Genomic DNA, 288,358 nt, shown 5'->3' with positions numbered 1-288,358 from the left:
ATACACATACACACACCACTCCCACACACTCAATACAATATAAAATACACACCCACATCACCCACAAACCCCTACAACAAAAATTGAGAAAGAAGCACACAGAGAGACACCGCCATCAACATTACTAGCATCCGCAGGCACACAACACCATCACTCATACAACATCCACGCACCTCAGACAACACACACAAACACATCCCCTCACACATCACAACACACACCACCCCACACATCACCTACACCACAACATGGCACCGCAAAGACACCCCAGGTTCTCTGAGGAGGAGCTCAGGGTCATGGTGGAGGAAATAGTCCGGGTAGAGCCACAGATATCCGGATCACAGATGCAGCACACCTCCATAGCTAGGAAGATGGAGCTATGGCGCAGAATCGTAGACAGGGTCAACGTAGTGGGACAGCATCCAAGAACCAGGGATGACGTCAGGAAGAGGTGGAACAACCTACGAGGGAAGGTGCGTTCCGTGGTCTCAAGACACCAGATTGCAGTTCAGAGGACTGGCGGCGGACCCCCACCTCCTCCCCCGCAACTAACGACATGGGAGGAGCAGGTCTTGGCTCCTGCAGGAGTAGCAGGAGGAATGGACTCAGGTGCCATGGCTTTTGAAGTGTGCCAATCAATAGGGCTGCTAGTGTTCCACGGAGCGAGGGCAAGGACATTCCACCACCTCCAAAAGTAAAAAAGTTGCCCACATCCCGGAGGGAGAAGGTGAAAACACCTGCCACCTAGGGCTCAGGCAAAACAAAAGTGGATAGTGGCAAGACAGCTTCACCACTATCCAAGGTGGGGAAGGGCCAGAAAATCAAGGGCAGGTCAACGTCGACGTCAACCTACACGGCGGACAAGACCGCCACCAGCACCGCCACCTACACCGCCACCAGCACCGCAGTCACTGAGGCTGCCAACAGCACCGCAGTCACTGAGCCTGCCAACAGCACCGCAGTCACTGAGCCCGCCGCTACAAAGAGCGCCACCAGCACCACCACCACAGAGCTCGGCGCCAGCACCGATGCCACAGAGCCCACCGCCAGCACCGATGCCACAGAGCCCGCCGCCAGCACTGATGCAATAGAGTCCACTGCAAGCACCAATGCCACTAACACTGCCGCCAGCACCACCAGCAGACCTGCGACATCCTGAGCCAGTGGCACCAACGCAGACATGGCTGCCATCCCCAGTGGTCAGTCATACGAGGCTTGTGGTCAGTTCCAGGAGCCTGGGCAGCTTGCATGTTGCACCACCGTCAGTGGAGTATCACATCCACTACCTCTGTCCTTGGCAGGATGAAGCACTCTCGGCACAAAGCCCCCTCCAGAACCAGTGGAGAAAGGCATCCACTACCTCAGTCCTTGACATGATGAAGCACTCTGGGCACAAAGCCCCCTCCAGAACCAGTGGAGTATCACATCCACTACCTCAGTCCTTGGCAGGATGAAGCACTCTGGGCACAAAGCCCCCTCCAGAACCAGTGGAGTATCACATCCACTACCTCAGTCCTTGGCAGGATGGAGCACTCTGGGCATAAAGCCCCCTCCAGAACCAGTGGAGAATGTTATCCACTTGAGAGACTATGGCTTTGCACTCCCCAGGATAGAGCAGTGGGCAACCCACCCACTTGAGAGACTTGAGAGACTGTGACTTTGCACTCCCCAGGATAGAGCAGTGAGCAACCCACCCACTTGAGAGACTTAAGAGACTGTGGCTTTGCACTCCCCAGGATAGAGCAGTGGGCAACCCAACCACTTGAGAGACTTGAGAGATTGTGGCTTTGCACTCCCCAGGATACAGCAGTGGGCATGGGGCCCCCTCGTGGAGCTGGCATTGTGCACTCATCCGGCTGAGGTGCCCCCCTTCCCTTCCCCCTGAGGTGCCTGTTTAATTTCGATCTGATGCCCCTGCAGTGTTCTCTCCGTTTGGAGTTTGGTATCGTGTGTGGGCCTCACCCATGCATTTTGGGCCCAGTGGTCCACGGACTATGTATGGTGCACTATCCGGACCTGTGTAGTTGGTGTACATAATTGTTTATACTGTATTTCAAGTTTTGACTAATGGATTTTTATTTATTACAATCGTTCAACTCATTTCCTTTTGTCCTTGCGTTGTTCCAGGGGCAGTGGAGGGGTGTAAATGTAATGCTGCAGCATGTATTTGTGTGTATGGTGTTGTGGGTGAGGGTGGGGGTGGGGGTGTTGTGTGTGTGTGTGTGTCACTCTCTTTTCCCTCCACCCTCCCCTGTGTTGTAGGTGCAGTACTCACCGTGGTCGTCGCCTCCGTCTTTCGTGCTCCTTGTAGAGGAGCAGGAATACCATCGCAGGGAGTATTTGGAGTTCTAGCTCAATGGCGTCCTGGTTCCTCGTGGAATGTGGAGAGGTGAGTGTTTTCCCTTCCAAGTCCTCTTTCTGCCGTGTTTTGTTCGCGTTGGTTCTGTCCCGGAAAATGTGGCGGATTGGCCTCTCACAATAGTGTGGGCGGTACATTGTATTCCGCCTGTCTGTTGGTGGTGACCACTGCAGTGTTTGTTTCTACCGCCGTGGCAGTCGGAGTGTTAAAGTGGTTGTCTATGTTGGCAGTTTCCACCATGGTCGTGATTCAATTTTTGTTACCGCCGGCCTGTTGGCGGTCTTACCGGCGCTTTAACACTGACCGCCAGGGTTGTAATGAGGGCCTTAGTCCTGTAACTAACAGGATGTCATTTGATGAAGAGGGCATAATAATTACAGTTGCCAACCCTGAATATGCTGAACATCAAGGAGCTCAAACAGGGGCACAAATGGCTCGGCACCAGCCAAAAAAAAGGAAGAGTGCTTAGACCACTCTCGGCAGGAGAGTCCCCAAATAGATCACCTGTGAAGCAATTTGTTGCACATTCAGGATGGTCAGATAGAGACTCTCCATAACAGATAGAGATAACAGAACATAAAAGGAAAGTCAAAATGGGAGAACTGGAGGTCTCTATAAGAAGCCCCGATTATGTCCCGTCTAGAGACTGCAAACAACTAATTCTGGAACCACAATATAAATCCAGGGGCTTACATGACATCCTTAATCTTGATTCTAAAACATATAAAATCTACTGACATTGTCTCAATAGAATTTCTATTGGTGGTCAAAAATAATGAAGGAAGATCAAATGAATCAACCCTGGTATCATGGAAGACGTCACAAGTGTTTGGAAGAGTTGTCAAAGAAAAAATGTCCATCTTAAAATGGGGAACTAAATTCAGTATACCCAAACAAACGGGCTATCCTGACCCTCTAGAGATCAAATTAATATGCCGAACCTAATAAACTCAAAAGAGTTAAATAAACCTTCTTCAGTTCTCAGATCCACAATTGGGAAAAATTATGATCACTCCACAGGGCTCCAAGCATCTAATACGCCCCCTAATCGCAGCTAGATTTGGGTTGGATGTCGGAAGTAATTCATTTAGAAAATTATCAGTGACTTCCGAACCGCCGGGCTCCCATGGGGCGGATAATTCAACTTGAGAAACTCCTCCAAATTTGCTCCTGGAACATAAATGGGGTTAGATCAAATATCAAACAAAAAGATCTGACAAGCTTATTTAAAATATTTCAAGGAAACTTGGCCTATAAATCCATTTGCAATTGACGGATTTATAGGTATTTTTCCCCCTGCAATTGGGGAGAAGAGGTTTGGCCATCCAACGGGGGGATTAGCAATTTTTATTTCAGCAGGGTTAAATATATTATGCACACAATTATATGAGGAAAATGAGGATTTCCTGCTAGTTAAGCTAGATGGATGGAATAAAGAACACTCTCTTGCTAATAAATGTTTACATCCATCCAGATGCACAATCTAAGAAACACATATCTTCCAAATTGATAGATACAACATTAACTGCCCATCAGGATTTGGGATCCCTGGAGTTTCTGATAGCTGGGGATTTCAACTTGAAACAACTAAATCCCTTCGAAAGGGATGCCCAAACCGTAACGCAAGATCATCTGTGGGCAGTTCCCCAGCAGTCGGTGGGGTCAATAGAGTGAGGTAAACCCAGTACAACTGAACTTTCCTTAGTAAAAGATCTTGAGACCTTAGGGCTCAGACTCCTAAGCAGCAGATTTCCACAAGATTCTCTGCTGGCAACCACCTGTTATGTCACTGGAACTCAAGCAACAATTGATTACCCTGTGGCCTCCTTATTTTTACTTCCTCTAATTACTAAGTATTACATCGTAAAATCAGATAAGAGTGACCATGGTCAACAAGGCCTAGAGATTGGATGTGGCATTCCCACATTTAATTCTGTACTGACTGCACCAAGGGATGTCACCTCAATGAACTACAAAAAACTTTGATGGACTGAAAAATCAATGGAATCCATTGGAGAATGGTCAATGGCGATAATTGACCACTGCTATAACGACACATCCAGGGAAGCAAAAAAAATCTGGTTGACATTCCTGGATAGATTTACAGCTGGTCTCCTCACAGCTAGATCACAAAGAGTTACCAAAAGCAAGTAAAAGCAAAAACAACCAAGAATATAACATTTTAAGTACACATGATTAAATTAAGAAGACAACGAAACAGACTCCTAAGATTATATAGGACAAATCCAACGGACTTCCTTGTGAAGGCTGACCAAAAAAATGTAAATAATATTTACCAGAAACAAATATGGGATCATAAATGACAGGAAAACCATGGCTTTTGCGCTAAGGCCTTATTTCTAAGCAAAAAATCAAATGTACAGAGATTTTGGAAAATGGTAAATGACTTGAACAAAGCCCCAATGACCCTGACTAGATCCAATATTTCAGAATCCGTATGGTCTGATTATTTAATTCAACACTTTGGCAGAAAAAAGGGAAATATCAAAAACCTAGACGAGACAACAAATGAGTCAAGCCCAAAAGGATTTATATCAAAGCCCCCAACTCTCCAAAAGGAATATGGAAATTTAACATTCACAACGGTGGAAGTTGTAAATTTAATAAAGAACAGTAAAAGTGAAGGTGCTCCAGGTCCGAATGGAATCCCAAACGCATTGTTTAAAATGAACCCAGCCTTTTGGGGAAAAACATTGGTCCTGACTTATAACAATTGCACAGAACTAGGAAGTATTGCAAAATCTTGGAGGGGGGCCATAATCCACCCCAAATTTAAAGGAGGTAGTACATTTTATCCTGAGAACTATCGATTGATTACCTTAATGGATGTAGAGGCCAAATATTATGCTGGGCTTTTACTGGAGGAACTTCGCAGGTAGGCAACCAAGAACAGTATTATTCCCCCCAATCAGACAGGCTTTGCAAAGGGCCCAGGAACGGCCACAAATATTCTAACTCGCTCCATTGTCATTGACAAATGCAAACAAAAGAACCAACCCTTGTATCTGTGCATTGTAGATTTCAAATCAACTTTTGATTTGGAACAGCAATGCCTTCTATAGGAGAAACTAGCCTCCTGGGGAATACTGGGAAATCTGCTAAAAGCTATCCAGCTGTTATACCCAGATACATAGGTTAGAGTCAAGATAGGGGACGGTTCCTTCCTTTCAAGGGAAATTGAGACAAAACAAGGTCTGAATCAAGGCTATGTACTGACACCATTTCTTTTTAATCTTTCTCTGTCAGGTTTGACCGTGAAGCTAAATAAGGTGAATGCCCACGCCCCTAAGGTTGGTGACATGCTTATCTCTAATTTGTTGTACGCCAACGATGTAGTACTTCTGAGTCAAACCAAAGTAGGACTATGTCGGCTCATCCTCCAGTTATCGGAATATGCTGAACGGGATGGAATGGAATCCAGTTATATAAAAACCTGGAAACACTTAGAGCTAACAAAAGAAAATCAGTTTTGCCAAGCACTCTGGAATGAGATCAGTTCCAATCCTAAAGCCAAGTCAAGACAGTATTTAGATCAGGCATTAGAAGGCTTGGAAGTATGGGAACTATGTTACTCAAATCTTTCCTACAACACGTTCATAAAAATCTTAAACTGAACAGTGAAGAAAATATCGGTAATTGTGGAAAAGAGCCTATTAACTCCCAGATCACACTCTTGAATGGTAATAAACGAGTACAAACTCCTGAAATATCAGCCACATTTGAAGGCTGAGTGATCAAAAGCTGACAAGGATCTTTCCATCAGACATTGATTTGGCATTATTCCTGGTGATGCCCATCGACCCCCATGGGAACTCAGTGAAAGAATTCCTCAGTGTAGGATGTGCGGATGTGGACTGGAACATATAACTCACTTGATTTGCATCTGTAACAACCTACGAAATGAATGAAAAATCTTATTAAAGGCAGCATTCAACCAAAGCGGAATACAGTCCTGTTGACAAGCAGTGATTGCTTGCTTCAAACCTTCAGACCTTGTTTTGAAAGCAAAATTTACAACGTTTTTACATTTGATATCTAAAAAATTACAAGTGCATAACTAGTATAAATGTAACATAGGTACCTGCCGACTTATAGTCCTGCATTGATTCTACGAAAAAACTTCTTCATTCCTCGCCTTAGACAAAAATTAATCGGACCTAAAATATACTTTTATAGTTTTTTTTAGATCACATGTATAAAGATGAGGGATACGCGGAAAAAGATGTATTATACAACAAATACTATACGACAATAACATACCAATTTAATAGGGGGTTATTGTCAGCATTAACATTTAACAACATTATTCTTCTATGCAATACACACTAAGTAAGTCACGGTTAGACATGCTGGATTGCACGTTGTAGGAAGCTGGCTGTGTATATACTATTTCAAAGTAAGAAATAGTGTGCACAGAGTCCAAGGGTTCCCCTTAGAGGTAAGATAGTGGCAAAAAGAGATAATTCTAATGCTCTATTTTGTGGTAGTGTGGTCGAGCAGTAGGCTTATCAGAGGGTAGTGTTAAGCATTTGTTGTACACACACAGGCAATACATGAGGAACACACAACCAAAAACTTACTCCAGGCCAATAGGTTTTTATATAGAAAAATATATTTTCTTAGTTTATTTTAAGAACCACAGGTTCAAGATTTACAAGTAATACTTCAAATGAAAGGTATTTCACTCAGGTATTCTAGGAACTTTGAATAATCACAATAGCATGTACAGTTTTGACAAAAATGGCAATAAGCTATTTTAAAAGTGGACACAGTGCAAAAATCAACAGTTCCTGGGGGAGGTAAGTATTTGCTAAGTTCACAGGTAAGTAAAACACTTACAGGGTTCAAAGTTGGGTCCAAGGTAGCCCACCGTTGGGGGTTCAAGGCAACCCCAAAGTTACCACACCAGCAGCTCAGGGCCAGTCAGGTGCAGAGGTCAAAGTGGTGCCCAAAACACACAGTCCCGTATTTATACTTTTTTAGCGCCGCAATTGCGCCACTTTTTGATGCAAAAACGGCACACAGTTACAAAATACAATGGTATTATGTAAGTTTGCGCCGTTTTTGCGTCAAAAAGTGGCGCAATTGCGGCGCTAAAAAAGTATAAATATGGGCCATAGGCTTCAATGGAAATAGGGGTGCCCCAGTTCCAGTCTGCCAGCAGGTAAGTACCCGTGTCCTCGGAGGGCAGACCAGGGGGGTTTTGTAGGGCACTGGGGGGGACACAAGCAGGCACAGAAAGCACACTCTCAGCGGCACAGGGGCGGCCGGGTGCAGAGTGCAAACAGGCGTCAGGTTTTTGATAGGAATCAATGGGGAGACCCGGGGGTCTCTTCAACGAGGCAGGTAGGCACAGGGGGGGCTCCTCGGGGGAGCCACCACCTGGGCTAGGCAGAGGGTTGTCTGGGGGTCACTCCTGCACTGGGGTTCTGTTCCTTCAGGTCCTGGGGGCTGCGGGTGCAGTGCTGGTTCCAGGCGACGGGTTCCCTGTTACAAGCAGTCGGGGTCAGGGGGAGCCTCTGGATTTCGTCAGCAGGCGTTGTTGTGGGGGCTCACGGGGGCCAACTCTGGCTACTCACGGGCTCGCAGTCGCCGGGGAGTCCTCCCTGTAGTGTTGGTTTTCCTCCAGTCGAGCCGGGGTTGTCGGGAGCAGAGTACAAAGTCTCACACTTCTGGCAGGAAACGTGTGGTCTTTAAAAGTTGCTTCTTTGTTGCAGAAAGTTGCAGGTTCTTGAACAGGGCCACTGTTCTTGGGAGCTTCTTGGTCCTTTAGATGCAGGGTAGTCCTCTGAGGCTTTAGAGGTCGCTGGACCCTGTTGGATGCGTTGCTGTTGCAGTTTTCTTCGAAGTAGGGAGACATGCCGCTGGGGCTGGAGCCAAATCAGTTGTCGTCTCCGTCTTCACTGCAGGGCTTCAGGTCATCAGTCCTTCTTCTTCTTTAGTTTGCAGGAATCTATCTTCCTCGGTTCTTGGAGCCCCTAAATACTGAATTTAGGGGTGTGTTTAGGTCTGGGAGGGCAGTAAACAATGGCTACTGTCCTTGAGGGTGGCTATACCCTCTTTGAGCCTCCTCCCTGTGGGGAGGGGCCACATCCCTAATCCTATTGGGGGAATCCTCCTTCTACAAGATGGAGGATTTCTAAAAGTAAGAGTCACCTCAGCTCAGGACACCTTAGGAGCTGTCCTGACTGGGGGTTGATTCCTCCTTGTTTTTCTCATTATCTCCTCCAGCCTTGCTGTCAAAAGTGGGGGCAGTGGCCGGAGGGGCGGGCATCTCCACTCGCTGGGATGCCCTGTGGCACTGTAACAAAGGGGGTGAGCCTTTGAGGCTCACCGCCAGGTGTTACAGTTCCTGCAGGGGGAGGTGAGAAGCACCTACACCCAGTACAGGCTTTGTTGGTGGCCAGCAACATGTCTGGTGTGTGGCAGGCTGGCAGAAACTAGTCAGCCCACACTGGAAGTTGAGTATGTTTTCAGGGGGCATCTCTAAGATGCCCTTCTGGGTGTATTTTACAATAAATGCCAGTGTGCATTTATTGTGCTGAGAAGTTTGATACCAAACTTCCCTGTTTTCAGTGTAGCCATTATGGTGCTGTGGAGTTCGTGTTTGACAGACTCCCAGACAATATACTCTTATGGCTACCCTGCACTTACAATGTCTAAGGTTTTGCTTAGACACTGTAGGAGCACAGTGCTCATGACCATATGCCCTCAACTGTGGTAAAGTGCACCCTGCCTTAGGGCTGTAAGTTCTGCTAGAGGGGTGACTTACCTATGCCACAGGCAGTGTGAGGTTGGCCTGGCACTCTGAGGGGAGTGCCATGTCGACTTAGTCATTTTCTCCCCACCAGCACACACAAGCTGTGAAGCAGTGTGTATGTGCTGAGTGAGGGGTCCCTAGGGTGGCATAAGACATGTTGCAGCCCTTAGAGACCTTCTCTGGCATCAGGGCCCTTGGTACCAGGGGTACCAGTTACAAGGGACTTATCTGAGTGCCATGGTTGTGCCTATTGTGGAGACAAAGGTACAGTTTAGGGAAAGAACACTGGTGCTGAGCCTGGCTAGCAGGGTCCCAGCACACTTTCAAATCATAACTTGGCATCAGCAAAGGCAAAAAGTAAGGGGGTAACCATGCCAAGGAGGCATTTCCTTACACACGTCAACACCATGAAGAAGTTTTAGATTAGAATGGAAAGTGTTGATCCTTTTGAAAGTGTAAGGGAGGGGATGTATATATTTGTATTTTTTTTAAGTGTATGGATGATGCATTGATTTTAATTAACCATGCATTTAAATAAAAACTTGAACATGCAATTTTTACAGGAGCACTTGCACTTTAGCACTGTTTAGCGGGGGTAAAGCGCCCAGAGTACCAAAAATAGGAAAAACAGAGTCCAGCACACAGACAAAACATGGGAAGCAGAGGCAAAAAAGACAGGGGAAACCACGCCAAGGATGCCAGGTCTAACACGTGTCCCCCTAGCTGAAAGTGGGGAGAAACTATCCAACCTCATGGGTGTTCTCATCACTAAGGATAAAGAATCTGGACAGACCATCAGCATTGCAGTGTTCTGTGCCAGGGCGGTGTTCCACGGTAAAGTCCATTCCCTATAGGGAGATGGACCACCTGTAGGAAAGTACCATCTTGCCTGGCACGTTACCCCCATTTTTTACTTGTGTGTCAGTTTGTTTTTGCCTGTCTCACTGGGATCCTGCTAGCTAGGACCCCAGTGCTCATAGATGTGGGCTGAATGTGTTCTCTGTGTGGTGCCTTACTGTGTCACTGAGGCTCTGCTAAGCAGAACCTCAGTGCTTATGCTCTCTCTGCCTTTAAGATTGTCACTGCAGGCTAGTGACCATTTTTACAAATTCTAATTGGCACACTAGAACACCCCTATCATTCCCTAGTATATGGTACCTAGGTACCCAGGGTACTGGGGTTCCAGGAGATCCCTATGGGCTGCAGCATTTCTTTTGCCACCCATAGGGAGCTCAGAAAATTATCTTTGCCCGACACAACCTGTAAACTAGCTGAGGGAGTATTAACTCCTTGAGGTAACAGAGTTGGAGATGGGTTGGTTAAATTTGCCAAGTTATGACTATGAGATTTTCCCAGGCTTAATGGTCCTAGGTTGGGTGATTGGGATATAGTACTGATCACATCATTACAGAAACAGTCAATCTTTTTGGTGATCAACGTAATAAGTTTAGCCTCTAAGGCTGCACAGAAAGATGTAAGTATAGAATCTACTGCGCTAGTAAGATCACCAGGCGGACCCTTATTCAAAGAACATTCGAGATTGGAAACCAAAGCAACTGGATCCTTAGCACTTATTACCGGATGGGTATATGTACTCTTTTTGGAGCCCAAATCCTTTTTTGTGTTCTTTACCCTTTTCCCAGCTCTCCTCTTCTTTAAAGGGGGGGTCAACTTGGGAGCGGGAGCATTCCAAGGATGAATTAACGACTGGGTAGGAGATTTGATTTAGTCTATGGTAGATGTAACTTCTTGACCCAACTGGACAATATTGAAAGACGAGCCCAGTGACAACGGCCCGGTTCTTGCATTATTATTTATATGGACAACAGGCTCAAGTGGGGGCGGCTGAACAGATTTTTGAACAGTCCCAATTCTTTCTTCTACTTGTTCCAATTCAGATTCGATAGCCCCAGAGGATAAATAACTAGTGATGGAGAGTTGGACTGAAGGGCCCTTCCCACAAACCCCCTGTTGCAGAATAGATTTCCTTTTCCCCATAATGAATAAAATTCACAGCGTACCCTTAGATATCAGCAGTAAAACCTTCTATCATCAGCGTGGTAACCACAAGTCTGAGAACTCCTTGGATAGGTTATGATGTACCAGGAGGTAAAATAACCAAGCCCAGCCCCAGCTGACACTAACTTCACCACGAGGCAACGCGGTGCGCTGGAGCGCGCCCTTACAATAATAAGTTACTCACCAGATGAAAAAATCTAAAATTAAAGTAATAAATTAGGTATAAAAACACCCTAAAAATTTACAAATACCTCTAAATACCTCAACCTGAGAAATGCACAAACACAGGACTGTGAAAATAATAAAAAAATCAGTCTATGACGGGCGAAGGACGGGCCCGCCCTTGGCCCAGGCTTCGCCCGGGTGACACCCGTGCGCGTCCCGCAGAGCGGGCGCACAAACTTACATTGAAAGGGGCTTCAGGTTCCCGCCCCTGTTCCAGCCAGCCAGCAGCAAGCAGCAACCAGTCAGGCGCGTCCCGCGGAGCAGGCGTGCAAAGTTAAATTTAAAGGGGCTTCGGGTTCCTGCCCCTGTTCCAGCCAGCCAGCAGCAAGGAGCAACCAGTCATGCGCGTCCCGCAGATCGGGCGCGCAAAGTTAAATTTAAAGGGGCTTTGGGTTCCCGCCCCTGTTCCAGCCAGCCAGCAGCAAGCAGCAACCAGTCAGGAGCGTCCCGCGGAGCGGGCGTGCAAAGTTAAATTTAAAGGGGCTTCTGGTTCTCGCCCCTGTTCCAGCCAGCCAGCAGCAAGCAGCAAACAGTCAGCTTGCTGTCAATTAAGTGCTGGCGCACCTCTGGAAAACAAAGACTAGTCAAATGCTCACAAGCAATCAAATTGTACAGCCCCTCATAAATTGTTACGTTGCAGCCCTTCACCCAATCATCCAGTGACCTGCAAAAAGAGTCAACACACTCCAACCAAGTTTGGGATTCCTTCTTTTTGTAGGACCTAAACGTATACCTGTACTGCTCAGGGGTGAGACCATATCGTGGGAGTAGGGCATCCTTCATGATAGAGTATGTAAGCCCCTGGCAATCCCCTAAAGATATCAGAGTGTCCCTTCCCTCTACCTCAATGTGCTTCAACACCCAATGTGTTTCAGGGACCATGTTTATGTGGAGAGCAGACTCATACCCCTTGAACCACAGGTCTATGTCATCCTCCCTTTTATACACCTTCACTAAGTCCTTTGGAATGTGTACCCTCTTCTAAGACTGCTCTGAGGTACTGCTGCCACCATCTCTGCTAGACTGGCTCCCCTGATCTAGTTCCTCTAAACTAGCTCATGAGCCAGAAACAGCTTCTTCTCTTCTATGGCCAGTCTCAGCTTCTCTAACTCCAACTGGTGAGCCCTCTCTGCCTGTCTGTCCTGCAACTCTTCAGGAGTCAGACCCTTAGATAACACACTGCTACCTGCCCTTGAGACCGTCCCCCCACGCATAAAAGTTCTACCCACTCCACCATTGTGTATACTCTGCACCTCCTCCTCCTCATCCTTATCCTCACTCTCATCCTTTGTGTACCCCTCACCCTCTTTGGCTGTCACCCAGGCCCTCAGTGCCTGTGTGCATGCTCGTCTGTATGTGTGCTTGGGATGGGTTGGGTTGAGGAGACTGTGACTGGGAAATGGTAGTTGGAGGGGGGACAGTAGAAACTGGGACAATGGCTGCCATCAGACAGGAGGCCAGAGCCTGTATCGATCTCTGTTGGGCCGCCAGTCCACTGTGGATGCCCACCAGGAATGCAATGCAATGCTGCATCTGCGATGCCAGCCCCTGGATGGCATTCACAATGGTTGAGTGCCCTACAGAGATGGATCTCAGGAGGTCGATAGCATCCTCACTCAGGGCAGCAGGGCTCACTGGGGCAGGACCTGAGGTGTCTGGGGTGAAGAAGATTGGTGAGCGGGCAAGGGCAACTCCCTGGGGGGCTATTGGGAGGGCAGTACCTGCAGCTGGGGTGGTCACAGAGGTGTCCGCCACCACCAGGGAGCTTCCATCAGAGGAGGTATCAGAGTCTGTGTTGTCACCTCCTGTCTCTGCCTCACCCTCCGTCCCATTGGTTCCCTCAGCATCGTTGGACTCTGCCTCCAGGGTCCTGTGGGATGCAACTCCCTCTGTCGCCGGTGCCCCTGCTCCTCCACAAGATGATGCTAATGCACACATGGACAGGATGGCAGAAGGAAAAAGGGGGGAAGAGAGAAAAAGGAAACACTGGGTCAACTACTGCACCAACACCACAGTTAGCATACACAGCACCGTCACATACAGGGATCAGGCTTGAGCACTATGCATTGCACTGCTAGTTATTTGGCTAGATGCCATGGCAAGTTTAGGGCCACACACTGCCAACTGCGCCCCTCCTGGGACCCACAAAGCCCTGATTGATATTGAATGCTAACAAGCTAGGTTACCTGCATTTGCCATACACCCATTAGCCTAGAGTTGACTCACGCTGCAATGTCTGGCCTGGCCTTAGGGGTACCCACTGCCAAATTTTTAATAATGCCCACTGTACTCACACCCTTGTGGCTGCTGTGATCCCTCAAGCGCCCATCCAGCTCTGGGTAGGCCACCGCCAGTATGCAGGCCATCAGGGGGGTCAGGTTCTGTCAGGCACCCCTTCCTCGTTGGGAGGCCATCCCCAGCTAGGCTTCCGTGGCCTTCCGTGTCCAGCGTCTCAGGTCCTCCCACCGTTTCCGGCAGTGGGCGCTCTTGCTGCCTTAGACCCCAGGGTCCACACGTTCTTAGCGATGGCACGCCATAATCCCTTCTTTTAATGGGCACTGGTCTGTAGAGGTAATACAGACAGGAAAACACCATTAACCAAACAATCTAGCCTGTCACACATATGGGCCACCAATCCCGTTGCTTCACCATTGCCACACAAATCACCTAGTGCACACCATGTACACCACCACAAGACATTTCCCCCACACCCCGATGACACGATGCTTGTGCACACATCTCCATACATCCATCCCACATGCATTGTGTCCAAAGTGTATTCACCTGTTGGTCTGGAGGCCCATACAGCAGTCCGTTCTGGGGTAGGATCCCATGCACCAATCGCTCCAACTCCTCCAAAGTGAAGGCATGGGCCCATTCCCTGGTCACACGAGTCAAGCTATTTGCTTCCTGCGCGTCCACTAAGAAGGAGGTAAGTTTCTCCTTATGCCGGGGGTGAGATTGATTCAAAAGAGGAATCGGGGAAAGAAAAGGGTTTTCCTTTCCCTCAGTGCCTCTTTTATCATTCCTGTTACCCGATCGCGATCAGCCTAGTATGTTTTTAGGCCCACCTTCCCTGGAGACCACTAGCCACCAGGGAATATTTTTAACTGTTTGGAGGCGGGGTGTTTCTTAACTAGCGAAGTGTTTGTATTTGTGATTGTAACAGTTTATTTCTCTTTTTTGTTCTAGTTCAAAGCTTTTGCTTATTTTGTTGTGGCTCGTTTTGTCAGTGGTTGACCTGTGGCTTGCGTAGTTGCATGTTTTAGGTAAGTAAATGTAATCAAAAGGAGTATTGTTGCCATGCATGAATGACATGTTTGTAGGTGGTGTACTAAATGCAGGATTGTGTGTGAAATTGTCCTTAGATTTGTCCACAATATTTGTGTTGTCTCATGTCTAATATGCTTTTCTTTTTTCTTTTTAGTGGGATATTACTGAGATTGCTGAGTCTGTGCAGATTAGTTGCTGGTGAGTCTAGCTTTGTCAGGGAAGTGAGTGGTATAGTTTTTGAATACATAACTCTTTGTAATAAAGACATACTTTGTTTATGACTTATTTTAGACAGTGCTGGTTGTTTTTGGTGCATTTGTCACTTTGCACTTCTTAGAAAGGATCATGGCTAGCCGAAGAGTGACTACTCAGCAGGTTGTTGGCATGCTTTTGAGGTGTCTTCTGACCATGATTATGAGACGGACTCTGCATCTGAGGAAGAGGAGGAAGAGAGAGAATCTGGGAGCGAGTTTTCTGTTCGAAAATAATCTTCTGGATGAAGAATCCACTCTCAGTGCAGATGAGGGCCTGTTTACGAGGAGGACATTGATGTACCATTGCTGCAGCAGCCAGAGGCTGAAAGGCTTCCCATTGGAAGACCTGACACCCGGGTTGCACCAAACATGGAGCAACCACAGTTGCCTACCTTTACTAGGCTCCCAGAAAACAGAAAACCTTTTGCCTGTCAATTTCTTTGAGTTGTCAATGGACGATGTATTTTCGAATAGATTGTTGATCAGACTCATAATCAGTATTTGCTTCTTCTTCGGATGCTGCATTTTGTCGACAATACTTTAGCCCTGCCACGAGATCTTGATCATTTTGTAGATCAGTTTTCAGAGGTCTATGTGCCAGGCAAAGAAATAAGTGTGAACGAGTCTTTGGTCCCGTTCAAGGGATGTTTGGTTTTTAGGCAGTACATTCCCAGCACGGTATAGAACTAAATTGTATATGCTATCAGAAAGTAGTACAGGATATGTTTATAATTTCCAGGTCTACACTGGTAGGGATTCCAATATTGACCCCCCTGGTTGCCCACACACTTTTGGAGTTAGTGAGAAAATTGTGTGGGACTGTTTTACAAAGGTCACCATTTGTATGGAGATAACTTCTACACTGCAGTTTAGTTGTTCAAGGGGTTGTTCAGAGTGGACACTGTTGCTTGTGGCACAACCCGCTCTAACCGGAAAGGCTATCCAAGGGAGCATGTCTGTAAAAATCTTGAGAGGGGACAGTGCAGTGCCTTGCAGAATGATGAGCTGCTAGCTCTGAAATTTGTAGACAGGAGGGATGTGTACATGCTAACTACCATCCATGATGAGAGTACTTCACCAGTGGCTGTTTGGGGTCAAGTTGCTGAAGTGTGCAAATCTGTGTGCATTTTAGATTGCAATAAGCACATGGGTGGTGTTGATAGAGTAGATCAGAGGTAGGAACCCTACACTGCTGTTCGTAAGTCTTACGTGTGGTATAAGAAGTTGGCCGTCCATTTGTTCAATCTGGCAACTTTTAATGCTTTTATAGTGTTTAAGGATTGTTCCCCTGAGTCAAGGATGAAATTTGTTAAATTTCAGGAGTCAGTGATAGAGAGCTTTGCTATGGTGGATCATGCAAGAATTCCTAGAGTAGCAGTTGTGGAGGATGAGGCTAGATTGAAAGATCACCACTTTCCTGATCAGATTCCTCCCACTCCCAAAAAAGACATTCCCGCTAAGAAATGTAGAGTTTGTGCCCGAAGAGGTATCCAGAGGGAAAGCCTGATGAACTGCCAGGACTCTCCTTCAAAGCCTGGGCTGTGTGTGGCAGGCTGTTTCGGGAGTTTGGGAAATACTGTGAGCATAAACCGCCTGTTTTATATTTCCATATGTTCAGTTTCACTGCTAGCGTTACTGTCATGTATTCAGTTAGAGCGTTTGTGTTTGTAGTTTTGTACTTATAATTAGTTAGTGGTTTCTTTGTATTTTCAAACCAAAAAAAAGTGATGGCGGTGTGCACGGAGTGGCACTTGGCTGGCCATGTGCGTGGAGTGGCGCTTGGCTGGGGGTGTGCATGGGGTGGTGCTTGGTAGGCAGTGTGCATGGAGTGGAGCTTGACTGGCGGTGTGCATGGAGTGGTGCTTTGCTGGCAGTGTGCTTGGGGTGGCGCTTGGCTGGTGGTGCCAGCCAAATGCCAGTCCACACACTCCAATCAGCTGGTGTGATTGCTGTATCAAGCATGTGGGCGTATGAAAGTGATGGGCCCTTGAATGGCGCTGTCTGTTGATGCAAGTGTTGTAATGTGCTGGGCCCGCAGCTGGCGGTGTGAATGGTCTTATGCATGTCAAGTACGAAAGGTGTTTAACTGTAAAGTGGTTGGTGACTTGACGCGGCTTTACAGCTCACGAGCTGTGAGTCATTGGTTAAGTTTTTGGGCCTTTCAGTTATTAACAGTGCTTTTCACTTTTGTGAAATCTCTTGTTAATAAAATTTTATCTACTGAACCATTACTCACCCTCGTGCCAAATCCAACCAGTATGTGTGCTAAAAATGACAAAACCTCCTCTGCTGGGACCCCAATGATGAAGCATGCCATCAACTTGGCTGGTGGGTGAGAAGTCTTTTTAACATAATCTAAGTGCATTTCTTTTCACAATTTTAGGGTTTGGAACATCACAGAAGTATGTGGACACATCAAAATGATCTATTGCAAAACTACCTGTGTTTGGGGGGCGCACTTATGTTTTTGTTCCCGGGTGCGGCCTTCATCTAGGGAAACCTACCAAACCCAGACATGTTTTAAAACTAGACACCCCAAGGAGTCCAGGGAGGTGTGGTTTGCCTGGATACCCCTATATTGTCTTACCCGGACACCTCTACAAACTTCAAAATGTTCTTAAAAAAGCATATTTTCCTCACTTTTCTTTGTAGGATCACCGCTCTAGCACAAATTTCCCCACAAGTCTCCCCATCTTGGATTCCCCTAGGTGTCTAGTTTTAAAAAATGTGCAGGTTTGGTAGGCTTCCCTTGGTGCCGGCTGAGCTAGAGGCCAAAATCCACAGCTAGGCACTTTGCAAAATACAGCTCTGTTTTCTTTGGGAGCATGTGATGTGTCCACGTTGTGTTTTGGGGCATTTCCTGTTGCGGGCGCTAGGCCTACTCATACAAGTAAGGTACCATTTTTATCGGGAGACTCATGGGAACACTGGGTGGAAGAAAATTTGTATCTCCTCTCAGATTCCAGAACTTTCTGTCACCGAAATGTGAAGAACGAGTGTTTTGTTTGGCCAAAGTTTGAGGTTTGCAAAGGATTGTTGGTAACAGAACCTGGTGACAGCCCCACAAGACACCCCTTCCTGGATTCCCCTAGGTGTCTAGTTTAAGAAAATGTGCGGGTTTGGTATGTTTGCTTATGTGCCGGCTGAGCTAAAGGCCAAAATCTACAGCTAGGCACTTTGCAAAAAACACGTAAAATGTCAATGTTAAAATGTGATGTGTCCATGTTGCGTTTCCTGTGGCGAGTATTAGGCCTACCCATGCTAGTGAGGTACTATTTCTATCGGGAGACTTAGGGGAACACAGAATAGCAAAACAAGTGTTATTGCCCCTTGTCTTTCTCTACATTTTGTCCTTCCAAATGTAAGAGAGAGTGAAAAAAGATGTCTATTTGAGAAATGCCCTGCAATTCACATGCTAGTATGGGCACACCGGAATTCAGAGATGTGTAAATAATGACTGCTTCTCAACACCTTATCCTCTGCCCATTTTGGAAATACAAAGGTTTTCTTGATACCTATTTTTCACTCTTTATATTTCATCCAATCAGTTGCTGCATACCCGGTGTAGAATGAAAACCCATTGCAAGGTGCTGGCTCTGGGTACCTAGAGTTCTTGATGAACCTACAAGCCCTATATATCTTTGCAACCAGAAGAGTCCAGCAGACGTAACGGTATATTGCTTTAAAAAATCTGACATTGCAGAACAAAGTTACAGAGTAAAACATTGAGAAAAATGGCAGTTTTTTAACTCAATTAGAGTATTTGTTTTATTTCAGCTGTTATTTTCTGTAGGAAACCTGTGTAGGATCTACACAAATTACCCCTTGCTGAATTCAGAATTCTGACTAGTTTTCAGAAATGTTTAGCTTTCTGGGATCCAGAATTGGTTTCACACCCATTTCTACCACTATCTGGAAGGAGGCTGAAAGCACAAAAAAGCATAAAAATGGGGTATGTCCCAGTAAAATGCTAAATTTGTGTTAAAAATTGGGTTTTCTGATTCAAGTCTGCCTGTTTCTGAAAGCTGGGAAGCTGGTGATTTGAGCACTACAAACCCTTTGTTGATGCCATTTTCAGGTGAAAAACCACAAGCCTTCTTCTGCAGCCTTTTTTCCCATTGTTTTGAAAAAATCTACATTTTCACTTTATTTTGACTAATTTCTTGTTCTCCTTCAGGGGAACCCACAATGTCTGGGTACCTCTATAACCCCTAGGATGTTGGAACAAAGGACGCAAATTTGGCAAGGGTAACTTATGTGGACAAAAAGTTATGAGGGCCTAAGAGCAAACTGTTCAAAATAGCCCAAAAAAGGCATGGTACCTGAGGGAAAAGGCCTGACAACGAAGTGGTTAAAATTGTGACAGCCTACTCACTCTTGTGTCCCTTAGATACCTATCGTTGTGAATGAAGAGGAGGTGGAGACATACCCCTGTGTACAGACCCTTTGTTGACTTGGCTACACTGGAGGACAAGCACATTATCCTCACCTATAAACTGGACAGGGCTGAACAACTGAGCTGTGTGCCCAATTGGGGCCAGACCTGTCATCTGCTATCCGTCATCCTACTGGGATCCTCCTTCTTGTGCAAGCGCTATCAGTGCTCTATTTCCTGGCAACTGGTTCTTTCCAAGTGACAGTGGGCTTGGCAGCAGGAATGTGACAGCCAATGTTCTCAATCGTGCTGGCAAGAGTCTTGTCAGCCCTGGTAAAACACATGTGCAGCTTCATTTCTTTTCCCCAGGTGGAAGAATTGGCCACTGTGAAGGCCGGATTCTATGCAATGGGACATATCCCAAATATTATTGGGGCGATTGATGGTGCAGATATTGCATTTGTCCCACCCGCCAGAATGAACAGGTGTTCAGGAATCATAAAAGTTTCCACTTACTGAGGCCCATATTTATACTTTTTGACGCAAAACTGCGCCAGCGCAGGTTTGCATCAAAAAGTTTAACGCCGGCTACCGCCATTCCAACGCATCAGCCGGGCGTCATATTTAAGGAATGATGGTAGCTGGCACTGCAGCTTGATTAGCGTAAAAAAAAATCACTCTAACCGGGCAGTGGAGGCGTAGGAGGACTGGGGGTTTTGCATCAGAGAATGGTGCAAGTCAGGTTAGAGTAAAAGAAAATACTCTAACCAGACTAGCGTCATTTTTTGATGCACAACCCCCATGGAAATGACTCCTGTCTTAGCAAAGACAGGAGTCATGTCCCCCTGCCCAATGGCCATGCCTAGGGGACATCTGTCCCCTGGGCATGACCATTGGGCACAGTGGCATGTAGGGGGGGCCCAAGTTGGGCCCCCCTATGCTACCTAAAAATAAGAAAATACTTAACACTACTTACCGTAGATGGGTTCCCCCATCCATGGATGTATTCCGGGGGTGGGCGAGGGTGGCAGGGGGGGTCCCTGGGGGCAGGGAAGGGCACCTGTGGACTGCTTCCATGGTCAGAGACCATGGAAATGAGCCCACAGGTCCCTTAACGCCTTCCCTTACCTAGGCATTAAAAAACAACGCAAATCCAGCTGGGCTCCATTTTTTAAGGCCCGCCTTCTTGGGTCAAAATGACATGTGAGGATAAATAAGGGACACATGCCTTAGAGTCATTTTTTGCACGGCAATGCCTACCTTGCATGTCATTAGCGCAAGGTAGGTTTTCACATACAAAAAATGACTCAAACTCCGTAACTTTGGCGCTGGACGGGTCTAGTGCCAAAGTATAAATATGGAGTTAAGTTTACTCCAAATTTTCGAGAAAAAAAATGAAGCAAATCCGGCGCAAACAGAGTATAAATATGGGCCTGAATGTGCAAATGGTGTGCCTGGTAGACCAGTACATCTCCCACGTCAATGCTAAGTATCCTGGGTCGGTGCATGATGCCTTTGTTCTGGGGAATAACAGCATACCAGATGTCATGGCCCAACTACAGAGGCAGAGGGTGTTGCTAATAGGTGAGCCTTGGTCCCCACAAACTGTATGTTAGTGTATGCCTTCGGTTGTCATTCCTAAAGCATTGTGTGAGGCTAAATGTTGTCCCTCAATTCTTGCAGGTGACTCTGGTTACCCAAACCTATCCTGGCTGCTGACCCCTGTGAGGAATGCCTGGAAAAGGGGCAGAGGAACATTATAATGATGCACATGGGCGAACCAGAAGTATCATTGAGAGCACCTTCGGCCTGCTGAAGACCAGTTTCAGGTGCCTCCATTTGTCAGGTGGATCGATGTCCTACTCACCCGGGAAGGTCTTCCAGATAGTAGGGGTGTGCTGCATGTTGCACAACCTGGCCCTCAGATGGCAGGGATCGTTTCTGCAGGAGGAAGAGACTGGAAATGTCCCTGTGGCAGCAGTAGACCCTGAGGAAAGTGAGGATGAAGAGGCTGAGGATGAGGACAACAAAACATCAGTCATTCGTCAATACTTCCAATGACACACAGGTGAGACAGTGCAACTGACCATTCCTCTGACTATTGGTGTATTTTGTGTGGCTGTAGCATGGTGGCATTGACTTCCATTGCATCTTAACTTACTGTCACCTATGGCTTATCATTTTACAGATGTTGGTGATATAACAACTGTGTACTGATGTGCTGACTACAGACAGCTACAGGTCCTTATTTCCATGCTCTCATAGTGTTCAGATTATTTGCACAAGATGTGATTATTTCCATGAATACACATTTTCAAAACATAAAATACTAGTAGTGAAGTTATGTTCAAGGGTGTTTATTGTAGTGTTATTAAATTGAGGGAGAAGTGTAATGGAATGGGGTGATGATGGAGGAAGGTCCAGTGTATTGTTCCAGTCTGTTTGTAGCACAGGTCCGGTGTCCAAGGGACCATAGGAAGAGGAGCAAAGGCAGTTCAAGGTGGACAAGGTGACAGGGTGGGACACAAGGGGGAAAATCAGGAGAGTCTCATGTCCTGGAGGTGGTCTTAGCAAGTGTCTCTGGCTTCCGTCTGGTTCGCAGGGAACATTTGCGAGGTGGTTCACCTTCTGTAGGGGGAGGGATGCTGGTGGCCTGTGGGTCCTGTGATGGGGCCTCCTGCCCACTAGCTGCAGCAGAGGTGGAGGGCTGGTCAATGGCCTGGCTAGTGGTAGAGACCCACTGCTGTGCAGTTGCCTCCCTCATAATGTTGGCCATGTCTGCCAGCACCCCTGCTATGGAGATCAGGGTGGTGTTAATGGCCTGCAAGTCCTCCCTGATCCCCTGATGTTGTCCCTCCTGCAGCCGCCTGTTCTCCTGCACGTTGTCAAGGATCTGGCACATTGTATCCTGGGAATGTTGGTAGGCTCCCAGAATCTCAGAGAGTGCCTCCTGGAGAGTCGGTTCCCTGGTCCTGTTCTCCCACTGGCGCACAGCGGTCCTCCCAGTGTCCCTGTTGGCCTGTGCCTCTGTCCCCTGAACGGTGTGTCCACTGCCACAGACCCCAGGTCCCTAATTGTCTTGGGTATGAGGTATGGCCTGGGGTCACTGTACAGGTGGGCACTCTGCTGATTGACGTGTCCTGGAGACAGAGGTGTGGGGATGCTGGATGGGTGCTGTGTTGTTGGATACTGATGGGGGAGGCTCTGTGGTGGACTGTGAGTGGGCTTGGGTGAATGACTGTCCAGTGGTCCCTGATGGGCCAGGTTGTTGGTCCAGATCCTGAAGTCGAGAGTTACTGTCATCACTGGGGGCATCTTATGTTGGGGGACTGGTTTGTTGTGGCACCTCCTCTCTGCTGGCATTGGCTGGGGCACTTGTGGGTATGTAAGTGATGTATTATGCTTCATGTCTGTGACATATTTTACATCCCTAGCTTCCCCTCTATCGTTGCTGTTGCCCTGACACCTTTTGCTTGTGTATGGTGATGTATTGTAAGATTGTTAGTTCCCCTATGCTGTGCATGCTTTGTTGATGGGTGTCCATGCAGGGCTGGGAGGGCTGTCCATGCATTGGTATGGCATGCAGGGTTTGGCATTGTGGTTAGTCATATGTGTAGGTGCAGTGTGTGCGATGGATTGGAGTGATGGGAGTGAGGGTGAGAATGTGAGATGGCATGCAGGTATGGGGGGTGATGAGTAGTAAATGTTGACTTACCAGCTTCCAGTCCTGCGGCTACTCCAAAGAGTCCCTCAGGATGCAGTAATGCCAAGACTTACTCCTCCCATGCTGTGAGCTGTGGGGGAAAATGTGGGGGTCCACTGGCAGTCCTTTGTATGGCGAGCTGGTGCCTTGCTTCTATGGAAGGTACCTTCCCCCATAGGACGTTCCACCTCTCCCTGATCTCGTCCCTTGTTCAGTCAGTGATAAACTGGCGGTACCCAAACCCACACCGTTATGCCAACAGAACTACGCCCACAGTATTATGACCCATAAATCACCACGGCGGACATTCAACCGCAGTAAACCATTGGCGGTACATACCGGGGCGCTCAAAATACACACACACATACAAAACACCACCACATTGGAGAATTCAAACTACACACACATAACACACATACACACACCACACCCACACACCCATACCAATATCAAACACACACCCACATTACCCATAACCCTTTACGACTCCAAAGAATTTACAACTGAGAGAGAGACACCAAGAGCACCCACAAAACCAGAGCCACAGAACACCATCACCCATACTTAATCCACGCACCTCACAGCATGCACCCCAACACATCACCCCACACACCCTCACACAGACCACGTACACTACACCCATGGCACCACAACAACACCCCAGGTTCTATGAGGAGGAGCTAAGGGTCATGGTGGAGGAAATCATCCGGGTAGAGCCACAGCTATTCGGATAACAGGTGCAGCAGACATCCATTGCAAGGAAGATGGAGCTATGGTGGAGGATCGTGGACAGGGTCAACGTTATAAGACAGCACCCCAGAACAAGGGATGTCACCAGGAAGTGGTGGAACGACCTACAGGGAAGGAGCGTTCCGTGGCAGCAAGACACTAACTAGCTGTACAGAGGACTGACGGTGGACCCCACCTCTTCCCCCACAACTAACAACATGGGAGGAGCAAGTCTTGGCAATCATGCATTCTGAGGGCCTGACAGAAGTAGCAGGAGGACTGGACTTTGGTAAGTCAAATCTCTATTACTACAACACCCCCTACCTGCATGCCATCACAAAACCCCACCCCTACCCACACCCCCATCACTCTACCACCTCACATACACCTCACCAACACATCCCACACCTCCCACTACCAAACCCTGCATGCAACACCAATGCATGGACACCCATCACAGACCTGAATGGACACCCATCACAGACCTGCATAGACAACCATCACCACTGCATGCACACTACAGACAATCACCTAGCCCACCAAATAACAACTCAAACTAAGGCTAATCTGCCATGGCATTATCAACCATAGAGGTCAACATACCCATGCACAAGATGTCACACGCAGAAACAATAACACTGTGTTTACATTCCCACAGGTCCCCCACACAACGTCACCGGAGAGGAGGTACCAGCAACATCCAGTACCCCCCAGAAGAGGCCCACAGTGATGACAGCAGCTCTGCACGCCTAAATCAGGATGACCAACCTGGCCCATCAGGGACCTCCGGACAGTCGGTTACCCAGCCACAGTCCCATTCCACCACCTACCCTCCCCCTCAGGAAACACCACCACAGCAACCATCCAGTGCTCCCATACCACTGTCCCCTAGGACACGTCAATCAGCATTGTGTCCACCACTACAGGGACCCCAGGACACCCCACAAACACAGGACGATCAGGGACCTGGGGTCAGTGGCAGTAGGCACACGGTTCAGGGGACAGAGGCACAGAACAACAGGGAAGCTCGGAGGACTGCTGTGCGACAGGGGGAGGACAGGCCCAGGGAACCGACTCTCCACGAGGGACTTGCAGGGATCCTGGGAGCATGCCACCATTCCCAGGAGACGATGGGCCAGATACTGACAAAGTTGTAGGAGACTTAGGGCCTCATTCCGAGGCTGGCGGGATCCGCCATATGGCCACTCCGCGGTCGAAAGACCGCGGAGGCCAATCTGGCTTTCCCGCTGGGCTGGCGGGCGACTGCCAGAAGGCCGCCCGCCAGCCCAGCGGGAAACCCCTTCCCACGAGGAAGCCGGCTCCGAATGGAGCCGGCGGAGTGGGAAGGTGCGACGGGTGCAGTTGCACCCGTCGCGAATTTCAGTGTCTGCTAAGCAGACACTGAAATTCTTTGTGGGGCCCCCAGGGGCCCCACGACACCCCATACCGCCATCCTGTTCCTGGCGCGTGAACCGCCAGGAACAGGATGGCGGTATGGGGTGTCGGAATCCCCATGGCGGCGCAGCAAGCTGCGCCGCCATGGAGGATTCCTGAGGGCAGCGGAAAACCGGCGGGAGACCGCCGGTTTTCCTGTTCTGACCGCGGCCAAACCGCCGTGGTCAGAATGCCCTGCGGAGCACCGCCAGCCTGTTGGCGGTGCTCCCGCCGACCCCGGCCCCGGCGGTCCTTGACCGCCGGGGTCGGAATGACCCCCTTAGTGGCTGCAGGAGGGAAAATACCTGAGGATCAGGGAGGACTTGAAGGACATAAACACCACCATGGTCACCATTGCAGGGGTGCTGGCAGACATGGCCAACACCATGAGGGAGGCAGAGGCACACCACCGGGCCCCTGACACTAGCCACATCGATGAACAGCCCTCCACCTCCACCAACGCTAGTGGACAGAAGGCCCGCCACAGGAACAACAGGCCACCAGCACCCCACCCCCTGCAGAAGGAGAACCACCATGCAAACGGTCCCTGCGATCTAAGCAGAAGCCAGAGAACATTGCCAAGACCCCCACCAGGAAATAAGACTCTCGCGATTGTCACCCTTGTGTCCCACTCTGTTACCCTGTCCACCTTGAACTGCCATTGCTCCCCTTCCTATGCCCCATTAGACAATGCACCTGTGATACCAATGGACTGAACTCTATCCTGGACTTTCCTCCAACATTACCCAAGCCCATTGCACATCCCCATTTACTTCTCAGCACTGAAATAAACACCCTTTGAAAAAATACAAGTATGGAGTATGACAAATGATTTAAGGATATTTTTGTTTAACAATCTGTAGATATTGCAATTAGACTGTACAGTTATATATACATAGGTATGACCTGTAATGTGCTGCAGTCAATACACCAGTAGCCAGAGTAGGGCAAAAATATCTGTGAATAGACATGTCAAGGGGTACAGTAAGTGCCCATTGTAGTGGGAACAGCAACCTGCCAGAGAAAATTCACTACACAAAACAGCAATGGAGGATGAAGTTACAGTGTCTTACCTGTGTGTCACTGGAAGTACTGCTGTCTGATAGTTATTCTGTTGTCCACATCCTCATCCTCTGCCTCTTCTTCATTACCGTCCACAGGCTCCACCGCGGCACACGCCCGTCTCCAGACTCATCCTCCTGCAGAAAAGGCACCTGGCGTCTCAAGGCAAGGTTGTGCAACATGCCACGATGATCTAGCACACCTTCTTTGGTGAGTAGCACAGGGATCCACCTGTCAGATGGAGGCACCTGAACCTGGCCTTCAGGAGGCCAAAGGAACGCTCAATAATTCTCTTTGTTCTCCCCTGTGCCTCATTGTAAGGTTCCTCTGCCCTTGTCCCGGCATTCCTCACTGGGGTCAGTAGCCATGAGAGGTTGGGATAACTAGAGTCACCTGCAAATATCGAGGGATACCTGTTAGCCACACACTCACCCTTAAGGCCAACCCCAAACCCATATACCAACATACACTGGGAGGGGACCATGGGCTCACCTATTAGCCACACCCGGTGCCTCTGGAGTTGAGCCATCACATATATAAGATGCTGCTATTCCTCAGGATATAGGCATCATGCACAGACCCAGGATACTTTGCATTCACATGGGAGATGTACTGGTCCGTCATGCACACTATCGGCACATTCATCGAGTGAAAGCTCTTTCGATTTCTGAACATCTGTTCATTTCTTCGGGGGAGAAAAAAGGCAATATGTGCACCATCAATTGCTCCAATGATGTTGGGGATATGTCCCACTGCATAGAAGTCAGCCTTCACTGTGGTCAAATCCTCCACCTGCGGAAAACGATGTAGCTGTGCATGTGTTTCATCAGGGCAGACAACACTCTGGTCAGCACTATTGAGAACATTGGCTGTGATATCCCTGCTGCCATGGCCACTGTCACTTGGAAGGAGCCAGTTGCCAAGAAATGTAGCACTGATAGGACTTGCACAAGATGGGGGATCCCAGTGGGCTAACGGATAGCTGAGATCAGGTCTGGCTCCAATTGGGCACACAACTCTTGGATTGTGGCCCGATCAAGTCTGTAGGTGAGGATAATGAGCCTATCCTCCATTGTTGCCAGGTCCACCAGGGGTCTGTACACGGGGGTATGTCTCCATCTCCTAATCATCCTCAGCAGTTGTTGTAGGAAAGTAGCCTCTTTCTAGCATGATTACCCCCACTTTTAGCCTGTTTGTGAGTCTGTGTTTTCACTGTGTCACTGGGATCTTGCTAGCTGGGACCCCAGTGCTCATAGATATAAACCTACATGTCAGTATGTTTTTGCCTGTCTCACTGGGACCCTGCTAACCAGGACCCCAGTGCTCATAGTTTGTGGCCTAATGTGTATGCCTGTGCAGTGCCTTACTGTGTCACTGAGGCTCTGCTAATCAGAACCTCAGTGCTTATGCTCTTTCTGCTTTTACATTTGTCACTCCAGCCCAGTGACTTCATTTACCAATTTCAATAGGCATACTGGAACCCCCTTATAAGTCCCTAGTATATGGTACCCAGGTACCCAGGCTATTGTGGTTCCAGGAGATCCATATGGGCTGCAGCATTTATTTTGCTACCCACAGGGAGCTCAGACAAACCCTTATGCAGGACTGTCATTGCAGCCTGCGTGAAATAGTGCACACACTATTTCACAGCCATTTTCACTGCACTTAAGTAACTTATAAGTCACCTAAATGTCTAATCTTCACTTGTTGAAGGTTAGGTGCAAAGTTACTAAGTGTGAGGGCACCCTTCCACTAGCAAAGGTGCCCCCACATAGTTCAGGGCCTTTCCCCGGACTTTGTGAGTGCGGGTTCACCATTCCACGTGTGCACTACATAGGTCAACAGCTATATGTAGCTTCACAAGGGTGACTCTGAATATGGCCATATAACATGTCTAAGATCATGGAATTGTCCCCCCATTCCAAATCTGGTGTTGGGGAGCCAATATACCATGCATCCTGGGGGCTCCACCATTGCCCCCCAGTACTGCCAAACCAGCTCTCTGAGGCTTGCACTGCAGCTACAGCTGCTGCCACCTCATGGCATCTGGGCAGTCCAGTCCAAGGAAGGTAGAACAAAGCATTTCCTCTAAGAGCAGGTGTTACAACCTCTCCCTTTGGAAATAGGTGTTACAGGCTGGGGAGGGGTAGCCCCCTCAGCCTCTGTGAATGCTTTGAAGGGCACAGATGGTACCCTCCTTACATAAACCAGCCTACACCCCTTCTCCCCTGCTCTGGCGGGATACTGAACAAAGGAACAAAGGAAAACAAAGGAACAAAGGAAAAGAGAGTAACCACTCCCCTGTCCATCACCACCCCAGGGGTGGTGCCCAGAGCTCCTCCACTGTGTCCCAGACTTCATCCACCTGAAGGTTTGGGGGTACTCTGGAGGGCTCTGAGTGGCCAGTGCCAGCAGGTGACATCAGAGACCCCTCCTGATAGGTCCATACATGATAAGGTAGCCAATCCCCCTCTCAGGGCTATTTAAGGTCTCTCCTATGGGTTCTCTTCAGATTCTGCTTGCAAGTTTCCTTCAGGAATCCTCTGCAACAACTTCAGCTTCCTCTGACCTCGGATCAAACACAGCCTGCTTCAAGAAACAGTGTAATCGCAACAAAGTATCCACTAGAGATACTTTTCTTCAGCAACCTCAGCTCCAAGTCAGCAACTGCAACAGTTTCCATGGTGTGCATGCTCTGGGGACTCCCTGTCTTCATCATGCACCAGAAGGACCGAAGAATTCTCATGTGGAGTGACAGAGTAACCCCCCTTCTCCAAGCAGGAACCTTCCAAGGCAATGACTTGTACACTGGCACTCCTCTCACGGTGATGAGTGTGCTCATAAGGGCACAGAGTGTGGACATCATCAACATAGACTGTCCTGAGGTCCTGCTGACACAATATGGAGGAGGTAAGACCTTCCCTTCCCTGAGAACGATGGTACCCCTGTGTATTGTGTCTTCTTCACCTCGTGAGGTCTCTGTGCACTCTTTACAAAATTCCTTTGTGCACATCCTGGCCCAGGTCCCCAGCACTCCCCTCTGCGATGCTCAACTCGCTGAGGTGTTCTCCGGCAGCATGGGACCTTCTTTTGTTGTGCTGCATCAACTGTGTTTTGCACCTCTTTTGAACCCGGATCCTGTGGCTTCTGGGGGTACTGCCTGGCATCTTGAGGGCTCTCTAAAGTGCTGGCAGCCCCCTCTTCCTCCTCACACAGAGTTGAGGCCCCCAGATCCCTCCTGTGCCCATCTAGCGGCACTTTGATGAAAAAAGCACTTTTGTCGTACCCAAGGCTTGTTGACGCCTTCCAACACGAAATCTCATCTGCAACAATCTTCATGCCATGGGACATCTTTTGCATTATGCAGGACCCTGCTGGCATCTTGCTAGGGTGCATTTCTGTAGTCTTCGACTAACTGGAAACTCTTCTTTTGCACCCTCTTCTGGGTTGGCAGGGGACCCTGTCCTTCCTGGAACTTCTTTTGACTTCTGGACTTGGTCCCCTTCCTTTGTAGGTCTCCAGGTCCAAATATCCAACAGTTGTTCTTTGCAGACTTGGTTGGCTGCTGCAAAATCCCAAACACGAGTTGTAGTGTGTCCTAAGAAAACGTGCAGTAATTTACTCCTGCTTTTCTGGTCTCTGGGGTAGGGTAATTTAGTAAACTTTACTGTATTCCTACTCTCCCAGTGATTCTGCACACACTACACTTGTCTAAGGGGGAATTGGTGATTCACATTCTACTTGTTTAGTATATGGTTTTTGTTGCCTCTATGCCTATTTTCTCCCATTGCATTCTATAGGATTTCCTACTGTTTGCATTATTCTATGACTATACTTGTCTAAATTTGGTGTCTAGTGTATATGTTGTGTATAATACTTACATCCAGAAGGAGTATTGTCTCTAAGATAATTTTGGTACTGTATCACCGAAATAAATACCTTTATTTTTGGTAACACTGAGTATTGTCTTTACTTGTGTATAAGTACTGTGTAACTATAAGTGGTATTGCATGAGCTTTCCATGTCTCCTAGTTCAGCCTCAGCTGCTCTGCTCTAACTACCTCTATCAGCCCATGTTGCTAGAACACTACTACTTCACTAATAAGGGATAACTGGCCCTCGTATAAGGTGTAAGTACTCAAGGTACCCTCCACAAACCAGGCCAGCCTCCTACAGTTATAATCTAGGGGGCAAAACGGTGAGCAGCTGGTCATATTCAAACATATCCTCAGAGTAAAATGCACTACATGTTGTGACAGAAACAGTATGTTTCCGTATAGTCCCTAAATGTGCTTATGTCTACTGTGACCCTGTTATGTGCCATGGCCTTGCCCCCCCTTGAAATGGCAGATGCCTGTCCTGTGTGGAGGGACAGGTGGAAATGTGGTAATTCCGCTGACGTTGTGCGTCGTTGCGGGAGGAGGTTGAGGACCGCCGTGCAACTCCTCACTGGTTGCCAATGGTGATGTACGCCAGGGGTGACGATACGCACCGCCGCGGATGTGACCGCCATTTTCTATCTGTTCACCCACTTGCTACATGACCTTCAACATGAGAGGACTTACAGTGCAAGTGCTGCTGTGACCTGTGTGGAAGCGACCATGGCTTGAGTCTCTGGAGAAAGGGACTTCACTTCAGAGGAGTTGGAGAGACTGGTGGATGGGGTCCTACCCCAGTACCGATTGCTTTATGGGCCTCCAGACCAACAGGTAAGTACACTGTGAGCACAATGCATGGGGCATGAATGCATGGAGTGCTGTATATGAAGGCCTCATGTAAGGGGGGGTTGAGGGGTCCTGGGCAGAGTGCTGCATGTATGGTGGTCAATTCATGTGCGTAAGGGGATGGGAGGGATATTGTAGGCCATGAGTGTAGCAGGCCGGACGGTATGGCTGTTACCTTTTTCTATGTTGATTTCCCTGCAGGTTTGCGCCCATCAAAAAAAGGGTATATGGCGTGCCATCGCCAAGGATGTGGAGACCCTGGTGTTCCGCATACAGGTGGTGGCCTATCCGGAGTTGGATGGGCGCATGAGGGCATCACAGCAGCCACAAGGGGGTGAGTACAGTTTCCACTTCAGCAACTTGCACGTGGTGGGGTGTTTTCTGGGTGGGAGATGTGGGCTTGTGGTGCGCCTAGGCCAGGCCGAACATTGCAGGGTAAGTTCCATGTTGGGCACGGGCTAATGCAGTCCACTCCCAAACATGCTAGTGGGCATGTACTACTGGGCAGGGTTCTGTGGGTCTCAGATATGCTGCTATTGGCATTAGGCATTATTCTCCATGGCCTGGTGACTAGCATTGTAACTGGTAGTGCATTGCCTAGTGCATAGGGCTGTTCCCTGTGTGTTGTGTACGCCAACGGTGGTGTTGTTGCTTGCATTGACCAAGTGTATCCTGTACTTCTGTGCATTATCATCATCTGGCATAGGAGCAGAGGCATTGGCAATGAAGGGAGCTGCATCCCACATGGCCCATGAGGCCAAATCCACCTACGATGAGGGCACCAGTGGGACGGAGGGTGGGGGGGGGCATCCCAGCAGAGTCTGGAGGGGACAGTTCTGACAGTGAGACCTCCTCCAATGGAAGCCTCCTGGTGGTGGTGGATACCTCTGTGACCACCCCAACTACAGCTACAGCAGCTCCTCAACGTGTTTTCTGTGCCCGCTCACCCAGGAGGGTGGGCATCTCCTTCGCCCCAGGCACCTCAGGCCCTAGAGGGCCTAGAGAAGTCTATTGACCTCCTGCGATCCATCTCTGTTGGGAACCATAGTGAATGTCATCCAGGGGCTTGCAGGGCATTTGCAACAAACAAATGCATTCCTGGAGGGCATTCACTCTGGCGCGGCAGCCCAACAGGGATCATTCCAGGCTCTGGCCTCCTTCCTGATGGCAGCCATTGTTCCTGTCTCTAGCCTTTCCCCTCCAACTTCCTCTTCCCAGTCCCATTCCCCTGAACCCCAGCCTATCCCAAACACACCATCAGACCAGCATGCACCCAAGGCAACACACAGGAGTGGCTCAGGCAAACACAAGCACCACACTTCATCACACAGGCCCTCACACAAACATCATCCAGATGCAGACACACCAACATCCACTGGCTCCACTGCACCCCCCTCCTCCTCGTCAGCCACCTCCCTCCTAGTAGCATCTACACTCACACCTGCATGCACTACATCCACACCAACTGCCTCCATCACCATCACGCCTATTACGACACGCCCCTCACTGGCAGTCACCACCCCCACATCCATGCACACATCCCCTGTGTCCTCTCCCATTGTGTCTGTGCCCCCTCCTACCAAAGTACCCAAACGCAAGCACTCAGACACCCAACAGCCATCCACCTCACAACAGCATCCAGCCCATGCACCTGCACCCAAACAGAGCAGACAGACACCTCCAACCACCACTCCTTCTTCCTCCACTCCCAAACCTTCACCCTCTTCCCGCCCCAGTGTCCCTAAAAAGCTTTTCCTCTTCACTCTTGACCTCTTCCCTGCCCCTCCCCCATCCTTCACTTCGCGCCAGGGTGGGCAGAACCCAGGCCAGCACCACAGCCACCCAGTCCAAGGCCACTGTAGTTTTGGCAGCTAATGCAGGTGTGAGAGGCTCCAAGGAGACAACCGTCAGCGCTGCCAGTGTGCCTGCACCAGCTTTCCAAGGGCAAGAAGGGACCACCAGCTACCAAGGGCAAGGAGGCACCACCAGCTGCCAAGGGCAAGAAGGGACCACCAGCTACCAAGGGCAAAGAGGCGCCACCAGCTATCAAGGGCAAGGATGCACCACCAGATGGCAAGGGCTATAAGGGACCACCAGCTGCCAAGGGCAATGACAAAGGTCCGGCCACTGCGGGCAGGATGGATAGGAGGCCTGGTGCTGGTGCTGAATCTGAGCACTCAACACCGATCATGGCACATCAGCTGTCCGAGGCTGCAGGGGAAGGGCTGGAGCCTCCCCCACCACTGGCAGCACCGCTGCCAGCACCGCCACCTGCACTGCCACCTGCACTGCCACCTACACCACTGCCAACAGCAGCAGCCCCAGTGGGCAGCCGTCCGAGGCTGCAGGGGAAGGTCTGGAGCCTCCCACCACCACTGGCAGCACCGTCACCAGCACCGGAACTACCACCACTGTGCAGCCGCCGACGGATGGACTGTAGTCCTGCCTCCATGGAGTATCATGCATCCTGCCCACTGAAAATCTCGTGGGTCTTACCCCCAGGTGAGGGACTGTGACCGTGCACTCCCCAAGTGCTGCATCACAGGGCACAAAGCCCCCTCCAGAACCAGTGGAAGAAGCCATCCACTCAACCCCTCCTTGCCAGGATGAAGGACACTGGACACAAAGCCCCCTCCAGAACCAGTGGAAGAAGGCATCGACTCACTCCCCCCCCCCTTGTCAGGATTAAGCACACTGGGCACAAAGCCCCCTCCACAACCAGTGGAAGAAGCCATTCACTCACCCCCTCCTTGCCAGGATGAAGCACACTGGGCACAAAGCCCCCTCCAGAACCAGTAGAAGAAGCCATCCACTCACCCCCTCCTTGCCAGGATGAAGCACACAGGACATAAAGCCCCCTCCAGAACCAATGGAAGAAGGCATCCACTAGAGAGACTGTGGCTTTGCACTCCCCAGGACCAGGCAGTGGGCAAACCACCCACTAGAGAGACTGTGGCTTTGCACTCCCCAAGACCAAGCAGTGTGCAAGCCACCCACTAGAGAGACTGTGGCTTTGCACTCCCCAGGACAGAGTAATCGGCATGTTGCCCCCTCCAGGAGCAGTGGCGTTGTACCATCTTCCGGCTGATGTGCCCCCCCTTCCCATTCCCCTTGAGGTGCCTGCTTATTTACGAGCTGATGCCCCAGCAGTGTTCCCTCCATATTGAGGCAGGAGTCAAGTGGGGCCTTGTTCTATGTGATATGGCCCTTTGGCCCACAGACATTATGGACTGGGCAGTGTCCCTCCATTTGTATATATGTAAATACTGTTTTGAAATTTGAGGACGTATTTCTAGATTTTTATCTTATTACACTCACTTCAATCACTTCCTTTTGTCCTTTCATTATTCCTGAGGGCTACGGGGTGGATATGTGATGTTACTACATCTGTTTGTGTGTATGTTGTTGAGGGTTGGGGGTGTTGCATGTTGCATGGGTGTGTCACTCTCTTTTTCCTCACCCCTCCCCTATGTGCTAGGGGCGGTACTCACTGTGGTCGTCTTCACCGCCATTGGTATTCCTAGTGTAGGAGGACGTAGACCAGCATCGGTAACACATGTAGTTCAGGCTCCATGATGTTGTGGTTCTTCCATGAGTCTCCAGAGGTGATTTGTTTCCCTTCTGTGTACTGTTTCCGCTGTGCTTTTGATGGCGTTGTTACCGCCCCAGAAAAGGTGGCAGATTGGTGTCTCATAATACAGTGTGCAGAACCTTGTCTTCCTTCTGGCTGTTGACGGTTACCGCCATAGTGCTTGTTTATACTGTTGTGGTGGTTGGTGTGTTAAAGTGGCTGTCTGTGTTGGCGGTTTCCGCCGTGGTCATAATTAAAAAAATTTTTTTACCGTCGGCCTGTTGGCGGTATTACCGCTGCTTTATCACCGACCGCCAGGGTTGTAATGAGGGACTTAGGCCCTCATTGCAACCCTGGCGTTAAATCCCGCTTTCCGCCATGCTGAAGACCGCCATCATACCGTTGCGCCTGCGGAATTCCCCTACAGGTATTACGACTCACAGCTCGGAATCCGCCACAATACAGACACCCACACAAGACCGCCACACCAAAGGTCAGTGATAAACTGGCGATACCAAAACCCACACCGTCACGCCACCAAGAATACGCCCACACTATCACGACCCACGAATCAACGCGGAGGTCATTCAACCGCGGTAATCCATTGGCGGCACACACCGCTGCGCTCAAAATACACACACATTTACAAAACACAACCACATTGGACAATTCAAAATACACACACCTGATACACATACACACACCACACCACACAGGTGCAGCAGACATCCATTGCTAGGAAGATGGAGCTATGGCGGAGAATCATCGACAGGCTCAATGCAGTGGGACAGCATCCAAGAACCAGGGATGACATCGGAAAGAGGTCGAATGACCTACGGGGGAATGTATGTTCCATGGTATCGAGACACCAGATTGCTGTACAGAGGACTGGCGGTGGACCCCCACCTCCTCCCCCACAACTAACAACATGGGAGGAGCAAGTCTTGGCGATCATGCATCCTGAGGGCCTGGCAGGAGTAGCAGGAGGACTGGACTCTGGTGAGTCATATCTTAACTACTTCATCCCCCCCACCCCACCTGCATGCCATCACATACTCCCACCCTCACCCTTACACCCCACAGATACCCCACTACCACAACCCACACATCCCAAAATCAAGCCCTGCATGTAACACCAGTGCATGGACACCCATCGCCAAAGCATGTACAGTAGAGAGACTCACTCATGCCCCAAAATCACCAATCACACAAGGGCCACTGCAATAATGCAAGCACAGGAGTAGAGGTTAACTCACCCATTGCACAAGATGGCACACACAGATACTAAGATTATGCATTCACACCCCAACAGGACCCCTACCCAACATATCCGGACAGGAGGTGCCAGACATATCCAGTTCCCCCACAGAAGAGGCCCACAGTGACGACAGCAGCTCTGCACGCCTGGATCAAGATGACCAGCCCGGCCAATCAGGGACTTCGGGACAGTCGGTTCCCCTGACGCAGTCATAAACCACCACTGAACCTCCCCCGTCAGGAAACACCGTCACAGCACCCACCCAGCGGGCCCATCCCTCGGTCCTCAGGACACGTCAAACAGCAGTGTGTCCACCACTACAGGGAACCCAGGCAAACCACTAACACAGGACAATCAGGGACCTGGAGGCAGTGGCAGTGGACACACGGTTCAGGGGACAGAGACACAGGGTAACAGGGAAGCTGGGAGGACTGCTGTGCGACAGGGGGAGGGCAGGCCCAGGGAACCCACTCTCCAACATCATGGGAGCTTACCATCATTCCCGTACTGGCCAAGTTTCAGGAGACCCAGCGGCTGCAGGAGGAACACTACCTGGGGATCAGGGAGGACTTGAAGTCCATCAGCACTACCCTGGTCATCATTGCAGGGGTGCTGGCAGAGCTTGTCAACACCAGGAGGGACACAGTGGCACACCAACGGGGCCCTGACACTAGCTTGGACGATAAACAGCCCTCCACCTCCGCTGGCGCTAGTGGACAGGAGGCACTGCCACAGAAACAACAGGCCACCAGCACCCCACCCCCTGCAGAAGGAGAACCACCCAGCAAGAGATCCAGGAAATAAGACCCCACTGAATGTCATCCTTCTGTCCCACTTTGACACCCTGTCCACCTTAAACTGCCATTGCTCCACTTCCTATGCCCCATTGGACAATGCACCTGTGAAACAAATAGACTGGACTCTTCCATGGACATTCCTCCATCATCACCCCAGCCCATTTCACACACCCCTCCACTTATTTGCACAGAAATAAACATACTTGAATCACAAAACAATCTGGAGTCAGTCTGTGCTTTCACAAATGTGTAATTGCAAAACCTCTGGAATATAGCAATGTCAATGTACTTGTTCACATGCCAATGTAACACAGCTGTAGGCCAGAAGTAAACATAGCAGAGGGCACAAAGTGGGGCCCTGATCAGTGAAATGGAAAGGCAAAGTAACAAGTCAGGGTCCATACACTGAGTGAAAATGACAGACTTATGCTAGCTCCAACAATAGTATGAGATGTGGGAAGCAGTTACATCTTCTTACCTGTGTCTCACTGTAAGTATTGTGTGATGATGTTGTTTCGGTTGTCTACATCTTCTTCTTCTGCCTCCTCTTCTTCACTGTCCACAGGCTCCACCGCTTCCACAAGACCACCATCTGGCCCATCCTCCTGCAGAAAAGGCACCTTGCGTCGCAAAGCTAGGTTGTGCAACATACAGCAGGCGACGATTGTCTGGCACACCTTCTTCGGTGAGTAGTATAGGGAGCCACCTGTAAGATGGAGGCACCGGAATCTGGCCTTCAAGAGGCCGAAGGTGCGTTCTATAATCCTAATAGTTCGCCCATGTTCCTCATTGTAGCGTTCCTCTGCCCTTGTCCTGGGATTCCTTACTGTGGTCAGTAGCCATGACAGGTTGCGGTAACCAGAGTCACCTGCAAATGTCGAGGGACAACTGTTAGACACACACTAACCCTTAGGGACAACCCCATACCCAGACACCTGTGTCAACAGTGTTGGGACCTTGGGCTCACCTATTAGCCACACACGGTGCTTCTGGAGATGGCCCATCACATAAGGGATGCTGCTATTCCTCAAAATGTAAGCGTCATGCACTGAGCCAGGATACTTGGCATTCACATGGGAGATGTACTGGTCTGCCAAACACACCATCTGCACATTCAGTGAATGGTAGCTTTTCTGGTCTCTGTACACCTGTTCATTCCTGAGGGGGGGGGGGGGGGACAAATGCCACATGTGTACCACCAATGGCACCAACTATGTTGGGGATATGTCCCAGGGCATAGAAGTCACCTTTCACTGTGGGCAAATCCTCCACCTGAGGGAAAACGATGCAGCTGCGCATGTGTTTCAGCAGGGCAGATAACATTCTGGACAACAGGTTAGAGAACATTGGCTGAGACATCCCTGATGCCATGGCCACTGTTGTTTGAAAAGACCCAGTGGCCAGGAAACGGAGTACAGACAGAACCTGCACTACAGGGGGGATTCCTGTGGGATGGCGGATATATGACATCAGGTCTGGCTCCAACTGGGCACACAGTTCCAGGATTGTTGCACGATCAAGTCTATATGTGATAATGATGTGTCTCACTTCCATTGTCGACAGGTCCACCAGGGGTCTGTACACCGGAGGATGACGCCATCTCATCTCCTGCCCCAGCAGACGTGCCCTATGGAGAAGAACAGCGAGCAGAGGGTCATCCAACACTTAAGTATCACAATGTGTTATTTGTTAAAACGTTGGAAATTCGCAATGTGCCTTTATCTGTCTGTATTCCAGGCCTAAATAGGTGTGACACAGTTTTTTTCCATGCCATGGGGCCCCCTGAAATGGCAGCTGCCTGACCTGTAAGGTGGGACAAGGGGAAATGAGGTAACTGTGCTGGTGTTGTACACCGTTGCGGTGGACGGTCGAAGACCGCTGCGCAATTCAGCATTGGTTAACATTGGGCCCTATGGGTCCCAGGAGCCAATGACGATGTACGCTGGCAGTGACGGTGCACTCCGCGGACGTGGCCGCCATTTTCTTATTGTTCCCTCACTTGATACCTGACCTTCAACAGGAGAGGACCTACACTGCAAGTGCTTCTGAGACCTGTGTCTGGAAGCGACGATGGCCACATTGTCTGGGGAAAGGGCCCCTGCCTTCACTTCGGAGGAGTTGGAGAAACTGGTGGATGGGGTCCTCCCCCAGTACACGCAACTGTATAGTCCTCCAGACAAACAGGTGAGTACACTGTGAGCATGGTGGATGGCACATGATTGTATGGAGTGTCGTGGATGGAAGAGGGTGGGGAGGGGGACAGGCCAGCATGTCAGGATTGTGCGTGTCTGGGCCAGGGTGGGAGGTGTTTGGCAATGCGTGAGATGAAAAGTACGGGATAGAAACATCCATTTTACTTCACTTTTCATCTAGGTCAGCACCCACCGGAAGAAGGGTATTTGGCGTGCCATCGCCAAGGACGTCCGGACCCTGGGGGTCTACCATAGACGGAGCACCCACTGCTGTAAAAGATGGGAGGACCTGCGCCGCTGGAGCAAGAAGACGGCGGAGGCCCAGCTGCGGATGGCCTCCCAACGTGGAAGGGGTGCCCGTCGCACCATGACCCCTGTGATGTACCGGATCCTGGTAGTGGCCTATCCGGAGTTAGATGGGGGCTTGAGGGCATCACAGCAGCCACAAGGGGGTGAGTACACTCCAATTCAGTTGACTCTGCATGTTTTACGAGGTGTCTGGGTGGTCAAAGTGGGCTGTGGGTTCCCCTAGGCCAGGGCGAACTTGGTAGGCTAGGTCCCTTGTTTGGCAGGCTCTGTGGCACCCCAACTCCACTAGTGGTAATAGCCATCTACACCTAGTAGGCTCCTGTGACTTCCAGGTGTGCAGCAATTGGGCTTAGGCCTCGTCCCCCATGGGCATGTGAATTTGCTAAGAACTGTTAGTGCATGGCTTAGTGCATAGGGCTGCTCCCTTTGTGTTGTGTCCACCAACGGTAGTGGTGTTGCATGCACTGAACATGTCTTTCTTCTGTCTTTCCCCCCCACTTTTTGTTTTGTCTCCCTGTTCTTGCGTGCATTAGCATCATCTGGAGGAGGAGCATTGGCACGGGAGCAGGAGGGAGCTGCAACCCACATGGCCCTGAAGGGTGAAGCAATGGAGTCTGAAGCCACCAATGGGACGGAGGGCGAGGGGAGCTCCACGACGCGGACAGGAGCATACACCAGCGACAGCGACTCCTCCTCTGATGGGAACTCCCTTGCGGTGGCAGGCACCTCTGTGCCCACTGCATCAACAGATACAGCCGCCCCGCCACCTACCAGCACCGCCCTCCCAGCAGCCCCTCAGCGTGTGTCCCGTGCCCGCTCACCCAGGGGGGTGGGCATCTCCTTCACCCCAGGCACCTCAGTCCCCACCCCAGTCAGCCCTCCTGCCCTCAGTGAGGAGGCTATTGACCTCCTGAGATCTCTTTTGGGCAATCTACCATTTTGAATGCTATCCAGGGTGTTGATAGGCATTTGCAACAAACAAATGCATACCTGGAGGGCATTCATTCTGGGCAGGCGGCCCAACAGAGAACATTTCAGGCTCTGGCCTCAGCACTGATGGCAGCCATTGTCCCTGTGTCCAGCCTCCCCCCTCCAACTTCCTCCACCCGACCCAATCCCCTGTACATCAGCCTATCCAAAGTACACCATCAGACCAGCTGTCAGGATACTTCAATTCGATTTCCTCAGAAGCAGAAGATAACTCCTCAGTCCCGACCCGAGCTACTCACAACAAATTTTAATCCTTCGTGCTGAGTACCCCGGAGGGGGGAAGGGGAATGGGATTGTAGAGAGACTGCTACAGAGATGATGAACGTCAGTACTCAGTCTGCCTCTTCATGTCTAAGATTGGATGCAGCACCTGCAAGAGTCACAGTCGCAATTACTAGGGACATACAACATCAGTTTTCCACTTTCTATTCTTAACACTTAATTCTCTTTAATTCTATTATTTCTTCACTCACCATGAGTTCTCTGTAGCCTTGCTTCTCTCTATGAATGATAAGCTCTTCTTAAAAATGCTTATTACTGGTTCTGGAAGAACTTCTCAACCTTTGTTAGAGATTGGTTTTATATTGCTATATATACATATGTATATAGTTGGTGATAATGCGTTCTCCAATTCAGCTGATGTTAGTTGGTTTCTACTTTACATTAGAGAGTTCAATTACGTTTATTGCATTGGTAATTCTTGCTTGTGAAAGTTTGTTTCTCCTGTCTTATTTTGACTTCTGTCAATACTTGTATTTGTAAATGCTTGTTTATTAAAGTTCGTTTCTTCTTTCTTACTTCGACATCTGTTGATAACTTGCATTTGTAAATGCTTGTTATTTAAAGTTTGTTTCTCTTTTAAACTCTACTTTGGTTTATTACAGTTGCATTTGTAAATGCTTACTTGTTAACATTCACTTCTCCGTTAAACTCGGCCTTCATTTATAACCTTGGTATATGTAAATACTTGCTTGTTAAAGTTCGTTTTTCTTTTGACTTTGGTATCTTAACCCCTTCGCTGCCAGGCCTTTTCCCCCAACTGTGCCGAGCCTTTTTTTTGGCTATTTGGAGCAGTTCGCGCTTAGGCCCACATAACTTTTTGTTCACATAAGCTACTCACGCCAAAATTGCGTCCTTTTTTTCCAACATCCTAGGGATTCTAGAGGTACCCAGACTTTCTGGGTTCCCCAGAAGGAGGCCAAGAAATAAGCCAAAATACAGTGAAAATTTCGTTTTTTTCAAAAAAATTGGAAAAAGGGGCTGCAGAAGAAGGCTTGTGGTTTTTTCCCTGAAAAGGGCATCAACAAAGGGTTTGCGGAGCTAAAATCACCAGCTTCCCAGCTTTCAGGAACAGGCAGACTTGAATCAGAAAACCCAATTTTTCAACACAATTTTGGCATTAAGCCTAGCGCCCGCGACAGGATATGCCCCAAAACACAACGTGGACACATCAGAGAAAACAGAGCTGTTTTTAGCAAAGTGCCTACCTGTAGCTTTTGGCCTCTAGCTCAGCCGGCACCTATGGAAACCTACCAAACCTCTGCATTTTATAAAACTAGAGACCTAGGGGAATAAAAGAAGGGGTGACTTGTGGGGTTCTGACCAGGTTTGTTACCCAGAATCCTTTGCAAACCTCGAATTTTGGCTAAAAAAACATATTTTCCTCACATTTCGGTGACAGAAAGTTCTGGAATCTGAGAGGAGCCACAAATGTCCTTCCACCCAGCGCTCCCCCAAGTCTCCCGATAAAAAGGGTACCTCACTTGTGTGGATAGGCCTAGCGCCCGTGACAGGATATGCCCCAAAACACAACGTGGACACATCACAGAAAACAGAGCTGTTTTTAGCAAAGTGCCTACCTGTAGATTTTGGCCTCTAGCTCAGCCGGCACCTAGGGAAACCTACCAAACCTGTGCATTTTTGAAAACTAGAGACCTAGGGGAATCAAAGATGGGGTGACTTGTGGGGCTCTGACCAGGTTCTGTTACCCAGAATCCTTTGCAAACCTCAAATTTTGGCAAAAAAAAAACATTTTCCTCACATTTCGGTGACAGAAAGTTCTGGAATCTGAGAGGAGCCACACATTTCCTTCCACCCAGCATTCCCCCAAGTCTCCTGATAAAAATGATACCTCACTTGTGTGGGTAGGCCTAGCGGCCGCGACAGGAACCACCCCAAAACACAACGTGTACACATCCCATTTTTTGAAAGAAAACAGAGCTGTTTTTTGCAAAGTGCCTACCTGTAGATTTTGGCCTCTAGCTCAGCCGGCACCTAGGGAAACCTACCAAACCTGTGCATTTTTGAAAACTAGAGACCTAGGGGAATCCAAGATGGGGTGACTTGTGGAGCTCTGACCAGGTTCTGTTACCCAGAATCCTTTGCAAACCTCAATATTTGGCTAAAAAAACGCATTTTCCTCACATTTCTGTGACAGAAAGTTCTGGAATCAGCGAGGAACCACAAATTTGCTTCCATCCAGCGCCCCCCAAGTCTCCCGATAAAAATGGTACCTCACTTGTGTGGGTAGGCCTAGCGCCTGCGACAGGATATGTCCCAAAACACAACGTGGACACATCACAGAAAACAGAGCTGTTTTTTTGCAAAGTGCCTACCTGTAGATTTTGGCCTCTAGCTCAGCCGGCACCTAGGGAAACCTACCAAACCTGTGCATTTTTGAAAACTAGAGACCTAGGGGAATCCAAGATGGGGTGACTTGTGGGGCTCTGACCAGGTTCTGTTATCCAGAATCCTTTGCAAACCTCAAAATCTGGCTTAAAAACACATTTTCTTCACATTTCGGTGACAGAAAGTTCTGGAATCTGAGAGGAGCCACAAATTTCCTTCCATCCAGCGCTCCCCCAAGTCACCCGATAAAAATGGTACCTCACTTGTGTGGGTAGGCCTAGCGCCCGCGACAGGATATGCCCCAAAACACAACGTGGACACATCACAGAAAACAGAGCTGTTTTTAGCAAAGTGCCTACCTGTAGATTTTGGCCTCTAGCTCAGCCGTCATCTAGGGAAACCTACCAAACCTGTGCATTTTTGAAAACTAGAGACCTAGGGGAATCCAAGATGGGGTGACTTGTGGGGCTCTGACCAGGTTCTGTTACCCAGAATCCTTTGCAAACCTCAAATTTTGGCTAAAAAAAACAATTTTCCTCACATTTCGGTGACAGAAAGGTCTGGAATCTGAGAGGAGCCACAAATATCCTTCCACCCAGCATTCCCCCAAGTCTCCCGATAAAAATGATACCTCACTTGTGTGGGTAGGCCTAGCGGCCGCGACAGGAGCCACCCCAAAACACAACGTGGACACATCCCATTTTTTTAAAGAAAACAGAGCTGTTTTTTGCAAAGTGCCTACCTGTAGATTTTGGCCTCTTGCTCAGCCGGCACCTAGGGAAACCTACCAAACCTGTGCATTTTTGAAAACTAGAGACCTAGGGGAATCCAAGATGGGGTGACTTGTGGAGCTCTGACCAGGTTCTGTTACCCAGAATCCTTTGCAAACCTCAATTTTTGGCAAAAAAAACGCATTTTCATAACATTTCTGTGACAGAAAGTTCTGGAATCTGAGAGGAACCACACATTTGCTTCCATCCAGTGCCCCCCAAGTCTCCCGATAAAAATGGTACCTCACTTGTGTGGGTAGGCCTAGCGCCCGCAACAGGATATGCCCCAAAACACAACGTGGACACATCACAGAAAACAGAGCTGTTTTTTGCAAAGTGCCTACCTGTAGATTTTGGCCTCTAGCTCAACCGGAACCTAGGGAAACCTACCAAACCTGTGCATTTTTGAAAACTAGAGACCTAGGGGAATCCAAAATGGGGTGACTTGTGGGGCTCTGACCAGGTTCTGTTACCCAGAATCCTTTGCAAACCTCAAATTTTGGCTAAAAAAAAACATTTTCCTCACATTTCGGTGACAGAAAGTTCTGGAATCTGAGAGGAGCCACACATTTCCTTCCACCCAGCATTCCCCCAAGTCTCCTGATAAAAATGATACCTCACTTGTGTGGGTAGGCCTAGCGGCCGCGACAGGAACCACCCCAAAACACAACGTGTACACATCCCATTTTTTGAAAGAAAACAGAGCTGTTTTTTGCAAAGTGCCTACCTGTAGATTTTGGCCTCTAGCTCAGCCGGCACCTAGGGAAACCTACCAAACCTGTGCATTTTTGAAAACTAGAGACCTAGGGGAATCCAAGATGGGGTGACTTGTGGAGCTCTGACCAGGTTCTGTTACCCAGAATCCTTTGCAAACCTCAATTTTTGGCTAAAAAAACGCATTTTCCTCACATTTCTGTGACAGAAAGTTCTGGAATCTGCGAGGAACCACAAATTTGCTTCCATCCAGCGCCCCCCAAGTCTCCCGATAAAAATGGTACCTCACTTGTGTGGGTAGGCCTAGCGCCTGCGACAGGATATGCCCCAAAACACAACGTGGACACATCACAGAAAACAGAGCTGTTTTTTTGCAAAGTGCCTACCTGTAGATTTTGGCCTCTAGCTCAGCCGGCACCTAGGGAAACCTACCAAAGCAGTGCATTTTTGAAAACTAGAGACCTAGGGGAATCCAAGATGGGGTGACTTGTGGGGCTCTGACCAGGTTCTGTTATCCAGAATCCTTTGCAAACCTCAAAATCTGGCTAAAAAACACATTTTCTTCACATTTCGGTGACAGAAAGTTCTGGAATCTGAGAGGAGCCACAAATTTCCTTCCATCCAGCGCTCCCCCAAGTCACCCGATAAAAATGGTACCTCACTTGTGTGGGTAGGCCTAGCGCCCGCGACAGGATATGCCCCAAAACACAACGTGGACACATCACAGAAAACAGAGCTGTTTTTAGCAAAGTGCCTACCTGTAGATTTTGGCCTCTAGCTCAGCCGGCATCTAGGGAAACCTACCAAACCTGTGCATTTTTGAAAACTAGAGACCTAGGGGAATCCAAGATGGGGTGACTTGTGGGGCTCTGACCAGGTTCTGTTACCCAGAATCCTTTGCAAACCTCAAATTTTGGCTAAAAAAAACAATTTTCCTCACATTTCGGTGAAAGAAAGGTCTGGAATCTGAGAGGAGCCACAAATATCCTTCCAACCAGCATTCCCCCAAGTCTCCCGATAAAAATGATACCTCACTTGTGTGGGTAGGCCTAGCGGCCGCGACAGGAGCCACCCCAAAACACAACGTGGACACATCCCATTTTCTTAAAGAAAACAGAGCTGTTTTTTGCAAAGTGCCTACCTGTAGATTTTGGCCTCTTGCTCAGCCGGCACCTAGGGAAACCTACCAAACCTGTGCATTTTTGAAAACTAGAGACCAGGGGAATCCAAGATGGGGTGACTTGTGGGGCTCTGACCAGGTTCTGTTACCCAGAATCCTTTGCAAACCTCAATTTTTGGCAAAAAAAACGCATTTTCATAACATTTCTGTGACAGAAAGTTCTGGAATCTGAGAGGAACCACACATTTGCTTCCATCCAGTGCCCCCCAAGTCTCCCGATAAAAATGGTACCTCACTTGTGTGGGTAGGCCTAGCGCCCGCAACAGGATATGCCCCAAAACACAACGTGGACACATCACAGAAAACAGAGCTGTTTTTTGCAAAGTGCCTTCCTGTAGATTTTGGCCTCTAGCTCAACCGGAACCTAGGGAAACCTACCAAACCTGTGCATTTTTGAAAACTAGAGACCTAGGGGAATCCAAAATGGGGTGACTTGTGGGGCTCTGACCAGGTTCTGTTACCCAGAATCCTTTGCAAACCTCAAATTTTGGCTAAAAAAAACCATTTTCCTCACATTTCGGTGACAGACAGTTCTGGAATCTGAGAGGAGCCACAAATTTCCTTCCACCCAGCATTCCCCCAAGTCTCCCGATAAAAATTATACCTCACTTGTGTGGGTAGGCCTAGCGGCCGCGACAGGAGCCACCCCAAAACACAACGTGGACACATCCCATTTTTTGAAAGAAAACAGAGCTGTTTTTTGCAAAGTGCCTACCTGTAGATTTTGGCCTCTAGCTCATCCGGCACCTAGGGAAACCTACCAAACCTGTGCATTTTTGAAAACTAGAGACCTAGGGGAATCCAAGATGGGGTGACTTGTGGAGCTCTGACCAGGTTCTGTTACCCAGAATCCTTTGCAAACCTCAATTTTTGGCTAAAAAAACGCATTTTCCTCACATTTCTGTGACAGAAAGTTCTGGAATCTGAGAGGAACCACAAATTTGCTTCCATCCAGCGCCCCCCAAGTCTCCCGATAAAAATGGTACCTCACTTGTGTGGGTAGGCCTAGCGCCCGCGACAGGATATGCCCCAAAACACAACGTGGACACATCACAGAAAACAGAGCTGTTTTTTTGCAAAGTGCCTACCTGTAGATTTTGGCCTCTAGCTCAGCCGGCACCTAGGGAAACCTACCAAAGCAGTGCATTTTTGAAAACTAGAGACCTAGGGGAATCCAAGATGGGGTGACTTGTGGGGCTCTGACCAGGTTCTGTTACCCAGAATCCTTTGCAAACCTCAAAATCTGGCTAAAAAAACACATTTTCTTCACATTTCGGTGACAGAAAGTTCTGGAATCTGAGAGGAGCCACAAATTTCCTTCCATCCAGCGCTCCCCCAAGTCTCCCGATAAAAATGGTACTTCACTTGTGTGGGTAGGCCTAGCGCCCGCAACAGGATATGCCCCAAAACACAACGTGGACACATCACAGAAAACAGAGCTGTTTTTAGCAAAGTGCCTACCTGTAGATTTTGGCCTCTAGCTCAGCCGGCACCTAGGGAAACCTACCAATGCAGTGCATTTTTGAAAACTAGAGACCTAGGGGAATCCGAGATGGGGTGACTTGTGGGGCTCTGACCAGGTTCTGTTACCCAGAATTCTTTGCAAACCTCAAAATCTGGCTAAAAAAACACATTTTCTTCACATTTTGGTGACAGAAAGCTCTGGAATCTGAGAGGAGCCACAAATTTCCTTCTATCCAGCGCTCCCCCAAGTCTCCCGATAAAAATGGTACCTCACTTGTGTGGGTAGGCCTAGCGCCCGCGACAGGATATGCCCCAAAATACAACGTGGACACATCACAGAAAACAGAGCTGTTTTTTGCAAAGTGCCTACCTGTAGATTTTGGCCTCTAGCTCAACCGGAACCTAGGGAAACCTACCAAACCTGTGCATTTTTGAAAACTAGAGACCTAGGGGAATCCAAGGTGGGGTGACTTGTGGGGCTCTGACCAGGTTCTGTTACCCAGAATCCTTTGCAAACCTCAATTTTGGCTAAAAAAACACATTTTCCTCACATTTCAGTGACAGAAAGTTCTGGAATCTGAGAGGAGCCACAAATTTCCTTCCACCCAGCGCTCCCCCAAGTCTCCCGATAAAAATGGTACCTCACTTGTGTTGGTAGGCCTAGCGCCCGCGACAGGATATGCCCCAAAACACAACGTGGACACATCACAGAAAACAGAGCTGTTTTTAGCAAAGTGCCTACCTGTAGATTTTGGGCTCTAGCTCAGCCGGCACCTAAGGAAACCTACCAAACCTGTGCATTTTTGAAAACTAGAGACCTAGGGGAATCCAAGTTAGGGTGACTTGTGGGGCTCTGACCAGGTTCTGTTACCCAGAATCCTTTGCAAACCTCAAAATCTGGCTAAAAAAACACATTTTCCTCACATTTCGGTGACAGAAAGTTCTGGAATCTGAGAGGAGCCACAAATTTCCTTCCACCCAGCGCTCCCCCAAGTCTCCCGATAAAAATGGTACCTCACTTGTGTGGGTAGGCCTAGCGCCCGCGACAGGATATGCCCCAAAACACAACGTGGACACATCACAGAAAACAGAGCTGTTTTTAGCAAAGTGCCTACCTGTAGATTTTGGGCTCTAGCTCAGCCGGCACCTAGGGAAACCTACCAAAGCAGTGCATTTTTGAAAACTAGAGACCTAGGGGAATCCGAGATGGGGTGACTTGTGGGGCTCTGACCAGGTTCTGTTACCCAGAATCCTTTGCAAACCTCAATTTTTGGCTAAAAAAAAGCATTTTCCTCACATTTCGGTAACAGAAAGTTCTGTAATCTGAGAGGAGCCACAAATTTCCTTCCATCCAGCGCTCCCCCAAGTCTCCCGATAAAAATGACACCTCACTTGTGTGGGTAGGCCTAGCGCCCGCGACAGGATATGCCCCAAAACACGAGGTGGACACATCACAGAAAACAGAGCTGTTTTTTTGCAAAGTGCCTACCTGTAGATTTTGGCCTCTAGCTCAGCCCGCACCTAGGGAAACCTACCAAACCTGTGCATTTTTGAAAACTAGAGACCTAGGGGAATCCAAGATAGGGTGACTTGTGGGGCTCTGACCAGGTTCTGTTACCCAGAATCCTTTGCAAACCTCAAAATCTGGCAAAAAAAACACATTTTCTTCACATTTCGGTGACAGAAAGTTCTGGAATCTGAGAGGAGCCACAAATTTCCTTCCACCCAGCGCTCCCCCAAGTCTCCCGATAAAAATGGTACCTTACTTGTGTGAGTAGGCCTAGCGGCCGCGACAGAGGACACCCCAAAACACAACATGGACACATCCCATTTTTTTAAAGAAAACAGAGCTGTTTTTTTGCAAAGTGCCTACCTGTAGATTTTGGCCTCTAGCTCAGCCGGCACCTAGGGAAACCTACCAAAGCAGTGCATTTTTGAAAACTAGAGACCTAGGGGAATCCGAGATGGGGTGACTTGTGGGGCTCTGACCAGGTTCTGTTACCCAGAATCCTTTCCAAACCTCAATTTTTGGCTAAAAAAAAGCATTTTCCTCACATTTCGGTGACAGAAAGTTCTGGAATCTGAGAGGAGCCACAAATTTCCTTCCATCCAGCGCTCCCCCAAGTCTCCCGATACAAAATGGTACCTCACTTGTGTGGGTAGGCCTAGCGCCCGCGACAGGATATACCCCAAAACACAACGTGGACACATCACAGAAAACAGAGCGGTTTTTTGCAAAGTGCCTACCTGTAGATTTTGGCCTCTAGCTCAGCCGGCACCTAGGGAAACCTACCAAACCTGTGCATTTTTAAAAACTAGAGACCTAGGGGAATCCAAGATGGGGTGACTTGTGGGGCTCTGACCAGGTTCTGTTACCCAGAATCCTTTGCAAACCTCAAAATTTGGCAAAAAAAGCACATGTTCCTCACATTTCTGTGGCAGAAAGTTCTGGAATCTGAGAGGAGCCACAAATTTCCTTCCACCCAGCGTTCCCCCAAGTCTCCCGATAAAAATGATACCTCACTTGTGTGGGTAGGCCTAGCGGCCGCGACAGGATATGCCCCAAAACACAACGTGGACACATCACATTTTTTCATTGAAAACAGTGCCTACCTGTAGATTTTGGCATCTAGCTCAGCCGGCACCTAGGGAAACCTACCAAACCTGTGCATTTTTGAAAACTAGAGACCTAGGGGAATCCAAGATGGGGTGACTTGTGGGGCTCTGACCAGGTTCTGTTACCCAGAATCCTTTGCAAACCTCAAATATTGGCTAAAAAAAACCATTTTCCTCACATTTCGGTGACAGAAAGTGCTGGAATCTGAGAGGAGCCACAAATTTCCTTCCACCCAGCGTTCCCCCAAGTCTCCCGATAAAAATGATACCTCACTTGTGTGGGTAGGCCTAGCGGCCGCGACATAACACGCCCCAAAACACAACGTGGACACATCCCATTTTTTGAAAGAAAACAGAGCTGTTTTTTGCAAAGTGCCTACCTGTAGATTTTGGCCTCTAGCTCAGCCGGCACCCATGGAAACCTACCAAACCTGTGCATTTTTTAAAACTAGAGACCTAGGGGAATCCAAGATGGGGTGACTTGTGGGGCTCTGACCAGGTTCTGTTACCCAGAATCCTTTGCAAACCTCAATTTTTGGCTAAAAAAACTCATTTTCCTCACATTTCGGTGACAGAAAGTTCTGGAATCTGAGAGTAGCCACAAATTTCCTTCCAACCAGCGTTCCCCCAAGTCACCTGATAAAAATGATACCTCACTTGTGTGGGTCGGCCTAGTAGAAGACACCCCAAAACACAACGTGGACACATCCCAGTTTTTGAAAGAGAACAGAGCTGTTTTTTGCAAAGTGCCTACCTGTAGATTTCGGCCTCTAGCTCAGCCGGCACCTAGGGAAACCTACCAAACCTGTGAATTTCTGAAAACTAGAGACCTAGAGGAATCCAAGATGGGGTGATTTGTGGGGCTCTGACCAGGTTCTGTTACCCAGAATCCTTTGCAAACCTCAAATTTTGGCTAAAAGAACGCATTTTCCTCACATTTCGGTGACAGAAAGTTCTGGAATCTGAGAGGAGCCACAAATTTCCTTCCACCCAGCGTTCCCCCAAGTCTCCCGATAAAAATGATACCTCACTTGTGTGGGTGGGCCAGGTGCCTGCAACAGAATAAGGCCCAAAACCTTTAGAGATAGAGGGGCTAGCACAGCGAGTTTATAAGGACATAATCTTTTATACATCTTTAGACTGACTCTGCTTTGGGGACCCACATAAGTGAGGTGTCATTTTACTTGGGAGACTGAGGGGAACACTGGGGAGTAGGAATTTTGTGCTGGAGTGGTGATCCTACGAAGAAAAGTCAGGAAAATATGTTTTTTTAAGCAAATTTTGAGGTTTACAGAGGAGTCTGGGTAAGAAAATGTTGGGGGATTCACGCAAGCCACACCTCCCTGGACTCCTTGGGGTGACTAGTTTTAAAAAATGTCTGGGTTCGGTAGGTTTCCCTAGATGAAGGCAGCACACAGGACCAAAAACATAGGTGCCCTCTCCCCCCCAAACACAGGTAGTTTTGTAATATATCGTTTTGATGTGTCCACATACGTCCGTGATGTGCCAAACACTAAAATTTTGAAATGAAACGCACTTAGGTTATGTGAAAAAGACCCCTCACCCACCAACCAAGTTGGTGGCATGCTTCATCATCGGGGTCCCACCTGAGGCACCTAGCGTGTCACAGGTGTGCTGCGACGCCTGATTACAGCGGAGCAGGTTTTGTCATTTTTACCACACATACTGGTTGGATTTGGCACGAGGGTGAGTGATGGTTCAGTGGATCAAATTTTACTAACAAGAGCCTTCACAAAAATGAAATGCACTGTTAATAACTGAAAGGCAAAAAACTGAACCAATGACTCACAGCTCGTGAGGTGTAAAGCCCCGACAAGGCACCAACCGCTTTACAGTCCATTCACACAACTTTCATACATGACACACACAAGACCATTCACACCGCCAGACACGGGCCCAGCACATTACAACACTCACATCGACAGACAGCGCCACTCAAGGGCCCATCACTTACAAACGCCCACATGCCTGATACAACATTCACACCAGCTGATGGGAGTGTGTGGACTGGTGTTTGGCTGGCAGTGTGTTGCAGTAGCCAACAGCAAGTCAATATGTACACTCTCAGCCAAGCCCCACTCCACACACAATGGCATCATTTTTTATTTTTTTTAGACAGAGGAACCCCTAACTAAGTAGAAAGAATTACAAAACTACAAACACAAAAGCTCTAGTACATGACAGAAATGCTAACCATGAAACTGAACACATGAAAATACAAAACAGACATGAGTTTACACTCATGGTTGTTCCCAGAAATTCTTCTGGGTGTGGTAATTCTTAAAACAACCACCCACACACAGCCCAGGCTTTGAAGGACAATCTGGGCAGTACATTCGAGTCTCCCTCCGGATACCTCTTCGAAAACACACTCTACATTTCTTAGCTGGAAAGTCTTTTTTGGGTGTGGGAGGAATGTGCTCAGCAAAGTGGTGATCTTTCAATCTAGCCACATCCTCCACCACTGCTTCTCTAGGAACTCTGGCCTGTTCCACCACAATAAGGCTCTCTATCACTGACTCCTGAAATTTCACAAATGTCATCTTTGACTCTGGAGACCTATCCCTAAACACAATAAAAGCATTGAAGGTTGCTAAGTGGAAGAGGTGAATTTCTAACTTCTTATACCAAACGTAAGACTTACGAATAGCAGTATAAGGTTCCAACCTCTGGTCACCTCTATCTACACCTCCCATGTACTTATTATAATCTAAAATGCACACAGGTTTGCGCACTTCAGCAACCTGGCCCCAAACAGTCACGGGGGAAGTACTCTCATCATGGATGGTACTTAGCATGTAGACATCCCTCTTGTCTGAAAATGTCAAAGCTAGCAGCTCCTCATTCCGCAAGGCACAGCACTGTCCCCTCTCAAGTTTTTTACAGACAAGCTCCCTTGGATAGCCTTTCCGGTTAGAACGGATTGTGCCACAAGCAACTGTGTCCACTCTAAACTATCCCTTGAACAACTGCACACCAGTGTAGAAGTTATCTACATACAAATGGTGACCTTTGTTGGACAGTCGTCTACCAAGATCCCACACAATTTTCTCAGTAACTCCAAAAGTGGGAGGACAACCAGGGGGGTCAATATTGGAATCCCTACCACTGTACACACGGAAACTATACACATATCCTGTCCTACTTTCAGACAGCATATACAATTTAATTCCATATCGTGCCCTTTTGCTAGGAATGTACTGCCTAAAAACCAAACAACCCTTAAAGAGGACCAAAGACTCGTCCACACTTATCTCTTTGCCTGGAACATAGACCTCCGAAAACCGATCTACAAAATGATCAAGGACAGGCCTAATCTTAGAAAGACGGTCAGAATCTGGGTGATCTCGTGGCAAGGCTAATGCATTGTCAACAAAATGCAGCATCCTAAGAAGAAGCAAATACCGATTACGACTCATGGTTGCAGGAAATATAGCTGTTGCCATCAAGGGACTAGTAGACCAATAAGAAGCCAGTGACGGCTTCCTTATCAACCCCATCAAAAAAGTAAAACCCCAAAACTTTTTTATCTCCTCCAAATTTCTGGGAATCCACTGGGCAGCTCTAGAGTGTGGCCTAAGTCTAGCAGCGTTGTCCCTCAAATGCTGCTCTGCATACAAATTAGTCTGCTCAACAATCTCTTCCAAAAACATATCATCCATGAATAACCCAAAGAAATTGATAGGCAAAAAGTTCTCTGTATTGGCGTTACACCCCGGGAGACCTGTAAAGGCAGGCAACTCTGGCTGCTCCATGTTTGGGGCAACCCAGACATCAGGTCTTATAACGGGAAACCTTTCAGCCCCAGGTTGCTGCACTATTGGCACATCAGTGTCCTCCTCTAAAACAGGCCCTTCATCTGCACTGAGTGTGGCTTCATCATCAGAAGATTCCCCTCCAACAGAAAAATCACTGCCAGAATCTCTCACTTCCTCCTCTGCCTCAGATGCGGAGTCCGTCTCATAATCATGATCAGACTGTGACTCAAAAAGCATACCAACCACCTGCTGAGCGGTCATCCTGCGGCTAGCCATGATCTCTCCTACTAAAATTAACTGGAGAAATTCACCACCACCAACCAGCACTGTGTAAGACAAGTAACAAAGTGTAGCTTTGTTAGTAAGAGTTATAAACTCAAAAACGATACCGCTCACTTGCCTGAAAAAGCTTGATTCACCAGCAACTACTCTGCACAGACACAGCAATCACCAATGATATCCCACTAAAAAGAAAGAAAGAAAGGCAAATTAGAAATAAGACAAAACAAATATCATTGTGCACAAATCTAAGGACAATTTCACACACAATCCTGCATTTAGTACACCCTCTACAAACATGTCATTCATGCATGGCAACAATACTCCTTTGGAGTAAATTGTTTTTACTTACCTAAAACATGCAACTGTGCAAACTGCAGGTCAACCACCACCAAAACCGCAAGGAGCCACAGCAAATAAAGCAAAAGCTTTGAACTAGAACAAAAAGAAGGAAAACATTTTTTATCACAAATGCAAATACTTCATCAGTTGACAAACACCCCACCATCAAACATTTAGAAATTGGTGCCTAAGTGGATTCTGCCATAGGGGCAGATGGGCCTACTAAAAAAATAGGCCTGTCTGCCCCAAGGAGGCCAGAAAATACCTTTAGTAGTGTGTCCCCATGGAGAGCGACCCTTGCCAAAAGGGACAGCCCTCAAACAAAAAAAAACAAAAAAACACACACAACACTATCCCTGGTGCCTAAGTGGCTTCTGCCCCCCTTGGGGGAAGATCAGCCTAAAAATAATAGGCTGATCTGTCTCCAAGGGGTGCAGAAATGGCCTCGGTACATGTGCCCCAAAGTGGGGGGCGACCCTTGCCCAAGGCCCCCCCCATCCACTAACACACACACACACACTATCCCTGGTGTCTAAGTGGCTTCAGGTGGGCCTAAAAAAATAGGCCCAGCTGCCCCCAGGGGGGGCAGAAACGGCCAACAGGTCAATGCTCCCCTTGGGGGGGCACCCCGTGACCAAGGGGACGCCCCCCACAAAAATAAACAAATACAAAAAATCCCTGGCATTCTAATGGTTTCTGCCCCCTTTGGGGGCAGATCAGCCTAAAAATAATAGGCTGATCTGTCTCCAAGGGGTGCAGAAATGGCCTTGGTACATGTGTCCCCAAAGTGGGGGGCGACCCTTGCCCATGCCCCCCATCCACTAACACACACACTATCCCTGGTGTCTAAGTGGCTTCTGCCCCCCCTTGGGGGCAGGTGGGCCTAAAAAAATAGGCCCACCTGCCCCCAGGGGGGGGCATAAATGGCCAACAGGTCAATGCCCCCCTTGGGGGGGTGCCCCGTGACCAAGGGGACGCGCCCCCACAAAAATAAACAAATACAAAAAAAACTGGCGTTCTAGTGGTTTCTGCCCCCCTTGGGGGCAGATCAGCCTAAAAATAATAGGCTGATCTGTCTCCAAGGGGTGCAGAAATGGCCTCGGTACATGTGCCCCCAAAGTGGGGGGCGATCCTTGCCCAAGGCCCCCCCCATCCACTAACACACACACACACACACTATCCCTGGTGTCTAAGTGGCTTCTGCCCCCCTTGGGGGCAGGTGGGCCTAAAAAAATAGGCCCATCTGCCCCCAGGGGGGGCAGAAATGGCCAACAGGTCAATGCCCCCCTTGGGGGGGCGCCCCGTGCCCAAGGGGATGCCCCCCCACAAAAATAAACACATAAAAAAAAATCCCTGGCGTTCTAGTGGTTTCTGCCCCCCTTGGGGCGGATCAGCCTAAAAATAATAGGCTGATCTGCCCCCTAGGGGGGCAGAAATGGCCCTAAAAGACATGCCCCCCAAAGGGGAGCGACCTTTGCCCAAGGGGCCGCCCCCCCATCCACTACACACACAATCCCTGGTGCCTAAGTGGCAAATGTCTTCCTGTGCGGCGAGAACCCCATAATGAAGTCAGCACGCGATTGCGCGCTGACGTCATTATGGGGGGTTGGGGGGCTCCGGGGTGGAAGGGGAAGGGCTTCCCCTTCCATCCCTGACTTTGGGGGGGGTGGGGGGAAGCACACAGAGGGAGCGAGAGCACTCCCTCTGGGCTGTGTGCTGAGGACGTAATGGTTACGTCCTCGGCACAGCAGCACTGTGCCGCAGGACGTAACCATTACGTCTGCGGCACAGAACGGGTTAAACAGGAACCTTGTAAACATAAGGTTTATTCATACATTAAACTCTGTAGCCTTGCCAAACCTCCACTGGAACGGTCTACTATCAAACTCCTCGAATAAACTTTGACAATATTTATCACGTTTTCTTTAAAATAGACTTCAAGGGTAATTTTACCTCACAGGAGTTTCTGCTCTGAAGTGCACTCTCTCTCCACACAGCTGATTCCTGTCAGACCTCAGTTGAAGTGCGAAGCTTCCAGCTGGTGAGCTCGTAACCTAGCAACCAACCGATTGCAAGACTAGAACTGTAACTAACCTTCAGGACTCACAACGGCCATCTTGAATCTTCTCTTCTTGATTCTTCCTTTGAAATAAGCGCAAGATTACTCTGCAAACCTTCTTTCAGTTTGGGCTTTGCTGTCTCCACTGAGGATATCTCTTTGCTTTTCTCAAGCATTTCTTTGATTTGATTTGGCAAGTTTGTGTGGTCATGACAGTACTCCCCCTCAAGGAACAGTTCTCCAATTTAGGTTTGCTTGGGTAGGTTCTATGAAAGTTTCTCACTAATATTGAAGCATGTACATACTCGTGTGGCTCCCAGGATCGTTGCTCTGGATCATAACCTTTCCAATCAAATAAAGCTTGCCATTACGGATTTTGGAATCTAAGATTTGATTGTCCTTATACTCTCCTGCAGAGCTAAGGATAGGACTTGGATGGGAGTTTGACATAAATTTGGAGGACTGTTCTTTAACAAGGAGACATGGAAAACAGGATGTATCTTTAGATGAGCTGGCAACTGCAATTTAACTGCCACTGGATTGATCATCTTGTCAACTTTAAATGGGCCTATAAATTGTGGCTGAAATTTGCAATTTCCTTTGAGACGTAAATGACGAGTGGATAACCAAACTTTGTCTCCTTTTGAATAAATGGGGCTCTCTCTTCTTTTTCTATCAGCCTGAGTCTTATATGAATCTTTTGCTTGAATGATGTTTTTTCTAGCCCTAACTAACGTGGTCTGCAAATCCCTCACCATCTTTTCTATTGCAGGCACTGAATCATCTTCTTTACCCAACATTACATTAGGATGACCATGGTTCAGATAAAAGGGGGTGAACCCAGGGGTGGAATGAACAGCATTATTTTAAGCAAATTCAGCTGCCCACATCAACTCGGGCCATTCCTTCTCTTGATCAAATAAATTGAGTCTTAAATACTGTTCTAACTCTTGATTCAATCTCTCTGTTTGCCCATCGGTTTCAGGATGGTAACTGGTAGAGTAACGAGAATCAATTCCTAATCTTTTACTAAAGGCCTTCCAAAAGCGAGAAACAAATTGGGACCCCCTGTCTGAAACTAGAATTTTTGGGATACCATGGGTGCGTACTATGTGTTGTGTAAACAACTGTGCAATCTGTGGGGCTCGAGGGATTTCTTTCAAAGGAATGAAATGCGCCATTTTAGTGAAAGTGTCTACAAAAACTAGGATAGCGTTAAAACCTTGGCTACTAGGGAGGTCCACTATAAGATCCATAGTAACAGTATGCCAGGCATGGGGTGCAGTGGGCAAAGGTCTTACCAGACCTTGTGAAGCTGTTCTATTTGATTTCCCTCTTTGACATTTGTCACAAGTTGACACATATTGTCTTATCTGAGTTTTCATTTTTGGCCACCAAAATTCTCGTTGTATCACATTTTGAGTTTTTTTTATTCCTTTGTGTCCAGCCAATTGATCATCATGATAAGCCTGAATATTTTTTTCTTGCAACTCCACAGTCGGAACATACAGTGCACCTTTAAAGTATGGCAAACCATTTTTGATTTCTCTTCCTTGGCCTTCTTTGGACCACTTCAGCATTCCTTCGAATGTCAAGTTTTCTTGAATTTCTTTGGTTAAATCTTCATACAATATGGCAGATATGAACTTCTCTTGTGGAATAATCAATTCTTTTTCTGGAGGCTCTTTAACTGCACCGGTATCAATTCGAGATAGAGCATCTGCCTTCCCATTTACTTTTCCTGGTCTGAAAGTGATAACAAAATCAAAGTCTGCAAAATATAGGGACCAACGCAGTTGCCTAGCTGTTAGAGTTCAAGATGATTTTAAAAACTGTACATTTCGGTGGTCCGTATAAACGGTCACTTTATGCTTAGCTCCCAAAATGTAATGCCTCCACTCACGAAAAGTTTCTTTGACTGCCAATAGCTCCTTATCCACAATTGAATAATTTATCTCTGGTGGTGTTAATTTTCGAGAGAAATAGGCCACTGAATGTAATTGGCCTGTATCTTTATGACGCTGGGAAAGGATACCTCCTATGGCAACATCTGAAGCATCTGCCTCCACATAATATGGCTCATCCGGATTGAGGTGGAGCAAGATTGGAGCTGAGACGAAGGAATTCTTCCAAAAATTAAAAGCATTTTCAGCTTCTTTTGTCCACTCAAACTTCACTCCTTTCTTCAACAATCGAGTAATGGGTGTAACTGTTTGAGAAAAATTGGATATGAATCTTCAATAAAAATTAGCGAACCCCAAGAAACTCTGGATCTCTTTGACTTTGCAAGGAGAAGTCCAATGTTGCACTGTCTTTATCTTGGTAGGATCCATACTAACTCCTTCTGGTGACAAAATGAATCCTAAGAACTCAACTCATTCCACATGAAATGCACACTTCTCCAATTTTACATAGAGATGGTTTTCTTGCAACCTTGTGAGGATGGATCGAACATGGGAAATGTGCTCCAGTAGATTGTCGGGAAAGATTAAAAAAATGTCATCTATATAAACCACGGCAATCCGGTCAAGGAATTCTCGTAATATATCATTAACGAAATGCTGGAAGGCAGCGGGAGCATTGCATCACCCATAAGGCATCACTTGATATAGAAATAATCCGTATCAAGTCCGAAAAGCGATTTTCCATTCATCCCCTGAAGCCACTCGTATCAAATGATATGCTCCTCGCAGGTCCAATTTGGTGTAGATTCTAGCATGCTTTACTTGATCTAATAAAACTGACACTAAAGGCAGTAGGTATCGATTCTTGAAGGTAACCTGATTGAGGGCTCGATAATCAATGCAAGGACGAATAAAACCATTAGCAAGATATTGATCCAAATACTCCTTTAAATGTTGGTTCTCTGCTTCGGTCAATGCGTATATTCTGCTACATGGCAATATCGCACCTGGCTCTAGTTCAATTTTGCAGTCGTAGGGTCGATGAGGTGGCAATTTCTCAGCCTCCTTTTCATCAAAAACGGCAACTAAATCCTCATATTCTTTTGGGATTTCTGTTGTTTTTAGTGCACAGATAATTGAAGAGTGTGATGATAAACAGGCCGCTTTGGACTTGGTGGACACTTCCACTCCATCATGAAAGCAATTCTCTTTGCAGTAAGAGGAATTCATCTTGATCGTTCTCTTGTTCCAATTAATTTGTGGATTATGTTCTGTAAGCCAGGGCAGACCCAAAATGAGTTGAAATTGTGGAGCATCTATCAAATAAAAAATTATCTGCTCCTGATGCCCACCAAAACCCTGCATCTGAATTGGTTCGGTCTCATGGGAAATGGGTCCTGAAGAAAGATTGGTTCCATCCACAGCTCTTACTACTTCCAAAGTAGATTTCTTAATAAATCGAATACCCATTTTACGAGCGTATTTGATATCACAGAAGTTGCCCGTAGCTCCAGAGTCTATCATAACTGAGATCCCTTGAATTTCCTTCTCAAGGGTCTTAACTGATACTGTTTCTACTAAATGTGGTGCTGCGGTTTGTAAGGTATTTGCCACTCGTTGATCTAAAGGAGTTGTCTTGGGTTCTGCTTTCATCAGGGCAACTCCCTCTACTGATGAAGCTGGCCTTTTCCCAACTGAAGAGCTTTGGGTTTCTTGGGACAGTTTTTACCAAAATGCCCAGATGCACCACAATATAAACATAGTTGATTCACTCTTGTTTTCTCTTTTTCTTCCTTAGATAAAGGACCTCGGATGGAACCAATTTGCAGTGGTTCTTCTATCGTTATCCCTTCTCCGGCTCTCGTATGATCATTTCTTACACGATCAGTTCTCAGGGGAAATGGTCGATATTCTCTTCTCTTTTCTGCTCTTCGTTCGGTTAACCGGTGGTCAATCTGTAACACAAGATCAATTAACTCTGAAACTTCGGTGGGTCTATTTGGAACTTGTGCTAAGGCATCTTTCAATTCATCTCTCAGTCCACGATAAAATATGCCAGCTCTTTTTTACTCCGGCCAGGCAGTCTCTACAATGAGTTTATTGAAATGAGCCAGATAGGCTACTAGATATTTATTACCTTGCCTGATTTCCAATAGTTCATTGTCAGTAGCTTGAGCTGCAGTTCGCCGATCAAATATTCTTAAGAACTCTCCCTTGAAATTTAGGAAATTATATAAAACAGGATCATTTCTGAAAATTATTGGCGGCCGCATCACCTGTCAGATAGGACAATATAAATGCCACTTTGGATTGGTCTTCGGAAAAAATGACTGGTCTACATTAAAAATGCAATGAGCATTGGGTCAGAAAAATCTGCGCCTTATTTGGATCCCCACCGAAGCGCTCGGGTTGAGCCAAAGGAATAATAGGGGAAACCGCATGAATTACTTGAGTGGATATACCTGCAGACTGTGAAGGGCTAGGGATTTGTGAAAACACAGATTTATTTGATTTAGCGGTGTTCCCTAACTCATTTATTCGCTGTTTTATTTGGACTGTTTCTTCTATGGTGTTATTTAATTGTTTCTGTAACCCTTCCAAAATGGTGGCTAATGCTTTTATATCAATTCCTTCTGCCATTCTGCTCAGGAGGAAATCAGTTTTTTCCCTAAAATTAGGGTGAAGGCACTTCAATCTGTCAGGATACTTCAATTCGATTTCCTCAGAAGCAGAAGATAACTCCTCAGTCCCGACCCGTTCTACTCACAACAAATTTTAATCCTTCGTGCTGAGTACCCCGGAGGGGAAAAAAGAGGAATGGGATTGTAGAGAGACTGCTACAGAGATGATGAAAGTCAGTACTCAGTCTGCCTCTTCACGTCTAAGATTGGATGCAGCACCTGCAAGAGTCACAGTCGCAATTACTAGGGACATACAACATCAGTTTTACACGTTCTACTCTTAACACTTAATTCTCTTTAATTCTATCATTTCTTCACTCACCATTAGTTCTCTGTTGCCTTGCTTCTCTATATGAATGATAAGCTCTTCTTAAAAATGCTTATTACTGATTCTGGAATAACTTCTCAACCTTTGTTAGAGATTGGTTTTATGTTGGAATATATATATATATACATATATATAGTTGGTGATAATGCGGTATTTGTAAATACTTGCTTGTTAAAGTTCGTTTTTCTTTTGACTTTGGTATCTTAAACAGGAACCTTGTAAAACATAAGGTTTATTCATACATTAAACTCTGTAGCCTTGCCAAACCTCCACTGGAACTGTCTACTATCAAACTCCTCGAATAAACCTTAACAATATTTATCACGTTTTCTGTAAAATAGTCTTCAAGGGTAATTTTACCTCACAGGAGTTTCTGCTCTGAAGCGCACTCTCTCTCCACACACCTTATTCCTGTCAGACCTCAGTTGAAGTGCGAAGCTTCCAGCTGGTGAGCTCGTAACCTAGCAACCAACCGATTGCAAGACTAGAACTGTAACTAACCTACAGGACTCATGACGGCCATCTTGAATCTTCTCTTCTTGATTCTTCCTTTGAAATAAGCGCAAGATTACTCTGCAAACCTTCCAGTTTGGGCTTTGCCTTCTCCACTGAGGATATCTTTTTGCTTTTCTCAAGCATTTCTTTGATTTGATTTGGCAAGTTTGTGTGGTCATGACACCAGCATGCATACTCATCAAAACACAAGAGTGGACATGGCAAACATAAGCACCACACATCCCACAAGCACTCACACAAGCACCATTCCCATGCAGACACAGCAACATCCACTGCCTCCACTGTGTCCCCCTCCTCCACGTCCTCCTCCCTGACCTGTCTGGTTTCCACTCACACCCACATGCACTACATCCTCAGCCACTACCTCCATCACCAGCACGCCCATCACCACACACCGCTCATGTGCAATCACCACCCCCACTGCCATTTACACATCCCCAGTGTCCTCTCCCAGTGTGTCTGTTAGCCCTCCTCCCAAAGTACACAAACGCAGGCACACACCCACCCAACAGCCATCCACCTCACTACAGCTTCCGGCCCATGCACCTTCACCCAAATTCAGCAAACGTACACCTCCTACAACCACTACCTCTTCCTCCACTCCCAAACACCCTCCATCTTCCCATCCCAGTGTGTCTAAGAAGCTTTGCCTAGCTAACATTGAGCTCTTCCCTACACCTCCCCCCGTCCTTCCCGTAGGGCCAGGCTTTCCAGGTCCCAGCCCAGCACCTCAGCCACCAAATCCCCAGTGTTGGACTTTTGCTTTTGCAGGGTCATCCCCAGACTTTTTTGCCTCCTGCCTCCTATATTTTTCTGACATGTTGCTGTTGGCTTTTCAACTCTGAGCACTTTACCACTGCTAACCAGTGCTAAAGTGCATATGCTCTCCTGTTTAAATTGTATGTAAGTGGTTTAACCATGATTGGCATATTTGATTTACTAGTAAGTCCCTAGTAAGGTGCACTAGAGGTGCCAGGGCCTGTAAATCAAATGCTACTAGTGGGCCTGCAGCACTGGTTGTGCCACCCACATAAGTAGCTCTGTAATCATGTCTCAGACCTGCCACTGCAGTGTCTGTGTGTGTATTTTTACACTGTAAAGTCGACTTGGCAAGTGTACCCACTTGCCAGGCCTAAACCTTCCCTTTCCTTACATGTAAGGCACCCCTAAGGTATGCCCTAGGTAGCCCCAAGGGCAGGGTGCAGTGTATGGATAAGGTAGGACATATAGTAATGTGGTTTATATGTCCTGACAGTGAAATACTGCCAATTTCGTTTTCACTGTTGCAAGGTCTGTCTCTCTCATAGGATAATATGGGGGCTACCTTTAAATATGATTAAAGTGTAGATTCCCCTAGAGAAGAGATGGACAGGTGGAGTTTGGGATCCCTGAACTCACAATTTAAAAATGCATCTTTTAGTAAAGTTGATTTTGAGATTGTGAGTTTGGAAATGCCACTTTTAGAAAGTGATCATTTTCTTGCTTAAACCATTCTGTGACTCTGCCTTGTTTGTGGATTCCCTGTCTGGGTCAGTTGACAGTTGGGTTGTTTTTCACCTCACACCAGACAGTGACACAAAGGGAGCTGGGGTGTGATCTGCATTCCTGATTAGCCATCTCTGCTAGGAGGGAGGGGTGGAGTGGTCACTCTCATCTGAAAGGACTGTGCCTGCCTCTGACAATGCTGTCTCCAACCCCCTGGTGTGTGTCTGAGGCCTTGCCTGGGCAAGGCAGGATTTCACAAGAAGGTGTGAGTCCCCTTTGAAGGAAGGTGACTTCAAAGACTAAAATGGGTATAAGAAGGGCACCCAAACTTACAAACTTTAGAAACACTTCTGGAATCAAGGGGAACCTCTGCCTGGAGAAGAGCTGATCGCTGAGGAACAAGTGCTGCCCTGCCTGTGACTGTGCTTTGTGGAGCTTTCCTGCAGTGCTGCTTCTGCCAGAGTAAGAGGGCAAAGACTGGACTTTGTGTGCCTTCCATCTTGAAGAAGAAATCTCCAAGGGCTTGATGTAGAGCTTGCCTCCTGTTGTTGAAGTCTCAGGGATAGCAAAGACTTCTTCCTGCCAGCACCTGGAGTCTCTGGAGAGACCCCTACTCTGCTCTGTGGTGCCCTTCCAGTTCCTGGGACCCTGAAAGGAGAGGCTGGCAGCCCAAGGACAAAAATACACGCACGAGCGCCGTGCGGAGAAAAGATCGACGCGAATCCGATCGCGGCTGAGAAAACGACGCGACGCCGGCTCCGCAGCTGAGAAACGACGCCGCAGGAAACGCGACCGGAGAATCGACGCCCGGAGCAGGAGAAACGACGCGCAGCATCGCTGACGAAGGCTGAGAGATCGCAACCTGCGCCGCGGGACTTTCGGACCGTCGCGTGGCTGGCTGTTTCGTCGCGCATCGCCGTGCCGAGTTGTTTTCGACGCATATAACCGTGCAGGGTTATTTTCGACGCGCACAACCCGTGCGGGGTTATTTTTGACGCAAACCAGGTACATTTACACGCTAGCAGCGCTAGTGTGTTGTTACAACTACCTAAAGACTCTTTTTATTTTAAACCTTTAAAAAATCATAACTTGACTTGTGTATGTTGGATTTTTGTCGTTTTGGTCTTGTTTTGTCTAGATAAATATTTCCTATTTTTCTAAACTGGTGTTGTGTCATTTTGTAGTGTTTTCATTAAGTTACTGTGTGTGTTGGTACAAATACTTTACGCCCAGCACTCTGAGGTTAAGCCTACTGCTCTGCCAAGCTACCAAGGGGGTAAGCAGGGGTTAGCTGAGGGTGATTCTCTTTTATCCTAACTAGAGTGAGGGTCCTTGCTTGAACAGGGGGTAACCTGACTGTCAACCAAAGACCCCATTTCTAACATTGGTGACCAGCGGTCGGGATTTGGACTTGTATTTGTACTTGACATACAGTAATTAAGTGTACACTACTGTTTTGATCTCAGACCACTACGTGACCACATACTACTTGTCTTGTGATTCGGCTTTTTGTTCTCTGATGTCCTCCTGGAAGTATTGCTAATATTTTTGGACTTTGGTTTTTGGTTGTGAAGCCTTTGCAGAAATGGAAGTCAATTTCTGGCACCTATCTATGTATAAAAAGTGGCAGCTTAAAGCATTCTGCATGGAAAGGGGACTGGCTGTGAACAAGGAATCCAGAAGGGAGGATCTTGAGTCAGCCCTGTTTCAGGATGAATTGAAACGTTGTCAGGCAACACCACCAAATGAGTCTGAGGAGGATAACTACTCTGAGGAGGAGGACTACTCCAAAGAGGAGGGCAGTGGCCCTGAGGAGGGAACAGAAAGAGATGATAGGCTCCTAGCTCGAATCCGGAGTCTGGAAGAGCTAGAGGCAGAGCTTAAGAGGGCCGAGGAGAAGAGAGCCTTAGTCCTGGCAGAAAGGAGGAGGGACTTAGAGATTAAAAAAAATGATTTATGCTTACGAGCTTAAATTGAAAGAGCTGGAAGTCATGAGGGCTGAGTCCAGCTGGAATGGTGGCAGCAACAATTGTATATCCAGTGATGTTGCAGAAGTACACATGCCCAGAGAGGTGGTGCCCTACTTGAAGGAGGGAGTTAACACACGCCAGGAGGTTCAGGGGTATGAGGTAGCTCCAGTGATGCACAGGGTCTCTGAGGTGGATTGGGGAACTGGCATGGGGAGTCATATTCCTACTGGTGGGAGGGACACTCTACTGACTCTAGTTGAGAGTGACAGGGAGAGGGGTTCCCCCCAGGTAGAAGTCCTGGTTATGGAGTGTGAAGACATCCCAGAAGAGTGTGGGTTGAGTGTCAGGGACAGTCAGGTACTGTCTCACCAGTCTCAGGAGGGTGATGTGGGGTGCTTTTTCAAAGCAGAGTCACTGGATGGTTGGGTGAAGGGTACTTTGGTTAATTCATGTGAGGGGCTGAGTGATGTAATTGCTGGAGAGCATATGTCTAGTCCTTATTTTCCAGAGCTATGCCAACACCAGGTGGAGTGTGAGTTCTCTGACCCCAGGGAGCTTACAATGGAGGCAGACTTCTGGGTGAGTACCAGAGAGTCTGAAGAGGCATTTGGGGGTGCTCCTGAGAGGAGTGGTCTAGGTAGTTCCCAACCAGGTGAGGTAGGGAAGGATTGTAGTGTCCCAGGTAGGTCCCAGTGTAGTGGGATGGGTGAGGGACCCCATGTCCAGTCTCAGAGGAGAGGGAATGGGGATGGGTTGAGGCCCAAGGTGCCCGAGATCCGGTCCCAGGTCCTGGAGGGTTCCCTGCGGGAACACCAGGAGGGGAGCCTAGCCTGTACCATAGGGCCATCTGTTGAGGGAGACCCCACAGTGTCAGGAGAACTTGGGGGGGCGGCTGTAGCCAGCGTCCCACCAGTTCTGGTGTCTGGCAGTACCACTCCTAGTGAGGGGGTGCAGAAGTCCAGACAGAGGGTTGCGAGGGGGTTGCGGACCCCAGTGGAGAACCTGGAGGGTCAGGGGTCAGCTCTGAGAGCAGAGCCCCCCATGAATGACCTTGGTGAGACCATTTCTGGGTTGGGGGGAATCCAGACTCTGTCAGATGGGCAGAGGTCAGGAGACCTGCGCCAGCCAGACTCTTGTGTGGCCCTTCGGGACAGTGTGTCCCTTGAGGGGGGTAAGTGTGCCCCCCTGGAAGTCCTGGTGTGCCAGGCAATGGTTCAACCGCAGGGTGGTGACTCTGGGTTGAATGATCAGGTTCAGGGGGTAAACTCTGACCTGATGGGGGGTAAGTGTGCTCCCAAAGAAGTCCTGGTGTGCCAGGCAGTGGTTCAACCGCAGGGTGGTGACTCTGGGTTGAATAATCAGGTTCAGGGGGTAAACTCTGACCTGATGGGGGGTAAGTGTGCTCCCAAGGAAGTCCTGGTGTGCCAGGCAGTGGTTCAACCGCAGGGTGGTGACCCTGGGTTGGATGACCAGGTCCAGAGGGTAAACTCTGACCTGGTAGGGGGTAGGTATGCCCCCCAAGAAGTCCTGGTTTGCCAGGCAGTGATCCAGTCTGTGGGTACAGGCCCTGGATTGGGAGGCCAGGTTAAGGGTGTCCCCCCTGACCTGGAGGAAGGGGCTACTGCTAACAGTGCCCCTACCATGTTGTCTTCTGGGGGGGCCGCTCCTAGTTGGGTGGTTCAGGACCCCAGAAGAGAGGGCAGGGGGAGGGAAGCCTCACCCCTGGCCCTGGTCCAACCTGAAGGTACAGACCCCAGGTTGGAGGATCAGTTGCAGGTTAACATCCCTGCACTGAGGGAAGAATTGTGCAGGACTGCTTCTACAAGCACCCTGACAGTTTTTGACTCTGGGGGTGCCGCTTCTGCAGGGAGGGTACAGAGCCCCAGAGGGGAGGACCAGGGTCAGGTTGTCATCCCTGACCTGGTGGAAGAGAGAGTGGTCAAAGGGTGCCAGGCACCTGGGGCTACCACCCCCCACTCTCCACATTCACAGTGGTTAGAGAGGCCTGAGGTCGGGCTCTCATCCCTGACAGTTGTCTGGGGCCACTGTGGCTTGCTGTCCTGGTGGACAGAGTTGCCCCTGGGGGGGGAAGGACGAGAGTCACCCCCCAGGGGTGGAGTGGGCAACACCATTGTGTTGGCCCTGGTGGTACTATCTGCCCATTGCAATACATCTGTGAGCAAAGTAAAGTTAGGTGTTGCACAGATGGTGTCTGTAGATGTGGAGAAGGGTTCCCCATGGGTTAGCTTAGTGGGCCCTGAGAGTATGGACAGAGGGATCCAACTGGAGTCAGGAAGGCGTAGAACTGGAGCATGCCCCTGCTGTTGTGGGCCTGGGTCCCTGTTCTATCGCCCCAATCAGGGAAGTACATCAAGGTATTGATTGTTCTCCCCTGGCTTTAGGCTGGTAGGGGGTCGTGTTGGACTTTTGCTTTTGCAGGGTCATCCCCAGACTTTTTTGCCTCCTGCCTCCTATATTTTTCTGACATGTTGCTGTTGGCTTTTCAACTCTGAGCACTTTACCACTGCTAACCAGTGCTAAAGTGCATATGCTCTCCTGTTTAAATTGTATGTAAGTGGTTTATCCATGATTGGCATATTTGATTTACTAGTAAGTCCCTAGTAAGGTGCACTAGAGGTGCCAGGGCCTGTAAATCAAATGCTACTAGTGGGCCTGCAGCACTGGTTGTGCCACCCACATAAGTAGCTCTGTAATCATGTCTCAGACCTGCCACTGCAGTGTCTGTGTGTGTATTTTTACACTGTAAAGTCGACTTGGCAAGTGTACCCACTTGCCAGGCCTAAACCTTCCCTTTCCTTACATGTAAGGCACCCCTAAGGTATGCCCTAGGTAGCCGCAAGGGCAGGGTGCAGTGTATGGATAAGGTAGGACATATAGTAATGTGGTTTATATGTCCTGACAGTGAAATACTGCCAATTTCGTTTTCACTGTTGCAAGGTCTGTCTCTCTCATAGGATAATATGGGGGCTACCTTTAAATATGATTAAAGTGCAGATTCCCCTAGAGAAGAGATGGACAGGTGGAGTTTGGGATCCCTGAACTCACAATTTAAAAATGCATCTTTTAGTAAAGTTGATTTTGAGATTGTGAGTTTGGAAATGCCACTTTTAGAAAGTGAGCATTTTCTTGCTTAAACCATTCTGTGACTCTGCCTTGTTTGTGGATTCCCTGTCTGGGTCAGTTGACAGTTGGGTTGTTTTTCACCTCACACCAGACAGTGACACAAAGGGAGCTGGGGTGTGATCTGCATTCCTGATAAGCCATCTCTGCTAGGAGGGAGGGGTGGAGTGGTCACTCTCATCTGAAAGGACTGTGCCTGCCTCTGACAATGCTGTCTCCAACCCCCTGGTGTGTGTCTGAGGCCTTGCCTGGGCAAGGCAGGATTTCACAAGAAGGTGTGAGTCCCCTTTGAAGGAAGGTGACTTCAAAGACTAAAATGGGTATAAGAAGGGCACCCAAACTTACAAACTTTAGAAACACTTCTGGAATCAAGGGGAACCTCTGCCTGGAGAAGAGCTGATCGCTGAGGAACAAGTGCTGCCCTGCCTGTGACTGTGCTTTGTGGAGCTTTCCTGCAGTGCTGCTTCTGCCAGAGTAAGAGGGCAAAGACTGGACTTTGTGTGCCTTCCATCTTGAAGAAGAAATCTCCAAGGGCTTGATGTAGAGCTTGCCTCCTGTTGTTGAAGTCTCAGGGATAGCAAAGACTTCTTCCTGCCAGCACCTGGAGTCTCTGGAGAGACCCCTACTCTGCTCTGTGGTGCCCTTCCAGTTCCTGGGACCCTGAAAGGAGAGGCTGGCAGCCCAAGGACAAAAATACACGCACCGAGCGCCGTGCGGAGAAAAGATCGACGCGAATCCGATCGCGGCTGAGAAAACGACGCGACGCCGGCTCCGCAGCTGAGAAACGACGCCGCAGGAAACGCGACCGGAGAATCGACGCCCGGAGCAGGAGAAACGACGCGCAGCATCGCTGACGAAGGCTGAGAGATCGCAACCTGCGCCGCGGGACTTTCGGACCGTCGCGTGGCTGGCTGTTTCGACGCGCATCGCCGTGCTGAGTTGTTTTCGACGCATATAACCGTGCAGGGTTATTTTCGACGCGCACAGCCCGTGCGGGGTTATTTTTGACGCAAACCAGGTACATTTACACGCTAGCAGCGCTAGTGTGTTGTTACAACTACCTAAAGACTCTTTTTATTTTAAACCTTTAAAAAATCATAACTTGACTTGTGTATGTTGGATTTTTGTCGTTTTGGTCTTGTTTTGTCTAGATAAATATTTCCTATTTTTCTAAACTGGTGTTGTGTCATTTTGTAGTGTTTTCATTAAGTTACTGTGTGTGTTGGTACAAATACTTTACGCCCAGCACTCTGAGGTTAAGCCTACTGCTCTGCCAAGCTACCAAGGGGGTAAGCAGGGGTTAGCTGAGGGTGATTCTCTTTTATCCTAACTAGAGTGAGGGTCCTTGCTTGAACAGGGGGTAACCTGACTGTCAACCAAAGACCCCATTTCTAACACCCAGGCACAGTGGTGCCAGCAACTGCGGTGTCATCGAGTGCGCCACCCATCAGGGCTGCCAGGGTGCCACCTAGCGAGGCCAAGGACATTCCGCCACCTGCCAAGGTGAAGAAGGTGCCCACATCCCGGAGGGAGAAGCCACACCAGCAGCCACCAAGGGCTCCTCCAAAACAAAAGGGGACAGTGGCAAGACACCTGCGGCACCATCAAAGGTGAGGAAGGGACACAAGCTGAAGAGCAGGTCAGGACAGGGCACGGTGGCTCCGACTGAGGGACTAGAGGCACCCCTTCTGTCAACCACTACACCAACCTGTACGGCGGCGAACACCGTGAACACCGCCACATGCACAGCCACCTGCACCGCCACCAGCACCGCCACCTGCACATCTGCAGCCTTAGCACCAGTCCCCAGCATCTTCTCCAGTGGGCAGCCGTCCGAGGCTGCAGGAGATGTCCTGCTGTGTCCATCAACAGGTGCTGACACATGCACCACCGCCAGCACCTCCGCCACAGACACCGCCGCAAGCACTGCCACCAGCCCTGCGATGTGCTCCGACAGTGGCACAACAGCTGACATGGCTACCATCCATAGGGGGCAGCCGTCCGAGGCTGGAGGAGACTTCCTGGACCCTGCCCAGCTTCTATGAGGCATGACTCTCATTACTGTTTGCAGCTGCAGGTGGAAGGTGAAGCCGCAGCAGGGTGGGGGTATGTCTCTGCCTCCATGGCGTATCATGCTACCTGTTCCTAGGCAATCTCGTGACACACACACCCATGTGAGGTAATGGGACCAGCCACACTGCATGTGGAGCACTCTGGGCACCAAGCCCCCTCCAGAACCAGTGGAGAAAGGCATCCACTACCTCAGTCCTTGGCAGGATGAAGCACTCTGGGAACCAAGCCCCCTCCAGAACCAGTGGAGAATCACATCCACTACCTCTGTCCTTGTCAGGATGAAGCACTCTAGGCACAAAACCCCCTCCAGAACCAGTGGAGAATCACATCCACTACCTCAGTCCTTGGCAGGATGAAGCACTCTGTGCACAATGCCTCCTCCAGAACCAGTGGAGAAAGGCATCCACTACCTCAATCCTTGGCAGGATGAAGCACTCTGGGCACAATGCCCCCCCCCAGAACCAGTGGAGACTGGTATCCACCTGAGAGACTGTGGCTTTGCACTCCCCAGGATAAAGCAGTGGGCAAACCACCCACTGAAAGACTTGAGAGACTGTGGCTTTGCACTCCCCAGGATAAAGCAGTGGGCAAGCCACCCACTGGAGAGACTTGAGAGTCTGTGGCTTTGCACTCCCCAGGATAAAGCAGTGGGCAAACCACCCACTGGAGAGACTTGAGAGACTGTGGCTTTGCACTCCCCCGGATAAAACAGTGGACAAACCACTCACTGGAGAGACTTGAGAGACTGTGGCATTGCACTCCCCAGGATACAGCAATGGGCTTGGAGCCCCCTTGTGCAGCAGTGGCGTTGTGTGTTCACCGGCCGAGGTGCCCCCCTCCCCTTCCCCCTGAGGTGCCTGTTTCATTTCGATCTGATGCCCCTGCAGTGTTCTCTCCGTTTTGAGTCAGGTATCTTGTGTGGGCTTTACCCATGCATTTTGGGACCACTGGTCCACGGACAATGATTGGAACACTATCCGGACTTGTTTAGTTGGTGTACTTTTTTGTATATAATGATTTTTGAACTTTCACTATCTGATTTTTCTTGATTACACTTGTTACAATCATTTCCTTTTGTCCTTGCGTTCTTCCAGGGTGTGAGGGGGTGTATATGTAGTGTTGCTGCATGTATTTGTGTGTATGGTGTTGTGGGTGAGGGTGGGGGTGGGGGTTTTGCGTGTTGCAGGTGTGTGTCACTCTCTTTTCCCTCCCCCTGTGTTGTAGGTACAGTACTCACCGTGGTCGTCGTCGGCGTCTGTCCTGCTCCTGATACAGCAGGAGGAAGACCAGCATGGGCAGGACATGTAACTCGGGCTCCATGGTGTCCTGGTTCCTCGTTGGGTGTCGAGAGGTCAGTGGTTTCCCTTCTGTGTACTGTTTCCACCGTGCTGTTGATAGCGTTGGTTCCGCCCCGGAAAAGGTGACAGATAGGCGTGTTGGAATACAGTGGGCAGTACTTTGTCCTCCGTCTGTCTGATGGCGGTTACTGCCACGGTGTTTGTTTCTACCGCCGTGGCGGTCAGAGTGTTAAAGTGGCTCCCTATGTTGGCGGTTTCCGCCTTGGTCGTGATTCCATTTTTTTTTCCTCCGGCCTGTTGGGGGTATTACCGCTGCTTTAACACTGACCGCCAGGGTTGTAATGAGGGCCTTACTATCTAAAGTCTGTTAATGACAGCACAATGTCATTTCTTGTCATGAGAGATAAAATATGCCTTTTAAATAAAGGTAATTTGATATCAAGTAGTGAAAGTATGAATTAAAAAATTCTCTAGGTCTGTGCAGAGCTCGCAGAGTTTTGCTCTGTGGAATTCAGCAGAGTGGCAAAAACAGTCTGCAAGATTTGTGGAAATCCGCAAGTGGGTTGAGGTGCTCGTCTGCCCGTTCACGCTGCTTTTTTACATTGAGTAGCATGATATGGCTTTCAAAAGTCAAAAATCAGTGTGAACGGCATGACAAGGTTCACAGGAGTGCAGCCATTATGTTTTACCTGCTTTTCCTGTCCTTGCATGGTGCTGATGCTGCCAAGGGGTGCTGCTGGGCCCGATTTTTTCAGAGGTGGAGTTGATTGCACTTCTTTTTCATGTGCAGTGCCATCTCCCCTTCATACTGGCAGCAGGTGGCAGGCCTGGGAGGGTGTACACCCATCTGGGGTGTCAGCTGATGTGGAGGAGGGTACACCAGAACACTGGGCTCTGGTGCACCCAGCAGAACTTGATGCAGTGCTAAGCCAATATCCCCAACAGGGAGCAGATCCTTCTTGACCTGCTGGGTGTCGAGTTTGCAGGGCTCAGTGAGCAATTATTTATTTGTTGTTTTCAGCAATGCTAATATTATTTTTTCAAATAGCATGCTGCTCACACTCAGAGCTAAGTTAAGTTCATGTTACAAAAATTATGGGATCAAGATTAAGCTTGCCAGGTATCAGCACTACCTAATCATACTTGTGCCGCTATTTAACAAGTCATGCAGTCTCCTCTATCCTGTCATTAACATAGTGGGAGTAGTAAAGTGTGTTAGTGCTCTCTGTACCCTTCTTTATGTAGTGCATAGAAAGTCGCAGGCAATCTTCTAGTGATGTTATGTGTAGTATGCATCTATGTGTTGAAAAAAAGGGAGACTGAGTTGGCCCATCAAAAGGGGTTGCGAAGGAGATGAGAACGAAGCAAAGATAATGTGTTGCAATGCATTAGTAGCTCCATATGAAGTTTGGAAACTTGGAGCAGGGCTTAGTTTTAGGAAATTAGGAATAGGAGAACTCAATACTAGTACTAAGGGCAATCTGCATTAGAAAAGTACAATGTTACTGTACTTGCCTTTGCCTGTAACACAAATCTAATTTTGTATCTTCTTTATTGCTTACATCTGCTTACAAGGGCAAGAAGAGGACTTCAGAGGTGGATCAGGGAGCCTGGGGCACCACCACTACTTCCGTATCCACAGCTGACAGATCTCCTGCCACTATTATTATTATTTCTCTAACTTTTACCTCTTCCCCGCTTAGAATTATTTTCCTCTTTTTTTTAACTTCTCTTCATTCTATATATTTGTTAAATTCTTGGTACTCCTGCGTTATCCTAGTCTTTTCTATATTTTATGTTTCTACAGCTGACTTTCTCCTGTATGTGCTAGTCTGTAGCTTTCTTCTGGTTTGTTAGTAAGCTTTCCCTCTCCCCTTACATATCTTGTGGACTGGTATTGTAAGACTAAGAGCCAATTTTAGGACAGGTCTTCTACTGCGAAGATTGCATGGCCAAGTAAGCTATTATTCTACTCATGTTTGTTGAGAAGGATTACTTTCTCTTACTCATGTTCAAACAGTAAAATGAGAGGGTGACCATGGTAATGGTGGACCCCCAATGTTGTACATTTTAATATCATCATTCTTTTATACAGTAGTATACCAGTAGTTTCGATGACAGTGAAGCATGGCTGGAAATTAGTATGAGGACGGTCTCATTGTATTTGCCAATGAAGACCACATGTCCTATTCCACCCCTTCATTGCACTTCAATGCTTAGAGTCATCATAGCTCTGCACCTCCATTATGAAAATATTTTGGTTGGCTTGAATACCTGGCTTTTCTAACATTGTCAACCAACAAAATGCTGAAAGTGATATTTTTGATAGAAGATACTGCTAAAAGAACTGTAGGGATGCTTTGCGGTTGTATTTTCTAAAAAATAATAATAATAATTGGAGGTGTATCTGGCATCTAAAATGTGTATTGTATGTTTAACTTTTTTCTAGCTGCATCGACCACTAACAGCACCAGTGTGCCAGATGCAGACAAAGAGACAGTTGGAAGGGGAGTCCCAGTGAAGGTAGGGATGGCTGGTAAGTCACATTGCTAGCTTATTGACAAATTAATTATACTTACTGAATTTGTTAAGCCAGGTAGGTAAACTACCCATCATCATTTATCACCTCCCTGCATTTCACCACCCGTGACCTAACTACAGCAAGTTTCAAATCACACTGCAGTGTTGGCTGTGCAATATGCATATGCTTCAGTTAATGCATCATTTATGAAGTTTTCAATATACTAACTGGAAATAAGCTGCGTTTCTCAGGGCCCACTGAGTCACCTCATAGTACTGCACTGCCTTACTGTCTTCCTATGTTCTGTCCCAGCCTACCCAAAAAATGAAGAAAAAAAAACATTCTTGTGATGTGTCACATTTTTCTGACCAAGTAACTGCATTTTCATTGCTTTCGCCACAGATTTATGCTTTTTCACATTTTTCACTTATGTCAGTCACCAAATAAAGTAACTGACAAAGTCAAAGCTTAGCATTATGATGGTCAGTGACAACCTTCTATTTCTTAGCAAAACATCTACCTGCCCTAATAACCTTAACACCCTGCAGTAGAATATATTTCTTGACTGTCAAGCGAAGGTATTTACTAAAATAATTTGCGTGTGGAGTGCGACACCAGGGAGTAAAGTGGAACTAAGTGCCTGATTTAGAGTTTGGTGTATGGGCTACTCTGTGAGGAACATGCCAAATAAAACCAATATCCAGTTCCTTTCCTTCTCACTGTTGACTTACCAAAAGTGAACTCTGCAACGGGCACTGGTGCACCCTACACTCTACAGCATTGCCTCTGGCTCAGCCGGCGACAATGGTGTAGTACTGTGTTTCCACCCTCTAACTCAGCTGGAAACTCATAATGAGGCCCACAGGCAAGCAGCCACACTGGCGGCATCCTGCCTGTTGGGACTTGGGTGGACAAAGTCATAATGACCCCCAAAGTGTTTAGTTAGATTTTTTTTTCTTCCACAAAATCCTTTAAAAGAAAAAATCACAGAGCTGTAGTCTGGTGTCATTCTGGCTTAGTTCCTTGCAGCCAGTCAGTGCTTTTTCGCGAGGTATGTATGGGGAAAACTTTGCCCTGACCCCAGGACCATCAAAAATTCCAATGGCTCTAGGGGACCAGGAATGTACTGCTACTATGCCATTATATATAAATAAGCGTTTGCTCTGAGTATTTTTTATAATTTGTAATATTCTTGATGTAGCTACTTTTGCTGGTCCACCATCTCAGCAGTAGATAGCAGGTCATATGTGGTTTGAATGGATGGAGGCTATCCAGACTGAATATCAGCGGCTGGTAGCTCTAGACGAGGAACAGCAGAGGCAGCTTCAACTGACCAGAGCCCCAGTACCTCTAGCCAGCTGCCAGTGCCTCCATCCAGACAGCAAAATCGCCAGTGCCACTGCCAAGTCACCCCTGCTACCACCCCCCACTCAGACCGTTTCCAACTCCTCATGCTTCCACAGCTGGTGCTCCTATGCTGTGCAGTGGTAAATCTTCAAAGGAGGTGAGAAGCCTCCAGTCCTGCACCTAAGCTATTTTTTATGCCCTTTTTTTTTTTTTTTTATTCATTGGTAGGGACTTATTATGGGTGGACAAGTTGGAAATTGGGAACAGAATGTAGTTTTCGTTGGACATTTTGGACATTTGGTCACTGTATTGGGACAGGATTGCTGGGGGAGAGGGGATGGCCAGTTGCGGGTTGAGAGGATGGGTTAACTTTTATTGTTTTGAAAAATTAAAGGAGTATTATTCTTTAACTTTATGCCTGAAATGGTTTACTTTACACTGCTGTCTTTTATCACCGCCAGTTTTTTTAATCCATTAATCAAGTATATACCAGTTAGTTATATTATACCCTTGTCATATTACTTTCTGTAAATATATTGACCACTAGGGGAGTACACTGTTGCCTATGCTGCCTACAACAACCTAGATAAACAATAATGTACATTAGAACAGACGTAAGTTGCAAACTAAACTAGTTCACTTCACTCAATACCATAGTTCTCTTACCTGCATAGATGAAGCGCTATCTGCCACCACTCACAATCTTCAAAAAACTTAGGTGGTCATTACAACCCTGGCGGACAGTGTTAAAGCGGCGGTAAGACCGCCAACAGGCCGGCGGTAAAAAAATTGAAATTATGACCGTGGCGGAAACCGCCAACAAAAACAACCACTTTAACACTCAGACCGCCATGGCGGTACAAACAAACAGCGTGGCGGTCACCGCCAACAGACAGGCGGGAGACAATGTACCGCCCACACTATTATGACAGGCCAATCTGCCACCTTTTCTGGGACGGATTCACCGCGGATAAAAACACGGCGGAAACAGGAATTTCGAAGGGAAAACGCTCACCTCTACACACCCCACGAGGAACGAGGACACCATGGAACCGGAACTCCAAATTCTACCTGCGATAGTCATCCTGCTCCTCTATCAGGAGCACGAACACCAGCGGCGAAGACCACGGTGAGTACTGCACCTTCGACACATGGGAGGGGGTAGGCAAAAAACAGGGACACACACACGCAACACCCCCAACCCCACCCTCACAGTTACACCCCCGAGTCCCCCGAAGAATGCAAAGACAAAAGGAAATGATTGTAACGATTGTAATCTATTAAAATCCAGTACTCCAAAATATATATACACTATAAACAAATATATACACCAATAATACAAGTCCAGGTATTGCACCATTTATAGTCCGTGGACCACTGGGCCCAAAATGCATGGGCGAGGCCCACACTCGATACCCGATCAAAACAGAGAGAACACTGCAGGGGCATCAGATAGAAATACAACAGGCACCTCAGGGGGAAGGGATGGGGGGCACCTCAGCCGGATGAGTGCACGATGCCAGATCCACTAGGGGGCTCAATACCCACTGATGTATCCTGGGGAGTGCAAAGCCACAGTCTCACAAGTCTCTACAGTGGGTGGTTTGCCCACTGTTCAATCCTGGGGAGTGCAAAGCCACAGTCTCTCAAGTCTCTACAGTGGGTGGGTTGCCCACTGTTCAGTCCTGGGGAGTGCAAAGGCACAGTCTTACAAGTCTCTACAGTGGGTGGTTTGCCCACTGTTCAATCCTGGGGAGTGCAAAGCCACAGTCTCACAAGTCTCTACAGTGGGTGGTTTGCCCACTGTTCAATCCTGGGGAGTGCAAAGCCACAGTCTCTCAAGTCGATAACAGTGGGTGGGTTGCCCACTGTTCAATCCTGGGGAGTGCAAAGCCACAGTCTCTCAAGTCTCTACAGTGGGTGGTTTGCCCACTGTTCATTCCTGTGGAGTGCAAAGCCACAGTCTCAGAAGTTTCTACAGTGGGTGGATTGCCCACTGTTCAATCCTGGGGAGTGCACAGCCACAGTCTCTCAAGTGGATAACAGTCTCCACTGGTTTTGGAGGGGGACAGGTGCCCAGAGTGCTTCATCCTGTGAAGGACAGAGGTAGTGGATGGATCTCTCTACTGGTTCTGGAGGGGGACTGGTGCCCAGAGTGTATCACTCACCTCGTGACGGACCCAGTTGCGTCAGTGCCCTGCCACTCATGGCCCAGCGGTGCTTGTGCTGGCGGTGCCCTGTTCAGCGGTGCTTGAGTTGGCGGTGCCCTGTTCAGCGGTGCTTGTGGTGGCGGTCCTTCATGGCCCAGCTGTGCTTGTGCTGGCGGTGCCCTCTTCAGAGGTGCTTGAGTTGGCGGTGCCCTGTTCAGCGGTGCTTGTGCTGGCGGTCCTTCATGGCCCAGCGGTGCTTGTGCTGGCGGTGCCCTGTTCAGCGGTGCTTGAGTTGGCGGTGCCCTGTTCAGCGGTGCTTGAGTTGGCGGTGCCCTGTTCAGCGGTGCTTGTGCTGGCGGTCCTTCATGGCCCAGCGGTGCTTGTGCTGGCGGTCCTTCATGGCTCAGCGGGGTTTGTGCTGGCGGTCCTTCATGGCCCAGCGGAGCTTGTGCTTGTGGTCCTTCACGGATCAGCTGGGCTGGGGCTGGCGGTGCCCTCCTGGGCAGCTGGGCTGGGGCTGGCAGTGGCCTCCTGGGCAGCTGGGCTGGGGCTGGCGGTGCCCTCCTGGGCAGCTGGGCTGGGGCTGGCAGTGGTCTCCTGGGCAGCTGGGCTGGGGCTGGCGGTGCCCTCCTGGGCAGCTGGGCTGGGGCTGGCGGTGGCCTCCTGGGCAGCTGGGCTGGGGCTGGCGGTGGCCTCCTGGGTAGCTGGGCTGGCGGTGGCCTCCTGGGCAGCGGGGATGATGGCAGTCTTCTCCACCATGCAGCTCTTCCCAGATTTGCCGGGTTTCTTCAAATCAAATCAAATCATTAACATTTATAAAGCGCGCTACTCACCCGTGCGGGTCTCAAGGCGCTAGGGGGGAAAGGGGGGGTTATCGCTGCTCGAACAGCCAAGTCTTTAGGAGTCTCCGGAAAGCGGAGTGGTCCTGGGTGGTCCTGAGGCTGGTGGGGAGGGAGTTCCAGGTCTTGGCCGCCAGGAAGGAGAAAGATCTCCCACCCGCCGTGGAGCGGCGGGTGCGAGGGACGGCAGCAAGTGCGAGGCCAGCGGAGCGGAGGGGGCGGGTGGGGACGTAGAAGCTGAGGCGTCTGTTGAGGTATTCCGGTCCCTTGTTGTGGAGGGCTTTGTGTGCGTGGGTGAGAAGACGGAAGGTGATCCTTTTGCTGACTGGGAGCCAATGCAGGTGTCTCAGGTGTGCGGAGATGTGGCTGTTGCGGGGTACGTCGAGGATGAGGCGGGCCGAGGCGTTTTGGATGCGTTGCAGGCGGTTTTGGAGTTTGGCGGTGGTCCCGGCGTAGAGGGTGTTGCCGTAGTCCAGGCGACTCGTGACAAGGGCGTGGGTCACGGTTTTTCTGGTGTCGGCGGGGATCCAGCGGAAGATCTTGCGGAGCATGCGGAGAGTGAGGAAGCAGGCGGAGGACACGGCGTTGACTTGCTTGGTCATGGTGAGAAGAGGGTCCAAGATGAAGCCGAGGTTGCGGGCGTGGTCTGCGGGGGTCGGTGCGGTGCCGAGGGCCGTGGGCCACCAGGAGTCGTCCCAGGCGGACGGGGTGTTGCCGAGGATGAGGACTTCCGTTTTTTCAGAGTTCAGCTTTAGGCGGCTGAGCCTCATCCAAACTGCGACGTCCTTCATACCCTCTTGTAGGTTGGTCTTGGCGCTGGCGGGGTCCTTGGTGAGGGAGAGTACAAGTTGGGTGTCGTCGGCGTAGGAGGTGATGATGATGTCGTGCTTGCGTACGATGTCGGCGAGGGGGCTCATGTAGACATTGAAGAGTGTCGGGCTGAGCGATGAGCCTTGAGGTACGCCGCAGATGATCTTGGTGGGTTCTGAGCGAAACGGAGGGAGGTAAACTCTTTGGGAGCGGTTAGCGAGGAAGGATGCGATCCAGTCCAGGGCCTGGCCTTGGATCCCGGTGGAGCGTAGGCGGGTGATTAGGGTGCGGTGACAGACGGTGTCAAAGGCAGCCGAGAGGTCGAGGAGAATGAGGGCGACTGTTTCACCGTTGTCCATCAGGGTTCTGATGTCGTCTGTGACTGAGATGAGGGCGGTTTCCGTGCTGTGGTTGGTTCGGAATCCGGTTTGTGAAGGGTCGAGCAGGTTGTTGTCTTCCAGGAAGGTGGTCAGCTGTTTGTTGACGGTCTTTTCTATTACCTTGGCTGGGAAAGGTAGAAGAGAGATGGGGCGGAAGTTTTTCAGGTCGCTTGGGTCAGCTGTAGGTTTCTTTAGTAGGGCGTTGACTTCAGCGTGCTTTCAGCATTCGGGGAAGGTAGCAGAAGAAAAAGAAGAGTTGATGACGGTCTGGAGGTGCGGGGCGATGATGTCGTCGGCTTTGTTAAAGATGAAGTGCGGGCAGGGGTCCGAAGGGGCGCCGGAGTGGATAGAGTTCATGATGGATTTGGTTTCTTCCGTGTTGATGTGGGTCCAGTTGTTGAGGGTGATGTCCGGGGAAGCGGGTTCAGTGGTGTATGGTTGGGTCTGGTGTCCGAAGCTGTCGTGGAGGTCGCTGATCTTGCGATGGAAGAAAGTGGCAAGGGATTCGCACAAATCCTGTGAGGGCGTGACGGCGTTGGCGCTGGCGCTGGGGTTGGAGAACTCTTTGACGATGCTGAAGAGTTCTCTGCTGTTGTGGCTGTTTTTGTCTAGTCTGTCAGTGAAAAAGTTCCTTTTGGCAGTGCGGATCAGGTGGTGGTGTTCGCGTGTAGCGTTCTTGAGGGCGGTCATGTTGTCCGCGGTGTGGTCCTTGCGCCAGGCCTTCTCAAGGGCACGACAAGTTTTCTTTGATTCTTTGAGGGTGTCAGAGAACCAGAGAGGTTTTTTGGTGTTGGTCTGTCGATGCGTGCGTTTGAGGGGAGCAAGGTTGTCAGCGCAGTTGGAGATCCAGTTTGTGAGGTTGAGAGCTGCGTCGTTGGGGTCGGTGGTGAGGGTGGGTTGGTTGGCGGCGAGAGCGGAGAAGAGTTGCTCTTCAGGGATCTTGTTCCACTGTCGACGAGGGGTGGGTTGAGTGCGGAGGTGGGAGGTTTCTTGTGGCCCTTCCCCACCTTGAGAGGTGTCACAGCTGACTCCACGCTCCCACCGGGACCCCTGGGAGCGGCTTTGGTGGCTGGAGTCTTCCCCCTCTCCCACCGGGCACTGGCCAACTTCTGATGCTTCACAGGTGGGGGACTGGCTGTGCTGTGGCTCCGTGCCACACTGGCTGTCCTGTTGGCCGGTGCACTCCACATACCAGTGACTACAGGCACCACTGGTCCCGGAGATGTTGTGGCTGAGGTGCTACTTCGGGACCTATGAGATGGACGAGGTGGGGGAGGTGTGGGAAAAAGGTCAAGGCTGGACATGAAATATTTCTTGGACACACTGGGACGGGTAGCTGTAGGGGGTTGGGAGTGGAGGAAGAGGTGGTGGTAGTAGGAGGTGTACGTTTGGTGACTTTGGGTGCAGGTGCATGCACTAGAGGCTGTCGTGAGGTGGATGGCTGTTGGGTGGGTGTGTGGCTGTGTTTGTGTATCTTGGGAGGGGGTGTCAAAGACACACTGGGAGAGGACACAGGGGACGTGTGAATGGTAGTGGGGTGGTGACTGCACGTGAGCGGGGTGTGCTTGTGGGTGTGCTGGTGAGGGACGTAGTGGCTGTAGAGGTAGTGCATGCAGGTGTGAGTGGAGACGAGACTGGGAGGGAGACGACGAGGAGGGGGACACAGTGGAGGCAGTGGATGTTGGTGTGTCTGCATGTGTGTGTTGCTTGCGTGAGTGCCTGTGTGATGTGTGGTGCTTATGTTTGCCTGAGCTTCCCTTGTGTGGTGAGGTGTGTGCAGGCTGGTCTGATGGTGTGCTTGGGATAGGCAGAGGTACAGGGGATTGGGTCTGGGTGGAGGAAGTTGGGGGGGGAGGCTAGAGATGGGGACAATGGCTGCCATCAGTGCTGAGGCCAGAGTTTGAAAAGCTTGGTGAAGGGACCGCCTGACCAGAATGAATGCCCTCCAGGAATGTATTAGTTTGTTGTAAATGCCTTTCTACACCCTGGATGGCATTCAAAATGGTAGACTGCCCAACAGTGAGGGACCTGAGGAGGTCAATGGCCTCCTCACTGAGGGCAGCAGGGGTGACTGGGGCAGGGCCTGAGGTGCCTGGGGCGAAGGTGATGCCCACCCTCCTGGGTGAGCGGGCACGGGCGAAGGCAGAGGGGCTGCTGGGAGGGCGGTGCTGGTAGGGGGGGTGGCGGCTGTACCTGTAGATGCGGGGGGCACAGATGTTGGCGCCACCACAAGGGAGCTCCCATCAGAGGACATGTCCGTGTCGCTGGTGTCAACTCCTGTCCCCGCCGTGAAGCTCCCCTCGCCCTCCGTCCCACTGGTGAATTCCGAGTCCGTAGTCTTGCCCTCCAGGGCCATGTGGGATGCAGCTCCCATGTGCTCCAGTGCCACTGCTCCTCCACCTGATGATGCTAATGCACACAAGAACAGGGAGACCACAAAAAGGGGGGGGAAGACAGAAGAAAGACATGTTGAGTGCACGGATTGCTGCTACCGTTGGCGGACAAGACAGACACAGAAGCCCCCTGCACTACGCCGCGCTCTTGGGCTCCACTGTTCAATTCCTGGGAAATGGCCTACAAGCCTATGGATGACATCTGCACACATAGATGACACAGGGGCATGAATAGCTGTACTTGGCAGTCTACAGAGGTGGGCTGGGGTGCCACATGGCCTGCCTTACGGAGGGGCCTTGCCTACGGAACTCGCCCTGGCCTAGGGAAACCCACAGCCCTCCTCCCCCACCCAGACAACTCCACTGCACGCAAAGTCAGCAGAATGAGAGTGTACTCACCCCCTTGTGTCTGCTGTGATGCCCTCAAGCGCCCATCCAACTCCGGGTAGGCCACCGCCAGGATCCTGAACATCAGGGGGGTCAAGGTGCGACGGGCACCCATCCCACGTTGGAAGGCCATCCCCAGCTGAGCCTCCGCCGTCTTGTTGCTCCAACGGCGAATGTCCTCCCATCTTTTCCGGCAGTGGGTGCTCCGTCTGTGGTAGACCCCCAGGGTCCGGACATCCTTGGCGATGGCACGCCAAATATCTTTCTTCTGGTGGGCGCTGACCTACATGAAATGTACAGGGGAAGAAGAGAAGTCATTACCAACTGCACCTTCAAAGTGATTGGCCCCCATCCCTACCCTTGCCATGTGGCACATGCATTCACTGTCTTTCATGCACGCAGCACTCTGCCCCCTTCCTTCTTACCTCCAGCCCTCTCCACACAGGCATAGCCCATACAACATGCTCCCTGTGTACTTACCTGTTTGTCTGGAGGACCGTAGAGGAGCGTGTACTGGGGGAGGACCCCATCCACGGGCTTCTCTAACTCCTACGATGTGAAGGCAGGGGCCCTTTCCCCAGACGCACAAGCCATTTTCTATTCCAGACCGAGGCCACAGCTGCACTTGCAGTGTAGGTCCTCTCCTGTCGAAGATCAGGTATCGAGTGACTGAACAGATAGAAAATGGCGGTCACATCCGCGGCGGTCACGTCCGTGGCGGTGCGTACCGTCACCGCCGGCCTACATCGTCATTGGCTCCTGGGACCCATAGGGTCCAATGTTAACCAATGCAGCATTGCGCCGCAGTCTCCAACCGCCTACCGCGACGGTGTACAACGCCAGCGCAGTTACCTCACATCCCATTGTCCCACTTTACAGGTCAGGCAGCCGCCATTTCAGGGGCCCACATGGCTTCATTTTCAACTGCGTCACACATACCTAGGCCTAGTCTCAACACGCATACAGGCCACCTTTTGTGTATGATTGGTGTTCTTTGTAAACTGTGGGTACGTACCTCTGAGTTGTTTGACTCTGTGCTTGCTGTTGTCCTTCATAGGCACCGTCCGCTGGGACATGTTAGGAGATGGCGGCATCCTCCGGTGTACCGACCATTGGTGGACCTGTCGACAATGGAGGAACGACATTTGATAATCGGCTTGACCGTGCCACAATCCAGGGACTGTGTACCCAGTTGGAGCCAGACCTGATGTCAGCAATCCACCATCCCACAGGAATCCCCCCTCAAGTGAAGGGGCTGTCAGTGCTCCATTTCCTTGCAAGTGGGTCTTTTCAAACAACTGTGGCCGTGGCATTAGGGATGTCCCAGCCTATGTTTTCCAAACGTATTGTCCAGAGTGTTGTCTACCCTTCTGAAACACATGCGGAGCTACATCGTTTTCCCTCAGATGGAGGATTTGCCTACAGTAAAAGGTGATTTCTATGCCCAGGGACATATCCCCAACATCATAGGTGCCATTGATGGGACCCATGTGGCTTTGGTCCCCCCCCCACAGGAGTAAACAGGTGTACAGAAACCGGAAGAGTTATCATTCTATGAATGTACAGATGGTATATTTGGCAGACCAGTACATCTCCCATGAGAAAGCCATGTTCCCTGGCTCAGTGCATGACGCCCACATCCTGCGGAATAGCAGCATTCCTTATGTGATGGGTCAACTCCAGAGGCACCGTGTGTGGCTATTAGGTGAGCAAATGGAAGCAAGTCAGTGGGAATGGTTGTCTGGGTCTGGGGTTATCCCTCCAGGTTAGCGTGTGTATAAAAGTTGCCCCTCTCCATTTGTAAGTGACTCTGGTTACCCCAACCTGTCATGGCCACTGACCCAAGTGAGGAATCCCAGGACCAGGGCAGAGGAACGCTACAATGAGGCCCATGGGCGAACTAGGAGGGTGATCGAGCGGACCTTCGGCCTCCTGAAGGCCAGGTTCAGGTGCCTCCATATGACAGGTGGATCCCTATTCTACTCACCAAAGAAGGTGTGCCAGATCATCGTGGCCTGCTGTATGCTTCAAAAAGTGGCTTTGCAACGACAGGTGCCTTTTCTGCAGGAGGATGGTCCAGATGGCGGTGTTGTGGCAGCTGTGGAACCTGTGGACAGTGATGAGGAGGAAGCAGAGGAAGAAGACATGCACAACAGGGACTCAGTGATCCAGCAATATTTCCAGTGAAACACAGGTAAGAACACAATCCTGCCTACTATATGTACTTTTACACTACTACCTCTCTCCTGTCTGTCGTTTTCACCCAGTGTATGGTCACTGAGTTGTCACTTTCCCTTACGGTTTCACAGATGTGTGTCCCACTGTGTGACATCTGCTTAAATTCCTCATGGACTAGAGCTGTGTGACATAGGTATGTTGACATTACTATTTCAAAAACATTTTGTCACTGTAATTGCTAATACACTATTTCAAAATCACAGACAGACTCCAGATCATTTTGTGCTTTAGGTGTGTTTAGTTAAAAGCAAAATATTGGAGGGGGTATTTAAATGGTGAGGGGTGATGGCGGAGGAGTGTCCATGGCAGAGTCCAGTCTATTAGTCTCACAGGTGCATTGCCCATATGGGCATAGGAAGTGGAGCTGGGGCAGTTTAATTATGGAGAGGGTGACAAAGTGGGACAGTAGGATGACAATCAGGGTGGTCTCATATCTTGGCAGGGGTCTTGGCATCGTTCTCTGTCTTGTTCCTGGATCTCAGGGACCGTCTGCGGGGTGGTTCTCTATCTGCAGGGGGTGGGGTGCTGGTGTGGTGGTCTTGTGGTGGGGCGTCCTGTCCACTAGCGCCGGCAGAGGTGGTGGGCAGTTCATCATCCATGCTGGTGTCAGGGGAACCTTGTAGTGCCACAGTGTCCCTCCTGGTGTTGAGTACTTCCTTCTGCACCCCTACGATGGTACCCAGGGTGGAGCTGATGGTTCTGAGTTCCTCCCTGAAGCCCATATACTGTTCCTCCTGCATGCGCTGTGTCTCCTGAAACTTGGCCAGTAATGTTGCCATCGTCTCCTGGGAGTTGTGGTATGCTCCCATGATGGAGGAGAGGGCCTCATGGAGAGTGGGTTCCCTTGGCCTGTCCACCCCCTGTCGCACGGCAGCCCTCCCAGTTCCCCTGTGTTCCTGGGCCTCCGTCCCCTGGACTGTGTGCCCACTACCACTGCCCCCAGGTCCCTGTTGTTGTTGGGGTGGTGGGTTATCCTGGGTTCCCTGTAGTGGTGGACACACAGCTGATTGACTTGTCCTGGGGACGGAGTTATGGGCCCGCTGGGTGGGTGCTGTGCTGGTGTTTCCAGAGGGGGGAAGGTCTGTGGTGGCCTGTGCCTGTGTGAGGGGAACTGACTGTCCAGAGGTCCCCGATGGTCTGGGCTGGTCATCTAGATCCAGTTGGACAGAGGTGCTGTCATCACTGTGGGCCTCTTCTGTTGGTGGTGTGGACATGTGTGGACCCTCCTGTCCGGTTACGTTGAGTAGGGGTCCTGCAGGGGTATAAAAGGATCTTTGTTAAATCTGTGTGTGAATGGTGTGCAATGGGTGAGTGACCGTGTACCCCAGTGCTAGCATTCCTGTGTGGGAGCTTGTGGGGTGTATGGGTATGTGCAGTGGGCATGCTTTGGTGATGGGTGTCCATGCTTTGTAGTTGCATGCAGGGCTTGTTGTTGGGATGTGTGGTTTGTGATGTTGGGACATTTGTGAGGAGTTGGGGTGCTGGGGGTGAGGGTGGGGGTTTGTGCTGGCATGCAGGTAGGGTGGGGGATGTAATAGTTAAGATTTGACTTACCAGAGTCCATTCCTCCACCTACTCCTGCGAGGCCCTCAGGATGCAGAATCGCCAAGACCTGCTCCTCCCATGTTGTTATTTGTGTGGGAGGAGGTGGGGGTCCACCGCCAGTCTGCTGAACCGCCAGGTGGTGTCTTGAGACCACGGAACGCACCTTCCCCCGTATGTCGTTCCACCTTTTCCTGATGTCCTCCTGATTTCTTGGGTGTTGTCCCACTGCGTTGACTCTGTCCACTATTCTTCGCCATAGCTTCATCTTCCTTGCAATTGAGGTGTGTTGCACCTGTGCTCCGAATAGGTGTGGCTCTACCCGGACGATTTCCTCCACCATGACCCTGAGCTCCTCCTCCGAGAACCTGGTGTGTCTTTGCCGTGCCATGGGGTGGTGTAGGTGATGTGTGGGGTGGAGTGTGTGGTGATAAGTGTGGTGATATGTAGTGGTGTGTTGTGTGAGGTGTGTGGAAGTTGTGTGGGTGATGGTGTTGTGTGCCTGTGGATGCTGTTGTTCTTGCTGGTGGTGTCTCTCTCTGGCCTTCTTTCTGAATTTTTTGTCATGGGGGTTTGTGGGTGATGTGGATTTGTGTGTCCTGATAGTGTGGGCGTATTTCTGTTGGCGTGACGGTGGAGGATTTGTTTTCGCCAGTTCATCACTGACCTTTGGTGTGGCGGACTTGTGTGGGTGTCTGAATTTTGGCGGATTCAGAGATGTGGGTCATAATAGCTGTGGCGGAATTCCGTGGCGGTGTGTTGGCGGTCTTCTGCACGGCGGTAAGCGGCTTTTACTGCCAATGTTGTAATGACAGCCTTAGTGTAGGGTTTCTAAAGGTACTTTTATAATGGTGATGTTAGTAGAATCAGGTTGGCGCACTAACAGGGAAGGCATCACAAGTGAGGTCCCAGTCCCACCTAGGTGAACTCTAACTGCAGGATTAATCAAAAGGATTATCCACCACAGGCAACTAGACTGAAAGAAAACACAGACTTAGTGGGTTATTTCTTCATATATCACAACTTTATAAAGACTGCCTGAAACCAGACTACCACCTTGACACAAAGACCTGATATTGTCAAAAAAACAAGCTACAATAACTTCTTCTGAACAATGTGGAGCTAGGATCTCAATAAAATTAAACTTAAAAAAACTGGAGTCAGGAAACGTAGACTCATCATGATGAGAAGTGGAGTAGTGGACCAGGTTAAACATTTACGCAGCACAAGGGCTAAACGATGTTGATGAATGATGTATGTTGTATATCTAAATTATGGATACCTTTTATAAACAGGTTGGTAAGTGTGGTTCGAGTGGGCTATTGCTCAAGCAGCATAAGAAGACTCAGAGCAGCATGGACCTTTCGCAGGTGAAGAGAAGGCCTGTTGATTGTAAATAAGAACAGTATTGTAGAGTCAAGCAGAAGGACAGAAGGTTAGCTTCATGAAGAGTGAAGCAAGAAGACTCAGAGGCAGAGCAAGACCATAGATTGCTGCAATAAGTCATTTAATTTTATGACTCATGTCATGTGTGATCGATTAACTGAGAAGTTAGAGCAATTCACAACAAATCACGGATACCCCAGAACTGGGCAGATCAATCGTACAACTGTCATCATCATAACATTTATCCAAGTGCATATATCATGTGATGATGGTGCATCACATGTCTGTCTCAAGTTGCGAGCAATAGGCTCCCCTGACCACAGCCACAACCACAACCACATAAGAGGAGTTACACATTTGAGCCAGCACACACATACAGCAGCATTTTCCAAATAAAAACACCTCCCTGCAGGCCACACAGAAGAGTAGGCCTCAGAGTCATCATTGTCATGGTTTTCCTTCCAAGTCCTTCTTCTGGCTGCTGAGGAAGTTCCACCCTGCATAACAAATCAGTCCAACTCCACCCTGACCTGAGCAAGATAGATCTGTCATGCACTGCTGTTGAAGAATAAGAAGAGAAACAGAATTTTAGTATATTTTGTAGATTTGTGTTTGTTAACTAAACTGACTCATCTGTCTCTGAAGAACCAAACAAAAGGAGTAGACCCTGCATGTAAATGTAAAGTGTGAAAGGGTTAATCACCTTCAGGAAAAAAGATCACCCATCAGGCCCCAAACATTACAAATCATTGAAATCAAGTTGACAAATTAGCTGAACACTGTACCTCACTGTCTGCCACCACATCAATCATCACTCACAATCACTCAATATTATACCATCACTCATTGGTGCAATAGTTACCTCTACCAATCCAAGCATATTAGTAAGTAAACAAATGTATCTCTACTTTGACGCAAGAAAATCATTGGAATTTGTAAATCAAATGATCTTGTGTGGCAGCTCTGATAGGTGATAAAAAAAGAATGATAGGCATGGGAGTGAAAGAGGCATTGTTCCCAATGTCCTGAATGGAATAGGGATACCTCTTGACTGCACACTGGTCAAACTGAAATCTGCCCATACATGCGCCTAAAATGGTGGGGCTGCACAAGTCGCACACAAGTATAATTTTCACTAGCGATCTATACCTTTTTTTTTGGCAAAGCAGTGTGACAATAAATCAATAAAAAGTTCTATGGTGGCCCACTCAGTCAGGGAAGTAGAGTTTGCCCTCAAACGCAGGTGGTTCACCCAGAAGTTGGTCAGCAACCACAACTGAGTCTGACCAATTGCCCTCCTCCTTCATCTCTTCCTGTTGAATTTCAGGAGCAGCGGTAATTGTGTGACATGAAGTGTTGGTTCATTTGGATCATGGTCAATCCCTTCAAATATTGAGGCGAGAGACTGCTCACTGTGATAACTGCAACAGCTGCAATGAACACATGCTCAGCAGACACCATGGCCACCGGACAAGCCATATACTCTATTTCTAGCCTGCTGAGCTTAGGCTGTTGGCACATCTTCTCAGACCAATACGTGATTGAGTTTTGACCCACATAAACCTCTTTTGGGTCATCCAGATCCTTCTGGAACATCCTTTGAATGCTCAACTTCTTTGCTTTCATCTCTGCATTGGATTTAAGACTACTTGAAACTAAACCAATGTAGAGGTTGGGGCCAATTATTGTTTTTCTGTTGTTGCTGATGTTGCTTATGTTCTTGTTGCTGGTTTTGGCCACTCTGAGACAAAAGGTCTACCCTCTCTAGAGGTTGAAGGCAGCACGCCAGAACTTCTGCCCAGCAGTGGGACTAATTTCCAGCTAATCTTCTTCCAGGTCTCTGGCTTGCCCAACAATCCACAGCTTGTATTGTGAAACATCGGCTTCTGAAAGAGGAATAAAAGTGACCAGTATTTTTGCCTAATGTACTCTTTTGACAACAGGATGACTCTTTGCAGCCTTATATTGACAGTCAAGAGAAGGATTAAGCTCTCAACCAAGCATGCGCTTCTGCTTTTTTGTTCACACCTGCAATCCTTTCTGAGACCATTTTTAGCTGGCCCTGTAGCAGATGTATCAAAGGGATAGACTGGCCTTTCTTATTTTGCATTGCCTGCATGTTCTCAAGAGGAGACCTACTAACTGAGAGCTCCAGCATTAGATTTGCAGACCCATTATGATCCCACCTTCCACATGCTGCAATACCTGTCAACAGGGCATGTCTATTAATGATTATGTACCACAAAGGAGAAGGGAAACAACTAACACAGCTATGACAGTGGATGTTCCGAAATAAATTCTACTGCAGTTTGAGATTTTGAAATGGGATTTCATGAATGAGAACAGTAGTCCAGTATCATGAGTCAAGTGATCAGACTGTTGCACGTGCTGCAGGAACATTTGCAAAAGGAGGCACAAACAAGAAGCAGGTGTTTTGGTCAACAGCTTAATCCTTCATCCAAACACAATTTAAACACAGTAAGAGGTGATTATGTGCTCCAAAGAATACATCTGTGCCATGATACTGGATCCACAGTGCAAAAACCTGTTGTCTACTTTCATTTTGTGTGCAAGTTATAGCTACTTGAATTAACTATAGTGGTAATGGTGAACTGCAGTGTTTTCTGTGAGATTAAAATGTTGCAATTTAACTGACATTTTCACCTAACTATAAATCCACTTTTACCTTTTTTTGGGGGGTTAATTTATACAGTTATTTAACGTAAAGTAGCAATATTAAGAGATGTTATTTTAAATAAGGCAGAACTACGGGTTTTGTCAAAAGGTCAGAAGACCAAACTATGAAAGCCTAGCTTATAGGCTTTATCAGGTACTCTGCACTGCAACACATATAAAGCAGACCTATTGGGTTTGTCAGTGAATAACCACAATAAACTATTGATAACTATAATCCAATATATTCTCATGTACACACATGGCAATGCTTAATAATAATTAGGACTCTGGGTTTTATGTTATCTATTTTTTTAACATGTCTGTTTTTACTTATCTATATTTACCTTTTGCCCACCTTCTCTGTATTCATCCACAATTATTTCATTTTTAGGGAATAAATGAAACCATAACAAATAAATGAGCACTCATACTTTGATGCTTGTCTAGCGTTAGCACATTAAGCAGCCACATACAATTAAATAATAAATCCACATGAAAATTTTCAAATCATACTACAAAATATGATATACAGTTATTGAAGGCAATCTCATGCAATTTTCATAACTCCACGTGGTTTCAATCTGCACGACTACTGGGACGGGAATTCAAGAACAACAACTTGTGGAGTCACCAAAAAGACGCTAATTTTTTGTATTATTGCACATTTAAAAATCAATATAGAGAGGAAGGGCATTGATTTCTCTGTGTATTTACCTATAACAATGGAAAACTGGGAGCCCTGATAATAATTATTGTCACAAATTTTTTTCTTTTTTTGTTAAACATTTTTGATCAGAACAACCATAAACATGTCTTTGAGTTTTTTTTTTTTTTTAACATTCTACATGCCATAAAATTGAGCCATAGGACCCATCACAAGGGGTCCCACACTCAAACTGAAAAGCATACAGCTGCGGTTCAGGGTGCTTTAAGAAAGATGGTAACATCTCCCAAGGTCAGGTATTCAATGACGAAGGAGACTTTCTGTGAGCTTTTTAAATGGTGTTGGGGGGATGTTGCTCTCCTGGCAGCCCCAAATATTTGGTAAATGGTTGGTGGTGCTCTTGCACCTTCGTGGTGCACCACTAGGAACAAACAATAGGTATTAATTGCCCTCGTAGGTCACTATGGAGCACTAAGGCAGGAACAGAAAAAATATCAAATTCTGTTTTTTAAAAATGTTTTTGAGTTTATTTTTGGATGCCTAGGTTCCACCTAGGGTACTCAGAAAGTATATGGCAATTTAGGCCTGAGGGGTGAGGACCGAGTGCCCTCAGCTCTGCCTGCTCCTCGCTTGCTTATGCTCTCTTATGCTCACTTCCTGGGCCGCAAGCTGGAGATTACTTTTTTTGTTTGGGTGCTCCAGTCCCAACTGATGCACCCAGAAAGTACATGGCATGTTGAGGGTTGCCAAGGGAGGCCCAAGGCCTCTGCAACCACTCCAGCTACACAGCTGGCATCCTGCACCAGCTCCTCACCCGGGGCACCCACAACTTTTATAAACTTTGGAGACCACTTGGGTAGGCCCTGGGTTCTCACAGCCCCACTGGCTCCTGAGCTAGCCCCTATCATGGATGCTGGAGGGAGCTGGCAACACTTATTTTGCTTCTGCTGCAAAAGCAGCCATTACTTCAGCTCCATTTGCGGGAGTACATTCACTCTTTCCTGCCCATTCTTTTTAAGGCAGGCACATTGATTCTCTTTCTGTCCACCATCAGCCTTTCTGTCCACGTCCAGGCAGAAGCAATGTTTCCTACCCTGTTCCCAAGTGTCAATATTGGGTTCAGGGAGGGTGGCCACACACGGGCCCCCTCCCCTCCCAAATATGTATAAAATTAAAAAATAATCCTGAGGCCCTGGGGAATGGGATCTCTTGGGCCAGTAACTAACTCAAGAAAGAGTGGGTGCTCATGTACATCCCTTCCCATATTTCCCATATTTTTTTTAAATTAAGCAATATGTCAACCACCCTGGGCGCTGGCCTACCCTGGGGGATTCTAATTGGCCCACTTAAAAAAAAAAAATAATAATAATTACTGCAATACCACTAAAACATATAAAATTCAGTTGCTGGCATTGGGGTTCCCCAGGGACACCCCCACAAGGCCTAGGGAGTCAGATTAGCCCTACCCTGCCTCTCATATAGTATTTTTTTCAGGACTGAGTCCCTGAGTCCTAAAATGGCTGCAAAACAGCTTTGTTGAGGTGAGGCTGACAATCAGATTGTGTCTTTTGATCTGTTCATCCTGCATTTTATGTGTTGCCAATATTATTTTACCTTATGTTAAAAAAAAATTAGAAATTCACTGAGCACACCCTGACCCCACGGCCATGTCGTGAGGCGGACAACAAGTTTTGGAAGCCATTAGAGGATTCAGGGACAAAGACTCAGTTGAAATCCATGTATCAAATGCTTTTTTAAGAAGGCGACAAAAAGGATCATATATAAAGGATGATAACAGGTTTTAGTTATAATATAAATGATCTGATGGTGATAACATGCTAATTTTAGGATTTGTGGTGTACTGTAAGGTCATTTTAACATGTGAAAAATGCTGATCATCTGATGGGGTCTGATGAACCTTGTTTGAGAGAAAACGTTTTTCTATCCTGATTTTCTCATAGAGCTGATGGAAGCTGCTCTAGGCTAAAATGAAAACACATTTTCTATGCTGACACAATCTTCCTTAACCATGTAAGACTAAGGTCTGATTTTCTGAAAATATACACCTCAGAGAGCAGAAGCAGTCTATCAGTTGATGGTCCACTGTTCTACTGCAATTTCTGAAAGTGTTCCAATGAATAACACCAGTACTAACATTCTGTATTTGTTGACAAATGTGTGGCACACCTAAAGCCACATGATGGAAACTGTAACACCTAAAGCTTCTTCTTTGAAAATTAACAAAATAAAAAGGTTCCTTTTGTTATAGAAATTATGGTAAGTGTTCTAGAAAGGTAAATAAAGACACATTTCCATGAGTTCTCACATCCTTCTGCATCAATTTTAGCAAAACATTCTGACACATAGGGCCATATTTATACTTTTTGATGCAAAACTGCGCCAACGCAGTTTTGCGTCAAAAATCTTACCGCCGGCTAAAGCCATTTCACTGCACCTCCCGGGAGTCAAATTTATACTTTGACGCACGGCGGCACAAACCACAGCTGTAAGTCATTTATTTTGACTCAAACCAATGCGTCACATCGTAAAGAAAAACGACGTTAACGCAGTGAAAATGACTGTGAGCCGGTTTACAACATCCCAAACCGGAAACGTGCTGTTTTTTGACGCAATTGCGTTAAAAATCGGCACAAAGACAGCAAAATTTGCTAAGGAGAGCCAAAATGAATCCCAGATGCCTGCACAGACCCCAGGAAGATGACATCAGACCAGGAACCAGCCAGGAAGTCCCACACAAGACCCAGGACAGGGAGAAGAAGAAAAGCAAGTGTTGCTTCAGTGCAGAGGAGCAGGACATTTTGGTGAAAGACGTGACAGAACACCAGCACAAACTTTTTGTCACCTCCAAGTTGCCAATTAGTAGGAGAGAGGCAATATGGCAGCAAATTGTTGGCAAGATAAACAGTGTGGCAGAAGTACTGCAAGCGCAGGACCAAGGAGAAGATGGCCTGGAACAGGAAGGCAGCACTGCATACTGGAGGTGGGAGTCCAGCACCACAGGAGCCCCTGGACCACATGGAGGAGATGGTGGCAGCCATCATCCCTGAGGAGATTGTCACAGGGATTCAAGGACAGGAGGACAGGACAGCGCAGACTACCACGAGACAACACAGATGCAGGATAAGTCTCATGGGAAACTAAAATGCCTAATTGTTAACTGCAACCGGGGGGGCATACCTACTACACAATGCATGGAAGTCATTATATTCAGGGAGTAGCATGGGAAAAGGGGCACGGTACGGAGCATGGCCCATTCAGAGGAAACCTGAGGCGCAGTACTACACTACACCAACAACCTTTGCATGGGGGTATGCTTCCATGCCAAGGATGTTGGAAAGGTAAAGCCAGGCCAGGAGGGTAGGGTACAATGTTAAACTGGCATGCTGTCGCACGTCAGCCAGGATTCTCCCCACATGAACTAGGGCCCTATTAACAATCTCAGGCCATATCTGCAAGTGGAATTTAACATTGACAACAGTTGCCACTGCCACCTCTGCTGTGTGTGCAGGTCAAGTAGCTAATGGCAGTAACGTCCCCATGGATCAAACACACCCAAATTAGAGGGTTCAGGATGACAATGTTACCAATCCCCAGAAATCAATACAAATGTGCTAATCCTGTCAAAGGTGATTGTCCATAGTTGCTACAAACATCAGCCATTATCATAAACATTATGAGGTACACAGCACCAATATCATACCCATGCTGCATATGTCAGGGTCCACCCTATGCCAGGGTCACAATAGCTCCAATGACACCATGCAACATCCCAAATGTCATACTGCTCAGACAACAGCATTGATGGTGAGGACTTATGTGACTGGCTACATAAATGCACCGCACAGTCAGAGGAAATGGAACACTGCTAGGATCATCAGTGCAATCCAATGTAGCACACATTTCCCAACATCAGCAGTACACACCAACAATGCTGACACCCGTACCGTACCATGCAAATGCAATATATATACTTGGTCTCAGCAACATATAGGTGGATGTGAAATATCAGAAACTGGGTCAGTTCCAGAATGTTAAGTGTGGTGCAAGTGCCATCAGAACACCCACAGCCAGTGAAAGGTCTCACCATGAGAATGGAAGTAGACGGAGGGTTGAGTAGGACAAGAAGGTGGAACTTCACAAAAAGGCCAGAACCAACACCTAGAGGATGTGATGCTGACAAGTCCCCAAACTGCCCACACTACATGTGACATGCAGGTGGGGCATAGGCCTGGGAGAAAACTATAATGAAAGACTGGAACAATGAACAGGAACCAAGATCGCAATGTGAAACTAATAGGAAGGCAGGCACGTCCCATTACAAATCCCACAACACAGACTCACTAATTGTACCATATCTCACTGCAGAGGACGATGGCTCTCCTGCGGATTTGCCTGTCCAGGACTACCCTGACGACATGGATAACGAGCTGACAAACATCAGCCAGCAGACCTTCCAAGATGTCCTTGGGACGCTCCAGACCCCACCTTCAGTCACAAGTAGGAGCACAGAACTAGCAGCCATCACAGAGGAGCCACCCACCACCCCAATTGTATGACCTGCCAGCTCCAACCCAGCTGAGGACGCTGACGACACTGGCACCAGCTTTGATAGAACTGTAGTTGGAGTACATCGGGAGCTGGCCAAAGAGGTGCGGGTGGGGATGGAAAATATGGCAGCCAGCCTAGAAGGGATGCGTTTGTGCATGATGTCAACTGAAGAACAGGCAGCAGCTATGCAAGGGAGAACATCAATCTTGCAGGACTTGAAAAAAGGTTGAAGGAAATCAGCACACCTGTAAGAGAGTTGACACAACACCTACAACAACAATCCTGTCAACGCGTGGACAAAGGCAATATTGAACCCCATAATGGCGACCTGGCTGCCTACCACAGTGATGTGGCTGCTATACTTAAGAACTAGCTGCTTCTCCTTGCTGCAGTACTGCCCTTCATAGCCCCACAGTTGGCAGCTACCGGGATGTCTGACTCCACATCTTCAAACACTGAGGTGTGTGTTGCCCCTTCACAGCCACCACCACCAAGGGTAGAGGAGACAATACACACATCAGAAGATGAAGACGTGGAACAGATCACCTTCACCCGTAAGAGTACCCGGTAGCACGAGTCTTTGCCACATGGCCACCTATAACCAAGGTCCTGTGCTTTGTAACATGCCAGTCATACAGCAACTGTACTCAAGCACTGTTCTTCAGGCCACTGTTTATCTTGTCACCCTGCCCTGTGATTGTCTCTCACTAACTCATTGGAAAATCCTTTCCCTCTGCACTGTCTGACACTTCACCCCAGTATGTCCAATGACATGTCCTTTTGCACTTGTGTAGGATCACAATGGAAGGTGTCACACTAATAGACTCACAATCAGGGACAATGTACATATTGCACTACAGCACTTTCAAATAAATAGCACTTACACAACAACTTTGTCTCTGTGTAATGTGACACATCAACCGTGAGGGAGATCAGTGATGTTTGCCTCAGGTCAATGAGTATAGAGTGTCAATACACCTGACCTGAAAGAATGTTGGCTGATAACTATGCACAGTGGTCTGGGTCGTTCCATCGTCTGCCCTTCCTGAGCGTAAATTCTGAGGAAAATATAATCCATATACCATAATGCTGTGTTGGACAGAATAACGCTTCCTCAAGGGATGTCTGAGCCACAAATTATTGCCTTGAAATTTTTCTTCAAGCCAAAACTTACGTATATGACATTTGCCCCAAATTTTAACTAACACACACCATACTGCATGAATGAATGTGTATGAGTTTACGTACAAATATGTAACCGAGCTGAACATTGTAACAAATGATAGGTGTGAGTTATGTGTACCACACTACATGAGAGCATACTACCACTCACCTTATAAGGATTCACTTGGACATCCGGCTGCAGGCAGACTTAACACAGTGTCCTCAAATCCAATTATGGCAGCAAAGTATGTGACTTTGAAAACATACATCAAAAATTAACAACACTTTGGGATCCATAGTACCCTTGAGTGGTGGGTGCAATGGATGACAGAATCTTAGCAAAGTAGCTTTGGTGTGCCTGCCAATGTAACAGCTGAGTTGTGATTTGGTTGCAGGATGGGACACAAAAGCTATTACTAAAGAGACACTGTTCACTCATGCCAAGGCCCTGACCCCCAAGCATGTAACACGTACTGTAAACGGTGACCTAAATATTTATTAAACAGTGAAAACAGAAGCTAAAAGCAGGGGAAACACCTTACCTAACCTAACCTATCCTAAATACACATGACCCACAACTGGCCCTAACTAACCTAGGCTAAACTTACTTATCACATTTAACAAAACAATCTAAATATCAACCCGCACCCCCCTTATAAGACGGGACAGTGGAGGACAACATATACTAACCTAAACACATACTATCTTATACTAAACAAATATATATTTTTTGATTTTTTGGGGGCTTTTTTATTTCTTTTTTAAAAACACCAGAAACCCAACATCAACCCCATCCACCCACCCACCCACACACATAGTAAAAACAGATATAAAAATTATCATACCCCCAGCCTCCATCCACTACTACTAACTAAACTAACAGCCTATACTAACCTAACACTAAGCCCCCTAAACCCACTAATTAAAAGAACCAGGAAAGAGGAGGGAGGGGAGGGAATCATGGCTGAGGGTATATTGACTACAAGTTTGCCCTCTGCAGGGTCTTTTTTATGGCATGCACCCTCCGATTTACTTGTGCCACCTCTTGCTGCAGCCTCGTCATTTTCCACAAGATACGGTCCAAGTTCCGTTGCATCTGTTGAAAAGCTGCTGGGTCAATGACTGCAGCAGGGGTGGTCTGGGTGCCAGTTGAAGAAGTATGTCCCCTTGTCAGTGCCATGCCTGTAGGAGGAGGTGCAGGTGGTGCTGTGACAGGTCCTGCAGCAGTGGAGGTTGATGGTCCTGCAAAGGTGCCTGCTAAGGTTGGTGCCACTGGTGGTGGTAGCTGTGGTGGACACAGAAGGGCCCCCTTGGGAAAATGCCCTCCACACTCCGGAGGCTCTGTCATGGCATTAATGTCTTGCTATGTTGCGGAACCCCGACTCTACATCCAGAATGTGACGGTAACGCATCGCCCTGCGCTGAAACTCCCGAATCTGGATGAGATTCATTTTGGCAGCTGTTAAAACAGATAGAAAACCAAACATTAGGTTCTTCATTGTGTGATATGGCTCCAGAAGTAAATCAGAAAATGCATCTAATATACCAGAAACAGGCCATATCATCATAGAGATCACTGATTGTCCCCGAGGAAGTACATGCCAATACAACCTACACATGTCCTATCAAACAGCACAGCAATACTCTAAAAGATGGGTAACAACTTGAATGACTTATGCCTCATTGTTCGGCCATTTGTCAGGTAAAAAAAAATGCTGCAAGTCCTCCACCAATGACAGGCCAACTAATGACTATCTTCTTGATGACAATCAAGGACCACAAGATCTGTGAGTTATAAATGGAATTGCCAGGACAGAATGCAGTTGCTAATCATGAGTGGGTGTCCTAGGTTTGGACAAGTCACTTACAGATTTACATGTCTGTGTACTAAACTTGGATCATCAGTCCTAGGTACACTTTTCACAACCCTACACCTTTGCCTGAGGGAGGGGGGCAGGCAACAAATACTTTCAAACAACAAGGACACCCAGGAAGCTTTGGACAGCTGTACATGGGTTTGGGCAGCTTACCACAGGTAAGGAGGATGTCCAACTAGGATACAGCCAAACCTTGGACGATCCCAACCACACTTATGTTTGGAAATGCAGACAATTGACAACATAATTTCCTACCAGTAACACATGACTTACAAGAAGCAGATAGATGCAAGCACACCTCTGGCCATGAGCTGCATGCACATCTAGGCCATTGTACTCAAGTGCCTTATACTCATAGCACAACATTTGGAGCTACATGCTTCTAGGAAGTCAAACATACAGTCAAACATGTGCATTAGTGAATAGGGAAGCTGAAGTCTGTGGGTAAAACTTTGGTATCCCTATTCTGTGAGACGCAGGGTCTGACTTGCTGATTAAATCAAAAATATGGTCCTCTGCTACATTTTCTGATTTTAAGTTCTATCCACAAAAGTCATCCCTATTCACATGGCTGTGCCTACAGGACTGACCTACAATCCCAAATAATGACAATACGTTAATGATTGGCCAACTCAAAGATGGGAAAAAAATGATACTCCACTCAACGAACATATCCGATCATTGACCAGCGCATCACGCCTTGCTATGTGTCCAAGACACAGGAGTCAATCACACAACAGCAGCAAACACAACACAGAACAGAAATATCAACACTTACTGGAGATGTCTGGGTTCGCAAATCGAGCCACCTCTCCGATAGTGTAGGGGGCAGGCCCACCTGTAAAGCATGGAAGGGAGAAATATGCTCAATGTCTCTGCACTGTACAACACTTCCAAATACAAATACTATGTGTAATATTAAATCAGAAAGTCAAGCCTCTCAGACATGATTATACTGCATCCGACATACTACTGCAAACATGTACACCCGGGGACTCCAGTGAGTGATACACACATATCTGCACACATGCAGCGGCCCTAACTATCATGTGTTGGCAAACATGTTCCATCATTAGTTAGTAGACTCATTCATGGAGTGTATTCCTCTCCTCATGTGTATCCATGAGAGACATGCAAAGCCACTTTCCTGCAGGACTGCAATACTAGTCACCCAGCTATTGTGACTAAGACCAATTTAAAACACAGAGGTAAAATGTACAGAGGGCCATGGACAGTTGTTAGCCCTCATTTTGTATAATTTGCTTCATTTTATGTGCCACAGCTATGGTAAGTTGCACCAACCATAGAGATATGAACTTGTGTGCATAACTTTTGGCTTCCATCCCTAATTTAATTGTGGCACTACAAAGTCTAAATATCAGTCTAAGATGTTACCTGAGGCCAGCTATAACTTGTTACGTATGTGTCAGAATCCAGTTCAGACATGTATCTGAAAAAATTGAGGGACACAATATTTCTTGAAAATATCTGGATTTAAAACATGTCTTTTCTGGTACACTCACAGACCATGCATGAAACATATGTTAGAGCCGCATTTGCATCATCTATTGACGTGAAGGCAGCACTAATTTACAGTCTTCTGTTGTGTTTTGTAAGTTAGTGCAGCTGTTGAGTCAACAAATGAAGGTAATGTGTAGGAATTATTGTATAGCTCACAGGCAACTGTATGCTTAACTTGAATTACACATGTCCAAAAACATTGCCTGTAGCATATGAACAAATATGTTACTGTCACTACAGAGTATTCAAATGCGCACATTAATCTGATTTGTACTCTCCAACAGGGCAACCAATCACAATCCCCAGGTGGTCCAGCAGGTCTTGCTCCCGGGCAACCAGGAAAGCCCAATGGTGTTTCAGTTGGTGGTCGTTGAGCGGTATGTTGTAGATTCGCTTGAGATGGTCAGGGACCTTTGCCCACCGGAGCCTCCTTGCCTCTGTGTGATACCCCTGTATCACACGCCCACCTGCTTCGATCATTAAGGGTAGGAAGTGGCACACCAGCCAAATAAATCCACCCAGCTCCTCCTCTCCCATCCTGCCAAGACAAGGCCTACCCAAAATGTTTGCACAAAAAAAGGGAATAAAGGGGTACAGAGAAGAATGGAGTGAAAGTAGGAGAGGGAAATGAAAAAAAATAACAGAACACAGCCCCTCTATCCCCCAACTAACACTACCCACAACAGACTCCCAACACTACAAAGACAAATGTAGACACCAGAAATGACCAAAAAAACACTTACACAGGATACCACAGACACTTAGGAAACACAAAAAGACAATTTAAAGACCACACAAGAGACAAATTCACAAAATGCACAGAGAGACAAGTCAAAACACAGCCACAGAGTCAGGAAATGTCACAGACTGCAAAGTGAAAGTGAAAGTACACCCACTGTACCAATTCTGTAAACAGAATATCCTATGACATCACCTCCTGCCTCAAATGCGGTGCGTTTTTAATCTTATGCGTCAAAATATTATAACGCTTACAGTCTGTGCATAATTTTTTTTTTTTACGCACATGCTTAGAAATAACCCTGCATCCATATTTTGAAATATGTTTCATACTTAACCAATTTCAGGGGGCACAGTGTGGGATTCACCGCTCAGGGCCAATGGATGTTTCATGGCAATGAGCATCATTTTTCGACGCACATGCATCATTTTGTGATGCATGTTCGTCTTATTTGACGCATATGCGTCAACATTTCTTTCTTTGACTGGGTTTGGGTCATTTCTCATTTGTAAAAGTACATGACAGGTGTGACAATACAGAGATAGGCTGATTGCACCAACATTGTGCATTCCGGTGTATGGGCACATGTGACAGATCATACTACTGCAGACCATGATCCTCTAGTTGTTGTACCGGATTTGCACTCTTCACTGACGCAATAGATGGGCAAACGTGTGGAATACAATTAGGTATTACCCAGTTTGGGCATGTTTTGCATCAAGAGAGGATGGCAAGGCTACGCAACTCAATACAGTAACTCAATGCCTATGTGTCAATGTGTGTGAATTGCCTCTTGCTATTGTAGTTGTCCCACTGTGTGAACATCACAAGACGCATTTTCGCAAATCTGCTTGTATGCATGTGGAGTCAATGTGTCCAACCATCAGATGGTATTCAGTGTGGAAATGAGAGAGGAAATGCGTTTGTGATACACGTAGCAACAAATGCTGTGTGCACTTCCTAGGATGTTTGGAACATAAGCACCCCCAATGACAAAGCATGCACAGGATAGATAGCAGATGGTTGATCATGGCAATGTTCCAAAAATAAGCCATCACATGTCCTGGAATGTTGGATACTACTTCCTAGGCACTTGTTTGTTTACTACTCATGAGTCAGGCATGGGCTAATGCTATGTGGGTACGGTGTTTGTGACACCAAGTCCCAAATGCAATCCACAAATGTCATGTCACGCCACAGTTGGAGTCATATAAATGAGCCATGTCTCTCCTGTGGCAGTGGAGGACCAGCAGACCAAGCAGCACATGTTCATATATTTCCAGTGGTAAAATGTACAAAGGTGTCCGGTTCAAGTGTGTGGGCCAATGTTTAGCCTATATCTTTATTGGGGTCCATGTTGTCACAGTTACGTGCAGTCATGAGTCTGTGGAACATTTCCTGCATCTACAAAGTATCCTTCACAGCTGAATTGAAGGAAAGCCAATGAGGAATTGGGAACACACATGGGGATAGTCCAGCTATGGCACTGCAGACGTGTTATGAGACTGACAACAGGGCAACCTTGGTGTGCTGACAAAGTTAATGGATCAGAAATTTTAAACCGGCAGGTTTCCTCACCACATTTGTACACAGGTTGGCCTCTAAAATTCCCACTGCATCCGGGAACATCAGTGTCTCTGTGCTGATTAATCGCACAGCTATTCACCACGCAAGCACCATCAATATGTTGGGGGCAATGTAAAAGAGTGTGTGTACTGTCAGGGTCCTAACATGTGTTGACATTTCATGGACATTATATGATGTTGTTTGTTGTGCTGGAGGCACCATACCCAATCCATGCATGCAGCCATGGTACACTGTTACTATTTGTCACTCATGCATACATGAAACCCAGACAAGGGATGGACCATGATTAGGCTATTTGAAGACAAGTTCCACCCCATGGTATGATAAGTAAACTGATTATGCTATACAATGTATTTGAGTATTCATTTTAGGCCCATCTGACACAATACCCCAAGAGGAAAGTGAGGGCGTGGAAAGCAACTATGATACAAATGTAGCCACAGGGGACCTTTATGGTAACGCAAAGACAGGAACCAGTCAGGCTAACAGGATGCAGGGTCAATCGGGATCAAAAATTTAACAAGGCAAATACACAGTGAGCTGACTGAGACTGGTCAAAGGTGGACCAACACTGTGGAAAATGAAAACTGTTTCCTGTGTGTTGGAATGTAACACAATAAACCAAGGCCTGTGTTAACCAAGTGATTTATACGACAATGCATAACAGTGTTATACATAAAATGGCAGCTTCTATGCTGTTCCAGGCAGCTGCAAGGGCAGTGCATGTTCAAATGGCTGGTCTGCATGGAGGTGCTCACAGGTGTGTGCAGTGTCAGTCTCTCACAAGTCCTGTAGGTGAGAATCAAGTTCAAAGGACCAACAGTACCTTTCACATGGGAAGCAATGTACAGGTGACTACATGTCGTACAGGCTACAAGGCAGTGCATTATTCAGCCAGAAGTCCATGCAGACAGAAGGACAATGCCTATGGCATACCATACTAAAGAGAGAAGCACACTGGATTCAGAATGTGAGTCTGGGTGTGTATAGAGGATGGATTATCTGGGTACACATATTCCCTTTCCAGGGACCTCTGAAGATGGGTGGGGTGAGACAGGGAACATGGGTGTGGGCTGGCATGTGCAGGGGATGTCTTGTGAGCAATGCTAGTCAAACCTAGGGCACTTGTGCTATCCATTTGCTGCTTATATGGAATTCTTGTCACACATAGTCCTTGCAAAGATAGCTGATGTAACACTTACTGGTGTCAAGGGTCTGGTCATACCTACTTGTCACCAATGCAATGGCACATCCACTGCCTCATGTATGAGGCATTTTGTTACCTTATTGACTGATGATGTCTTAGTTGTGTGCTATCTGCTGCAATGAACCATGTTGCCAACATGTATGTGTGAAATTGCCTTGGTCCTCTGCTATTGACCTTCAAATGTGAAATGTACAGGATATATGTCATTTACAGTGTGTGTGAATTTGGCTGTACATTCATAAGCATCAAATTTGATGTGGATTTTTCTGTATCCTAATCTGTATTTCTGCAATGCTCCATGATGCTACACTCTGATTCTGATAGTTAGGGATAATGTTATGCAAAAATGATTATCGAGACTATGATATATTGATTAGAATAGGTGTTTATTGACATATGGTATGATAGTGGTGAGGGATGAGTAGAGTTAAAAGAAATTTTGGACAATATGTTGTCTTCGACGCAATCCTGTAGCTGTGTTTGGATGGTCCCCCTCATGCTGATGGACAGCATCCTCCTCTTCCTCCTCTTCAGGCATTTGTGGGTCGGGTTCATATAGGGGAATGTTCCTTCTTACACATATGTTGTGCAGGATGCACAGGTAAAAATTATTTTGCACATTATTTCAGGTGAGTATAGGAGGCTGCCTCCGGTGATGTCGAGGCACCTGAATCTTGACTTCAGGATGCCAAAGGTCCTCTCGACTATGGTGCGTGTCCTCCGATGTGTCTCATTATAGACACGCTCTGCTGCAGTGCTTGGGTTTGAAAATGGGGTCATGATCCATAGCTGGATCCCATACCCCTAATCAACTGAAAGAGAAAAGGAGTGAGAACATGTTGATGTAGATTGCACCACGATTATCACTTAGCATGGCAGTTGTTCTCTTGTGTTGTCTGTGACTCATCTGTGTTTGTGTCATTGTGTGGAATCCTAGGCTTCTAGGATGTACCATCAGCATTGGATTGTTTCCTTATCTGAACGGGTGTTTGGCCTGATTGACCGGATGTCAGCAGTTTTTTTGTAGAGTTGCAGTACATTGTGTACTCCCTTGCATTATGTACTGTGAAAGAGGTGTCCATGTGCCTTAACTGGGGGTGACATACACAGAATCAATTCCACAGTGGTGATAACATGGTTACATCTATATACCCTGGACATCCCATCCAATTTCACATATGCAATATAATTATTTAAACATCAGTGAGACTCTTAGATTTGGTAAGGTGACAATGTACAACACATCTCCGTACGTTGTCAGCACTGACGTGTTGACATTTGACTAGGCACAAATTTCACATGTGTGACAAATTCTCTGTACACCTATTTTTCTGCCCTTGCCAAGTCGACTCAGGGTGTAACGTGTACCTATACTACTGAACATGTTCTAGTTCAGCTGGCTAACTTGGTTGTAAGTTTGTCATTTGGAGTGTCAGAAGGTCCGTATGCCTGTACATCTGTTGTGTGTGTGTGAAATGGTCTCAATCCGTATGTGTAGGAATGTGCACTTTCAATATTGCCACATCAATGTGTTCTTCGCACAGTCCACTTGCTTATTGGTAGTGGGCAATGTGAGAGCAGGAGTGATGTGAGATATTGGTACAGCCTCAATGATTCCATGTCACCTTCATTCTGGCCATCATCATGCTATATGTGTTGTGGTGTTTGACCTGCAGCAAAACACACTACACACCCCTTGCACAGTACATATTGGTTGGAAGGGTGTTTGATTGAGTGTTATTGATGTGATATTGAAAGATTAATCTCCCAAGTTGTACTGCCAGTTGAGGTCATGTCATTGTCAATGTGTTGTTTTAAATTGTTCCCTTGTGTCTGTGGAGTGGCATCTGTTGTTATTTGGTTCTGTCATTTGTCCATAGGTGTATATCCAAATTGGGTCAGTTTATCACACATGCCTAGCAGTGTCACAACCTCATTGTGTTCCTGGCCACATGTCGATTTAGTGGTGTATGTGTTGTGTAGAGGGTTGCTGTGCTGTGTGTATATAAGTAGGTTTCTGTACTTACCAACAAGTAGGCCATTTCCATATCGTCTATCCTGGAAGTGTTGATTTACGGTGCAGTGACGGAAGATGAATGAATCATGTGCACTCCCAGGATACTTTGCCACAATGTTGGTGATCAAACCCTGGTGATCGACAATGGCCTGCATTGATGGAGTGTGTGTGCTTCCTTTTGGGGTATAGCTGTTCGGTTGCAGCAGGTGGTACAATGAGTATATGTGTGCAGTCAATGGCAACAAGGATGTGTGGGATGCTGTTGATTTGGTAGAAGCCCTGTTTTGTCTCCTGCTGCTTCAGCTGTGTGTTGGGGAAGCTGATGTAGCAAGTGTGAGGGAGATGATGGCATCCAGTACCTTAGGTAGGAAGGCTGTGAGATCCCGGCAACCAAGGCACCAGTAGTTTGAAAGGAGTCACTTGCCAACATGGGGAGTGCAGCTAGCTGCTTGGTTTCTGGTGGAATGGTGCGGGGTGTCTACAAGCTGGGTGCAAACTGTGGCTCAATGTTGCGCAGCAGCTGCTAAATGGCTTGCCAGTTGAGCCTGTACCCCTGGATGATGTCTCGTTGGCGGAGTCCCAGAAGGTTTGTCCTGGTGCGGAATATCCTCTCCTGCTTTCTGCGTTGGCTTTGGGGCCCCTGTTGGTGTTGTAGAAGCTGCTGTTGTTGGTCCTGTGCTCAGCGTCTGCGTGCATGCTGGATGAAAACCACCTCCATGTCTTCCTTTTGGAGCTCTGCTGTTGCTTCTGTGTGTTTTCCTTAAGTACTGGTGTGTTTGCCCCATTTTAATGCCTGTCCTGACCCAGGCGTTATTTTTTGACACAAATCAGGCTGTGCGTCATTTTCCGACTCCAACTCCGGGCTGTGCGGGATTTTTGTGCGATTGGATAAATAAGGCATACAGGTGTTTAAGTCATTTTTTGGACTGGATCGCCTACCTTGCATGTCATTAACGCAAGACAGTTTCCCGCATCCAGAAAATGATGCACATGGCGGAATTTTGGCGTTCGCGGGCTCGGGCGTCAAAGTTTTAATATGTTGCATGGTTTACGCAGAATGTGCACATTTGGTGCAAACAGAGTATAAATATGCCCCATAGAGTGAAACATATACTTTCAACACATGTAGTATTCTGTCAGTTAACTCCCTAGTAATCAACTGCAGTTACTCTCAGTGTTCTTATGGCTAACTAGAGTGCTAACATTTTGTCTTTATGACAAAAGTGAAACACAGCTAATGCCATCTCGATATAATCAAGCTGTAAAACGTAAAACATTTCCTTTGAAAATGTACAAAATGAGAGGTCCTTTTTGTCATATAAATTATGGTTAGTGCTATAGAATGCTAAAACGAGGTTATATTTTCTATTAGTTCTCAAATATATTACTATCAATTTCAGTAAAATATTTGTCATGCACACTGAAACATGAACATCCCATACCAGCAGCAGTCTGTTAGTTAACTCCATAGAAATCAACTGCAGCTTTATTATAGAGTGCTAATGAGCAACGGCAGAGCTAACATTTTGAATTCAGCAGAAATGGGAAGCACTTCTGAGTGGCACTTCATTGGAATACTAGCTGTGAATTTCTAGACTATCCTGAAGTGCATGCTGAAGTAAAATAGGGGTGGGCATAACTGGTGTAGATTGCTGGAGCGTAAATATGCAAAATGACAGCAACATCACATGTGATTAAACATAATTACATGAGCAGCGTAATCCAGCATTTAGCACTATTTTCTTATTGTGAAATGCACCCTTGCATTGAAAATGGATCAGAGGATGCATTTTGCACTAAGAAAATAGCACTAAAAGTTACAAAACATGAATAACAGCAGCTATCAGCTGCTCACTCTTGCTAATTGTGTTGTTTCTGTGCTTCAGAGTAGGATAATAGTGCCAAAGTACTCCTAATTACATAAACAGGTGTGATTTTTTCATTAATTTGTCCTCAAAAGAGTAACCTGAAAATACTGAAATTACTCTGCTTTCTTCAGTGTAACTAAAATATTGTCCAGGTCTAAAGTAAATTAGCATTAAGATTTAATGCAGGCATGAAACCAAAGCATTAAAAATGTGAGGGGAGGTGTGGGTTTTTAATTATTTGAGGCATAATGTATTTTAGAGGGGCTACTTTATAGTTAAAGAGTGAAATATCACCTCTGGCTTGAGGGTTTAAAATTGCAATCCCCCCAGTATCAAACATGGCTTCCCTATCGTTCCCTATCAAAAGTTAGAATTTATTAAATGTAATAAATTAACCCAGTGTTATCCTATGGAAAGGGGAGAGGAAGGCCTCACAGTGGAAAACAATCAATACGTTTTTTACTACCAAAACATATAAAACGTAAAAGTACATGTTCAGCCTACTAATTGAAAGGCATCTTGCGCTATAGGCTGCCTAGGGTCAATCTTAGGGATGACTTATTTGTAATAAAAAGGGATTTTTAGTCTTGGCATAGGGGTTATAGTATCAGGGTGAATTGGCAGTTTACAACTGCTGGCATGCTGCAAAGGCAGGCTTGAGACATGTTTTAAAGAGTAACAAGTGAGAGGCACACTAAGGGCATCATTAAGATTTCGGCGGATGGAAAAGCCAATCCGCTGAAATCCCAACATGGAGGTGGCTGCCACTGTGGCTGCCTCCCTGCCGGGTCCATTACGAGTTTCCCCCTGGCCTAGTGGGAAACGGCCTACAGCATTGTCTCCCACTCGTAATAGGTACTGCATGGGCAGTGCAGACCCCCCTGGGGCCCCCTGCACCCATTTTCCGCTAGCCTTTTCATGGTGGTGCTACTGCCATGAAATTACTGGTGGAGAATGAAGTCGTAATCCCTAGGGCATTACTGCCCTGGTGGAATAGGACTGATATGACCGTCAGACCCCCCGGATGGCTAATCCTGGCAGTGCTGGGGGCCTCACAGTGGCATGACTGTTGTGGTCGTAATATGAGGCTCAGCCCGCCCAATTGGCAGCGGTCCAACTGCCATCACAAACCTGGCTGTCATGAGACTGCCAGGTTCCATTAGTACCTAAGAGATGCAGGCCCATTAGTAGCATTTAACTTGCAGGCCCTGAATGTAGAGTGAACCACTTTACTTGGGACGTATAAGTAAAATAATTATGTCAATCAGTGTAAGCCAATTTTACCATGTTTTACGGGGTGAGCACAAGCACATTAACTCTGGTTAGAAGTAGTAAAGAGCACAGAGTCCTAAAGACAACACAAACAAATTCAGCAAAATAGTAGAGTTAATACAAACATTTTGGAGAAAGACATCCCTAAGGCTGACAGGTCTAACAGTTCAGCACCATCAAACAGCTCAATGTCCCCAATATTTGGGAGAATAATATGTAAACAATTTAAGGACAGCACACACAGTGTTGTGGGTATAATTCTATACAGTTCTTTAATGTCCATTGTTTTGCAAATAAATAACATAGGATGTGCCGTGTGAACCTAAAGGAACATATGAAATTAAGGCTTGATCAATGCATTGAATTATTACAACTCAACAATTTTAACAAATCAGCTTCAAATAAGGATATTTAATTTCTGGATAACCCCTGTAAGGTCAGTTGATGAATTTGTGTCCTTGTAGTTGCTGTTGCCAAAGCATCTCCTGATACCGCAGTAATAGATAGTACTAAGTTCAATATGTATTGTCGATCTAGAAAATTAATCATGACCAAAAAATGCTGACACATCAAAGATACATACATGAAAAGAGGCACCTGACACCAATGAAAATAATGATAACATTTTTTATAATAAATAGTTAGACAAATACGGTATTGAAAGGACTAACTATGAGATGCAGAAGATAAGATCAGGTGTTACCAGACTTACCTAACCTGTGGATGGTAGAGGCCTCCCCAAGGCATCCAGTGGTTTTCAACAGCTGCTGCAAGAATGTTCCCTGGAGTTATTAGTGCTGATGTTCACAAGATGGATAGCAGGAATGTTATAGGACAGAAACTGACAGGAGAAAGATACATACATAGGGGGCTCAGCCATCCTAAATCATGCAAGGAAATGCTATTTAGATGATTTTTATTTTGAGACCCAGATGTATTTCTCTCCTGAAAGTTAGGTCAAGGTCTAACATACATCTTATAATGCTTATAGTGCTTCTAAAGGCATTTTTAAACACAATATCTAATGTAGTCATCATGACATTGCATATTGACCAGGATGGGCATTTCTCACTAGAGACATACAGATATCCTGGCAGTATTAAATAAGTGATTGAACTATAGTTTCTGTATGATGCCAGTCCAGGGTTTTGTACAGTGCTAGGAACAAAAGTTGATGTTGTGGCAGGTGGTGGATGGTACAACAACACAGGGACTTCTAAGTTAAAAAAGTGAGGGTATATAATAGTGTCACAATATAAAAGACAAGTACAGATTTAAATATGATTATAGGCTATTACAAACATGTTGTGAAATATAGTTTTAGGATATTACAAACCAAGTGCTAGAAATGCTCTTTAGTGTGATAGTGACATTGTTAGCATTAGGACATACCTGCATGTGCAGCTGTGTATTGCTGCAAGAAGTACCTGTATGTTGCCCTGCTGTATTCGCAATGAGTCCCGTCCGAGACTCAAAAGAGTAGCTATTTGAAAGACGTAAAAATAAAATAAATATATGCAAAAAAGTCCATGCATTTTAGGGTATGTGTTAGAGGGTGTATTTAAGGGGTATGAATATGATGTGGGCCTAATCATATAGGTATGAGTGAAGGAAAGATATGGGTGAGTGATAGTAGGTTTCCTTTTAATGAGAATGAGAGAGAGAGAGTGAAAGTGAAAGAGAAAAAGAGAGAGAGAGAGCGAGAGAGAGAGATTGATTTAGAATCTTATCTTTGAGGAGGGGGGGTGAGATAAAGACAGATCCAGGTGACCTTCCAGGAAGTGTTTGTACCAGTTGAATACTGGAACATGTCTCCTTCACTCACTACCGCCCATCTTATCATTGTGTTTGTATCCCCTTCAATAGAAACCTCCTCACCCAAAACATTCACAGAGTCTGACACTTCCTGCCAAAAGGCTGCCTTCTGTATTCCACTAAGGCTGAAAGAATTAGCCCATGTAGTGTTTTGTAATGTTTTACGTGTCTTACCAAATATGTTACTACAAGGACTGCTTCCTCCTCAGTGAAATTTCTTCACCTCTTGAAGTGGGGGCCTATATCCTTCATGCAGCATGTAGAGTCTGCAGGAACTGAAAGATGAAGAGGAAAAGAAAATCCTTTTGTGATGGGCAGTGTTTGCGATGTCCAAAAGGAAAGGGTGTCAGGTATGTATGAATTGTTTCAGGTATATATAATAATCCTATTCTCTTCCTTTCAGACGTTTCCCTCCTATATGACAAGGTCTCTGCCCCAATTGTGGAGGTCTCTGGGAAGTGTGTAGAATGCAAAAATAGCCATGAAGTTACTAGTGGTAACCTGAAGGCTGTACATTACATTCACACAGACTACACCCCCTAAACTGAAGGACTGGAGGGAAGTAAGTCTATACTTTGTAGTAACTTTACAGTTAGAAATGGTGAATAGCTAAAATAGTAAAGTTACTAAAAAGTGTGAGAGTGACTTTACACAAGTAGATATAGCCAAGTATAAATTAAGTTTTGTGAATAGGTCCTTTTGCCTGTATGTAGATACATAAATTATTTTGCAATCTAGCGGAGGGTGGACAAATCTGATTTCTGCAAGCTAGTCCCTTGACAAAAATATAATTTTCAGGGATATTGTCATGAGAGAGAGATCTTAGAAAATGCCATGTCATTTTTTCAATACTGGTAATCAGTAATTTATTCTGGTTGCACTTTTATTTTATTGATGCTTAGCATTCTGCAAAGTGAGTCTCAAATATGGAATATGCAAAACTAGTGACTTGGTGCATGGAAAGATATGACATGGGCTATTATTTAGGTATGTCTGGTCTGGCTTATCACAGCTGGACTGACCTCATGTCAATTCTTCAAATGCATGTAATGGTTTGCTCACCACCTAAACCTCCTTTTGCTTTTTTAGCAGTTCCTCTCTTGGTTTACTCCTTTTCTTCTGCTCAAAGCTTGTTCATGGAAAATCCAATTTTCCTACAACATTTTTGGAAATCATTTGATTTGAGGTCATACTTTTTTATTATCTGATATGCTACTTTTATATATATTATGCTAAATACTTACAAACACACATTGGGGTAATTGCTAGTATAAAAAAAAAAAAAAAAGTTTTTGAATCTTATAGAGTCACTTTTCTTGCCATGTTTTAAAGTTTCAGTCCAGCTAAAGCACAATGGTGCTGTTAGTGACCTTTCTTTTTTATATATGTTTATGGTGTAAATACACACTGTAGCCACATGACATTTAACTTTCACACCACTTGTGCAATTTCTGCACTGTCTTACAGTAGCCTTATTAGAAAGTTAAACAGACCAGTTGGGTGATATTGATTCTACAGTACAATTTTAGGGAAAGAACACTAGTTCTTTTGCTGTGAACACCAGTGTCACTGTGCACAGAGTCCAAATACCAGCAAAAATAACATTCATTAAAAAGTAAACTGTAAGGGTGTGTGGGGAGCTCCACTCCGCTGGGGGAGCTAATGGAATTTTTGGAACTCCACTCTGCTTGGACCAGCTTCAGGACTCTGCATGTCACCGAACGCCACCTCTGCGGAATTCCACAGAGTTTTTTTCAACTCCATAGAATTCCGCAGAGTCGGACTCTGTGAACTCTGCCCAGGAGTTGGGGTTCATCATATGGAAGCAACAGATTTGTTACATACCTGAGAAGCAAATGGAGAATTTTCTACTGTTGTCCATTTCTGGATATGTAGATCTCATATCATGATCCCTGGATACTAGGAGCCTCAGAGAATCTAAACAGATGAGCTGTCTTCATGGGAAAAATTATGTATAAGGGCCATTATCATAATATGAGGGCATACAAATTATCAATTAATTTATTGGATATGCATGCGGAGTCAGCCAAAGCTCAAGGTCAGATTTTGTCACACTGCATAGTAGTTGAAAATGATAGAAAATTATTTTAAGAAAGAATACTTTCTATTTGAGGCCTGCAATTTCTAAAAGAAGCCAGTAGACTTTGTACTGAAAATCTACACAAGTATGAATATATGTTTTGATATTTGTAAAGTGTGAACCTAGCTCAAGAGTAACGGAGCACTGAACAGGGGTCATGGCCTCTGAGACATAAAATAATTAGGGAAAGGTCAAAGGCAGGCTATTGGGTCGAGGGTAACGCTACTTGAAGAGGTGTTTCTCAAATATTATCTCAATTGCAAGAGAACTGATGCTGAGCTGATGTTGATAAGGATGCAATTCCGGATCCTAAGAACATGGATAAGTTTTTTTTTTATCTTGCAATGTTTTGCCTCTGGTGGGTGATGTATAGGTTCTTTGTCTGGCTTGGTCGCCAGTACGTGGCTAGCTTGATTTCCAGGTAAGTTGTGGTCATGTTGTTGAGGGCTTTCTCAGTGATTTAGCTAGTCTTGAAGAAGATTGGGCTAAAAAGGGGATCTAGTGTATGTCTTCTTGCATGGGGATGATTCATTTAAATGTCTTCAAGCCTTTGATGAGCTATCCTTCTGCATTGAGGGTGCTTTTATGGTAGTATAGGGATGGACAATAATCACTGTATTGCCTCCATCCAGATGGACTGAACACATTTTCCAGTCGAGGAGAAATGACTTCACTTTCATAAGTCAAGTTAGAACCAAGATGTGTTGGTCTTTCTTGCTTTGATTATTGAATGAGCGGTCTGTATTATGGTTGAATACTAGAGATTTTGTATGGTCTGTCAGTGGGAGCTGAATTTAAGTTGGAGAGCGAGGCTTCAATCTGGGGTTGTTTCATATGATTGGCAAACAGAAAGAAATTAGGGCCAGATGTAGCAAACGATTGCGACTCGCAAACGGGCTGATTCACAATTTGCGACAGTGCAAAATCGGAAATGGGATGCAAAAAGCCCATTTCCGACTCGCAAAAAGCGATGGGACCCGTTTGCGAGTCGCATCCGGTGCGACCCCATTTTGCGACCCGCAAATTGCAAGTCGCTATTTGCGAGTCGCAAACCTTATGCAATTGCAACTCGCAAATTGCGACTAGTCGCAAAAAGCCCAGTTTGCATTTCCCATTTACCACTAACTCAGAGCAGGTGGTAACCATTACCAAAGTATAAAAGGGGACCCAGAAGGCATCTGGGTTACTCAAGATGGCGGAGATATACGTGATAGCAGTGAGGAGGAGAGTCTACGCAGCCCAGCAGAGGAGGAGGAGGGGCCACAGACAGGAGAAGATATATAGAACCAGGCAGACTCTTTTTCAGCAAACTGAAGCGGAGATCTATGACAGCCATTCTAGAATTAATAGATTTACTGAAACCACAGCTAGAACACAAGACTCTGCGTGGCTGCGCCATCCCTACGCATGTGCAAGTACTATATGCACTGCACCTCTTGGCCTCAGGGAGCTATCAGGGGGTCATTGCCGTGGCAGGTGGGGTATCCCAAAGTGCAGTGTCAAGGTTCCTCAGGGCATTCCTAGATGCCTTAGTCACGCACATGTCTCACTTCATATACTTACCAAGGAATGAGGCAGAAATTAACAGCACCAAGCTGGACTTTTACCGCATTGCCCACTTTCCTCATGTCATAGGGTGTGTAGATGGGACACACATTCAAATATGCCCCCCTGCTAATCTGGAACACATTTTCCGCAACAGGAAGTGTACCCACTCACTCAACATACAGGTTGTTTGTGATTCCCATTATGTCATCACGGACATCGTAGCTAAGTTTCCTGGCACTACCCATGACTCATACATTTTTAGGCATAGTGGGATACATCAACGCCTGGAACGTGGGGAATTTGGAGATGGTTACCTCCTAGGTAGAGCCACAGACACTTGCAGACATACACACAGGTCACTGTGCACGACAATCTGGACTTCCTAACCGTGTACTTTTGTGCCCAACAGGTGACAGTGCATATGCTCTCAGGCCTTGGATCATGACTCCGTTTTTAACACCCAGAACTGAATCAGAGAGGCAATACAACAGTGCGCATAAAAGGACCAGGAACCTGATCGAGCGCACCTTCGGACTGCTGAAGGCAAGATTCAGATGCCTCCACCGCAGTGGAGGCGCCCTCCAATACACCCCCATTACCGCTTTCAAAATTGTAGTCGCATGCGCCATCCTCCACAACATAGCCACTCGACGTGGGCTACCTCTCACCCCTGCAGACCCAGATCCTGATGATGAAGAGCAAGAACAACCACATCGCCATCATGGGGATAGGAGTCTAGCTAATCAAGGCAGACTGAGACGGGACCACATTGCAACGCAATATTTTGGACGGTACGTGTCAACTCCCACCATACTCACCTATTAACCATTTGTTAAGTGGAACAAAAATAACTGTTTTATTAATGTCATGAAGAAACTATATACAAATTGAAATTGTCCATGGGCAGGAAAATGCCAACCAGTCATGTGGCACATTAACGCCATGTGCCACATTAATCTGTCCTGGCTGTTATCTATGATCTCCTGCCCCTCCTGCCAGCCTGGCTGGTCCCTGCTGCGTCCATGGTGCTGTGCCTACCACTCCTCAGCACCCTACTGTGAGTGGCAGAGACACTGCTCACTGTTGAGCCCTCCTCCCAGGTGTATTTGTTAACTTCCTGGCTGTGATGCCATCATCATGTGCCAGGAAGTGTTTCCAGAGTGTTCTGGTATGCTTTCTGGAGTGTTCTGCTGCATCTGCAAGCAATTTTGAAGGTATTCGCAATTTGCGACACCCACTCGCTAATTGCGAGTTCGTTTTTGCACACTCGCAAACAGCGACCTCGCAAACTGCGGACTCGCACACAGCGTTGCGAGTCCGGCTGCGAGTCGCAAAATCGGATCGCTTTTTTTTCTGGCATTCCAATTTGCGACTCGCATTTTGCGAGTCGCATCAACTCGCAAAATGCGAGTCGCAATTTTTATTTTTGCTACATCTGGCCCTTAGTCTTTATGGGTTTTAAGTTTACAAAGTTAATTGACACAGAACATGTAATGAGGTTGATGTTGGAGATGAGTCTCTCTCTGTTGTTGAGTGAGGATAGTTTTATTTAAAGTTGGGTATCATCTGTGTATTGATGTTTCCATGTAGAAATTAAAGCTGATAGGAGAAAAATTGAACCTCAAGGTAGTCTTCAGGAGACTGAAAGTGGCTGTGATGTTGCAGTACCTATTTGCAGTTGGTAAGGCAGCATGTGAACCATTTCAAGATGGTGCCTAAAAAAATGTCATGCATCAGGGTATTAACAAGAGCTGGATAGTCAACTGTGTCAGAGCTGCAGTGACCTCAGGCAGGTCAAGGAGGAAATGGTCTTTCTTATGGTTGAGAAGGAGGCCAGTGTTGTCAACTACTTGAAGTGTGGCTGTCTCAGTGCTGCAACCAGATATAAAACCTTATTGATAGTCCTGGAGAAGATTATTCTTGCTGATGATGCTCCTACAGCTGGGTGACAATTACTTTCTCTCATCATTTTCCTTGTAAACGGAACATTGTAAATAGGTTGGAAGTTGGGGAGGTCAGCTGGGTCTTTGGATGTTTTATTTAGCGGGAAAAGATTCTTAAGGTAATTTGGGAATTTGCCTTGGCTTAGGGATGCAGTGGCAATCTAGAGAAGGGGTGTGAGGGCCTCTCCATGAAGTGATTTGATATTGGTATAAGTAAAGATGGTATCTTCAAAGGAAGTTACTTTGAAAACATCAGGGTATTGGAGAGATACACTTGTGAGGCTGGATTGAAGATGTTCCCTGTGGTGATATGGCAATGGGGGATGACTGAAAGTAAAGGGGCTGTGAAAGTGCAAGGATTCTAAATATAATTTGTCTATCTTCTTGGTAAAGAAGAGGTTGATGACATTGCATTACTTTCCTTCTGTTGTTTTCATAACTAATTGTGGTGTTGCAGAAATAGGCCTTACTTGAGATAACGAGGGATCATCAATAGAGCAGAGTTCTTTGAGCAAGGTGAGGTCATTTGGGAGTTTTGATTTTCTCAATTCAATTTCTTTTTGATATTTTTATATAGTGCAAATATTTTTGTTACACTCCTAAGTGTACTAGGTGCTGGAGGCTTTGACTTTCTGGATCAGATTTGCATTGGGGAATAGTGTTCACCCAGATTTCTGATAGTGGTGCTGTGAATGTCAGTGGGGCTATCGATATCTGTGATGGGCTGGAACCAGTGGTGTGACAGATTTTTAGTTTTTCTTAGTCTTTTTCTAGTCCCCCTTTTTTTCTTTCTAGTTGCCCTTGATGTTGAAAGGTAGGATATGCAATGTGGAAGTCCAGTCCAAAACTGTAGGTTCCTGGCAATGTACAGAAGAGCACGCTGACACATAGAAGTGGAGTGCTTTTTCATTGGAATGGTTTGGATTATTGAACAGTTGTTTTATTTCCAATATGTTGAAAAGTGAGTAAAAGTCTTTCTTCTTGCACTCCATATTAGAATTACTGGGGAGGCTGAAGCCTCCAATGAGTGTGTGGTGGGTATGTTGGTTAGAGGAAGAGGTGATAAGGTTTGAGAAGTCTAGGAAGTGCTTGTATGAGCTTGGTGATCTGTATGTTTATATTGGAGTAATAAATGTCAATGCACACAGCAATACATTCATATCCATGCATCACCATTATTATATTCCCCTGTCTCTGTCAACCCTGGCACATAGCTACATGGTCAGGAAAGCTCTGGGACCTAGGAGTGAGTTGGTTAAACTGTTCACATTTTAACCAAGAAAGGAGTGTTGTTATTGCTTTATGGTACTCAAAGAAATGTATAAAAACCTACTGCAAACTACTGTATAAAAAGACCCGGGTTATATAACTGCTCTCATGGCCTTAATATTTTGGAGAGCCAGATAGGAGCTGCTTGGTTCCTTGGGCCCGACTGCAACTGAAGGATGGGGACCCCACCCAGAGGGATTCATATTTGTGCAACAAGATAGGTGAGCAGACGTCGCAATTGATTTGAAGTTCTGATGAATCTGCGGGGTGGAGGTCCATCCTGAAGCTGCCTTCAGAACGGTAAGAGACTACATCAGAGCATTAGTACTAGAATTTGGCATGTGGCAAACTAGGGAAAGGCATAACCTGTGAAGAGGAAGTCATCTTTTTAGGTCTCAGCTAGACAGCGCTTGCACTGTCTAGAAGAGACATGGGGCCATATTTATACTCTGTTTGCGCCGGAATTGCGTCGTTTTTTTTTACGCAATTCCGACGCAAAACGAACTCCATATTTATACTTTGGCGTTAGACGCGTCTAGCGCCAAAGTCCATGGAGTTTGCGTCATTTTTTAGCGTGGACACCTACTTTGCGTTAATGATATGCAAGGTAGGCGTTCCCGTCTAAAAAATTGACTCCGAGGCATGTGCGCCGTATTTACACTCCCGGGCCAAATTCATGCCCGGGATTAGGCGGGTCAAAAAAAATGACGTCCAGCCGCTTTTGCGCTGTTTTTTAGTGCCTGGACAAGGCAGGCGTTAAGGGACCTGTGGGCTCGGAAGGAGCCCAGAGGTGCCCTCCCATGCCCCCAGGGACACCCCCTGCCACCCTTGCCCACCCCAGGAGGACACCCAATGATGGAGGGACCCATCCCAGGGACATTAAGGTAAGTTCAGGTAAGTATTTTATTTTTATTTTTTTGTGGCATAGGGGGGCCTGATTTGTGCCCCCCTACATGCCACTATGCCCAATGACCATGTCCAGGGGACATAAGTCCCCTGGGCATGGCCATTGGGCAAGGGGGCATGACTCCTGTCTTTGCTAAGACAGGAGTCATTTCAATGGGGGTTGGGAGTCGGAAAAAATGGCACAAATCGGGTTGAGGCGAAAAATTTGCCTCAGCCTGACTTGCCCCATTTTTTGGCGCCCAAGCTCCATATTCCCCTACGCCGACGCTGCCTGGTGTACGTCATTTTTTTTCACGCACACCAGGCAGCGCCGGCAGCTAACGCCGGCTAACGTCATTGAATAAATACGGCGCCCGCATGGTGCTTCAGAATGGCATTAGCCGGTGCTAATTTTTTTGACGCAAAACTGCGTTAGCGCAGTTTTGCGTCAAAAAGTATAAATATGGCCCATGGTGTATCGACATTGTGGGTTTCAGCCTGCATACAGGATTCCCATTTGTTGTCTCCTATTCTTTCTCCTCATTTGTCCATGGCATACACTTGTCATGCCTTTTGCTCTGTTTAGCCCTTCCCGAGAGCAGGGACCAACCACTATATAAGCACACTGGTCACCATTTTAACATCTGTTCAGGGACTACTTTTATCTTTCTTGAAAAGCAATTGAGATGATCAGTCTTGTATTTGCGTGCTCAAAGCAGCTGCTTGGAGCTGCTGTGTTTCTGTAAACAGGCTTGTAAATCTTGTTCTGATCTTTTTTCCTGTCACTGGTTTCCCATGACAGATGGGATTGCTGCTGTGCCAGGTTGCATTGTGTAGCTGGCCTCAAATGGCAGCTCCAAGGCACAAGTTTGTATGTTCCTGACCAGGACTGCTTTGGGTTTCGTTGTTGGAACTGCATTGGTATGCATGTTCTGGAAACTGATCAGCCAGGAGAGGAATGCAGCGGCTGGGTAAGTGGGGCTGGGGCAGGTGGGGGAATTTTTAAGGACTGGGTGGGGTAAGTTTTAGAGTTCAGGGTGGGCGTCGGGGCCAGGGTAGTTTTTGGGACAGGGTGGGGTACGTTTTAGGGTTCAGGGCAGTGGTGGGGCGATGGGGTAGTTTTTAGGACAGGGTAGGGTATATTTTAAGATTTAGGGTGGGGCCAGGTGGTCAGGGTAGTTTTCAGGACGGAGCAGGGTAGGTTTTAGAGTTTAGGGTGGTTGGTCGGGGTAGTTTTTAATGACAGGGTGGGATAGTTTTCAGGACAGGGTAGGTTTTAGGGTTTGGGTGGGGGTTGGGGTAGTTTTTAGGGCAGGGTGGGATCATTTTTAGGACAGGGTAGGGTTTAGCGTTTAGGGTGGGGCGGGGTGGTCAGGGTAGTTTTTAGGACAGGGTGGGGTAGGTTTTAGGGTTTAGGGCACAGGTAGGGGGTCGGGTAGTTTTTAGGACAGGGCAGGGTAGGTTTTAAGACAATGTAGTGTAGCTTTTAGGTTTTATGGCAGGGAGCCAGAGTACTTTTTAGGACAGGGCAGAGTAGGATTTAGCGTGTGGGGTTGGGGTATTTTTTATGACAGGGTGGGGTAGTTTTTAGGACAGGGTAGGTTCTAGGGTTTAGAGTGGGGGCCAGAGGGGTTGTATCACACAACCACGCATGGCGTTACCATATATACCTTTACTAAGCATGCTTTTACAACAAAATTTGCTGTAAAGGCATACGTGGTAAAGGCATGCAGGGTAAAGACGCAGTTGTGTTTCAGACTGCATTGTTAAGCCATGCGTGGTTCTGGCATACAACAGCGCACCAACCTTTCACCTTTAAGAAAGGTGTATTTATTGCGATAATGGCAAACGCCCATTATCACACGCCAAGGAGGTGTCTGAAAGTAGAGGCAGTCCCAGTTACACGTACACTCTTATCAGCAGAACAGAGGTGGATGTCCCTCAGATGCACGTTTCCACCTGTCTCTTGGGGCCATATCTGAAATGAAGTGTGCTTCCTTCCTCTGAAATCGCTTGGTTACGGACGCTGAAGTACTTACATCACAGCTCGTCACTCGCATGACATTTAATCATTTAATACAAATCACTCATTTTTGAACTGCAATTATAATTGATGCAAAAGGTATACATACCAAGGCAGGAACAGTAGAAACACTCATAGTCATGGACATAATTTTTTAAGGGTCGCAAGGGGTTGTAGTTGCGAGTCTTTGCTTGTCCCTCGCCATCCTAGACTCTGCCTTTGCTACTCCTGGCCTCAGAGACAGCACAGAAAGTTGTAGGATGTTTTCCTCCTTCACTATCCGAGAAGAGGTCTGTATTGACCGGAAGTGTCAGTGACTTAATCGCGGTCTGACATCTCGTAAGACACATCCTTAAAATACAATTTTCCTATCTTACAACGTGACAACTAAATACATGTCAATATAAATTAAAATTATATCCAGGTTTTTTAATATACAATATATTATCTAGGTTTTTTCTTATTGTCACTGGCCATTTTTATTGGACATTACTCAGAAGCACTGAAAAGTAAACCGTGATGTGACGTTGATAGGTTTTTTTAACAGTCCTCGCTCAACCATATAGCTCACTGGTTGAAATACTGATGGGCCCACTCAGCTTTTCATCCATGCTTCCGAGGTGGCTAGAAAGAGTACCACTGAGTTGTGTTACAAGCATCTATTATTTGTACAAATACGCTTGATGTTATGTTTTAAACTAAAGTCTGTATTTTTCAAAAGAAGAATGGTAAAAGGCTTTTGTTTGTACCCTGAAAAATGCTGACATCTTTAAATGTAACTTAAACAGGATGGGAATAATACTTCCTTCTTTGACTTTGGCAAATTCACGGTAAGCCACAGACACTGTTCTCGAAGCAGGAATTATTTCAAGAGTGTGTTCAGTGCAGAAAAGTCCCACATTTTTACTTCTCTTTTTACTGTCTGCTTTCTTGAATCTTACAGTACCTCCTAACAAATATTCTCTAGACAAGGTATATCAGATATTGCTTTAAAGGACTGTTTCCTAATGTGAATAGGTACTTAGCTGGTGATTTTGACATTGGCTGTAAAAACTGCTTATCACCACGCTGACGGGAGCCAACATACCGCCGCAGTAGCGAATATCCGTTCACATATTATGACACACACAAACAACAAACCGACAGAATTCAGCCACATACACAAATCCGCCATGCCAAAGGTCAGTGGTAAACTGTCAGTCCCAACACCCATACTGTTGCGCCAAAAGAACAACACCCACAACATCATGACCCACAAATCACCACGGCGGACATTCAACAGTGGTAAGCCATTGGCAGTACACACCGCCAAGCTCAGAATGGACACCCAAATACGAAACTACACAACACTGGACAATTAAAAAAACACACACCTGACACCTATACACACACCACACCCACCCACTCACACCACTATAAAACGCACACCCACATTACCCACAACCCCTTAAGAATACAAATCATTGCCACCTGACAGACATCAAGACCACTGGAACAACTACACACACACACCCATACATCCCTCATGCACTCCACTATGCAAACCCAATCACACCACGCCAACACGCACAAACTTACACACCCTACACAACAACCATGGCCCCACAAAGGCACCCCTGTTTCACAGATGAGGAGTTGCGGGTCATGGTGGAGGAAATAGTCAGGGTAGAGCCACAGCACTTTGGAGCACAGGTACAGCAAATATCCATCGCAAGGAAGATGGAGCTATGGAGGAGAATCGTAGACAGGGTGAACGCCGCTGGACAGCATCCAGAACAAGGAACGACATCAGGAAGAGGTGGAATGACCTACGAGGGAAGGTACGTTCCGTGGCAGCAAGGCACGGGCTCACCACACAGAGGACTGGCTGTGAGTCCCCACCCCTCCTAAACAGCTCACAGCATGGGAGAAGCAAGTCTTGGCATTACTGCATCCTGAGGGACTCACTGGAGTAGCCGGAGGGCTGGACAATGGTAAGTCAACATTTAACACTTATCACCCCCATTCCAGCATGCCATCTCAGACCCTCACTCTCACTCCCATCACTCCACTCCATCCCACATACTGCACCTACACATATGACTAACCACAATGCCAAGCCCTGCATGCCATATGAATGCATGGACAGCCCTCCCAGCACTGCATGGACACCCATCACCAAAGCATGCACAGCATGAAGACCTAACAAGCACACAATACACCACGATACACAAACAAAGGTGGCATGGCAACAGCAACGATAGAGGGGAAGATAGGGATGTACGACATGTCACAGGCATAAAGCATAATACATCACTCACATCCCCACAGGTGCCCCAGCCTATCTCAGTGGAGAGGAGGAGCCACGACTATCCAGTCCCCCAACAGAAGATGCCCTCAGTGATGACAGTAACTCTGGACTCCAGTATCTGGATCAACAACCTGGCCCATCAGGGACCACTGGTCAGCCCACTCACAGTCCACCACAGAGCCGCCACCATCAGTGACCTGGGGTCAGTAGGGGTTGGCACATCGTTCAGGTGACACATGCACAAGGCAACAGGGACACCAGGAGGACTTTCTTGCGCCAGGGGAGGACAGGCCCAGGGAAGCAACTCTCCAGGAGTCCCTCACCAATGTCCTGGGTGCCTACCAACAATCCCAGGACACAATGGGCCAGATCCTGAACAACATGCAGGAGAACAAGCGGCTGCAGGAGGAACACAATCAGGAGATCAGGAAGGACTTGCAAGCCACCAACACGACCATGATCTCCATAGCAGGGGTGCTGGCAGACATGGCCAACATCATAAGGGAATGGACTGCACAGCAGCGGGCCCCTATCACTAGCCAGTCCATTGACCAGCCCACCACATCCGCTGCAGCTAGTGGACAGGAGGCCCTGAACCAGGACCCACAGACCAACAGCACCCCTCACCCGGCAGAAGGTGAATCACCCCTCAAACATTCCCTGCATCGGGTGAGTAGTGCCCTTAATACATTTTTTGATTGATTGGTTGCAAACCAGACAGAAGCCAGAGACACTTGCAAGACGAAGACTACCGCCAGGAAATTAGACTCTCCTGATTGTCACTCTTGTATCCCACTTTGTCACCTTGTCTACTTTGAACTGCCTTTGCTCCCCTTCCTATGGCCCCTTGGACACTGGACCTGTGCTACAAACAGACTGGAAAAATACCCTGGACTTTCCTCCACCATCACCCCATTCCATTGCACTTTACCATCAACTTCATAGCACTGCAATAAACACCCTGGAACACAATTTGAGTAACACTGTTTTATGTGTCTTAAATGTGCATTTGTGGGAACAGTCACATCGAGTGCAAATGACTGTGATAGCTAACAAGTAATGAACTGGAACTGTCTGTAGTGATCACATCAGGACAGGGTTGTCATATCATCAACATCTGGAAAATGAGAAGCCATAGGTGACAGTAAGTTGAGATGCAAAGGAAGTGAATGCCATCATGCCACAGGCACATAGATAAATCAATAGTCAGAGTAATGGTCAGTTCCACTGCCTCACCTGTCTGTCATTGGAATTTTTGTTGTATAACTGAGGTTCTGTTGTCCTCATCCTCATCCTCTGCCTCCTCATCCTCACTGTCCTCAGGGTCCTCTGCTGCCACAGAGTCATCTCCAGTCCCCTCCTTCTGACAAAAAGGCACATGTAATATGAGGGCCAGGTTGTGCAACATGCAACATGCCACTACTATCTGGCAAATCTTTCCAGGTGAGTAGCACAGGGATCCACCTGTCAGATGGAGGCACCTGAACCTGGCCTTCAGGAGGCTGAAGGTCCGCTCGATTATTCTTCTGGTTTGCCCAATTGCCTCATTATAATGGTACTCAGCCCCTGTCCTGGCATTCCTCACATGGGTCAGCAGCCACACACAATAGGTTTGGGTAGCCAGAGTCACCTGAAAGTATTGATGAGCAACATTTAGCCTTACACAATCCTATGGGGAGAACACCTGAAGGCATACACTGACATACAGTGAGTGGGGGATCTGGCTCACCTATTAGCCACACCCTGTGACTCTGTAGTTAGGCCATCACATTTAAGATGTTGCAATTTCTCAGGAGAAAGGCCTCATGCACAGACTCAGGATACATGGCAGTGACGTGGGGGATGTACTGGTCTGCCAGGCACACCACTGGCACATTCAGTGAGTGGAAACTCTTACGATTCCAGAACACCTGTTCATTCTTTTGGGGGGGGGGAATAACGCAATATGTGTCCGTCAATTGGGGATATGGTCCATTGCATAGAATCCTTCCTTTACAGTGACCAAATCTTCCACCTGGGGGAAAGCAATGTAGCTGCACATGTGCTTCACCAGGGCAGACAAGACCCTTGCCAGCACAATAGAAAAAATTGGCTGTGACATTCCAGCTGCCCAGCTCACTGTCATTTGGAAAGAACCAGTTGCCAGGAAATGGAGCACTGATAGCACTTGCACAAGAGAGGGGACCCCACTATGGTGATGGATAGCTGATATCAGGTCAGGCTCCAATTGGGCACACAGCTCTTTGATTGTGGCCCTGTCTAGTCTATAAATCAGTTTAATGTGCCTGTCCTCCAGTGTAGCCAAGTCCACAAGGGGTCTGTACACGGGGGTTCGTCTTCTCCTCCCATTCATCTGCACCGGTAGGTATTTAAGGGACACAAGAGTGAGTAGGCTGTCACAGTTTCAACAATGGACCCACAACCTCAGTGTACATGTTGCGTTTATGTGAAGGGACAGTGGGAATGGCAAGGTATGTGCAGATCTAGGCAGTGCAGCAGTAAAGGTTAATCTGATGGTTGTCCGCCGATGTTGTGCATCGTGGCAGAAGGTGGTCTTGAACCGCTGTGCAATTCCTTATTGGATAATATGGGGCTCTATGGAGTACAGTGGCCAATGGGGATCTGCACCAGCGGTGATGGTGTACACCGCCGCAGACATGACCACCATTTTCAGTCTGATTCCTCACTTGTTTCCTGACTTTCAACAGGAGAACACCTACCTGGGTGTGCTGCTGTGACCTGTGTATGGAACCTACCATCGCCCGTGTGACTGGGGAAAGGGTGCCTGCCTTCACTTCGGAGGAGTTTGGAGAGATTAGTGGATGGGGTCCTACCCCAGTACGGACTGCTGTATGGGCCTGCAGACCAACAGGTGAGTACACCTTGGGCACGATGCAAATGGGAAGGATGCATGGAGATGTGTGTGCCAGCATCGTGTCATGGTGGGTGATGTCATGTGGTGGTGTGCATGGTGTGCGCCAGCTGATGTGTGTGCCAATGGTGAAGGAAACAGGATTGGTGGGCCATATCTGTGACAGGCTGGATTGTATGCGTAATGGTGTCCTCTCGTCTGTATGGCCTCTGCAGGTCAGTGCCCATCAAAAGAAGGCATTATGGCGTGACATCGCCAAGGACCCTGGGGGTTTATGGCAGGCAGAGCATCCACTGTCGAAACGGTGGAAGGACCTGAGACGCTGGACATGGAAGATCGCGGAGACCCAGCTGGGGATGGCCTCCCAACTATTAAGGGGTGCCTGTCAGAACCTGACCCCCTGATGGCCCGCATATTGGCGGAGGCCTACCCAGAGCTGGATGGGCCCTTGAGGGCATTACAGCAGCCACAAGGGGGTGAGCACAGTGGCCGTTACAACGGCATTTTGTAGGTGGCAATGGATCCGGTGGTGTGTGTCAGTCAGTGGGTACGCAAAAAGAACAGTTTAAGTACCCCTTAATGCCAGGCCAGACACTGCAGTGTGATCCAACTCCAGGGTAATGTTTGAAAGGGAAAGCAAGGTAACCTAGTGAGGTTGCATTCTATGTCAGACAGGGCTTAGTGGGTCCCAGGAGGTGTGCAGTTGGTGGTGTTTGGCCTTCATCTTGCTGTGGCATCTTGCCAAATCAATGACAGGACAATGCGTAGTGATCAATCCTGATCCCTGTGTGTGACGGTGCTGTGTATGCCAACTGTGGTGTTGGTGCAGTAATTGATGCAGTGTTCCCTTTCTCTCTCTCCCCCCTTTATCTTCTGTCAACCTGTTCATTTGTGCATTAGCATCATCTGGCAGAGGAGCAGGGGTACCAGTGACAGAGGGAGCTGCATCCCACAAGACCCAGGAGGCAGAGTCCACTGAACCCGAGGGAACCATTGGGATGGAGGGTGAGGGGAGCACCACGGTGGAGACAAGAGGTGACAACACAGACTCTGATACCTCCTCCGAAGGAAGCTCCCTGGTGGTGGCGGACACCTCTGTGACCATGCCAGCTGCGGGTACAGCCACCACCCCGTACCAGCACCGCCCTCCCAGTAGCCCCTCAGCGAGTTGCCCGTGCCTGCTCACTCAAGAGGGTGAGCATCTCCTTTGCCCCAGGCACCTCAGGCCCTGCCCCAGTGAGCCCTGCTGGCCTGAGTGAGGAAGGTATTGACCTCCTCAGATCCACCTCTGTAGGGCACGCAACCATTGTGAATACCATCCAGGGGCTGGCATCCCAGATGCAGCAATGCAATGCTTCCTGGAGGGCATCCATGGTGGATTGGAGGCACAACAGAGATCGATTCAGACTCTGGCCTCCTCTCTGATGGCAGCCATTGTCCCTGTCCCTTCCATCACCCCTCCAACTACCACTTCCCAGTCTCCTCAACACCAACCCATCCCATGCACACATACAGGTGAGCATGCACACAAGACAAAACACAAGAGTGGCACAGTCAAACACATGCACCACACTTCAACACATAAGCCTTCACGCAAACACCAGACAGTTGCAGACACAACCACATCCACTGTCTCCCCCTCCAACCTCCTCATCCACCTCCCACACAGTCACGTCCACACTCAAACCTGCATGCACTGCTTCAACATCCACCACCAGCATCACCACACCAAGCAGCACACACACCTCACTAGCAGACACCTCCAGAACTTCCATGCACACGTCCCCTGTGTCCTCTCCAACCCTGTCTGTCCTCCCTCCTAAAGGTCACAAACACAAGCACTTAGACACCCATCAGCCATCCACCTCACATCAGCACACTCGCCATGCACCTGCACCCAAGTCCAGCAGACGTACTCCTCCAACAACCACTCCCTCAACCTCTACTCCCATCTCTCCTCCCTCTTCCCACCCACCATAGCTAAAAAGCTTTTCCTTGCTCAACTTGACCTCTTCCCTCCCCTACCCCCGTCCTTCCCATAAGAGTAGGTTCCCAACAAATCAGCCCAGCACCTCAGCCAAAATGTCCACGCAGACAGTGGGGGTACCTCCTAGTCATGGAGGCAAGACAGTGATGGTTCCCACTCTACCAGCCAGAAAGGGTAATGATTCCACAGCCCCTTCCAAGAAGGGTAAGAAGCCCTCAACTCCTGCCATGAAGGGGAAGGAGGCCACACCTCCTGCCATAAAGGGGAAGAAGCCCTCGACTCCTGTCATGAAGGGGAAGGAGCCCTCGATTTCTGCCATGAAGGGGAAGAAGCCGTTGATCAGCAGAGGCTAGTAGGCTGACACTACCACCAGTGGTCACAGAGCCCTCACCTCCAGCTGAGGCAGTGCAGCCCACTCCTCCTGCCGAGGCTGCACCTTCAACTGCTGAGACAGTGCAGCCCTCACCTCCAGCAGAGGCTGCCCAGGAGACACCTCCACCTGCTGACACAGTGCAGACATCACCCCCAGCAGAGACTGGCACAGTGACTCCACCCCCACCAGTGGTCATGGAACCCTCACCTCCAACTGAGGAAGTGCAGCCCACTCCTACTGCAGAGGCTGCACCTTCACCTGCCTGCTGAGACAGTGCAACCCTCACCTCCAGCAAAGGCTGGTGGGGTGACAACACTAGTGTCCAAGGAACCTCACCTCCAGCAGAGGGCATGTAGGCTACCCTCCTGGGACTGCTGTACAAGGAACCCCCCTCCAGAACCAGTGGGCAAGTCACCCACCTGAGAGACAGTGGCCTTGAACTCCCCAGCACAGACAAATGGGCTTGGAGTTCCCTCCAGAACCAGTGGGAAAGTCACCCAACTGAGAGACTGTGGCCTTGAAATCCCCAGCATAGAAAAATGGGATTGGAGCTCCCTCCAGAACCAGAGGGAAAGTAACCCAACTGAGAGACTGTGGCCTTGCACTCCCCAGCACAGAGAAATGGGCATGAAGCCCCCTCCAGAACCAGTGGGAAAGTTCCTAAATTCGGCTGAGGTGCCCCCCACCTCCATCCCCCTGAGGTGCCTGCCCACTTGCAAAATGATGCCCCTCAGAGTTCTGTGCAGTTGCTGTCAGGAGACAAGTTGGACCTTGACCTGTGCCCTGTGGCCATGTGGGCCCTTTGTACTTTGGACTGGCATTGGCCCTTTGTGGACAATTGTACATATCCGGTTCATGTGGTGGCTTTTCCCTTGCTAATACATTTTCAGTAGGTCCGAAATCTTGTTCTTGTTTTGCTGTGCCATGTGTTATGTGCCATTGGTTTACATCTGCAGCTGGCTGTGTTTATAGTATGTGTGTAAGTGTTGTGTGGTGTGTGTGTGTGTGTCACTCTTCTTTTCTTCCCTACCGCTTAGAAGAGCATCAGGAAGATTTAAAGTTCCGGCTTCATGACGGCGGCGGAGTCCTCTGTGTACTTGTTGGTGAGTCTTTCATTTTCTGTATTCTGTTTCTGCCAGTCTTTTCATGGCGTTGGCACCGCCCAGGAAATCCTGGCCATTTCCTGTGTCATAATATGGTGGGCGGTACTTTGTCTTCTGCCTGGCTGTTGATGGCGATCCCCGGTGTGCGTTGTGTTAATGCCCTGGCAGTTGGTGTGGTACATTGGCTGTCTATTGGAATTCTCACCGCCATGGTCATAATTTTGCAGTAAGTACCGCCGGCCTGTTGCCGGTATTTCTGCCACTTTATTACTTACCATCAATGTCATAATGAGGGCCTTAGTGTGGCCAAAGACGCCCATTGTGTGGGCACACAATAAAACCATAACTTTATAACATTTCTAAAGAAAAAAATTTAATACGCAAAAAGACAGAAACACACCTTTAATTACAAGACATGTGCACATATAAGCATATTGTATGCTTTGTGCCACCCTACATATTTTATGCAAAATATTTTAAACTGCAATTTAGAATGTTCAGTGTTAATGAATGGGTGTTCCTGTGTTTCCATTCAAGAAAAGAAAACACGATTTGTTGGTGAACACCATTTTCAATTTAGTGTGGCCAATATGAATATTTTCTTTTTTAAGAAACCATAGTTTGCATACCAATGGAATATCTTTGTGTTAATGGGTATTAAAATGAGGAAACAGTTAAGTAATACTGCTGAATAATGTGCCACATTGTACACAATTTACCTTTTCTTGATATTTAATTTAGGAAACCTTGCTGCATAATCTGGTCCCTCACTGCTCCATCCATTCTGTGGTTCTGATGCAGGGATGCATGCTTGGAAGTGAGCCTCTCTCACTCCTGATTTGTGAATCCATCTGAGAGGCACTGAACACCCTCTGCTTGGCCAGCTGCCATACGTTAATAAACGCAAAGAAGCTAGGGACACACAGAGATGAAGATAAACTTCAGTCGAGGGTCCTCTTAATAACAACGTCCTTACCAGGAGGCAGCCCAGCTTAAGGGTGTCTGTCCCCAGCTGCTGTTATGGGGGCATTGAGACTGTAGGTATTGCACCTATGAGAAAGCTAAAATAAAGACATTTTAGGCACACACAAAAAGCTTAGTCTCTCATTCATGTAGATGTGGCTCCGTGCAGACTGTTGCTTTAAGAAGCTAAACTTATTGAGAGGTAACTGATTGGCGATTGATTTGTCTTTGCAAGAGCACACATATTCCCACACAGTGTGTCTTAGCGCTGGAGGCGCTGCTTCCTGGCAATGCATCCCTGATCACGGCCCTTCGGCCCACTGACACCCAAGTTCCTTTTTCCAAATATGAGATATACAGCTTGTTCGGAGAAATTAATAATTTGAGTTAATGGAAAAAACAGGTAATTTATGAAGACCGCGTCTGACCCACATGATCCCTCACCACCCAGAAATAATCTGGCTCTTCCCATCCCACGTGTCAGATCTGGGTGATAGGTCCTACTTCTATAAAAACCACCCTCCTGATCATAAGATGAGCACAACCAGCTCAATGTGCATCCATTTCCGTTCAGCCAATGCAAGAATGTTTCTATTTGTTTAATTAGTAAAAACCTGTTTTACATGGAGTTTCCCACCACATTTTTGCCATTTCAAAATGATGTAACCAACAAATAATAGTAACTATATTACCCAAGTAATGGTGCTTTAATTTACCCACCTAAGAAGAATGGAAGGCTAAGATTACTTTTCAGGTATTTAAACATGTAACCTTTAGATCACTAAAATTGTCAGTTGTGAGCATTCAGCTCGCTGAGCCATGCTATCAGTTGCTGGAGTGCTACAGCCACTTCAGAGCACTTTGACATACTGTAAGCAGGCAGAAATGCAAAACAGTACTCAGATAGTCAAAGTGAGTAGAGTGGACATTGTACATCAAAGAGTATATACTGGGGAGTGGTTCTCTGATCTCTCGGGTCCTACGGCCCTCTCTATGAGCCCAATGAAAGGACAGAATGGTCAGCCTTTGTTGGCAGGTGATCTGTGTGAGACTAATAATGTGTTAAGATGAGAATTAGCTCTGGTCTGAAGGTCTGCTGAGTGCCAGTGGTCAGACAGAAACATGCAATGCTTACCTCTTACAGTGAGTATACCACATTCTTCCAACTCCTAACTTACAGGGGAGGCACAACAGTCCTATCACAGGAGCACTGCACACCCTCCCTTCCCAGCCGTACCTGCTCCTGTATACCCTTGAAACCTCTATGTTCCAACAAACTCTTTGCACTGATTTGCTTCCCAGTAGTATTTGACAATCATCAAATGTTACATTTTTAGGTTGAACCTGCAACAGTGAATGTGCTTTTTCTTTTGAGGCACATAATTCCACTCTAGTACATGAAACTCCATGACACACAATACCAGTCCACATAATTACACACCAGAACACAGAATCCCACTCAACATAATTCCACTAACTAAATACCACATAATTACAATGTACACCATGCCACATAATTCCTCTAAACAACTCCACTCAGCACCACACAATTCCACTCCATACAATTCCTCAACAAACAGTTGCACTTCAGCCAACATAATTCCACTCCACACAGTATACATCCACTCAACTCCATAGTCCATAGCTAAAAGACAATAACATTGAAAAAGTCTGTACCCTTGGATTGCAGAGGCCTATTGACTTTGCCAATGCTTTTGTTTTATTGTCAGGAAAGGTGAATATTGTTTTTTTTTGTTTTGGGTTGCTGATCGCTTGGTCCATTGGACGTGACTCAGATGGTACACATAGGTCCTGGGTGTGATATAGGGTCAACATCTCTCTTGTAAGAGATCCCTTTCGCGTGTACTGCTGGGTGTGACACAGTTGGTAGGCACAGGCTCTAGGTATGATACAGGGCCACACTTCAATCTTACTAGGCTAAAGAGGTTTTCTCAGTGCAACCCATTTCTTAACACTGTTAGCATCTGAAAGAAGTGAGAGGTGTGTCCACTTGGACCGCTGGGTGTGACACAGATGGAATGCATTACCCATGAGTGTGATGTTAGGTGTAATTCAGACATTAGAGAACTAGAAAGATTGCCATCCAGTAGATTATGCATAGCTTGTGTTTGGCCACGGACGGCCTATGAGTGTTGAAGTTATTCCTTTCTTTCTCCACAAAAATTGTTGTAATCTTTAACCCAGAGCTGACTTCACCGAGATTTTCAAGCTCACTTAATCCCAATGACTGCCAAAGTAAGCTCGCTACATTGGTACCAAATTTTTAATTAGTTTGAGTCAACAATACTTTGTCCTAGGTTGCGATCCTTCATATGCACTGATGTTTGTGTTTACTAAATGTTTATTTTGATGCATCTGTGAATAACGTTGAGCTCATTAGACAAGGTATTCCCTGTGTATATATATTTTCCACTACCAGAACAGGACTAGTATTCCCCATGTATATGTTGCCCACTACCAGAGAAGAACTGGTAACCCCCAGGAGCATATTTCCCTGTTACCAAAACAAAACTTAAAAATTCTATCTAGAGAGTGTATGATGGCAGAAAGGTAGTTGATTACTTTTCACCATTCATTTCAACTGGAACTAACATCATAGGTTTCCATATGCCATTTCCTAACTCCTACTGTACTTTTGACAACACTACAGGATATTTCACCACCAGCTACCTCTGCCAATCACAGACACAGATAAAGGTGCTTCTGTTTGGACCTGTTCAGACTTGCAAGGGCCTACCACTAGAATTTCTGTTACAGGTAAACTAGCTTCATCACATGTCTTACAAACATCAAATTTCACACTATTGCTACACTCACACCCTCTCAACTCAAACAGATTCACCACATTCACACATCTAAGGCCCTACAACACAACACAACACATTCAATTGATGGTCATCAGTTACCTTTCTGCAGTCATACACTCTCTAGATATTACCTACATCATCTTCCATCGTACCCTAGATTCACTTTTCATCACTGAAGCCTTGTTTACACCCTCCCCCAAATACAGCCTGTCCATATTCATCCCTGAAAGTTATGACATCTAAAACATAGGCTGCTCATGCAAAACAGGAGGGGGATGTGCAGACAGAAAAAGGCCAACTTTCTCCTGCACTCTTAGCAAGTCTACCACACCTGATTATTTCAAGCTCCTCTCCTTTCACCACATTCCTTTCTTAGAGCCTGATTCACAAAGGTGAACTTAGACCTGAAGGGTAAGTTTAGACCTGAAGTCTAACTTTAGACATGTAGTGTAAGTTTAGACATTATGGGAGTCATTACAACCCTGGCAGTCTTTGACAGCCAGGGCTGTTTTGTCGGAAGCACCGCCAACAGGCTGGCGGTGCTTCCTTGGGAATTACGACTGCGGCGGAAGCACCACGGTCACACCGCCGGGACCGGTGGTTTCCCGCCACTTTTGTACCGGCGGTTTAAATCCCCCAGGGCAGCGCTGCTTGCAGTGCTGCTCAGGGGATTACGAGTCCCCCTCGCGCCAGACTTTTCATGGCGGTTTGAACCGCCATGAAAAGGCTGGTGGAAAAGGGAGTCGCGGGGCCCCCTGCCACGGCCCCATGCAGCTTTTCACTGTCTGCATGGCAGACAGTGAAAAGCGCGACGGGTGCAACTGCACCCGTTGCACAGCCGCAACACCGCTGGCTCCATTTGGAGCCGGCTCCCGTGTTGCGGCCGAGATCCCCGCTGCGCGAGCGGGCGGAAACTAGGTTTCAGTCCGCCGGTCCAGCGGGGATCTCCAAGTAGGCCCCGCTGGAGTGTGGCCGCATTGGCGGCCGTCCCGCGGTTTCAACTTGGTGGGCGGCAGTTGCCGTCCGCCAAGGTTGAAATGAGGGCCTAAGTCTAACTTTAGGCCTAAAGTCTAACCTTAGACCTGGAGTGTAAGTTCATCAATGGTAACATAATCAAAAAGTAAATAAAAGGGAGGGACACAAAAGTCATCGCATGTATGTCTAATTCAATAAAGACTGATCCATTTATTAATTGCACATAATGTGAATGTTATGGAAATGGATGATGAATGTATGGCATGAGATAATTTATGCAACAGTATCATTGCAATATGAGACTCACCAGGTGGTTGATGCTGTACTAATTTTTGGAAGGTTTGAGGTGGGGTTTTAAATGACCCCTGGGAAGTATTTTTTTTTTTTAATTTTTAGTATTGAATGTAATTAAAGAATTATCATTCTGTCTGTAAAATATGATCTTATTAACTGTGCTAGCAGCATTATAATATTGAGTTATCTTTTTGTTATAGGTTTTTAAGTTGTTTTAAAATGTGGGAGAATATATGTTTGTGTCCCGAGGGATGGTAATAACATCCTGTGATAACCACCAAAATATGTTGACACCCTTGATGGACTGAATCTATTTTAATGTTGATATGACAGATGGTGACTTTTAGGCGACATTGTATATCATTGAACATTATGTGCAATTATTGAATGAATCATTCTTTATTGAATTAGACATACGTCTGAATCCTTTTTTGTCTCTTCCTTTTATTTAATTTTTAATATTTATGTCCTAATAAACTTATTTGTGTGCCATATTAGGAGGGGTTCTCCAAACATGCTTTTGTGATTAGAATATTTTTTTAGTGGGTTGGGCTATATAATTGACTGTGTTTTATACTGGTTTGCAATTTAAATTTTTAAAACAATTGTAATGGATAGTGGTATTTGTAAATACACCATTAAAGCTTTGTGTTTTCCGTCTATACTGTAGTGGTAATGCTGGTGTTTTCCATGAAACAGAACTGTAATCGATTGAGATACCTAGAGTGGTGTGGTGACCGTCTGAATGGTTTGTATGTCGGATGGTTTGTTGATTTCCCAAGGGGAAATTATACTTTTAGTGCTCCTGTTGGTACACCATTCCCTCTTATTTGATTGACACCCTAGAATTGTCCATGGTTTTAGCCCAGATCACCAGTGATCCAAGTTTCACAATTAAGCTACCTGGCCTGGACCTGTAGCTATGAAGGGATACCTTCAGGGTCAAGAACCCCACCCTTATATCCTATCCATGCTCCCTCACCTGGAAGTAAGTGTATCTCCAAAGACCCTACAAAGGAGTGGTTTACATTCCTGCCACTCACAATAAACGTGGGTCCTATTCAATGATGTCCTCTCCATCAAAACATGGCCCCATATTCTCAAACCAAGTGGAATATAGTGTTTGCTTGATTGTTTGTTTTAGTAAGGACTACTGCAGCAAAGCCATTTCTCTTTGTTGGCTCCAGCTCTAGTTCTGCCTGGGCTTTTTCTATCTTCTAACCTGTTTGTAATTAAAGGCTGTACTCAGCAATATATGGGTTTCTTCTTGAGCGTTTCATCCATCTTCCCTGTTTGTTTGTTTGTGCCTTTTAGCTACACTGACAATCGGTGTGGAAATGCTCAAGATATGTTATTTAGCTCTGTTAATCCGAAATAGCTATGTGAAGTTAGCTATGTAAATCTTGAACCCTGAGACATATCCACATTTCTCCAGTTCTTCTTAGATGTAGAGCTTGGGACTGGACAGTAATATAAGCAGATCATTGGCATACATTGTACGGCATGTTCCTCTCTGCCCATATTGACCCCCTGTATAGTAACCATCTTCCATATAGTAGCAGACATTACTTCCCCAGCCAGGGTGAACAGGAGAGGGAAGATAGATAGGGGATGCCTGAGATAGATGGGGTGCCTGAGATAAGGTGTCTGAGACATCTCTGGATATCTACTGGGGAGGAAAAGTCTCCATTAATTCTGATGTGAGTGATTGGGCATTTGTAATCACGGTGAACACATTTCTTGAAACTTTCTCCAGTTCTAAATGTATGTGGTAATGTTAAGGGGAACTGCTAGTTCACAGAAAATAATGTATTTTCATCATCCAGAGAAAGCAGCAAGGTGGCCTCTTGAGTTCTGCTATCGTATTGCTTATGCACATTATTCTTTTGTAAAAGGCAGGCCGGTCTGGGTCCACCAATCCCAGCATGAATGTTTTGATCCAGGATGCCAAGATCCCCGTCAAAAGTTGCATCAATTTTTAGAAGAAACATCAGCCTGTAGGAGCTGCACTTCCTCATATCTTTGCCCATTAGACAATGATTTGTGTACCCAGCATAGAGTCTGACATGCTCATTGTCTTGGAGAAACAATTAAAGAGACGTGTCAGTTGGAGGACAAGGCTGTGGCAGCATGATTTGTAGAGTACTGCTGTAAACCAATCTGGTGCAGGTTATTTGCAAGATTTACGCCTGGCAAGACCCAATATGACTTAATCTAACTTGATTCAGTACTCCAGCTTATTCAGCTTTCAAAAAAAGCAGGTTAAAACCAGGTAAATGGCACCCGATTTCAGTCAGGGAGAAGTTGTCTTCCCTGTATAGATTCACCTAGAAATCCATAAAGGATCATGCCATACCTGTGTCAACTGTCTCCTAGGTGTCTGACTGATTCCTAACTGCTCTTATTCTCACTCTGACAATTTTTGCTGATAGTTTGCGACAGCTTCCTGGCTTGATTCCCCCTATCCTAGTATTTCTGCTTAGCCTTGAGAAAGTATAACTTCTCTTGTCGGTGTCCAGCATTTTATTTGTGCCCTTAGTGCCAAACGTTTCCACCATACTTTGCCTATTCCCTTATGAATTGATGCCAGTTTCTTTAAATGCACTTCGAGCTTCTCATATATTTTGTTATTCCAATGTTCAATATACTGTTGCTAAGTTAATTGAAGTAGCTCAGTCAATACAAGAGGCAGCACAGTACACAGATCCACACTTAATTGTAACATGACAAATTACAACTTGACGTTTAAATCACCACAATTTTCTTCTATAATTAAGCTAGATGTCATGCTCAGGGAAAAAAAACTGTTTAGACTACCTGGTAGAATGGAGAGCACAACAAACTACTGCGACTGCGACCTTTTGCACACCCAATAACAAATCCAATATCTTATTTTGTTTTCTTTGTGCTCTTCGGCTACACAACACATTGATGAAAGACAAACCTGAATTTATGTTACCCATAAAATATCAGTTGGTTTTCAAAAAATCTGATGCACTATATATTCGAATCAATGTTCAAACATTTTATGTAAACCTGCAGTTACTACTGCTGATGACAGTTTATAGGCGCATGCATTAATATACTGTTCAGCCTTAGGTCACTTTCTCAGTTGCTGCAGAGCTAAGGCCACATAAGTGAAGGGGTTTAACATGTAACTCACAGGGTTTGGGATGGCTAAATCCCTTTTTCTTATAGACTAAGGGACAGATTTAAGAACTGTTAGTGCCGTCTTTGCGCCATTCTTTATACGCAAAAGCAGTGCCAAGTCAACAGCATATTTATATTTAAATTTTTGACATAGCATTATTGTTTGCGAGAACAACCTCACCTTGGGTGGTTTAACGACAATGATGTGCAAGCTATGCATTTCCTCCTAAAAAGGATGCTAGGCCGCTAGCGCCACATTTGGAACTCAAAGGAAAAATGATGCAAGCAAAGGACCAGGTCCAAAAATTGAGCTTAAGTCCAATTAGCATCAACATTTTAACACCTGGTCTGAACCAGGCATTGAAATGAGGCCCACACACTATTACATAAGGGAAATGCACAGAAGGAGCATTGGAAACAAGTGGACAACAAGTACCTGTTACTCCTATAGCTTGTGCCTGTAAAGATTGCAGCAATGATGCCAAGCGCCATGAGCACCACTGCAGCAATCGCACGACTGCAGCGACCGCAAACACCACCACAGCAGCCACAAATTCAGCATAGAAGGTGGGAGTGGTTCACCAGCGTGCAAGCATCCTAGCCCTCAGAGAAGAAGAAGTGATCAGACTCTACCATCTGAGGCAGGAGTCCATTATACAGCTGCTCCACCACATTCCAACAGACATCACAGAAAGAGTGCAGAGTCACACAGCAATTCCACTTATGACTAAACTCCGGGCTGTCCTCCACTTGCTAACATCGGGTTGATTCCAGACAACTGCGCACAAGTGAGTGGGAACTCCTAACAATCCCTCTCTGCCTTCCTTCCGTAGGTCCAGGACACCATCATCAGACTCACACCCTACCACATCCGGCTCCCCAACATCCAGGAACTGCAGCAGTAGACCGAGTAAGGTTTCTGCCAAATTGCTGGCTTCCCACGTCGTGCGTGCAATGGATTGCACCAATGTCCAAATTGTACCTCCTGCAGCAAACAAACACCTCTAAGGGAACCGCAAACATACCGATTCCATCAAGTGCAGGCCATCTTGGACCACAGAGGAATTATCTCAAACATCCTTGCAAAATATCCCAGCAGCGTCCATGATGCTTACATCTTCAGGCACTCCACTATAAACCAACAATTACAGGATGGACAATATGGCAATGGCCTACTTGTAGGTAAGATATCATACAAATCATAACACACACAACACACCAAACTTGTAGGACAAACAATACATACTCCACGCCAAACAAACATGAACAGGGAAACACAGATGTACAGCCCACAACACATATGCCACATGCTACACTACACAGCATGCAATGGGCATCTCTCTCACATACACCCATATCTACTAGTCCCTGGCAGCACCTGACTGGCACATCACTGTACAGACAGGTGGAGCAATATTCCACATGAATACAAAAGGTGGATTTAAACAACTACATGTGTCCACAGGTTCACAACAAAACACAGATCCTTCACACATAACACTCACCAAGGATTTGATCTGCAATGTGAATTGCACTGGCCTTCAAACGTCAAACAACTCACATATTGGCAATGCCCCACACATCCTATGCTGTTGAAATCTCAGGCAGCACTGATATCTATTACCACCTGAGTGGTCCTATCAGCATCTACACATTAGCAAAATATAATAGATATACTCATTGCATACAACGTTCCCTTGTGTAGTGCATAGTGCAGCACACATTGAAATACAACATCACCATCAATTAAAGATCATGTGCAGGAATGGACACCTCACAGCACACCAACAAACATACCTGTAAATTCCACATTTCCATACCATGATACTGCTATGATACAAGGGTACCAACAATGCACTGCGGCAGATGTATTACTGACAATGTTCAGGGACAGGTCAGAAATGCATATGAATGAGGATACATGGAACTTGGCAGGGCTAGACTCCTGATGCAGTGCAGCGCTGAAAAGCAAATCATGCCCTGTCCCGTCCCACAGCTGTATGAAAAATCTTGCATACATCCGATATAAATGTCCCACACCTGGCATATGAACCTTATCCACATATGAACGTCAGCCAGCAATTGCAAACAACAAAACTTTGTGCAGGGGAGGTATTTCAAGGGTAAAGGGGTGAAATTCATATGCAACACATAGATAGATTGATACTTTATTTGCATAGTTGCTTAAAAACATTGCATTAAAAACAGTAATCACAATTGTTCACTTTTTTTTTAAGGGAGTCTCTTCTGTGTCTAAATAGTCATAGGACACGTTATCTTTTGCTGCTTGGTTGGTTTAGGCACGTATGTCGACTGAGGACCCTGTTTGACGTGGTGGCAAGCATCTTGTGCCATTAGGATGATGTTAAAGGTTAGAGAGAAATGGTGCATAAAGGAGGTTGCCTCACTGTGTTATCAAGGCGGCCCCTGCTGCTTTTTATTACCAGGGATAGAAATTTGACTAGGTAGCAATGTAGTTGCAGGTCACTTGGTGTGAAACACACCAGCACAGCTTGCCTCCTTGTTTATAGGCCACGTTCATTAAACTTGTTTTTTGATAGAGCTTTCCTTTCAAGACCAAGATTTTTGCGTTAACAGAACACATGTAGAAGATCTCCGGTGCCTGCTCCTCACAAGCAACAGATAGTATATGTTGAATCTTTCAGCCAAGGGGCTGCGTTTACAGCACATGTTAGAAGCCCCAATCGGTGCCTTAAGAATTGCACTTTACTGTGCCTTGAGAAGCCATGACCAAGATATGCTTGTGAGGCCAGAGTCGTATAGGTGTTCAATATAATCCAAGGATGGGACCTCCTTTGAAAGGCTACTTTATCCCCCAACATGGATTGAAGCCAGCTTTTTTGAAGGCGCTATGTGAAGTTGATGTCCTTCATAGGTTGGTGAGCCCCGTCCTCCTAAGTGAGTCCTCTAGATAAACTCTGGACAGTGAGGCATGCTTGCGTTCAAGCTCCTGCCATAGATGTTGGTTAAGGGAGTCTGAGGTGGTTCCTCAGACTTTACTCCAGAAGTTTATGTGTGCACCACGTCTTGCCAAGGACTGGTCCTATAGGCTGAATTCCAGTCTGGGTTGAGCAGGGGAGGTGAATTTCGGAAGGTTGAAAATTATCCGGTAAGCTTTGCTCACTGTGTGATTTAACATTTCTGAGTCTCTACCTCTTTATACTTCACTCCCATAGGTTATTGTAGGTAGAAGCTTGGCTTTTAATACCCGTAAGAGAGGGGATGAGTGATAGACCATTCAAGTCTGCTTCTAGTCTTTTTAAAGCTAGTGCTATGGCTAAGCCTTTTTCATATAACACACCCTCTTTGATGCACAAAATTCCCTGACTTTTCAATGGTGACACCAAGGTATTTGTACTTTTGTGTTTGAAGGAGCTGTGTCTTGCCCCAGTAGCACACATTAGGGGGCACCTTGGCTCTAATTGACATTGTGTGGGGTTTTTCAAAGTTTGCGGTCAGGGTGTTGGTGTCCGAATATTGTTTGGTGGTGTTAATCAGTCTCTGGAGCCCTTTTTTGATATGTCTGATAAGCACACGGTCGTCAACATACATGAGGCATGGCAGTTCGAGCTCCCCGATTTTGGGGCATATGGGTTTCTCTGAGCGAGAGACCTGCCAGGTCTGCTAAGTATGAGTTAAAAAGTGTGAGGGCCAGGACGCATCCCTTATTTTAATCCTCTGGTCATTGGAATCCTCCTCAGTTTCCTCTCCACGTGGTCAAAGGCGGCTTTAAATCGACAAAACATAGATGGAGCTGCCATTTCTGTGTCTTAGCTTTGTTGATATGGAGTGTGATGGCCATAATATTTGTTATGGTGCCGGTTAGTTTAGAGAACCCTGTTTGGGTCTTGAGAATTATTCCCTCTTCAGCAAACCATACAAACAGGTGTTCCAGCAGCAGTCCTGTAAAATATTTCCTTTTGTCTATTAATGCAATTAAGCGATAGTTATTTGGAAGCGGTCTGTCCACATTTTGAAAATGGGTGAGATTATGGGCCCTTTCCAGGACTGCGGGATAATTCCGGTAAGGCCAATTTCCAGGTAGAGAGGTTCTAGAATTGATCCCCAGAAAGATCTATTGTGCTGAAAAACTGCAGTAGGAAGGCCATTTGGGCCTGGGGCTCCTTCTCTCCTGCTCTTGGCTATCAGATCCTTTACCATGACAGATTCAGTATTTATTGTGAATTGAGGCTCCTCTGAGCACTTGTGTAGAAGGGGAGTTCCTGCACTTATTGGACTTCGTGTAAGCATGTTGAGTGGTATCTCGGTTGAGTGCTGGCAGTTGACATTGTCTCCAAGATATTGCACCCAGACATCTTCTGGTATGTACGATGTGATACCACCATGTGAGGGGTGTATAAGATTGCATATTGTGTGCCAAAAGCGCGCACTGTTACTAATCTTTGCATCCGAGTATTGCTTGCCCAATAGGTCTTCTCTGCATGTCCTACTGATTGACCACTTCAGCTTGTTTAGTGTCTGGTGTATTAGGTCTTCAAGCAGGTCCAGATTCCCTGGCCAGCTTCGGAGAAGCCTTATGGTGGAACTGATTTTCCTTTTTACTTCTCGTAGTTTAACTCTATGGTCCTGCGAGAAGCTTGTTGTCACTGAAGAGGCTGTAGGTCGATGGGAGGTGATAGGCTCCGCAAAAGTATTACATAGCGTAGTGGTTAGCAGTTCCCACCTCACCACCTTACTGCTGCTGGTCGCTTCTAATTCAACTGCCAGGTTCATTGATGCATTGGATCCAAGCTCTTTGTTTGATTGTGCACATTTAACTTCTTTGTGATTTATGGTATAAGAAGTAATAAGTGGGATTCTTGCTCTGTCCATTTTAGATATCGGCCGAGTGAGGGCTAGTTCCTTCGGGCAATGGTCACTTTTGCTCCTGTCCCCTTGTTGGTAAGTGGCTACTTGTTCAAAAAGTGGCAAAGTGACCAAGGTGTAGTCGATTGTTGTAGAAGCTTTTGTTGAAAAATATGTTGCAGCTGGTGGGGAGTCTTCCCGGAATCTTCCATTCAAGGCTCTTAATTGTAGTTGTTCCAGGCCTTTGAGTAGTGTCCTGCTTGTTGTCGTGGGTCACCCATGTTTGTTGGCCCCCTGAGTTGGAAGACTCCAAGTGCTGGAAAGAGCAATTGTTGCTTCATCTGTGGAAGCTCCAAGTAAGTGCAAATTTAAGTCACCTGAGATGATGATATCAGCAGTTTCAGCTATTTCTCCACTGCTCATGTAGTTCTCGAGCTGCTCCGCCAGCTTGGAAGCATCTTTGGGTTTGAGCTGAGGATGAAGGTAAGTATTTACTATGACTATCTCTGCTGTAGGCATATCCTCAGGGGTGGTGGTTATCACAATGTTAATGAACGAGAGGCTAGAGTCAAGAGAGGTGGCTCTGACTGACAGTGCTGAAGAAATATAGGTGGCAACACAGCTCTGTAGGTGACCATACCTCGCCTTCCTGGTTGCTGGTGTGAAGAAGCACATGTAGCCCTGTAGATGAAAAGGTTTGTCTAGCCATGTTTCATGCATCAGTATAATTTCAAAGGTGCTAATATACTGGATGAAGTCCTGATCTGTGGTTTTAACGAGGAGGTCATTCACATTCCAAGAGCAGAGGCGAAGAGCATCCTTTGTTGGTGAGGCACCCCTCCTTGTGCCTATTGTTTGTCACGAGTCCCATTGCAATCTTTCTTGAGATGTACCTTAAGTCGTTGTTAGGATGGAGAAAGTCTGTCAGTGTTGCAGATGTACAGCTTCGGGTGTTGTCAGGAATGGTGATTGTCGGAGAGCTTGAAGACATTGGTAGGCAACCCTGGGCACTCTTGAGAATGCAACGAGTTTCTTTGATCAGGGGCTCTGGTTTAATGATGGGGCCAGTTGTAAGTAGAGGGAGCGGGTAGCCAAACTTGCGGTACTTGGTGATACTGATACCCCAGTGTTTGAAGGTTGCTTTTTCTCCAAAGTTTGTTTGGGCTGTTGGACTTGACTTCCATGTGGCCTTGGTTACTTCAAGTGCTGATGATGGGTAAAGGTGAACCAACTCTACTGCCAGGAGGTCTGTTGTACACAGGCCACTTGTAGATGGAATATGCGATAGAAGCTGGAGAATGTTGCCCTTATTCAAGAGGTCTCCAACACCGTTGGATTTGTAGTGTGGGTGGGTAGTGTAGTGTAGTGTGGGTGGAGAATGAGTATGTTGGTGTCTAGAAGCTAAGATTGAGTTTCAGTTTTTTGTGGAGATTTGGCACTCCACCCCATTCCTGGCCCTAGTGGATGTTGTGCATATTGATGTCCCCCGCTTGTATGTCTTGTGTAGAACTGGTTAGCGTGCAGCTCACTCACAGGAGTTTGCAATGGTCGGATTGTTATAAGTCCTTCAGGGGTACGGCTGAGTGGTCTGATGAGGTCGGGTGTGTAGATAGATTGTAGTTCCCATATATTGGAATCTCTACAGTTTGCGCAATCTGCGGAGATTTAAATACAATGTTGTTGCCCAGCCATTCCTCTGACCTAGTGGTTGGTAGCAGTGGTACAGTTGTTGTGATAGTTGTACTGATGCTAAGAGGGGCCCCCCTCTCCCGCCATGATTCTGATGGGCGCTTGCTCTACCCTAATGTGCCAATTTGCACAGGCCTCTTGTGGTGTTGTAGCAAAAAGAGCAGGAGCAAGATGTTGTAATCGTGCTCCCCTGATGGATGACTGTGTTCGAGCGTAGTTGCTCTAAGTTCGCCATTGACCCTGGGGACGAAGGAATTGTAGCTTCTTTGGGAATCCCCTTTACTGAGGTTTCCAATTTAGGGACAATCGCCAGGATGAAACCGAAGGCACTAGCATTGGCCTTGCCATTTCCTAGAGTTCCTTCTTGCAACCCTCTCTCCTTTGGGCCTGTCTTTGCTTGGTGTTAGCTTTCCCACAGGATGCCATCCGCGGGGCTGCCAGGTGGTTGCTTGTTCCCTGGAGGTTCGGCGATAGTTGCTGTCAGGACCAAGGTGGTTGGAGCTGCTGCTATAAGTGGTGTCAGCTCAGACCCTTTTTACATTCCTGGTCCCTTGCTCCTGGGCCATGCGCTATACTCTTGGCTGTGCTGGGATGAATTTCCAGCGGGTCTTAGGATGGGATGTCGACTTTAAGATGAGATAGAGCAAGGTTACTAAAAAGAACCAGATTTTCGGAATGCACACTGGTTGCTAAACATGGATTGTAGTGCGGATATTTTATCTATAATTATCCCACATGAACAGTTAGCCAATGCGCTCACAGATATGATTGTGACTGCGTGAGGAGAGATTTCAGGTCACCTTGTTTCCCATCTATTCCTGCTACAAACAGTGCCAGTGTGTTAAGCAAGGTTAGTTGAACATCCATTTTGTCTGATTTATAATGAAGAGCTTCAGCTAGGAGCTGCATGGTTTTAAGTAAGAAAGCTCATGCACCATCTGAGTGGGGTCACTGGAGTTTGTGCTGGGGTCCAGGCCAGTTGGTATTGCAGCCCTCATATATTGGCTTGTGTTGATCCCTGCAGCATTCTTGTGAAATGATGAACTTAGATCAGGGTGTAAGGTGTCCCTGACGCTGGAGGAGAGTCTTGGGAGAATCTAGTCAGCATGTCCTCCCATTCTTGAGTGTCTAGATAGGATAATGTTTCTTCGTACCCTGCTGTAGGGACACTTCCTATTTTTAGGTTCACTGGAGGGGGTGGCGAACGGAGGGCTTGGTTTACGGCAATTGTTGAAGTTCCTTGAGAAGCAGGGTCAGTGGGTGGAGGCAAGACCTGGATGCCTGTAGGCAGCTTGCTCTCCACTTTGGAGGGCATGATCAATGCCACATCCATTCTGAAAGGGACTGAGATACATTGGCAAGCTGCACTCTGTTGGGTAGGGACCATCCTCTGGTCCACAGGAGCCTGCCGGGGTTCTCCGTGGACCTCCGCTCTGATAGATTGTGCGTGTTGTCCCCAAGATGATGGGGTGTGCTTGTATTTATATAGGGCCCTACACTTGTTACTTGGCACTCAACACACAAAATAGGTACACATGTCCATAACATCACTCTTCTGCAGGTCTCAAGGGCCACATTTCAAAAAAGTGCACAGCATCTAAAGCAGTGCTACCCCAACTTGTGTGTGCCGTATTCAATATATGGTGCACCATTGCGCATAGTAGGTGCAATAGTGTCAACATGATAGATGCCATAGATGGACTGTGTAGGATTATCGTCAAATGTATGGTGCAAATCCTGCACAGTACATAGGGGAACATTTAGAGCAATGGTGTGCCCCACGTTTATGCCTGCTCTGTGCTCAGCAATGCAACGGTTGAGACAAATTGCACATTCCTCTCTGTGTACCTCGTGTATGACATATACACAAGAAAGTGCCAAATATCGTACACACATGTGATGGTGCAGGTGTAGATGTTTCCCAGGCACAAAAGTACATGTCCATCATGGTCTTTACAACTGTGTAAATATGCTAAGTAATTTTTAAGTGATGAGAAACATGATGCAGGACTATTGTTAATCATGGGTGTGTGTGTGCCTTGAGTGCAGGGTGACATGACAAGAACACATATGTAACAAGGAGTGATTGCCTCAAAATGCAAGATCTGTGTCTAAGTTTTTAAGGTAATGTTTCCAATGGAGCAACTAAAACCTTACCATATGTAAAAATGTGTCCACTGCAAGTATTGTGGCAGTGTGAAAGCCTAGTGCCACATGATGGCAACACCAGGCCTGAAGAATGCAAAGTGTGTATTCCTGCCGTAGGTGGCACACAAAAATAATAGCCTTTAAATCAACTTGGTTACACTGTGCCATTTTTTTTTCAGTCACCTTGTAATTGTGTCTAAGGCAGGTTGGTTTCATGACTATTCCATTGACATCAAAATGCCAATTTTCACTTTGCAAATATAGCATATGCATGTATGGTGCTAAACATGCTAAGTTCACCCATAATAATATTGGGCTAGATGTATTATTATCCCGGTTTGCGTTTCCTAAATAGTGATTTTTAAGAAATTACTATTTAAGAAATGCAAAATGGGATGTATGAAAATTGGGACTCGGTAATATCAATTTCTTAAAAGTCGCAATTGCTATTCCTGAATCACAATTAGGGAATGGGACTCCATTCATCCCTATAGGTGCAAATGGTTTTGCATTTCCGAATTTGCGAATTCCTGTTAGGAATTTGCAAATTATGTAATGCAAATCCCAGAGTGCTGGGGGCCTGAGGCCCCCTTTGTTGCACCCCAAAAAATAACAGAGGATATGTGAAGCGCACAGATACCATAGGGGCATGTGTGCGTTACATGTCATTTTTAAAAATGCACTGTTAATGCATTTTTAAAATTGCACATGGTTACCACCAAATTGGATTTGGTTGTAATTGCATTTCCTAAATGCCCAATTTGCATTTAGGAAATGCATGATGCACGTGCTTTGGAGACCACAAAGAGGAATTCCCTATTTGAAATTTCCTATTTAAAGAATCACAATTTGCGATTCCCTAAATGAAGTCGCAATTTCGGGGAATCGCTATTTTAGCGATTCCTTGAAATTCCACTGCGACTGCCTTTCATAAATCTTGAAAGGCATTTTTGCATTTGCAAACGGTCGAATTTTGCGATTCGCACCGTTTGCGAATGCAAAAAGCTTTGATACATCTAGCCCATAAATTCCAATGTCAGTGTCCTGACATCAGCGATGGTGTGCCATATGTTACATATGGCACACACATGATGGAGGTATGTGGTAGTGCTATGGGTTTGAAAACAGTCAAGCACCTGAGTGGTTGCTGCTTTTGCACATAGTTACATGTTATTGTGGGCTAACTATGGACCACATATGAATGAAACAGGTGCAGCATGGTGCTGTGCCAACATCAGCAGCACCGCACCAGTTTTTAAACACAGGGCTGCGCCGTATTCTAAGAGTACGGTGCAGACCTGCATCTGCACCTGCACTGGCACATAATTTGGCCATAGTGCAAGTGTGTCTGCGTTGGGGGAGTGTTTATGTGCAGGAAGGTATCCCACCCTGCACATAAACAATCTACAATTTCAATTTGGCACGTCTATGTGTGCTGCACAATGCAACACACATAATAGTGCCAAAGCACCATTTGTTATAGATTGTTAAAGTGCAGGAAAGGGCAACATCTGTGGCATTTTACTTCTTCTGTGTGTGCCGCTGAATAGCACAAACATCGAAAAAGCAAGAAACAAGAAGGTATAAAAGCATTCCTCATCATTTTTCCATGCTAACGCAACCCCTGGGGAGGTGTTACTCTTTTGGCACTGCTTTTACTTTATGATAACTCATAAATCTGGTGCAGTGTCAAAAGTTATGGGCGTAGCAATGGGACACCAACTGCAATACCCAATGCACACCACTCTGATGCAGAAAACTGCATCATACAGGCCCATATTTCCAGAGAGACATTTTACGCTACAAAACTTGGCATTATAGCTCCTTGTACATATGGTGCAATGAAAAGCGCCACAGGAGCATCACTAAAAGTGATGCTGTGGTGACGCTAGGGCCTTTTAAATTGGACCCTTTGTCCTACTGACTGACATGTAATAGTTGGCAGATGTTCCTTCCTAACACTAAGTTGACTAGCTTACTCAGCTATTCAAGTTGAATGTGTAACAGCTGTCCATGCTTTTATTTGTTCAACAATCACAAAGCTATGTGTTCCTGTCATGTCTTGCAGGTGGACCTCCACCCTACACTGTTGGAGAGGTTTCCCGGTTTGAAGACCCTGATGCAGCCAGTGTCACCTTGTATGTCACATGTGTAGATCCAGGGTTGTGTGTGAGAGGGTGTGATGTGTGCAATGTTATGTTAAAATAGCATGTGTGACAATAAGATACCATCATCTAAGCTTGGGTATCGACATCATGTCTGATGCAATGTTGAGGATGTGGAATAAGTTGACTTATGCACAGGTGCAAATGTGTACTGTAATGGAATTGTAGGTAATTATGCCGACAAACAAAATGATGTTAGTCAAGATATGTGTCAGGGGTGGTGGCTTTTGGATTTGCATGGCTGTTGCCAACATATTTCTTACAGCATGTGATGATGTGCTGTGTGCCACACGTTGCATTAATTTACTCTGGACATGGTATTAATTATTTACATGTGTTGAAGTATCTGGGGAGCTTATCAATGAGATACTTGCACCACCAGTGCTTTGCTGCTCTTCTGAAATTAAGTGAGGCCGCGGCCATTCAAGGAGCCTTTCTGTGATGGGCAACAGTCCGTTGAGTATTGAGATTTCAGCTCTGCTCCAGATGGATGTGGGACGTGTCTGTGGATTGTAGCAAACACGAGTGAGTGAGCAAGGTCACATCATGTGTGTATGAGATGTGTATGGTGAGTGTTTAACTGGTACTTAGGTGATGTAAAAAGACATGTGCACAGGTAGTTTAATATTAATAAAAACACCCAGTGCAGCGCCACTTTTTTGTGCCAATTAGTGCATCCCTACCGCCGCCATGTGTGGCCCGCATTAGAAATTCTGCACGCCATGACACGGGGCAGGGGTAATAGGGTAAAAGTTGCAGACTATGTTGATGTACTGTTCAGGATTAGCGCAAAACATACTGGCACTAACTCTGAACTGTACATAGGGGCACTTTGTAAGCACTGTAAAGCCCCTTGTAACGCTTGCTTTGAGAAAAAAAAAAAAAAGATGATGTGGAATACCTTAAAAAAACAGCACCATTTTTCCTACCCCTTTACTGGGTGAACCCCATCTTGCATCCATGATGCCTAGCCAAGGCATAATGTAGCGCAAGGGGTGAGAAAGTGGTGCAATTCATGCATTGCTCCACTTTGTGACTATGGCAAAGGGATTTTGGTGTTGCTGGGCCACATCAGCCTCACAAGAATGATGGAACAAGGAGGCACTAATCCTACTTAATTCTGGGCCCTAATGTGCAACCTTAGAACCTGTTATCCATGTGGCATGAACACGATACCGTGGATGCCTGGGAGGCAGTTTAGTCTTGATTTTGATCTTGACATTGTTGTGGTATGTCTGGTGGACAACATGTTTTATTTGATGATGCTGCATATATTGCATGGCTGTTCTACCTCTACCCAATGCAGTTTTTGATGTCATGTTCTCCTCATGTTTTAGCTGCCACAATGAGCACAGCACAAAAGTGTGCTTTTGAGAAGAGGGCAGAGTGTTTCCACCATGTTCTGGAAGTGCAAGCAGGTTACTGGAAGATGCACAAGAGATATCGGAGTGAAAAGTCATTGGGGTCTTGGCAGCCATTCCCACATGGAGGAACACCTAAACAGGCCGCAACCAAAATGACATCTAGCTCGATGGCAAAGGGCAGGGGTGCCTCAGCTGGTCCCACCCCCTCCATGTCCACAGCACAAACTTCAATACCAGTCCAGCAACAGCCACCACCAGCTGCCACAGTCTCCAGCTTTGAGGTGGACATGAGTAGGGACATGGCTGAAATAAAGGCCAGGTTGGCCAAACTATAGCAGGACAATGCTAGAAATTACAAACGTTTAAAGTACTGCAAGAAAAAGGTCAAAAAGCTGTGAACAACAATATGCACAGCCTCCCAGTTTCCCTTTCCCCCAATTTTATATTGCAAATAGTTTTAGTGGGTTTTATGTGGGTAGTAATAGGTTAGGTATCATAGATTAGGTTAGTTGTAGGATATAGTTAGTATAGTAAAATATGTATTAGGTCAGGCTATAGGTTAAGCTTGTCTATGTGTAGCTTTAGTTCCTGTTGTCCTACTCGTATATTGTCTCTTAAAGGAGGGACAATGTTTATTGTGTGGCGTTACATGCATAAGATAAGGTTAGATTAGGATGGATAGCTGTAGGGGTAAGTTAAGTTAGTATAGGTTAGCTTAGTGTAGGTTAGGTTTTTAATAGGTTATGTTTTTAAGTGCTGTAGGAGGCTGGCCTAGTTTGTAGTGGGTACGTAAGGTACTTCCACCTTATAACAGATGCTGTTATCCCTTATTAGTGAAATGTAGGCAATGTTCTAGCAGCTTAGGCTGTCTATAGGGAGCTGTAGCAGAGCAGCCAAGGCTGAACTAGGCGACATGCAAAGCTCCTGCAATACCAATATAGTTCCACAGTACTTATACACAATAAAAGATAAAACTCAGTGTTACCAAAAATAAAGATACTTTATTTTAGTGACACAAGGCCAAATATATCTTAAAGGCAATACTCCTTCTGGAAGTAAGTATTATACACAATATATACACTAATAACCAAAATCAGGTAAGTAAACAGTAATAGAATAATGCAAATAGTAGAAAATACAAAGGTTTGCAATGGGCCTAGGGGCAACACAAACCATATACTAAAATAGTGGATGGCGAATGGCGAATTACCCCGAAGGCAAGTGTAGTGTGTAGAGGGGCACTGGGAATGTAGGAAAACACCAAAGGTAAGTAAAGAACCCCACCCCAGAGCCCAGGAAAGCAGGAGTAAAGTACAGCAAGTTTCCTCAGAACACACTACAAGTCGTGATGAGGAATTATGCAAGAACCAAGCAAGACTGCAAGCAACCGACGATGGATTCCTGGACCTGACGACCTGTGGAGAGAGGAGACCAAGTCCAGAAGTCAAAGAAGAGTCCAGGAAGAACAGGAGCCCCTGCCCACCTGGAAGAAGGTGCAAAAGGGGATTCTCCGGTTGGAAGAAAAGCACAGAAATGCACCAAAGAAGATAGCTGCAGGTTCCTGTTTGGTGCAAGAGATGTCCCACGTCGAGTTGTTGGATGCTGGCTGTTTGCATCACTGCATTCTGCCAACAAGCCTTGGTTCATGAAAGTACGCGGTTTGTGTCAAAGAGGAGCTGCCACGACCCAGGAGCCTTGGATAGAGGAGACAGAGGGGGCTCTCAGCACTACAGAGAGCCCTCAGAAGACAAGGCAGCACCCACAGGAGTCCCAGAACACGGTGACAAAGGAGTTGCAAAGTGTGGTCATTGCAGCACCACACTGGAGGATCCCACGCCACCGGAGAACAACTCAGAGAGCTGTGCGTCACAGAATGGAGTACTGGGGACCTGGGCTGCGCTGCACATTAATAATGTTTGGAAAAAGTGCACAGAAGTCCAAGGAGTTGCAGAAGATGCAGTGCAAAGGGATATTGTTGCTGCACTGGGAGGCAAGATCTTACCTCCACCAAATTTCGACAGCTGGACCTTTGTATAGTCTGGGTCACCTTGGTCTACCACTTGTGTTCCAGGGATCACACTTGTCGACAGGAGAGGAGTCCCAGAGTGCTGGTTGTCCTTGCAGAGAGGTGCCTGCTGAAGCAGGGAAGTGACTCAGTCACTCCAGAGGAGATTCCTTTGGTTCTTCTGGTGCAGGGTGAAGACAGGCAGTCCTTAGAGCGTGCACACCTGGGAAACTGTTGCATTTGCTGGCTTTAGCTGAAGTTTCAGGTCACAGAAGTCTTCCTCGTTACTTTGTTGCAGTTACAGCGGCTCCTGGAGCAGTCTGCGGTTGATCGGTTGGTCAGAAGCTGAAGCAGAGGATGCAAAGGAGTCCTGGAGGAATCTTGCAAACCGAGTCTAGGGAAACACCCAAGGAGAGACCCTAAATAGCCCTGAGAGGGGGATTGGCTACCTACCAAGGTATGCACCAATCAGGAGGGGTCTCTGATGTCATCTGCTGCCACTGGCCACTCAGAGGTCCCCAGAGGGTCCCCACACCTTGGAATCCAAGATGGCTAAAGCCAAGGACACTCTGGAGGAGCTCTGGGCACCACCCCTGGGGTGGTGATGGACAGGGGAGTCGTCACTCCCCTTTCCTTTGTCCAGTTTCATGCCAGAGCAGGGACTGGGGGTCCCTGAACTGGTGTAGATTGGATTTTGAAAGGAAGGCACTGTTTGTGCCCTTCAAAGCCTATAACACCTCTTTTCAATGGGAGAGGGTATAACACCCCTCTCCTAAAGGAAATTAATTGTTCTGCCTTTCGGGAATTGAGGTGCTCGATCCCCAGGAGGGCAGAAACCTGTCTGTGAGGTGGCATCAGCTGGGGCTGCTGTGGAAACCTCAGAGAGCTGATATGGCAGTACGGGGGGGTCCATGGTGGAGCCCCCATGTTGAATGGGATTAGCCCCAATACCAAATTTGGATTGGTGGGTCAATTCCACGATCTTAGACACCTCACATGGCCATATTCAGACTTACCATTGTGAAGCTACATATATGTATTGACACATATGTAGTACACGCTTATAATGGTATCCCCACACTCACAAAGTCTGAGGATTTGGCCTTGGACAATGTGGGGACACCTTTGCTAGTGCAAGGGTGCCCTCACACACAGTAACTTTCCACCTAGCCTTCAGTAAATGAAGGTTAGACATATAGGTGACTTATAAGTTACCTAGTACAGTGAAAAATGGCTGTGAAATAGTGTGTGCACTATTTCACTCAGGCTGCGGTGGCAGTCCTGAAGAAAGGTTTGTATGAGCTCCTTATGGGTGGCAAAAGATATTCTGCAGCCCATAAGGATCTCCTGTGACCCCAATGCCCTGGGTACCTAGGTACGATATACTAGGGACTTATAAGGGGGGGTCCAGTGTGCCCATCAGAATTGGAATATTGAGTCACTAATCTATAGTGACAAATTTGGTACAGAGAGATCATAAGCACTGGAGGTATGGTTAGCAGAACTCCAGTGACAAAGTTACGCATACTGACAACACATAAAGGCCACAAACTATGAGCACTGGGATCCTGGCTTGCAGGATCCCAGTGAGAGAGGCAAAACACACTGATAAACAGGCAGAGATTGGAGGTAACAAGCCAAGAAAGATGGTACTTTCCCACAAGTGCCAATAATTCCTCTTAGTTTAAGACAATTAGATGTCCATGGCGATTGACTGATGGTGTTCTCATGTCTGCACTGGCCAAGTTAGATAAATGCCTTAGGTTATGCATTTAGCATTGATTTACATATGTAACTATGTATATTCCCATAACCAAGGAGCTGTCTGATTGGCAGTGGTATGACATCAGCTACTCAAGAAAATTTTCAGCGCAGTTCCTGACGCTCAGATTGTATATGGATACAAAACCTTTGACTGGTAAAAACGCAACATCAATTGTCATCGCTAAGATCTGCCACAATCTTTCTTGAAAGGTTTAGCACATTAAACTCCACCATATTTGGGGTATGGATACTGGCATACTAACAGCTGACCGTCACAGACTTAATATACCTCTTCTGTTCCTCACATACTTGTTGTACTGGTACAATCATCAGGGAAAATTCCAGACACTTGAGTTCTGAACCACACATGTCATATGTCAACTTGCATGGATATCTGATCAATACATGTTTGCAAGGCTCAGAAAGTTGGTTGTAGTCCACAATACTATTGGTCACCTTTAACATGTTTGAGTACTAGCGTGTCCCTTTGTGTCTGACATTGAGCCACAAATGACATTTGTTTCTGGTCTCATTGACATATCTTCCTACAATTCATACATTTATATGAGTTGATTGAACAATGAATAAACAGCATGATATGGTGATTTATTTACATGTGCAATTTTTGTTTCCAGTGCTGTACAATGTATTGTTCACTAACTCCATGAGAGATCCTGAGCCAGTTAATGTTCATTCAGAGTCCAAGGGTGAGGGACATGTCATGAGACATGTGTAGGAGAAGTGTGCATTAGTGAGGAGGTGTCCAAATTGACAAAAGGTAGGAATTGAGACAATGACAGTCCTTACAAGATATATATATATATATATATATATATATATATATATATATATATATAGTAATTGTATAGCTCTTACTACCCCTGATGAGGAGTCAAAGCACTTTACAATGAGTAGCATGCTACTCAGAGCCTACTTAGTTAGTTGTCAGTCAATTGGTTATTGAGGTTAGTTTGCATGCTGTGTGGGGGCTTGTTTCATTTGATGTGATTATTGAAGGGGGCACATGAGGCACAATTACTAGCTGGAATTGATATTGTTATGGTTTCAAAAGAGCTTTAAGGCAGATAGTTATGAGATTGTTAGAGTAACTTGTGCACAGCTGCGGGAGAAAGAAGGTAGGTAGAAAAAAGCAGAAGTCAATTTAAAAAAAAACATAAGTGCCTGGAAGGTCAGTTTTTCAAGCAGGAGTTTAAGGGATACAACAGGATCAGATTTTTTGCATGCAATTTGTGGATGTAAACCAGTTGAGAGAAACAGTTTCATTTAAAGATTCTTCTCGAAGTAAAAAAAGGAAGCACAGTGTGAGAAATAAGAGCATCTTTTTATATACCCACTACACCATATTAAATACTATACTATAAAAGTATTGGAGTTCATGCAAATTATATGCGTCATAAACGATATAGTATAAAAAATGTTTGTAAACATCCATCAACTCGAAAATATAACAAGGCAATTAATATAGACACATTGCAATAAACATTAGTATATTCAGTGCCAGGTTTGTCACTCATTCACTGCTTGATTTGGAAGGCACCTGAACCTGAAGAGCACCCCAACAGAACAGACATCATGTCCAGCAGAATGGCTGTGTATGTGGTCATCTGCTCCTTCTACAATCCACCTTGCCTCGTGGTTCTGGGTAATGGGTTGCAGGCTTTCACTGTATGGCTTTTGCACACATAGAAGGCAGGGAAGGAGATAAGTCAAAAGTGGTAGAGTGAAGAGGGCACATTGCCAGCTGTCACAACACTAGCATGATCTTAGGCACAGAAGTAAAGAGATACTGTCCATGTGGCACAGACTGGAGTTACCAGGTGGTTTTATGTGTGAATGTTGTTCCTTCCACATCTTCATCCTCTGATGTGTGTGGTACCTCCTGTTCCATGGGTGGTTCTGTTGTTGAAGTTGAAGAGTCCACACACACATCAGGGTATAGAGATGTGGAATCAAAGGTCCTGGCAGCTGCCATTTGTGGGAATACAGAAGGCATCACTGGAGCAAGGAGGAAATGCTGATTCTGCAAAACCGCTGCTACATCACGGTGTTAAGCAGCCATGTTTTTACTGAGGGAGGCCACTTCCCGCTGTATGGACTTCACAGCATTTAGTATAGCCCTCAGACCGTTATCTATCATTCTGCTGCCACTTTGTGAGGGCAATTGGTCATAACTCTGCCTCATTATAGCAGCTATGTTGACCAGGGACTTCTGGAGTCCACATAGCAGGTAATAGGTGCCTCTGATGGCAGCTGAGTTGTCCTTATTCCAACTGAGGCACCTCTTCATTCCCTCTAGGCTGTCTGCCAGGGTCTCCATCCCCACCGCCCCTGTGTGGCAGCTCCTCCTGGACTCCTACAGCTGTCCTCTGAAATGTAATGTTCGGGTCCCCAGAGTCCAGGGCTGGGGCAGGACTGCTTGGTGCTGTGTTTTGGTAGTTGGGTGGTTCATGTGGAGACCCCGCAATGCTTTGTGTCCTTTCTGCAACTTGAGGTGGTGTCTGGAGGGAATCCAGGACATCTTGGAGAGTGTCTTCATTGATGGTCCGAAGCTGGTCATCCATATCAACTATAAAATCCAGGACAGGCAGGTCAGAAGGAGGTAAGGCGTCATCCTCTGAAATGGGATAGTGAAAGGTCAATCTTTGACTGAGGTGGCTGTTGACACGGCTCATCATTTACTTGCTACTGCTGGCTCAGTTACATGTTACAGACACCCACATCAAGGCACACATTTGTGGACCCCTAACGGCACACTATGCCACCTGAACTTCATTTGTGTGTAGTCATCATTTTCACAATCTGCCAGTCCACAGTTCACAGTGTGTTACACCCACTTTGATTTTTTTAATCATGGTCTTCGACATAAGTACCCCTTTCATTTACTTGATTGTGTAAACTTTGCAAGACATTGGCGTTGTTCCAGATTTGTGCTCATCCCATAAGTGGAGATGTTCAGATATACTTGGAATTTGTTCTTATAGTTATTTGAGCTATTAACTGAGTCATCTGCCACCCTATGTGTGTTACTGAAGTGATGGTAGGGAGCGGGCTGTCCACATGCATCCCCCTAGACACCTTGAGTGATATGCCCAGCATACTGCACCACACATTGTGTGTATGTGAGCAAACATGATTTTCTCCCTTTCTGCTGGACAACATTGAGACACGCATCTTAGGTTTCCTTGCTGCATAGCTGCAAGGATGGCCACATTGCTGGACTGATTGTTGTTTTGGTGAAAGGTAGACCTTCCGATTTTCACACATACACACAAGATGGTCCATTGTTATGTTGTGTGGTGCAGGATGCAGAATACATGACTTTTGGGGCCAGATTTACAAGGCTCTATCACCACCGGAGCTTCACTTTTATCAATGCTCCGGTGGCACTTTTCAGTGCTCCATATTTACTAGGAGATGTAATGCCAGTTTTTGTGGCATAACTCGTCCTCATAAAAAGGAGGCCCTCCAACGTTGTTTTCTGCTTCAGAGGGGCATGCTATGGGTGTCACAGTGGCTATTCCACCACAACCTCCATAACTTATCATGCTGCCACAAATTTACAAGAAATCCTAAATTTGTGACAGCGGCATTAACTGACGGCAACCCATGGTTTGCTTTAACATGGTAAAATGAGGAGGTATGCTTTTATTCCTTCTAGTTGTTTGCTTTTTCCATGTGTGCAGCATTCTGCCGCACACATAGGAGAAGCACAATGCCATGGATGTCTGTTTATGTACAGGAAGGTGTCTCTTCCTGCACATAAACAACCAGTCTCCTCAAAGCAGACATCCTTGCACTATGGTGCAAGGATGCCTGCGTTGGTGCATGCAGTTTATTTCAGCATCTGAACAGGGGGAACCGCAGGGGGGAGCCATATTCCAATAAATAAGGTGCATCCCTGCATTTCCAAAGTGGGGCAGCACAGCACAGCACTGCTATTTTTGGAGCAGCAGTGTGCTGCACTACTTTGTCATGCATCTGGGCTAAGTGGCTAGGAGGATGTATGTGGATAACCCACCCACTTCCAGCACTCTGTGAACACACGTGTGGTGGGAGGCAGACCTGAAACATTTTGAGGCTTGTTGATGTGTGGATGCATCATGATGGGACACCACATTAAGGGTGGCATTGTACTTGTGGTACTGAGAACAGACATTGTAGTAATCCTATGGTGGGCCACTTTCAATGTGTGTTGCAAACATCCTCAAACATTGTAAGGGGCAGACAGCATTCCTGTTAGTAGATTTAGCAGGGTGTGTTCCTTCCTTCAGATGTGCATTAGAAGAGACAAAAGAGACACCCCTACACCATGCAGGTTGTGTGGCAATGTTTGCAAGGTCCCTCATATATAGCAGTGAAACTTGGACCAAAGGAAGGGTCTGCTGGTGCCCTGGGGGTGCTTCTAGCAGCGTGCTTCATCCCAGGGGGAACATTAGGAGCACACTCGCTCCGTTCTTCACTTTGCGGTGCCCCAGGGGCACAGGACACAGGTCGCTTTGGCCTCACTCGCGGCTCTCCAAGGGCCCCAGGTCGTGGCGATGATTCTCCAGCGGCGACGGAGAGGAAGTGCTTCCAACGTGCTTAAATTAAACAAAAGGTGCTCTCAAGGTGTTAGATGTTGAAAAAGGAAGGCACTCTCCAGGCGCTTCAGAAAATGGAAGGAAGGCACTCTCAAGTTGCTAGATGAATAAAGAGAAGCGCTCACTAGGCAGTCAGCAGGCAATTGCAGGGATCAGGGGCCACAGTCGCAGCCTCAGGTTTACAAAAAGAAGTAAATCTGGGCAACAACAATATGCAATCAGTGTTGTTGTGACACGGACACAGCAAATGAACTGCACGCCCCTTCCAGGCAAAGTGCTGTGTGTGAAGGGACCATATTTACAAGGTGGTGTTAAGCCACAAAAAGTGGCTTAATGCTATGTTGTGAATATAGTGGAGTGCATAGTGCCACCGTAGCATCACTAAAAGTGAAGCTCCGGTGGCGATAGGGTCTTTTGATTCTGGCACTATGTGTCCCGATGCAACCCTTTTGCATGTATTAAGTGTGCCCTATGTACCTCCCTCTGATGCGATTTGTAAATTTCCAGATAGTCCCCCTCTGCAATTTACCATGCATTTGTGGTGGGTCTTGGTAGTCTGTGCTGTCCTGTCCTGCGATTCTGGTGACCAGCTCCTCCAGGATGACCACTGCCACCATCTCCTTCAGCTCGATCCAGGTCCTTCTGGTGTGCAGGACTTCCACCTCTATTCTGCAGTGCTGCCTTTCAGTTTTTAGCCAGTTTATCTTTAGTTCTGCGCTTGAAATTGAGCCAGCACTTTTTACAATCGGTGACAGTCCTCTTCATCTCTGCTACACTGTTGACTTTATCTACTATTGCCTGCCATATAGCCTCTCTCCTACCTATTGGCAGTTAAAGGTGACGAAGAGCTGGAGTTAGTGACCCATCACTTCTCTGACCAAGATGTCATTCTCCTCCTTCACAAAAGTGGCACTTCAGGTTCCCTTTCTCCTTCTCCTGGGACTTTGCTGGTCCATCCTGGCTCATACTGGGCTGGTTTAGATCTCTCTGGTGTCTCTCCTGGCCTGCATTCATCATCTTGTATCCCGATTTTTTTTATTGCTCTTGCACTTTTTTTAGATGCTGCTAAATATGGCGCTAAGGCGATTTGCATAAAAAAATGTGCAGCAAAATGGTCTAACACCACTTTTGTAACATTAACGTAATTTTTGTTCCAGGCATGTTGCAATGGTTAGCGTCATTATTTTGGACATTAATCTCTCCTTTGCGTCATAGTGCGTAATTTTTTCAATACGGTGCATGGATGACACAAAGGAATGTCATTAGGTAGCGTTATTTTTTCTGATGCACAACTGCTCTAGCGCAGTTGTGCGTCATTTTTCATAAATCAGGTCCTATATGCATTTAGAGATTTGGAAAAGTGTTTGCAAATCACTAAGGGGTAGATTGAAGAGCCCCTAGCAACTCCGTGCACCACATTAGTGCCATTTTTTTTATGCTAATGTGGCCTAACAAGGCCAAGATTGCTGCACCCAATTTACAAAGTGGCGCAATTCATGCATTGTGCCACTTTGTAACCCTTTGAGCTACATTATGCCTGCGCCAGGCATAATGTATGTAAAGGAGAGTTCCCTCATTGGGGGGACGCAAAAACATGACTCAAAGAAATCTAAGAGATTCTTTTGTGTCATTTTTTTTTACACTTTTAACACCTGCTCAGAGTAGGAGTTAAAAGGAGGCACACCATTGTGTACAACGGGCTTTTCAGGATTAGCGTATACATTTTTGACGCTAATCCTGCAAAGCACCAAACTACTGTAAAAAAATTTGACGCTAGTTCTCTAACTACTGTCATGGTGTGCCGTATCTGAGATACGGCACACACCTGGTGGTATTAGGGGGGCACTAATGGACGCAAGAAAAGTGGCGCTGCACTGGGTGCAGCGCCACTTTTCTTAAATATGGCCCCAACTATGTTCAGAAAAGGACATAGATTTAGGGGCATATTTAAGAAGCCATCTTGCACCACATTTGCATCATTTATTATGCAAATGTGGCATTAAGGTGGCATTTCCCCCGCACCATATTAACAAAGTGGTGCAATGCTTGCATTGCACCACCTTGTAAACCTTTCTGCCACTTTATGCCTGCACCAGGCATAATGTATGCAACAGGAGCTCTACGGCACTAGGAGTTCCGAAAAATGGCTCAGAGCAGCCTTTAAAATGATGCACCCATTAAAATCAATGGGCCTCCTTGCACTTTGCTACACTAGCTTCGATATTTCTGATGCTAGAATTGCAAAGCGCCACAATAGCATCCAAAATTTTTAAGCTATTGTTCTAATGACCTCCATGGTGCACCATATTTTAAATGCAGCGCAAGGTGTCGCTAGGTGCCTGTAGTCGGGCGCGGAAAAAAGTGGCGCTTCAGAGCTGATGCACCACTTTTACTTATATATGGGCCTTAGTGTTTGGAAGAGGTGTATTCTAGGTGTATTTCCATAAAGAATCCGTATGATATTTATCAATGTTTTGCTACCAGATTTTCATTGCAAAACATTGATATTTTACCAACACTTGCACAGACTTGCAAAAGGGAAAGGGGCCCCTTGGCAACTCCTTGTAAATGTGAAAACTACAGGACTCTAGTCCCCCCTTAAAAAAAAGGTCATTTCGTTTTTAAACAGCCCCATTTCCTCAAAGAAAGGAGTGCTGACTTTAAAATCAAAAGATTGCTTTCTTCCTCAGATGGCCACCATCTCTGTGATAATAGTGAATCCTGGTGGGTCCCAATTATCTGACCTAAATCATTCATATCATTGCAGATAAGCTACTCTGGTTTGCATTGTTAGTAGAGTGGTAATTAGTAGTGTAGTCCATGTGGCATGCTTTAGATTACATTATCGAGGTACTATGTAGTGCTCAAATTGTGTCTCTAAAAATTTGGCACTTAGCATAAGCATGTATTGAATAAAGGGACGAAAGCCAGATGCAAGCCAGATCAAGTTTCACTTTCGATATCTATTTTGTGTGTTACTTATTACTAGAACAGTGTATAGCGTGGCCTATGTGGAAAGGGTTAGGTGTCTTACCTGAGCTTCAGAGGGACCCTGTTAAACCCGACAGCTTCAGAGCGGTTTTTACCCCTAACTTTTGCCTGCTTACCTCACATTTTTGATGATTTCTTTTTGTTGGCCTTAGGACTCTCAGCACTATTCCACTGCTGATCAGTGCTTAAGTACATGTGCTCTCTCCCTAAAACTTTTTAATTGGTATATACCTAATTGGCATATTTAATTTACCTCTAGGTCCTTAGTAAATTGTGCTGCATGTGCCCAGGGCCAGTAAATGCTGCTAATGGGCCTGCGACACTGCTCGTACCACCCACTTAAGTAGCACTTAAAAAAAAAATGCCCCAGTCCTGCCACAGCCTGAATGCAGTGTCACACTGCCATGTCGACTTGGCATTTAAAATCCCAGGCCAAGCCTTAACCCCACCCTCTTTTATTACAATCACAAATAAGTCACCACTAAGGTTGGCCCTAGATAGGAAGGTGCTATTGAAGTGAACAGCAGAACATATCCTGTTAGGTTTTACATGTCCTAGTAGTGAAAAAAAAATCATTTTTTACTACTGTGAGGCCTTCCCCTAACATAGAATACAACTGGTAAAGTGTGATTTATGATTACAGTTTTGAAAATACCCAATACTAAAACACCACTTTTAGGAAGTTGGAATTTCTTGCTTTTAGCTCTGTCTGCCTGCAGCCATCAACATCCTGAAGGACCATCCTTGGCACAATGGAAAGGGCTGACACTTACACCTGAATAGAAAGTGTCCTGTCCCCACAAAAAGGGTTATATAAACTCCTGTAGTGTGTCTGGAGCCAGGGCAAGTAGAGAGGACCTCTGCTCACTTCAAAACCCTTCTTTGAAGTCTCTCCCATATCAAAGGCCCCACTGTTCATGAGAACTGGACTTATGACTGTATCAACTCAGTACAGGTCTGGACCAGGGGATAATCTGCCAGGAAGAAGAACTGTTGTGCTGTTACGAGGGCAGCTATTCTGCTTTACTGCTGCTCTCGAAGAACTGCTTTCTTGCTGTTTTGACCTACTGCCTGCTGCCCTTCTTGCCTGGGTGACAAGGACTGGATCCACAACTCTTAAACCCGGAACCAGAGTAGCTCCCAGGGCTTGCTAGCTTGCCTCCTGTTCTTATAAAGTTTTGAGGACACAAACAACTTCCAACTCATCACTTCCAGCACCTGACCTTTGCTTGCTGCAAGTCTTGCCCTGCCAAGTGGTGTCAATCCTGTCTTGGGCCCTTGGAAGCAAGCATAAAGTGGTGCTCCAGTCCAAAATCCATTCATCAACTCTGTTGCATCGCTCAGAACCAGGACTTCACCGTGGATGATGGCCGATCACCACTGCTGTGAGGATCTGGAACTCCTTATCACTATCAATACCACCGCGTTGCTGACTGTGCAATGAATCACCTCCATTCCTGACGCATCTCTGACTTTATGTGCCCAACTCATATTCTACATCTTCAGGATTGATGCCAGTGCCTTGCCTCCTTTCTTCCTTGCATCTTGCTCTTGACGTCAACAGTCTTTGTATCTGACCCGCACTCCATTGTGATTGGTCTGACTTTTCACTTTTGACCTGGTCTAGCACAACCAGGTAGTCCTAATGGGTGCTTAATGTTTCTAAGCACTATAACTAAGTTTATTCTTTAAAAATTCCAATCTCATCTTCTACTTATTGGATTTAGGTTGTCTGGTCTTGCTTTGTTCATTAAATTAAGCGAGGTGTGGGATCTTTTTGAATGAAGTTTTCGCTGTTTTACTGTTTAAAGTGTCGCACAAATACTTAACACATTCCCTCTTAAGTTAAGCCTCATGGCTCTGTGCCAAGCTACTGGGGGTAAGCACTGGTTAGTTTAAGGTGTGCATCTGACTTATCCTGACTAGGATTATGATTCCTGCTTGGACAGAGTGTTTACCTCTGCCAACCAGAGACCCAATTTCTAACAGACGCCCAAGCATGTCTTGTTTAATTTATTCTTAGAGAAGTTTAGCAGTGAGATTTAGGTCAATAGAATCAGCTTTGCAGGTACATATCAACTTGGCCAAGTATGCTAATTCCCTAAGATTGTCCTAAATCTCGAAACCATCAGGACTTTATAGCACTTTGGAATTAAATGTGTTCATTGATATTATTTATATTTACCTGGAAGTAGCACCCAAGTGTGCCACCTGGACTGAGAAATAATTGTTGCTAATACAAACAATTCTGAAGAAAGTTATGGTAAGGAGCAGAGTTGTTCTGGATCAGAATATTGTGCATGATTCAGAGACACTTGAATGAAACTCAGCTGCCCACAGGCATGCAGTGCAGATCTTGCAGGCCATGGGTGATGTTGTCACGTTTGAGAATTGGTATAAATGTGCACAGGGCTTTCATATTAAGTTTTGTTTCTGTTTTTGATGGGCTTTTTCCTTGAGTCAGGAAGTCAGTGGGTATTTCACCAGACATTACTAGCAGATAATTAATCTGGCATGGAGGGGGTAAGGACTATATTCTTCAACACTTGCAGTGGGCATGGTCTGCCAGTGAGCCAGCAGTGCTATGAGACAGGAAGTGTTTCTTTAAATTATTGGCTGAGAGTACCCTCAAAATGAGCATTTTCACTTTTTGGTAGGAGTACAGGTTCCACTGTGAGGATGCAGAGATGGTGACTTAACATGGAATTTGTTCAAGAGATATCTTTCCAGATTCTTTGCTTTGGAGATGTAGACCCTGATTTATACTTTGTGACGCAAACCTGTATTAACGTAGGTTTGCGTCAAAAAGTATATTGCCGGCTACCACCATTCCTAGATGCCAGCCGGGTGCCATATTTAAGGAATGACGCTAGCTGGTGCTCAGAATAAATGACGCTAAGTGGGTGGGGGAGGCGTAGGGGAAACTGGATGTGTGCGTCAAAGAATGGCGCTAGTCAGGTTAGCGTAAAAAAAATAGACTCTAACCTAACAAGCGTAATTTTTTAATGCACAACCCCCATAGACTCCTGTCTCAGCATGCCCCCCAGCCCAATGCCCCCAGCCCAGTGGCCAGGCCCAGGGGACTTATGTATCCTGGCCCTGTCCATTGGGCACAGTGCCATGTAGGGGGGCCCAAGTTAGCCCCCCCTGTGGAATTTTGGGGGAAAAAAAAACTTACCTGGACGTACCTTGGATGGGTCCTCTCATCCTTTGGTGACCTTCAGGTGTGGGTGGGGGTGGCTGGGGGTGTCCCGGGGGGCAGGGAAGGGCACCTGTTGACTGCTTCCATGGTCTCCGACAATGGGAATGAGCCCACAGGTCCCCTGACGCCTGCCCTGACCCAGGCGTTAAATAATGGCTCTGAACAGGCTTAGCGCCCTACTCAAGGCCCTCCTTCTCCCGTGTATGATTTTTACACAGAAGAATAATTAAAGCACAAAGGTCTTAGAGTCTTGTTTTGCCTGGGAACACCTACCTTGCATCTCCTTGACGCAAGGTAGGTTTCCACAGTAAAAAAGTGACGTTAACTCCAATATTTTGACGCTAGGCGGGTCTAGCATTAAAATATAAATATGAAGTTACGTTTGCGCTGGATTTGTGGAAAAAAATAATGACGCAAATCAGCACAAACAGAGTATAAATATGCCCCATAATGTTTGCCAATGTATTGCAGGGAGGATTATGCGCACAAAGGCCCTGGTTCATGTTTTTTTTGCGTCAAAATGTTTACTGCCATTCCTAGACGCCAGCCGGGTGTCAAATTTAAGTAATGACCCTAGCCGGCGCTAAGGCCCGGTTAGCGTCAAAATAAATGATGCTAACCGGGTAGGGGAGGCGTAGGGGAGGCTGGAGGTTGTGCGTCAAAGAATTAAAAAATATTGACTCTAACCTGACTAGCGTAAAGTTTTGGTGCACAACCCCCATGGACATGACTCCTGTCTTAGCAAAGACAGGAGTCATGCACCCTGCCCAATGGCCATGCTCAGGGGACTTATGTCCCCTGGGCATGGCCATTGGGCACAGTGCCATGTAGGGGGGCTCAGGTTAGGCCCCGCTATGGCACTTTTAAAAAAGAAATTAAAAACTTACCTGGACATAACTTGGATGGGTCCCCCCATCCTTGGGTGTCCTCCAGGTGTGGGTGAGGGTGGCTGGGGGTGTCCCTGGGGGCAGGGAAGGGCACTTGTGGACTGCGTCCATGGTCTCTGACCATGGAAATGAGCCCACAGATCACCTAACACCTGCCCTGACCCAGGCGTTAAATAATGGCACTAGACAGGCTCAGTGCCATTATTTAAGGCCCTCCTCCTCCCTTGCATGACTTTTGCATGGTAGGATAAATAAGGAGCAAAGTCCTTAGAGTAATTTTTTGCCCTGGAATGCCTACCTTGCATCTCATTAAAGTAAGGTAGGTTTTCACGGTAAAAAGATGACGTTAACTCCAATATTTTGACGCTAGATGGGTTTAGCGTCAAAATATAAATATGGAGTTAAATTTGAGCCAGATTTGCATAAAAAAAATTACACACATCCAGCGCAAACAGAGTATAAATATGTCCTAAAGTTACATTCAAGATTCTAAATTTCAGTATGTTTTTGTATACTTTTTTTAATGAGCTTGTTAGTTAGTGATTTGCTTTCTTTAGGACAACTTTTTGTAGTCTGGAAAAAAGCTGAACAAGGATCATGTTGCTAGAGTTGCTCATTTTTCATTTGTCTTTCAAGGATTATATATATTTTTTAAAGTTTTGATTTCTAGGTAGAAGCATCCAGTTTTCCATTTCTGCTGAAAAGACGTTGAAAGGGGCTGTTATGGCCAAGAGCAAGAGGTAAGAATTAAGTCAAAAACATTAAGGTCAATTTTTTGGGAAGTTTGATGAAGATCTTGTTTGAGGTTATTTGTGTTAAATGAGGTGAGTAAGGAAGTAACAATAGGATTAGGTTTAAGTGGATCACTTAGTGGTTGTTCTAGATGACGTGTTGATTTCATGTTGTGTTCATGAGTACTGCAGGGGCGAAGAATACAGCAAGTGTTTGGGTCACTGCATCCATTGAAGCTAGTAGATGCTGGGTTCAAAATGAGGGAGCTGTTGTGTTATTCTAATCCTGTGGGGATCCTCTACCTCAACAAGAACCGGTTGTTTGTGTATATGTGTACCTGAAAATGCCTTAAATTTATCTATTTTCCTAGATGTATATACTAGAAGGAAGACAAATATGGTGATTTATAAATGACTGGAAATGTGATAGGAAGAATGACTGACGCCATTTCCGCATCAGGTTTAGAATATAAGTTGATGATGAGGGTTGCCAGAAACTAAACCTAATTAAAAAATTTGGAATCGATCAGCTAGGGGTAAACCATTTTGTTATGCCATATGCACTTCAGCTAGTGGTACCTAGTGGTACCTCTAGATGGGGGATGCCTTGAGAACCTAATTGAATAATTGACGTATGGGAAATGGATTATAGCTGAAAAAGTTATATGACCTTTTGTTCCAAATGTAAAGTATTCACAACTTCAAATGCAGAAGGATCTCTTTTGTGATGGTCTTCATGGAGGTATCCACTGGTTGATAGTCATGGTTCAAAATATTTTTGTGTATGGCAGGTTAGGCGAAAACTTTTCAGGATGAATGTGAAACACATTGAGTATGAAATAACTAATGAAGTTACATGGATAAGAGCACCAACCAAAAGTCTAGTACTTTTGGCAGAGAGGGAGCTGTTCAAATTAACAATGCGATACTTCACTCCAAAGACTCACAACTGTAAAAAGCTGTGTATTTAAAGTACCCATCCATTTATCTTACAAAAGAAAAAGGAATATCAAAACTATGTCATGTCAAAATTGTGCTTGTTAGTCCCACTCATGAAATGTTTCTCCCTAATGCAGGAGTGTATCTTATATGGATGGCACTCAGCTTCTTCTTACCCTGGACAGGAACATGCCCAATGCTCTTAGCAGATTTAAGTCACATCTAACAGCTGTTTTCCACTGGATGCAGCTCAGAAACCTTCAGTGCAATATCAATAAAATGGAGATTCTCCTGTTTGGCTCACCTCCCCCAATGTGAATCATGGCCCAGTCATGTTTCTGCCCCTCTGGCCCGGCTTCCATAGATCACAATTTGGGGGTAAAATGTAATAATCATTGTTGGCTTCCTCCCCCAGGTGGCAAGCATGGTGGCTCATACTTTGGTGTTTTAAATCTATAAAGAAATGTTTTTACTTACTGGCAAAGAGTCAGAAAATAGCCATTCATGCTCTTATTACCTTGTAGCTACATTACACCAATACTCTTTACTTGGGTCTTCCAGCTTACCAACTAAAGAGTCTTCAGCTGTAAACTGTAAACTGTAAACAGTTGGTTCAAATTGTGACTCTTTTGCTTTTACTCAAGGTACCCAGAGGGGCTCATATGCATCATCATCTTAAGGAGCTTCACTGGTTGCCGATTAAGGAGAGGATATGCTTTAAAGGTCTTCTTCTGGCCTACAGACCTTTGCTTCTGGCCAACAGGCTGACTCCATACTATCCTGATGAGAACTCTTAGGGCCGTATTTATACTCCGTTTGCGCCGAATTTGCGTCGTTTTTTTCGACGCAAATTCGACGCTAAACTAACGCCAACTAACGCCATATTTATACTATGGCGTTAGAGGCGAATAGCGCCAAAGTTCCCGGAATGTGCGTCATTTTTTAGCGTGAACCCCTTCCTTGCGTTAATGATATGCAAGGGAGGCGTTCCCGTCTAAAAAATGACTCCCAGGCCTTTACGTGGTATTTATACTCCCGGGCAAAAGAGACGCCCGGGAGTGGGCGTGGCTAAAAACGGCGCATTTGCGCCGCTTTTTAACGCCTGGGTCAGGCATGGCGTTAAGGGACAAGTGGGCTCAAAATGAGCCCAGAGTGCCCTCCCCTGCCCCCAGGGACCCCCCCTGCCACCCTTGCCCACCCCAGGAGGACACCCAAGGCTGGAGGGACCCACCCCAGGGACATTCAGGTAAGTATTTTTTTATTTTTTTTTAATAATTTTATTTGGCATAGGGGGGCCTGATTTGGGCCCCCCTACATGCCACTATGCCCAATGACCATGCCCAGGGGACAGAAGTCCCCTGGGCATGGCCATTGGGCAAGGGGGCATGACTCCTATCTTTACAATGATAGGAGTCATGTTGATGGGGGATGGGCGTCGAAAATAAATGGCGCAAGTCGGGTTACGACGATTTTTTCGACGTAACCTGACTTGCCCCATTTTAAGACGCCCATGCGCCATTTTCCCCCTACGCCGGCGCTGCCTGGTGTACGTGGTTTTTCTCGCGCACACCAGGAAGCGCCGGTCTGCTTGCGCCGGCTAACGCCATTCAATAAATACGGTGCCCGCATGGCGCTTCAGAATGGCGTTAGCCGGCGCAAAACTTTTTGACGCTAAACTGCGTTAGCGCAGTTTAGCGTCAAAAAGTATAAATATGGGCCTTAGTTTCTCTGATGCCCTTTAGACTGTAGCTCGTCGGTTTAAATAGAAAAGGTACGGAGATACTTCCTTTTCATATCTTGTCACCACAGCTTGAAATCTCCTCCCTTTACATCTAAGGACTATGAAAGATGAGCACTGCTTTAAGTGAAATTTGAAAACTTGGCTGTTTCTCTCAGCATATCAGTAGGATGATCTTGGCTGGATGGTTACTTTAGACTACTTGATGCCGGGACAATCTCTGAGTAGCTGTGCACTTTTTAAAAATTATTATGATTGTTATTATTATTATTATTATTATTATTATTATTATCATTATTATTTGTGGTTACTGACAAGTTGCATAGAACATTTTTGGGGACTATGCCTCCTAAGGACATCCCTTTCACACATATTCATATTTTCAATGAATTATGAGGAAGTTAGTCCTATAAGTGTATTAAATTATTTGAATATATATTGAAGGTTACATTTTAATAAAGCTATGGAGAACATAGGGCTAGGTCTATGAAGGATTTTTCTGGTCACCAACAGCCCACTTCCTAATGGTATGTACCAAGCCCTGTTTGCAATTCAGTAATCTAGTACAGAATTTCAAATTGGGTTTGCGAGTCAGTATTAGGAAGATGCGTGTTTAGGGCATCCCTTCCTAATACCTAATCACAGTTGTATGTGTGAATGTTTTGCAACCAAAATGTGGTCTCAAAACATTTGCATTTTACCACCAAGTTCAAGTTGTTGGTAACCCATTTGCAAAGGGCAAGGGGTCCCCTAGGACACCTTCCCCTTTGAGAATGGTTGGAAAAATATTTTCCAAGGATCACAGTCTACTCTTAAGAAATGAAACGACCTTTCATTTTTCTTTTTGAAGTGCATCACATTTTCCTTCAAGGGCTGCATTTAAGTAAAACATTGCTTTATTAAAAATCAATCACATACATAGTGGCCTGCTGACGAAGCAGGACACCATCTCTGTGATTTTCACCATTCCCAATGGGTCAGAAACCAAGACCTACCTCATGAATATTAATGAGGTAAGTCTCTTTGCGACACGCTGGGAATCTCAAACAGTGTTAAACACTCTTTAGTACATTTGTGTTTGTGATGATCAAATAGCGAATTGCAAAAGGTTGCTATTTGGTAATAGCAAAACATTCCTTGGGTACATCTGATGCAGTATTCCTAGCAAACAAGAGTGAAAATCAATGGACCTTTCTCTTTCTTATAGAGTATATGTGTGAAGTGGAATCACTACAGATAAAATGACAATATAAACAACAAGTAGTAATATGCTGGTACAAAGGTTTGTAAGAGTTCTAGCAGCAATTACTCACATCAGTGAGCCTCAAACAAATATTAGAGACGCCATCTTCTGTTTAACTTAAGGAAGGAGTAAAGCATCAAGTTTGTATGAGAGATGTGTCGGATTTCAACCATAAGTCATCTGTGCCATACTCAAATCTATGTAGGTCGTACTCTACTGAAGTATGCATGATGGCACATCAATCTAAGTAAGTTGTGGAAAGAAGACAATGGAGCTATTTACAAAGATAACCTCACATGAATGAATCTACATGTATACATTTATTATTACACTTTGTAGTTAATATACTATTTTTGGCTAATGTTTTACAAGTAGGCAGATATATCCCAATAATAGTGTAGAAATGTAAAGTAGTGTGAAAATGTATTTAAAATGTAGAATACAATATTAAATGCTTCAGCATTATTACCTTAATTTTTAATTATATATTTATTTATTTTGAACATATTACATTTAAAATATATTTCTTAAGATCTAAATTCAAAACAATACCACAGCATGCACAAAATGTATATTTGTTTATGCAGTAAACATTATTAAAATCTGTCCTAAGAGAGGAGATCAGGTTAACCCAGCCTCGGAACTGGAGATATATACAACTGCTTACCTGGCATCCTTAATGCCAGACCACAAGATGTCCTAGCTTCTCCTCTCCAACAATATTTGAAACAATGGGGGTCATCTCAAGGTATTATGTTATGTTATGTTGTGTTATGTAGATCTCTATCGCTAACTAATCACCTGAGAGGTTATCCAGATGCTATGTTGGGGTTTTATAACATACTGGTCTATCACTTGCAGGCCAGTCCCCTACTGGCCCTACTATTCACTAAATGGTAGAGCATGTTGAAAGTGATATACAGAGATCAGGAACAGAAATCAGTAATAGAAGGGCTGAACAGGGGAACTTGTGAAGCAAGGATGAAATTCTGTCTCTTTAAAATGATCCAGGACTGGTATTGGATCCCCCAGAAAATGGCAAGATTGGGTCTTCTGCACCATTCGCAATGCTGGAGGTATGCCCATCCTGACAGTGACATGACTCATATCATGTGTGACTGTCCTACTACCTCACAAATCTGGTCCCTTATTGGATACACACTCAGCCTCGTCTTGGAACTGCCCCTCCCACTACTCAGAACCAAGGTCATACTACATGACATGGATGACCTCAACGACCTCACAGGTCACTAACGTAGATTATTGACAAAATCTATAGGCACAACTTAAACTATGCAAATTACCACAATTTCCCACCCATGATGAGTGGTTGACTGAAATGGACAAGATGGCGTCTTAAAAAATGCAACATATACCGGCTCTAGGATAAACAAGAACTTTTTAGCAATACATGGGGGGTGATTCTGACCCCGGCGGTCTTAGACCGCCGGGGCCAGGGTCGGCGGGAGCACCGCCGACAGGCCGGCGGTGCCCCGCAGGGCATTCTGACCGCGGCGCTTTGGCCGCGGTCAGTGCAGGAAAACCGGCGGTCTCCCGCCGGTTTTCCGCTGCCCGTCAGAATCCTCCAAGGCGGCGCAGCATGCTGCGCCGCCTTGGGGATTCTGACACCCCCTACCGCCATCCTGTTCCTGGCGGTTCGCTCGCCAGGAACAGGATGGCGGTAGGGGGTGTCGCGGGGCCCCTGGGGGCCCCTGCAGTGCCCATGCCCATGGCATGGGCACTGCAGGGGCCCCCGTAAGAGGGCCCGCAAAGTATTTCAGTGTCTGCAAAGCAGACACTGAAATACGCGACGGGTGCAACTGCACCCGTCGCACCTTCCCACTACGCCGGCTCCATTCGGAGCCGGCGTCCTCGTGGGAAGGTCGATTTGCCCTGGGCTGGCGGGCGGCCTTTTGGCGGCCGCCCGCCAGCCCAGGGCAAATCCCAAAATACCCTCAGCGGTCTTTTGACCGCGGAGCGGTATTTTGGAGGGGGAACATTGGCGGCCGGCCTCCGCCGCCCGCCAATGTTAGAATCACCCCCATGGTCTCCATTCCTCAGAGCAACTGGAGACACTTCCTGTTGTCTTCTATGCCATAGCAAATTTACTTTTCAACATCATGGTGGTTTCACTGATGACCTCACTCCCCTCACTGCCCCTTTTCCCCCTCCAAACCTATTCACTACTCTTGTGGCTTGCATTACAGCTGTTGTTCGTTACTCACAATGGTATTATAATGTGTAGTGCTGACGGATTAAAACTGCATTGGTTACTTCGGTGACTGAGGGCCTGATTTAGAGTTTGGCGGATGGGGTTACTCCATTACAAACGTGACAGATAGCCCGTCTGCCATATTATGATCGCTTTATATCTTTTTGGAATCGTAATACGGCGGACGGATTATCTGTCATGTTTGTGATGGAGTGACACGTCCTCCAAACTGTAATCAGGCTCTGAGATCCTTACTTGTACTTGTTGTGGTTCTCATTGTTTCTGTCAGTGGATTGGCGTTCATATTTCTATCCTGATTCATATTGCTATAAGATTGAACTGCACCCTTAAAGATGTCTAAAATCCTGCTTACCTTTCCTATTGCAATGCTTTAGATGTTTGGGGGCATATTTATAATCTGTTTGCGCCAAATTTGCATCAAAACTTTTGACGCACAATCGGCGCAAACCATGCACCATATTTAAACTTTGACGCCCGAGCCCGCAAACACCAAAATTCCGCCGTGTGTGTCATTTTCTGGGTGCGGGAAACCGCCTTGGGTTAATAACATGCAAGGTAGGCATTCCCATCCAAAAAATGACTTAAACTTCAGTGCGCCTTATTTATGCTACTGCGAAAAAATGACGCACGGCCGGGAGGCGGAGTCGAAATATGATGCACAGCCCGATTTGCGTCAAAAAATGACGCCTGGGTCAGGGCAGGCATTAAAATGGGGCAAACACACCTGTACTTAATGAAAACACACAGAAGCAACAGCAGATCTCCAAAAGGAAGACATGGAGGTGCTTTTCATCCAGCATGCACGCAGAGCACAGGACCAACAACAGCAGCTTCCACAACACCAGCAGGGACCCCAAAGGCAACGCAGAAGGCAGGAGAGGATATTCCGCACCAGGACAACCCTTCTGGGACTCCGCCAACAAGACATTATTCAGAGGTACAGGCTCAACTTGGAAGCCATTCAGCAGCTGCTGCGCAACATTGAGCCACAGTTGGCACCCAGCTTGCAGACACCCCGCACCATTTCACCAGAAAACAAGCTGCTAGCTATACTCCACATGTTGGCAAGTGGCTCCTCTCAAACCACTGGTGCCCTGTTTGCTGGGATCTCACAGCCATCATTCTCCACCTTCCTACCCAAGGTACTGGATGCTATCATCTTCCCTCACACCCCGCCATATCAGCTTCCCCAACACACATCAGAAGCAGCAGGAGACAAAACAGGGGTTTTACCAAATTAATGGCTTCCCACACGTCCTTGGTGCCACTGACTGCACACATGTAAGCCTTGTGCCACCTGCTGCAACCGAACATCTATACCACAACAGGAAGCACACTCACAGGGGTTTGGTCACCAACATCGTGGCAAAGTATCCTGGGAGTGTACATGATTCATTCATCTTCCATCACTGCACCATCAATCAACACTTCCAGGATGGCCGATATGAAAATGGCCTACTTTTTCGTAAGTAAAGAAACCCAGTTATATACACACCGCACAGCAACCCTCTAGGACACACAACACATACACCACGACATCGACACGTGGACAGGAAGACAATGAGGTAGTGACACCACTAGGCATGTTTGATATCCTCACCCAATGGGATACACAACAAAGGACAAATGACAGTTCCAAATAACAACAGATGCCACTCCACAGACACAAGGGGACAATTTAAAACAACACAATGACAAAGACATGGTCCCAACTGGCAGTACAATTTTGAAGATTAATCTTTTAATATCACATCAATAACACTCAACCAAACACCCTTCCAAACAGTACGTACTGTGTAATGGGTGTGTACTGTGTTTTGCTGCAGGCCAAACACCATGACACACATAGCATGATGATGACTACAATGAAGGTCACATGCAATCATTGAGGCTGTACCAATATCCAACATCACTCCTGCTCTCTCATTGCCCACTACCTATAAGCAAGTGGAATGTGCGAAGAACACATCTTGATGGGACAATATTGAAAGTGCACATTCATACACATACGCATTGCGAAAAATTAACACACACACAACAGATGTACAGGCATACGGACCTTCTGAAACTTGAAATGACAACCTCACAACCAAGTGAGCCATCTGAACTAGAACATGTTCAGTAGTATAGGTACACATTACTCCTTGGGTTAATGTGTTACGTTCCAACACACAGGAGAAACACAGTTTTCAGTTTCCACAGTGTTGTTCCACCTTTGACCAGTCTCAGTCTGACCACTGTGTATTTACCTTGTTAAATGTTTGGATCCTGATTGACCCTGCATCCTCTTAGCCTGATTGGTTCCTGTGTTTGCGTTACCCTAAAGGTTCCTTTTGGCTACATTTGTATCATAGTTGCCTTCCCATCCCTCACTTTCCTCCTGGGGTATTGTGTCAGGTGGGTCTACAATGCATACTCAAATACATTGTATGGCATATCGTACCATTGGGGGGAACTTGTCTCCAAATAGCAGAATCATGGCCTATCCCTTGTCTGGGTTTCATGTATGCATGAGTGACAAATATTGACAGTGTACCATGGCTGTATGCATGGATTGGGTATGTTGCCTCCAGCACAACAAATAACGTCAGAGAATGTGCATGAAATGTCTACACATGTTAGTAGCCTGACAGTCCACACGCTGATTCACATTACTCCCAACATATTAATGGGGCTTGTGTGGTAAATAGCTTTGAGATTAATCAGCACAGAGGCACTGATGTTCCCAGATGCAGTGGGAATTTTAGAGGCCAACCTGTGTACAAATGTTGTGAGGACACCTGCCGGTATAAGAATCTTGAGATATTAACTTTGTCAGCACACCAAAGTTGCCCTGTTGACAGTCTCATTACACGTCTGCAGTGCCATAGCTGGACTATCCCCATGTGTGTTCTCAATTCCTCATTGGCTTTCCTTCTATTGATCTGCAAAGGATACTTTGTAGATACAGGAAATGACTCCACAGACTCATGACTAGACCTGCACGTAACTGTGACAACATAGACCCCAATAATGATACAGGCTAAACATTGGCCCACACACATGAACCAGACACCTCTGTGCATTTTACCACTGGAAGTATGTGAACACGTGCTGCTTGGTCTGCTGGTCCTCCACTGCCACAAGAGAGACATGGCTCATTTATATGACTACCAATTGTGGTGTAACATTACAATTGTGTATTATATTTGGGACTCTGTGTCACAAACACGGTACCCACATAGCATTATCCCATGCCTGACTCATGGTGGGTAAACAAACAAGTGCCTAGGAAGTACTATCCAAAATTCCAGGACATGTGATGGCTAAGTTTTGGAACATTGCCATGAACAACCGTCTGCTATCTATCCTGTGCATGCTTTGTCATTGGTGGTGCTTATGTTCCAAAAAACCTAGGAAGTGCACACAGCAGTTGTTGCTACGTGTATGACTAACACATGTCCTCTCTCATTTCCACACTGAATAGAATCTGAGGGTTGGACACATTGACTCCACATGCATACAAGCAGATTTGCAAAAATGCATCCTGTGATGGTCATACAGTGTGACAACAAAAATAGTAGTAGCCAAATCACACACATTGACCCATAGGCATTGAGTTACTGTATTGATTTGGGTCACCTTGCAATCCTCGCTTGACGCAAAACATGCCCAAACAGGGTAATACCTAATTGTATCCCACACGTTTGGCCATCTATTGCGTCAGTGAAGAGTGCAAATCCGGTACAACAAGTAGAGGATGATGGTCCGCAGTAGTATGATCTGTCACATGTGCCCATACACCATAATGCCCAATGTGGGTGTAATCAGCCTATCTCTGTATTGTCACAAGTGTCATGTACTATCACAAATCAGAAATGACCCAAACCCAGTTAAAGACAGAAATGTTGACACATACGCGTCAAAAAAGACGCACATGCATCAAAAAATGATGCATATGCGTCGAAATATGACGCACATTGCCATGAAACATCCATTGGCCCTGAGCAGTAATTCCCACACTGTATCCCCTAAAATTGGTTAAGTATGAAACATATTTCAAAATATGGATGCAGGGTTATTTCTAAGCATGTGCGTCAAAAACAATTACGCAGAGGCTGCAAGCTTCATAATATTTTGACGCATAACAATAAAAATGCACCACATTTGAGGCAGGAAGTGATCTAAAAGGATATCCTGTTTACAGAATTGCTACAGTGGGTGTGCTTTCAATTTCAATTTGCAGTCTGTGATATTTCCTGACTGTGTGGCTGTGTTTTGACTTGTCTCTCTGTGCATTTTGTGAATTTGTCTCCAGTGTGGTCTTTAAATTGTCTTTGTGTGTTTCATAACTGTCTGTGGTATCATGTCTTAGTGTTTTTGTGGTCATTTGTGGTGTCAACATTTGTCTTTGTTGTGTTGGGAGTCTGTTTTGGGTAGTGGTAGTTTGCGTATAGTTGGGCTGTGTTCTTAGTTATTTTGCATTTCCTTGTCCTACTTTCCCTCTATTCTCCTCTGTACCCCATTATTCCCTTTTTTTGGTGCAAGCATAATGGGTAGGCCTCGTCTTGGCAGGACGGGAGAGGAGGAGCTGGGTGGGTTTATTTGGCTGGTGTGCCACTTCCTACCCTTAATGATAGAGGCAGGTGGTCATGTGATACAAGGCTATCACACAGAGGCAAGGAGGCTCCGGTGGGCAAAGGTGTTTTACCATCTCCAGAGAATCTAAAACATACTGCGCAGTAACCACCAGCTGAAGCACCGCTGGGCTGACCTTGTTGCCAAGGAGCAAGACCTGCTGGACCACCTGGGGATTGTGATTGGTGGCCCTGTTGGTGAGTACAAATCAGAGTAATATACACGTTTAAATGCGCTGTAGTGACAGTAGCTGATTTGTTCATATGCTGCAGGCAATGTTTTTGAACATGTGGAATGCTAGTTAAACATACAGGGCCATATTTCTACTTTGTTAGCACCACAATTGCGGCATGTTTTGAAGCAAGAGAGGTGCAAACTTACAAAATACAATTGTATTTAGTAAGTTTGTGCCACCTTTGTGTCAAAAAGCAGCACAAATGTGGCGTAAAAACTTTATAAATATGGGCCACAGTTGCCTGTGAGGTATACAATATTTCCTACACATTACCGTCATTTGTTGACGCAACAGCTAGATTAACATTCAAAACATAATAGGAGCCTGTAAAAAAGTTCTGGCTTCACGTCAATTGATGATGCCAATGTGGCTCTAACATATGTTTCATGCATGGTCTGTGAGTGTATCAGGAAACATATGGTTGAAATCCAGATATTTTCAAGAAATAATGTGTCCCCCAATTTTTTCGGATACATGTCTGAACTGGATTCTGACACATACGTAACAAGTTATAGCTGACCTCAGGTAACATCTTAGACTGATATTTGGAGTTTGTAGTGCCACATTTAAATTAGGGATGAATGGCAAAAGGTATGCACACGGGTTCATATCTCTATGGTTGGTGCAACTTACCATAGCTGTGGCACATCAAATGAAGAAAAAGATACAAATTGAGGGTTAACAACTGTCCCTGGCCCTCTGTACATTGTACCTGTGTGTCTTAAATTGGTCTTAGTCACAATGTCCGGGTGACTGGTATTGCAGTCCTCACGGAAAGTGGCTTTGCATGTCTCTCATGGATACACTTGATGAGAGGAATACACTCCATGAATTAGTCTGCTAACTAATGAAGGAGCATGTTTGCCACCACAGGATAGTTAGGGCCAGTGCATGTGTGCAGATATGTGTGTCTCACTCACTGGAGTCCCCGAGTCTGTACATGTTTGCAGTGGTATGTAGGATGCAGTATCATCGTGTCTGAGAGGCTTGACTTTCTGAGTTAATATTACACATAGTATTTGTATTTGGAAGTGTTCTACAGTGCACAGACATTGAGCACATTTTTCCTTTCCATGCCTTACAGGTGGACCTGCACCCTACACTATCGGAGAGGTGGCTCGATTTGTGGACCCAGACATCTCCAGTAAGTGTTGATATTTATGTTCTGTGTTGTGTTTGCTGATGATGTGTGATTGACTCCTGTGTGTTGGACACATAGCAAGGTGTAAAGCACTGGTCAATGATCAGTTTTGTTCCTTGAGTGGAGTATCATTTTTTCCCCATCTTTGAGTTGGCCAATCCTTATTGTATTGTCATAATTTGGGATTGTAGGTCAGTCCTGTAGGCACGGCAATGTGAAGAGGGATGAGTTATGTGGATAAAACTTGAAATCAGAAAATGTAGCAGTGGACCATATTAGTGATTTAGTCAGCCAGTCAGACCCTGATTCTCCCAGAATAGGGATGCCAAAGTCTTACCCACAGACTTCAGCTTCCCTATTCACTAATGAACATGTTTGACTGTATGTTTCACTTCCTAGCAGCATGTAGCTCCACATGTTGTGCTACGAGTATGAGGCACTTGAGTACAATGGCATAGGTGTGCATGCAGCTCATAGCCAGAGGTGTGCTTGCATCTATCTGTTTGTTGTAAGTCATGGGTTACTGGTAGGAAATGATGTTGACAATGGTCTGCATTTCCAAAGATAAGTGTTGATGGGATTGTCCAAGGTTTGGGTGTATCGTAGCTAGACTTCCTCCTTACCTGTGATGAGCTGGCCAAACCCACGTACAGCTTTCCAAAGCTTCCTGGGTGTCCTTGTTGTTTGAAATAATTTGTTGCTTGTCCACCCCCCTCAGGCACAGGCGTAGGGTTGTGAATAGTGTACCTAGGACTGATGATCCAAGTTTAGTACACAGACATGTAAATCTGTAAATCACTTGTCCAAACCTAGGATACCCATTCATGATTAGCAACTGCATTCTATCATGGCAATTCCATTTACAACTCGCAGATCTTGTGGCCCTAGATTGTCATCAAGAACATACTAATTTGTTGGCCTGTCAGTGGTGGAGGATTTGCAGCATGATTTTTACCTGACAAATAGCTGAGCAATGATGCCAAAGTCAATCCAGTTGTTACCCATCGTTTAGAGTTTTGATGTGCTGTTTGATGATAGGACATGTGTAGGCTGGCTTGGCATGTACTGCCTCAGGACAATCAGTGATCTGTATGATGATATGGGCTGTTTTAGGTACATTAGATGTATTGTCTGATTTACTTCTTGAGCCATTTCACACAATGAAGTACCTAATGTTTGGTTTTCCATTTGTCTTCACAGCTGCCAATATGACTCCCATCCAGATTCGAGAGTTTCAGTGCAGGGAAATGCGTTACCGCCACATTCTGGATGTGAAGTCTGGGTTCCGCAACATGGCAAGGCGTTATTGCCATGAAAGATCCTCCGGGGTGTGGAAGGCATTTGCCCAAGGGGGCCCTTGCTTGTCCATCACAGCCACCACCACCAGCACCACCACTACCACCCAGGTGGCACCAACATTAACAGGGACCTTTGCTGGACCATCAACATCCACAGCTCCAGGGCCTTTCGCAGCACCACCTGCACCTCCTCCTACAGACATGGCACCGACAAGGGCCCATACGTGCTCCACTTGCACCCAGACCACCCCTGCTGCAGTCATAGACCTTGCAGCTTTTAACCAGATGCAACAGAACTTGGACTGTGTGTTGCGTAAAATTAACAGGCGGCAGCAGGAGGTGACACAAGTGAATCGGAAGGTGCGTGCCATCAAATAAACCTGCGGAGGGCCAACTTGTAGACATTATACTCAGCCATGATTCCCTCCCCTCCCTCCTCGTTCCTGGTTCTTTAAATTAGTGGGTTTAGGGGGCTTAGTGTTAGGTTAGTATAGGCTGTTAGTTTAGTTAGCAGTAATGGGTGGGGGGTGGGCGTATCATACTTTTTACAATGTGTGCTGAACAATGTTGAGGTTTTGGTGTTTTAAAAAAAAATATATATACATTTAAAAAAAAATATATATATATATATATATATATATACATATGTATATATATACATATATATATATATATATTTGTTCAGTATAAGATAGTATGGCCCATATTTATACTTTTTTAACACCGCATTTGCGTCGTTTTTTGATGCAAAAGCAGTGCAAACTTACAAAATACAATTGTATTTTGTAAGTTTGCGCCAATTTGGCATCAAAAAATGACGCAAATGCGGCGCAAAAAAAAGTATAAATATTGGCCTATGTGTTTAGGTTAGTATATGTTGTCCTCCACGTGTCCTGTCTTATAAGAGTGGTGGGGGTTGATGTTTAGATTGTTTCTTTAAATGTGATAAGTAAGTTTAGCTTAGGTTAGTTAGGGACAGTTGTGGGTAATGTTTAGTTAGAGTAGTTTAGGTTAGGTAAGGTGTTTCCCTTGGTTTTAGCTTCTGTTTTTACTGTTTAATAAATATTTAGGTAACCCTTTACAGTACGTGTCAAATGCTTGCAGATCAGGTCCTTGGCAGGAGTGAACAGTGTCTTTTTTGTATTAGCTTTTGTGTCCCATGCTGCATCCATATCCCAACTGAGCTGTTACATTGGCAGCTACACCAGTGCTATATGTATATTGCCCATGATTGTGAGTCCATTAGTGTGACATCTTCCATTGTGATCCTACACAAGTGCAAAAGGACATGTCATTGGACATGCTGGGGTGAAGTGTCAAACAGTGCAGAGGGACAGGATTTGCCAATGAGGTAGTGAGAGACAATCACAGGGCAGGGTGACAAAATAAACAGTGGGTTGAAGAACAGCGCTTGAGTACAGTTGTTGCAAGACTGGCATGTTACAAAGCACAGGACCTTGGTAATAGGTGGCCAGGTGGCAGGGACTAGTGCTGCTGGGTACTCTTACGGGTGAAGGTGATCTGTTCCACGTCTTAATCTTCTGATGTGTGTGTTGTCTCCTCTGCCCTTGGTGGTGGTCGTTGTGAAGTGGCAACACACACCTCAGTGTTTGAAGACGTGGAGTCAGACGTCCCGGTAGCTGCCAACTGTGGGGCTCTTAAGGGCAGTACTGCAGCAAGGAGGAGCTGCTGGTTCTTAAGAATAGCAGCCACATCACGGTGGTAGGCAGCCAGGTCAGCCCTGAGGGGTTCAATATTGCATTTGTGCATGCGTTGACAGGATTGTTGTTGTAGGTGTTGGGTCAACTCTATTACAGCTGTGCTGATTTCCTTCAACCTTTTTTCAAGTTCCTGCAAGATTGTTGTTCGCCCTTGCATAGCTGCTGCCTGTTCTTCAGTTGACGTTATACACAAACGTACCCCCTCTAGGCTGGCTGCCATATTTTGCATCCCCACCTGCACCTCCTTGGCCAGCTCCCGCTGTACTCCAACTACAGTTCGCTCAAAGCTGGTGCCAGGGTCATCAGAGTGCTCAGCTGTGTTGGAGCTGGCAGGTCGTACAATTAGGGTGGTGGGTGGTTCCTCTGTGATGGCTGCTAGTTCTGTGCTCCTCCTTGTGACTGAAGGTGGGGTCTGGAGGTTTCCAAGGACATCTTGGAGGGTCTGCTGGCTGATGTTTGTCAGCTCGTCATCCATGTCATCAGGGTAGTCCTGGACAGGCATTTCCGCAGGAGAGCCATCGTCCTCTGCAATGAGATATGGTACAATTATTGTGTCTGTGTCTGTGTTGTGGGATTTGTAATGTGACATGCCTGCCTTCCGATTATTTTCACATTGTGATCTTGGTTCCTGTTCATTGTTCCTGTCTTTAATATTAGCATTCACCCAGGCCCATGCCCCACCTGCATGTCACATGTATTGTGGTCAGTTTGGGGACTTGGCAGCATCACATCCTGTAGGTGTTGGTTCTGGCCAAATTGTGAATTGCCACCTTCTTGTCCTACTCAGCCCTTCGTCTACTATTCTCATGGTGAGGCCTTTCACTGGCTGTGGGTGTTCTGATGGCACTAGCACCACACTTAACAATCTGGAACTGCCCCAGTCTCGAATCTTTCACATCCACCTATATGTTGTTGAGATCTAGCATATACTATGCATAACAGTGTTATGGCATGATATGGATGTCAGCATTGGTAATGTGTACTGCTGATGTTGGGGAATGTGTGGTACATTGGATTGCACTGATTGTCTTAGCAGTGTTCCATTTCCTCCTCTGACTGTGCAAGTGTATTTCTGTAACCAGTTACATGTGTCCTCCCCCTCAATGCTGTTGTCTGAGTAGTATGATATTTGGGATGTTGCATGGTGTCATTGGAGCTATTGTGACCCAGGCATAGGGTGGACCCTGACATATGCAGCATGGGTATGGCATTAGTGCTATGTACCTCCTAATGTTTCTGACTATGGCTGATGTTTGTAGCAACTTTGGACAATCACATTTGACAGGATTGGAACATTTGTATTGATTTCAGGGGATTGATAACGGTGTCATCCTGAACCCTCTAATTTGGGTGTGTTTGATCCATGGGGACGTTACTGCCATTAGCTACTTCACCTGCACACACAGCACAGGTGGTAGTGGCAAGTGTTTTCAATGTTACATTCCACTTGCAGATATGGCCAGAGATTGTTAATTGGGCCCTAGTTAATGTAGGGAGAATACTGTCTGACGTGTGACGGGCTGCCAGTTTTACATTGTACCCTGTCCTCCCGGCCTGGCTTTACCTTTGCAACATCCTTGGCATGGCAGCATACCCCCATGCAAAGGTTGTTGGTGTAGTGTAGTATTGTGCCCCAGGTTTCCTCTGTACAGACCATCTCCTCCATGTGGTCCAGGGGATCTCTGCGGTGCTGGACTCCCACCTCCAGTCTGCAGTGCTGCCTCCCTGTTCCTGGCCATCTTTGCTTTGGTCCTGCTCTTGCAGTCATGTCAGCGTTTTTTTGCACTCAATGACTGTTCTCCGTACCTCTGTCACACTGTTAATTTTGTCAACAATTTGTTGCCATATTGCCTCTCTCCCACTGATTAGCAACTTTGGGGTGACAAACAGTTGGTGCTGGTGTTCCGTCAACTCTTTCACCAGAATTTCTTTCTCCTCTGCACTGAAGCGACACTTTATTTTCTTCTTCTCCCTGTCCTGGGCCTTGTGTGGACTTCCTGGCTGATTACTGGTCTGTTGTCATCTTCCTGGGATCTGTGCAAGCATCTGAGATCCATTTTGGCTCTCCTTAGCACATTTTGCTTTGTTTGTGCCGTTTTTTGATGCAATTGCGTAAAAGAACGGCGTGTATCCGATTTGCGATGTCGTAAACCGGCTCACAGTCATTTTCACTGTGTTAACGTCATTTTCCTTTACGATGTGACGCATTGGTTTGAGTAAAAAAAAAATGACTCACACCTGTGGTTCGCACCGCCGTGTGTCAAAGTATAAATTAGACGCCCGCACGGTGCAAAGAAATGGCATTAGCCAGCGGTAATACAGGGAGTGCAGAATTATTAGGCAAATGAGTATTTTGACCACATCATCCTCTTTATGCATGTTGTCTTACTCCAAGCTGTATAGGCTCGAAACCCTACTACCAATTAAGCATATTAGGTGATGTGCATCTCTGTAATGAGAAGGGGTGTGGTCTAATGACATCAACACCCTATATCAGGTGTGCATAATTATTAGGCAACTTCCTTTCCTTTGGCAAAATGGGTCAAAAGAAGGACTTGACAGGCTCAGAAAAGTCAAAAATAGTGAGATATCTTGCAGAGGGATGCAGCACTCTTAAAATTGCAAAGCTTCTGAAGCGTGATCATCGAACAATCAAGCGTTTCATTCAAAATAGTCAACAGGGTCGCAAGAAGCGTGTGGAAAAACCAAGGCGCAAAATAACTGCCCATGAACTGAGAAAAGTCAAGCGTGCAGCTGCCACGATGCCACTTGCCACCAGTTTGGCCATATTTCAGAGCTGCAACATCACTGGAGTGCCCAAAAGCACAAGGTGTGCAATACTCAGAGACATGGCCAAGGTAAGAAAGGCTGAAAGACGACCACCACTGAACAAGACACACAAGCTGAAACGTCAAGATTGGGCCAATAAATATCTCAAGACTGATTTTTCTAAGGTTTTATGGACTGATGAAATGAGAGTGAGTCTTGATGGGCCAGATGGATGGGCCCGTGGCTGGATTGGTAAAGGGCAGAGAGCTCCAGTCCGACTCAGACGCCAGCAAGGTGGAGGTGGAGTACTGGTTTGGGCTGGTATCATCAAAGATGAGCTTGTGGGGCCTTTTCGGGTTGAGGATGGAGTCAAGCTCAACTCCCAGTCCTACTGCCAGTTCCTGGAAGACACCTTCTTCAAGCAGTGGTACAGGAAGAAGTCTGCATCCTTCAAGAAAAACATGATTTTCATGCAGGACAATGCTCCATCACACGCGTCCAAGTACTCCACAGCGTGGCTGGCAAGAAAGGGTATAAAAGAAGGAAATCTAATGACATGGCCTCCTTGTTCACCTGATCTGAACCCCATTGAGAACCTGTGGTCCATCATCAAATGTAAGATTTACAAGGAGGGAAAACAGTACACCTCTCTGAACAGTGTCTGGGAGGCTGTGGTTGCTGCTGCACGCAATGTTGATGGTGAACAGATCAAAACACTGACAGAATCCATGGATGGCAGGCTTTTGAGTGTCCTTGCAAAGAAAGGTGGCTATATTGGTCACTGATTTGTTTTTGTTTTGTTTTTGAATGTCAGAAATGTATATTTGTGAATGTTGAGATGTTATATTGGTTTCACTGGTAATAATAAATAATTGAAATGGGTATATATATATTTTTTGTTAAGTTGCCTAATAATTATGCACAGTAATAGTCACCTGCACACACAGATATCCACCTAACATAGCTAAAACTAAAAACAAACTAAAAACTACTTCCAAAAATATTCAGCTTTGATATTAATGAGTTTTTTGGGTTCATTGAGAACATGGTTGTTGTTCAATAATAAAATTAATCCTCAAAAATACAACTTGCCTAATAATTCTGCACTCCCTGTACTTTTGACGCAAAACTGCGTCGGTGCAGTTTTGCGTCAAAAAGTATAAATATTGGCCTTGATCTATTGTGCTGTTGTAATGCTGGTTATATTCAACAGTACAATCGTACAAAAATGTATTTATAGAATTAATTTAGATTGGTTTGATTAAAAAATCAAGCTACATTTTGTAAATTAAAAAAGGTTGTTAACATATTATATAGTAAACTAATAAATGTTTTTTATTTATATGTATTTTGTTAACATTAACTTGTTTTTATTTATATTTTTAAAAAGCTAATGTAGCATAATTTCATTTAACATTAATTCCAATGAGATTTTATTTGAAGTCCCTGCCTTTACTTTCTGTTGAAGGGTATTTCAGTACCAGTGGAACATCATGTGTGGTGCTGGACTTGCTCCGTCATTGAGCTGAAGTACATTAACTACTGTTTTTGGCTGTAGTAACTATAGAAGTGCAGTCTGTGAGTAGCAATGGGATTATTATTTAGACGCCTTCCTATCCCTACTTAACCCCTTCTGAACCCATCCCAAACCCCTCTTTACTCCTTACTAAATCCCTCCCATTCAGTAGCATTATTCATTTTCTAGACATTTCCTTCTCCCTCCCACAATTACTATTAATACGTATACTTACGTGTGCAGAGATCTCCACAGTCGGAGTGGAGATTTCCGTACAATCCAGATAGGAGAGACGAAGGCATAGACCTCCGCTCTGTATCGTGAGTAGCATTTGGTAGTACTTGAGTACTACTTTAATAGTATTACTGAGCATACTATAAAAGGCAGATTTAAAATGGCCACCAACAGCTTTAGATATATGTTTTTTTTCGTGAATCTAGTCCAGAGTCAGAGAGCAGTCACCTAATATCAGTGCGCACAGAAGGGCCAGATATCTGATGAAATACTTCACAAATGCATATCTCTCATTTCCCTTCTTCACTGAAAGCCTCGATAGAGAAACACAAAGAAGAGAAATCTCCTGCCCGCTCGAATGTAATACATAACATGTTAATATCTTCGTTGACATCTGGCTGCCAAATAAATTCAGAAACACGGCCACTATATTATGCATCAACATCTTCTTTTGTAAATGTCTCATGTTCCCTTGGTTCATGTGGGTGAGCCTCATTCAAAAACTGACATCACAGATAGGTTTGCACTGTCAGAGAGCGTTTTATGGTTTAAAACCTAGGAGAACTGTGCTGGATCAAGTAATGCCTGTCCAAGGTGTCTGACAGGAGCGCTTCTCAGCGAAAGTCCCTGCTTATTGAGGAATTACGTTGTCATAAGTCTTCATTTTCCTTGTGTTTTTTCCTCTGTGCTAGAGGCTTTATCTGAAGAATCCAATCCAAAGCTGTTATTGTGCAGTGGCTTTAAAGTATTAGACTTAAATTGAAAAATTCAGCTCAGCTGTTTGAATACAAAACCCTATGAAAAAAAATCCGATGAAGCAAAGATGATTTCCGGATTCTTCATGATTTGTGCACAAAAAATCTGAGCCATTCTATTTTCAGATAACTCATTCCATTTCTTTAACTTTTCTGTCAGAGTCGCTACAAAGTACAGAAATAGGTTGAAGTAACACTCTTATAAAGGTTATTCACTTAGTTGTTACAAAGAAAAATATTTATTATTGCTGACGGGAGTATGTCAAAATTGGGTGTGTACATGTAAGCATAGTAATGTCTGCTTTTGTGAGCCTAATAATCTTCTTTCTTTGCTGCCACTTTTCCTTTTCATTTTGTAATCTTGGTTTCTATCATGTACATTTGTTGCTACGCAAGTATTTTGTACGGGCCATGTTAACATGAGCAAACGGCCAACAGTGAGTGGACGAGAGTGTCAGAGTGCGTGAGTGTTAGTAAGTAAAAATGTACATGAGTGGATGAATAAAGGATAAGTGCATTGGGTAGTTATTTGGCAAGCACCACAGGGAGAACCACTGCTTGAAAAGATACCGGATAGATATACTGCTACGGAGACAGGTGAGGGCCAGGCCAGCATATATAGATAGATGCCCCCCTCGAAATGTCAGGCAATGATTTGTTGCCTTAAATCTTAAAAAAATTAATAGCTTTGGTTCCCCTTATTTCATTTCTAGAATTTGTGGGGCAATTGATTGTTGGATTTTTATTGTGTGTTGTTTTTATTACTTGAACTGTTTTTTTTACTCGTTTTCCTAAGTTAAGCCTGTCTGTTCTATGTCATAGTTACCAGGTGATTGAGTCCAGGTTTAATTTATTTTACCCTGGCAAGATGATTGTCTTACTCTTTGTGGTGGGCACACAACCATTCTAATTGAAAACCCACTTTCCTACACTGGCCTAATATAGCTAACAGCAGATTAGTTGATGTTCACTTTTCATAAGAAGTCCTTGGGAGAAGCCCCAAAAATGTTTCCTTTATCCATGTATATAACTATTTAGCATCCATCATGCAAGGGCATTCTGACTACTATACCCGGTGACATACAGGCGAACACATAGTAAGATAATTGTTATGAAGGGGGAGGCCTTTAAACAGCTGTGTTTTCAGCCCTTCTGAAAGTGGTCTTGTTAGCGACCATTACTACACCAATTAACATAAGGAAATAAGTATATTAGTAGATGCGCATCACCCCAGTTGAGGTCTCTTGACACAAATAGCCATAAAATAGATGGTTATTATTCCCTACCTCAATGGTACTTTTTATAACCTCCTCTGAAGGATCAAGGCCTGAGATACTTTAGTCCATGGAAACATCAAATCTGGCTAAAGATTTCCATATCCAAACACTAGTGGACCTGATTCCCTCATGCGGACTAAGGTCCTGACAACCATAAGCAAACATGACCGGTTCTCAAAACTAACTCACTTTTAGGAAATTACCCTTTATCAGGAGTTGTTTATTGACCAGTATTGTGTCTCCTGATAATGTATTCACAACAAATAGAAAGGCGTGGCGTCAAACAAACAAGCGGGCGTCATGTTTCATCAGTGGCCATGCCTCATTCACCTTAGAATGTTCTAGAGGTCAATGGGCTCCTCGGTGTTGCAAGGACTTCCCTTTACTACGGGTGGACCTAAGGGATGAATAAAATAAAATAATGAAAAAATTCACGTAACTACCTAATATCCCTGCACCTGACCCACAGATTCTGCTGAATGAGGTGTGGCCTTACACATCTCCTGAGAGTCATGCTTCGTTGTTGGCCAGACCTCGTTTACCAGAATCTGTAGGTCAGATTAAAGCATGTTAAGACTTGTGAAAAACGACCATACACTTAGATGATATATTCTATTTAATCACTTTTCCTTCACACTCTTGCCCAGCATCCTAATTGAAGCCCTTTTCACTTGTATTTAGTTTTTGTCAAGTTTAAAGAGCAAGGTTATCAGACGTTTTCTGAAGTAGATGTAGTTCAAATCTCAGGTAAGGGTGCTGTCCTGGAGCAGTAGTTTCGGGATTATTAGTCACGCGATGGCAGACTTCAAGATTTATTCTTGTTCACCAGTGGAAGCCGATATAAAGATGGTTTAAAGTAGTTGTCCTTGCAAAGATTCAGGTGCAGTCTGACTGTCTGGCTTTACAGACTATGAAATCTGTAAATGGGGTCTTTTGAGAGCCAAGTGTTGATAGCATTGCAGTAGTAGAGGAAAGTGAAAACCAGAGTTCTGGCAAGTTCACCTTGGTTGTTAGTTTGGAGCAGGAGGATAATTATCTGTAGAATAGACAGATATGCATGGGGACTCCTTTTGCTACAGTTTTGAATTAGCATGGGAATGAGGGGGGTCACAGATGAAAATGTGTCATAAGTTTGAACTTTTATTGAAGTACATGTGGAGATCTATAGATATGGAGATCGGCGATCTGGGGGCGAGGTTAAGGATATCCATATGAAATCAGTATTTTGGTTGTTATTCAGTTAACACAGAAGAAGCACCTTCATGTACTGAAATAGTTGACCAAGGCAACTAGTGGTGTCACTCAAGGTGTCTGGGCCATTTTCAAATTTAAAATGAGTTTAGGTGTCAAAAGTTACAATAATATTTCAATTGTTAATCTCAGTCTCTGTTTCAATTGTTAATCACAGACACTTTATCGACCACAGAGTGCTTGTAAAAGAGTAGTTTATTCATACTCACAGCTCTACAACAGTACAACAATCACAGCAAATACAATTTGGCTTTATAGGCTGTATTAGAAATGGGGTTTCTGGTTGGGTAGGGTATGCACCTAAGTCAGGCAGAACCCACCGACTTTAGTCAGGGCAAGGGAGTTACACATCCAAGATAACTGCTGCTCATCCCTTTGGTAGCTTGGCACGAGCAGTCAGGCCTATCCCAGAGGCAATGTGTAAAGTGTTTGCACAACACACATAACACATGTGACGCACTATCCCCACCACAAAGGAAACACAACACCCAGTTATATGAAAATATACTGTATTGTACACAACACAATTATTAGACCAAACACAACATGTTGGTAATATCCTGCTACTTTAGCAGTTGTCAGAACGTTACACATTAGTTATTCTGCAGAACCAGCAGTAGTCACGTATAATGCACAGGTTACTTAGTATTCTCCAACATAAGCAGGAGTCAGGAATCACAATATTACATAAATGCACTTGTCAAAGAAATATCATAAACGCCCATATCAGGAACATTATAAAACATATGGCAAGTCAGGAAAACATATTAGCATGTTATGCCCATAAAAGGAACATCAGCACCTATACGCAACACAAGTCCAGGAAAACATATCAGCCTACAATGTCCTATCAGGAACATTTAGAAAATATATGGTTATTCCAGGTACCTGTAGTCCTGATGAAAACGTCACTCCTGGTACCAGAAAGAAAACAAATGGGGCCTCCGGTGCTCCACTGCACAAAACAGGGACCCTCCATTATTGAGGGAGGAGGGGGTGACATGCCCCCCTCCGATTTTATAATGGGCCCCTCCTGGGGCCCACAATCTCTGGGGCCCCCCCGGGCCTCAACTGGCCCTCCAATGAGGGAGGGCCCAAAACCAAGAAACAACAAGTGGGGCCACCGATGGGGGTCCTCAAATGACTTTTGCGGGTGCCCCCAAGGGAGACCTGCAGCGTGGGGGGCCTCCAGCATGGCTTTCCCCCCGCCTGCAGTCTCGCCGGGAAATATCAGGGCTTTGTTGGGGCAGGGGGAGCCTCCGATGAGGCTTCCTTTAACCCTGCCTGTCCACAATGACAGCGAGGGGCACGGTGGGGCGGGGAGCCACCCGGCTTCTGAATGGAGGTTGTGGCCCGCCCAGGCCGTAACAAGCAGCAGGCACCAGAGTGGGTGCCTGCTTGTGCCCCGGGGGCACTCCACAGAGAGTGCTTCGCCCTGGGGGCATGGTAGAAGCACGCACGCTCGCTCCTTTTTCTTACTTAATGGCGCCCCGGGGGTCCCGGCACAGCGCTTTACTTGCGCTTCTCCACAACAGCCCAGGTCACGCAGTGAAATCCAGCGGCACAACCATGCACTTTCCAAAGCGCTAAGGCACACAAAGAAAGCACTTTCAAGGCACTTAAGGGCATAACAGCAAAAGCACTCTCCAGGCGCTATTGGCATTAGGAAGGCACACTCCTCAGGTGCCTCCGCCCAGGTACGGCGATCACGAGGTAGTTTGCAGATTGTTGCAGGGATCCAGAGCCACGGAACTCAGCCCCTGGGGGACACAACAGAAAAGGAGCACAGGTGGCAGGGCCCAACAGCAGGCCAGAACAAGGTGAATGCAAGCAAGTGGCAGTTCCTTACAGTGACAAAGCAGGTCACAGGTCAGCACAGCAGCAGTAGTCCATGGCAGTTCCTGGGGAGTCCCTCCAGCAGTCTGTGCAAAGTTCCAGGTAAGTTCTAAAATGTCTCCAAGAGTTCCTCCGTACTTATACTCAGTTTTAAAGTGTGTTACAAAGGAAGGAGAGAGGAGGTTCCAACCCTTTACTACTGGTTCTGGGAGTGTCCTCTCTCTCCTCCAGCACAGGCTCCAAACATCAGCTCAGGGTAAACAACCCTATTGTGTGAGGCCAGGGCACAGCCTTTACCAATGCAGCTGTGCCCCACCTCTCCCTTCTCTCAGCCCAGGAAGACTATTCAGTATGCAGATGCACCTCTGTGACACTTCCACACTCCCAGTGTACAGGCTGTCTGAAAAGTATGCACAAAGGCCAACTGTCACTCTGCCGAGACGTGAATTGGAGTCAAGCTGCAAAAACACCAGAGTCATAAGCACAGAGAAATGCTCACTTTCTAGAAGTGGCATTTCTGTAATAGTAATAAAAAATCCACCTACACCAATAATCACAATACCGAACATGCCTACGCTACTCCTCATAAATCAGACAATACCCCCTACATATAAGGCAGAGCATTTTCAAATGCAATCCTATGAGAAGGCAGCACTCACAGCAGTGAGACACCAAGTTAGGTTGTTTGTCACTACCAGGACAGGCCACGCAACCTGGCATATGTCCTGCCCTCTACATACATAGCACCCTGCCCATAGGGCTAGCTAAGACCTACCTTAGGGGTAACTTACATGTAGTAAAAGGGGATGTTATACCTGATAGCCTTAGGGTGGTCACCCCTAACTTTTTGCCTGCCTCCGTCCACTTTTCAGAGACTGTTTTTACTGGTTTTAAGACTCTGTGCACTTTACCACTGCTAACCAGTGCTAAAATGTATATGCTCTCTCCCTTTAAACATGGTAACATTGGATCATACCCAATTGGACTATTTAATTTACTTATAAGTCCCTAGTATAGTGCACTTGATGTGTCCAGGGCCTGTAGATGAAATGCTACTAGTGGGCCCGCAGCACTGTTTGTGCCACCCACTTAAGTAGGCCCTTAATCTTGTCGTTGCAAGGTCTGTGTGTGCAGTTTCACTGCCAATTCGACTTGGCATTTAAAAGTACTTGCCAAGCATAAACCTCCCATTTTTCTACATATACGACACTCCTAAGGTATGTCCTAGGCAACCCATAGGGCAGAATGCTGTGTAGGCAAAAGGCAGGACATGTACCTGTGTACTTCTGAGGTAGACACTCTACTTCATCAAGACACTTCCTGGAGAAGAAACTGGAACCAGAACCTGTATCCTGCCAAGAAGAACTGCCTGGCTGCTCAAAGGACTCACCTTTCTGCTTTCTGTGAAGGACTCCTGTCTTGCTGTTTCCCTGCTGCCTTTCTGCTCTCTGGCTGTGGTGAAGAAGTGCTCTCCAAGGGCTTGGATAGAGCTTGCCTCCTGTTCCCTGAAGTCTCAGGACCAAAAAGACTTCATCTCTACAAGAAGGACTCCTTGCGCAGTGAAATTCGACACACAGCCTGCCAGAAATGATGCACAGCCTGCACCGCAGTGAAAATTTCACAGCACGCCGAAGCGGAACGACGCAGCCCGACTTCATATCGAGAAGATCGACGCAGCACAGGTGTAGCAACCAGAAATTCGACGAACAGCCGAGCCGGAATGATGCATCCCGACTTCCAGAGAGGAATCAACACAGCGCCTGCCTTGTGGTAGAAAAGTAGACGCAACACCCACCAAATCGACGCAGCTCCTGTGACTTCATCCTGCCAGTGCAGGAAATCCACCCATCGCCCCCAGGGCATCTGAAACCCCCACAACCTGAAGAGGATCCACTGCCGAGCGCCGGAAATTGACGCACAGCCATCCCTGCGTGAAAACTAAATGACGCATGGCCGTGTGCGGCCTGAGAAATCAACTGACACCCCTTTGTTTCCACGCATCTCCTCCTCTGCGGTTCTTTGCGGAGATTTTGCACTCAAACCAGGTACTTTGTGCTTCAAAGAGACTTTGTTTGCTTTTAAAAGACTTAAGACACTTTATATCACTTTTACAGTGATATCTGAACATATACTTATTTCATTTTAATCGTTTTGACCTGCATTTTATCAGATAAATATTATATGTTTTTCTAAACACTGTGTGGAGTATTTTCGTGGTGCTATATTGTGTTATTGTATGGCTTATTGCACAAATACTTTACACATTGCTTTCTAAGTTAAGCCTGACTGCTCAGTGCCAAGCTACCAGACACAGGATAATTTGGATTGTGTGTGACTTACCATGACTAGAGTGAGGGTCCTTGCTTAGACAGGGGTAACCTGACTTCCAACCAAAGACCCCATTTCTAACAGGGGAGTTCTGGGCCTGGCAAGTAATTGTAGATGCCCTGTGGCAGAAAACTGCGCACAGAGGCCCTGCACTAGCAGGCCTGAGACAGGTTTGAAAGGCTACTTCAGTGGGTAGAACAAGCAGCGCTGCAGGTCCACTAGTAGCATTTAATTTACAGGAGCTGGGTATAGATACACCACTGTACAAGGGATTTACAGGTAAATTAAATATGCCAATTCGGTGCAAGCCAATCGTACCAACTTTAGAAGGGAGATCACCCGCACTTTGACACTGATCAGCAGTGATAAAGTCCTCAGAGTCCTAGAGTCAACAGCAAGAGGTCAGAAAAAATAGGACGAAGGAGGCAACATTTCAGGGGATGAACCTGCCACAAGGGCTAGGTCCAACAGGCAGTATCAACATGCAATCAAATAATATTGCCCATTGATGTGTTTAGAAAAACCATTAATGAGCGTACTATAGTCATATCTAATTTAGGCACGTCATGACATATTGTTATTGCTCCTTCCCAATATTTTACAAATGTTGGACATATCCAAATCTTCACTGAGAATCCCTGCTTCTATAATATAGAACTATTTCCAAGTCTTCCTTTGGTAGTACACTCAGAATATTGAACCGAATACTTGAAGAGATACTATCAGGCCACTGGATTGATTGCTTCAAAAGGAGCCTAAACCTCTTTCTGAACCAGAAATACGACTTAATGAATGTCTTTTTCTCTATTACCTTGTGAATAGAACCTAATCTCCCTCTCAGTAGTTTTAGTTGGAGTATGGTATATCTGCAGCTAGAATCTCTCTTGGTCTTTACCTGCTGTAAGGTTTTTTATAATTATGGTAAAGTGCTCTGATACTTCTCGATTAACTATGTCATATATAAAACTAAAAAATATTTGATAAATACTAAATAAAGAAAAACATTATTTTATTTGTTCCTCTCTCTGGACACAATTCAAGTTTCATATTTGCCCTTTGAGTCCGTTTTTTGGGCATTTAATGCACACAATGCAACTTGGTTTATTTGGGAATGTATTTCAACATGGAAGTAACGATAGCTTTAACCAGCACCTCTGCATGTGTTCCAGAATCACACGGAATTCCATCATATTCCTAGTTTTTATACTTTATCTGATAACTCTTTTTTATCTCCCAAAAATCTGTTGCAGAGACCACTTAGTATGCTTCTTACCAGTTGTTCACTGAAGGACCAATACCTCCACTTTCTCCCCGGATAAATAACATATTGCTTTCTCGTGCTTAACTGTTTGCCTTAGAACAAGCAAGTTCAAGCAATGCTTTACGGTTATTAACTTATACAAACTTGTTTACAGTTTTTGGAAAAGAGGGCACGACCATCACACCTTCTAAACAGAAAAAGGAATAACATTTATTTAATCTTATAATACCATATAATGTGGTGCAAAACAAATAAAAATTATTTTATCAGAAAGATGGTACACAAAATTGTGAAATATTATGAATGCAACAGTTTAGAAAATCATCAAGGAATATTGGTATAAAAATAAGGTTTAAAATTCCTGAGTTGGTGATCCTAGTCATTCAAGTAGTAGCCAAAGTTTTAATTGGCTTGGAGGTAATACATTCAACAGATCCTCGTCGTAATAGACTTGTTCCAAGTTCATCCCCAATAAAGTTTGCTAAAATAATACTGTACCAGTATATGGTTAAGGATGAGCCACACATTCAATTTGAATTATATGCATGGACCAATACTCATGATCACAATACTGGAAACACATTTTTATGTGACATAAATTTTTTTTAAAAATCTCGATATGTTTTATCTGCAGAAACAGATAAATATTCGACTACAATTCACAAAATCAATTTTGTAGTATGTTTAGCAGTACCAACATAAATCTCTCATTAGAGACTTCCCTCTCAACTGTCTTTTCTGTGCTGATGAGTCGCAGTTTACTCACGCACACTATGGCCCATATTTATTAAAAAGTGGCGCATAAGGGCTGATGCACAACTTTTTCTGTGCCTCACTACCAGCACCTAACAACACCATGGTTGTGCCGTATTTATAAAATGGTGCACCATGGCAGTCGTTAGCACAATAGCATCAAAATGTTTAAAGCTATTGTGGCGCTTGGTACACTAACATCAAAAAGTTTGATGCTAGTGTAGCAAAGTGCAATGAGGCTCATAGGCTTCTATAGGTGTGTCATTTTAATGCCTGCTCTGAGCGGCATTAAAAAATACACCAAAAATGGTGCAGTGAAATCTTAAATATCACTGCACCATTTTTGCAGCCCACCTTGTGCCGGAATGCCCCCCTTGCATATATTATGCCTGACGTAGGCATAATATGGCCCTAGGGGTTACAAAGTGGCCCAATGCATTAATTGAGCCACTTTGTAAATATGGCGTGGGAAAAAGGCTACCTTAGTGCTGCCTTAGCATAAAAAATGATGCTAAGATGGTGCTAAGGCAGCACAAGGGACTCTTAAATATGCCCCTTTATGTTTCTGTAGTAAATGTTGGAAGCACACGTTTATAAGTTGGGCCCCTGTGACCCTATCCCAGGGGCCTCATTTTTTATTAATTGTAGAGAGGGCCTCCCAGTCCATTTATGGTCCCAGAGACCCCAGCTCCCAGGGCCTAGACATTCTCTGATGGGGGAGGGGGCATACACTTTCCCTCCCTGTGCTAATGGAGGCCCTGGGGACCCCATTTCACAGGGCCAATGAAATTACCACTATGGGAGAGGGACCTTGCTGCCCCCCCCTCCCATGGCCAATTTTGGCCCCAGGGACCCAACTCCTGGGGCCTCCTACATTAACAATGGGGAGGGGGCATACAGCCCCCCTCCCAGGGCCAATATTGGCCCTGGACACCTGATCTTCTTGGCCCTGGCAGGATTAATTTTGGGTAGCCTGGAGCCCACCGAGGACATGGATTGTCACATTTTTGGGGGCCACAGAGGGACCCCCAATGCCCCTGCAGCCCCAGGTGGCTCCCTCCCTCCAGCAGGAGCCGGCATTGCTCCCACCCACAGGGAGAAGCAAGACATGCTGCTCCCTGTTGGCAGGAGCATATTTATCATCTGTTTTCCTGCCCCCTTCACAGCAGACAGAGAAACATGAAACATCTGCTTCCAGCGGGTGAGTGCATTCTTCCTTCTCCTGCCCACTGGGTGCGGATTTAGTTTGCTCTCACTTGGCAGGAGCTTTAAAATTGCTCCTGCCAAGTGAGAGCAATCAGAGGTTTCCCTGCCTGAACCAGTGGGGGCAGGGGAACCACTATGTCCCAGGGGTAGGACCGTGGTGCATCGCTACGCCTGGCCATAGAGGATTGGGTCCCCTGGGCCATTTATGGCTCCAGGAATGGGCTGTGCTTCTCTCCTCCCATTTTTTAGCATGGCAGGACCCAGCAGTTGGGGTCTCTGGGGCCTAAAAAAGCCTGGGGGTGGCGTGGTACTCCTCCCTCCTAATTATTTCTACCAGGCCCCAGGGGTGGTGGTCCTTGTGGCTGAACTTAGCCCAGGAGGGGGCCACATGTCTCCCTCCCAATCTATAAATGAATGGCTGGGCCCCTCGGGGTGGCAGTCCCCAAGACTGAAATCAGCCTGAGGAGGGGGCTATGTGCCCCCTATCAATTATTAATGACAGGCCTGTGCTCCGGGGGATTGTCCCCAGGGCTGAAATCAGCCCTGGGGTAGTGGCCACACAGTCCTCTCCCTGAACAATATTTTGCAAGCTCCAGGGGTTGGCAGTCCAGGGGGCCAAAATTGGCCTGGGAAGGGTGGCCACATGACCCCCCTCCAATTTTATAAAAGATATTCTCCTACGGACCCACCCAGAGGGGGGATTAAAAAAACATGTGCAGAACACGACTCTCCTCTATGAATTCATAGCAAAAATTTCCCAAAAATGTTTTTGTTCCCCAGAGGGGTCCCTGTGGGACCCCACTTCCAGGCTTAGGGGGTCAAGGTATCCCTACCCTGCAACGTTGTGTTTTTTAAAACTTTTTTCTTCACGATGGCTGCCAACTCTTCCTGGTTGAAGTGTTGACAGTCAACCAGATCTCACCATGAGATCTGTCAGATCCACGGACCCTCCATGTCCCGAGATATCTATTAATCTTTCTTTATTATTCTAAACCTACTAAACAGATTCATGACAAATCACAAAAAGCACTCCTTCTGCACCAAGATCTAGCTTTCTGCCAAATTTTGTGTTAATCTTTTCAATGATCGGGGCTGTAGTTGTCTCTAAATTCCCTATGGGAAATTGCAAGGGGAAAACGTGTTTGAAGACGTCCACTTTTTTTCGGCCCTAATTGATGAGTCACCCAAAAACTTCATACACAGCAGCTGAAGTGAGTGGCTAACTGGTTTTAAAAAATTCAGCAAGATTCGTCAAAGTGCACCAAAGTTATTTAGCAAAATAAAAAACGCTCTGTCTGTGGAAACTAGGTCCAAACTATAACTACCTGCTGAGGACAGTCAATAGGTAATATACAGACATATCTGCAGATATACCTTATTAGAAACTGGGGTTCCTATATTGTGATTTATTTCTGCTTTACTCTACTTCATTGTGATGACACACATACATTGTCACAGATTGGTGCACAATTTTTCCTTGTTGATCTCAAAAGGTTTTCTTCTATACATGCCTACATAATGATCATTAATGCATTGCTTCTTTTTAGACTTGGCATCCTTGACGTGGTCTCCCCTAATTTTTGCCTCTGTTTCCCAGGTTGTTGATGTGTGCTGGACTCTGTTTTTACTGTTTTTGTTACTTTGGGCACTTTACCACTGCTATCCAGTGCTAAAGCGCAAGTGCTCCTATATAAAATGTAGGTATAATTTGATTTCCATGATTGATATTGATTTACTAGTAAGTCCCTAGTACAGTACACTAGAGGTGCATAGGACCTGTAAATCAAATTATACTAGTGGGCCTGCAGCGCTGGTTGTGTCACCCACATTAGTAGCCCTGTAAACATGGCTCAGACCTGCCACTGCAGTGTTTGTGTGTGTAGTTTTAAACTACCATTTCCACTTGCCAGGCCCAAACCTTCCCTTTTCTTACATGTAAGACACTCCTAAAGTAGCCCTAGGTAGCCCCATGGGCAGTGTGCAGTGTATGTTTAAGGTAGGACAGTGAAATACTGCCAAATTCGGGTTTCACTGTTGAAAGGCCTATCTCTCTCAAAGGTTAACATGGGGGCTGCCTTTAAATATTATTAAAGCACAGATTCCCTTTGGGAGTAGATGGACATTTGGAGTTTGGGGTCTCTTAACTAACAATTTAAAAATACATCTTTTAGAAAAGTTGATTTTGAGATTGTGTGTTTGAAAATGCCACTTTTAGAAAGTAGGCATTGTCTTGCTGAAACCATTTTGTGACTCTGTCTGGTTGTGGATTCCCTGTCTGGGTTAGTTTGACAGTTGGGCTGTTTGCACCTCTCTCTAGACAATGACACAAATGAAGCTGGGGTGTAGCCTGCATATCCTGATGAGCCATCTTTGCTAGGAGGGAGGGGAGGAGTGGTCACTCACACCTGAAAGGGCTGTGCCTGCCCTTACACAATGCAGTCCCCAACCCCCTGGAGCGTGTATGGAGCTTGGCCTGGGCAAGGCAGGATCTCACAAACAAGACTGATTTTCCTTTGAAGTAGGCCTACTTCAAAGGCAGAAAGGGGTATAAGAAGAGCACCCAAAACCCCTGAAAATTAGATCACTTCTGGAATCAAGAGGAACCTCTGCCAAGGAGAAGAGCTGAAGAGCTGAGGAGAAATGCTGCCCTGCCTGTGACTGTGCTTTGTGGAGCTATCCTGCAGTTGCTGCTTCTGCCTGTGAAAGGGGACAGAGACTGGACTTTGTTGTGCATTCCTTCTTGTGAAGAATCTCCAAGGGCTTGAACTGAGCTTGCCTCCTGTTGTTGAAGTCCCAGAGCCATCAAAGACTTCCCTGCAAGCACCTGGACTCTCTGCAGAGACTCCTGCCCTGCCAAACAGTGCACTATCCAGTTTCTGGGCCCTTGAAAGGTGAAGCTGGCAGATAAAGACTGAAAATTCACGCACAGACCGCTGTGCTGGGAAATTTTCAATGCACCTTCCGTGACACAACCGATAAATGACGCGCTGCCAGTTTCGCACCTGAAATCAAAGCTGCACCTGAATCCCGGCTGGAAGATCGACACAACATGGCTGGAGAAACAACGTGCAACACCCGCTAACGGAGTGCTGATAACGACACAAACCCCATGCAGTGCTGTTTTTCTGATACTGTGCAACCGGATTTTCAACTCAACATCGCTGGTTGCGAAACACAATGCAAAGCCTGCCCAGACCCGAGGTGCCTGTCAGGATCAATGCATCACTCTGTTGCAGGAGAAACAATGCACACTGACCCGACCAGAGGAGGAACAACACACAGGCCCTCATTCCGACCCTGGCGGTCATAGACCGCCAGGGTCGCGGATGACTCAAGCACCGCCAACAGGCTGGCGGTGCTTCAAAGCCCATTCCGACTGCGGCGGTAAAGCCGCGGTCGGAAAACCGGGTCCGGCAGTTTCCCGCCGGATTTCCCCCGGCTGGGCTAATCCTCCATGGCGGCGCTGCTTGGGGATTCCGATCCCCTTCCCGCCAGCCTGTTTCTGGCGGTTTTTACCACCAGGAACAGGATGGCGGGAACGGGTGTCCTGGGGTCCCTGGGGGCCCCTGCACTGCCCATGCCAATGGCATGGGCAGTGCAGGGGCCCCCTAACAGGGCCCCAGCATGCTTTTCACTGTCTGCCTAGCAGACAGTGAAAAGCGCGACGGGTTCAACTGCACCCGTCGCACACCTGCAACACCGCCGGCTCCATTCGGAGCCGGCTTCAGTGTTGCAGGCCCCTTTCCTGCTGGGTAGCGCCCGCCGGGCCAGCGGGAAAGTTGGAATGGCCCCAGCGGTCTTTTGACCACGGGGCGGCCGAATGGCGGTTCCCTCCAGGCGGGCGGCAACCGAATGACCCCCACAGTCTTGCTTGAGAGTGAGAAATAGACGCATCGCTGGCCTTTTCGGACACACACTCAACCATGCAGTTTTATTTTGACGCTACCCATGTACTTTTGTACGTTAAAAATTTTCTGACTGTTTTGTAAAGGATTTGAGACTTTCAGGTGCTCATTACAACCCTGGCGGTTGGCGGTAATAAAAATGGATTTATGACCACGGCAGAAACCGCTCAGACAGATAGCCACTTTAACATACTGCCGCCACGGCGGAATCAACAAGCACCATGGCGGTAACTGCCAACAGCCAGGCGGAAGACAATGTACAGCCCACTCTATTATGACCGGCCTATCCACCACCTTTTCTGGGGCTGTACCAACGACATCAAAAGCCTGGTGGAAATAGATCTCAGAAGTCAAAGGACTCACCTGTGGAGACTCAGGGAACAACTTCTATGCCCGAGCTGCAAGTTTTCCCAATGCTTGTCTACCTTCTGCTGCATTATGAACATCAACGCCGGCGAAGACGACCACGGTGAGTACTGCCGCCTAGCACACAAGGGAGGGGGGAGGAAAAAGAGAGTGACACACACACGCAACACCCCAACCCCCAACACCATACACACAACCAGATGCAGTAACATTACATATTCACCATGTACCCCTCAAGAAAGTGAGTGTAATACGACAAAATACTATGAATAAGTGAATCAAAATCCAAACGTATCTACATATTTACAGATGTAGGGGTACTGCCCAGTCCTCAATGTCTGTGGGCCACAGGGCCACAACACATAGGCCAAGGCCCCACCTCACTCCTGCAACAACACGGAGAGAACACTGCAGGGACATCAGGTAAAAAAAAAACAGGCCTCAGGGTGATGGGGAATGGGGGGCATCTCAGCCGGAAGATGGTACAACACCACTGGTCCTGGAGAGGGCAACATGCCCTGTGCGCTGTTCTGTGGAGTGCAAGGCCACAGTCTCTCAAGTGGGTGGTTTTCCCACTGCTCGATCCTGGGGGTGTGCAAGTCCACAGTCTCTCTAGTGGGTGGTTTGACCACTGCTTGGTCCTGGGAGTGCAAGGCCACAGTATCTCTAGTGGGTGGTTTGCCCACTGCTTGGTCCTGGGGACTGCAAGGCCACAGTCTCTCTAGTGGGCGGTTTGCCCACTGCTTGGTCCTGGGCAGTGAAAGGCCACAGTCTCTCAAGTGGGTGGTTTGCCCACTGCTTGGTCCTGGGGGTTGCAGGGCCACAGTATCTCTAGTGGATGGCTACTTCCACTGGTTCTGGAGGGGGCATTGTGCCCAGTGTGCTTCCTTCTGGGAAGGATGGGGTGAGTGGATGGCTTTTCCCCTGGTTCTGGAGGGGGCATTGTGCCCAGTGAACTTCATCCTGGGAAGGATGGGGTGAGTGGATGGCTTCTCCACTGGTTCTGGAGGGGGCATTGTGCCCAGTGAGCTTCATCCTGGGAAGGATGGGGTGAGTGGATGGCTTCTCCACTGGTTCTGGCGGGAGCATTGTATCCAGTGTGCTTCATTCTGGGAAGGATGGGGTGAATGGATTGCTTCTTCCACTGGTTCTGGAGGGGGCATTGTGCCCTGTGATGCAGATCTTGGGGAATGCAAGATCACACTCTCTCACCTGGGTGTCAGCCCCACAGGATTTGCAGGGCCCAGGCCGCACAACAGCCTATGGATGCAGGACTACACACTGCCCTCCGGTGGTGACGGCTGCTCAGTGGTGGCAGTGGCGGTGCTGGTGGCGGTGCTGGCAGTGGTGGGGGGAGGCTCCAGCCCTTCCCCTGCAGCCTTAAATAGCTGCCTACTGGGGCTGCTGATGCTGGCAGTGGTGCTGGTGACGATGCTGGCAGTGGTGGGGGTAGGCTCCAGCCCTTTCCCTGCAGCCTCAGATGGCTGCCCACTGGGGCTGCTGCTGCTGGCAGTGGTGCTGGTGGTGGCTCTGGCAGTGGTGGGGGAGGCTCCAGCCCATCCCCTGCAGCCTCGGACGGCTGCCCACTGGGGCTGCGGCTGCTGGCAGTGGTGCTGGTGGTGCTGCTGGTGCCAGTGCTGGTGGCGGTGCTGCTGGTGGTGATGGCAGTGGTAGGGGTAGGCTCCAGCCCATCCCCTGCAGCATCGGACGGCTGCCCACTGGGGCTGCTGCTGCTGACAGTGGTGCTGGTGGCAGTGGTGGTGGCGTTGCTGCTAGTGGTGGGAGGAGGCTCCAGCCCTTCCCTTGCAACACCGGTCGGCTGAACCACCATGATTGGTGGTGGGGGCTCCGAATGAGTCCCAGCAGCATGCCTCCTGTCTTTCCTGCCTGCTGGTGCAGGCCCTTTGCCCTTCCTGTCAGCAGTCAGGGATTGCCCCTTGCCCTTCCCTGTAGCAGCTAGGGGTGCCTCCTTGCCCTCCCTAGACGCAGCTGGTGGTGCCTCCTTGCCCTTCCCTGTAGCAGCTGGGGGTGCCTCTGTGCCCTTCCTAGACACAGCTGGTGGTGCCTCCTTGTCCTTCCTAGACACAGCTGGTGGTGCCTCCTTGCGCTTCTTTGAAGCACCTGGTGCAGGCACCATTTTAGTGTGGGTGCCTGGGATCCTCTCCCACCTGCATTAGCTGTTGACACTACTGTGGCCGTGGACTGGGTGGCTGAGGTGCTCACCTGGGTTCTGACCACCCTGGCCCGACGTGAAGGACGGGGGAGCGGTAGGGAGAGGTCAATGGTGGAGAGGAAAACGTTCTTAGGGACATAGGGCAGGAAGAGGGTGAAGGTTTGGGAGTGGAGGAAGAGGAAGTGGTTGTAGGAGGGGTCTGTCAGCTGATTTTGGGTGCAGCTGCATGGGCTTGATCCTGTTGTGAGGTGGATGGCTGTTGGGTGTTTGAGTGCTTGCGTTTGTGTACTTTGGGAGGAGGGGGCACAGACACAGTGGGAGAGGACACAGAAGACGTGTGCATGGCTGTTGTAGAGTTGTCTGCCAGTGAGGGTTGTGTAGTGATGGGCGTGATGGTGATGGTAGTATTGGATGAGGATGTAGTGCATGCAGGTGTGAGTGTAGACGCAACTGGAACGGAGGTGGCGGAGGAGGAGTATGAGGGGGACACAGTGGAGGCAGTGGATGTTGGTATGTCTGCATCTAGATGGTGTTTGTGTTTGTGCCTGTGGGATGATGTGTGGTACTTGTGTTTGCGTGAACCACTCCTGTGTGTTCTGTGTGCATGCTGGTACACCTGTGTGCTTGGGATAGGTTGGGGTTGAGGGGAATAGGATCGGGTAGAGGAAGTTGGAGGGGAGAGGCTAGAAACAGGGACAATGGCTGCCATCAGGGAGGAGGCCAGAGCCTGCATCGATCTCTGTTGGGTGGCCATGCCAGAGTGAATGCCATCCAGGAATGCATTTGTCTGTTGCGAATGGGCTGCCAGCCCCTGGATGGCATTTACAATGGTTGACTGCCCAACAGAGATGGATCTCAGCAGGTCAATAGCCTCCTTACTCGGGCAGCAGGACTAACTGGGGCAGGGCATGAGGTGCCTGGGGCGAAGGAGATGCCCATCCCTCCTCGGTGAATGGGCACGGGAAACACGCTGAGGGGCTGCTAGGAGGGCGGTGCTGGGGGGGTTGCGGCTGTACCTGTAGTTGGGGGGCGCACAGAGGTGTCTGCCACCAAAAGGGAGCTTCCATCGGAAGAGGGATCACTGTCCAAACTGTCCCCTCCAGTCTTCTCCGTGGTGCTCCCCTCATCCTCCATCCCGCTCGTGCCCTCACCGTCAGTGGATTCGGTCTCCTGGGCCCTGTGGGATGCAGCTTTCCCCATCACTGGTGCCTCTGCTCCTCCGCCAGATGATGCTAATGCGCATAAGGACAGGGTAACAAAACAAAAAGGGGGGAAGAGACAAAGGATACACTTGGTCAATGGCGGCAACAACACCACCGCTGGCGTACATGACACACATACACACAGGGAACAGCCCTACGCACTAGGCAATGCACTAACAGTCACAATGCTAGTCACCACCACATGGACGGGGACACCTAGCACCAATTGCAGCATACCTGAGTCCCACAGACCCCCTGCCCAGTAGTGGATGCCTACGAGCTTGGCTGGAGGAAGTTTATATCAAATCCCTGCACAACATGGGACCTACCCTGAAATGTCTGGCCTGGCCTAGGGGCACCCACAGGCCCACATCCTCCACCCGGATGCCAACCCACCACGTGAAAATAGTATATTGGGGCACTGTACTCACTCCCTTGTAGCTGCTGTGATGCCCCCAAGCGCCCACCCAGCTCCGGATAGGCCACCGCCAGTATGCAGGCCATCAGGAGCGTCAGGGTTCGTCGGGTACCCCTTCCTCATTGGGAGGCAATCCCCAGCTGGGCCTCCGCAGTCTTTCATGCCCAGCGTCTCAGGTGCTCCCACCATTTCTGACAGTGGGTCCTCTGCCTGCCGTAGATTTCCAGGGTCCTCACGTCCTTAGCGATGGCAAGCCATATACCCTTTTTCTGATGGGCAGAGAAATACCTGCAGAGAAATACACATAGGAAAAGGTATCAGTCAGACCATCCTGCCTGTTACATTCATGGCCCACCATAGCCCTCACATCCCCTTACGCACAGACATGGCCCACCATACATGCAGCACCCTTGCCAGGGCCCTTCCACCAACCCCCCCACACGAGGCCTTCACACACACCACTCCATGCATTCCTGCCCAATGCATCGTTCTCACAGTGTACTCGCCTGTTGGTCTGCAGGCCCATACAGCATTCGGTACTGGGATAGGACCCCATCCACCAGTCTCTCCAACTCTGCCACTGTGAAGGCAGGGGCCCTTTCCCCAGTGACACAAGCCATTGTCGGTTCCAGACACAGGTCACAGCATCAAATACAGTGTAGGTCCTCTCCTGTTGAAGGTCAGGTAGCAAGTGAGTGAACAGATAGAAAATGGCGGTCACGTCCGCGGCGGTGCGTATCGTCACCGCCGGTGTACATCACCATTGGCCTCTGTAACCCATAGTGCTCAATGCTAACCAATGAGGAGTTGCACGGGAATTCTCAACCGCCTCCCGCAACAACGCACAACATCAGCGGAATTACATAAGTTGCACATGTCCCTCCTACCAGGACAGGCAGACGGCATTTCAGGGTGGGGGCAGGTCATGGCACATAACTGTGTCACAGTACACATAAGCACCATATGGGCCTAGCCAACAATATACTGTTACAATCACAACATGCAATGAAGTGTAGTGTTTGGGAATATGAGATACTGACCAGCTGCTCACCGTTTTGCCCCCTAGATTGCAACCGCTGCGGATGAATAGGAGATGGACACATCCTCCATGTACAGACACCTGGTATACTTGGCAACAATGCAGGACAGGCACATTATCCTCACCTATAGACTGGACAGGGCCACAATCACAGAGCTGTGTGCCCAATTGGAGCCTGACCTAATATCTGCTATCGTCACCCCACCGGGATCCCCCCTCTTGTGCAAGTCCTATCTGAGCTCCAGTTCCTGGCAACTGACTCCTTTCAAGTGAAAGTGGGCTTGGCAGCAGGAATATCACAGCCAATGTTCTCAATAGTGCTGACCAGAGTTTTATCTGCCCTGATTGAAGACATGCACAGCTACATCGTTTTCCCCCAGGTGGAGGATTTGGCCACAGTGAAAGCTGATTTCTATGCAATGGGACATATCCCCAACATCATTGGGGCAATTGATAGTACACATATTGCATTTGTCCCCCCCAGGAGAAATGAACAGGTGTTCAGAAATCGAAAGAGCTTTCACTCAATGAATGTGCAGATAATGTGCCTGGCGGACCAGTACATCTCCCATGTCAATGAAAAGTATCCTGGGTCTGTGCATGATGCCTTTATCCTGAGGAATAGCAGCATCCCATATGTGATGGCTCAACTACAGAGGCACCGGGTGTGGCTAATAGGTGAGCCCTGGTTCCCACCCAGTGGATGTTGGTATATGGGTATGGTGTTGGCCTTAAGGGTTAGTGTGTGTCTATATTTGCAGGTGACTCTGGTTACCCCAACCTTTCATGTCTACTGACCCCTGTGAGGAGTCCCAGGACAAGGGCAGAGGAACGTTACAATGAGGCACTTGGGCGAACAAGAAGAATTATACAGAGGACATTCAGCCTCCTGAAGGCCAGGTTTCGTTGCTTCCATCTGACAGGTGGTTCCCTGTGCTACTCACCTAAGAAGGTCTGCCAGATCATCGTGGCATGTTGTACGTTGCACAACCTTGCCTTACGCCTCCAGGTGCCTTTTCTGCAGGAGGATGAGGCTGGAGATGGAAGTGTGGCAGCAGTGGACCCTGTGGACAGTGAAGATGAGGAGGCAGAGGATGAGGATGAGGACAACAGATGTGCAATAATTCATCAATACTTCCAGTGACACACAGGTAAGACAGTGTAACTTCACTTTTAAATGACAGTTTTGTATTTGACATTGTCTCTGGCAGGCTGATTTTCCAACTTCTATAGCCACTGACTGTACCCTTTGGCATCTCTATTTGCAGATATTTGTGCCCCACTATCGTTCCTGGTGTGTTGACTGCAGCCAACTACAGGTCATTCTTATGTATACATTACTGTACATTTTTATTACAGAGTTTAAAGCTTGTTAAACGAATACAGAGTTCAATCATTTGACAGACTCCATACTTCTGTTTTTTCAAATGGTGTTTATTTAAGTGCTAATAAGTCGAGCGGGATGTGCAATGGTCTGGGATGAAAGTGGAGGAAGGCCAAGGATAGAGTCCAGTCTATGTGGATCACAGGTGCATTGTCCAAGGGGGCATAGTAAGGGGAGGATAGGCAGTTCAAGGTGGGCAGGGTGACAGGGTGGGACACAAGGGTGACACAATCAGGAGAGTCAAATTTCCTGGTGGGGGTCTTAGCAATAGTCTTTGGCATCTGCCTGGATTCTCCTTCTGCAGAGGGAGGGGTGCTGTGGCCTGTTGGCCCTGTGGTGGGGCCACTTGTCCACCAGCGGCAGCAGAGGTGGAGGGCTGTTCATCAGTCTGGATAGTGGTAGGGGCCTGGTGGTGTGCCACTGCCTACCTCATAATGTTGGCCATGACTGCCAGCACCTCTGAAATGGTGACCAGGGTGGTGTTGATGTCCTTCAAGTCCTCCCAGATTCCCAGGTACTGTCCCTCCTGCAGCCGCTGGTTCTTCTGCGTCTTGTCCAGTATCTTGCCCATCGTCTCCTGGGAATGGTAATATTCTCCCAGGATCTTGGTGAGTGCCTCCTGGAGAGTCGGTTCCTTGGGCCTGTCCTCCCAGCTTCCCTGTTGTCCTGTGCCTCTGTCCCCTGAACTGTGTGCCCACTGCCACTGACCCCTGGTCCCTGATCGTCCTGTGTTTGTGGGGTGGCCTGGGGTCCTTGTAGTGGTGGTCACACTGCTGATTCATGTTTCCTCAGGACAAAGGTATGGGCCCGCTAGGTGGGTACTATGCTGGTGTTTCCTGAGGTGGGAGGCTCTGTGGTGGTATGGGACTGTGTCTGGGTTACCGACTGTCCGGAGGTCCCTGATGGGCCAGGTTGGTCATCCAGATCTAGGCGTCCAGAGCTGCTGCCATCACTGTGGGCCTCTTCTGCGGGGCGACAGGATGTTGCTGGCACCTCCTCTCCGGTGACGTTGGCTGGGGACCTGTAGGGATGTAAATGCAGTGTTATTGTTTCTGCGTGTGACATCTTGTGCATAGGTGTGTTGCCCTCTATGGTTGTTATTCACCCTTGCAGCTTTGCCTTGTGTGAGCAGTTATTTGGTGGGCTTGCTGTTTCCCTCTAGTGTGCATGCTTTAGTGATAGGTGTCCATGCAGGTCTGTGATGGGGGTTAATCCATTTGTGTTGCATGCAGGGCTTGGTATTGGGAGGGGTGGGTTGTGATGGTGGGGTGTGTGGGCGGTGATCGAGTGATGGGAGTGAGGGTAAGGGTGGGGGTATGTGATGGTGTACATGTAGGGGGGTGATAGTAATAGAGATTTGACTTGCCAGAGTCCAGTCCTCTTCCTACTCCTGCCAGGCCCTCAGGATGCTGATTGCCAAGGCATGCTCCTCCCAGGTTGTTAGTTGTGGGGGAGGAGGTGGGGGTGCACCGCCAGACTTCTGTATGGCTATTTGATGTCTTGCTGCCACGGAACACACCTTCCCCCATAGGTCGTTCCACCTCTTCCTGATGTCATCCATTGTTCTGGGGTGCTGTCCCACGGTGTTGACCCTGTCCACGATGCCTGCCATAGCTCCATCTTCCTAGCAATGGATGTTTGCTGCACCTGTGATCCTAATAGCTGTGGCTCTACCCAGATGATTTCCTCCACCATGACCCTTAGCTCCTCTTCTGAGAACCTGGGGTGTCGTTGTGGTGCCATCAGTGTAGTGTGTGGGGTGATATGTGTGGGTGTGTGATGTAAGGTGCATGGATGGTGTATGGGTGATGGTGGTGTGTGGCCGTGGTCTTGTCTGTTGTCTTGCTATCTCTCTTGTGGCACTTGTTTGTAGTCATAAAGGGTTGTGGGTAATGTGGGTGTGTCTTTTATAGTGGTGTGGGTGTGTGGTGTGTGAATGTGTGTCAGGTATGTGTTATTTGAATTGTCCAATGTAGTGTTGTTTTGTATGTGTGTGTGTATTTTGAGCGCTGCAGTATGCAGCACCAATGGTTTTCCGCCATTGAATGTCCACCGTGGTGATTCGTGGGTCATAATGTTGTGGGCGTAGTTCTGTTGGCGTAACGGTGTGGGTTTGGATACCGCAAGTTCATCACTGACCTTTGGGCTGGTGGACTTGTGTGTGTGGCTGTATAGTTATGGATTGCTATCTGTCTGTTTTAATATGGGTAGCAGTAATTCGCTGCGGCGGCGGTATGTTTGCAGTAGTCAGCATGGCGGTAAGCGGTACTTACCGCCAATGTCATAATGAGGGCCTTATTCTTTGAAAATTCATAACTTGACTTGTGCATGCTGGATTTTTTAATGTTTGGCCTTGTTGTGTTTAGATAAATATTCCCTACTTTTCTAAACCCCGTGCTGTGTCATTTTGTAGTGTTTTCACTGAATTACAATGTGTGTTGGTACAAATACTTTACACATTGCTTCTGACGTTAAGCCTGCCTGCTCATGCCAAACTACCAAAGGGGTGAGCGGGGGTTAACCAAGGGTGACTCTCCTTTACCCCGACTAGAGTGAGGATCCTTGCTTGGACAGGCGGTAGTCTGACTGCCAACCAAAGAGCCCATTTCTAACACTTCATGTTTGCTCAAATATTGTCAGTCTTTATAATTACTACAGATTATTTGATGTAATATTTTTATGTGAATAGGTAGAACTAGGGGGCATATTTATCAATCTTTCATGCAGCCCAACGCAGCAAGCCACCTTGCTGCGCTGTGTGAAAGGGCCATTATGTGCCATATTTAACATTATACAGCGCATTCCTGTCCTGTCCTTGCACTGTTGAGTTAGTGGCTGCTTAGTGCAAACGCAGCCACTCTTGCCTCATGGTGAAAGGATGCCTGTGTTGCGGGCAGAATTGTTTTTATGCAGGAAAGGACACTTCCCTGCACAAAAACAATCCTCAGAGGCATTTTCCTCCTCCTATGTGTGCTGCACACATAAGCACACATAAAAGATTAAAAAACAAGGAGAAATAAACATATTTCTGCTTCTTATTCTTGACACATTCCCAGGTCCACTACTGTTGATAAATGTAGGAATGTGCCAAAATCCATGGGTGGATGTGTGAGAATACTCATGGTACGCATCCCTTAGGCAGAGTAACACAAGGCAGTGATTCGCTTTGCCTTGTGTTATCAAGCCATGCAGGTCCACACAAGATGGCAAGTAGCTCTTTGGAAGGGGGGTGTAAAGGGCGTCATTTCCTAATAGTGAGTCGCACTGATAGGTATGAATGTTTTGTGACCAGGAATACTGACTCCTTGAAGGAGGTAGTAACCTATTTGCAAATGGGAAGGGGTTCCCAAGGGACCCCTTCTCCTTTGTGAAGGGGGCACCAACATTTTTTCAGAGCAGGCAGTGGTCTCACGGACCAATGCCCATTTTAAAAAAATTAAAAGAAAACTTTTAATTTTGATGTTTGAAATACATCCCATGTTCCTTTAAGGAAAGTAGGCTGCATTTAAAAAAGCTGCTTTATTTAAAAAGCAGTCACAGACAGTGTGGTCTGCTGACCCCAGCAGGCCACCTGCCGTTTGAGTGCCGGCCATTCCCGATGGGTCACAAATTTCAGCGTCTGCCTCATGAATATTAATGAGGTAGGGCCCTTGCGACCCATTTGTGAACCACAATGTCTCAGACATTGTTGTAATTCAGCATTTGCAACTCACAATTTGCGAGTCACACAAAAATGCAAATTGCTACTTGCAAACTGAAAGTCTTACATCTGGCCTGAAAAGCCAAAACTTACCTGTGTTTGCTTTACTTCCAAGCAAGTTATGAAATAATGGTGATATGGTGGTTAAATTCCTTGTGATGGCCATACAATTTTTTTGTTTTTGTAACATTTACTGGGATAAAATGTATTTGTTCCAGTCAACATTGAACATACTGCAAAATTGGCCATAATGAAATTGCTCTGTGTTCGCATCAGAGCAAAATGTCTTTACTACCCCTATAAAAGTCTTCCTACATAGACCCACTATATCGCCACAATCTACCAACTAGAAACAACAACATGCAGCATCTTCCTACTCACAAGTACTTTCAAGCCACTTCAGATCTATGCATCCCTAAACAAATGCAAGAATACAATGCAATGTTTTGTACACTGCTGTTCTGTAGCCATGATGCATTAATACAAACAATTTGTAGAGCTCCCAGCGCCTCTGGAGAGTCATCCCGGCCCCAGCGACAAAGGCCCAAAAAAATAAAGATGAGACAGCGGGGTTAGAAAAAAAGGTTTTCAGATTTTTTTCAAAAATGCATTAGGGCATTGATGAGAGTGTATTGAAGTGTCATGCAAGTGTTTTTGGAGTTGTGCGTGCTGAAAATACAAGCAGTATTTGGTCCTTTTTATGAGCGAAACATTTAATTCTGCGCCCTGTGAAATCTCTTGTGTGAACAAGAGTCAGTATTTTTAATTGTGTGGCAACTACCACGACCACTCATTTATCCCCAGCTGTATTTCAAATGTCAAACCTTCCAAAGTTGACTTGGGAAAAATAAATTGTAAATTCTGAAACATGTTGAATACGGTGTAGAAAGCATTTCTCAATAGCCTGATGAAAACTTGTATTTACCACTCCTTCACTCAGGGTGATCAAAATATACAAGGTATGATAAATATTTCACCACATTTCAGTCCACATATAGTCATGGCCTTCTCCGTATAATGGTACTTAGGGTACCTGTCGTCTGTGAGACAGTGATAATTGGGGTATCCATAAATTAGTGCCTAAACACCATCGTTGGCGGCGCCATGTCGTAGTTTGGACTCTTGCCCTGGGCAAGACTGCTGGTTTGGGGATGACAGTACTTATGTTTGTAGGTGACTATGGCTGTCCTACAACAAGTCGCAACTCTTGTCCCAACCCTTCCGGCTGACTAGCAGTACCTCACCAATAACCCAAACAGTCAAAGGTGATTTGTGGCAACCTTTACACATGGACTCAGAAGTATGACATCTCAAGGAATGTCGTGGTTAAACGGAGATAACTCCTTTCTCACAGATGTATTATATCTCAACCAAACACAGGCAATAACAAAGATGTTGTAATGTTCCAATAGTTTTTATTCAACATAACGCGGTAAATCATATGTGCTGCAATGATTAGGATAATGAACTGTACAAGAGATAAGATTGTAAAGACGAGGTCCATGATTATGAAGACACCCACCATCTTGTAATAGCATAGGAAGACATGAAACGTATCATATGTCCGTGTACCCTATTATATTAGGCCTATCCTTCTATCTAGAGGAGAGCTGGGTATGTTAAACCTAATCTGCCAATGCCAAGTCCAAGGAAGGAGCTCCCAACCCTGGTTACCTTGAATGAGGTCTCAAGCTCAGTCTTTAGCAGAACACGAAGTCCGGGTCAGCGTCAAGGCGACGTGCAGCATCAACAGCAACAATGGTATCTGTTCGGAATCCCTCTGATTAACCTGTCCAAAGTGTGATGTATTTATACAGATCTACCTGGACCCCTAACGTAGGTTGATCCAAAACAATAGATAACGCCGCATGCTTGGGACGGTAGTTTCTAATGTGAGCCCCTACAGTTTGTTTGTCTTTGTTGTCTGAGTTGACGCCTTAGCGAGGTGACACTGATAACATAACTCTTAACAAAAGGGACTAACTAGAAACACGGCAGCCATCTTAAAAGATGTAATTAAATAAATGGTCTAAGATAGAGCAAGCTAAGTAGGTTAAGAGTCACTAGGTGACAGGGGCACGAGTCTGCAAGCGAAAGCTAAGCTAACTCCCGCTATCCCATTAAAACAAACTAGGATTCACTACAGTGTTTGGAATGTTGTTTAGTACAGTACTAAATTGGTTGCCATGTTGCATCTAGATGCACTGTTATGATGTTACGGCCGCCTTGGAATGGTACAACACTGTTCTCCTTCATCTCACCCCCTCACCCTCCACCTCACAGACCTCCACTGACACACACATCATATTTTAAAGCAAGATGGGAGAACCAACCTTCTCATCATCATCATCAAATACTTTATTCTATTGAATAAAAACAATCATAAAAGCAGATAATTCATATTACAAACATCGCTCAATATTTAAAATAGTATAAAAACAGTAAGTCAAACCGTATCTAAAAGTACAGTATAGCGAGATAACATAACAAGGAATTAAATGAATTCACATAAAAACCACAGTTCAAAAACATGACAAAGAAAATCAGTGTAAGAGTGTGTTTTAAAACAAAGACTATTGTCATTAATAAAATGCGTTTAAAATGTATGCAAATATGAGAACCCTATCTAGGTAATTTGATAAAATTGTCTGGCCTTCATCACTGCACATAAAAATAAAGCTATTCCATTGCAAATCACAATTGATGGTAAGGACAGAAGATAATTAAAGGCAGGGCGACATTGTTTAAAATGCATAGATTTTTAAAATGGAATCACAAACGCTTTCTTTAGGTCTGCATAAAATTTACAAAAAAAGAGAATGTGTATTGTACTTTGCTCAGACACTAAGGTGGTCATTACGACCCTGGCGGATTACTTCCGCCAGGGCCGCGGGACGCGGTGGCACCGCCGACAGGCCGGCGGTGCCCCGCGGGGCATTCTGACCGCGGCGGCTTAGCCGCGGTCAGAGAAGGGAAACCGGCGGTCTCCCGCCGGTTTCCCGCTGCCCCCAAGGAATCCTCCAAGCCGGCGCAGCTTGCTGCGCCGGCTTGGGGATTCCGACTCCCCCTCCCGCCATCCAGTTCCTGGCGGTTCTCCCGCCGGGAACCGGATGGCGGGAGGGGGAGTCGCGGGGCCCCTGGGGGCCCCTGCAGTGCCCATGCCAACGGCATGGGCACTGCAGGGGCCCCCGTAAGAGGGCCCCAAAATGTATTTCACTGTCTGCCTTGCAGACAGTGAAATACGCGACGGGTGCAACAGCACCCGTCGCACCTTCCCACTCCGCCGGCTCTATTACGAGCCGGCATCCTCGTGGGAAGGGAGTTTTTCCCTGGGCTGGCGGGCGGTCTTTTGGAGACCGCCCGCCAGCCCAGGGAAAAACTCATAATACCCTCCGCGGTCTTCTGACCGCGGAGCGGTATTATGGAGGGCGGAATTCTGGCGGGCGGCCTCCGCCGCCCGCCGGTATCGTAATCAGGCCCTAAGTCACAGGGACATTTTACCTAGACAGGGAACCAATCGTTAATACACGGGAAGCTAACAAGACGATGGAAGATGTCTAATCTTAAACGTGTAAGGACAAAACGATGCCTTGTGTTCAGTACATTACTCAAATATGGTTCCATGCCATCTGTTTGTTGGAACATAAAATTCCTCATTACGCTGGGTTTCTTTGCTTCGGTGGACCATCTTAAATCGGCCAGATGAGTAAAACAAATATTTTTCAGTTCTTTCCTGGAAATTGTTTCCAGTTTTACCGGAGCGGAATATAACTCAGGATAGCCCAGCTCTGTAAAAAAAATCTTTATATAATTTAGCCATGGAATTTTCAGCGGGTAAGATAATGCCATTGCGTCTTCTATGATCACCCTATTCAGCCTAGCGGAATCAGAAGTCCATACTTTATGCCATAATAGGATTGGTTGGATACGAATTAAATCTATAAGATATGATACCCCCAGTTCCATATGGCATGCCAGTGTAGGGGTAGATTTTGGAGCGCTTAAAATAGACTTTAAAAAATCGTTTTCTACTAGCTGTAGGTTGTTGCAGTTCTTATATCCCCAGAGTCCTGCCCCGTACAATGCAAGAGAAACACATCTTGCATTGTACAATGTCATCATATCCTTGGGAGTCACTCTGCCAACCTTTTTCGAAAAGTTTTTTACAGCCATGATAGTTTTAGTAAATGACAGCTTCCTTGATTTTATGGCTTGTGACCATGTCCCTTCATCATCGAACGTGATGCCTAAATATGAAAAATTTCCTGTGACGCCTAGTTTCGTACCTTTTAGCATAATCTGGGGTTTCTTAATGGAATTTCTGCCACATGTCATCAAGAAAGTTTTAGAATTGTTGATTCTGAGACCTAAGGCTTCCATATGCTTATCAAAGGTTGTGAGTAGCCTCTGCAATGCTACTGGGGTGCGGGCCATCAAAACGGCGTCGTCCGCGTACAGGAGTGCTGGGATCTTTCGAGAGCCAGCTTGTGGGAGGTCACTGCAAGCGTCAGATAATACCCCCTCTAATTTGTTAATGTATAAGGCAAACAATAGCGGTGCTAGTACACAGCCTTGTCGTACCCCCCGTTCAATAGGAAAGGCTGAGGTGCATTCACCCTGAAGCCCATAACGCACCTTGGCAGTAGCTCCAGCGTATAGTTCCCTAATAAAATGAACAATAGTTACATCTACCCCCATATCCAATAAGATAGGCCATAATTTACTATGGACCACACAGTCAAATGCTGAAGTCAGGTCGACAAACACTAGATATAAGGCTCCAGCATTGGCCCTCATGTATTTGCCGAGTATAATGTCTAAGTTCAGAGCCTGTTCCATGGTCCCTATTCCAGCTCTAAAGCCATATTGCAAGTTCGAAAGAATGTTATTTTCCTCCGTCCAATCTCGTAATCTGTTTAGAACAATTCGTCCACCAATCTTTGCAAGAGTATCAAGCAGAGAGATTGGGCGGTAGCATGCTGGATTTTGACGATCTCCCTTTTTGAAGATGGGAACAATAATGGACTCAGCCCAGGTCGGTATAAAGACTGTGGCACAGCAGGCGCGTAAAACTTGAGTTAGTAGTGGGCCCCAAAGTGAAACATTCGACTTGTAAATATCAATTGGGACTCCATCTGGGCCCGACGCTTTCCCGCTTTTGCTAGCGTTAATTGCCTCTATAACCTCCTATAGGCTAAATGGTGGAGAAATAGATTGAGGAACTGGTCTCAGAGAATTCGGTTCCAAGACCAAATCTTGAGTGGAGTATATACTAGAGAAAAAAGAAACCCAATCCTCTTCAGTAATGGCTATTTCAATTGATGGTAATGTTTCAACACACAGAAGAGGAGAGTTTAAAATTTTCCAAAATTTAACGTTTTCGTTCCTAAGGCTTGCTTCATGAAGAGAATGCCAAGCCTCGTTTTTAAAAATCTGTTTTCTTCTTCTTATAGCCTTTTTATACTCCTTCCTCCGAAGGCTGATGTCATGTCTATCAGGGTTTTTTCTGTGTAGGCACTGTTTAAGATTTTTATAGGCTTGAGTACATTCACTATCAAACCATCTTTTCCCTACACAAGGTCTAGATTTGCCAAAGCTAACTGTAAGAGAGTTTTTGATTTCAGTAGTTATTGCAGTGAAAGCGTTAATACAAGCCTGCTGGCAAAAGTTGTCTGAAAGACAAATTTAAAACTCTTTGGAGAGTTTGCTCATTAATTGTTCCATGAACTGCGTAGGCTCAAGCTGTGACCAGCGGATAATGTAGCCATTTCTTGTTCCCAATTTTATATTCTCTACCTTCTCCATTGGTTCCTTGTGTTTAGTGATGGCTTGGGGGAATACAAGGTTTAAACTTTGGGGGTAGTGGTCGCTAAACAAAGCATCTTGAATATTATATTCAGACACATAAGTAGTAAGATTATTAGATAATAATATAAAATCAATTATTGTGTTAGCATGTCTGCCATTGAATGTGGGTTTTAACTGTGGTTTACAATGATTTAAGCTATTGCACAGAAGGAGATAAAATTTAAACAACGTTTCATTCAGCAAATTACCATGATGATTATGTGTAAAGTGGTATGTGTCGTCATCTCCACCCGTGCCAAAAAGACAGAATTTTTCCACGGATTGAGGACACAAGTGTGTGTTGAAATCCCCCCCCCACACAATAAAAGTCTCATTATATGCTGAGTTACATACTCAGTCCAGATCTTCCTGCAACAGCTTGAGTACAGAAAAAAAGCTTTGTTGAGGAACATTATTGTAAAAGTTAATAATCACCATTTGTGCAATGATTCTTAATTTACATGAGATCAGTTGATAAAATGGGTTAGAGATTAGTCTTACATCCTTAATTAAGTTGAACTTATTGGAGATGAAAGTACACAGCCCACCTTTTTCCCTGCCCCGTGAGCAGGGAACGGCGGGGTGTGAAGTGTCCTAAAACCATTTATGTGGATAGGGTCCACGGACCAAGTCTCTTGTAAACTCACCCAGTGAAAAGATCGAATGTATTCTAACCAGTCTTCATTCTTACTTTTCGAGCGCAGACCCGCTACATTCCAAAATAAAAATGAATAATCCTCTCCCCCGATTTTAGTCCCTTGCCCCACAGAAGACTGTTTAGATACTATGGGGGGCATTACAACATTGCTGGTAAAAGCCGCTTACCGCCGTGCAGAAGACCGCCAACACACCGCCACGGCCGCGGAATTCCGCCACAGCTATTATGACCCACATCACGGAATCTGCCAAAATTCAGACACCCACACAAGTCCGCCACACCAAAGGTCAGTGATAAACTGGCGAAAACAAAACCTCCACCATCACGCCAACAGAAAAACGCCCACACTAACATGACACACGAATCCACGCGGCGGTCTTTCAACCGCGGTATTCCATTGGCGGTACACACCGCTGCGCTCAAAATACACACACATCTCCAAAACACCACCACATTGGACAATTCGAAATACACACACCTGATACACACACCACTCCCACTCACCCAATACAATATAAAACACACACCCACATCACCCACAAACCCCTACGACAACAATTCATGACCGAAGGCCAGAGAGAGACACCACCATCAACAAACTAGCATCCACAGGCACACAACACGATCACCCACACAACTTCCACGCACAAAACACCACACACCACTACATATCACCAAACTTATCACCACACACACCACCCCACACATCACCTACACCACCCCATGGCACGGCAAAGACAGCCCAGGTTCTCGGAGGAGGAGCTCAGGGTCATGGTGGAGGAAATCGTCCGGGTAGAGCCACAGCTATTTGGATCCCAGATGCAGCACACCTCAATTGCAAGAAAGATGGAACTATGGCGAAGAATAGTCAATAGGGTCAACGCAGTGGGACAACACCCAAGAAATCAGGAGGACATCAGGAAGAGGTGGAACGACCTACGGGGGAAGGTGCGTTCCGTGGTCTCAAAACACCACCAGGCAGTTCAGCGGACTGGCGGCGGACCCCCACCTCCCCACCCACAACTAACAACATGGGAGGAGCAGGTCTTGGCGATTCTGGATCCTGAGGGCCTCGCAGGAGTCGGTGGAGGAATGGACTCTGGTAAGTCAAATCTTAACTATCACATCCCCCACCCTACCCGCATGCTATCACATACCTCCACCCTCGGCCCCACTCCCATCACTCCAACTCCTCACAAATGTACCAATATCACAAACCACACATCCCAACACCAAGCCCTGCATGCAACAACAACGCATGGACACCCATCACTAAAGTATGCCCACTGCACATACCCATACACCCCCCTAAACCATCATCACACAAGCTCCCACACAGGAATGCCAGCACTGGGGTACACGGTCACCCACCCATTGCTCACCATGACACACACAGACGCAATAATCATGCCTTTCCACCCCTGCAGGACCACTACCCAACGTCACCAGACAGGAGGGTCCAGACATGTCCACTCCACCCACAGAAGAGGCCCACAGTGATGACAGCACCTCTGTCCACCTGGATCTAGATGACCAGCCCGGACCATCGGGGGCCTTGGGACAGTCGGTTCCCCTCACACTGCCCCAGCTCCACTTCCTATGCCCATATGGGCAATGCACCTGTGAGACTAATAGACTGGACTCTGCCATGGACACTCCTCCACCATCACCCCTCCCCATTTAACTTCCCCCTCCAATATTTTGTATTAAAATAAACACACCTAAAGCACCAAAAGATCTGGAGTCTGTCTGTGATTTCGAAATAGTATATTTGCAATTACAGTGACAAAATGTTCATGAAATAGTAATGTCAACATACCTATGTCACACAGCTCTAGTCCATGAGGAATCTAAGCAGATGAGACACGTTGGGACCCTCACCTGTGAAACCGTAAGGGAAAGTGACAACTCAGTGACCATACACTGGGTGAAAACGACAGACAGGATAGAGGTAGAAGTGTAAAAGTACATGTAGTAGGCAGGAATGTATTCTCACCTGTGTTTCACTGGAAATATTGCTGGATCACTGAGTCCCTGTTCTGCATGTCTTCTTCCTCTGCTTCCTCCTCATCACTGTCCACAGGCTCCACAGCTACCACAACACCGCCATCTGGACCATCCTCCTGCAGAAAAGGCACCTGTCATCGCAAAGCCAAGTTGTGAAGCATACAGCAAGACACTATGATCTGGCACACCTTCCTTGGTGAGTAGAATAGGGATCCACCTGTCATATGCAGACACCTGAACCTGGCCTTCAGGAGGCCGAAGGTCCGCTCGATCACCCTTCTAGTTCGCCCATGGGCCTCATTGTAGCGTTCCTCTGCCCTTGTCCTGGGATTCCTCACTGGGGTCAGTAGCCATGACAGGTTGGGGTAACCAGAGTCACCTAATAGCCACACACAGTGCCTCTGGAGTCGACCCATCACATAAGGGATGCTGCTATTCTGCCAAACATACCATCTGTACATTCATGGAATGATAACTCTTCCGGTTCCTGTACACCTGTTCACTCCTGTGGGGGGGGACTAAAGCCACATGGGTCCCATAAATGGCACCTATGATGTTGGGGATATGTCCAAGGGCATAGAAGTCACCTTTAACTGTAGGCAAATCCTCCACCTGAGGGAAAACGATGTAGCTCCGCATGTGTTTCAGCAGGGCAGAGAACACTCTGGACAATACGTTGGAAAACATAGGCTGGGACATCCCTGATGCGATGGCCACAGTTGTTTGAAAAGACCCACTTGCAAGGAAATGGAGCACTGATAGCACCTGCACTTGAGGGGGGATTCCTGTGGGATGCCGGATTGCTGACATCAGGTCAGGCTCCAACTGTGTACACAGTTCCTGGATTGTGGCATGGTCAAACCTGTAGGTGATAATCAAAGTTACTTCCTCCATTGTCGACAGGTCCACCAGCGGTCGGTACACCAGAGGATTCCGCCATCTCCTCACATTCCCAGCGGACGGTGCCTATGAAGGACAACAACGAGCACAGAGTCAAACAACTCAGAGGTATGTACACACAGTCTACACAGAACACCATTCATACACAAAATGTGGCCTGTATGTGTGTTGAGACTAGGCCTAGGTATGTGTGACGCAGTTGGTAATTAGGCCATGTGGCCCCTGAAATGGCGGCTGCCTGACCTGTAAATTGGGACAATGGGATGTGAGGTAACTGCGCTGGCATTGTACACCGTCGCGGTAGGCGGTCGAAGACCGCAGCGCAATGCTGCATTGGGTAACATTGGACCCTATGGGTCCCAGGAGCCAATGTCGATGTACGCCGGCGGTGATGGTACTCACCGCCGCGGACGTGACCGCCATTTTCTATCTGTTGAATCACTCGATACCTGATCTTCGACAGGAGAGGACCTACACTGCAAGTGCTGCTGTGACCTCGGTCTGGAAGAGACAATGTCTTGTGTGTCTGGGGAAAGGGCCCATGCCTTTGCATCGGAGGAGTTGGAGAAGCTCGTCGATGGGGGCCTCCCCCAGTACACGCTACTCTACGGTCCTCCAGACCAACAGGTAAGTACACAGGGAGCATGTTGTATGGGCTATGCCTGTGTGGAGAGGGCTGGTTGTAAGAAGGAAGGGGGCAGAGTTCTGCGTGCATGAAAGACGGTGGGTGCATGTGCCACATGACAAGGGTAGGGATGGGGGCCACTCACTTTGACGGCACAGTTGGTAATGACTTCTCTTCTTCCCCTGTACATTTCATGTAGGTCAGCGCCCACCAGCAGAAGGATATTTGGCGTGCCATCGCCAAGGATGTCCGAGGCTCAGCTGGGGATGGCCTTCCAACGTGGGAGGGGTGCCCGTCGAACCATGACCCCCTGATGTTCAGGATCCTGGCGGTGGCCTACCCGGAGTTGGATGGGCGCTTGAGGGCATCACAGCAGACACAAGGGGGTGAGTACACTCTCATTCAGCTGACTTTGCACGCAGTAGAGGTGTCTGGGTGGGGGAGGAGGGCTGTGGGTTTCCCTAGGCCAGTGTGAGTTCCGTAGGCTAGGCCCCTCCGTAAGGCATGGCCCTGTGGCCCCCCACCCCACCTCTGTAGAGTGCCAAGTACAGCTATTCATGCACCTGTTTCATCCATGTGTGCAGATGTCATCCATAGCCTTGTAGGCCACTTCCCATGAATTGCACTGTAGAGCCCAAGAGCGCGACGTAGTGCTGGGGGCTTCTGTGTCTGTCTTGTCTGCCAACGGTAGCGGTAATCCATGCACTCATCATGTCTTTCTTCTGTTTCCTCCCCCTTTTTTTGTGGTCTCCCTGTTCTTGTGTGCATTAGCATCATCAGGCGGAGGAGCAGTGGCACCGGAGCACGAGGGAGCTGCATCCGACATGGCCATGGAGGGCCACACTACGGACTCAGAATACACCAATGGGACGGAGGGCGAGGGGAGCACTACGGCGGGGACAGGAGCTGAAACCAGCGACACAGACTTGTCCTCCGATGGGAGCTCCCTTGTGGTGGCAGCAACATCTGTGCCCCCGCATCTACAGGTACAGCCTTTGCCCCGTGCCCGCTCACCCAGAAGGGTGGACATCACCTTCGCCCCAGGCACCTCAGCCCCTGCCCCTTTCACCCCTGCTGCCCTCAGTGATGAGGCCATTGTGGGTAGTCTACCATTTTGAATGCCATCCAGGGTGTAGAAAGGCAGTTGCAACAAACCAATGCATTCCTGGAGGGCATTCATTCTGGTCAGGCGGCCCTTCACCGAACCTTTCGAACTCTGGCCTCAGCACTGATGGCAGCCATTGTCCCTGTGTCTAGCCTCCCACCTCCAACTTCCTCCACCCAGACCCAATCCCCTGTACCTCTGCCAATCCCAAGCACACCATCAGACCAGCCTGCACACACCTCACCACACAAGGGAAGCTCTGGCAAACATAAGCACCACACATCCCACAGGCACTCACGCAAGCATCACACACATACAGACACACCAACATCCACTGCCTGCACTGTGTCCCCCTCGTCGTCGTCTCCCTCCTCCCTCCCAGTCTCGTCTACACTCACACCTGCATGCACTACCTCTACAGCCACTACGTCCCTCTCCAGCACACCCACCACCTCACCCGCTCACGTGCAGTCACCACCCCCACTACCATAAACACGTCCCCTGTGTCCTCTCCCAGTGTGTCTGTGACGCCCCCTCCGAAGATACACAAACGCAGGCACACACCCACCCAACAGACATCCACCTCACGACAGCGTCCAGCGCATGCACCTGCACCCAAAGCCACAAAACATACACCTCCTACAACCACCACCTCTTCCTCCACTCCCAAACCCCATCCAGCTACCCGTCCCAGTGTGTCCAAACAACTTTTCCTGTCCAGCCTTAACCTATTTCCCACCCCCGTCCAACTCATAGGTCCCGAACTTGCACCTCAGCCACAACATCTCCGGGACAAGTGGTGCCTGTGATCACAGGTTCGTGGAGTGCACCGGCCACCAGGACAGCCAGTGTGGCACAGGGCCACAGCACAGCCAGTCCCCACCCCCTGTGAAGCACCAGAAGTTGCCCAGTGCCCGGCGGGAGAGGGTTAAGACTCCAGACACCCAAGCCGCTCCCAGGCGTCCCGGTGAGAGTGTGGACTCAGCTGTGACTCCTCCCAAGGTGGGGAAGGGAACAAGAAACCCAGCAAGTCTGGGAGGAACAGCACGGCGGAGAAGACCGCCATCATCCCCCCTGCCCAGGAGGGCCCCGTCAGCCCCATCTTGCTGCCCAGGAGGCCAGCGCCAGCCCCATCCTCGCTGCACAGGAGGGCCCCGCCAACCACAGCCCAGCTGCCCAGGAGGCCACCGTCAGCCCCATCCTCGCTGCACAGGAGGCCACCGCCAGCCCCATCCTCGCTGCACAGGAGGCCACCGCCAGCCCCATCCTCGCTGCACAGGAGGCCACCGCCAGCCACAGCCCAGCTGCCCAGGAGGGCCCCGCCAGCCACAGCCCAGCTGCCCAAGAGGGCCCGCCAGCCACAGCCCAGCTGCCCAGGAGGGCCCCGCCAGCCACAGCCTAGCTGCCCAGGAGGGCCCCGCCAGCCACAGCCCAGTTTCCCAATGAAGGACCGCCAGCCCCAGCCCCGCTGGGCAATGAAGGACCGCCAACTCAGGCACCGCTGAACAGGGCACCACCAACTCAAGCACCGCTGAAAAGGGCACCGCCAACTCAAGCACTGCTGAACAGGGCACCACCAACTCAAGCACCGCTGAACAGGGCACCGCCAACTCAGGCACCACTGAACAGGGCACCGCCAACTCAAGCACCGCTGAACAGGGCACCGCCAACTCAGGCACCGCTGAACAGGGCACCGCCAACTCAAGCACCACTGAACAGGGCACTGCCAACTCAAGCACCACTGAACAGGGCACCGCCAACTCAGGCACCGCTGAACAGGGCACCGCCAACTCAAGCCCCGCTAGCCCATGAGCGGCAGGGGCACCAACGCAACTTGGACCGTCACGGGGTGCGTGATGCACTCTGGGCACCAGTCCCCCTCCCGAACCCGTGGAGACATGCATCCACTCCGTCTGTCCTTCACAGGATGAAGCACTCTGGGCGCCAGTCCCCCTCCAGAACCAGTAGAGACATGCATCCACTACCTCTGTCCTTGGCAGGATGAAGCAGTCTGGGCACCAGTCCCCCTCCAGAACCAGTGGAGACATGCATCCACTACCTCTGTCCTTGGCAGGATGAAGCACTCTGGGTACAAGTCCCCCTCCAGAACCAGTGGAGACATGCATCCAATACCTCTGTCCTTCACAGGATGAAGCACTCTGGGCGCCAGTCCCCCTCCAGAACCAGTGGAGACATGCATCCACTACCTCTGTCCTTGGCAGGATGAAGCAGTCTGGGCACCAGTCCCCCTCCAGAACCAGTGGAGACATGCATCCACTACCTCTGTCCTTGGCAGGATGAAGCACTCTGGGTACAAGTCCCCCTCCAGAACCAGTGGAGACATGCATCCAATACCTCTGTCCTTGGCAGGATGAAGCACTCTGGGCACCAGTCCCCCTCCAGAACCAGTAGAGAAAGGCATCTACCTGAGAGACTGTGGCTTTGCACTCCCCAGGATGAAGCAGTGGGCAAACTACTCACTGTAGAGACTTGAGAGACTGTGGCTTTGCACTCCCCAGGATTGAACAGTGGGCAAACCACCCACTGTAGAGACTTGAGAGACTGTGGCTTTGCACTCCCCAGGATTGAACAGTGGGCAACCCACCCACTGTAGAGACTTGAGAGACTGTGGCTTTGCACTCCCCAGGATTGAACAGTGGGCAAACCACCCACTGTAGAGACTTGAGAGACTGTGGCTTTGCACTCCCCAGGATTGAACAGTGGGCAAATCACCCCCTGTATGGACTTGAGAGACTGTGGCTTTGCCCTCCCCAGGATACATCATTGGGCATGGAGCCCCCTAGTAGATTTGGGGTCGTGCACTCATCCGGCTGAGGTGCCCCCCCTTCCCTTACCCCTGAGGTGCCTGTTGTATTTCTATCTGATGCCCCTGCAGTGTTCTCTCTGTTTTGATCTGGTATCTTGTGTGGGCCTCGCCCATGCAATTTGGGCCCAGTGGTCCACGGACTATAAATGGTGCAATACCTGGACTACTATTCTTGGTGTATATTTTGTAAATAGTGTTTATATGCATATTTTCCCGTACTGCATTTTAATATATTCCAATGGTTACACTCATTTCCTTTTGTCTTTGCATTCTTCCGGAGGGGTTGGGGGGGTTACTATAATGTATAGATATGTATTAGTGTATGTGTTGTAGTGGGTGAGGGTGGGGGTTTTGCATGTGTGTGTCCCTGTTTTTTGCCTCCCCCTCCCCTGTGTAGTAGGTGCAGTACTTACCGTGGTCTTCGCCGCCGGCATTGGTGCTCCTGGTACAGGAGCAGGAAGAGTATTGCGGGTAGGATTTGGAGTTCCGGGTCCATGGTGTCGTCGTTCCTCGTGGAGTGTGTAGAGGTGTGCGTTTTCCCTTCGAAATTCCTGTTTCCGCCGTGTTTTTATCCGCGGTGAATCCGCCCCAGAAAAGGTGGCGGATTGGTAGGTTGTGATACTGTGGGCGGTACTTTGTCTTCCGCCTGTCTGTTGGCGGTGACCGCCAAGCTGTTTGTCTGTACCGCCGTGGCGGTCGGAGTTTTAAAGTGGCTGTCTTTGTTGGCGGTTTCCGCCACGGTCGTAATTCCAATTTTTTTACCGCCGGCCTGTTGGCGGTCTTACCGCCGCTTTAACACCGACCGCCAGGGTTGTAATGACCACCTATGTCTTTTGACTGGATGGAGAGTCCACTTATTGGCGCTACATTATTAGGAGGTTGACTCGGTTCAAAATCCTACTCCATCTGTCCATCTTCATTGCTCTCCACCAAGCCATGGCCACTCTTTAATGTATCGGAAACTGGGATTGGCGTAATGGTCGTAGGCCCACCCATTTCCTGATCAAATGATAGTCAATCGACACCTTCCAATTTTTGGTTGGGATCGAGTAATGACTTTCCGACCTAATTGTTTGTTTGTCAAAATTAGAACCAAGACGGACCTGGTCAGTGTTGTGCGTATAGAAGAAACCCAGAGGCAACAAAATGGTGCCATAGTCCGTAATCTGCCGCAGGTTTAGGTGGCTCAAAATGTCTTCGACCAGGTTTGGAGATTTAAAAGAGAGTACCACACAGTCCCCCCTAAATGACTTCTGGTTCTTTCCCACCCATTTTACACTCCTAACCATTTTAATATCCTCGAAGAGAACTTCTGTCATGCCAGATTTCATGCCGGTTCCAATCCAATTCAAGGATTTATTTCTCAACGCTGTCCATGATTCCCTGTGGTCCCCAGAAAGAGTGGGGACATTTGCCAGGACTATCACATAGGGAGTTGCGGCTGGTGCCAGGTCTAATGTATCTCTTGATGTTAAAGAAGGATCTCGGGAGAGTTTCAGACTGGTCAATGTTTCCCCTGTTTAGCCGTGCTTTTTGGTGTGGGGAACTGCTGATACTAACTGGTGGGGGGCGTAAATCTACGTGTCTTTGAATGGGCTGGAACGTGTGTGGTGGCTGTTTATGCACTGGTAAGGGGTTACTGTTTGAGCCTGGTTCGTCACGATGTTGGGTAGTGACGGCTGTTACACTTACGCTTGCAAACTGAGCCTTCATTAAATTAAACATTGTCTCCACGTTTTCCTCCAATCGTGTTAAACGTTCAATCATTTGGTCAAAATGGGGCCTGACTAGATGTTCCAAAGAGTTAATAGTCTCTAAGGAATTAATTTCCGTATTCACTATAGGTTGAGCATTCCTATGACCAAGTTTTGAGTTCTCGCAAAGAGTATGTGCATGTTGAGTAGATTCAATAAGTGAAGGTCCAGGATTACCTTGTCTAATCTTATCAAGTGGCTCTTGACTGGGGGCTTGATCCTTACTGACTAATTTGGGTTTCCTTAAACGTTTAGGAGGAGGTGGATGGTCGCCGTCGTCTGAAATAAAGTCAGTTATATCCTGAATATATCCATTCTTACCTCAAATTTGAGGTCCAGTTACCGGAAAATTAGTCAATTTTAGTGGTGTGGGGAAATGGGGAAGGTCCAAAGATTGAGTTAAAATTCTTTCCTCAACATTAATGATTTGTTTATCAATTGCCCCCATAGCACCTGATTTTTTTTTAAATATTGTTGAGTGGTCTTTCTGGGAGGTAGTATCTTTTAAGCTGGATTGCCTCCTTTTACCCATACTCGCTAATTATTTGTCCCTACCGAAAAAGGAAAAATAGTTATACTAAACATACAGTATTCCTCTCTGATAGAGGTAATGAGGCTAATGAGGCTGAGTAGGATAAAAAATGCTATATGTCTGTAACAAAAATAAGACAAAAAAAAGAAAGAAGGAGTGACCTCCCACAGTGCTGAGGGGCTGTTTTATGAGGTCAAAGAGGCAAGATTAAAGCACTGCTTCAAAAAATCAAGAAAGAAGGGTAAACAAAAGTACCTGTTAAGGTTTAGGTGCCCAAACCAGTGACTGCAGAGAAGATGTCAGGGGGGTGGCCCAGCCCAGCCTCTGCCAAGCGCTGATGGGCGCAGCACGGCCCTGCCCTTGGCCCGGGCTTTGCCCGGGCGCCGCCCACGCGCGTCCTGTGTTGCGGGAGCGCGAGATTAAATTTAAAGGGCTCCTGCCCCTGTGGCCGCCGCCTCCTCTATTCGTTTGCGCTTCCCGCAGGGCGGGAGCGCGAGATGAAATTTAAAGGGCTCATGCCCCTGTGGACGCCACCTCCTCTATTAGTTCGCGCTTCCCGCAGGGTGGGAGCGTGAGATGAAATTTAAAGGGCTCCTGCCCTTGTGGCCGCCGCCTCCTCTGTTGGTTCGCGCTTCCCGCAGAGCGGGACCGCAAGATGAGATTAAAGGGCTCCTGCCCCTGTGGCCGCCGCCTCCTCTATTAGTTCGTGCTTCCCGCAGGGCGGGAGCACGAGATGAAATTTAAAGGGCTCCTGCCCCTTTGGCCGCCGCCTCCTCTATTAGTTCGCGCTTCCCGCAGGGCGGGAGCATGAGATGAAATTTAAAGGGCTCCTGCCCCTGTGGCCGCCGCCTCCTCTATTAGTTTGCGCTTCCCCAACCAACCTTCTCTTACTTTCCAGTTAGGGCCTGGAGCAGCCTTCTTTGCACTTCAGGACCACTCACACTTTACAGAAATTCCTAACAACACTGAAGACCTGGCTATTTGACTGAGACTCTGGACACTGCTAGAGCCTGGATATCTTCACAGGTGGCTAGTCATGCTCTTTACAAATCTAATGTTAAATTGCTTGACCTATATATATTGACACATTTCCAGATTTACCAACACAGGTAGACCTTTAAATGTGTCAGAACAGTATGCCTCCCCACCAGAGCTGCAATGAGAAGAAATATCTTTACTTCTCCTTGTTGTTTCATCTTTTTAAATTTGCTACATTCTGCACCATACTTAGAGGGGGCAGAAATGCCTCTGAGGATTGTGATTGAGCAGGAAGGAGCCATTTCCTGCACAAAAACAATCCTGCCTAAAACTCAAGCACCATGGTGTCTACAATGGCGCTAGGCTCCTGTCCGTTCCCTTTCATGCAGCACAGCGCAACATGGTGGCTTGCTGCATTCCATCACATATTGATAAATATGGCTGGATTGGGGTCAAATCTTTCAAACCAATGACAAAGTGTTCTACATTGATTAATTTCTTGTGAACCTGGTTTCTGGTGTGGTAGTACTGGATATACTTTCCCTACTTTTGCAGGCGTTTACTAAGTGTTCCTTGACTTCACTCGTGCTTTTGTTTATCTGGGAATTGCAGATGTTGGGGGTTTATGTGGTGCATAATTGCCTAGTCATTGCGAGTTACGGATAGCAAATTCATTGTGTTGCTTTCCCTATTCCTTTTTGTGTTTATAAGCACCTTTTACTCTCAATTTAAGAAACGTGTTCTTACTCAAAGTGATGTTTCACGGGTCTACTTTTAACACCTTTTTGTGCCAGCCATTTTCGTATTCATGTAATACATGCTAACTTGTACGCACATCAACGTGAAGCTAAAATGCAATTCAAACTAAAATTCCCAGTTTTGAAACACGAAGTGGAGGAATGGACGGCTTTAAAATGAGGAATCAATCCTGTCAGCAACAATGATGGATGCAACATGCTAATGCTGCTCAAGGTTAATGAGATTCTTGACAATAAGCCACATAGGCATTGTGGAGCTTGTCAGTAATGGAGGGCTGCTGAATATCATTTCAACTCTGGAGGGCGGACCAGACTACCTTAGAAAGGAACTAGGAAAGTAAATTAAACAATTAACATAGGTAAATGCACAACATGTTCATCTCATTTGAAATTTCTTTCGGTGTTAGCGCTTTTTTACTTTTGCCTTCAACAACAAACGACAGAAGACACTTTAAAAAAAATAACTGTTATTTTATTATTTTGGAGAAATTATTCTAGCTTAGTTTAAGCAATGCTACCTGCGAAAGATTTGGATGAAGCAATTCACTGATTTTACTGGACTAATGGCACAGATTCCATGTATTTAGGTATCATGACCCATGATTTTTAAATAATTCACAACCACCCATGGGACTGATTAACAAAGGTAACTTTCGGCGAATAGATTTACTCGTGTAAATCTTCTACTGCACCCAGGTGTAAATCTACCCTCTTTGGGCCTATTCACAAACTGCATTTTGTAGAATGTAAGCTAGTACTGAAGTAGTACAACTCATATACTACAAAATACTATTCACAAACGTAAGAGCGGAGATCTCCATCTTTTCTTTATGTTTTATGTGGAGAGCTCGTCAGTGTAGAAGATCTCTGCACTCTAAACCTATGTTTTAGATGTAAATAAATGTGGGTGCAACAATGAAGAGTGGCTGGACAATAGCAGATGCCTATTAAAATAGGAGGAGATTTAAGCAAAATTAAGGAGAGGTTTAAGAAGACACAATCACCACATACCCCTAAAAGGGAAAGCTGATTGCTATCCACTAACTTTGGGGCCTTTTGAAAAAGTTAAATGCACATGTGTATATGTACTCACATATAAATAAACACCTGCATCTAGGTGTAAATCTACAGTTGTGAGCTCTTGGACATTTACGAGTGTCTCCATTACTCAGTTCAGGTGGGGGACACATATGTCTTATTTTAATGCCACATTCATGTATATATATATATATATCTATATATATATATATAGATATATATATATATATAGATAGATATTCCTTACTGTGATGGTGGCAGGTATATGCATAACCATCAAACAGTTCTGGTGTCATGTGGGCTGTCACTCAATGATCCGTGCAGGGCTCCAGTAACTCTCACATCATGAGAAGTACCTTGAAATCCACAAGGACGTACATGGTCTCCAGGGTGCAATTGTAGAAGTTGACCTTCGCTGCGGAGGGGTCGATGGAGGGTTATAGGACTATCTGGGTGTCATCAGCATAGGAGATGATGTTGATGTCATGTGCTCTGACGATATATGCGAGTGGAGTCATGTAGATCTTGAAAAGTGTGGGGCTAATGGATGAGCCTTGGGGAATGCCACAAATGATGTGCTTGGCTTGCGATGTAAATGGGGGGATACAGACTTTCCTGGGTGAGTCCTGTGAGGAAGGATGCCATCCATCCACTTGTGTCATCTGTTATTCTGGTCTGGCGTAGGTGATTAATAAGGGTGGGGTGTGAGACCTTGTCAAAGACAGCCGAGAGGTCGAGCAGGATCAGTGCGGCTGATTCTCCTGTGTCCAATAGGGTGCGGATATAATCAGTTACGACAATCAGAGCTGTTTCTGTTCTGTGATTCGTTCTGAATCCTGATTGGGAGGGGTCCAGCAAATTGTTGTTTTCCAGGTGATCAGTGAGTTGTGGGTGGATGGCCTTTTCCAGTACCTTGGTGCGGAATGGGAGCAGAGAGTTGGGATGGTAGTCATGGAGTTCACTGGGACATGGTCAGGGTTTCTTGAAGAGGGGTTTGACCTCCGTGTGTTTCAAGCCATTGGGAAAGGTGGTGTTGTTAGCCTTTGCAGTGCACACATGGGGAGTGAGATGGTACAGTATAGAAAAACTTTGGTTCTGAACAGTGGGCATGTGCACAGACCTAGCGTGTGTGCTGAATGCATGTGTACTTGTAATTAATGCTATAATGCAAGCAGGTAACAGTGTTGGATAGTAAGTGTGCTCTGAATGTACACTTAGTAAGTGTGCCTGCAATTGTACATGATATGGAGGGCCCTGGGTTCCATTTTTAGAAGCCCAGGCAGACTGGTGAAGACACAAGGAGAAGATGAATCCCACCAGGCATATGTATGTATTGATGCATTCCTGGGAGCAAGGTGAGACACACCGAAGGTAAATAGGAAAAGACTCCCTTTACTCTTCAAATGACTACTTTTTTATTCATTTATAGATGACAAGGAATAGGGCTTCGACACTTCTCAGGAAAGGAGATGGGGCTGATAAGGGAATCATAAAGAGTAGGACTGGAAGTCAGGGATTAACCTTTTGATGCACATAAGACTGTGACTAATATCCAGGTATGAACCCTAGTCACTCCCATTACTTATGCTGTGGAAAAATCAACTTCAGAGTCTTGCCTGTTGTGACAGACATCCTTTCATTCGAAAAGAAGAAAAAGAGAAGTTCCGTCATTGCATACCGAACAATGGGTAGTGGTGGAAATTATGTCGAGAAGTGTGGGCCTAAAAACACCAGTTGTAAGGTATTGTGGTACCTTTAGTTGCTCACTGTGGTAACATGATGGTGCCTGCAGCACCGAGGCATTGAAGGAGGGGAACGGACCCTCGTGTGTAGTCAAGTCATGTACGCATTGCCCAGACCACTAATTGCAAGGTGTTGTGATACCCCGTACTTGCGTATGGTGGTAACATGGTTGTGCCTACAGCACCCAGGCACAGTGGGGGTAGTGGAGCCTCCCAGTGAAGAGAAGGACTCAAGAGTGCAGTGAGGCCCTATATGGAATGCATGGGCCAAGCAAAGGGGAAGCCATGGCCACATTGGAAAATGAGGTGCAAGCATATCAGTCACACAGTGTGAGAGTAAAGTGCCATTAATAAATCACTCATGGTCATGGGTGGTTGTCCTCACCAATAACAGGTACATCGATACATCATAAAGTGACAAGGGGAATCAGTCCATTTTGGAGTTTCCATAGAGACACATAGAAAGGGATAAACCATAAGCACATTAAGCAACATTGCTCATGGCAGAACTCACCATGACTAATGCAATGGATACACAGAAAAAAACAACTGTACTTGCCCTGTTTTCAAGTGTGCAACCGAGAGGTACTAGACCCACAACAGGCAGTATCAATGTATTTGATTTTCAGAGCAAGCTGAGAAAACTGGAAAACCTACACCATAGTGAAATCTCCATATGGTGAGAGGCTACTTCTTTGCAGAACTGTGTTGACAATAATATGGTGCCAAGTGGCCTACGAATTTATATCATACCTTCCTATGATTCACCCAACCATCTCATGTTAGAGGAGTGGGCTAACAATGCCACGTTCAGCTCTAAAAGGATGTTAGAAACTCTAATAAAATATGCTTGGTTGGAGAGCGAAAGCATCCTCAAAGAAATAATTGCTCTCAAAACAGAGTAAGACGGCAGAGATAAAAAGAGATCATAACTAAGTTCCTGGCAGACATGAAAATGTGTCTAACTAAACATGAGGAAGACATCAAGATGTGTAAACAAACCAAATTACAGAGTGACTGTGATGATTATGCAAGTGGTCATATTCTAATTTTCAACCACAATTATGACAATTAAATGGAGAAACTGATTAAAGAATCACCAGCAGGTACCAATAAAAATACAACTGAGGAAGCAGGCAATACTACTGGGAATGACAATGATACACAGGCTGGCAGCAATACCACAGGCAGTGAGAAAAGTACCAGAGCTGCACATTCTTTAGAAGAGTATAGACTTTTAGGAAGAGGACAACAAACACCAAGGGGCTCAACAACACCCAAGACCAGGGTCAAGGAACATCATAAAGGGCACAAGGAAAAGGACGAGTCTGAGGTTGGGGAGGAGCCACCAGAGGTACCAAAGACTCAGAAAGAGAAGAGCAAAAAAGTGTGGCAGCTGCAAGAGGGCACATGGGAAACATTGTGCAGAGCCCCTTTGTAGAACTATAATGGGTGAACAAATGGTAAACAGAAACATTATGAACTTGTCCAAAAGAACTTTGAATGACAAAGAGAAGCACTTACTGTGTCTAAGTCTTTCATGTTGTCCTCTAAGAGGTTTCAATTATGTAGATACTAGGATAGACATTTTCAAATACTTTAGGAAACTCAAATTGACCAAGTGTCATTGCTACAAATCTACACCACATCAATTCATCAATGACACTTTGACTGCTGATTCCACGGAGTCTCAGTTAGCAAATAATCTTACTATTGGTGATACTAATACTTTAATTACATTGCAAGAACTGGCCATGAGGGGAAGTGACCCCAGTAGTACTGAAAAATGCTTTGACAACATGGGTATCACACACAATTCAGCTTGTCCCAGCGGTTTCTCCCTACGATGCCCCATAATAGCATTGACATTGTTCATCACATGAGGACCATAGAACTCAAAAGATTGAAGTAAGTACCCCAACGCAACAATTAACACAATCTGTCCATCAGTGATCTTCAAACAATTGATTCATTGGCTAATAATGAAAATATCATCACACACCCTAAGACAAGGGGTGCAATATTGTTCTCCTTGATAGAGATACCTTAATCAGTGAGGCCATGAGACAACTGAATAACAAAACCTTCAGCAAGGTTATTGACAAATCCTGTTATGCGGGTAGCATTAGGCCGTTTGGGACAAACTGGCGCAACCATGGTCACAATGGTTGGGCTGAGCATCCAAAATGCATGTCCTACATCTTCTACCGAAAAATACATAAAAGTGTTACCAACCCCCTGGACAGTATTTTCAAGAGGTAGTGCCCTTTATGACATATCCTAGTATGTGGATTACATACTGAGAACTTTTATTGCCACCCTACCTTCCTATGTAAAAGATATCAAAGCTTTTTAGGAAAAATATCTGGCCTAGCTTAGGAACAAGATTTCTTTTTGATAACATTGGATGTGGGCTCCTTATATACTATCATAGACCATGAAGGGACATTGCTGCTTGTGAACATTTTGTAAGAGCAAGACCCATAAAATATCAAGCACATATTGAAATGACCATTAAAATGATTCTACATTGCCTGAACAATAACATATTTTTGTTCAGTGGCACCTTCTACTGCCAGATTTGCAGTGCTGCAATAGGGACACATTTTGCCCCCACCCTAGCGAACCTCTTTCTGGACTGGCGGGAAGAGCAATTGAATGAGGGTATTACTTTGATTAATGATGTGGACAGGATGATCTTGCGGCTGAGGTATATCAATGGTTTGTTCATCGTCTGGAAGGAGTTGAAAGCCTCAGCCATTGAGTTTGTATCCATGTTAAACAGAAATACACTAAATCTAGTGTCCACAGCTACTATCTACAACACCATCATTAAATATCTTGATGCGGTTGTAGAAAATGTAAAAAATAACATACAAACCAAACTTTTCAGGAAAACCATGTTGGGCACCTGGATAACTTAAAATGGAGCATCCCCTACGGAGAGCTTCTCGAGGTGAAGAGAAAATGCAGTACAGATCAGGCATTTGAAGCAGAACAGAATATTATGTTATCAGTGCTGTAATTTGAGATGTCATCAGTGATGTCATCATTGATATCACTGACCATGCCATGAGTGATGTAATATGTGATGTCATAAGCAGTGCATTGCAGAGGTGTAAGATATAGTTAGTGCTGGAAAATATAACTGCTAAATTTCTATGATTCTGTATGAGTTATTCCAGTATCTAACTACAATGTCCCTGTAATCTTTGTTTTTTTCAGTGAATTTCTACGTTTTTCAAAATTCTATTTTCTAACTATACTGTGCCTATAACCTTTGATTTTTTTAGTAAATGTCTTGAGTTTTTGGAGCATATAGCAAGTTTAATAAGTTAATATTAATCCAATCACAGATGTGCACAGCTGGCGGACATGCGCTACTGTGATTACCAGGGTCTATAGATAACAAGCGCAGGAGCCCACACTTGTTTTTTCAAAAAATGTTGCTGGATCCACCGCAAATTGCGGCAAAATTGTTTTAAAAAAACCTGCTTTTCAGGTCTGGGGGGTCAGCACCAGAGCTAAGGGATCCGGGTGACTCTACCCTGGCCCCACGTCATTTTGTTTGCTTTTTTGTGCGACTCAGCTGATGGTGACAACTGCAAACATACTCCTCAGTTACAATCACATGTTTGACCAAAAAATTGGCATAAGGGAGTGACCCCTTGGGCAAGGGTCGCTCCCAGGAGGGCATTTTTTTTAAAGGCCTTTTCTAATAATAGGCCGATCTGCCCCCAGAGGGGCCAGAAACCTCAAGGCACCAGGGATAATTTGTTTTTCTTTTCTTTTTTGTTTTGATTTTGGTTTTAGAGGTGGGGAGCGACCCCTTAGGGAAGGGTCGCTCCCATAGGGGGCAAATTTATATTTGGTCCATTTCTGCCCCCCCTTGGGGGCAAATTGGCCTATTTTGATGAGGCCAATCAGCCCCCAAAGGGGACAGACAGAAACCACTAGACACCAGGGAGGTTTTTTTTTCTCGTGAATTTCACGCAAGGGGAGCGACCCCTTAGGCAAGGGTCGTTCCCCTGGGGGGCAAATTTATTTTAGGCCATTTCTGTCCCCTTGGGGCAGATCAGCCTACTTTAATTAGGCCGATCTGCAACCAAGGGGGGCAGAAACCACTAGGCACCGGGGATTTTTTTTGTTGTTCTTGTTTTACAGATGGGGAGCGACCCCTTAGGCAAGGTTCGCTCCCCTGGAGGGTCAAATTGTATTTAGGGCATTTCTGCCCGCTTTGGGGGCAGATCGGCTGATTTTAGGTCAATCTGCCCCCAAGGGGGGCAGAAACCACTAGGCACCAGGGATCTTTTTTTTTTAGCATCACGCAAGGGGAGCGACCCCGTAGCAAGGGTCGCTCCCTGGGGGGGGTGGATGGGGGTTTGGGGGGCACATTTATTTTAGGCCATTTCTGCCCCCCCGGGGGCAGATCGGCCTATTGTTATTAGGCCGATCTGCCCCCAGGGGGGGCAGAAACCTCTAGGCCCAATGGCTAATTTCTTTTGTGTTTTTTTTTTTTTTTTTTTTTTTAAGAGATGGGGAGCGACCCATTAGGCAAGGGTCGCTCCCCTGGGGGGCAAATTGTATTTAGACCATTTCTAGAGGAAAAAGTGTTTTTTTGGTCATATTTTGATGTTTGCAAAGGATTCTGGGTAACAGAACCTGGTCAGAGCCCCACAAGTCACCCTATCTTGGATTCCCCTAGGTGTCTAGTTTTCAAAAATGTGCTGGTTTGCTAGGTTTCCCCAGATGCCAAATGAGCTAGAGGCCAAAATCCACAGGTAGGCACTTTGTAAAAAACACCTCTGTTTTCTGTGAAAAAATGTGATGTGTCCACGTTGTGTTTTGGGCCATTTCCTTTCGTGGGCGCTAGGCCTACCCACACAAGTGAGGTACCATTTTCATCAGGAGACTTGGGAGAACACTGGGTGGAAGGAAATTTGTGGCTCCTCTCAGATTCCTGAAATTTCTGTCACCGAAATGAGAGGAAAAAGTGTTTTTTTGATCAAATTTTGAGGTTTGCAAAGGATTCTGGGTAACAGAACCTGGTCAGATCCCCACAAGTCACCCCATCTTGTATTCCCCTAGGTGACTAGTTTTCAAAAATGCGCTGGTTTGCTAGGTTTCCCCAGGTGCCGACTAAGCTAGAGGCCAAAATCCACAGGTAGGCACTTTGCAAAAAATACCTCTGTTTTCTGTGAAAAAATGTGATGTGTCCATGTTGTGTTTTGAGCCATTTCCTTTCGTGGGCACTAGGCCTACCCACACAAGTGAGGTACCATTTTTATCGGGAGACTTGGGGGAAGGCTGGGTGGAAGGAAATTTGTGGCTCCTATCAGATTCCATAACTTTCTCTCACCGAAATGAGAGGAAAAAGTGTTTTTTGGGTCAAATTTTGAGGTTTGCAAAGGATTCTGGGTAACAGAACCTGGTCAGATCCCCACAACTCACCCCATTTTGGATTTCCCTACGTGTTTAGTTTTCAAAAATGCGCTGGTTTGCTAGGTTTCCCCAGGTGCCGACTGAGCTAGAGGCCAAAATCCACAGGGAGGCACTTTGCAAAAAACACCTCTGTTTTCTGTGAAAAAATTTGATGTGTCCATGTTGTGTTTTGAGCCATTTCCTTTCGTGGGCACTAGGCCTACCCACACAAGTGAGGTACCATTTTTATCGGGAAACTTGGGGGAACACAGAATAGCAAAACAAGTGTTATTGCCCCTTGTCTTTCTCTACATTTTTTCCTTCCAAATGTAAGGCAGTGTGTAAAAAAGACATCTATTTGAGAAATGCCCTGTAAGTCACATGCTAGTATGGGCACCCCGGAATTCAGAGATGCGCAAATAACCACTGCTTCTCAACACCTTATCTTGTGGCCATTTTGGAAATACAAAGGTTTTCTTGATACCTATTTTTCACTTTTTATATTTCAGCAAATGAATTGCTGTATACCCGGTATAGAATAAAAACCCATTTCAAGGTGCAGCTCATTTATTGGCTCTGGGTACCTAGAGTTCTTGATGAACCTATAAGCCCTACATATCCCCGCAACCAGAAGAGTCCAGCTGATGTAACGGTATATTGCTTTAAAAAATCTGACATCACAGGAAAAAGTTACAGAGTAAAACGTGGAGAGAAATGGCTGTTTTTTTCACCTCAATTTCAATATGTTTTTATATCAGCTGTTATTTTCTGTAGGAAACACTTGTAGGATCTACACACATGACCCCTTGCTGAATTCAGAATTTTGTCTACTTGTCAGAATCAGCTTTCTGGGATCCAGCATTGGTTTCTCACGCATTTTGGTCACGAACTGGAAGGAGGCTGAAAGCACAAAAAATAGTAAAAATGGGGTATGTCCCAGTAAAATGTCAAAATTGTATTGAAAAATTGGGTTTTCCAATTCAAGTCTGCGTGTTTCTGAAAGCTGAGAAGATGGTGATCTTGCCACCGCAAACGCTTTGTTGGTGCAATTTTCAGGGAAAAAAACACGAGCTGCCTTCTGCAGCCCTTTTTTCCCATTTATTTGAAAAAAAAACCAAAATTTTCACTGTATTTTGGCTAATTTCTGGGTCTCCTTCTGGGTACCTCTAGAATCACTAGGATGTTGGAAAAAAAGGACACAAATTTGGCGTGGGTAGCTTATGTGAACAAAATGTTATGAGGGCCTAAGCGCAAACTGCCCCAAATAGCCAAAAAAAGGCTCGGCACAGGAGGGGGAAAAGGCCTGGCAGCGAAGGGGTTAATAAATCATTTTAGTTTCCTACAATATGGTGTCCATGATGATTGACTGTCTAGGCGTTATCATGTCTCCGCTGGTTACGTTAGACAAATGCCTTTGGGTATGCATTCAGCATTGATTAACATGTGTGACTATGTGTATCCCCTATGACCACATACCTGTCTGATTGGCAGCAATATGACATCAGCTACTCAATACACTATTCTCCGCAGTTCCTGACACTCTGAATGTGCATGGAAACAAATTCTAAGACAGGTAACCAGACACCATCTATTGTTTTTGGTAAGTATTGTTATATTCATTGTTCAAAGGTTTAGAACATTGCACGCTACGTCATTTGGGGAATGGATAATGGCACACTAACGGCTGCCTCTCACAGTCTTACATATGTCTAATTAGTTTGTCACATCACTGTTGTACTGGTACAATCATCAGAGATATTTCTAGACTCACGTGTCCTGAGCCAAACATGCCATATGTAAACATGCATGGTACCTGTTTAATACATGCTTGGAAGACTCAGAACGTTTGTTGGAATACGCCATGCTATCAGTCACCTTAATCATGTTTGAGTCTATGTGTGGGGCTTTGTGTCTGACAGAAAGCCACAGGTCCTTTTGTTCAGTACTGATTGTCATAGCTTGACACAATGCATATGTTTAAAACAATTGATGGATCACTGAAAAAAGCAGAACATATGTGAATATGGTAATTTATTTACATATGCAAGTTTCGTTTTAGATGATGTACATGGTACAGTTCATTTACCTCATGGGAGATCCCAAGCCACTGAATGTCCAATCAGAGTCCAAGGGTGAGGGACATGTCATGAGACATGTGTAGAAGAGGTGTGCATCAGTGAGGAGGTGTCCAAATTGACAATAGGTGGGAATTGAGACTTTGACAGTCATGCTTCATCAATCAACATTGGTAGAGTGACGAGGGTACATTGCCAGAAGTCACTACACTGACATGATCTTAAGCACAGAATGAGATACTATCCATGTTGCACAGACTGTAGCTACAGAGTGTTTTTTCTGGTGAATTTTGTTCCTTCCACATCTTCATCCTCTTATGTTAAAGGTGCCTCTTGTTCCATGGATTGTCCTGTTGCTGAAGTTGAGGGGCCACACACACATCAGGGTATAGAGATGTGGAATCAAAGTTCCTGGCAGCTTCCATTTGTGGGAAAGCAAAATGCACTATTGCCACAAGGAGGAACTGCTGGTTTCGTAACACAGCAGCTACATCACTATGGTAGGCAGCCATGTTTTCAATGAGGTAGGCCAGATCCTGCTATATGGACCCCAGGACATTTTGGATAACACCCAGCCTGTTGTCAATCATGCTGCTGGCACTTTGGATAGCAGCTATGTCAGCCAGGGACTGTTGGAGTCCACGTAGCAGAGAGTGGGTGCCTCTGATGGCAGGAGAGTTGTCCATATTCGGACTGAGGCACCACTGCACTCCCTCAAGGCTGCCTGCCATGGTCTACATCCCCACCCGCACCTGCTGTGCCAGCTCCCGCTGGACTCCTACCACTGTCTTTTGAAAGGTAATGTCTGGGTCCTCAGAGACGAGGGCTGTGGCTGTACTGGTCAGTGCTGTGTGTGGTTAGTTCATGGGAAGACCCCACAACGCTGTGGGTCCTCCCTGTGACTGGAGATGGTGTCTAGAAGAAACCTAGGACATCCTGGAGAGTGTCAGTATTGATGGTTGGCAGCTGGTCATCGAGATCATTAGAGAAATCCAGGACAGGCAACTCCGCAGGAGGTAAGGTTCATCCTCTGAAATAGTATAGTAAAATGCCAATCTTGGACTGTAGTGGCTGTTGACATGAGTCATCATTTACTGGCTACTGATGCCTTAGTGACATGGTACAGACCCACATATCAAGGCACTGGTACAGACCCACACATAAAGGCACTTATTTGTGGACCCCTAGTGGCACACTGTGCCACCTGAGGATAATTTCTATGGAGTCACCATTCGCACATTCTGCCAGTCTACATTTCCCAGTGTGTTCCACCCACCTTGAATGAATTATCATGGTCTTCTGCATATGTATCCCTTTTATTGATTTGACTGTGTTACATATGCATGCCTTGGGTGTTGTTGGGGATTTGTGCACACACCATAAATGGAAATGTACAGAATATTTTTGGTTTTACAGATATTTGAGTAAGTAACTGACTCCTCTGTCACCCTACATGTGTTGTTAGAGTGATGGACGGGTGTGAGCTCTCCACATGCATCCTCCTAACTGCTTTGAGTCATGTGTCCTGCATCTTGCACCACCCATTGTAATATTCAACCTCCTTGTGTGTATGTGTGCAAACAGGAATTTCTCCCTACCTACAGAACAGCACTCATCTGTGCATTACAGATTTACTTGTTGCATAGCTCCAAGGATGCCTGCATTTCTGGACTGAGTGTTGTTTGCAGAAAGTTAGACCTTTCCGTTTGCATATATACACGTGAGGTAGTTCATCGTTATGATATGTGATTCAGGATGCTGAACACATGACTCAAAGTGGCTAGGAGGATGCATGTGGAAAGTCCACCCACTTCCATCACTCTGACAACACACGTGGGGTGGCATGAGGACCTGACACATTTTGAGGCTTGTTGATGTGTGGATGCATCATGTTGGTACACCACATCAGCGGTGGCATTGTAGTCATGGTACTAAGGACTGACATTGTTGTAGTCCTATTGTGAACTACTTTCAATGTGTTTTGCAATCAACATCAATCATTGTATGTGGCAGACAGCATTCCTGTTAGTGAATTTGAAGGATGTTTACCTTTCTGTACATGTGCATTTGAACCGGCAAAAAGGGCACCCTTACACCATGCAGATTGTGTGGCAAAGTTGGTATTGTCCGTCATTTCTTTTGCCATAAACAAGGTTAATAGAGGGATGCATTGACTATCTGTGACAACTACACATCCCTGCACATTTGACCTGATGCTGCACAGCACAGCAAGCTTTCTTCATAAATGGGTAAATATGTGCCACAATTCTCAGACACAGGCATCATAGTGCTGTACCACTGCAGATCTTTTTACCTTACATTCCAGTGGTGGAGAGTAGTAGCTCATTAATACCATGCCAAGGTAACGTACCTTGCATACCTTCTCCTGGCCTAATTCTCATGTGTCCCTCTCACACCTGACACTGCCTGTAGTTGGCATTCCATGTGTATAGTTGGAATCTTCCCATGTGACACATGTGTGACCTACTCAGCTTCGGATGCCTTTAAAAATATGCACAGTTTGATTTGGTTCAGTGTAGTCCAACAACTCAAAGGTGGTGTGGGAGTGACAAATGTCAAGTGGGTGTGTGACAAGTTTGTATTCCAAAGAATATAGTTGTTCTGGTGTGTTGCATTGTGCATCACACATAAGGCAAACTTTCTATGTATTTGGTGCATTGATCCCAAACCACCATTTTCCTTGCAGCCCCTTTGCCCCAGCCAACAACAACATGGAAGGACCTTATTCACATTATTGGTCACCTTGGTGGGTGTGAGAGAACAGGGCTGATTGCAGAGGGCCCCTAACTTTTTGCCCCCATGTTCTCCTTTTTGCTAGTGTTTTCCTGACTCTGATGGTGCCCTGGGTACTGCTAACCAGTACCAGGGCCTGTGCTCTTTCTAAAATCAGAATGCAAATTAGGCTAATTATAATTGGCTAAGTCAACCTACCTATTGGTCCCTAGTATATGGTAGGGCATGTAGGTTTAGGGACCCCAGCATAGGTAGTGCACCCATAGGTGCAATGCTGAGTTGCCCAGTGTCATTTTAAAGGCAGGCCTGCCTTGCTGGCTGCTTTTAAATTAAAGTTATATGCAAATTCGACTTTGGAATTAAAAGTAGTTCCAAAGTCTTAAACTACCTTATTTTTACATTTAGGTCACGCCTAAGGTGTGCCCTATGTGCCCCTAGGGCTGGGTGCCACGTAACTATAAGCAGGGACCTTATAAAAATAGTTTTATAAGCCCTGGTGAGGTAAAAACAGCCACATTCGTTTTATCCTCATTGTAGTGAATGGCATCCATAGGCTAGAATGCGGAGACTTTATTTTAATTTTAAAAGTCCCCTTAAGTAACAGATACCAGAAGTTTAGTATCAAATGAATTGTTATAATAACTCCCACAACTTCCATTTGTTGGATTTAATATAACTTGTTCAGGTGAAGAGTTTGAAACTTTATCTGAAAAGTTGCCAACTTCAGCCCTGCAGTGTTTTTGCTGCTGTGCTCTGATTGGTCAGCCTCTGGCAGCCTGGTTAGGCTGCCTTGATGAGGTGTGAAGTGACCTGGCTTCACACAAAGAGATGTGCCTGTGGGAGGAGAACTCCCCTCAGCAGATGGTGAGGCAGGAAGGGGGAGGGCTGCCAAACTGGTCTTCAAAGGCAGAGAAGGATATTTGGAGCAACCCAGCAACACCCCCACATCCTGAAAACCGAGACAATTAGGTGCCCACTTGATTAGATTAGGAGAGGGCAGGAGAGGGGTGTGTTTAGGATTTGTAGCCACACCAGTGGGTGGGCTCAACCAGATGTAACCTCCAAAAATCACTTTCAGCCATGATGGATTTTTGAGGAATGTTGCTCCCTGGGATACATTTTTGCCACACTTCCCAGGAAGTGGTCATCACAGGGAGAAGGACCCTGCCCCTCATTGGAGACCCAGGACCCCTCTGTTTTCCAACCAGGAGCAGGGATAAAACTGGCAGACCTGCACCCACACCTCAGTTCCCTACCAGATCCCTACCAGAAAGAACTACAGAAGAAGAAGGACTGCCCCGCTGGACCCCTGGCCTGCACCCGGACCCTGCACTCTGAAGGCCTGCACCAGCTGCACACTTGGGCTTCACCACAAGAAGGACTTTGCCTGGCTTCAACTGGTTCAAGGAGGGACTCCCTGTTTGGTACAGGTGAAAAATTGCTAACCAGAGTCCCCTGCACCAACTCCTGAAGAAACCAACCAGCTGACCACTGTCCAGTGGTCAAAAAGGAGTTTGTGCCCGGTGCATTTTGGGAGTTGTAGTCCACAGTCCCAAGGAGCATCTCAGAGCTTCTCGAACCTTGGAGTGAGCTGTGGACCCCAAAAGAACCTTAAAGGAACATCTGGAAGAAGATCCAGAAGTTTGTAGAACTTTGGAGAACATTTGAAAAAATCTCCATAGAGGGACCCGCCGCGGCAACTCTAGCTGGCTTGCCTCAACTGCGACCCGGCCTGACTTGCAGGTTCGTCCCAGTGAAGAAAATTTCCAAAAAGGATACTAAGTCCGAATGTAGGAAGTTGACTGGGACCTCCCAGCCAGCATTTTCGAAGAGGGCTCCAAGGACGTCGGATCAAGATCCAGGTTTGCCCCGGTCGAAGGATTTTCACCTCGAAAAAACGACTAAGTCCGATGGTAAAAATCTCCACCGAGGGCTCCCGCAACACGTATCCGAAGAAGAGTTCCAGGAGGTCGGATTGGACTGGCAGGTTCGTCCCGCTGAAGAAAATGTTCAGAAAAACGACTAAGTCCTAAGGTAAACTTTTGACCGAGGTCTCCCGTGGCCTGTAGCTGAGCTGGGCTCCATCGCAGTTGGCCTTAAACTTTGACTTTGCCCCAGTTGAGGTGCGACCAGGTGACCAGATTGGCGCTTTTTGTTTCTAGGTGCTAGAAAACAGTAATTCTTTAAAAATTCATATCTCCGGTTCCCCTCATCCGATTTTATTTGTTTTTGTGTAATTTTAAAGATAAAAATATAATCTATTTTCATAAATTGTTTATGGATTTTTAAACTGTTTCCTGTGTTTTATTTAATTACTGTTTTGTGATATTTGAATGCTTTACACTCTGTCTCCTAAGTTAAGCCTTTTCGCTCGTTGCCAAGCTATCAAGGGTTGAGCTGGGTTTAATTTACTGAGACCTAATTGGACCTAAGTGGAGGTTAGCAGCCTATTGCTAAGTGTAGGTACTTACCTGCCCTTGCCAATAGCCTATTTTCCAACAGTGGGCATTTCACAGTATCCTCATAAGTTGTGGCACTATAGTGGTGCTTTAATTCATTGGCACCACATTACCCCCCACTGCTACTTACCCTGCATTTGAGGTAGGTCTCGTAAGTCAGCACTGTCCTGTCCTGAGACGCCAGTGACCAGCTCCTCTGGGATCACCGCTACCACCATCTCCTCCAGCTCATCCAGGACCTCCTAGGGTGCCAGACTTCCCCCTCCAGTGCAGTACTACTTTTCAGTTCTTGGCCAATTTCTCTTTAGTTCTGCACTTGCAATCGTGTCAGCCATTCTTTCAATCAGTGACAGTGCTCTTCCCCTTTGCCACACTGTTTACTTTGTTGACAATTGACTGCCATATGGCCTCCTTCATACTTATTGGCAATTTAGAGGTGACAAAGAGCTGGTATTGGTGCTCTGCCATCTCTCTGACAAAGATGGTTTTCTCCTCCTCACTGAAACAACACTTCCTCTTTTTTTTCTCCTTCTCCTGTGATTTTGTTTGTCCATCTTGGCTTGTACTGGGCTGATTGTTGTCTCTCTGGGGTCTCTCCTGTCCTGCATTCTCCATCTTGGGTCCTTGTGTCTTTTGTAGCATTCTTGCAATGATTTTTTTTAAACGCTTTTGAAGCAAAAATGGCACTAGCATGATTATCATCAAAAATGTGCCACTAATCATACTAGCGCCACTTTTGCAGCATTAGTATCGTATTTATTTATGACGTGTCGCTATGGTTAGGGTCATTTTTTCAAACTAACATTTCCTTAGCACCATGGTGTGCCATTTTATAAATACAGCACAAGGATGGTGCTAAGGAATGTCATTATACAACGTTATTTTTTTTTATGCACTACCGCTCTAGCGCAGTTGTGTGTCATTCTTCTTAAATCTGGGCCATAGTGTTTAAACTGTTTTTACCATTTGGATAAACTATACCTAAATCATAGCTTTTAACTGGCAAAATATACTAAGGTGATTGATATGGCTTAATCTATAAATCTCTTGATTATGAATGAATATCCAGAGTATTTATGACTTCATATGTGTCAGTTATGTACTTTTAAAACTGGACAAATTTCCCGATGCCAATCATAATTATATTCATGTTTTAGGCTACTCCACTGGGCCAAGTTAATTACTCTGCTGGCCTTTTGCAGTTCAAAGCTCCCCTGAGCAATCAATCCATTCTGAAAGATTTGCCTTCTAGCAAGAGAGGAAGAGAATTGGGATGACGTATATATGGTAAGTACCAGTGTTCTTAGGGTATGAGGGCTGACAGAGAGTACTGGGCCTAAATTAAAAGAACTAGGATCTTTCTCTACTGCTTTCATAGGGTCCCTGTGCTATGCAGCCCTACCCTTTGACCCAAGTACCCCATTTTAGCAGTTGACCCTCAAGGTAGCAAGGACTTCCAGTCTTACTCAGGGAAGACCCTGTGGGCTAGAAACTCTTGCTAAGCAATGTAATAAACAACACATAATAAACCACTTTCCAGTCAGCACTCATAAAAAGGAAGTAACAGGTGGAAATGGGATTGAAAACACCCTCAAGAAGGCTTCAGTACCACAGTAAAGATATGCCTCGAAATATACCCTCTAAATGCACCCTGTACCCCTAAGCTGAAGGCACCTCTAAGCCTGATCACCGTAAGTTCTGTACCCTAAAACTACATTTCCACCATGTGCCAACACAGCAGAGAATATGCTGTTAATAAAAGTCAGAACTACGTCTATGTCAGAGCCTTACTTCAGCAATTAAGGTCAAAGCACAGTGCAACTAATATTAAAACCTTTAAGGATGGTACCACCTTTTATTAACCCCAAACAACATATAAAATGATTCACTCTTTCTGTTAATATAGATTTCAGTGCAACATACTATGCAGGGCGTGAATCTTTTTCTTCCTTTATACTAGATTGCAAGCAAGTAGTGGTGCTAACAGTACAGCTCTCTCCACCATGTAACCCTAATACTAAAAGTCCCAACTCCAGGAATGGTTATAGTTAGGGTATTGCTCACCTGCGGTCACATTTCTGATACCCAATAAAACTTCAGTTGATCACTTAAAGGTAAACTAGATGGGTTAAGGATCCAGTAATTCCCAAACATGGCCTCCTCAGAACAGAAATAATGGTGGTCATTACAACCCTGGCGGACGGTGTTAAAGCGGCGGTAAGACCGCAAACAGGCCGGCGGTAAAAAAATGGGAATTATGACCGTGGCGGAAACCGCCAGCAAAGACAGCCACTTTAACACTCCGACCGCCACGGCGGTACAGGCAAACAGCACGGCGGTCACCGTCAACAGACAGGCGGAAGACAAAGTACCACCCACAGTATCACAACCTACCAATCCGCCACCTTTTCCGGGGCAGATTCACCGTGGATAAAAACATGGCAGAAACAGCCATTTCAAAGGGAAAACGCTCACCTCTACACACTCCACGAGGAATCAGGACACCATGGATCCGGAACTCCAAAATATTCCTTGCGATAGTCTTCCTGCTCCTGTACGACCATCATCAACGTCGGCGCCGAAGACAACGGTGAGTACTGCACCTACGACATAGGGGAGGGGGAGGCAAAAGTCAGGGACACACACATGCAACACCCCCACCCCGACCCTCACCCACTACAACACTCACAGCAATGCATATCCAAACATTACAGTAACAACCCCCAAGCCCCCCGGAAGAATGCAAAGACAAAAGAAATGAGTGCAACCATTGTAATATATCAAAATACAGGAAGCAAATAAACAAATATATACAGATATATATACACATTCAACAAAATATACATCACGATTAGTAGTGCAGGTAATGCACCATTCAATGTCCAGGGACCACTGGGCCCAAAATGCATGGGCGAGGCCCACATCAGATCGATGATCAAAACGGAGAGAACACTGCCGGGGCATCAGATAGAAATACAACAGGCACTTCAGGGGGAAGGGAAGGGGGGGCACCTCAGCCGGATGACTGCACAACGCCAGATCCACGAGGGGGCTCCATGCCGATTGATGTATCCTGGGGAGTGCAAAGCCACAGTCTCTCAAGTCTCTACAGTGGGTGGTTTGTCCACTGTTCAATCCTGGGGAGTGCAAAGCCACAGTCTCTCAAGTCTCTACAGTGGGTGGTTTGCCCACTGCCATATCCTGGGGAGTGCAAAGCCACAGTCTCTCAAGTCTCTACAGTGGGTGGTTTGCCCACTGTTACATCCTGGGGAGTGCAAAGCCACAGTCTCTCAAGTCTCTACAGTGGGTGGTTTGCCCACTGTTACATCCTGGGGAGTGCAAAGCCACAGTCTCTCAAGTGGATAACAGTCTCCACTGGTTCTGGAGGGGGACTGGTGCCCAGAGTGCTTCATCCTGTGCAGGACAGAAGGAGTGGATGCTGTTCTCAACTGGTTCTGGAGGGGTACTGGTGCCCAGAGTGCTTCATCCTGTGCAGGACAGAAGGAGTGGATGCTGTTCTCAACTGGTTCTGGAGGGAGACTGGTGCCCAGAGTGCATCACTCTCCCCGTGACGGTCCCAGTTCCGTCACTGCCCCTGCCGCACATGGGCAAGCGGTGCTTGAGTTGGGGGTGCTTGCCCTGTTCAGCGGTGCTTGCCATGGCGGTCTGTGCCCTGTTCAGCGGTGCTTGTCCTGTTCAGCGGTGCTTGCCATGGCGGTCTGTGCCCTGTTAAGCGGTGCTTGGCCTGTTCAGCGGTGCTTGCCATGGCGGTCTGTGCCCTATTCAGCGGTGCTTGTCCTGTTCAGCAGTGCTTGCCATGGCGGTCTGTGCCCTGTTCAGCGGTGCTTGTCCTGTTCAGCGGTGCTTGCCATGGCGGTCTGTGCCCTGTTAAGTGGTGCTTGGCCTGTTCAGCGGTGCTTGCAATGGCAGTCTGTGCCCTTTTCAGTGGTTCTTGGCCTGTTCAGCGGTGCTTGCCATGGCGGTCTGTGCTCTGTTAAGCGGTGCTTGCCATGGCGGTCCTTCATTGCCCAGCGGGGCTGTGGGTGCCGGGGCCCTCCTGGGCACTGACTCTGGCGGTGGCCTCCTGGCCACTGACGATCGGGCTGCCCTCCTGACGATGGGGCTGGCGGTGGCCTCCTGGGCAGCGGGGATGATGGCGGTCTTCTCCGCCGTGCTGCTCTTCCCAGACTTTGGCGATTTCTTCTGCCCCTTCAACACCTTGGGAGGAGTCACAGCTGAGTGGACACTCCCTCTGGGACCCTTGTGAGCAGCTTTGCCAGCTGGAGTCTTCCCCCTCTCCCGCTGGGCACTGTCCAACTTCTGGTGCTTCACAGGGGAGGACTGGCTGTGCTGTGGCTCCGTGTCACAATGGCTGCCCTGGTGCCCGGTGCACTCCACATACCTCTAACAGGCACCACTGGTACCGGCGATTTTTTGGCTGAGGTGCTAGTACGGGACCTATGAATTGGAGGGGGGGTGGTGGGAAAGAGGTCAAGCTTGCTCAGGAAAAGTTTCTTAGGAACACTGGGACGGGTAGCTGGAGGGGGTCTGGGAGTGGAGGAAGAGGAGGTGGTTGTAGGAGGTGTAACTATTGTGGCTTTGGGTGCAGGTGCATACGCTGGAGGCTGTCGTGAGGTGGATGGCTGTTGGGTGGGTGTGTGCCTTTGTTTGTGTACTTTGGGAGGGGGCATCACAGACACACTGGAAGAGGACACAGGGAACGTATAAATGGTAGTGGGGGTGTTGAGTGCAGGTGAGCGGGGTGTGGTGGTGGGTGTGCTGGTGTGGGACCTAGTGGCTGTAGTGGTAGTGCATGCAGGTGAGAGTGTAGACAACACTGGGAGGGAGGAGGGAGACGACGACGAGGGGGACACAGTGGAGGCAGTGGATGTTGCTGTGTCTGTATGTGTGTGATGCTTGTGTGAGTGCCTGTGGGATGTGTGGTGCTTATGTTTGCCTGAGCTTCCCTTGTGTGGTGAGGTGTGTGCAGGCTGGTATGATGGTGTGCTTGGGATAAGCTGAGGTACAGGGGATTGGGTCTGGGTGGAGGAAGTTGGAGGGGGAGGCTAGAGACAGGGACAATGGCTGCCATCAGTGCTGAGGCCAGAGATTGCAGGGTTCGATGAAGGGTAGCCTGACCAGAATGAATGCCCTCCAGGAATGCATTTGTGTGTTGCAATTTCCTTTCTACACCCTGGATGGCATTCAAAATGGTAGACTGCCCAACAGTGAGGGACCTGAGGAGGTCAATGGCCTCCTCACTGAGGGCAGCTGAGGTGACAGGGGCAGGGGCTGAGGTGCCTGGGGCGAAGGTGATGCCCACCCTCCTGGGAGAGCAGGCACAGGGCGAAGGCTGAGGGGCTGCTGGGAGGGCGGTGCTGGTAGGCGGGGTGGCGGCTGTACCTGTAGAAGTGGGGGGCACAGATGTTGCCGCCACCACAAGGGAGCTCCCATCGGAGGACGAGTCCGTGTCGCTGGTTGCTGATCCTGTCCCTGCTGTGAAGCTCCCCTCGCTCTCCGTCCCACTGGTGTATTCTGAGTCCGTGGTGTGGCCCTCCATGGCCATGTGGGATGCAGCTCCCTCATGCTCCGGTGCCACTGTACCTCCACCTGATGATGCTGATGCACACAAGAACAGGGAGACCACAAAAAGGGGGGGGGCGACAGAAAAAAGACAGGTTGAGTGCATGGCTTACCACTACCGTTGGCGGACAATACAGAAACAGCAGCCCCCTGCACTACGCCGCGCTGTTGGGTTCTACAGATGCAGTTCCTGGGATATGGCCTACATGGCTATGGTGGACATCAGCACATGTAGATGACACAGGGGCATGTATACCTGTACTTGGCACTCTACAGAGGTGGGCTCGAGTGCCACATGGCTTGCATTACGGAGGGGCCTAGCCTACGGAACTCGCCCTGGCCTAAGGAAACCCACAGCCCTCCTCCCCCACCCAGACACCTTCACTGCACGCAAAGTCAGCAGAATGATCTTGTACTCACCCCCTTGTGGCTACTGTGATGCCCTCAAGCGCCCATCCAACTCCGGGTAGGCCACCGCCAAGATACGGAACATAAGGGGGGTCATGGTTCGACGGGCACCCCTCCCACGTTGGGAGGCCATCCCCAGCTGAGCCTCCGCCGTCTTCTTGCTCCAGCGGCGAATGTCCTCCAATCTTTTCCGGCAGTGGGTGCTCCATCTCTGGTGGACCCCCAGGGTCCGGACGTCCTTGGTGATGGCACGCCAAATATCCTTCTTCTGGTGGGCGCTGACCTACATGACATGTACAGGGGAAGAAGAGAAGTCATTAGCAACTGCACCGTCGAAGTGAGTGGCCCACATCCCTCGCCTTGCCATGTGGCACATGCATTCACAGTCCTTCATGCACGCAGAACTCTGCCCCCTTTCTACTTACAACCACCCCTCATGCATAGCCCATACAACATGCTCCCTGTGTACTCACCTGTTGGTCTGGAGGACCGTAGAGTAGCGTGTACTGGGGAGGACCCCGTCCACGAGCTTCTGCAACTCCTGTGCAGTGAAGGCAGGGGCCCTTTCCCCAGACTTGCAGTGTAGGTCCTCACCTGTCGAAGATCAGGTATTGAGTGATTGAACAGATAGAAAATGGCAGTCACGTCCGCGGTGGTCACGTCCGCGGCGGTGCATATCATCACCACTGGCGCACTTCCTCATTGGCTCCTGGGACCCATAGGGTCCAATGTTAACCAATGCAGCATTGCGATGCGTTCTTCGACGGCTTACCGCAACGGTGTACAACGCCAGCGCAGTTACCTCACATCCCATTGTCCCGCTTTAGAGGTCAGGCAGCCGCCATTTCAGGGGCCCACATGGTTTCATTTTCAACTGCGTCACACATACCTAGGCCTGGACTCAACACACATACAGACAACTTTTTGGATATTGTTTTGTGTTCTGTGTACACTGTGGGTACATACCTCTGAGTTGTTTGACTCTGTGGTCGCTGTTGTCCTTCCTAGGCACCGTCAGCTGGGACATGTGAGGAGATGGCGGAATCCTCCGGTGTACCGACCGCTGGTGGACCTGTTGACAATGGAGGAGCGACATTTAATCATCACCTACAGGTTTGACCGTGCCACAATCCAGGAACTGTGTACCCAGTTGGAGTCTGACCTCAGCTATCCGTCATCCCACAGGGATCCACCCTCAAGTGCAGGTGCTATCAGTGCTCCATTTCCTTGCAAGTGGGTCATTTCAAACAACAGTGGCCATGGCATCAGGGATGTCCCAGCCTATGTTTTCCAACGTGTTGTCCAGAGTGTTGTCTGCCCAGCTGAAACACATGAGGAGCTACATCGTTTTCCCTCAGGTAGAGGATTTGGCTACAGTTAAAGGTGACTTCTATGTCCTTGGACATATCCCCAACATCATAGGTGCCATTGATGGGACCCATGTAGCTCTGGTCCCCCCCCACAGGAGTGAACAGGTGTACAGGAACCGGAAGAGTTATCATTCGATGAATGTACAGATGGTATGTTTGGCAGACCAGTACATCTCCCAGGTAAATGCTATGTTCCCTGGCTCAGTGCATGACGCCTACATCCTGTGGAATAGCAGCATCCCTAATGTGATGGGTCAACTCCAGAGGCACCGGGTGTGTCTATTAGGGGACTCTGGTTACCCCAACCTGTCATGGCTACTGATCCCAGTGAGGAATCCCAGGTCCAGGGCAGAGGAACGCTACAATGAGGCCCATGGGCGGACTAGGAGGGTGATCGAACGCACCTTCGGCCTCCTGAAGGCCAGGTTCAGGTGCCTCCATATGACAGGTGGTTCCCTATTCTACTCACCAAGGAAGGTGTGCCAGATCATCATCGCCTGCTGTATGCTTAACAATCTGACTTTGCGACACCCATTGCCTTTTCTGCAGGAGGATGGTCCAGATGACGGTGTTGTGGCAGCTGTGGAGCCTGTGGACAGTGATAAGGAGGAAGCAGAGGAAGAAGACATTGACAACAGGGACTCAGTTATCCAGCAATATTTCCAGTGACACACAGGTGAGAACACATTCCTGCCTACTACAAGTACTTTCACACTTCTACCTCTATCCTGTCTGTCGTTTTCACCCAGTGTATGGTCACTGAGTTGTCACTTTCCCTTACGGTTTCACAGGTGTGGGTCCCAACGTGTCTCATCTGCTTAGATTCCTCATAGACTAGAGCTGTGTGACATAGGTATGTTGACATTACTATTTCATGAACATTTTGTCACTGTAATTGCAAATATACTATTTCGAAATCACAGACAGACTCCAGATCTTTTGGTGCTTTAGGTGTATTTATTTAAATACAAAATATTGGAGGGGAAGTTAAATGGTGAGGGGTGATGGTGGAGGAGTGTCCATGGCAGAGTCCAGTCTATTAGTCTCACAGGTGCATTGCCCATATGGGCATAGGAAGTGGAGCTGGGGCAGTTTCAATATGGACATGGTGACAAAGTGGGACAGTGGGATGACAATCAGGGTGGTCTCATTTGTTGGCGGGGTCTTGCCATCGTGCTCTGTCTTGGTCCTGGATCTCAGGGACCGTTTGCGGGGTGGTTCTCCGTCTGCAGGGGGTGGGGTGCTGGTTTGGTGGTCCTGTGGCGGTGCCTCCTGTCCACTAGCGCCGGCGGAGGTGGTGGGCAGTTCATCGTCCATGCTAGTGTCAGGGGCCCCTTGGAGTGCCACGGTGTCCCTCCTGGTGTTAAGTATCTCCTTCAGCACCCCTACAATGATGTCCAGGGCAGAGCTGATGGTTCTGAGTTCCTCCCTGAAGCCCAAATACTGTTCCTCCTGCAGGCGCTGGGTATCCTGAAATTTGGCAAGGACCGTAGCCATTGTCTCTTGGGAGTGGTGGTATTCTCCCATGATGGAGGAGAGGGCCTCGTGGAGAGTGGGTTCCCTTGGCCTGTCCGCCCCCTGTCACACAGCAGCCCTCCCAGTTCCCCTGTGTTCCTGTGCCTCCGTCCCCTGGACCGTGTGCCCACTGCCACTGCCCCCAAGTCCCTGTTGTTGTTGGGGTGGTGGGTTATCCTGGGTTCCCTGTAGTGGTGGACACACAGCTGATTGAGGTGTCCTGGGGACGGAGGTATGGGCCCGCTGGGCGGGTGCTGTGCTGGTGTTACCAGAGGGTTGAAGGTCTGTGTTGGGCTGTGCCTGTGCGAGGGGAACTGACTGTCCCGAGGCCCACAATGGTCCAGGCTGGTCATCTGGATCCAGTTGGCCAGAGCTGCTGTCATCACTGTGGGCCTCTTCTGTGGGTGGGGTAGAGATGTCTGGACCCTCCTGTCTGGTGATGTTGGGTAGTGGTCCTGCAGGGGTGTAAAAGCATGATTATTGCATGTGTCTGTGTCATGGTGTGCAATGGGTGGGTGAGCGTGTACCCCGGTGATAGCATTCCTGTGTGGGGGCTTGTGTGATGATAGTTGGGGGGGTGTTATTGGTATGTGCAGTGGGCATGCTTTAGTGAGGGGTGTCCATGCTTTGTTGTGTCATGCAGTGCTTGGTGTTGGGATGGGAGGTTTGTGTTATTAGTACATTAGTGAGGAGTTGGAGTGATAGAGGAGGGGGTGAGGGTGGGGGTCTGTGATAGCATGCAGGTAGGGTGGGGGATATGATAGTTAAGATTTGACTTACCAGTGTCCATTCCTCCACCGACTCCTGTGAGGCCCTCAGGATGCATAATGGTCAAGACCTGCTCCTCCCATGTTGTTAGTTGTGGGGGAGGAGGTGGGGGTCCGCCGCCAGTCCGCTGTACCGCGATGTTGTGCCTGGAGACCACGGAACGCACCTTCCCCCGTAGGTCGTTCCACCTCTTCCTGATGTCCTCCCGATTTCTTGGGCGTTGTCCCACTGCGTTGACCCTGTCGACTATTCTTCGCCATAGCTCCATCTTCCTAGCTATGGAGGTGTGCTGCACCAGTGATCCAAATAGCTGTGGCTCTACCCGTACGATTTCCTCCACCATGACCCTGAGCTCCTCCTCCGACAATCTGGGGTGTCTTTGCCGTGCCACGGGGTGGTGTAGGTGATGTGTGGGGTGGTGTATGTGGTGATGAGTGTGGTGATGTGTGGTGGTCTGTGGTGTTTTGTGCGTGGATGTAATGTGGGTGATGGTGTTGTGTGCCTGTGTGTGGTGGCGTTGTCTATGCTGTGCAGTCTCCCTGGCCTTCGCCAAAATGTTTGGTCGTAGGGTTTGTGGGTGATGTGGGTGTGTGTTTTATATAGTATTGATTGTGTGGGAGTGGTGTTTGTGTGTGTATCAGGTGTGTGTATTTGGAATTGTCCAATGTAGCGGTGTTTTGGAGATGTGTGTGTATTTTGAGCGCCGTGGTTGAAAGCCTGCTGCGTGGTTTCGTGGGTCGTGATAGCATGGGCGTGTTTCTGTTGGCGTGACGGTGGAGGTTTTGTTTTCGCCAGTTTATCACTGACCTTTGGTGCGGCGGACTTGTGTGGGTGTCTGAATTTTGTCGGATTCCGAGATGTGGGTCATAATAGCTGTGGCGGATTTCCGCGGCCGCAGCGGTGTGTTGGCGGTCTTCTTCACGGCGATAAGCGGCTTTTACCACCAATGTTTTAATGACCCCCAATGATTTGTGGTCCCTCCCTACTTTAGTGGCACCGCAAGCAATGTTAAAACATATTCAGCAAGGCATCAGCCAGAAATTTTCTGTATGGACTGTAGTGATCTATGAAGCCAATTTGGCTGACTCCTTCTCTGACTGTCAAGACTTTGTATGTGCTGGTGTGGAAACTAATACTCCTCTTGCTCCTGTGTACATCCTTCTGGGCAAGGTTGGAAATGCTGTGTGCTGTTGTCACTCTCTAGACATAAGTAGTTGGGGGCGGCACACCACAAGGCTCCCTTAGCTTTGACCCTCAATGGAAACCAAGGTGAAGATATTGCAGCAGTGCTCTATAACCCAATTGGGGAGATGGCCTACCCCAGGGAAATAGCAGTTGTTAGTGGCTGGAATACTACCATCTTGGGCTCCATCTGCCCCCTGGAATGTAGCCTTCCCAGGGAGTTCAATTTGAGGGAAGTGGGAAAGCTACACACACTCCCAGCAGCAATTCTCGTAGGGCATTGATCGTCTCCAGGGGTCACTTGAAGATCAATGGCCATGACAAAGATTTCAGGGGCAGTCAGCACTAGGAAACCACAAGGCACAGCCAGCACAAGGTGGACCACACATAGCCTATTTTCTATGAACCAAATAAAGTAATTTTAAGGGGGTTTGCACTGTTTTGCTCCTGCTAGCAGGTTCTTGCTACCAGGTGTGCTGATTTTAGGCCTTCAGACCACTAAATATGTGATATCACAGAGCTGAATGTTCAACTACTCTCTCCCTGATGAGGGCAAGCCTAGGGCCTGTTGTCCACCCCTTAGTTATCCACAGTTTGCTGGTAAGTTGTTTTGACAGTTACCAGGACCTGCTCATCTGCCTGGGTTCTTAGAATTTCTCCTTAACCTGGCATCTTCCACAGCAGCACTCCAAGCCTCAAAACAGATTACTCTCCCTGCCTGCACTTCCCAGGCTTCATGTCCTCGTAATCACTTATAGGGGCCATGTTTGCCCTGCTGGAGTCAGTGGGTTGCTCTTTAGGGGTTACTACCCCTCAAGACCAATACACAGTAGTTTCAGGGAAACGTCCTCCTCCTGGCTATTAGTAATAGCAGGAAAGATGGAGTTAGCACACTGCCTATTTCCCAACAGGCAGAGTTTTGAGCCTCCTTCAGAAGATATCAGGCTTGGCAAGTATGAAGTGTGGGAACATGGAAGATAGGCTATTTCAGGCTAAATTTAGATTTAAAAAAATGGTGTGCACACAATTGAAGAGAATGAAGATGTCTCTGATTGCAAGTGAATTCCCTAAATTTTAAGTTGAGATCTCAATGTGACATCCAGCAAGCTTCAAGGTTACTCCTGCTGTGCAAGCGATATGTTCACAGATAGAAGGTGAACAGAAGATGATGCGATTCCATTGGCATTAACTTTGTAATGGTTTTTAGGGGTGTGAGGATGTTGTGCAATTTGCTTTAGCATAATTCAGAAAAATTCAACAAATGTATGCAAGATATCATGAAATTATGTGTAACTATGCAAACATGAAAATCTGCCATTTTGTGCAATATTTCGGCACAAAATGCATCCGTGTATCAGTTTTTGAAGTGATGATGCATTTAATCAAAACCACTAAGAGCAAAAGCAGTTTGCATTCTTTTGTTTTTGTGCATTTGTGGTAATTTCTTCTACTATGAATGGCACATTTCACTGTATGCTTGCACGAGAAATAGTGCATATTTATGCAAGGTGCAGTTATTCGAGTTTCTCGTAACAAGCTGCAATTACTCTGCCGTAATTTAAATTACTCCCAGTAATATCTTCTGTATTACCTACATTACCATTTTATGCAGAGGATGTGAATATCGCAATGTCCACAATGAAGCACAACCAGAAGGATTTTCTTCTTTGAAATTAAACTATAGTATTTTTTTATTTGTGTGATGATCAGCGTTCACAGCAAACACAGCATACACACAATAAAAATGAAAGCACCAACTTCTTTCACTTTGAGAAGTACTTGGGTGGCATATCACAACTCTCAAGCAGAGTCTCTCTTCAGTGCTTCCCTACTTGGGGATCTTAAAAAGAGGGTGATCCCCAAGCAGAGATCAATTTATCAGGGATTTTCTTTTGGAGGGAGCAGCCTTGTGGGCATGGGCAAGTGCTTCCTCTGAGGTGGGTGTTTGGGGGGACTGAGACCCAATCTGTTCTCTCTGAGAGGACAGAAAGTCCCCTTGGCATCAAAGAATAGTTTTTGCAAAGCAATAAAGGATGGGAGGCAACTTGCCCAAGCATAAGTATGTAGATTAAAATCATAATGGTCCCTGCTGTTTTTTTGCCCCCCCCCTGGCTGATTTCAGGCTTACTTCAAATATTCCTCATAGGTGCTCAGGGACTGGAGTATCCTCTTCCTTATAGCAAGTGAGAACAAATTTAGATACTGGCAGAGGGGGTAAACCTGAATTTCCATTCACTTGACCTGGTGAGTGGTTGCACTCTCCGAGCTCTTTGACATCTGGCAACCAAAGGCCCCCATTAAAAGTGGACATTTCTGAAACCTAGATAACCAGCTGAGTCCAGGGTGGTATAACTTGCAAGGATGACAGTATATTTTAATACCTGGAATGTCCTGCAGATGTCACTGTATCTGTCTAAAAAGTCTACTTTTCCCATATTTATGTAGCACCAAATTTGGCCAATTCCAGCTGATGGCCAAAGTCTTACTACTATCAAGCATTTCTAAGCTTCTTCTGATTCAAATGTTGCCTCTCATGTGTGAGTGGATGTATCACGTCATTAGAAAGAATCAAAATTGTAACCATGTGAAAAGGTCATTGACATTACCTTGACTTCACACCGTCCAAGTTTTAATCAGGTCAGAGTCAATAAGTATCAGCATCAGCATATGAGAAATTTTGATATATCCATGGGATGGAGATTGGCCATTCCAGCCCAGTGAGGTACTATGTTTAATAAAGAGAATTGTGAAAATGCTGTGTGATAGGAATTGTGTGCTTCTCCACAGATTCCAGAACTTACCCTCACAGACTTACAAGCAAAATGTATGATTTTAGCCAATGTTTGAAATTTACAGGGCATTCTGAGTAAACAATATATTAGGATACATGGACGGTCACATCAGCCTGGACTCTCCTGGGTTTCTAGATTTCACGAAAGACCAATTTTTGATAGTTACCAAGGGTGGCAATGAAACAGGTCCCATATACCCCAGCTACGCACATCATATAAATGGGTCCATTTTCAAGGTGAAAATATCATGCCTCTGTGTTGCACTAAGAGGGCTTGTCAGTTGTGGGCGATATGCCCACCCACCTAAGTGGAGTGCAGTTTTGAAAACACAGATGGGCATGTTTATGATGCCCCTAGCACCACCTTGCGCCACATTTGGGTAATTTGTTTGTTTGTGGTGCTAAGGTGGCATGTCCCCTGCACCATATTTACAAAGTGGTGCAATGCAAGGGGGTGCTAGAAAAGTAGTGCATCATGAATGATGCGCCACTTTTTCCATAAATATACCAGAGAGTATTTTATATGATGTATATTAATTAGCAATTTTAAACTCCCGATCACTATAAGTTCTCTGGGCGCTGTTCCAGGTGTGAGTGAACTAAACTAATCAATGCTTCTACTCAGATTCATCAAATGTTTGTCTGAATTGCCATGTCTTTAATTGGCAACAAAAATGGAATAGAAAATCTTAAGTTCACTGTATTATGAGGAAAGTTCCAGTTTCTGGTTGCCTTAACCAAAAATAGTCCTCCAGAATTTGAAGATTAAGAGCATTCACAGAGCCTAGGTGGGAACCAATTAGTGCACTCTGAACATATTCTAATTCGGAAAGTAAGGTCTAGGACAAAACATCTCAGAATTCTGATCTGAAACACATAGGAAAAATCTTTGCACTTTTACAAAAGGTATCCTACCACCCTTTGCTCAGTTATTTAAAAAATATCAATTTGTCCCCATTCCTCCAGTGGAAATATTACATTTTATTTTGGACCCTCATACCCCTTATTGGTGTCATGCTTCATCATTGGGTTGCTAGTCCCTACAAACCAGGGTAGGCTCAGTCACTTTTCAGTGAGCACTTGGGATTAAGATATAAACCTAAAGCGGAGAATACATATTAAAATACCTACTGGTTACCCCTGTATCCCTTTATTTTGGGTACCACTGGTATTATTAAAATTACTTAAAAGTGGGGTCAAGTGTCTGGGGCTTGCTATCCTTATACTTTATATATAAGTCGATATGTTTCAGCCTTTCCTGTGGCCTTTACAGGGTCCCAGGCCTTTATCAGAACTGCTTATCAATCCCCACAATTACAATGTTAATGTCTAGGTATTTGGGCAGTTTATGTCCATTCCGAAACTTGTTGTTAGTTGCAAGTATAGAACATTGACAAACATGCAAGAAAATGAGAGACTGGCCTACTTGCCTGGTCCTCTGGTAGAGAGGTATGCACTTGGGCCCTTCTGCAGATTCATAGAACAAGGACAACATATATACATGAAAAAAAATAAAGGTAATACAATACAGAAATTTGTTAGCTCAGAATGTTCTAAGTGGCTATCTGAGAGATGTGTAAACTTTGCTCACCCCACTAGGCAAGCCATGTGCCTTCCTTATGCACTTATAGGACGTTTTATAGTGAACTTTGTGGTCAGTCACACATTAAACGAAATTGTGTGCGTTCATGCTTGTTGCATGCTGTCTATTGCAAAATGGAAAGGTTTATCTTTCCCTTGCAAACATTCATTCATTCAGGCTTATACTGTACACAACACATGAAATCACATAAAGTGAGGCTGTAAAGTGGTGATCTCCAGTCATCTTAGAGAAGTGGTCTACTTAGCGTAATCTGAGTTTTGAAGTTTGTATAGTTCTTACCCTTCAAGGTTTCTCCAATCACCATATGAGGGCTGCTGGGAACCATCCCTGTAGTCACACTCTGGTAAAATGCAGATTAGGGTAGTTAATATTACCTTGTTTCACCTACAGACTCAGTCTGAAGATAAAGAAAAGGAGAGGTTCATCTCACCACTCCAAGGTCGTCTGTCACCAACAATCTATAATTTCCCCTTGCCAATAGCATCCTGCTGCAGAGGCAGCATAATTAAAAGCTATTTCTCCATGTCTTGAGGATGCAGTGGGTGGTGCTGTGTCCCTGAGGAGCGCGATGACATTCTTGCATAATAGAGCTGCTTGAGGAATTGGGAAATGTGGTCTCCATGCAGCAGACTCTCTTGTGAGTCCGGAATCTGACCTCTTGACCTCTTACTTGTGAATGTGTGATTACAAAAAAGAGATTTTCTAATAAAAAGTTCTGATACCTTATAGGCACTGCACTTAAAAGGTGATGTTCTGTGATTGTGGTGCTAGGTAACAAAAAAGGGTTACCTACCTTGCTGTGGAGAAAATTTCTCACTAATGTTGGGCACTATACCTTAACAGTGGTGGTACCCAGAGGGAAGGGGACGATTTAATACTAATTTAATTTTTCATTTTTGACCATCAGCTATCCTAACAGGAGGATGTATTTCTGAGTTTCTTAGAAGGTATACATGTTAAAACTATTGGGGGATATTGGGTGTGTACCTAGAGGTGGTAGGATGACTAGGTCATTCATTCCCAGACACAGCCAGTGCTGTGTTTTTGGTTCATGCCTGGATTAGTCATTCATTATCGTTATACAACCAGCACCCTACCTAACCCCATTCCAATGGGAATATTGGAACCTGTGGGTGGTCTAATTGGAAGTTATGGGCAAACAAATGTGCAAGATTTACCTTGGTTGTGTGCAGTCATGTTGACCCCTCGTTGGGCTGCTCATTTGCTATTCAGTGTGTTGATGAGATTCTATGGAACATCAAACGACTATGGGGGTTATTCTAACTTTGGAGGAGGTGTTAATCCGTCCCAAAAGTGACGGTAAAGTGACGGATTTACCACCAGCCGTATTACGAGTCCATTATATCCTATGGAACTCGTAATACGGCTGGTGGTATATCCGTCACTTTACCGTCACTTTTGGGACGGATTAACACTCCTCCAAAGTTAGAATAACCCCATATGTGTGTATTAAATCTGTAAACCTATCTCTGTTCCTGAGTTGTGAGAGAGTCTTGATGGTGTCCTAAGTGATCTTAATTTTCTCCAGTACTGCCCATCTTATCTTATTTTCATTGTGGCCAGTGGATATATAATGATTAGTCATGCAGGTTTTATTCTTGTGGCACTTAATGTTGCTCCAGTGTTCTATTATCTTTAGTCAAACTTTTATGGTAGTCATTCCAATATAACTTAGTTCACATGGAATAGTGATCATGTAAATTATATTGTTTGAATTACAATTAGTGTGATTCCTTTGTTCCCATGGAAAGCCAAGGCCCAGATTTTGGGTATTGGTATGAGTTCTGAGGGGACACACTGTGCACTGACAGCATGGAGAATGTCCCTTAATAGGAGAGAGGTTCTAAAGCATATTCTTTTATCCCTTTTTTTATTTTTGGGTCTAGTGTGCATTAGTATGTTCCGTATACCTGTGTTATCTTTAAATGAAACAGGGTTTTTTCTAGTGATAGATTATTACTTTTTAAAATGCCCCAATGTTTGTTTATCATTTTCTTGATTTTGTTCAAAATATTAGTGTACTGTATGTTGTCACACATGCCACCTGGGTATTGTCATTTCATACCCTGTCTGTCAAGAGACTGTCCCTGTTTCTGTATCTGTCTCGCTCTTCCGTCTACAATATCAAATGTATAGGACAGTATCTGTCTTTTAGTTTTTTGATCAACACTTTTACCTCTGGTTTGAAATCTCGGAGATCAGAACAATTCCTTCTGATGCAGAAGAATTGTCCAACTGGTACTTTTTCTCTTAGTGCCCTGAAGTGTGCACTATCAAATCTCACAAGCCTATTTCTTTCCATGGGTTTCTTATAGACCATGGTGGTTAGGGTCCTTTCTGAGGCTCATCCAAGGAGGTCTTGGAAGCGTAATTCAAGGTTACTGTGTGTCATACAGGAATTGGGGGCTTGTTTTTTGGAGATAAGCCAGTTTAGGAATGTTTCAGCTTTTTCCGATGTTCCCTGCCAGATGATGAGGACATTATCTACATACCGTTGCCACAACCTAATCTCCCCATGGAAAGGATTTTTTTCCCCAAATATGATTCATCTCAAACGTGTGGACACAGACACTCACCGTGCTGGAAGCAAAGTTGCTTCCCATCAAAGTGCCATGTCTCTGTTCATAGAGGGTTCCCTCAAATGGAAAATCATTATTTTTAAGGCCAAATCAGCTAGTGAGATTATAAATTCTATTGGTGCTGCCAATTCCCAGTTTTGTTGTCTTAACATTCCTTCAATACCTCTCAGGATCTTCTCTTGAGTTATACTTGTGTAGAGGGCTTCTACATCTAGTCCTACGAATAATTTATTTTCTGAGTTGTGGCTGATGCCATTAAATATGTTTAGTAGATGTTTGGTGTCCTTAATGTACAAGGGCATTTTGGTCACTAAGGGCTGAATTAAGAAATGTGGGTCCAGGTGTATCAACGCTTTTTAAATTCGCAAACGGTGCAAATGCCCGTTTGCAAATGCGAAAAGTCCATTCAGAGTGTATCAAAGGCATTCTGAATGCAATTTTAAGGAATCGCTAAAATAGCGATTTCTTAAAATTGTGACCCTGTTTAGAGAGTCGCAAATTGCGACTCTCTAAATAAGAAATCGCAAATAAGGAATCCTTATTTGCGATTTCTAAAGCACATGTATGAAGCAATTCCTTAATGCGAATTGGGCGTTAAGGAATCGCTATTACCACCCGCGATGCGTTGATATCTTGTGACCCGGGGGGGTTGCTGGTTCTGGTCCGTCAGGGTGTGATATGTTGAATTTGCAGCCTAGTGATGACCTTGAGTGATGTCAGCGGAGTTGTGGCAATATCAGACTTGTGTTGCAGGCCTCGGTCATTGCATGCAGCGAGGTCCATGGAGCGGGAGCAGGTTGTGGCATTGCTGACATCGCTGAAATCGTTCCAGAGTCTTTGTAGTTTGGAATTAGCAAAAAGCTAGTAGTTGAAGTCTTTGCTGTCCCCGAGACTTCAGAACAGGAGGCAAGCTCAATCCAAGCCCTGGGAGAGAAATTGGGGGAAGGCAGAGTCCTTCCAGCACAGTCTGAGGCCAGCAGGGCAGCAGGGCAACAGCAGGGCAGCAGTCCTTCTCAGCAAAGCAGTCCAAAGAGACATTGGGCAGCCAGGCAGATCTTCTGACAGAGTTCAGGTGCAGGTCCAGAAGTGTCTGAATTGGTGGTGTCAGAGACCCAGTTTAAATACCCAGAAATGCCTTTGAAATGGGGAGACTTCAGAGAGTGTTTTTGAAGTGCAGAGGTTCCCCCTTCAGCCCAGTCCTGTCTCCCAGGGTCCCGGTGGAGGGTTATCAGTCCTTTGTGTGAGGGCAGACCACTGGCCTTTGAAATGTAAGCGTCAGGCCCTCCACCCTTTCAGCCCAGGAAGACCCATTCAGTATGCAGATGAATGCAGGTGTAACTGATTATCCTGTGTTTGTGGTTGTCTGGGTAAAATGCACAAGGGAGCTGTCAACCAGCACAGACCAGATGTTGACTGGAGATAGGCTGTAAGGCACAGATGGTTTTATGTGCAGAGACGTGCTCACTTTCTGAGAGTGGCATTTCTAGAAGAGTAATATAAAATCCAACCTCACCAATAAGCAGGATTTTCTATTACCATTCTAGCCACACTAAATATGATCTAGTTACCCCTTTCAGATCGAAATCTACCACTCAAAATGTATATGAGGCTGGCCTAATGCTAGTCTATGAAAGGAGCATGCCTCACAGTAGAGGATAATGAATTTAGGAGTTTTTTTACTACCAGGACATACAAAACCCATAAGTACATGTCTTGCCTTTCACCTACAAAGCACCCTTCCCTATGGGTTACCTAGGGCCTACCTTAGGGGTATCTCATATATAGAAAGTGGGTAGTTTAAGGCTTGGTGTGTACTTTTAGATGCAAAGTCAGAGTGGCATTGAAACTGCGCACACAGGCCTTGCAATGGCAGGCCTGAGACATGGTTAAGGGGCTACTTATGTGGGTGGCACAATCATTGCTGCAGGCCCACTAGAAGCATTTAATGTACATGCCCTGGGCACATGTAGTGCACTTTACTAGGGGCTTATAAGTAAATCAAATATGCCTATTGGGGATGAAACAATGTTACCATGTTTAAGGGAAAGAGCAGATGCACTTTAGCACTGGTTAGCAGTGGTAAAGTGTGCAGAGTCCTAAAACCAGCAAAATCAGCATCCTAAAAGTCGAGGGAGGCAGTCAAAACATTTGGGGATGACCAGCCTAAGGCTGTCAAGTCTAACACACTTCTACTGCCGGTGTGGAGAATTTGCCTATGCCCAGCTCATGCCTGGATGGTGAGACCTCTGCTCCCTCATGACTGTGCACACCACAACCTTGATCATCCCTGGAGAAGACATATCTGAGTTGTTCCAACATCCACAGCAGACAAAAACAACTCTGTTCCATCAGGCTCGAGAGAAGAGAACTGCTGATTATTTTGTCTGAGCTCAGTACAAGGACTTTAAAAAACAAATTCAGACTATTCATTGACACTCAAGTAAATACGGGAGGGACCATACCCTTTTTCCCCTACAGATGCCCACTGGTTGCTGATAACCAGATGGGAAATGCTGAAAATAATCAACAATACTGAGCTTGACCTAAACGCTATCAAGGAAGAACTAAGAACCATCCCCCTCATGGTGATGCAACATCAGTATGAGTTGGACTTGATAACCACAATGGAAGATGGGGTATGCGCTAAGATCAGTGCATCCTGCTGAACGTATATACCTGGCAATGACCTGGACAATGGGAAACTGACTTTCACCATCCAAGCACTACATTGTGTACAAGATGACATGAAGAAGGAGGGAGGTGTCCCTGGGCAGGGTCGTTTGTTTGATTGGTGTTTCTGGCTTCCCTGGTGGGTGACCAGACCGTGAATGTCATTGTTACTAATTTGTATTCCTGTGCAGATTTTAGCTTGTTTTCTGCAAATGGGGATTTCCTGATGTAAAAATGCAGACCTCAAATTTGGTCGAATGCAAGTAACTAGGGAAATAGTAATGGACACAACAGAAACACATCAAGCCTCAAACAGGGGGAATGTTAATATGTACAAAAATAATCTGTAAATGTACACCATGATATGTGCCTGCATAACAGCAAACTCATATCACTGTTGTCAAATCCACCCAACATGACCTCGTCAACAATCCCAAGTCAGAAATACATGGTCAGGAAGGCCCTGCAACCTAGACCTTAAGCAGAGGTGGGGGGTAACCCATAGCCCATAAGAAAACGTGCAAACAGGAAAATCCCAGATTGATTCCCTGGGTAGGCAGCAAGACCATAAAGGTCCTAGGAGATTGGTCCCTAATAAAACACATTTGGATGGAGGGGTGTGCACTCTCAAAACACCATAAAAGTCAGATTCCACATGAAGTTAAGAACACTGAGCCAATCTGAATACAACACACACACAACATGCAGTGATCATGTGCTCCCCATGCCGGACATGCAAGGTCAAACACTTTATGAGATGGTTGGATATATGACTCCACGACTAGGCCCGGATTCCTTTCCACCAAGAATTATAAAATTGTTTTATAATCCTTCAAGAATTGTGCAAAAGAATGCTCAGAACTCTAACTTTGAGAGACAGTCATTAGGCTCTATACCACACTCTCCCGACCACTGCGTTTAATTAAACTGACTGTTCCTGCTTTGCCAAACGCCTATTGTCTTTAATTTCTTTAAAGTAAATATGCATCATTCAAGAAACACAAGAACAGGAAAGAATGGTAATATTACATCCTCCCCCTGTGGGACTTTTCTAATAAATCCACCTCAGCCAAGAGAATGTCATAAATATTACACTATTTTTGCCAGACTATTACTTTATTGGTATGCGGTTTATCACCCTCAATTTTGATGTCTAAATCATAAAGTCTATCAAGAGGGCTTAGCCCCACATCAGGAGTTTCAGCTTGTATGAAACCATTAGTTGGCCTCTCCACCAGAAACTCTTGAAGAGTCTGGAAAACTATTGTTACCTTTGCTGCGCTGTCGAGCTGTGTTTTCACCCATGTCATGTTCAGAAGAAGTATCCTGAGTATTTTCAACATATTTAGTTGAAATTTCTGCCACTTTCTTCTTTTTAAATTGTGTTTTATTTTGTAGAAGATTCCCTTCTTTTTTATGAAGAGATCAGAGGAACGTTGTGAGTCTGTTTTCGGTTTCAAATGCTTCTTGAGCTTTTCTTATCCCACTCTCGCAGACTTTCCGTCTGAAGAACCCTGAAAAGAACGAGAAGGCGTGTATCAGAATACTGATACCTATCAGGCTGTTTAATTGTATCGTGGTCATGAAAATTATAATGCGGAGAACCGTTCTGTGTTTTAGTTTTAGCATTATTTTTATCCCAGTTCTTTTTAGAAGACTCAGGTGTCTGCTTGGTGTTATCTGTGTAACATTTTGTTTTAAGTTGTGACTTACCTGGCCTATTTCCCAACTTATCAAAGCCTATACAGGCATAGGTTTCAGAAATATTTGTAAGTAGCTCCCGTTCCTGATCTACAGTGGGAACCAATGTGTGATGCTGGCACATTGCCAAACATGCTGCCTCCCCTTTAATATTATTATTAAAATCATTGAGGACACCATAGCAAAACTGCCAATTTTTCATACCCAAATCCAGGGCAGGGGATGCCCCATGTTTATTTTGAATTTGCTTTAGCGCTTTAGGAAAAAACAGCAATTGATGGGGTGCCATTCAAAATGGTATATATGTCAGCAAAGACATTACCCCTTGTAGCTTGTTCTTTAACTGGGGAAACCATACCAAGTAGAATACACATAGGGCCTGATTCTAACTTTGGAGGACAGTGTTAAACCGTCCCAAAAGTGGCGGATATACCACCTACCGTATTACGAGTCCATTATATCCTATGGAACTCGTAATACGGTAGGTGGTATATCCGCCACTTTTGGGACGGTTTAACACCGTCCTCCAAAGTTAGAATCAGGCCCATAGTGAGAATTGTAAATTTATCTTGAGGACCATTTGGGGAAAGACTGCTTCCTTTAAAACATTCAGGGGGTCATTCTGACCCTGGCGGTCATTGACCGCCAGGGTCAATGACCGCGAGAGCACCGCCAACAGGCTGGCGGTGCTCTCAAGGGCATTCTGACCGCGGCGGTTTGGCCGCGGTCAGAAAGGGAAAACCGGCAGTCTCCCGCCGGTTTTCCGCTGCCCTAAAGAATCCTCCATGGCGGCGCTGCTTGCTGCGCCGCCATGGGGATTCCGACACCCCATACCGCCATCCTGTTCCTGCCGGTTTGGCCGCCAGGAACAGGATGGCGGTATGGGGTGTCGTGGGGCCCCTGGGGGCCCCTGCAGTGCCCCTGCCAATGGCAGGGGCACTGCAGGGGCCCCCGTAAGAGGGCCCCACAAAGAATTTCAGTGTCTGCTTAGCAGACACTGAAATTCGCGACGGGTGCAACTGCACCCGTCGCACCCTTCCCACTCCGCCGGCTCCATTCGGAGCCGGCTTCCTCGTGGAAAGGGGTTTCCCGCTGGGCTGGCGGGCGGCCTTCTGGCGGTCGCCCGCCAGCCCAGCGGGAAACACAGAATCACCGCGGTGGTCTTCGGACCGCGGAGCGGTGTTCTGGCGGGGGAACTCTGGCGGGCGGCCTCTGCCGCCCGCCAGAGTTAGAATGACCCCCTCAGTCTTGAACAACCTACGAACATTAATAGGTGCTTCCTATTAACCGGCAGGGGATGAATATTTTTTTATCATACATGTCTCTTTGTAGAGGTGAAAAAAGAGATTGGGCACATGCAAGACCCTTACTCAGGAGACCCATTAAGTCAGTACCTGACTAAAAACATAGGTGGTGCCATATTACACAGTTAATACAAATTTATTGGGACTGTGTATTTTACCATAAGAACTTCACAACATAGAGACATAAGGCCTGATTTAGATATTGACGGATGAGTTACTCCATCACAGCAGAGACGGATATCCTGTCTGTCTCAATCTAAATCCCATTATAACCTTTGAGATTTAAATTTCAGTGGACGGGATTTCCATCACCGTTGTGACAGAGTAACTTATCCCCCAATATTAAGTTGGGCCCTTTGTCTACATATATCATTAGTATGTGTTGGTTTGTTTTGACTTTCTCACAGTATCACAACCAAATCCTTGAAATGACCACAGGAATAGATGTTATCGATAACCTCAAACATAAACACTCTCATTCCCAAGGATCCAGTGGAAACAGATGTAACACTTTCATTGTGTCACTCTTGCGTGCCAAGGTAAACACAAAAAAGATATGAAAAAGCATTTTCAAAAAGCTATTTAAATTATAATATTCTTGCAAAGAAAGCATGAGCTGCAGTTATTAGTAGAAAGATGAGACATTACTGTCATTGGCATTATTAGAATGGTGAATAACACAAACAATTCAACCATGTTAACTGTTACTAATGTTGGCTCACTCCTATATGTATCTAAATCTATACTAAGGAAAGCACAGCAGGAGTACCTTCTGCTACATCAGTTGGCATTGTCTAACTCCCATACCAAGGTCTTAGGTGTCAGGAAGCCAGTCTAAGGCCTTCATTACAACCCTGGCGGTCGGTGTTAAAGCGGCGGTAATACTGCCAACAGGTCAGTGGTAAAAACATGGAATCACGACCACGGCGGAAACCGCTCACACAGACAGCCACTTTAACACTCCGACTGCCACATAGGTAGCAACAAACACGCGGCCGTAACCGCCAACAGACAGGCGAAAGTCAATGTACCATCCACCACATTACAACCCGCCCATCCGCCAGATTTTCTGGGGCAGTACCAACGCCATCAAAAGCACGGCGGAAACAGTACACAGAAGGGAAACTACTCACCTGTGAACACCCATGGAAGAACTAGGACGCCATGGAGCCCGAACAACAGGTGTTACCCATGTTGGTGTATCTTCTCATCTACCAGGAGTACGAACGGCAGCGGCCGCGACCACAGTGAGTACTGCACCTAGCACACAGAGAAGGGGGAGGAAAAAGAGAGTGACACACAGACGCAACATGCAACACCCCCACCTCCACCCTCACCCCAACACCATACACACAAACACATGCATCAACATTACATATACACCCCCTAACCCTCTGGAAGAACGCAAGGACAAAAGGAATTGAGTCAAATAAGTGTCATATTAGAAATAGTGAGATATACGTTACAAATTAAAAAACAGTATTTACAATGTATACAATATGTAAATAAGGCGGTACATTGTCCACTCAAAATGTCCGTGGGCCACAGGGCCATATCACATAGGCCAAGTCCACACTTGACTCCTGCCTCAATATGGAGAGAACACTGCAGGGGCATCAGGCCGAAAACACACAGGCACCTCAGGAGGACAGGAAAGGGAGCACCTCAGCCAGAAGATGGGACAACGCCACTGCTCCTGGAGGGGGGTCCATGCCCCCAGCGATGTCCTGTGGAGTGCAAGGCCACAGTCTCTCAAGTATCTCAAGTGGGTGGTTTGCCCACTGCCTGGTCCTGGAGAGTTCAAAGCCACAGTCTCTCAAGTCTCTCAAGTGGGTGGTTTGCCCGCTGCCAGGTCCTGAGGAGTTCAAAGCCACAGTCTCTCAAGTCTGTCAAGTGGGTGGTTTGCCCGCTGCCTGGTCCTGTGGAGTTCAAAGCCACAGTCTCTCAAGGTTCTCAAGTGGGTGCTTTGCCCACTGCTTGCTCCTGGGGAGTGCAAAGCCACATTCTCTCAAGTGGATGCCTTTCTCCACTGGTTCTGGAGGGGGCTTTGTGCCCGGTGTGCTTCATTCTGCCAAGGATAGGGTGAGTGGATGCATTTCTCCACTGGCTCTGGAGGGGGCTTTTTGGCCAGTGTGCTTCATCCTGCCAAGGATAGGGTGAGTGGATGGCTTTCTCCACTGGTTCTGGAGGGGGCTTTGTGTCCAGTGTGCTTCATCCTGCCAAGGATAGGGTGAGTGGATGCCTTCTTCCACTTGTTCTGCAGGGGGCTCTGTGCCCAGTGTGCTTCCTCCTGCCAAGGATAGGGTGAGTGGATGCATTTCTCCACTGATTCTGGTGGGGGCTCTGTGCCCAGTGTGCCTCATCCTGCCAAGGATAGGGTGAGTGGATGCATGTTTCCACTGATTATGGTGGGGGCTCTGTGCCCAGTGATGCAACACTTAGGGTGTGGCAGTTCACAGTCTCTCACCTGGGTGTCTGAGCCACGAGATTGGGTGTCTGAGCCACGAGATTTGCAGTGCCCAGGATGCATGATAGTCCATGGAGGCAAGGCTAGAGTCCATCTGGGGGCGGCTACGGCTGAACAGTGGTGGTAGTCCCGGTACTGGTAGGGGTGCTGCCAGTTGTGGAGGGAGGCTCCAGCACCTCTCCTGCAGCCTCGAACGGCTGCCCACTGGGGCTGCTGGCAGTGGTGTTACTGTCAGCGGTGCAGGTGGCGGTGCTTGCGGCAGGGCTTGCGACAGTGTAGGTGGCAATGCTGCCCGGGGTGCAGGTGCAGGTGCTGCCAGTGGTGGGGGGAGGCTCCAGCCCTTCTACTGCAGCCTCAGACGGCTGCCCACTGGGGCTGCTGCTGCTGACAGTAGTGGTGCTTGCGGCGGTGCAGGTGGCGGTGCAGGTGGCAGTGCTAGCGGCAGGGCTGCTGGCGGTGGTGGCCGTGGTGCAGGTGGCGGTGCTGGCGGTTGTCCTGGTAGCCACCAGGCCTTCACCTGCAGCCTCTGCTCCACCGCCAGATGATGCTAATGCACACAAGGACAGGGTGACAAAACAAAAAGGGGGGGAGAGACAGAGGATACACTTGGTCAATGCCAGCAACAACACTACCGTTGGCGTACACAACTCACAGCCCTATGCATTATTCCATGCACTACCAGTTACAATGCTAATCATCAGCCCATGGGGTACAATGGCTAACGCCCTGAGCTGCACACCTGAAACAAACAGGGCCCTGACCAGTAGTAGATGCCCACTAACACTATTGGGGTTGGAGTGCTTCAGAGCTTGCCCAACAAGGGACCTACCCTGCCATGTTCGCCCTGGCCTGGGGACACCCACAGTCCACATCCCCACCCAGGTAAAACCTTAACGCGCACAAAGTAATGAATCTAAATTTGTACTCACCCCCTTGTGGCTGATGTGATGCCCTCAAGCGCCCATCCAACTCCGGATAGGCCACCGCCAGGATGCGGAACATCAGGGGGTCAGGGTACGATGGACACCCCTTCTGTCGTCTTCCATGCCCAGCGGCGCAGGTCCTCCCACCGTTTGCAGCAGTGAGTGCTCCGCCTGTCAAAGACCCCCAGGGTCTGCACCTCCTTGGCAATGGCACGGCAACTACCCTTTTTCTGATGGCCGCTGACCTGCAGGAAAAATACAGCAGACAAAGGAATTAGTTAATCGACCAGTCCGTCACACTCATGGCCCACCAGATCCCTCCCATCCCCTGACGCAGATAGATTGACCACAATACATGCAGCACTCTGGCCAGGACGCCTCAGCCCCCCCTACATGTTGCTTACACACACAGCACTCTATACATTCATGGCCCACGCATCATGCTCACAGTGTACTCACCTGTTTGTCTGGAGGACCGTAGATTAACGTGTACTGGGGTAGGACCCCAACCACCAGTATCTCCAACTCCTCTGAGGTGAGGGCAGGGGCCCTTTCCCCAGACACATAAACCATTGTCACTTCCAGACACAGGTCACAGCAGCACTTGCAGTGTAGGTCCTCTCCTGTTCAGGGAACCAAGTGAGTGAAGAGATAGAAAATGGTGGTCACGTCCGCGGCAGTGCGTACTGTCACCGCCGGCGTACATCGCCATTGGCTCGTGGAACCCATAGGGCCCAATGATAACCAATGCAAAGTTGTTCAGCGGTCCTCGACCGCCTACCGCAATGGCTCACAATGCCAGCGGAATTACCTCATTTCCACTTGTCCCTCCTACAGGGTCTTGCAGCCGCCATTTCAGGGGGGCACAGGCCATGGCACCTAAATGCGTCACAGCAGACAGTGGCACAGCAACTGACTCTTGGATTCACATACTGGTTCTATAAATGTAGAAATGCATCATTATTGTAATAGGTGTGTGATTATGACCCTCTGCTCACCGTTTTCCTCCCTAGGATTCAACCGCTGAGGATAAATATGAGATGGAGACATCCTCCAGTGTACAGACCCCTGGTGGACCTTGCGACAATGGAGTACATACACTTTATACTAACATACAGACTTGATCGGGCCACAATCCAAGAACTGTGTGCCCAATTGGAGCCAGACCTGATGTCAGCTATCCGCCAGCCCACAGGTATCCCCCCTCTAGTGCAGGTCCTGTCAGTGCTCCATTTCCTGGCAAGTGGTTCCTTCCAAACAATAATGGCCATGGCATCAGGGATGTCTCAGCCAATGTTCGCCAACGTGTTGACCAGAGTATTGTCAGCCCTGCTTGAAAACACATGCACAGCTACATTGTATTCCCCCAAGTGGAGGAATTGGCCACAGTGAAAGCTGAATTTTATGCCCTGGGACATATCCCCAACATCATTGGTGCCATTGATGGTACAAATGTATCATTTGTCCCCCTCCCGGAGAAATGAACAAGTGTTCAAGAATAGAAAAAGCTTTCACTTTATGAATGTGCAGATGGTGTGTTTAGCGGACCAGTACATCTCCCATGTGAATGCCAAGTATCCTGGCTCTGTGCATGATGCCTTTATCTTGAGGAATAGCAGCATCCCATATGTGATGGGCCAACTCCAGAGGCACTGGGTGTGGCTAATAGGTGAGCCCAAGGTCCCCACCCAGTAAATGTTGGTGTCTGGGTATGGGATTGTCCCTTAGGGTTAGTGTGTGTCTAACAGTTGTCCCTCGATATTTGCAGGTGACTCTGGTTACCCCAACCTCTCATGGCTACTGACTCCAGTGAGGAATGGCAGGATAAGGGCAGAGGAACGTTACAATGAGGCACATGGGCGAACAAGGAGGATAATTGAGAAAACTTTCGGCCTCCTGAAGGCCAGGTTTCAGTGCTTCCATCTGACAGGTGGATCCCTGTACTACTCACTGAAGAAGGTCTGCCAAATCATTGTGGCATGTTGCACAACCTTGCCTTGGGATGCCAGGTGCCTTTTCTGCAGGAGGATGAGCCTGGAGATGGTCTTGTGGCAGCGGTGGAGCCTGTGGACAGTGAGGAAGAGGAGGCAGAGGAAGAGGATGTGGACAACAGAAGGAAGTAATATCAGACAGCAGTACTTCCAGTGACACACAGGTAAGGCACTATAACTTCAGCTTCCATTGCAGTTTTGTGTTTGACAATGAACATGGCAGCCAGATTTCCCCATTTCTATGGCCATTTACTGTACCCTTTGGCATCTCTATTTTCAGATCTCTGTGGCCCACTCTGGCTCCTGGCATGTTTACTGCTGCCCTCTAAAGGTCATACCAATGTATATAGAACTGTACATATGACTTGCAATGTTTTCAGAATGTTTTACTAATACATATTTCAATCATTTGACCAACTACAGATTTGAATTTATTCCAAGGGTGTTTATTTAAGTGTTCATATGTAGAGGGGGATGTGCAATGGGCTGGGGTGATGGTGGAGGAATGTCCAGTTAGAGTCCAATCTCTTGGTATCACAGGTGCATTGTCCAATGGGGCATAGGAAGGGGAGTAATGGCAGTTCAAGGTGGAGAGGGTGACAGAGTGGGACAGAAGGGTGACAATCAGGAGAGTCTTATTTCCTGGCGGGGGTCTTGGCAATGTTCTCTGGCTTCTGCCTGGATCGCAGGGACCATTTGCAGGGTGGTTCTCCTTCTGTAGGGGGTGGGATGCTGGTGGCCTGTTGTTCCTGTGACAGTGCCTCCTATCCACTAGTGCCAGCGGAGGTGGAGGGCTGTTCTTCGGTGTCGCTAGTGTCAGGGGCCCGTTGGTGTGCTACTGCCTCCCTCACAGTGTTGGCCATGTCAGCAGGCACCCCTGCAATGGTGACCAGGATGTTAAAGATGTGTTTGAGGTCCTCCCAGATCCCCAGGTACTGTCCCTCCTGCAGCCGCTGGGTCTCCTGCAACTAGGCCAGGTTTCTGGCCCATCGTCTCCTGGGAATGGTGGTATGCTCTCAGGATGTTGGTGAGTGCCTCCTGGAGAGTGGGTTCCCTCGGCCTGTCCTCCCCCTGTCACACAGCAGCCCTCCCAGCTTCCCTGTTGTCCTGTGCCTCTGTCCCCTAAACCGTGTGCCCACTGCCACTGACCCCAGGTTCCTGATCGTCCTGTGTTTGTGGGGTTGCCTGGGGTCCCTGTAGTGGTGAACACACTGCTGATTGACATGTCTTGGGGAGAGTGGCATGGGCCCGCTGGGTGGGTGTGGTGGTGTTTCCTGAGGGGGTAGGCTCTGTGGTGATAGGGGACTGTGGCAGGGTAACCGACTGTCCAGAGGTCCCTGATGGGCCAGGTTGGTCATCGTGATTCAGGCTTGCAGAGCTGCTATCATCACTCTGGGCCTCCTCTGATGGGGGACTGGATGTTGCTGGCAACTCCTCTCCGGTGACGTTGAGTAGGGGTCCTGTGGGGATGAAAATGCAGTGTTATTGTATCTGCGTGTGCCATCTTGTGCATGGGTGTGTTTCCCTGTATGGCTGTGATTGCCCTGTCAGCTTTGCCTTGTGCATGTGGTGGTTTTGTGGGCTAGGTGATTCTCTCTAATGGGCATGCTGTGGTGATGGGTGTCCATGCAGGTCTGTGATGGGGGTCCATGGATTGTTGTGGCATGCAGGGCTTGGTATTGGGATGAGTGGGTTGTGATAGTGGGGTATATGTGAGGTGGTGGAGTGATGGGGGTGAGGGTAGGGGTAGGAGTTTGTGATGGCATGAAGGTAGGATGGGGGATATAGTGGTAAAGGTTTGACTTACCAGAGTCCAGTCCCCCTGCTACTCCTGCGAGGTCCTCAGGATGCATGACCACCAAGACTTGCTCCTCCCATGTTGTTAGTTGTGGGGGAGGAGGTGGCGGTCCACTGCCAGTCCTCTGTATGGTTACCTGGTGTCTTGCAACCAAAGAATGCACCTTCCCCCATAGGTCGTTTCACCTCTTCCTGATGTCATCCCTTGTTCTGGGGTGGTGTCTCATGGCATTGACCCTGTCCACGATTCTCCGCCATAGCTCCATCTTCCTAGCAATGAACGTCTGCTCTACCTGTGATCCGAATAGCTGTGACTCTACCCAGATGATTTCCTCCACCATGACCCTTAGCTCCTCCTCTGAAAACCTGGGGTGTCTTTGGGGTGCCATGGATGTGGTATGAGTGATATACAGTATGTGAGAATGTGTGGGGTGATGTGTTGTGGTGTGTGCTGTGAGGTGCGTGGATGGTGTATGGGTGATGGTGTTCTGTGGCTCAGATTGAGTGGGTGCTCCTGGCTTGTGTCTCTCTCTGTTGGCAATTTTTTTTTTTCATTAAAAAGGGTTGTGGGTAATGTGGGTGTGTGTTTTATAGTGTTGTGCGTGTGTGGTGTGTGTATGTGTGTCAGCTGTGTGTAGTTTAAATTGTCCAATGTGGTGGTGTTTTGTGAGTGTGTTTGTATTTTGAGTGCTGCAGTGTGTACCGTCAATGGTTTACCACGGTTGAAAGACCGCAGCGGTGATTCGTGGGTCCTGCTACTGTGGCCGTATTCCTGTTGGCTTAACAGTGTGGGTTTTGGTACCACAAATTTATCACTGACCTTTGGTCTGGCGGACTTGTGTGGGTGTCTGTATAGTGGCGGATTTCTATGTGTGGGTCATAATACCTATAGCAGTATACCGCCGCGGTCACGGTATGTTGGCGGCTGTCAGCCCGGCGGTAGGCAGCATTTACCGTCAGGGTTGTAATAAGGGCCTAAGTGTACAGGTTATCTTCCTTTGCAGAATGTAGGTCGCATCTCAGACAAAGTTCTCAATTTTTTCATGATGATCTGCAGTGAATTGCTCCTACCAATGGGTGTACCATGGACATTGTTTACATAATAAAACACTTAACTTATCACACTGTGACAGAGGTTCAGAACAGCTCCTTTGTTTCCTCTAGCATAAACGGTTTGTCTCTTAATGAGCACAGAAAGAGAAACAAAGGAATTGCATTCTAACTGTACTGTATATCCTTGGATTGAATGTGCAGACTACAGGGCAACAATGCCTACTAAGAAAAAATGTGTGTAAAGCACATTCTCATGTTAGTGGCAAACTATGTGAAAATACACCATTATAAAAAGATGCCACGCTAAAAATGAAAATCTAAAAAGAAGACCTAGTGCAGGCCATGCAACACATGGGCCTGGACACAAGGAGCACCCTCTACTTTAGTCACCAAGGCTCAAGTGCAGACCAAAAAAACTCTCTTCTCTAAACTTGGCATTCAAAACTAGGTCATCCACAAGCTCTTAAAATGATTTTAAAAAACATATAGCACAGCAGCCGTGAGACTGTGAAAAGTAGATTAAAAATACACCCAAGTCCTTTTACAGGGCAGGCTAGACTCCAGACAATAAAACAACAACATATTAAAATGATTATCAAATCTAAACAAAACTCAAACAAATAAGGACATTGTGAAAATGTATATTATACCCTTATGGCTTCATCAACTCAAAAATGTGCAAATATTATCCCTTAAAAAGATGTAACCCCAGAACGTCCACTACTCCAAACTCCATCCCATTGAACAACAAATACAAACATAAAAAGTAATAAAAAGTACTGGAACTTGAATGCTCAGTTGTGGTAAAACTTAAGCTACAACATGTATTTTCAAGTTGTTTTTCCAATCACTTTCATTAAAATAACTGCCACTGCCATTCAGAATTGTAGTTTTTCTCCCACAAAATTACCCTGATGGCCACTCATCAAAAAATCAACCTTAAAGGTTTGTGGATCGCCTGTGTGAAAGAACGTCTGCTTGCTTTGGGAAGACATATGTTACGTTTGTGCTGCTCATGTGTATGTGCTTCTCGCATCACAATTATTCCCCAAATAGGATTTTCATTACGCAATGTGGTATAGTTGTGTAATCCGAGTAATTATGCATATATTTTGTTATGCGGTTACCAAAATGACACCAATTATGCTGCCATAATTAAATTTTCACTTACGTCTATTTAAAACATTATGCTGGGAGCACTGTATAATAGAACTATATAATAGAACTGTATAATAGAACACTGTGTAATAGTCCTTTAGTGCTAGAACCCAAAGAGTTTTTGTTTATTTTACATTTTTTTCCTTACATATTTCCTATTACTATATTGTGCTTGTGGTCTGGTTGCAGTAGTCTGAAGGTCATTATTATTTTTTAATTAACACAATTAATTTATTAAATCACAGCTCATATATATTTTTTTTTTTTCTACATGTTCTTTCACATGGATTGACCCTCCTAGGGCCTAGTTATTATAATTTCTAAATAATGTAATCACTTTTTGCCATCTTCCATCTCAATCCCACCAAGATATTATGGGCCCTGGAGGGACATCAGGAATGTATGTAATATTTTTTATAATGTTTTGTCACATGTTCTTCCCTATTGGACCCTTGCACCATGGTTATTACTATTTTTAGTTTAACCATTTTTTTCTAGCTTTCCTGTGGCTCCCATAAGAGATCCATGGACACTGGAGAGAAAACAAGGGCCTAACATTAGCCATCTAGGCTGTAGTCAAAATCCAAATTCTACACTGCCAGTTGAAGGAGGACCACTTTAGTAAAATTTCTCAATGATTTGGTAAGTCAGCCAGGATTAAAACATCTTCCACTGTGTAATACGACTTCATAATAAAGAGGTGCCCAGCTAGAAGGATATTGTGCACCTGAATAAATAAGAATTTCACACCAAATAACCACATTTACTTACATGTGTAGTTGATTGTTGCTAAATATTTAAACAAAACTTTCCAGTCCTATAGGTTTTCTGATCTTGCCATACCATACATGAACATATGTACAAGTTCAGCATACAGTAAAATTTATGGGCACACACTTTCCCCTTCTAGGTTTTCTGCCTAGCGTACTTGTGCTTCATTCCATATTTTTCTCTCATAATTTTTCTTACTTAGCATCCTATGGTATTTTATAAGGGAACTTTGCAAACTTGTAATGTGAACTCTTTTGTAAAATTTGGACCTTTGGGCCTTAGTACTCACAACGTCCTTAAAATCTTTTTTTCATTTTGTATGTGAAAAAGAGAAATGAAATCATGTGGCTAAATGCAACAATTGCATTTAATTTGTTGATAAAATATGAAAGAAAACTGGAACATAAAGATCATTCATAAAAGGAATTTGTTTTGTGTAAACAATGAATATTGGTTTTAAGGTAAAAAATCTTATACCTGGAGGTTTTTCCACTTCTTCTTGCCTCCACTTAACCTTTGTGCTCAAGGTCCTCCTCATAAAGGGGATTGTCTTGCTCCTTGAGATGTTGTATCTCTGATCTCAAATAGCTATGGGTGGGGTCATTTTTTGAGGGTTTGTGGGTAGGAGTTGATAGGTGTGAAGGTGGTATGAGGACTGATCGACTGGGTGGGTGAAGTGGTTGCTTGGGAGCTTTCGGGTGCTGGTATGATGTGATGCTTTGGGTTGGTTGTGGGTGTAGGGGGAGTGGGTTCAGGTTTGTGGAGGTTGTGGTTTGGTATGAGTGTTGGAGTTTTTTTTTTCAGTCTGTGCTTATGAGTTAATCATGGGTTAGCTTGGCACAAATGTGATGATTACTCTGTCACACATCCTAGTAAAGCATGTTATACCATGCCTCTAGCTTTTTCAGCAGATATAATGCCAACCATCACAGTTGTGAGGAAGAATTCTGTTCACAGCAATTAAAGTTAAAGTGTAAACATACAATTTTAATACTCATGTGTCACCCCTATGCTAGCCCCTCTAAGACCAGAGGGTAGGGTGCATGGTACATTAAAAGTATTGCCTAAATACTTATTTAAACATGCCCTACTATTGAAAATAACCTACAAGCTATTTTCAGTAATGTAAGCCTTGCACTCCTATAGAGTAACACTGATAACACTAGTTTACTTTATTATTCCTACTTATGGTTAAATTCAATTTGCGAAATGATACAAATATGCTTCTTCCACTCTTTTAACAATATTTTAACATCCTCTTTAATGTAAAGGTTTGATTTCAACTTTGAACTTTGAAGTTGGACCATAACTCTTTTGGAAAAGAGACATATGTCAAAACATTCTGGAGCCTGACTGAAACGTTCCAGCTTCACCTCTCTCGAACTTGAATGTGTATTAGGACCAGACAGCAGACAACAGGACCTGGTTGTAGAAAGGAGTTACCAATCCATAAATTATGGGTGGGGCAAAGTTGTAGCATACCCCACTTGTAATTAAAATGGCATTGTTCCTTGTACACACAAAGTAACCTATGTAACTACAGGGACACCAAACGTCACAGAGGAAAATTATTTAAAACATTTTCTATCTTCTATGCTGCTTAGGGAACTTCACACATGTCCTTCAGCCTGCCCAGCTGACACATTTCAACTTTACTCGCACTGGATTCTTCTGTAGCCTTAGCCGTAGTAAGTGTTAGCCCCCAAAGAGGTGCAACCCTTGTCCTGGACCCTTGGGGCCTGATTCACAAAGGTAAACTTAGACTTTTGGTCTAGTCTTAAACCAAATGTCTACACTTATGACTTTGGGAATTCACAAAGGGCATTTATGAGTACTGTCTTTAGGTCCACACTCAGGGCAGAGCCTCTGCATTTTGTGAATCAGGCCCTTCGTGAAGGGCAAGGAGCAAACTATTTGGTACAAAACAGAAAGTGGACACTTAAAAAAATTACTGGGGACCAGAACCAAGCTGCAGAGTCTAACCACAAAGTAACATCGCTGGTGGAATAGGCTTTCTGGCAGCTGCAACTTTGTTATTCTCCCCAGCAATAAGTCCTATTCAGCAGGATCTTAAAGCTAAGGTTTCTGGACTCATGGAGTTCTCTTTGGATACAACCTGCAGATCCATCACGCTGAAGGAATAAAATTACCAAAAAAATGATTAAGTCCAAAGGTAACTTTTGTGGATCCCAATCTGGTACCTGCATTTCACGCGCACTCCATTGCAGACTGCTGTAGTTTGTGACTTTGCTGCAATCGATTGCTGTGCTTTATGTTATGCTTTGAAAAGTTACAAAATATATAACTCTAGTTATTATTATTGTATCTTTATCATTTTGGTGTCATTTTATTTTTACATTTGTTAACTCATTTTCACATTTTTGGGGGCTTTTCTCTGGGGTTATGTTCTCACTTTATTACTGTTTGATTGATTCAAATATTTAACAGTTGGCCTCTAAGTTAAGACTCACTGATGTTGTGCCAAGTAACCAGAGGTTAAGCATAGGTTACTTTAGTGACTTTGGTGGTTCACCTCAACAAGGATTGTGATTATTTTTTATGTTAGTTCTCACCACTTTCAATCAGTAATCCAATAGTCCAAAACTATGGAACTCTCTCCCAGTTAGGATTGCAATATCCAAGAAGAAGTCAGTTTTAGGAAGCAGCTAAAAGCATGGTTGTCTGTGAAATAGACCACCTGGATTTAGCCTTATAGATGGTTCCACAGATTATTGCTACTCTTCGGGCTGTTTTAACACTGAGAAGCCCTTGGGTAGTCATGCACTCAATAAATCACATATAATAGAATAGAATAGAATAGAATAGAATAGAATGGAATAGAATAGAATACATAACAGCACCCTATATGTTTTTAATGGGGTACATATTGCTTTGATATTACTCCATGACCAAACTAAGTTTGCCAAAATCAGAAGAATTACTATTCTAGCAGTGTGCAAGTAGCTAGTCTGTATTCTGGAATGGGATATCCTGCGTGTATAAGCAAGATTTCAGTATCCACCTATGACTCCTTAGTGCTACACAATAGCAGCATATGACAGCAGATGACACAACTTTTAAATAGGATGGAGAGGCTTGTTAGTAAGTGCTGTGATCATACATTGTAAAGAAAAAAAATCATTTAGGTCCCTTAAGAGTTAGCAAAGAATATAGGCCCTCATTATGACATTGGCGGTGAAACCCACTTACCGCCACGCTGACTGCCGCCAACATACCGCAGCGGCAGATATCCATTCACCATATTATGACACACACACACCAATCTGTCATTATTCAGCCACATACACAAGTCTGCCACACTAAAGGTCAGTGATAAACTGGCGGTATCAACACCCAAACGGTTATGCCAACAGAACAACGCCCATCACATCATGACCCATGAATCACCTCGGCGGACATTCAATGGGGGTAAACCATTGGGGAACATACTGTTGCGCGCAATATGCACATACACAAACAAAACAGCACCACATTGGACAATTCAAACTACACACACCTGACACCCATACACACACCACAACCACACACCCACACCACTATAAAACACACACCCACAGTACCCACAACTCTTTACGACTACAAACAATTGCAATGAAACAGACACCACGACCACACTCAATACCAGAGCCACACACCGCCATCACCTATACATCACCCACGTACTTTACAACACACACCCCAACACATCACCCTACACACCCTCACCCACACTACTAACACAACACCCATGGCACCACAAAGACACCCCCGATTCTCAGAGGAGGAGCTAAGGGTCATGGTGGAGGAAATCATCAGGGTAGAGCCTCGGCTATTTGGAGCACAGGTGCAGTAGATATCCATTTCTAGGGAGATGGAGCTATGGCGGAGGATCATGGACAGGGTCAACACCGTGGGACAGTACCCCAGAACAAGGGATGATATCAGAAAGAGGTGGAACAACCTACGGGGGAGGGTACGTTCCATAGCAGCAAGACACCAGCTCGCAGTACAGAGGACTGGCGGTGGACCCCCAGCTCTTCCCCACGACTATCAACATGGGAGAAGCAAGTCTTGGTAATCATGCATCCTGGGTGCCTGGCCGGAGTAGGAGGAGGACTGGACTCTGGTAAGTCAACTCTATACTACTACAACCCCCCTACCTGCATGTCATCACATACCTCCATCCCACTCTTACTCCCATCATTCCACCACTTCCCACACACCCGACCATCAGATATCACCCATCCTGATGCCAAGCCCTGCATGCACCACCAATGCATGGACATCCCTCACAGCCCTGCATGGACACCTATCACTAAAGCATGAACACTAGAGAGAATCAGCTAGCCCACCACATACCACCTCACACAAGTGAAAGCTGCCACGGCAAATATAACAATAGAGGGCCACCCACTGATGCACAATATGTCATACACTGAAACAATAACACTCCATTTACATCCCAACAGGTATTCCAGCCAATGTCAGTGGAGAAGAGGTGCCAGCAATTTCCAGTCCTCCCACAGAAGAGGACCACAGTGATGACAGCAACTCTGGTCGCCTGGATCTGGATGACTAACCTGGCCCATCAGGGACCTCCGGATAATCGGTTACCCAGGCACACCACCACAGAGCCAATCAGGGACCTGTGATCAGTGGCAGTGGGCACATGGTTCAGGGGACAGAGGAACAGGACAACAGGGAAACTGGGAGGACTGCTGTGCGCCAGGGGGAGGATAAGCCCAGGGAACGGACTCTCCAGGATGCACTCACCGAGATCCTGGGAGCATACCAACATTCCCAGGATATGCTGGGCCAGATCCTGGCCAATGTGCAGGAGAACTGGCGGCTGCAGGTGGGACAGTACCAGAGGATCAGGGAGGATTTGCAGGCCATTTACATCATCCTGGTCTTCATTGCAGGGGTGTGGGCAGACATGGCCAACATTATGAGGGAGGCAGTCTTTCAACAGTGGGCCCCTGCCACTAGCCAGACATCTGAACTGCCCTCCACCTCCACTGCTGCTAGTGGACAGGAGGCCCTGCCACAGGACCAACAGGCCACCAGCACCCCTCCCCCTGCAGAAGAAGAACCACCCCACAAACTTTCCCTGCAATCCAGGCAGAAACCAGAGACTATTGCCAAGACCCCCACCAGGAAATGAGACTCTCCTGATTGTCACACTTGTGTCCCACTCTGTCACCCTGTCCACCTTGAACTGCCATTGCTCCCCTTCCTATGTCCCCATGGACAACACATCTGTGCTACAAATAGACTGGAACTCTACCCTGGACTTTCCTCCATCCCAATGCACTTGCCCCACTCCTCATCACTTCAATAAATACCCTTTGAACAAATACAAGTATGGAGTATGTCAAATGATTTAAGTATGTATTTGTTTAACCACTTCAACTGTACAGTAATGTTCACATAGGATAGACCTGTAGTTGGCTGCGGTTATCACACCAGGAGTGATAGTGGGGCACCAACATCTGCAAAAGGAGTTGCCAAAGGGTACAGTGAGTGGGCATAAAAGTGGGAAATTACAGCCTGCCAGTGACAATGTTAAACACTTTGAGCACGATGCATAGGGTTTGAATGCATGCAGTGGTATGTGTGAAGGCCTCATGTAAGGTGGGTGGAGGATGGCCCCTGGGCGGCAGACAGCTTGTGTGCTGGGCCCTGTGTGTGCAAATGGCGATGTGAAGGGGTATGATGGGCCATGAGTGTAACAGGCAGGACGGTCTGACTAATACCTTTCCCTGTGTGTATTTTTATGCAGGTCATCACCCATCAAAATAAGGATATATGGTGTGCCATCGCCAAGGACGTGCGGACCCTGGGGGTCAACAGCAGGTGGAGCACCCACTGTCAGAAACGGTGGGAGGACCTGAGACATTGGGGGACGGAAGACGGCAGAGGACCAGCTGGGGATGGCCTCCCAACGAGGAAGGGTTGCCCATCGAACCCTGACCCCCTGATGGCCCACATACTGGCAGTGGCCTATCCAGAGCTGGATGGGTGATTGAGGGCATCACAGCAGCCACAAGGGGGTGAGTACAGTTCCCATCATTACAACTTACGCATAGTAAGGGGGTACCCGGGTGGGGGATGTGTGTCAGTGGGTGCCCTTAGGCCAGGCCTGACATTACAGTGTAGGTCCCATATTGGCCAGGGTTCTGGAGTGATATTCCTGCTACCTAGCTTGTAGGCATCCACTACTGGGCAGGGCTGTGTGGGTCGCTGGTGTGCTGCAGTTGGTGGTATGTGTCCCTGCCCATGCCCTGGCGGCTAGCATTATTACTGGTAGTGCATTGCATAGTGCGTAGGCCTGTACCCTGTGTGTGAGTGTGCTGTGTACACCAACGGTGGTGTTAGTGCAGCCACTGACCAAGTGTATCCTTTGTCTCTTCCCCCACCTTTTTGTTTTGTCACCCTGTCCTTATATGCATTAGCATCATCTGGCGGAGGAGCAGAGGCACCAGCCACGGAGGGAGCTGCATCTCACAGGACCCAGGAGGCAGAGTCCACCAACGGTAAGGGCACCAGTGGGACGGAGGGCGAGGGGAGCACCACGATGGAAACTGCAAGGGATAGTTCAGACACAGATTCCTCCTCCGTTGGAAGCTCACTGGTGGTGGAAGACCATACCAGCATCGCCCTCCCAGCAACCCCTCATTGAGGTGCCTGTGCCCACTCACCCAGGAGGGTGGGCATCTCCTTCGCCCAAGGCACCTCAGGCCCTGCACCACTTAGCCCTGCTGCCCTGAGTGAGGAGGCTATTGACCTCCTGAGATCCATCTCCATAGGGCAGTCAACCATTTTGAATGCCATCCAGGGGCTGGCAGCCCAAATTCAACAGACAAATGCATTTCTAGAGGGCATTCACACTGGCTTGGTGGCCCAACAGCGATCAATCCAGGCTCTGGGCTCCTCTCTGATGGCAGCCATTGTCCCTGTTTACACCCTCTCCCCTCCATCTTCCTCTTTCCAGTCCCATTCTCCTCAACCCCAACCTATCCCAAGCACACAGGCAGACGTGCATGTACACAGGACAACACACAAGAGTGGCACAGTCAAACACAAGCACCACACATCATCCCACAGGCACTCACACAAACACCATCCAAATGCAGAAATACCAACATCCATTGCCTCTACTGGGTCCCTCCTCCTCCTCCTCCACCTCCATCCCAGTTGCATCTACACTCATACCTGCATGCACTACATCCTCATCCACTACCAGCATCACCACCACACCTAGCAGAACGCACACCTCACTGGAAGACACATCTACAATAGCCATGCACACGTCCCCTGTGTCCTCTCCGACTGTGTCTGTACCTCCCCCTACCAAGGTACACAAACGCAAGCAGTCAGAGACCCAACAGCCATTCACCTTACAACAGCATCCAGCCCATGCACCTGCACCCAAACACAGCAGACAGACACCACCTACAACCACTCCCTCATCCTCCACTTCCAAACCTTCTCCCTCTTCCCACCCCAATGTCCCTAAGCAGCTTTTCCTCTCCACCATTGACCTCTTCCCTACCCCTCCCTGCCATCCTTCACATCTGGCCAGGGTGGCAATAACCAAGGAAAGCACCTCAGCCACCCAGTCCACGGGCCCAGTAGTCTCTACACCCACTTGTGGTAGGAAAGGATCCAGGGTACCAGCCAGCCTCACAGAAAGTGTGCCTGCCCCAGCAGCTGCCCGGAAGGACAAGGAGCTTGCCCCAAGTGCTGCCCTGAAGGGCAAGAAGCCTGCCCCAAGTGCTGCCAGGAAGGGCAAGGGGCCTGCGCAGCAGGCAGGAAAGGACAAGGGGCCTGGTGCAGGGACTCAGTCAGAGCCCCCACCACCAACCATGGCGGTGTAGCCGTCTGGCGCTGCAGGGGATGGGCTGGAGTCTCCCCCCACCACTACCAGCATCAGCAGCAGCACCACCACCAGTGGGAAGCCATCCGAGGCTGCAGGGGATGGGCTGGAGCCTCCCCCCACCAGTACCAGAAGCAGCACCAGCAGCACCACCACCACCAGTGGGCAGCCGTCTGAGGCTGCAGGGGATGGGCTGGATCCTCCCCCCACCACTACCAGCAGCAGCAGTGGGCAGCCGTCCGAGGCTGCAGGGGATGGGCTGGAGCATCCCCCCACCACTACCAGCAGCAGCACCAACACCAGCAGTGGGCAGCCGTCCGAGGCTGCAGGGGATGGGCTGGAGCCTCCCCCCACCACCACCACCAGCAGCACCACCACCACTGAGCAGCCGTCACCACTGGCGGACAGTCTGTAGTCCTGCCTCCATGGGCTGTTGTGTGGCCTGCCCCCTGCAAATCCTGTGGGAATGACACCCAGCTGAGAGACTGAGATCTTGCACTCTCCAGGAATCTGAAGCACAGGGCACGATGCCCCCTCCCGAACCAGTGGGTAAGACACCCACTCACCCCATCCTCCCCAGGATCAGAAGCACAGAGCACGATGCCACCTCCAGAACCAGTGGGTATGGCACCCACTCACCCCATTCTCCCCAGGAACAAGAGCACAGGACACAAACACAATTCCCCCTCCAGAACCAGTGGATGAATCACCCACTTGAGAGACTGTGGCCTTACACTCCCCAGGACCAAGCACAGGGCATGTTGCCCCCTCCAGGACCAGTGGTGTTTTTCTATATGCCGGCTGAGGTGCCCCCTGTTCCCCGTCCACCTGAGGTGCCTGCCTATTTTCCAGCTGTTGCCCCTGCAGTGTTCTCTCCGTGTTGCTGCAGGAGACAAGTGGGGCCTTGGACTTTGTCATGTGGCCCTGTGGCCCACGAGCATTGAGGACTGGGCAGTGTCCCTTGAACTGTAAATATGTATATACCATTAGTTGTATTTTTGTATTTCTACTATATTTATATTATTACACTTTCATCTATTCCTGTAGTCCTTGCATCATTCCTGAGGAGTGAAGGGTTAATATGTTGTCTTACTGCATCTGTTTGTGTGTATGGTGTTGGGGTTAAGTGTGTGTAGGTTGCGTGTGTGTGTGTCTCTCTCTTTTTCCTCCAACCCTCCCCCGAGTGCTAGACAGCTGTACTTACTGTGGTCTTCTTCGCCGTCGTTGGTCTTCGTGGTGGAGCAGGACGTAAAAGATCATTGGAAAAATCTGCCACTCTGGCTCCATGGCGCCGTGGTTATTCCTTGTGTCTCCAATGGTGAGTCCTTTCCCTTCTGTGCAGTGTTTCCGAGAGGCTTTTGATGTCATTGGTACCGCCCCGGAAAAGGTGGTGGATTGGGTTGTCTTAATACGGTGGGCGGAACATTGTCTTTTGCCTGGCTGTAGGCTGCTAATGCCGTGGTGGCTGTTGTTTCCACCCTGTCGGTCGGTGTGGTAAAGTGGCTGTCTATCTAAATTACTGCCACTTCATCACCGACCGCCAGGGTTGTAATGAGGGTCATAGTTTGCATGTTTATATTTATTTCATAATTTGTAGGAGACTCTGCATACCCAGGCAGACCATGGTTTTCATCACCTCTGTGACATTCAACAAATGCGGAGGAAACGTCAATGAGGCACATGTCTGAAAAAGTAGGCCTGGAAGCAACTCTTGACGTCCTCAAAGCACGTTTCTGTTGCCTGGATAAGACTGATTGACCTCTCCTCTACTCACCTGAAAAGGACTTACAAATAATGGTTGTATCTTGTATGCTGCACAAAAGTACCCTGAGGCAAAATATCCCTTTCATCCCGTATAATGACTTCAGTGATGATGGCCAGTTGATGTTGGTGACTCACAGCTTGCAGTTGACAGCAGAGAGGAAAAAGGGAGTGACCTCAGACGAGAAGCTATTGACAACTTCTTTGCATTACTGTAAGCTTTGATTAAATTAGTTAACACATTATCTATAGAATGTTTTAACAAATACTTGAAAAACCTCAGAACCTTTATTTTTGTAACACAGAGGCTCTCATTATGACCCTGGCGGTTGGCGGTAATATGGTGGAAAGTACTGCCAACAGGCTGGCGGTACTTTCCACCATATTATGACATTGGTGGTTTGGCTACAACCAAACTGCCAATGTACCACACCGACCGCCACGGCGGTAACGGACGTCACTGTACCACCTGCGGGATTATGACCCCGCCTACTGCCATGGTTTCCTTGGCTTCCTTACTGCCACAAAAAAAATGGTGGTAGGCACTATCAGTGAGAGGGAATCCCTTCCCTGTCACTGATAGAGGTCTTCCCCACTCCCACTCCCACCCCCTCTCCAGATACCCCCATTCTTCCCTTCCTCTCAAAACCTCCCCTACATTCACGCCTCTTCACACACACACACGCATACACACACCCATTCCCACATGCATCCGTGTATGCATACATCCATTCACAAACACATCTGCACACACTTTCATACATACACGCAGACACGCATTCACAGAACACAACATACATGCACTCGCACCTCCTGACATGCACACTCATTCAACACGGAATACACATCCACATACACGTATGCACAAACATTCACACACATCCGCACACACACACACACACACACACAACATCCCCTTCCTCTGTTGGAGCACCCACTTATCTGTGTTCAGGGGGTCCTCTGGCAAGAGACGGCACGGGTGCTGCTGCCGGCAGCAGCATCCACCAGCAGAACACCACCAGGCCGTATTATGGGTCTTAATACGGCTGGCAGCGGTCTACTGTCATGGCAGTGCTGCTGGCAGCAGTGCCACCTTACCGCTATCCGCAGGCATGTCAGTGATTATGAGGGCTTATATAATCTGATTTTAATAGAGCATATTTTGAACAACTGTATGTCTGAGTTGCTGCACCAATACTTGGTTGACTCAAATCTGACCTCTCGACAAGAAATGGGAAAGAAGGCAGGCAAATGGATCACCACTAAGTTGAGCAGAAAAGCTCATATTGGGGGTGACAACAAGAAAAAGGTAACAACAAAGAGTCTTCATCAGGCCCACAAAACTCTTCTGTGGGTGGTTCTAAAACCTCTTCCTCCCATAGTAAAAAGCTTTGGTGCTATGTTTGTAGAAACAAAGCCTTTAGGCCAGGCAGGCGACAGCTCCTGCCCTAAGATTTGCGCCAAACCACCCACCACTACAACCCTCACCTCTACCACTAGTGCCTCTAGTAAGAGCGGTAATGGTGGGTCTTGTAGCAATAGCCAATCCAAGGGTGTAGTTGGGCTCACATTAGGAAGTATAGTGGGGGCTGGTTTAGTCAAAGATGCGATAGAGGTTGTTTTAGTCTCTGATGGGCCAATGACCTTGCCACCCTTGCTGCCTGTCTCCTTAATATGGATAATTACAGACAGCAGCCCTTGATAAATGGTGTTCAGGCAGAAACCTACAGGACACGGGTGCCAGTGTCACCATGGTGACAGAAAAACTGGTGTCCCCTGGGCAACACTTACTTGGTCAACAATAACAAGTGACTGA

The sequence above is a fragment of the Pleurodeles waltl genome, chromosome 4_1 (genome assembly GCF_031143425.1).
Source record: "Pleurodeles waltl isolate 20211129_DDA chromosome 4_1, aPleWal1.hap1.20221129, whole genome shotgun sequence".
Classification (NCBI taxonomy): Eukaryota; Metazoa; Chordata; class Amphibia; order Caudata; family Salamandridae; genus Pleurodeles; species Pleurodeles waltl.
The sequence above is the reverse complement of the archived record's forward strand: the minus strand, read 5'-3'. Positions refer to the sequence as shown.